Source organism: Choloepus didactylus, chromosome 10, assembly GCF_015220235.1.
Source record: "Choloepus didactylus isolate mChoDid1 chromosome 10, mChoDid1.pri, whole genome shotgun sequence".
Taxonomy (NCBI): Eukaryota; Metazoa; Chordata; class Mammalia; order Pilosa; family Megalonychidae; genus Choloepus; species Choloepus didactylus.
In genome coordinates, this window is record NC_051316.1 from 47120407 (window position 1) to 47407488 (window position 287082).

General features: G+C 39.8%; 3 protein-coding genes across 6 annotated transcripts; 1 reads left to right on the plus strand and 2 right to left on the minus strand.

The window, feature by feature from the left end:
- Positions 1 to 1681: 1681 nt before the first annotated feature.
- TJP2 (tight junction protein 2) lies at positions 1682 to 147205 on the minus strand. Of its 4 annotated transcripts, XM_037797362.1 has the most exons (24): positions 147037 to 147205; positions 117436 to 117556; positions 45643 to 45696; positions 43306 to 43430; positions 41341 to 41443; positions 39438 to 39990; positions 33842 to 33945; positions 33031 to 33184; positions 31646 to 31754; positions 31407 to 31540; positions 30728 to 30794; positions 29728 to 29878; positions 25740 to 25848; positions 24903 to 25113; positions 24025 to 24212; positions 22173 to 22268; positions 21284 to 21363; positions 20674 to 20884; positions 8718 to 8818; positions 7313 to 7525; positions 6051 to 6161; positions 4560 to 4874; positions 3710 to 3795; positions 1682 to 2687 (listed from the first exon to the last, which is right to left on the minus strand). In XM_037797362.1, the coding sequence occupies exons 3-24, from the start codon at positions 45685 to 45687 to the stop codon at positions 2522 to 2524; spliced, it is 3432 nt and encodes a 1143-aa protein (XP_037653290.1). In that variant the 5' UTR covers positions 45688 to 45696; positions 117436 to 117556; positions 147037 to 147205; the 3' UTR covers positions 1682 to 2521. The 4 variants fall into 4 exon arrangements, with proteins under 4 accessions (XP_037653290.1, XP_037653288.1, XP_037653287.1 ...); XM_037797360.1 differs by lacking the exons at positions 117436 to 117556; positions 147037 to 147205 and adding an exon at positions 75814 to 75994; XM_037797359.1 differs by lacking the exons at positions 117436 to 117556; positions 147037 to 147205 and adding an exon at positions 49692 to 49790.
- A 12818-nt stretch (positions 147206 to 160023) lies between these two features.
- Positions 160024 to 160533, plus strand: LOC119505647 (N-alpha-acetyltransferase 50-like). The gene has a single exon (XM_037798493.1). It carries the CDS (start codon positions 160024 to 160026, stop codon positions 160531 to 160533), a length of 510 nt encoding a protein of 169 aa, XP_037654421.1.
- A 23381-nt stretch (positions 160534 to 183914) lies between these two features.
- Positions 183915 to 209597, minus strand: FXN (frataxin). Its single transcript, XM_037851236.1, has 5 exons — positions 209404 to 209597; positions 200901 to 200998; positions 192918 to 193038; positions 186371 to 186468; positions 183915 to 184380 (listed from the first exon to the last, which is right to left on the minus strand). Exons 1-5 carry the CDS (start codon positions 209569 to 209571, stop codon positions 184230 to 184232), a joined length of 636 nt encoding a protein of 211 aa, XP_037707164.1. The 5' UTR covers positions 209572 to 209597; the 3' UTR covers positions 183915 to 184229.
- Between the last annotated feature and the right edge of the window lie 77485 nt (positions 209598 to 287082).

The window sequence follows — 287082 nt, forward strand, 5'->3', positions numbered from 1 at the left end:
AGCAAGACGGGGTTTCTACACCGCAGTTTTTGGTCCCTTCTCCACTCCAGAACTTACACTGAATGGCCCTTGGAATTGTGCCATGAAGGAACACTGCAGGAAACAGACCTCTCTGAAAACGCCCTTATAGGTTTGTGGTTGTGCAACATGGGCCCCACAGGAGAATAAAAACTATGAGGAAGAGGAAGGAAGTCCTGAACTTTCTTTCCCTCTTACAGACGCAGTGCATCAAATCACGTATCCAGCCCCATATCCCACTGTACACTGGCGTCGGGGAAGCTGAGGAGCCTCAGCATGCCTAATGAATATTACCTTCACTCACGGGCTTTCTCTTTCCACTCTGATGTTCTTCTTCCATCTTTTCGTATTTGCCTAACACCACTTCCTTAACTATATATCCCGTATATATTGTAGGCAGCCTTAAATCCTTCCCAGAACAAGGCAGAATATGAATAAAAGGGGAGTGGCCACCCAGGCCTATCGGGCACCCTACTGGACAGTCTCAGGAACAGAGGTCCTGCCTGTCTGCACCACTTAATGTGTCACAAAAGTGCCAGATGACAGCCCAGCTCCTGCTCCTTGTTTTACAAAAAATATATAAAATTTTATATATTTATATAAATTGTTATATATAAATATAGAAAATGTTATATATAAATTGTTATGTATCTAGTCATATATAACATATATGTATTTGGGTTTGGTTTCTATCTATCACTCTCTGGAATACCCAGACTTTAATCGGTGCCTTGAGGACTGCTCAAAAATTCAAGGTATGTACAAAACAGTTTATGAATTATAGCACCCACATTTCAAAACAGGCACAACCAGGGACAAATTTACACTATAACTCAGTTATGAGTAAGCTGGATTTCTAACTGGATTAAAACACAAGCCTACCATCTTTCTGTTCATTTGTATTATAAATAACCCTTGATGGAAACTAAGACCCTTTTCTCCTCCTTTCCCAAATTCAATATACAAGCCTGAAATTCCAAGGCTGTCATCCTTAAATTCTAAACACATTTTAGCCTTCAAAGAGTGAATGTGGGAGTGTAAATTGATGAGACCTTTCTATGAAGCAATTTGACAATAAACATTAAGAGCCTTAAAAATGTTCCTATGCTATTACTCAGTATTCCACTTCTGAGAACTCACCTGCAGAAAAATGTGAGAAATGCTGACCCACTGACATTAAAAGAATGGATTATGTACAAAGAGACTCATTTCATGAAAAAAAGGTTAAAAAAAATGGAAATAATCCAAACAGCCAACAATGAGGGAATGATTCATTTATGAAGCAGCTATGTAATCTGTTTTCCTGCAGTTATGAGTAATGATGTGTGCATGGAGTTTTAGCTACATGAGAAATCTTCATGATAGAATATTAAATAGAAAAAGTAAGAATTCTATTCTAAGAATGAGAAATAGAAAAAGTAGGAAACAGAACTGCAAACACAGTACAGCCTCAAATATGACACACACACACACTCTCAAATATATTGGAGGAAATGCATCAAAATTATCCGAGTAATGGGATTAAGGGTAATTTTTTTTCTTCATGTGTCTGCATTTTCCAATGTTCAACAATGAGCATGTCTTGCTTTTATGATCAGTAACTGAAATAAAAGATGCATTTGCAAACAGGAACTACTGTAGAAGTCCACCACAAAGCAAATTATTGATTTGCAAAGTACTCCTTTTTATTAAATTATAAAACTAATTTCTGTCAATTCACACACTTTTGGAAATAAAACATGTATTTTTCTTGAATATTTGCTTTTGTGGAACATATGGTTCTTAAACAAAGAGACAAGTTTCTATACCAACTTCTTGGTCTTCAAGCTATTTAGCATTTATAGCCAAACTACCAAGTATATCTATTATATATACAGTCAGAGTTTACAGAAAAATATTACAAAGACAAATGCCTTGAAAAGATGATACAGTGCAAGGAAAACCATTAGGTATTAAACTGCTATAAAAATTTAGTCAAAATAATTTTTAGTCCATCATGGCTTTGCATAAAGCTTTGGAGGAAGAAAATTTAAGACATTTCTCATAAAAGGCACATAGAGAGTTGTAATAAAATACTTCTTTGAATTTAGTTTTGAGTCCCACAGTATTTTTCATTCCTTTTCTTTCACATTCTGTCTCAACTGAAACAGTCCTTGAAGGCAGCTATTAATGAAGAAAAATAGTTATTACTTCTTAACATACATGTTAAAAATACAAAAACAGAATTAATACAGATTTTGGTCCACTGAAGCAGGTAACAGTGTCAGACTATCGTGTCTCTCTTAATTCTGAGCAAAAAAACCAACTCCCTTAACCCAGTCTCAAAAATAGAGCCTTCAGTTCTTAATGTGTATTGCCTGTCCCTCACGTTCTGCATGAAAAGAACACAACCTCAGGCCCCATCACATCTCCACAGCACATTTTTACTGGAAAAGAGCTATCCCAGAGACTTGTTATTCTGACACAGTGACAGGTGGCCACAGAAGAGGCGATTCTCAGAAATCTATAACTCCGTGTCCCGGTATCGGGAAGGCTGGCCATAATACCCGCGCTTTGAATGTTCTGACAGCTGCTGACGGTACTCCTCCTCCTCGATGTCACTGCCACAACTTCCTCTGGTATCCTGATAGACTCTGGAAGGAGCTTTCTGTGGCTCAGGGAGTCTGGAACTAAGAAAGTAGAGTATTAAATGCACTCCAAGCATGTTGTGTCCTCTGGTTGCCCATGAGGTGTGCCAAATAGCACAGTGGGCCATCACCTAAGACAGGTCACTCACCTCTCAGCCCCACTCCAGGTTCATACAATGGTGGGGGTGTGGATGTGGGAATGGGGCCAAGGCCACTGCCAACCTGGGCAGTGAGAGAGTAAGCTGACCAGCTGCTCCTTGACCTAAGAATTCCCTTCCCCCAACTGGAAAGAGATGGGGCAGCTGGGCAGGCACCTTCTCCACAATAAGCTCCCTGGCTACAGCCTCTCCCACCAGAGTGAGTTCTCTGCCAGTTTCAGTCAGCTCCTGTCTGTTGTCAGGGGCAATCTGGTCAACTGTGTTTCCCTTCAAGTGATAAAGAAGAAATTTGCTTCTAGTTTTCTATTCCTGTAAAACTAAACTCTAACTTCCAGTGAGGATGGCCGCAAAAAAAAATGTGACTTTTTCTTTTCTCAGAAGCAGGAAATGAACTAGTATAGAACCTCAATAAGACCACATCATGATAATTCCTAGCAGTTAGGTGGCATTTTAAATATAAAGCATTTTACCAACATCGGCCAAGTAATTGTCACAATTCCCTTCAGACCAGAGTTTGGCACAGTATCCTGACTTTACTAGGTGATACAAAGGAATTAAGGGGCTTAGTTAAGAGCCAGAAAATGTTAGTGACACATCAGGAATTTTGTTCATGTGCCTTTCTAACACAATTTAATGTAACTGACCTCTAATATGAAATGGAAATGATTATACTGTCAGTTAGTTTTTAGCACACAAGCAAAATTATCACAAATTTTTGACTCAGTAATTTTTACAATTAAATTTGACTGAATAAGATAATTAGCTGACCAGGGGGGAAAAAAAAAAACACCTCTTGTTGCTCTGAAATCTGGGTGAAGAAGATTCTTTCTCAAGGGCCCAAGTCCCAGAGAAACCCCCTCTGCCCTATCTGGAGCTTTGGACCTATACCTACCAGGCAGCCCTTACCTCATATGCTGGGGCAGACCAGGGTCTGGCTTATGTGTTTTGATTGGGACTGCATAGATATCAGGATGCTTCTGTGCAATTTCAATCTGTGGTGGTTAAGAAAAAAAGAAAAAGAGGGAAAGAATGACCTGTTGGAGTTTGCTTGCTGGTTTCTCGCTGGTCCCACCCTTTCCCCATATCCTACTTCTTTTCTATTGCCATTTCAAGGAGAAGAGGAAACATGGAGGCAACTCTAGTTTTCATGGTTGTGTGATGCCTGATGACACATCAGACAGGAAAGAGCAGCAGCCTAGAGGCACTGCTGTTGTAGTGACAGACTTGGGTAAAGAAAACTCCCATATCCACTGGGCAGAATATGTTCCATGGACCTTTACTCAAATTATTTTAACTTCTGAAAAAGTTATATGTCCACATGGTACAAAAATTCCAACAGTTTGTACTACAATTTATGGGCCTTTCAATGTTAGCACCCACATTTGCTTGTTTTCTATAGCAAATATGGAAGCAAACTGAAATTCACTTCCTGAAGAAAAATCACTTCTGAAAAGCACTAATTCTCTTGTCACACTTCCCTACTCCAGAACTCAATTTAAAGTTCTGAAATACTAAAAGCAGAATTTTATTTATGTATATTGTTGGGCCTTCTTAAGGGGAAGAAAAAGGGATGTACCGATAGCTAGCAATATGGAGATGACACACAACACAGGGAACACCTTTGGGGCCATGTGTGCAAACATTTCTTTCATGTTTGCAGCAGTGGAAAAAGGACTGTGAACCATTATACTGAAGTAAAATGTATTTAAACCTCTTGTCTACACACCAAGAGAATCCAGTGGTTTAAAATAATTACCCTTGCATTCTGTGCTTCTTGGAGCTCTTGCATTCTCTGTAATCTTGCCTTGTGATCCATCTTCTCAAATATTTTGACTTTGCCCAGGACGGATTTGGGTGCTCTCTCTTGCTCCTCACTGCCCTCTCCCACCTCCTCACTCTCTGGGGGAGGGATGGGAGTGGAAGGCTTCAGTATAGACCGTCCGAAGGAAGGCTTTGCTGCGACGGGAGGGGGATAACCTTTGGTAGATGCAACAGAAATTTCTGAGGGATTTGACTTGTATTCGTAGGATTTGGGAACGTCAAAGGATTCTTCTCTGTTTTGGGTTTTGGTCTGCAGAGAGGAATGACATTTTTACCTTGGGCTTTCAGTTTATTTTCAAATCTTTATTAGTGATTTAATACACTCCATTTCCTGATCAGTTTCCAAAGGTGGTCAGCAACTGTGAATACCATTCCAACAAGAAATCAGATACAGCAGGGCCAAAAGCCAGTGGTTGAGCATCCTGAGCCCTACCCTCCTTTCCTAAGAAGAGAATTACGAGCTCTGGGAGACCAAGAGAGTGCTGGGGAAGTTCTGGGGGGACTGGAATTGCTAAAGGTAGACAACAAAGACCTTGAATAATTTCATATACTAGGGGAGATTAGAATCTTGGGGAGGACCTCAGAACAAGTCAGGTCTCAGGACTGGAGAAGTCACCTCCTGATTTCACACCAAAGGGGAGGCCTGTGTCCAGCTGGAAGTGAACCAATCTGGGGGTGGGGGTGGGGGTGTGGTTGACAGCACACCATGCTAATGACCCTCTCTCCCCAGCATTTTGATTCTAGATCTGCTTATAAATTTTCACTGTTGATATATGTTTTTGAGTTCACTAGTTACTACTGATAGCTTACACAATGATTACTTTCTTCACATCTAAATTATTGAGTAAAATACTGGGTTATAAGGAAAAACCTATAGTCACAGCTTTGATTCAGACAGGGGATAAAGAATCATATGACAGATGCCCAAGAGTCCTTACACTGATTCTGTTCTGGATAAGGATTTATTGGGGGGGGGGGGGGGATTAAGCTGTTCTTATAATGAGAGGCATTGTTTACAATGGCGGGGATTGCTTTCTTCAGCAAATCACCAATAAGGACTTTCTGGTGCGTCTAAAAGATTATGGGAGAAAATTTTAATCGGACAGAAAAAGAAAAACATTTTTTGAGATTGGTGGTTCTGGACATGCAGTATTTGTCAAACTTTTATTAGTTATACAAAAAAATAAATAAATGAAATGAAGGTTAACAGACCCAGTTTGTACACTCTCCTAAAACTGCCTTTCACACCTATCTTTCTCCCTTCTCTAATTTTTGGTTTCACCCAACAGGTCAAAAACCAGGCTTTAACAGAGAACACAGAGTCAGATTCCACCCCATCTCACTGTGCGTGCTCCTTCCCTGCTCTCAGGGGGGTTCCTGGAGCACCTGCCTTTTCTTCCTTCCCCTGGGCCTCCCAGCCACGTACCTTGGGCGGCTCTGGCTTGAATGCTGGGGGTGGGCTATTGTCCCTAAGTTGATCTCTGCTAGCAGCCCTCCTCATCTGAGCTCGTGGCTCTGGGCTGGGCTTCCTTATGCTCTACAAGACACAAAGGTTCGTTCACAGCAAGAACATCCAAGCAGAGAGAAGAAAACACTCATCTGCTTTGCTGGAGTTCTGCTAACTTGTTTCATCCAAAAGTTGAGGTACTGGCTCAGTGCTTCTTTACTGAAAAGGCAGAAACCAGGTATATTCCCAGGAACAAACATTAAAGGACACATTTTTAAAACTGGCTGCAGCATTCGATGTAGTAGTCTCTGAAGTATAATAATAATAAAAAAAAGTCCTCATAAAGTCTAAAATGTCTACAGTGCAGACATTCAGAAGTTAATTTACTCTTTACAATTTGTCCAGCAGTATATACTACAGGGTTGGGGTTTTTTGTTTTTTGTTTTTGTTTTTTTGGTATTGTGGGGTCCCTGCCCCTTCAGTTTGAATTTTTAGTACTTCTATTTCATCAAGAACAAAATCGCTCACTGAAATGAGATAAACTGCTAAAAGTAATAATTATCCAAATATATGGATAACCTCATTTATGAAGATCATTATGCCAAAGTTCTCTAAGGTACAATTAACAATTGTTCTTGTCCTAAATTAGTGCCTAGAGAGGTGATTTCTAGGATCATATAAGCTGTCTATTCATTGGCCAATGGAGGCCTTGTACACAATTGGATATATTTTGATCACAAGCTCAATTGAAAAACTGAAATAAAAGAGAGAAGGAAACTGATGGGGAAACACTCAGGAGCTATGGCAGGATTAGAAAGGTTAAAGGTAGCAGGGAGAGAAAAAAAGCAAGGACACAAAGAGTACAGAGAGAGACCTAATCAAAGGTTACAAGTAAATACAATATTGTATTTAAAAAGGAATGTTCCACTTGTAATTTAGGCAGTGGCACATATGGCCATTCAGTTTATTCACTATGCCTACAGGCATCAGGGTGATGAGAAATGATCACTCAACCTCTGCCGGGGCTGGTTTTCCTGCCCCACTTTCCCATGGGCCTCAACCACAGTCACAGAGTCATGGATGTGGAGAGAGAGACTCCCTAGACGTCATCTGCTCCAACCCTTAAGAACAGCTTCCACAGCACCCTGAATATACAGTTGTCCAGAAGAAAGAAAGTTGAACACCAGAACTTCCTTCTCCTGCCCTCTCGGCCTTGCAGCCCGTAGCCTGCCTAGCCTCACCTCCTCATGCTGCACCGGCTCAGAGGAGCGGGTGATGGAAGACACCAGCGGCTCCTCAGCCAGCTCATCCAGCTCATTGTCAGTGTAGGCGCCTCCTTCACCGTCGGTGTCTTCAAAGTCACTGATGAGGCGGCTGTCGCAACTCAGATAGTCCGCGCCCATGGCAGTTAAGTAGGACATGCGGTCTTCGGGGTCATCATCCATCCCTTCCATCTAGAGGAATTTGTTTCGGAGGGTCAGTGGGGTCTGACAAGGCTCCTGGGAGTGGGAACTCAAGCAAATTCCCAAGGGCTCAGCCAAGCAACTGAAATCTGAAATGTGCTAGAAAGGGAATGCACTTTATTTTCCCGAAATCACTTGGCTTTAAATTAGTACACTAATTTTTGTGCAGGGATTCCAATTAGGAACACTCTACCCTTACCTTGCTACCATCCATCCTCAGATTGTTTTGCTTTCCTTCTACAACCTGATTCCCTTCTAGCTTTTTCTCCTGGTACTTGTTTCCTAATAAAAAACACACACTGCCATGTCCTGCACACGTCTCCACCCATCTATAAGATTCTCAAATCCTCAAGGGCAGAAGCTATGCCCTGTCCAACTTGTTCTCACCATGGAGATTAGCAGTGTCTACCCAACTGTAAGCACTCAGTCAATTCTACGTACATTGACTACACATCCAGATCCTGAAGAGCAAGGCTGTAATTCAGTGATGTAATTAAGTCAACTGCACAATAAAGTCTCACAAACTACCTCAATTTAGTAGCTTGAGTAAAAGATACCAGCACCAAAGACTCCAATAATCAAAGGAACCACAGGAAGTTATCTAATCTCTCTCCTCCCTCCCTGTAGCAGAGCCAGGTGTGAACTAAACCATCTCCACAGATGAGAAGCCAGCCAATATGAGAAGCCTAGACAAGCTTCCTAAGGCCCTCTTAACACCTGTTCAAACTCCTAGAACTACTGCACATTCCCTGCCACCTTTTTTTCTAGGCAAATGATTCCAGCTCCATTAGCATTTCTTCTATTAATTTTAACCATGTTCTCCACACTCTTCAATTTCACCTCTCATCTCCACTCTAAGTTTCCTATGTCCTTAGTAAGCTGTGGTGCTTGGCACAAGATCTTGTAAGCTCTGATTAGTGTACTTAGAATATAACACTAATTATACTATGTTAAAGGTAAAAAGGGAAGTGAATGTAGAGCTACATACCTCACGTTCTGCTTTTCTTTTAAAAGTCCCTTAATTTTATTGTTTTTTTCAAAGAATTTACAAAATGTCAAACTTGATTAAAACACATATTGAAATCACCTCAAACAGGCACAGTTTTACTACATTCACTACCCTCTTTAGAAAAGATTCAGAACATGGATTCTCACCTCATTGCAAAGTGTTTAGACAACATACCTTTCCTTCAGAGACCCAGACTGCCTCTCCTTGTTGATGCTGAATTGTGTCCTTCAAGCTGCCAAACCAGCTATCATTGGCTGAATTTAAATTAATTGTACCTAAAGAAATATAAACGAAAAGATTTGCATCAATTTCCAAAGTGTGACTATTAAGAATATCACTTGACATAATTTACATTCATTTCTATCATATATGAATTAAAGCTTTGGCAAATGCAAGAAAAAGTTTGCAGATATTTGAACACTAAATCCTTTTAGATGAATGGAATTAAAACTATTAATCATCCAGCTGTTGAAATTTATATTAGACTGACTACAAAGCTAGAAATTGTAAGTCTATTTTCCAGAACAGTTTCCTTTAAAAAGATATTTTTAAATAGCATGTCTTCGCAAGCACATCACCAAAGATAACACAATTAAAATAAATGCAAAAGTACTGTATTTGTAAAGATAACATAGACTTGTATTTTATAAATAAGAAAAATATATACTAATATACTCAAGGCAACACTTAAGCAGTTAAGTGTATATTATTTTTGATAGCCTTGAACATTTTAGAATACACATATAGATTAATCCTACTGATTGTTAGTAGATTTATTGTACTGGCAAACCAAACCTAAACTGGTGTGCATTTAAGGAACATACATTTCTCATTCAGAAGAAAATACGTCTTATATAATAGTACTTACAATAGATCAACCAGATGTTTTTCCAAGTACTTTATATGTATTTGCTCATTTCATCCTCATACAAAACTTGCAAGGTGGGTATTGCTTTAATCCCCACTTTACAGATAAAAAAAGTGAGACAAAGAAATGAGAGTAACCAGCCCATCTCAGACCAAGAAAGTGGAAGTGCCTGGGTGCAAACGTGGAGCCTGCTTCCAGAGCCTATGGCCTCAGCCAGTGGACTCTGCTACCCAGCTTCGAGCACAAATTTAGAGCATGGATACAAAATGCCAACAAAGTACAATATATGCACTGGTTCTTCAGTAATATGTATCCATGGGCTTACCGAAGATAAACCAGATAAGCAAACTGGTGCAGAATAATAAAAACATTAAGCCAGGCCTAAGAGTATCAGATGGCAGGTATTAGGATTTTCTTGGTTAAACCACACTGTCATAGACTTTTATTAGAAGGCATGGCATTATGTACATTACTTCCAAAGCCAAAAGGAACCATTAAGCAAATTTTGTAAGCACCTGTGCTTCATGTTTTCTTTCTAGTAACGTAGAGTGTTCTTATGTTTAAGAACATGTAAGAAGTTCTAATAGTGACCTTGGATAATCCTGAATGAGCTTACAATTTCTTTAGTTATTATTTACAGCACTAGAATAACTCATACAATGAACAAGCCAAGGAAAATTAACTTTGACTCTTCAGACTTTTGTATCCGTATTATGGTACCTTGCAAAGATTATTCTGCTCATAGCTAAAATGCAATGTCATTTAAATACAGAAATCAGATTGTTCACCTTCAGTTGGTTAGGTAAGCTCCAGGGACAAAAAGAAAGATTTGAACTAAATACATGCAGAACATTAAAGCTGCCTTTTTAATGCTTTATGTTGGAGTTGTCTGAGATAAGTAGAGAATGTATTTTACACATGCACTTGACTTCCTTTAACAGCAAAGAGCTCAACCATGATGCTGCCTCCCTATATTCTGGAACCTTTGGCTTACTGTTGGCTTTTGCTCAAAAAAAGTCTTCCAGATTCTTTGACTTTGAGCACTATTAGTTTCTCCCCTCTGGGCTAGGTCTATGTCCTCTTGAATAGATTTAATATATCTTTCAAACTCACCAAAGTAAAATATTGAAAGGATCATCCCTCAGTCACTGCCTCGGCTGGAACTCTTGAACTACTAGGATTCTGAGGGCTACGAGCAACCAAGTGGCATCCATGCCCACTTCCGGCACTTGTGTGCTTGTGTAGCCAGTGCTTATTTCACCCTCCCCAGCCAAGGAGCTTGGGAAGCACCAAGAACAACAGCCAAAGGTGCTGTGTTGAGCTGGAGGGGTTAGAGGGAAATGGGAATCACTGCTAATGGGTACAGGGCTTTTATGGGGGGTGATGAAAATGTTCTAAAACTGACTGTGGGGATAGCTGGACAACTCCGTGAATATACTAAAAACCAGTGAATTGTACACTTAAAATGGGTAAACTGTATGGTATATAAATTATATATCACTAAAGCTGATTAAAAAAACAAGGTGACATGTGGCTGGGTCAACACTGATGTGCTAGACCCCTCCCTAAATGAGCAAGCAACAACCAAGGAGGCTGTCTGCCCAGGGAGTATCACAATAGTCAACCAGAGTCTCTATACTCTCTTGGGAAACCAAGCAACACTTATTGCAATTTGAGTTCTTTCAGCTAGTACAAAATTTATTTCCCACCCCCACCTCCCAGCTTTTCAAAGAATATATGATGACACAGAAAATACTTTATAAAATGTAATGATGAAACATAATAAAATATAAAGTAATATTACTAATAATCATCACAAGCATTTGTTGAGCACTGCCAAAGTCCTAGGACTGAACTGTACAAATTTCATTTTAATGACAAAAGTCAACTGGGGGAGGCAGGGCAAGATGGCAGACTGGTGAGCTGTATGTTTTAGTTACTCCTCCAGGAAAGTAGGTAGAAAGCCAGGAACTGCGTGGACTGGACACCACAGAGCAATCTGACTTTGGGCATACTTCATACAACACTCATGAAAACGTGGAACTGCTGAGATCAGCGAAATCTGTAAGTTTTTGCGGCCAGGGGACCCGCGCCCCTCCGTGCCAGGCTCAGTCCCGGGGGAGGAGGGGCTGTCAGCTCCGGGAAGGAGAAGGGAGAACTGCAGTGGCAGCTCTTATCAGAAACTCATTCTACTGATCCAAACTCCAAACATAGACAGACTGAGACCAGACACCAGAGAATCTGAGAGCAGCCAGCCCAGCAGAGAGGAGACAGGCATAGAAAAAAAACAACACGAAAAACTCCAAAATAAAAGCGGACGATTTTTGGAGTTCTGGTGAACATAGAAAGGGGAAGGGCCCTGAGGCGCATATGCAAATCCCGAAGAAAAGCTGATCTCTCTGCCCTGTGGACCTTTCCTTAATGGCCCTGGTTGCTTTGTCTCTTAGCATTTCAATAACCCATTAGATCTCTGAGGAGGGCCCTTTTTTTTTTTTTTTTTTTTTTTTTTTAATCCTTTTTTCTTTTTCTAAAACAATTACTCTAAGAAGCCCAATACAGAAAGCTTCAAAGACTTACTATTTGGGCAGGTCAAGTCAAGAGCAGAACTAGGAGAGCTCTGAGACAAAATGCAATAATCCAGTGGCTGAGAAAATTCACTAAACACCACAACTTCCCAAGAAAAGGGGGGTGTCCGCTCACAGCCATCATCCTGGTGGACAGGAAACACTCCTGCCCATCGCCAGCCCCATAGCCCAGAACTGCCCCAGACAACCCAGTGTGACGGAAGTGCTTCAAATAACAGACACACACCACAAAACTGGGCGTGGACATTAGCCTTCCCTGCAACCTCATCTGATTGTCCCAGAGTTGGGAAGGTAGAGCAGTGTGAATTAACAAAGCCCCATTCAGCCATCATTTCAGCAGACTGGGAGCCTCCCTACACAGCCCAGCAGCCCAGAACTGCCCTGGGGGGACGGCACTCACCTGTGACATAGCACAGTCATCCCTCAACAGAGGACCCGGGGTGCACGGCCTGGAAGAGGGGCCCACTTGCAAGTCTCAAGAGCCATACGCCAATACCAAGGACTTGTGGGTCAGCGGCAGAGACAAACTGTGGCAGGACTGAACTGAAGGATTAGACTATCGCAGCAGCTTTAAAACTCTAGGATCACCAGGGAGATTTGATTGTTAGAGCCAACCCCCCTCCCTGACTGCCCAGAAACACGCCCCATATACAGGGCAGGCAACACCAACTACACACGCAAGCTTGGTACACCAATTAGACCCCACAAGACTCACTCCCCCACTCACCAAAAAGGCTAAGCAGGGGAGAACTGGCTTGTGGAGAACAGGTGGCTCGTGGACGCCACCTGCTGGTTAGTTAGAGAAAGTGTACTCCACGAAGCTGTAGATCTGATAAATTAGAGATAAGGACTTCAATTGGTCTACAAATCCTAAAAGAACCCTATCAAGTTCAGCAAATGCCACGAGGCCAAAAACAACAGAAAATTATAAAGCATATGAAAAAACCAGACGATATGGATAACCCAAGCCCAAGCACCCAAATCAAAAGACCAGAAGAGACACAGCACCTAGAGCAGCTACTCAAAGAACTAAAGATGAACAATGAGACCATAGTACGGGAGATAAAGGAAATCAAGAAGACCCTAGAAGAGCATAAAGAAGACATTGCAAGACTAAATAAAAAAATGGATGATCTTATGGAAATTAAAGAAACTGTTGACCAAATTAAAAAGATTCTGGACACTCATAGTACAAGACTAGAGGAAGTTGAACAACGAACCAGTGACCTGGAAGATGACAGAATGGAAAATGAAAGCATAAAAGAAAGAATGGGGAAAAAAATTGAAAAAATCGAAATGGACCTCAGGGATATGATAGATAATATGAAACGTCCAAATATAAGACTCATTGGTGTCCCAGAAGGGGAAGAAAAGGGTAAAGGTCTAGGAAGAGTATTCAAAGAAATTGTTGGGGAAAACTTCCCAAATCTTCTAAACAACATAAATACACAAATCATAAATGCTCAGCGAACTCCAAATAGAATAAATCCAAATAAACCCACTCCGAGACATATACTGATCACATTATCAAACACAGAAGAGAAGGAGCAAGTTCTGAAAGCAGCAAGACAAAAGCAATTCACCACATACAAAGAAACAGCATAAGACTAAGTAGTGACTACTCAGCAGCCACCATGGACGCAAGAAGGCAGTGGCACGATATATTTAAAATTCTGAGTGAGAAAAATTTCCAGCCAAGAATACTTTATCCAGCAAAGCTCTCCTTCAAATTTGAGGGAGAGCTTAAATTTTTCACAGACAAACAAATGCTGAGAGAATTTGCTAACAAGAGACCTGCCCTACTGGAGATACTCAAGGGAGCCCTACAGACAGAGAAACAAAGAAAGGACAGAGAGACTTGGAGAAAGGTTCAGTACTAAAGAGATTCGGTATGGGTACAATAAAGGATATTAATAGACAGAGGGGAAAAATATGACAAACATAAACCAAAGGATAAGATGGCTGATTCAAGAAATGCCTTCACGGTTATAACGTTGAATGTAAATGGATTAAACTCCCCAATTAAAAGATATAGATTCGCAGAATGGATCAAAAAAAATGAACCATCAATATGTTGCATACAAGAGACTCATCTTAGACACAGGGACACAAAGAAACTGAAAGTGAAAGGATGGAAAAAAATATTTCATGCAAGCTACAGCCAAAAGAAAGCAGGGGTAGCAATATTAATCTCAGATAAAATAGACTTCAAATGCAGGGATGTTTTGAGAGACAAAGAAGGCCACTACATACTAATAAAAGGGGCAATTCAGCAAGAAGAAATAACAATCGTAAATGTCTATGCACCCAAATCAAGGTGCCACAAAATACATGAGAGAAACACTGGCAAAACTAAAGGAAGCAATTGATGTTTCCACAATAATTGTGGGAGACTTCAACACATCACTCTCTCCTATACATAGATCAACCAGACAGAAGACCAATAAGGAAATTGAAAACCTAAACAATCTGATAAATGAATTAGATTTAACAGACATATACAGGACATTACATCCCAAATCACCAGGATACACATACTTTTCTAGTGCTCATGGAACTTTCTCCAGAATAGATCATATGCTGGGACATAAAACAAGCCTCAATAAATTTAAAAAGACTGAAATTATTCAAAGCACATTCTCTGACCACAATGGAATACAATTAGAAGTCAATAACCATCAGAGACTTAGAAAATTCACAAATACCTGGAGGTTAAACAACACACTCCTAAACAATCAGTAGGTTAAAGAAGAAATAGCAAGAGAAATTGCTAAATATATAGAGACGAACGAAAATGAGAACACAACATACCAAAACCTATGGGATGCAGCAAAAGCAGTGCTAAGGGGGAAATTTATGGCACTAAGCGCATATATTAAAAAGGAAGAAAGAGCCAAAATCAAAGAACTAATGGATCAACTGAAGAAGCTAGAAAATGAACAGCAAACCAATCCTAAACCAAATACAAGAAAAGAAATAACAAGGATTAAAGCAGAAATAAATGACATAGAGAACAAAAAAACAATAGAGAGGATAAATATCACCAAAAGTTGGTTCTTTGAGAAGATCAACAAGATTGACAAGCCCCTAGCTAGACTGACAAAATCAAAAAGAGAGAAGACCCATATAAACAAAATAATGAATGAAAAAGGTGACATAACTGCAGATCCTGAAGAAATTTAAAAAATTATAAGAGGATACTATGAACAACTGTATGGCAACAAACTGGATAATGTAGAGGAAATGGACAATTTCCTGGAAACATATGAACAACCTAGACTGACCAGAGAAGAAATAGAAGACCTCAACCAACCCATCACAAGCAAAGAGATCCCATCAGTCATCAAAAATCTTCCCACAAATAAATGCCCAGGGCCAGATGGCTTCACAGGGGAATTCTACCAAACTTTCCAGAAAGAACTGACACCAATCTTACTCAAACTCTTTCAAAACATTGAAGAAAATGGAACACTACCTAACTCATTTTATGAAGCTAACATCAATCTAATACCAAAACCAGGCAAAGATGTTACAAAAAAGGAAAACTACCGGCCAATCTCCCTAATGAATATAGATGCAAAAATCCTCAACAAAATACTTGCAAATCGAATCCAAAGACACATTAAAAAAATCATACACCATGACCAAGTGGGGTTTATTCCAGGCATGCAAGGATGGTTCAACATAAGAAAATCAATCAATGTATTACAACACATTAACAAGTCAAAAGGAAAAAATCAATTGATCATCTCAATAGATGCTGAAAAAGCATTTGACAAAATCCAACATCCCTTTTTGATAAAAACACTTCAAAAGGTAGGAATTGAAGGAAACTTCCTCAACATGATAAAGAGCATATATAAAAAACCCACAGCCAGCATAGTACTCAATGGTGAGAGACTGAAAGCCTTCCCTTTAAGATCAGGAACAAGACAAGGATGCCCGCTGTCACCACTGTTATTCAACATTGTGCTGGAAGTGCTAGCCAGGGCAATCCGGCAAGACAAAGAAATAAAAGGCATCCAAATTGGAAAAGAAGAAGTAAAACTGTCATTGTTTGCAGATGATATGATCTTATATCTAGAAAACCCTGAGAAATCGACGATACAGCTACTAGAGCTAATAAACAAATTTAGCAAAGTAGTGGGATACAAGGTTAATGCACATAAGTCAGTAATGTTTCTATATGCTAGAAATGAACAAACTGAAGAGACACTCAAGAAAAAGATACCATTTTCAATAGCAACTAAAAAAATCAAGTACCTAGGAATAAACTTAACCAAAGATGTAAAAGACCTATACAAAGAAAACTACATAACTCTACTAAAAGAAATAGAAGGGGACCTTAAAAGATGGAAAAATATTCCATGTTCATGGATAGGAAGGCTAAATGTCATTAAGATGTCAATTCTACCCAAACTCATCTACAGATTCAATGCAATCCCAATCAAAATTCCAACAACCTACTTTGCAGACTTGGAAAAGCTAGTTATCAAATTTATTTGGAAAGGGAAGATGCCTCGAATTGCTAAAGACACTCTAAAAAAGAAAAACGAAGTGGGAGGACTTACACTCCCTGACTTTGAAGCTTATTATAAAGCCACAGTTGCCAAAACAGCATGGTACTGGCACAAAGATAGACATATAGATCAATGGAATCGAATTGAGAATTCAGAGATAGACCCTCAGATCTATGGCCGACTGATCTTTGATAAGGCCCCCAAAGTCACTGAACTGAGCCATAATGGTCTTTTCAACAAATGGGGCTGGGAGAGTTGGATATCCATATCCAAAAGAATGAAAGAGGACCCCTACCTCACCCCCTACACAAAAATTAACTCAAAATGGACCAAAGATCTCAATATAAAAGAAAGTACCATAAAACTCCTAGAAGATAATGTAGGAAAACATCTTCAAGACCTTGTATTAGGCGGCCACTTCCTAGACTTTACATCCAAAGCACAAACAACAAAAGAGAAAATAGATAAATGGGAACTCCTCAAGCTTCGAAGTTTCTGCACCTCAAAGGAATTTCTCAAAAAGGTAAAGAGGCAGCCAACTCAATGGGAAAAAATTTTTGGAAACCATGTATCCGACAAAAGACTGATATCTTGCATATATAAAGAAATCCTACAACTCAAAGACAAAAGTACAGTCGGCCCAATTATAAAATGGGCAAAAGATATGAAAAGACAGTTCTCTGAAGAGGAAATACAAATGGCCAAGAAACACATGAAAAAATGTTCAGCTTCACTAGCTATTAGAGAGATGCAAATTAAGACCACAATGAGATACCATCTAACACCGATTAGAATGGCTGCCATTAAACAAACAGGAAACTACAAATGCTGGAGGGGATGTGGAGAAATTGGAACTCTTATTCACTGTTGGTGGGACTGTATAATGGTTCAGCCACTCTGGAAGTCAGTCTGGCAGTTCCTTAGAAAACTAGATATAGAGTTACCATTCGATCCAGCGATTGCACTTCTCGGTATATACCCGGAAGATCGGAAAGCAGTGACACGAACAGATATCTGCACGCCAATGTTCATAGCAGCATTATTCACAATTGCCAAAAGATGGAAACAACCCAAATGTCCTTCAACAGATGAGTGGATAAATAAAATGTGGTATATACACACGATGGAATCCTACGCGGCAGTAAGAAGGAACGATCTCGTGAAACATATGACAACATGGATGAACCTTGAAGACATAATGCTGAGCGAAATAAGCCAGGCACAAAAAGAGAAATATTATATGCTACCACTAATGTGAACTTTGAAAAATGTAAAACAAATGGTTTATAAGGTAGAATGTAGGGGAACTAGCAATAGAGAGCAATTAAGGAAGGGGGAACAATAATCCAAGAAGAACAGATAAGCTATTTAACGTTCTGGGGATGCCCAGGAATGACTATGGTCTGTTAATTTCTGATGGGTATAGTAGGAGCAAGTTCACAGAAATGTTGCTATATTAGGTAACTTTCTTGGGGTAAAGTAGGAACATGTTGGAAGTTAAGCAGTTATCTTAGGTTAGTTGTCTTTTTCTTACTCCCTTGTTATGGTCTCTTTGAAATGTTCTTTTATTGTATGTTTGTTTTCTTTTTAACTTTTTTTTCATGCAGTTGATTTAAAAAAGAAGGGAAAGTTAAAAAAAAAAAAAAAAAAAAAAAAAAAAACAAGGAAAAAAAAAAGATGTAGTGCCCCCTTGAGGAGCCTGTGGAGAATGCAGGGGTATTCGCCTACCCCACCTCCATGGTTGCTAACATGACCACAGACATAGGGGACTGGTGGTTTGATGGGTTGAGCCCTCTACCACAGGTTTTACCCTTGGGAGGACGGTTGCTGCAAAGGAGAGGCTAGGCCTCCCTATGGTTGTGCCTAAGAGCCTCCTCCCGAATGCCTCTTTGTTGCTCAGATGTGGCCCTGTCTCTCTAGCTAAGCCAACTTGAAAGGTGAAATCACTGCCCTCCCCCCTACGTGGGATCAGACACCCAGGGGAGTGAATCTCCCTGGCAACGTGGAATATGACTCCCAGGGAGGAATGTAGACCCGGCATCGTGGGACGGAGAACATCTTCTTGACCAAAAGGGGGATGTGAAAGGAAATGAAATAAGCTTCAGTGGCAGAGAGAATCCAAAAGGAGCCGAGAGGTCACTCTGGTGGGCACTCTTACGCACACTTTAGACAACCCTTTTTAGGTTTTAAAGAATTGGGGTAGCTGGTGGTGGATACCTGTAACTATCAAACTACAACCCAGAACCCATGAATCTCGAAGACAGTTGTATAAAAATGTAGCTTATGAGGGGTGACAATGGGATTGGGAAAGCCATAAGGACCACACTCCACTTTGTCTAGTTTATGGATGGATGAGTAGAAAAATAGGGGAAGGAAACAAACAGACAAAGGTACCCAGTGTTCTTTTTTACTTCAATTGCTCTTTTTCACTCTAATTATTATTCTTGTTATTTTTGTGTGTGTGCTAATGAAGGTGTCAGGGATTGATTTGGGTGATGAATGTACAACTATGTAATGGTACTGTGAACAATCGAAAGTACGATTTGTTTTGTATGACTGCGTGGTATATGAATATATCTCAATAAAATGAAGATTAAAAAAAAAAAAAAAAGTCAACTGGGAGAGCTGATGAAAGTGCTAGAATGTTTTGTGGGATTTTGAAATATACCTCACCTGAGTCTCTAAGTCCACTCCAGTGGTTTTGAAACCATGTCATGAATGCTTCAGGAAGAAGGGAGGGAGAGAGGGAAGGTAGGAAGGTAGGAAGGAAGGAAGGAAGGAAGGAAAGGAGGAAGGGAGGAAGGGAAAAAAAAACTATTTCTCTTTGTGGCCTCTCATATCCATGCATGAACCCCAAATCTGACGCTCCGAGGGAAGCCCCTCATCATTCTATGAACATAAGGCAGGAAAAAAAAGTGGAGGTAGGATTACATCATTCATAATCATGTGGGCCTCAGTTTTCTCATCTGTTAAATTGAGGAACTGTGTTAGATAGCCCCTAAAAACTCTCTCAGCATTAGAAAACGCCTGTGCTGTAATGTAAATAGAATATTGGACACATAGTCAGAGATATTACAGTTTCCATCTGGGCTCAGCTGCATACTACATGTGCAACTTGCAGAAATGTCAGCATTTCTTATAGCCTAGTAAAACAGTGTGTAAGAAAGGTTGTACCATAGTTAGCTACCACTGCTGCTACTACTATCACTACTACTATCATTATTTCTTCTAATATACCAAGATTAGGAAAGGATATTACACTGGCCTAAAGAACCCATTTCCCAAAGAGAGTATGTGACCCTCACTCTCTGGAACTATAGAAGGATAGACAACAATGACAAACAAAAGATATCTATGAATATACCCAAGCACAAGCTCATAAGCTCTTAAGGCTCTACCTTCATAGAAATCCAATTTACCAAGAATCATTTCCTCCTTTGCATTTGGTTCAACTATCCCTCAGTTACAACATTTCACCATAGTAGTCAATAGTGCATCTCCATCACTTTAAGAAGAAAAGCCATTGATGATAAAATAAGAGTTTAAAGTAGGCAGACATTCGTTCCCCCTCCTCATCCCCTAGCGAAAGAGATATTAAACAAATAATAATAAAAATGAACCAAAAAAAAGCACATAAGTATCATTATATTAGGTATTATTATTGCAGCTAAAAACAGGAATAATAAATCCTTCAAATCATCTAGTATCGGTTAGTGTTCAAGTTGCTATTTCAGGGACATTTTATAATAATGAAAACAAAGTTCACTTCTTAAGTTAGTGTATGCATTGATGGTAAGTAGAGAACAATGACACAATCAATACTGAATGTGGGTGCTGGGCAGTGAGATAGGCTCAACCACTAGCTTTGCAGTCCCACACACAAGCTTGGGGGCACTTGTGACTAAAAATGTGAACCAGCAAAATGACCAATTGTTACATGTCACGAGTCTTCTATTTTCATAGACTATCAGTCAAAATTTCAAAGTTAAATGTACAAAAGCTATAGGTCTAATTCACCTATTTTATAGGATTAATTACTTTTCACAGAGTCATGAACAGGATTTCAAATTCCCTTTCAAATTATTATATTTCTTCCGTTCTTCAAATCTCCATTCCTCACTTTTGGGCAAAGAGCCTAAATGTTAAGTTTCACTTACCTGTAAAAAGATGTGCACAAGTTTTTTTGAGCTTGTTGGCTTGATCATATAACTTTCGAGAACTTTTATTGGATGCTGGATTCAACCTCTGTCTCATGGTTTTGACACCTTGTCTAGAGTCTGGGTTGAAAAAAATCACAATCGGGAACCACTGGGTATAATTCAACAGGTCTACAGCTTTCGGAGTCACATCTAACAGTGCATGCTTATCCTGTTACAAATGGGGGAAAGTTACATAAATGAGTATGTCAAGTAGGATAGTTTCAAAGGGTTTGTTTTAATGAATAACTGCAACAGATATAACTTGTAAATGTAAATAAAAAACATTTCCCTCCACATTATGTGCACTTCAATGCTATCAATCCATCAGAACTTCTGATAAAATTAACAGATTATTTAGTATAGTGCTAAGAACTCTAAGGGAAAAAGAAACAAAAACAAGACATCTCTGCCAAAGAACAGTGTCTGGTTTTCCTAGAGTGAAACAGCTTAATTTTTTCCATTAACACTTAATGATTATTAAAATAACAGATTGTATTCAAAAAATTCTGCAGCAAACCACAATCCAATTTCTTCTGACAATACATTTCCTTCAGATGAATTTTCTCACCTGTTCAATAATTTGCCTCACGGTATTCAACCGCACTACCCCGCTAGATTTCTCAGATCCTGCGTCTTTTGGTTCTGTTTCTGCAAAAGCACAAACAAGGAGCTAAGTATTCCTTTTAAAGTCAGTGACAACCAAATATTCCAATTTAGCACCAGCAATAATGGGACATCTGACATTAGGTGCCTTCTAATGAGATGCAATGGGAAGGACCCCCATTACCTGTTTATCCTAAATCTAAAGAAAGAGTTAACCCAGTTCAGTAGGGAACAAGCTATGAGACAACTGGCTTGGAATCTTCAAAATATCAATGTTACAAAAGAATTTAGAAAAAAGCAGGGGACTAGCAGGACAACTGAAGAAATCTAAATAACATTATCATATCAATGTTAAATTTCTTGGCTGTGATAACAGTATTGTGTTTGCGTGGGAAACTACCTTGTAGGAAACTACCCTTGTAGGTAGGAAATTCACACCGAATAATTCAGGGCTGCAGTGTTGTGATGTCTGCAATCTAAACTTTCAAATGGCTCAGCATAAATTTTTAAAAATGTATGTGTATATGTATATATGTGTGTCTGTGGGAGAGAGAAAGGAAGCATAAATGGCAAAATGTTAACAGCCAGTGACTCCAGGTGAAGGATATGTGGATGTTAATGATTCTTTCAACTTTGCAAAATACCCTATCATAAATAATGGACTATAGTTAATAGTACAATTATAAAAATGTTCTTTCATGAATGTAACTAACATACCACACCAACACAAAGCATTAATAATAGAGTGGTATTTCAGAGCCAGCAAAATCACGTGGGAAAAAAAAGAATCTTCAAAAAATTTTTATTCCAAAATAAAAATTGGGGGAGAGAGAAAAAGTCAGTGACAGACTTACTAGCAGTTTGAAACAGGTCAGGTAACTCATTTGCCAACTTTTCCATTGCTATATCTGCAATGGGGCCAAATAAGACCACAGGTCTCTTGAAACCAGCTGAAATGAGACAACAAATGCCATTAAAACACACACACTTGCCTGTTAAGATAGAAAGCAAAAGTATTTTATAAGCTTTTGATAATACAACAAAATGAAAGAAATTTTGTGTCCTTTCATCTCCATTTCAGCCCAGCTCTTTTCTGAAGAATATGTCTTTATTTCCCTCACTATTTTTAAAGATAAAACTTCTCTAGGGGTAATATATAGAATTTTTTCAGGTTACAGAAAGAGGCCTCTCCTTAGAAGACTGAACAGCTAACTTTTCTTTAAAATTCAGTTTTATTGAGATATATTCACATACCATACAATCACCCATGGTGTACAACCAACTGTTCACAGTACCATACTATAGCTGTACATTCATCACCCCAATCTATTTTTGAACATTTTCCTTATACCGGAAAGAATCAGAATAAGAATAAAAAATAAAAACGAACACCCAAATCATCCCCCCCTCTCCCACCCTATTTTTCATTTAGTTTTTGTCCCCATTTTTCTACTCATCCATCCATACACTGGATAAAGGGAGCGCGATCCACAAGGTTTTCACAATCACACCCCTTGTACTCTACATTGTTATACAATCGTCTTCAAGAGTCAAGGCTACTGGGTTGGAGTTGGATAGTTTCAGGTATTTACTTCTAGCTATTCCAATACATTAAAACCTAAAAAGTGTTATCTATATAGTGCATAAGAATGTCCACCAGAGTCACCTCTCGACTCCATTTGAAATCTCTCAGCCAGTGAAGCTTTATTATGTTTCATTTCGCATCCCCCTTTCGGTCAAGAAGATGTTCTCAATCCCATGATGCTGGGTCCAGATTCATCCCCGGGAGTCATATCCTGCATTGCCAGGGAGATTTACACCCCTGGGAGTCAGATTCCACGTAGGGGGGAGGGCAGTGAGATTACCTGCTGAGGTGACTCAGTTAGAGAGAGAGGGCCACATCTGAGCAAAAAAGAGGCACTCAGGGGGAGACTCTTAAGCACAATTATAAGCAGGTTTAGCCTCTCCTTTGCAGTAACAAGCTTCATAGGGGCAAGTCCCAAGACAGAGGGCTCAGCATGTCAAGCCGTCAGTCCCCAGTGTTGTGAGAACATCAGCAATAATCCAGGTGAGGAAGTCCAACACCTCCACATCCTCCCCAAGCTCCTCTGGGGGGCCCTGAATATATATTTTTAATTCTCTGCCCAAATTACTTTGAGATGTGTTGCTATTTCACTCTAACCTATACAGACCTACCATATCTCACTTCCTATTCAAAGTTTGATGTAATTGTGGTGTTTGAACAAACTGACTGTAGAAGTTATATTGTTTAGAAAATATAGATCCTACACCAAATAAACATTTTCTTCCCTTGGTCTCACATAGAAGTTGAAGTTTTAACACAGTCAATTTCAACCTTTACCCCTTTGGCCTGATTTGCCCTAGTCTTAACCAGATCTGTTTCATTCATATCTCTAATTGAAGTCTGGGCTCTTTTTCAGTTTTTTTTTTTTTTAAACAGTTGCTATACATTAATACTGACATTCACATTTGCTGGGCTCTAGCTCTGAGTTTCAGGTGTCACACAGATACCCAACTGAACAGCTAACTTTTGCATACATCTCATTTCTTGTTTGAAAAGGAGTCATAACCTGACTCTGGCCTAAGTGATGAACCTAACTTAGAACCTAACAGTCACAGTCTGAAAATGAAGAGAAACAGGCTCAGAACCAGTCAAGTTATTTCCTGGCCCTGAGGCTCCCTCACCTTCTCGCAGCAAAACCCTTTCGTAAGCGGGGAATTTGGTGCTAACCGACACAACGGCTGTTAGGTCTTCCCGACTCTTCCTTAAGTTCTTCTTCATTCCGGACCTCTGGCCACGCATTCTCCAGAAATCTGCCCTGTCCCCAGCATTGTCTCTCTGGGCATTCTGAACACTGGCCATCTGTTCAGCTCTGAGAGAAGAAACCATGGGAAGTAAATATCTAAAGACAGAAAATGTGGCCAATGTGCACGGTTTAAATAAATCAAGTCAACTTCAGCTTGACAGTAAGGAAGTTTCACCTGGTGGGAAACGTGGGACCTTTACTTCCAGATGGAGGCAGAGAGAGGCTGGGCCTATATAAAATCCACTGGACATAGCTCAGTAACAAATACGTGCAATTTGGCTCAGTTCTGATAGGCTGGTGTACAGAAAACACACCCAGAATACCTGCCAAAATACAGATGTCTTTCCTAGTTCTCCCCACCGTCAGCCAACCAACCAGTCTCACTGGGATGCATCAGTGTCTCCCAAGGATGGGGTCAGGTACCAGACAGGGACAACTTATTTCTAAGAGGTACTGCTGTGCTACAGCTGCTAGGAACTTATCTTGTACTCTGTACAAGGTAGTAGATACTCCTTAGGAAATCATTTAAACATCAGCCAAAGAGCAACAAGCTTGTGATACCAAGTACTCGTAGCAAAACAGATGGCAGGTATTTTACAGTTTTAGGCCTTTCCCAGTAAACAGGTAGATGATGGGAGATGACGTGAGAAATAATGAAGGCATGCAGGGTTTCTTTTCTGGGTAGGAAGGCAGGGCACTGCATTCTGTAGGGGGAAGGATTAAGAGGGCTGTGTGGGAGGGTATGATCTCAGATACCTGCTTTTGTTGGGGATTAAGCCTTTCTCCAATTCGTTTCCGATCCTCACGGCCAGCCAATGGCCCAGCTTTCCGTCATACAGGGTATCTACCACTCGGAAGACCTCCCCCCTGGTGAAGGCCAGGCTCTGTGGCATTTCCTTCTCACATTCAAAGTGGCTTCTTATAAAAAACGAATCCCCTCTGCCACAGGCCAGTATGTCTCTATACACTGAAAGACAAAAGCATTCTTTGCTGCATTTGGCTGCATTATTCTTGTTTCTCTTTATCCCTGTTCACCTCCTTTAACTTCTCTCCATTCAGTGAACTCAGTGCATAGACCTCAGGGACCCATGACTAAAGAGGCAGGACAAATAACTAACTTTGTGAGCTGCTAATCAACCCCCTTGATTAATCTGTTTGAGGCAAACAGAGGAGGTATTAGCAACCTACACTTTCCTGGTGAAAACACCAAATCTGGAAAGATTAAGCAACTAGTTAAAGACTGGTAAGAGTTAACAAGGGAGCTGATCAGCAGCTTTGCTGTCTGTCATATGGAAACCCAATAATGACTCCAGACAGTTCTGAAGGACATGTCACTGTCCAGAAAAGAAGTTTTATTCCAAATTGACATGATTAGTAAATTTTTTGGGAGTCACAGAAAACATTTTTTTACAAAGAGTTTAATTGTTTCCAAATTTTCTCCATACTCATGAACCAGGATTAAGCATCATGATCCATTCTAATTTTGTAAGACCTGGATTTACCTATTCTGGTCCCAAGATGCTTGCTTCTCTCACCACCACCCTCCCACCCCACCTCTACCTCTAACTAGACCAATAGACCACATTTGCTCACCATCAGCTCGGCTCTGAGCTAAAATGGTCACCATTTCTCCCTTGGGGATTTCTAACAGGTAGAGAACAGCATCCTCCCGAACTAGCCCTCGGAAATCTTGTGTATTCACCTGAAGGAAGGGCAAACAGAACAGAAAACGAGGTTTATAATAAGATGCCACCCAAGCTTTTTGCTTGTCTGTTTCCATCCAGGCCTGCCCAGTGCAAAACTATGATGTAAAGGAGCCCTTAGTGTTCCAACTCAGTCTCTCCCAGCACCTGCCGTGGACCTGGGCTGTCTGCTGTGTGGTCATCAGAACCACTGCTGCCTCCCCCTTAGGGATATGCCATTCCATGCTGGATTTGATATTGCAGCAGATTCAAACTTTATATGGCGTATCTGCCTCCCTCTCCTCTTTCAATCTCTCACAGAGGTGGCTAGGCAGGTAATATACAAGTGTGACACAGATAACTATCACAATAAGGAACAGCGGGGTCTGTGGCAAACAAGCATGCTGGTCCAGCTTTAGACATTCACATTGCTTTTGAAACAGTTCGAATATAAGCTTGCAAAATAAGGATTCTGGACAATTTCACCTTTCTCCTACAGCTTCTATCATTTAACAAGTGTTTAATATGAGTTTAAGAAATTAATAGCATTAGCCTTAAATGAAAGAACATTAGTCTAACAGCATAGCCTTATATATTTAAGCTCCTGGCACACACTTATTTCTGGCAAGCTGCCACAACATTTATTCTCCACTGATTCTATGGAGGCACTGTAAATAGCTCTTTGTAGATGAGTTAGAAAGCAAGTAAAATTGAACGGTGGCAAAAAAAAAAAAAAAAAAGCTATTCTGAAATCTTAATTATGTACCTTTAAAACCAATGCAAAACAGAATAATTACAAATAAATGCAAAAATTAATGTAAAGTACATAATATGTAAATATATTGTAGACAAGAAAAAAAAAGAATTCCTTTGAAATATTTTCCTCAATCAGTGAGAACTGTAAAATCCTTTTAATCACAAGAGCAATGCTTTATTATTGGAAAAATTATCATTAATTGGGCCTTTCTTAATTAAGATGGAAATGTATATGTGAAAATAAGCATTAGACCAAATAAAGCTTATCTGGTGCTTTTAAAATAAAGTGATTCAATAAAGCAGCCATGTTTACTTTTCAAACAATATTTAGCATTTCAGGTAACTGCCATTCCTACCTCTCCATCCCATAATTAGGGATTACTGTACTTTAGTGTCCAGTCCTTTCTTGTTCTATTTGAATATCTACATCTGTATCTATATACAGCCATATATGTTTTTACATGCTACTATTTATGCTTGTATTGATTTGTCATTTAAGTAAGACAAGGCCACCAGGCTGGGGGAGGACCTTGAAGGTCCTCTGCCCATCTTTATGGCAACGTAAGACCAACTTTCAATCAAGCAAAAACGATAATGGTCAAAATTAAAGCACACTTGGGAAGTGCATTTTCTAAATCCACATGGTAATAGCCAAACCTAGGAAATATTTCCCCCTTTCCATCCCATAAAAGTTTCTGAAAGAAAAGTGACAACTAAGCCAGACAAATAATAGCAAAGAGATAGTCAAGTACAAAAAGACTAACTCAAATGTATTTCTGCTATTGATAAGGCACATGTTCTACTACAGCACAAACTCATGCTTTCATTTCACATGTCCAGCTTTCATCTTTATAAAAGTAAAGAGCCGCACTTAAAAAAATCTGAAACAGAAATAGTTTCAATACATACAACTTCATCTTGTATGTTCAATACGGCCATGAAAAAGAGCAATGAAACAAATTAGAGTAGGAAAGGCTAGGGCAGCACTTTTACACTTGAAGGTTAGATTGCACAGTCCCTACCAATAAATATCCTCTTTCATTAGCTGTTTAGTAGTCTACAGGGTATAGCTGTGTCTGCTTTGAGTCTGCAAAGGATTCTGTATCAGCTACAGTTTACAATTGTGTTCCAGTTTCTCTGCCTCGGTAGGCGAATTCAATCTTTTTCACCCCTTTGTAGAAATGAGGGCTCTTTTTGTAATCAAGAGAAAATTTAATCATGCCCAAGAATGAAGACCATCTACTGCTTGACCTCCACATGGGATTACAGCAAAAGAGGTCAGTTCCCACAGTTTCTTCCTCGTTGCCAGGGTGATAATAGGAAACAAAAGAGTTTCTCAAGTATAAATGTTGAGTGCCATTGCTTTCACCCCTTGACTCCCCATCTTTAACAGTGCCTTACAGAGAGCCTTGATTATCAACCCCTAGGTGAATTCAATACTTTTCTTCATGGAAATTCAGAACATCTTTTCTCCCCACAGTAGGAAAACAAAGTGAAGGCTTCCAAATTTCTAGCTGACATCCTAGCCTCTCTACAGCCCCACGCTAGTTAGGAAATATGTGCTTTCATCTTTAACATTAGCTCAAGAGTACACTGGTATGAGTTGGCACTTGGATGGGATTTTTATCTCAAGCACTTCATGAGTGGTGTTTCCTAGGATCATGTGGTGTCAAGAGGTTCACTCAGGTACATTTAGTCTTTTAGGATCATGACCATAACCAAGGAGGGTCTAGAATTTCACTGGAAAGCTTTAGCAAAGCTCACGATCAAGGTCTGACCTTCATCTGCTCCAGAAATGAAATCTGAACTACCGCAATGGAGCCATGAGCCAAGTGCGAAGCCAAGAATCTGTTGTTATTGTTTTCTTGAGAACTCTGCAACTTTTTTCTCCCCTCTTTTGACCCTAAGAAGCTCTTAACAGACCCCTTAATTTATTACATACGGATTTCCCACCAAAATTAACAAGAAAAAAATCATATATCAGAATTTTAAGTACACGGAAACAGAAATCCCAATGAAGATAGCTTTCTAGCATTCTGTATTTTAATAGTAATGAGGTTCCTGAAGTTTATTCATAAGTCAATGAAAAACATATTATGTATTGTACAATACAAACAGTGAACCCTAGAGTAAACCATGGATTACAGTTAATAGCACAATCATTAAAATGTTCTTTCATCAACTGTGGCAAATGTACCACACAAATGCAAGATGTTAATAATATGGTAGTATGTGGGAATTCTGTATTGTATACATGACTTTTCTATAAATCTACAATGTCTCTTCTAAAAAAAAGTCATGATACACGGTGATCCCCATATGCAATCCCAAACAATACAAAGTGCTAAAAACAAAACAAAACCAAAACAAACACATCACATGTATCTCATAAATTGTCAAAGCTGAGTTGTCTATCATTTTTAAATTCTTTAAAATCAGTAGATTATACAAATATATAGTAAATTTAAAAGTATCAATATTTGATTAACCAGGAATTCTTTTCCTGGACAATTTTCAATGTGAATAACATACTGAGTGGTGGCCATTTGTTATTTTCCAATGGGGAAAAAGAATGGATGCCTCGTATTATCTATTTTAATCTTTCTGGGGTCCCTGTAAGGTGGGTATTCTTATTCCCACTGAATAGATACTGAAATCTGAGTCTCTGAGGGTTAGCCAAGGTCACATAATGAATGAGAGGCTAGGAATGGATTCGAATTGGACAATCTCATGTCAATGCTCACATTTGTTGTATTACACACACCTCCATAACAGTGACACTAGATTGAGGGGTTGGGGCAGGGGGTAAAAAAACAAAATTTAGCAAGACCTTTTGAAAGATCTTTACCTTGGGCCTTTAGTGATAAATCTCTATTTCTTTTTTAAATCAAGCTAATAAAAATATTTGCAAGGGTTTTAAACACTATAAAATCCAAGGACATGGGGGGCGGTTTGGGCTCCAGCAGTGAGAAGACAGGATCCAATCAAGGGAAACAGAACTCTTAATGCTCAGCACCAACAAACCTGCAGCTGGTCTATTCCATAAGCTGGACCATTTCCCCATTACCTTCCCTCACTTAAGAATCCACAGAAATGCCACTCTTTCCAAGTTACTTGTAGAAACTGGGCAGGACTTTCATTACCTTCAGAATCTGATCTCCTTCTTGCAGACCTTCCTGCTCTGCCGAGGTACCCTCTTGAATGCCAGCAACAAATATCCCAACGTCATTGCCTCCAGCCAGCCGGAGGCCCACGCTGTCCCCCTTCTTGAACCTCACCATTTTGGTATTAGGGCTGCAATGATGAATTTCAGAAAGGAAAGATTGGAATATTTTTTTAAAGTGGGGACCAAAATTAGCAGATGAGAGATTTAATTTCTTCTATCTAAAGAGTACTTTGTAGTTTACAAAGCTTACTTTCATTTTTCTCATGTATTCTTTAAGTGTACCTTTGTTAGGACTATGAGAAAAATATTAGTAGACCCATTTTACTGGTGAAGAAATAGAAATACAGAATGTTTATGTAAGCTCATTCAAGAGTAGGAAGCAAATAAGGACAGAGCTAGAGCTAACACTGAGGCCATCTGACTCCCAGTTGAAGAGTCTTTAAAAGGAAAGCCACAAGGTGCTTCTCAAATGAGACACAGCCTAGGTCCAAGGAAGTGAGAACTCCATCCAGGAGGCTGAGGCACTTGAACACCAGTGAACTAGGGGACTCTTGATTATCAGGTGCAGAGCACTGCATCACAATCCGCACCCCACAAACCACACACACACTCTCTTTGGGGTCATGTAGCTACTGCTTATTCGGAGGCTTTATTATTTAAGAACACTTCACACCTATCTGGAAATTATCTATCTGGCAAATGCAAATATTCAAAATAACATTCTGGAAAAGCAGCTAGATAAGTACACAGGCAGACAAAATCAACATCATAAAATTCATCCGTTTCCACATTTTACTTTTCCTACTAATAATTTCTCTTTCTCATACGTAGTAATAATAGCAGTTGGTTAAAGATAGCTGATTATGTGCAAAATCACCATCTGTATACAAAAACCACCATTCTACTAAATTTTAGCTAAGAACATAGAGTGGTAATGAAAGAAGGATAAAAAAAAAAAGAGAGACTGAAATACAGACCCATAAATTGCTTCATCTTCAGGACTAGGACGAAGAAAAGTTCTTGGAGCTGCTTTTGGTTGAGGAACTGTGGATTAAAAAACATCTATCATTATCAAACTGGACTAACAGAAGTTTGCTTATTTGTTTTTAAATACAGAGATTACAGATCCACAGAAAATTAAGTCTATATCTTATGATACCTATATTTCACCAGAAGAAAATGAGTTTTCAAGATGAATTTTAATTTTGAGGCATTAGCAAGTACCAGTGATTTCTCAAAATAAGTGAAAAGAGAAATGAACCTTCAAAATGAAAGGTGCATAATTAAATGTACACAAAGACAGCATTTTTATAACTTAAAAACCACATAATATGCTGTTTTTTCCACAAATATTTACATATGTAAAATCATGACAACTGTAGATCTAATTAAAGTAAACGGAGTGAGACCTGGATCGGAATGGGAGACAAAGGTACCTCAACTAACTGAGGATGATAAAATTAACAAATGGACAATTCCGTTGGCAGATAGAAAGGACTGTTAAATGCATTAAAAGAGAGAGAAACAGGAGAGCCCCTTTCACATGAGATGATTTTTTTGTAATTTGTCTCCCCTTCATTCTCATTCCCTACTCTGGAATGATCAAGTATACAATTTTGAAGACAGTTGTTTAAAATGAGGAGGATAAAGCCTCACCTGAGGCTTCCTCTTGGTATCTGGGTTCCTCGTTGCGCTCTGTGACAACAGCAGGTGCAGCATCACCGGTGGCCTTAAATGGGGTGGGCGTGGCTCCCATCCTGGACAATCTGCTCGGCGTGTCCTCTCTTGAACTTAAGCAGATGTCACGTTAATGCCTCACAATGTGACAGATTCACAAATATGTTCCTGTGTACATTTACAGGGACATGTACGATGGAAAATATACATCATCTTACTTTGGTCTTTCCTTCAACTTTTCATTTGAGGAATGGTAATCATAATCGGAATACTGCTGTCTTCTCTCATCTGGAGAAAATGATCGGTTGGACTCTAGTTCTGAGATATCTGGTTTTAAAAATACAAGATGTTTGAATAAAATATTTAAGACTTCTACCAGAAATTACACTATTCATGAGAAATGGGAAGAGAGAAAAGCAGTAAACGTGCTATTAGTCTAACATGCCTCCCTTGGAAAAATTCAATAGTTTTAAGGGAAAGGCATTAATTAGTAAAGAGCAAACCAATTTCAGAATTTTAAGTTTCTATTTCATTACACTTTCCAGGAATCCTGCTACTGAAAATTCAAAGTTCAACTGCTGGAGCATATATGTATAGACTCATTCTTACCAAACAAACCAGTGCTTCTCAAACTTTAATGTGCATGCACATCATCTGGGGATCTTGTTAGAATGCAGTAGTCCTGGGGTGGGGCCTGAGATTTAGCAATTCTATCATGTTTCCAGTAGATGTCAAGAACCACACCTTGTGCAACAAGGAAATAAACCACCAGCTCCCGGTGTGCCAGGATTATTTCTCAGGCTCCGTTTGTTTGCCTACACTGCACTCACAGCAGAAGATCCAGAGATTTGGTGACTGATTAGACTTTTGATTTATTAGAACTTAAGTCTGAAGGTTTAATAAAGAAATTCTTTTCAAAGTCAAGAAAATCCTATTTTACAACTTGAGAACTTAAATATTTTCTAAACTTTTCTGCACAAACGCAATACTAGGATGGTTAAGAAGGAAATATCATGACTACTTATTTTTATTGGTAAGGTTTACAAAGTTAAAATGTTATCTTATGTATAATTCATATTCAAGTAATGAATATAACTTTTTTGAAGAGACGGTGACACAGAATGTTAACTAGTGAATATTACAATGTTCAGCCATTCTCAGCAATTCTCTTTTCAGAGCAACTACCTACTTTAGCTATCCTTCAAATCATCTTCTCTTTGTTGTAAATGAGTAGCCACTTTAAAAAAATACACATGCAATTAAGTGCAAGAATGAGCAATTAACAATTGCATAAAGTGGTTAGTTCCTTGAACCACTTGTACATACACTTTTTTACCAACAAGTTTTGCTTTCAGTGACCTAAATCAGAGATTGCTGGGAGTTCACAAGTGCATCAAAATTTCATACTAGAAACCTAATTTCAATAGATGCTTTAATAATAAAATAACAAACAAGCATTTATCTGTTGGTATTGAAATTTAAAAGGGAGGATTCATTGGAAATTTAATTTCCAACTGGATAGCTGTACTAAATAGATGAGAATGCAGAAAGCCATGGCCCTTCTTTCTACCCTCGCAGCTAAGCTCCACAGTCTCCTCTTTACCTTCTATCTCCGAGTCGCTGTCATTTAATGATGGGATGTTGATGAGGGTCTGCCTGCTGTCTCTCAACACCACTAGCTGGAGTTTTCCTCGTGACTTTTCTATCAGTTTGCGAGCATCCGTTAAAGACATGTTCTCAGTTACGGTTCCATTGATCTGTGTTTATGAAGAACGGTAATGTTATATGCAATATAACCATTCATCAGCAAAGTAGAAAACTTGTATTTCCCCCTTCTAAAACTGTAACAGCTCCACTCAGGTATTCAAACAGACACGGGCTTTAGAATGACTGAGTAAAAATTAATTAGCCTTTAAATTAAATATAACCCTGCAATCCTGGACCCCAAACATAGGCATAAGAGAACTATAGTGTACTTAAGTTACTCTGCTAATTTATTTAACCTCTAAGCTCAAGACAGTGGTTTGGTTTCCTACTGGAGTGCATTTCCTGACTGGAGAGGTTTACAAAAACTATTAAATATTCAGCATTAATAATGCCAAGTCTCCCTCTCATCTGTCCTCATATTAGAGAATATTAGATTTTAATAAATTAAAAAGTTTAATTAATATTAAACTTTAATAAACAGAAGAAGAAGAAAGTACTAGTTGATGTTTAAAAAGAAAAAACCCAATATTAAATCTTAAAGCCTGGCTTTTATGATGAAAATCATCTCAAATATTGTTCTTTCATACGTCTTTTTTTCCTACTGACCCATATCCCAACAAAATTTACTGTGTCAGCACACGAATGCGGAAATGCAGACTATGAAGCCCGAGGATGAACACGATGACTCTCTATCCTTATCTGCCCACCTTGAGAATTATGTCCCCTTCGTGAAGGTTGCCATCTTTCGTTGCCAGACCTGTTCTCGTCATTTCCTTTATGAAGATTTGACTCCCCAGCCGGAGACCATATTCTAGTAGACAAACACACATGTATCATTAACATGTTCAGAAAATTTAGTCTGGATTTTAAGGCTATTTTTAAATATTTAAGAAAAATTAATTTTTTATGTGGGACATTCTGCAAGACAACTGGTCCAGACCCTTCAACAAGTCAATGTTATAAAAAACAAAACAGGCAGAGAGACTGTTCTACATTACAAGAGACATAAAAACCTAATGCACGAACTTTCACTGGATGCTTTATCCAAAGTGGATGCGGAAAGGCCTACATTATTTGGGGGTCAACTTCAAAATGGACAGTTCTCTATATTCAAGGGAAATTAATGTTAATTTTCTTAAGTATGGTAATTGCATAATGGTTACGTAGGAGAATGTTCTTATCCTTGGGAGATACCTGCTGAAATATTTAAGGGTAAACAGTCACAATGTCTGCAATTCACTTTTAAGTGGTTCAGGAAAAAATCATAGAGAGGGAAATGGAGAAAGAGATGGGTGTGGGGCAGGAAGAGAAGTAAAGAGAAAGCAAATGTGGCAAAATGTTAACAACTGGCAAAAATGAGTGAAGGCTATATGGGTTTGCTATAAAATTAACATTTTTCAAAATGAAATTTTGTGGAGAAAAAAATAATTCAAGATTTCTTAATAGGTACGTTCTGCTGAAACTGAGTTTAATGAGGTTCTCCAAAGGAGGGCACTCCATATTGCAGACCCTTCATCTGAAACATTTTAGATTGCATGAGGTTTGGCATTGAAAAAAATTCACTGTGTGAAGAAAAGAAGTAAAGAAGCCGGGAAAAAGAATAAATAAATATAAATAAGTACTTAAAAGTGGCAGAGTTTTTGGGGTTTATGGACTCTGAATTGCTATCAAAAGAAAAAATACATTTACTATGTTTATATTTAAGTATATTTTAAATGCTATTCAGATTTCCAATTTTACTTATTAACCTTGTAAAATATGCATATTGTACAGATGAATTTTGGTTATTTTAGGAAGCAACCCCAACTTCACAGGTTTTAAAACAGATACATTGAATTCTTTAAATTATTGTTCTCACAGAGTCTTATCATTACAAAACAAAGTAACTTTGTACAATTTAGGAAAGTTATGAAGGAGATTAAAAAAAAGAAGAAAAAAGTTTTAAATGGCTTATAATAAACCTAATACCAGATCTTACCACAATGATTAGAAGTGCTGAGGTCTCCCTGACCCCCTTAGGAAGCTGCCAGAAGAAACAATATGGGTAAGATTGCATCTATTTTCATGGATAATAATCCCCTACTGGTCAAACAGCCTCACAGCTCAAAGCAGAACACTGAGGCAAGCTGGTGTGTCAGGTATACATCAGAAATGAAAGCTTCTTTCTCATATAGCCACAATTCCTCCATCTTTTTAAAAGCTATTCTCTCTCTAGGACATAACATATATGGTTATGTTACAAATAGATTTACTCGTATGTATGAGGGTATCTCTTACATGAAGGAAAAAAAAAATCAGTTGACCAGCTTCTAAGACATTTACCAGCAAGGCTATTTGGTACCCAAGAAATTCAATAGGTGATCATCTTAATGGATATGTTTCTTAATTAAACGTAGATGTTACTTATTGCCAGATTTCTTTGAAGGCTAATTTCTCACACAAACTTAGCCAATGACAGCTAAGTCATTGTGTAATCTTAGCAAAAGGTGGCAAAAAAGTCTCCTTTAAAAAAATAATAATAATAAAATAAAATAAAAAGGAATTCCAAGTTTGGGAAACAAAATGGCCCAGAAATAAAATGCTGTATCAGCAAAGAGGTATATTTTCCTTGATTTACTAAGGACAGGCATGACTTGACCAATCTCTTAGGACAGCGTCTTTCTAAACTGTGGGTCACAACCCACTAGTGGGTCTTGAAAGCAACAGAAATTTTTAATGTAACAGAATCTATCCGGATAGATCACATCAAGTTAAGTACTGTTTCATAAAACAAGATATCATGCTTTTGCTATGCACGTGTATCCTGCTTGTCTGTAAATATGGGTAACAATGCAAAATGTCCTTTTTGTGATTCTCAGGAAGAAAACAAAGATGACAAAGAAGATAAGGAAAACTAACACAGTGTAGGCAAAGAAGAAAGAACAACCACCCCTTGGGGTGTTAATTCCTAGAGAGAGAATGGCATCAGACCTCTCTGACCGATGTCTATCAAATTCCCTTTCTCAAATAAGTTCTACAGTTCACCTTTTAATCAGGGTGCAGGATAGTTTTACTCGCAATTCTTGGGGGTTAATGAATTAATATGTTATTATAAATAGTTATAAAGATTCTGGGAAGTCCCTAAACTTCCTAAGATCAACACTCCTCAGAGATACTGTGAGTCAATTTTCACCTTTTTTTTCTGGGACTGAAATCCAGGTATCCCCTTATCAATATCTCTGTATTATTCTCTAGTTATTACATTAGTCATCTAGTTATATAATTCAACTCTCCACGTTCCCTTAGAAAGACTCAACAAAACAAACCCTCTCATCTGATATGCTAAATGCAAATTCCAAACCTAAAAAGCAAGAAGCCTTTCACTTTGCACTGTCAGGTGTTCTTCAATTTATTTCTCCTTAGATGGAGAACAATTAGAGAACAAAAGGAGATAAAAGATATAAAGAATTTACAAAGTCAGAAGAGAAGAACTGAAGCTTGAGCTCAAACATTGAGCTCAAAAACCCTGTTCTTTACTTACTGTTTCCTATCATTTATTTCCAGGAGATGGAGTTTGAGTTCTAGCTCCACCACTCACTTACTGGGGTCAGGACTTGGGCAAGTTGCTTCCCGTGAGTTTCAGAATCCTCACCTATAAACTGTGAGTGGATGCCACTAGCTTTCCTAATGCCGCACAAAGCTTTGGTGAATCTTCAATATGATTATGTACATAAAAGTACCCCAGGAGAACAATGCAGAATGGGCCAGAGCCTGCCTTATCCATGGGTTTACCAAAAACTACTCTGTACCTTGGTACTCCTGATCTATAAAAAAGGAATGAAGCCTCCTATCTCACCAGGTTCCTGTGATAAAAAAAGTACTTATTGAGCCTAGTCCTTAGCATAAAGCAGAAACTCAATCAAGATCAGATGGAATATTGTCTACTTTAGTGGTTCTTGAAATGCATCAGGATCACCAGGACGGCTGTTAACGGCTACACACAGACTGCCAGGCCCCAACCCAGAGTTTCTGGTTCAATAGGTCTCAGGTGGGGCCCTGCAATTTGCATTTCTAAGAAATGTCCAGTGGATACTTCTGCTTTAAGAACCACAGACCTAGTAGTTTATACCAAACACGACTTTGCAAGTAAATTAATCTTTCTGTGATTTCATTTCATTATCTATAAAATGAAGACACGAGAGTAACTCTCATAAAAGATAGCAATCCAATTAAAAATGGGTAAAGGCAACTCCGCAAATAAATTCATTAACAACCCCCTCCCCCAAAAGGGGCATGACTCCCAGGGGAATGAAAACCCCTGGTGACGAGGGACATGACTCCCAGGAGTGTGCCTGGCCCTGGCAGTGAGGGATTGAAAATGTCTACTTGACCAAAAGGGGGAAAAAGAAAGGTAACAAGGTGAGGTTACAGTGGCTGAGAGATCCCAAATAGAGTCGAGAAGCTATCCTGGAGGTTTCTCTTATGCAAGTTCCAGCTAGACATCCCAAATGGCCACAGTATGCCATGCCCTTACCAAAAGTAGTCCCCAAATACCTAGGTCCCTACCTGAAATTCTATAAAAGATTCACTTGCTAAGTTTTATCTCTCAGAAACTAAAATCCACCAGAGTGCTCCTATGCCAGACATGTCCTAAAACCCAGAGGCAACAGCCTCTTTAAGAACAACAATCAGATGCAGCCCCCTTCTATACTGTCGACATCCCCTTTCAATATGAACAAGTTAGGGTGGTCACTGCCTAGACAACCCTGAAGATAGAGACAGAGATTAAGTGAGAGGAAGGGGTAGCAATAAACAAGGTAAGAGTGAACAAAGGTCTATGAATACTTAAACTTCACATAAATACATATATATTTTCAGGTGCTGGGGTGTTGGAATAGCTGGAAGGAGGTAAATGACATGGTAAAACTGTAACCTATAACATTCTTTGAAATTTGCTCTATAGCTACTCATCGAATTGTGCTATATATACCCTATATTTCATAATAAGGAAATAACTGAAACTGTGGAACTGTAACCCATAACAATTTTTGAAATTACCTATGTAACTGCTCGTTGAGCTGTACATCGAAAGTTAACACGTTTCTGTATGTATGTTGTATTTTACAATGATGGAAATAGCTGAAATCGTGGAACTGTAACCCATGACATTCTTTGAAATTTGCTCTTTACTTGTTAAATTGTACTTTGAAAGTTATCATTGTTATGTATATATGTTGAAGTTCACAATAAAAAAATGCATTAAAAAAAGGGCAAAGACTTGAATAGACATTATTCTAATGTTTTCAAAGAAGATATACAAATGGCCAATAAGCACATGAAAAGGTGTTCAGCATCACCAGCCATTACAGAAATGCAAATCAAAGCCACAATAAGATACCACTGCATACCCACTAAAATGGCTACTATGGGGGAAAAAAAAGATTATAAGAAAATGTTGGCAAGGATGTGGGGAAACTGGACCCACTGCGCATTTTTCGGGGGAATGTAAAACAGTGCAGCTGCTGTGGAAAACAGTTTGTTAGCTCCTCAAAAAGTTAAACATAGAATTATATGACCTGGCAATTCCACTCCTAAGTTCCTAACCCCAAAAGAAATGAAAACAGGGATTCAAACAGATACTTGTATACCAATGTTCATAGCAGCAACACTCAGGACAGCCAAAAGGTGGAAATAAACCAAGTAAGTGTCTGTCCACAGATAAATGGATAAACAAAATGTGGTAGATTCATACAATGGAATATTGTTCAGCTGTAAAAAGGAATGAGCCTTGAAACATGGATGAACCTTGAAAACATGCTGAGTGAAGGATGCCAGGCACAAAAAGACGAAATATTGCACCATTTCACTTATCCAAAGTACCTAAAATAGGCAAATTCATAGAGACAGACAGTAGAATGGAGGGACTGCTGGGAGTGAGGAATGGGGAGCTACTGATTAATCAGAACAGACTTTCTGTTTGGGGTGATGAAAAAGTTCTGGAAATAGTGGTGATGTTTACACATCAATAATCAATGTGAGTATCCTTAATGCCTCTGAAAAGTACACATAAAAAGTTAAAATTATAAATTTATATATATGTATATGTATCCCACAATAAGAAAAGGGTTAAAAAAAGTTCCCTCATTTAATAGTGGTGAAGACTGAAGAAGGTAATAGGTGTAAAGCATTTAGGTCAGTGCTTGGCAGGTTAAGTGCTAAGTAGTGGTTAGCTGCTAATATTACAGCGCTTTGCTTTTCTTTCTCTTTGTTTTTTTTGTTTTGTTTTGTTTTGTTTTTTAGAAGCCTTTTCACAAGTGTAACTACCTTCATTTGCTTTGCCTTTCATCAGAAGGACCCCGATGGGCCTGTCCGAGTCCTGCTGGCCGGCGTGGCCTGGCTGTGCCCTCGCCTCGGGGCTGGGGCTGCAGGAGTGCAGGCGCTCGCGGCTGCGGCTCCGGGACCCTGCGTGCCGGCGGCCGGCCTGGGCCCTGCTGCCGAACTCCACCGACGGGCTGTAGGCACGCTCGTAGTCCCGGTCACAGTCCCGATGGTAGTCCCGGTCGTAGCTCCCTTCCCGGTCAATGCTCCGGCCGCGGCTGCCGTCTCGGGCTCGCCCGCTGTCCTGCTCCAGGCTCCGGCCCCGGCTGCGATCCCGCTCCCCGCTCCGAGCCCGGTCATGGGGACGCCCCCGTTCGGGGCTGTCGTCCCAGCTGCGGCTCCGCGCTCCGTGGCTGCTGCGCCAGCTCCTTTCGCTGTACCCGCTGCGGGCGCTTCTGCCATCGAACGCGTCCACCGCCTCAAAAACCCGGTCGTTGTGATCGGCAGGGGGACTAACCCCCAGCGCAGCCAACTGGACCTTCCGGGGCCGCTTGACCACCTGTTACCAAAACAAACAGTGGGGATGCAGACAGTCACAAAGAAACGTAGAAGGTACGGAGCTTAGGGACCTTCTTCTAGCATCACTAAAAGTGTGTGTCCCTGCCAACTCACTAAGCCTTAGGTTTCTCATCTGGAAAACAGTGACAATATAAGCCACATACCTCAGAGCATAGAGAATAAAGTAAGACAATGAATGTAAAACTCCGAGCACAGTGCCTCAAATTAAGCTAATATTTATACATCTAAAGTCTGCTGCTTTCCAGAATTTGAAAAGTCCCAAAGGGCCTTGGAGCACTAAGTTATAAAAATTCAAGGAAAATCCAGAAAGTGAGACATTCTATATACAACTGGCTAGGCACTTCAAAAAAGTAATGCCTTTAAAAACAGGGATGGGGGATCCTTCACAATTAAAAGGGACTAAGAGACATAACCAAATACATTGAGCGGATTGGGGAGAAAAAAAAATCTATCAAAGACATCCTGAGTAATGTACTAGATATTAGTTGATACCAGTATTATTAATTTTCTTAAATATGATAACAGTATTACAGTTACGTAGAATGCCATTATTCATAGGAGATGCATATTGAAGTACGTAGGAATAAACAATCAAAGTGCCTAAAGCTTTCCTTCAAATGGTTTTTCAAAAATCTGTGAGTTCTTGCGGACATAGAGAGATGAAGTCAAGATGGCAAAATATGAAAACTGTAGAATATAAATGTGTTTATTATAGTCATCTTCCAACTTTTCTTTTTGTATGAAAATTTTCATAATATAAAAGTTGGGGGAAAATTAAATATCAAATACCCGGTGCATCCTCCTGGCACCACCCTAACACACTGCATCGTACTTCTTTCTTTCCATGCCTATTTCCCCCACTGCAGTCTACACTCCTTCAGCACAGATTGACTCCAGGCCCTAGCAGCATGTGACTCATAGTTGATTCTCAACCAATGTTTCTTGAATGAATGAGTGAATAGAGGAATGAATGCCATAGGCTGCTACTGTCCTCCAAAAAACTCAAGTTTTCCAAATTGATTCTGTTTACCAGTGTAAAATAGAATTTAACTCTCTTAGGGAATCACTGTCTAAACTGTTTTCTAAGGCAAACACAGATAAGACAATTATTGGCCTTACAAAGTTAAGAGACAGAATAGGAAAAGGTAGGGAGGGATGACTTACATATATCTTTACATCATCCGTAATATCAACCTCCAAAAAGTGCTGAGGAAGCAGCAGCCCCTCAATTTTGTAATTATGTCAAATGCTTACAAGCAAGTGGTAATTTTCTTCCGGGCATAAGAGCAAAATGCTGTTGAGGCAAACTGAAAACAAACCCAGTACTTACAATGGCAGCCACCTTCCCACTTTTTCTCAGCTGCTGAACAGCGAATGAATGAAGCACATCCTCCATCGGGGTGCCGTTAACCATGACCACCCTGTCATTTTCTCTGCAAATAAAAAGTAAAAATGGGCCGTGAAAAACTCTCATCTATTCATTTGAAACTGTTTATTTAGGAACAAACAGAAGCAATAAATTGACCCAAAATGCTTATTAAAAAGCTCAGTGTCTGACTCCCAAGGCTCGATCCTGGCTCAATGAACTCAGTCTGAGCTCACCAGAGGAAGAAATCCAGGAGCCACACAGCCCACATTTGAGTGTTTTCTGGAAACCATCAGGGGAGAAGGAGACCCACCCTCCCCAAAGAACAGGGTCACTCCAGAAGGTTTCAATGGTGGTGAGGTTGGGGCATAAAAAGGAATTTCTGCCTCAGATCCTCTGTACCTTAGGTGCATGGTGGGCTTCATAGAGTCTACAACCCCCCTCCCAAAGCAGGTTTATATCCAACTGTGCTTTTTTGGAGGGAAGAGGTCAAGAATTTGCCTTAGATTCTTAGAGAAATTTTTAGGCCAGAGAAGTTACTTCAGCTCACTCCAAAAATTATTTAAAAATTCTACATTGCTGTGTATGAAAGATGACTAAATTTTGGTAGGACCATAGAGGCTTTTTTAATAATAAACTATTTTTAGAGCAGTTGTAGGTTTGCAGAAAAATTACACAGAAAGTACAGAGTTCCCATATATTCACACACATAGCACACACACATTTTCTATTATTAACACCTTGCATTAGCATGGCTCATTAGTTATAACTGAACCAATCTTGAAATATTATTAGTAACTAAAGCCAACAGTTTACATCAGGCTTCACTCATTTGTGTTGTACCGTTCTACAGGTTTTGATAATGTCATGTATCCACCAATATGGTACCAAACAGGATAGTTTCACTGCCCTAAAAAAGTCCCATTCCCCAGCTGGTCATTCTTGCCTCTCCCAAGTTCATGGCAACTCTGATCGTTTTATTAACTCTAAAGTTTTGCCTTCTCCAGATGTTATACTGTTGGAATCATATAGTATGTAGCCTTTCAGACTGGATTCTTTCACTTAGCAATATGCATTTAAGGTTCTACCATGTCTTTTTTTGTGACTTGATAGCTCATTTCTTTTGATTGCCGAATAATATTCTATTATAAGGATGTGCCATAGTTTGTTTATCCATTTACCTCTGGAAGGACATCTTACTTTCTTCCAATTTTGGGCAATTATGAATAATGCTGCTATAAATATTTGTGTGCGGTTTTTTGTGTGAACCTCAGTTTTCAATTCCTTTGGGTAATTCCTTTGTACCATAAAGATTTTAAGTGTCAACAGAACCTAAACTTTTGAGCTCTCTGGCCAAGGCAACTGTATAACTAATTTAGTTTCTGCCCTGAGAAATTACCCTGAGATGATCCTAGGCATGCATCTTTTAAAATGGCATTATCTCTTCTGATCAGAAGGCTGGCAGTTGGAAAACTTATATTTTAGTGTAGTACATTTTCCTGATTTCCACATCACTTCTACAAATAAGATAATCATTAAGACAGAGCCTCCTTATTAAATCTTTACAGAATATAAATTAAAATAAATATAAACAGTATTGGGTAGGCATTAGGGAAAAGAGCATGTCAATTTAATGCTCCATGTTGAGAAATGGTTCCTAAACCCTGGCATGATCAACTCTTTTCCTATGGAAACAACTGCGTTCCTCCCAACCTCTGCCAAAATTTGGATATTTCCAAAAGTTTGGGGATTGTAAAAAATGAGTGTGTTATGTTCTGAATTCCCACTTGAAGACTTTTCAAATATTACATAATTTTTTTTTTTTAATTTCGTAAAGGGCACTCCAACCAGCACCTTGTCTAGAGCCAGCTGGTGGGCTGGTAGGGGCTGGCAGGGGTTGGGGGTGAGTGAAGGGGGGAGGGCACTTACTGGAGCAGCCCATCTGCAGGCCCACCAGGGAGCACGTCAGAGATGACAATTGAGGTTTCTCCATTTTCAAAGTGGGGGTTGTCTCTGCCTCCAGACACTGCAATTCCAAATCCTCTTTTGGAATCCTGTTCATTGGGGTTAGGAGAAAAATTCAAAAATCTTCCTTAACAGGCTTTCAAGATCTATTACAAGCGCTCAATAAAATAAAGTTTGAACTAATAACCAGAGACATTTCATGAACAGATGGCTTACAGAAACAAATGAGGATCAAAATAAAGTGTCATCATCACAGCTGACAGGTTTATAAAGGGAAATTCCTTATCTGAATGAAACAGTCTTGTGAAAGTTGGGGAAAACAAATGATAGTATAGACTGGAGTTATCACTAAAAGCTGGCAGGGGATGGGAAATAACATCTTCTGTCCAAATAGGGATATGCTGTTCAAAGCAGCAAAGGGACCTATTTGCATCACTCTGGCCTGAGGCAGAATATAATCTGTGCTAAACTGTACTTTCATTATTACAGAAGTTGCAAGTTTACAGAAAGATCACGCAGAAAATAGAGTTCCATCTTCCCACATCCATTTTCAACATTTTGCATTAGTGTGGTACCTTTTTTGCAATGGATGAGAGACTAATCTTATAATTGTACTATTAATTACAGTCCATAATTTACGTTAGGATTCACTGTAAAACTTTATTTTTGAAGTATACCTTAAACTCCAAGTTAGATTAGCTGGTATTTTCATTTCAATACAGGACGAAAAAGAAGTAAATGGATTTAAAAGATAAAATAAAATCTGAGCGTAAACTTAGTTTTGAGATTTTTGAGATAGCAAAGCATTAAACCCTTTTTTACATGCTTGTAAGACAGGAAATATAAATTTATGACACCCATCACTGGGCTAGAAACATGTAACAGTGAACCCAGATAATATATAATCCTAATTAATTTCAGTACTTTAAAAAACTAAGCTCACAGGTTTCATCCATATAATATGGGTATATGTGACTATTATAACCCCAAATCAGGATATGATTATGTAAAAATCTACTTGGAAAATAAAAGAAAATCTTTCCTCCCACTCCAAGGAAGAGTTGCCTCGTGGGGCTTCTTATGCCAACAGAATACAAACAACAGAAACTCAAAAGAAGTAGGGTTGTACTCCATATGGCTTTAAATGGCAGCACTGTTACTTGGTAGCTATATCTCCTCTATGAGGCCTTAAAAAATGTCTTACCTTCACCAATTTGGGGTCCACAACTCAAGGAGTACATGAGCTAGAAATCTGGGACCCTGAGCACTGAACCAGCAACATTCTTTCTATCTGGATTAATGTGACTGATTTTATTAATATATTGAGGAGCCAACTTTTTACAGCAGACAGGGCTCAAAGCTCATGATTTTGAGGAACCAAGGAAAACTCTCTCTTCAAAGAACTTATGATCCCTCTATGAAGTAAGAGAAGACCATGTATTTCAAAAGCAAAAGACTGGAGGGATTCAGAACAAGAATAAGATCCCTGCAGGCACAGGAAAAGGACAGCAATGCTAATGAAAGCAGCTTGATGGAATAAGAATTCTGAACCACGAGCATAGCTCTGATCCAGTTCAGCCACTTACAAATCACACTCTCAGTTGCCATGCTTGTTTAGGGTGGGGCTAACACCTATTGTGCCTATCTCAAATTCTGCTGTCAAAATAAAAAAAGAAGCTAACATTTGCTAAACATCTATTATGTGCCCAACTCCATTACTAGATGCAGTACATATTACCTTATTTAATCATATTACCTTATTTAATACCTGTGAATTTAAATGACTTTAAAAATTAAGTAAAATACCCTCTTCAGTGGAGGGAAAAAACATTTTTTTATTTAACTCAGTCCCTCTATTTTAATCAAGAAAGGGACAAGAAATAGAATCGATGTCTCCTGATTCCTAAGCCAATTTTTTTTTTTTAATTTCATTTGGTCTAAGAATTCACTGAGGAATATTAAATTTATAGATGTTGTAGAAACTCTCTCAACTCCCTAAATAATACAGATAATTTTCCTTCTTTCTCTTCTCTCCCCTGCTCTCCCTTTCTCTCTTTCTTTCTGTCTGGGGATTAGTGAATGCACGAAATAATCTCTTAATGTTTCTGATATTATTCAGAACTTAACCAAAAAATACGGAGGCATGAAGATCTTTTGTTAACTCAGTAATTATCCCTAGCTATTACACATCGTGTATTATCCTCCTCAAGGAAAAAAAAATGTATTTGGACACAAATAAACAACACCCGTGATCTGTAAAATTAAGAACACAATAGCATATATTGAATGTGCAGTACGCACCTTCTGTAGGGTCACAGTGTACTGTTCCCATATCAGTTCTTCCATGCCTGGGGCCTGTTTAAAAAAAAAAAAACAATTTGATTTAAACCACAAGCATTTCAATAAAAGAAAAAAATTACAATTCAAAATTTTTCAATATAAAGTCCAAGCCACACTTTCCATATAACTAAAAGAGTTGATATTGTTAGGAATGTTATGCGACCTATTTTCAAACACTCTCCTTCAATGAAATAATACTAGAAAATTAGTGAAATACACAGAAGATACACTGTAGAAATACTTGCACAAGTGCACAAAGATTTATGCTCAAGTCTACTTATAATCTTTTAAATAGAAACAAAATGTCCAACAATAGGGGATTAGTTGCATATATAGACCTATACCTGTACTTAAATGTCCACAACGTATGGTGAAAAGAAATCAAGATACAAAACACATTTATGTAAGTGTGCTGGTTTGTATATATTATGTCCCCCAGAAAAAGCCATCTTCTTTAATGCAATCTTGTGGGGGCAGACGTATTAGTGTTGATTAGGATGGAACCTTCTGATTGAGTGTTTCCATGGAAATGTGACCCACCCAACTGTGAGTGACACCTTTGATTAGAGTGTGACCTCTTGATTGAATGTTTCCATGGAAATGTGGCCCTGCCCATTCAGGGTGGGTTATGATTAGTTCACCCGGGTCCTATAAAAAGAGCTCACAAACAGAGGGACCTAAGAGCAACTGAGAGCGACATTTTGAAGAGGAGAGGACAAACTATCCCAAGAGCAACATTTTGGAGAACGCCATTTTGAAACGCAACCTGGGAAAAAGCAGACACCAGCCACATGCCTTCCCAGCTAACAGGTGTTCCAGACACCACTGACCATCCTTCAGTGAGGGTACCCTATTGCTGATGCCTTACCTTCAACATTTTATGGCCTTAAGACTGTAACTTTGTAACCAAATAAACTCCCCTTTAAAAAAGTCAATCCATTTTCGGTGTTTCGCAAAATGGCAGCATTAGCAAGTCAGAACAGTAAGCGTGTAGGAAAAGACTGGAAGAACAAACACCAAACAATGTTAAGTTTCCCAGAAACTGTAGTATTGCAGAAAAAAGTTTTATATGAGCACATTGCTTTTTAAATGAATTTTTATTTTAAAAATAAAAACAGCAAACTATCCCTTAAAGGTTTGGGGTTTTATATTTTATATCGTTTAGCTAAATGATTTGCTACAAAATTTTATCAATATACTGTTGCCCACTTAGAAAGAATCTGGCTTTTGAAATTCAATATCTTTCATAATGACATGATACTATCTTTAAGTATTCCTGAGCTGCCTGCAGGGTAATTTAAATTAGATTTCTCATAGAGAGAATTAATCTCCTACTACTACCACTGACACAGATAAGGCTGAGTCAAACTTTCAATCAATCAGACCCTGCAATTAATTTTCCAGGTGCCTAAAGACCTCACCAACTTCAGATTAAACTAGTCAGATTTTAAGGGACTTCTTTTTACCTCTGGTTAATGGGTTGTGACATAAATCATTAGCCACTTCAACATAATAGTAGAAAGACATATGTTTTAAACTACTTTAAGTGATAAGTATAAAATCTTAATTTAAAAGGTGGGAAAATTTGGAGTTAAAAATAAATTTTAATAGCTCCTTTGAGCACGGAAAATACGCACTTAGCCCATGAAACTGATACTTTGGCAAAGTTCTCACAGAACTCTTAATTCGTTCATTCAAAAGATATTTATTGAGCACCCACGACACGCGAAGCAAGTGATTTGTGGCACTTTGGATGCATAAGTTAATAATACAGCCAAAGCCCTTAGGGGGTTTACCAACGATGGTGTACCCAGAAAACAAACAATAGTTTCTTCCTGGCCTTGTTTATATACTATCTTCCTTTTTCAGAAACAGAGAGCACCGCACGTAATCACACTTATTCTTCAGAACATCGACTTCAGGTACGTCCCTGGGGACAAGCTGCCTGTGAGCAGCAACTTAACTGAGAGCTGAGCTCATGCCTTCCCAAGTGGGCCATTGGCTATGGCCCTAGCTGAACTGTGCTGGACAATGAACAGACCAGAGAAAAGCAACCAATATTTGGACTACATGCATGCCAAGCCGGTAGCTGCTTGACATCAGGGGAACTCGAAATATAGGACTATAGGAAAAGCACACAAAGTAAGAGTTAAAGATATGCATATTCCAAGACCCACTAATTCCTTTCCTGGGTGGAGGCCCAAGAAAATGTGTGAATCTGTGCACCAGCTTACACAGATAAGAATATTCACAGCAGCAAGGTTCTCGACAGCCAAAACCTAGAAACAACCCAAATATCTATCAAGAGCAAAATGGACAAAAAAATTGTGAAATATTCCTAAAACACATTATAGATGGCAATGGACACGAACAAACTACAGCCACAGACAACAACATGGATGCATCTCAAACATAATGTTGAATGAAAAACATTCTAGAAGAATTTGTATAGTGTGATATCACTTTTACACAGTACAAAAGCAAACAAAACTAAATAATATTTTGTTTAGGCACACATAAATGGTAAAACTATAAAGATAAGTGAGAAAATGAAAAATACAAAATTTGGGATGGAATTTAACCCAGGCGATGGCAGAGGGGCCTGTTTGTTCTTGGTGAGGGTCTGTGGGATGCATGATGGGTTCAGGTGGATGTTTTATTGCTATGCTTAATGATTTACATATATAATTCTTGTACATGTACCAAACATTTAGTAAGTTAAAAAATGGGGGAGATGGGTGAAAGGGGACAAGAAGGGGTACCTGATTTTTTGCCAAGGACCTAATACCAAATATTTTTAAATGAAGTTTAGATTTTATAAAGTGAAAGACTAAAAGAAAGAAGTCATAATTTCAACTGGAGGGAGATAAAGACAGGGAGGGGATGGTACCAGCAATTTGCTGGGTTCATGGAAGGCAAAGAAAGGCAAGTTGGTGGGCCAAGTGGAGATGCAGGTTCATGAGGGAGCAGCAGGGTACAGAAGACTCCATGACACCTTTACAACCTAAGGCTCAAGATTCCTTCCACCAGAAAGCCCTTCCATGTGCTCTGAGTCACTTTTCTTAATACTCACTTCCTCGTCACTTTTGCTGTTCACGTACGTTGTCTTTAATGACAACTCCCCTGCTAGTACAACAAATCATTCCTAGACGGCAGGGAATGTTAAAAGGAAGCTAATCTTTCTACTCTAAATAAAAAACATTGTAGTAACAGTAAGGTATTGACGTGAAAGAAGAAAAAGGAACAAAGGCAAACAGTGATTTGATCTGTCCTTTTTAATAAATCCTCTAGTTTTTAAGTTTCTTTCTTTTGAAAAATCTTGGCTAAATAGGTAAAATCCCTTATTTTATATAAAGAATATAGAAACCTGTTAAAAAAAAAAAAAAAAAACAAGCAAAATGCCAAAATCAAGTCTTCAGTGCCCTAAATGCCCCTCATCAGACAACTTTTAGGCCCTTTTTCCACAGACTGCTGGCTTCCCAGTGATGGACGCCACAACTAAAGATAAATGAAAATTGACCATAAGGGACAAGCCAAAGTAAACATTCATATATTTAACAGTACCACATATGTTCAGACTACACTATATTTTAGAAGCCTAGATGTAAGAACACAGATTTCTGCAGTATAAGAAAGCAAAAATTTTTACTCCACAACACAAAATTCCCAAACACAAATATCTTATCTGAAGTGGTCTTTAAGCTCTATCTAGGAAACAATACTGTGCTTGCAGATTCCCTGGGAACCAAGACACGGAAAACAGCAGACTTTGATTCATAAATGCTGTCAGAAGCTATTAGCTAGTTCCACATAAGTCTACTAAAAATAAGAAAAAGTACTTTAAAAAACACACCACTGACTACAATCTGCTGTTCACAATTTGTTGCTGAAAGCTGCCGAAGCACAAATAAATTCGAAGAGAAAGGAGTCACTGAGTGCATTTGTTCCCCCTCCCCTCCCACAAAGAAAGGTTGGGAAAGAAAAGGGGGAGATCTTGCAAAGGGACTCACGTGGCCTCTCAAAATCCTCAACTTTTTAACAGCCTGGATCCACATCCTGTGTAGCACTTGAGCAGTCTTCATGGCCTCTGGAGATGGATGGGCGAAGCCACTGCCCACATCCCAGGCTCCTGGCCCATCCTATCACTCCACATGGTTACGTAATGTGTATACAATAGTGGCCCACATTCCCAGCAAATCCTGTTGTCATCTCGCAGTGACACATCCATACAGCAGAGATGCCAAATGCTCTGAAAAGCAGCACTTGTGAGTAAAACAGAAAGCCGTCTGGAGTTGTACTACTTTAACAGCTTTCTTTTCCCTCCCTCTTTCCCAAGCAGGGAAAGCAGAAAACCAGAACAAGTGTTTCTTTTAGTCACGTAAAATAATTAAGCATATTTAAGGGGGTGGGGGGGCAGTTTAGAGCAATATTACGGAAAGGAATATTTAGAGAAGTTTTTGTTTATGTTGTTCCTCCTATTTACATACACAAAATAACATGTAAGCCAGCTGGAAATGCACTGGTAATGTTTCAGGTGAAATGAATTCCTGTTTCACAGAAATTAAAAAAAAAAAAAAAAACCATGAAGATACAATTTTTCCATCCTTGGAGATAACAAGGTGTCTGTACATGAGGGGAAGATAAGATGTGGGCAGTGGGTGTAACTCAGTGCCAACTCAGGGACAGAGTGCCCACTCAGCAGAGTTCTTGCTCCTCTCTAAGCTTTTGGTAAACACAGCACATAAAAGAAGAACAAACAGCCCTGACACTGGTTTCTTTGTCTTTACCACTGGAGGAACAAAGGGGTTGCAAAAGCAAAATTTTAATTTTCTGAACATCTAGGAAAGATTGTAGGGGAAGCCTGGGCTTGACAGTTGGGGTTAGGATTTAGAAGCAGGGTTCAGGGGAGCCCCTGCTCATTCTTGCCACCACGGTGTCCGCTATACCGTGACCCAGACCATGCAGTTTGCAAATGAAGAGCACACCACCCAATCTGCTTGAGGTTGAGAAACTTAATAAATTTGGAACACATGATGGAGACCATATAGGAAGCAACTTCAGGCTGTGGCAAGAATGTGAGTTTTAAAAGTCAGAAGATCTGGCTGGCGTACCACCCCCATTCTGTCACTCAGCCGTGGGGCCTAGGATAATCTGCATCCTTCTTTATGAAATGGGGATAACACCACCTCCACCTCAGAAGGCCAACGTCACATGCAGTTAAGCCAACCTACATAAAGCGCTAGTGCTAAAAAGGCTCTTAAAAGCATTCATGTACCTCCCTAGGGCCCTAAGAGAATAAATTCTCTGGATAGTTTGTCCTAAGTGTTATCACAGCTACACAGGCTCTGAAGTGAATGAAATTTTATGTTTCTACTTGTCCAGCAAAGAGGACAGGGATTAACAAAGGAGCCCTACTGAAGGAGAACCCTGGAAAGCTGTGTGGGTGCCAGACCTTAATCCGGGCCAGGCAGAGATGTGTGTGCAGACCCCTGTACAGCCAGGTTCCACCCAGGAGATCTGTAGCTCACTGGCTCAAGAAACAAAGTATGAGAATCCAGGCAAAGGAAGGAGGGTGCTCTGACTATCCTTGGGAAAACACTTCAGCTTATCCTGATGATAAAATAAATACTTCTTTTCCTTAAATGAATGCATGCTGTTTAGAAGTCACAGGCTTCCTAGAACTTATGTTAATAATTCCAGATTCTTCTACAGTCATTTCCAGAAGTCAGTTTCTGCCCAACACTAGCTCTACTCATTCATTCATCATATGTTTACCCTGTGCAATGTGCTAGGCTCTGAGGACAAAGCAAAGATGAAAACTGATACAGCACTGCCCTCAAGAAGCTCGGCACAAGGCAAGACTCAGCACCTGATCTAGTCAGGTGGGTCAGGGAGGGTATTCGTGAGCAAGGGACATTTGAGATGAGGTCTGAAGAATTACTAGGATTGGGGGAGAGGACTGTTCAGGATCCAAAGAACGGCACAGAGCAAAGCCCCTGAAAAAGAAAAGGGGGAGGGAGGTAGTAGAGAAGAGCTATTGGAATCACTGCAGCCTGTTCAGACTAGCACGTGCTCCAACAGTGGCATCAGGCCGTTTTGTGGTGGGTGGCTGCCTCCGTGAGAAGATCTCAAGAGTTTAAGGATGAATCTTCTCAAAGATTCCTAACTTCCATATTCTTTATATTGAAGAAACATTTACTGAACAGCACCTATACACCAGGCCCTGTGGATTCAAAGAAGAATAAAGAGGCAGTCATTACCCTAAGGCAGTCACAGTCCAGGAGGAAGTGGGACATGTAACAAGAACAACTCAGTGCAAATGCACCAAGGTTCATTCATTCAAATATGCCCTGAGTACCTACTACGTGTCAGACACTGTTCTAGTTGCTGGGAAGCACAATGGTAAGCGTGCAATAGCCCTTCTCTCACAGGGCTTGTATTTTAACAAAGGAAATGGACAATAGACAAGTGTTCACATATAACTTCAGATAGCAGTAAGAACCAAGGGTTAGGACATTGAAAGAATCAATCATAAGAAAATCCAAACAGCTCTCCAGGAAGAGGCAACAGCAAACACAAAGGCGCTGAAGTGGAAACAAGCTTAGTATGTTCATGAAAGAAGAAAGGCCACATGAGGCTGAAGCGGACTGAGTGGGTGGGATAATGTCAGGCACATAATTGTGAAATCAATGGCACAACAGGAGTCATTACTGGGGATGGGAGGTCTGGGGTGAAGGAAGCATGCACCAAGCACAGGGCAGGGCCCCTCTCCCACACCCGCCGAGTTCTACATGAGCTCAGTGCTGAAGGATGACTGAATTGCTGGGCAGATGGCCATTCTAGGTGATGGGAACAGTGTGTTCAGAGCCAGGAGGGGAAACACACAAATGTGTTCAAGACACTGCAAGTACTCAGTGCGGGTGGGCAGTAAACCGTTTAATAACATACGAGATACTACATCCTCAGCATGGATAGAATGTGTTTGAATAACTTAATCGACAGCTTGGGAGCCTTAAAACACCCACCCACCCCAGAAATGGGATACAAAATGGTTATGAGAACTGGAAAGGAAGAAGTTGTTAAAATTCAGCAAGGTACCACTGCCAAGTGCTCTCTCTACAATTTCTCATTTAATGCCTACAACCCTGTGAATTAGATATGAATGTCCCATTTTACAAATAGTCTGGAAACAGACGAGAGTTTACACAACCAATAATTATCAGAGCTTGGAATGTTATGAGAATTCAATAAGATAATGCATACAAAGAACTCAGGGTAGTGGCAGGCAGACAGTAAATGCTCAATTATTTTTAGCTATTATCGCTATCCTAATTATGAAACTCATTTCACAGATAGGGAGACTGAAGTCAGAGAAATAAAGTAACTTGCTCAAGGTTATACAATTAGCATCTGGCACAGGGCAGATTCTAACCCAGGCCAGCGTGCCTGCAAAGCCTATGTATCCGTTCCATTGAGGTACCCTGCCCCGGCCACTGCACACCTACCGTGCCTTTCAAAATCTACTAGTGACAGCCCTCTGACCTTAAAATTAAAAATGTCCCCTGGTTTTGGTGCTTTGGCAAAAGATCAGCCATGCATCTAATCACTCTGATGACACAGAGCATCTTAAATGGACAAGGTGGTCATTTCCAAGCAGGTGGTCTGGGTTCAGCCAACCCAGCTTGGCAATTCTTCCACAGTGACTTGCTATGAAGAGCGTACAAGAAGGGAGTCAGGTTGGAGGTAAACAGATATAAGTTCCTTAATGACTCCACATCTTTGTGAATACAAGTGCAAAACATGGGGGCCTTCTCTCTCTAGCTCATCCAACTCAGCAGGTAACTCACTGCCCTCCTCCTTACATGGGACCTGACTCTCAGGGGTGTAAATCTCCCTGGCAACGCAGGATATGACTTCCAAGGACGAATCTGGACCCGGTATCGTGGGATTGAGAACATCTTCTTGACCAAAGGGGGGATGTGAAATGAAATAAAAGAAAGTTTCAGTGGCTGAGAGATTCCAAATAGAGCCGAGAGGTCACTCTGGTGGACATTCTTACACACTATATAGATAATCCTTTTTAGGTTTTAAGGTATTGGAATAGCTAGAAGTAAATACCTGAAACTGTCAAACTGCAACCCAGTAGACTTGACTCTTGAAGACAATTGTATAACAATGTAGCTTACAAGGGGTGACAGTGTGATTGTGAAAGCCCTGTGGATCACACTCCCTTTTATCTAGTGTATGGATGGATGAGTAGAAAAATGGGGACAAAAACTAAATGAAAAATAGGGTGGGATGGGGGGAATGATTTGGGTGTTCTTTTTTACTTTTATTTTTTATTCTTATTTTTACATTTTCTGGTACAGGAAAAAGTTCAAAAAATAGATTGGGGTTATGAATGTACAATTATATGATGATGCTGTGAACAGTGGATTGTACACCATGGATGACTGTATGATATGTGAATATATCTCAATAAAACTGAATTTTAAAAAAACTGGGGGCCTGAAATAGATCACCATTGACTGAATGTTACAATGTGCCAGACACTGTGCTAAGTGCTTTGAGGTTGCTGCCCTTTAATGCTTTCAAAAACTATATATGATTTCTCCCTTTCCCATATATGGAAAAATGAGGCTTGAAGGGATTAAGGAACTTGTACATGGCCCCAGCTAAGAGTTGGCTGTTTCAGATTTGAATCCAGGTCTGTGTGACTCCAATTTGAATAAAATATGAAGCAAAGAGGTTAACAGATAATTGCATTTAAGACCTCTAGGTTCACAGTTCTGGTACTCTAAGCTACAGAGTACAATTTAAAGAGACTCTTCCAATTTGTAATTTTAAAAAAGCCCATTAATAAGCCAGAAAGAAAGGTGCTAATTTGGCAACAGACGCAGACTTGTCTACCCTATGATTTTAAATCTGACTAAGCTCATATAACATTAAAATACAGCTTCACTTAAAAAAACAAACAATCACCCCATAATAGGTATCAAGATAAAATAATAGACAGCTTTGTCAAAAGGCAGGTAAGGAAACTGATGATTAGAACTACTCAGCTTAATGCTGAGCAGGGTTGGCCCCATAAGAAACACCCGAGGCAAACTGTCCCCTGTAGACCTAAGGCACTGTCAGGGATAGCTCACACACAGAAGACAGACATGACGGTTCTGATGAGATCAGACATATCAATGTGCCTGTTAATCCACATCCAGCTGGTGAGCCTACAGAGTCCTGAGCCTCAAAGACATGCCTTTCCTATTAGAATCGGGGAATAAATGCAGGAACTTAAAGAACCTCACCCTTAGGTCCTGAATCAGCATCAGAGTGCTTGTTAGAAATGAGGCCCTCAACCTACTGATCAGACTATGCATTTTATCAAGAGCCCCATACAATTAATACAGACATTAAAGTTTGAAAAGCCCTAGTCTGGCAGTGCTCTCCAAGAGAACTTTCTACCAGGGTGATAATGTTCTACATGTGCGCTGTCCAACATGAAAGCTTCTAGCCACATTTAGCTATCAGACACTTGAAATGCAGTTAGTGCAACTGAGGAACTGAATTTTAACTTTATTTAATTTTAACTAACTTAAATGCAAATGCAAACAGCCACATATGGCAGGTAGATACCTTATTGGACAGTGCAGGCAGAGGATATACCTTTATGAACCATATACCTAGCAGTCATTGAAGCTTCTCAACTTTTTGATATTATGACAAGCATATGATAAATATCGTTGAAGCATGTTGCTTTTATTTTTTTTCCACATTTTGTAGTGTGTCTGGATCAAAGGACATAGACCTTTCTAAGCCTCTTGATATGTACTGACCAGATACTTTTAAAAAGGATTCTAACAATTTACAGCAATATGAATCAAATGTTATTTTTTAAAATGCCATTTTGAGAAAGAAATTCTACTTAATTTCAGAAACAGTACTTATTTCTATACCTTAAGGATCCTTTGGTAACCTTTATAAATTTTCCTGCAGGAAGAAAAAAGATTGTGAACTCCATAGTAGGCATGTCAATAAAACTTAGCAAATGACACTTTGAAAACACCAATGTAACCAGTTCTCAGTAAGAGACACAATGATTTTATATTATCTCTGGATAAATCTATGCCTGGTATGCTCAGCACAAGGAGGAATGTCCACTGCACCTAATGGAAACCAACAGGGAAAAACAAAGCAATACTCAGTCACCCCAGAACTCAGCCTAGAACACACTTCGTTAAGGGAGGGGTCAGCAAAGACAAAAGACAGGAAGGGGAAAGGTGAGGTTTCCGGGTTCAACGTCCCTTTCAGATGAAATGTGGGAGCCAAAGCGCAAAGCTATTAAAAATAACAAAAATGCAAATTGACAAGCCTTACTAATGCTTTTGAGTTCATAATAAAAGAGACAAGATGAAACTGAAGCAAGATATATCGAAATAAATTGCCTGGTTTTTCCTAAATTTTTTTCTCATAACAAAATTTAAGAAAATACAAAGTTCACACGCCTGAAATAGCCTTGCTACTAAACTAAAAAGAAAACATTCTTTGATGAGGTATCTTGTATGCCATTATTATACAAACTGAATTAAACTTACAGTCCATAAAAAAGTGTGAGATAACCCCCACTCTCTACACTGTTTTCCTTTATTGGTGCCAGAGGAATTTCTGAGATAGGGACCCATGTTTTCTAAAAATCCTGACTTAAACATTATTATTTTTTAATCATATTTTTGGTTGTGGAATATAACATATATACATAGAAGTGACAACTTTCCAAGTCCAATTTAACAAGTATTTAGCAAATTTCAAAGAATATTATGGGTTACAGTTCCACAGGTTCATTTTATTTCCTTATTGTAAAATATAACATATATACAAAAAGACATCTTTCATTACAAAGTATGATTTAACAAGTAGTTATAGAGGATATTTCCAAAATTGGTATGAGTTACAGTACCATAGTTTCAGTTAATTAACATTATAGAGCTTCTCTCAAAATCTGTACATGCCTAATTAACAAAAATTATTGGCAAAATTACATGCAATCTTAAAGGAAAAAAGCACTCAACTTTTCTCTTTTGTGGAATTTGTGGTTATCAGGAAATCCGCAAAGGACACTGCCTGGGTTACCTAAAATCCTAACATCCACTAGGTGGCACAGTGATGCAGAAATAAAAATAAAAGTGAGATTGCTGTTAACCTTCAAATTTAAAATTTCAAAATGTAATTTAGAAGGAATTAGAAATTGACTTTAATAATTACAATAAAATCCCTCCATTATAGCTTTTAATAGGGCTAAGGTAAATTAGCAAAAGGATGGAAAATACTAAGAGGAAAATAACACTTTTTCGTTGTCATTTATTAACATAAGCAAACATACACAAAAGCATATTACAATCAAGCAACACCTTATGAAGTGCCTGACCCTGGTCTGGGGGCTATGGCATATTCAAAGGAATTAAAGCCACCTGGAAATTGGAAGACAGAACTTTCTAACTGCTAATCCCTGGACCGAACTGGCATGGCAGTGAGTAACTTCAGGAGAAGGAGCAAGAGAATCAGACAACATTTCATGGAGAAGGTGAATCCACTCACTGTCTCGTTTAATAGATTTTTATGAAGCAGCCCTTTTGTGCCAGGCTCCCTACAAGAACCAGCGATTCAACAGTGAGTATAATAAACACTACCACTGCCTTCGTGCAGCTCAAAAGGCTAATGGTGGTTAGCAGTAAATCAAGGAACCAGTCAACAACTATGAAGCTAAAACTGCTCCATGGAGGTAAAGTGCACAGAGGCCTGAAGTAGAAGGAATTGGCTGGTTCAGGGAGGTCACAGTGTTTTCCCTCTACATCACCCCGGGGAGGAGGGAACACAGCCCCCTCGAGGAAGGGCAGAGCAAGAGCACCAGTGCTGAGGAGAAAGAGGGAGGCAAGCATGGCACCCGAGGATCCTGGTCTCCATCTAAGGATAAAGTGACCAAAAGTCTGAGGCAGGTCAGTGGCACAGTGGATTTGTATTTTTAGATACTTGAGTCTAAATTCTTCCTTTTACAGAGGAGCAGGGAAGAAACACAGGCCTAGGTTGACAGCATCAGCAGGTTACTGGTACAGGAGGTGGGAAGAAGAAAGGGAGGCTAAAAAGCACATGAAAAGATGCTCAACATCACTAGCTATCAGGGAAATGCAAATCTAAACCACAGGGAGATGCCATTTCACACCCACTAGAATAGACACTACTAAAAAAAAAACAAAACAGAAGACTACAAGTGTTGGAGAGGATGTGGAGAAATAGGAACACTCATTCTTTGCTGGTAGGAATGTAAAATGGTATATCCACTGTGGAAGACAGTCTAACGATTGCTCAGAAAACTAAGTATAGAATTGCCATATGATCCTGCAATCCACTACTAGGTATTTACCCAGAATTGCTGAAAGCAGGGACTTGAACAGATATTTACACACTGATGTTCATAGTAGCATTATTCACAATTGCCGAAAGATGGCAGCAACTCAAGTGTCCATCAACCTTTGATAATGGATAAACAAAATGTGGTATATACATACAATGGAATATTACTCAGCCATTAAAAGGAATGAAGTCCTGATGCACACGACAACATGGATGAAACTTCAGGACAGTATGCTGAGTGAAATAAATGAAAAGGACAAACATTGTATGCTACCACTGATATGAACTAATGATAATGAGTAAACTCAAAGTGTTAGAATCTAGAATATAGGTTACCAGGGGATAGAATGGGGTTAGAAAATGGGGAGGTAATGCTTAGTTTGTACAGAATTTCTATTTAGATTGATTGTGAAGGGCTAGAAATGGATGGTGGCGATAGTAGCACATTATAGTGAATATAATTAACGGCAATGAATTATATAGGTGAATATGGTTAAAAGGGGACACTTTAGGTCATATTTGTTTCTAGAATAACAATTAAAAAAATAAAGCATAGGACTATATAACATGGTGAACCCTATTGTAGATGATAGACTACAGTTTATAATATAAGAATGTTCTTTCATGAATTATAATAAATGTATGGAAATAATACAAAGTGTTAGCAATAAGGTGGTATATGGAAAAAATACTATTTTAATAATTTTTCATCAATTGTAACAAAGGTAACTATTGTTAAAAAAATTTAGTACTATTACAAAAAAGAGATATAAGCAATTCTAACAAATGTTCCACACCAATGCTAGGTGTTGGTGGTAAGGTGGTGTATGGGAATCCTGTATTTTATGCATGATTTGGTCTGTAAACACATAACCTCTCTAATAAAAAAAAAATGGAAGGGAGGGAGGGAGACCCTGGCCTTGAATTGCACATGCAGTACAGGCTTCCTCAGGGCAGCTATGGCCAAGGGGCCTACCTGAGGGGTGAACAATGGTCAAGAGCCCTTTTTACTGTAAGCAAAGACTAAAGTGAACTAATTTCTAAATCAGGTTCCAAAGACAGCTTTGCAGCATGTTACTGAGGAATCAGCAGAAACTGTTCTCAGGGTACGTAACAGAAATGTTTCCTAGGCATTCTGAGAAATGGATGCATACACCAGAATAAAGAAGAGTACCAACAAACTCTGTACAACCGAGAGCTGTTCATCTGAAGGGGAGCAACAACAAAAACCTACCTACTGAAAGAAAATTCAAGTAAGGACCTTGTACCTCATTTGCCAAGATGACTTAGACTCTGCTTTCCCTTGGGGCTTAGGGGGAAACAGGCAGTGACACAATATACTAAGCTTTTTTCTCCATTGTGTTACATGAGGGGATCAAGTCTCTGGTTTGTCACTAACCATGTGTATGACCTCTAAATTTCTGAGTCTCTTAGGTGATAATACTCATCTCATAGGATTGTTGTGAGGACTGAGTGAGAATATTATACGGAAGGTTATATAAACTGTAAAGCACCACATAAATCCTACTCCCAAAAGGGCAATGGTGGTATAAATTTAATAAAAGAATTAAAAAGACAGATTGAATTTAGTCATTCAACATTTGTTTACCTACTGTGCATCAGGCTTTGAAAACAAAGACCTACTGGCATAGAATATGGTCCCTACCCTCAAATGATGCTTATTTTTTTAGCTGTAGAAAGACCTGGAATAGTACAGAAAATAATACCAGCTAATAAATTAATAGTAATAATAATGGAATAGCAGGCACTGACTAGTCACTGCCACCGACTATTAACCCAAATGCTTTTCAAATCTCCCAAGCAAGGAGAACATCATTAATTCCTCTCTGCTCTGAATTTCTTCAAGGCTTTGACCCCATGCCAGCGCTTTATTGTAACCTGTAAGTTCCCCCTCACAGGAATAAATTGTTTGGAATTAAAACGGTCAACAATGTAGAAATACAACAGTACATGTTCCAAAACTGGAATCCAGAGAAATCAGAACATCCAAAATCCAGGCAGAAATGTTTTACATTTTACAATTTTGGTTGTAATGGCCTTTCCACATCCTAAAAATAACATGTGCTTCGAGGCATACTTTTTCTACATATTCTTGTACTCAGGTCACTGAGGAAATCTACACTCGGAACTTCTCAAGTGACCTTCCTGTTAGCAGGTCACCTTGCTTCCTGGAACCAGGAGCAAACCAGCTTTTTGGTGCTCAGGCCCAATCCCTTCTCCCTTCTGCTCTCCCACGGCTAAGAGGGACCTTGGACAGGGGTGTTCTCATGCACCTTCTCACATGTCAGCATCCTGACACACGTGATCACAGAAGAGGTAAGAACCCAGCACCCTGCTTCTGGAACATCTAAACCAGGGGTTGGCAAACTTTTTCTTAAAGGGCCATTATGGTAAATACTTGAGGCTCTGCCAGCCAAGAGGCCACAATGAAGGTTTTATATAGGTACTTGTATAACCTCTTAAATGTAACCATTTAAATGTAAGAATAATTCTTAGCTAGCACACAATAAAAGGAAGGGAGGGAGGAAAGGTCAGAGGGAAAAAAAGAGGTTATCGGGTGTAGTTTGCCAATCGCTAAACTCATGCAAAATTTCATCACAGAGGACTGATGTGTAAAAGGTCTGTTCACCAAGACACCAAGTGCTCACACAGGGGCTGATGGGGGTGCACACACTTCTGGATTCCTGGTTTCCTTTGCCTCATTTTTCACTTCTATTCTCAACAAGCCTAGGCCTCTCCTGAGTATCCACTACTTGGGGTATAATCCTAAGTGTTTTTATTTTATTTTTTTAATCAGTAAGGAGTAAGTTCTTAGTGGGTACATAATCCAAAAGTTAGGTCAACTCAAGTGAATTATGCTTGGTTTTGGTAGCAAACTAAGTTCTCTGGTTATATATTACCTGAACTAAAATGTGAACTTGTTCACAATTTCCAGTCACATACTGCAGGTAAAGCTGGACTGAGATTAAAATCTTGCTTCAGACAATCCTCAAAGTAGATAATTAACTACATTTGTTAGTATTATCAACTCATGTACTGGGCAAGACACTGTGGGAAGTAATATGTTGGACATAGAAAAGTCTTGGTTCTAAGTTTTGTTAATGGATGGTTTTGATGGTAGCACAACACTGTGAATGTATGTAACTCAACTGAACTATATACTTGAAGGTGGCTAAAATTATTATTTTTAGGGTGTATATATGTGACCAGAGTGAACCCTATTGTAAACTATAGGCTATAGTTAATAATATAATTATAATAATATTGTAACAAAGATTCCAAACTAATGCAAAATGTTAATAATAGGGAAAACTGTAGAGGGTTTTTGTACTTCCTGCATAATTTTTCTGTAAACCTATAACTGCTCTAATAAAGGAAAAAAAGGGTTTTGTTTTGTTTTTTTGACGAATAAAAGGGAGAAAAAAGCCTTGGTTCCTAATTTCAAAATGGGATGCTGTCTGTATATCCTTACAAAAAGGTAATGAGCATATGGTGCCCACAATTTAAGGCAAATAGTGCTTTGGAAGAAATTTTTTTAAGAAGGTTTAGAATAAACAATGAAATTTTCCATTGCCCACCAAGAAATCTGAGAGAATCTGGTTTCCCTATAAAATTCACAGCTAAGCTTAGAATGGAGAATCATTTAAATAATGACCCAGCCCTAAAATGCCCATGGACACCCATTTAACCCATTCATCCAGGATCCTGGGAGAAAAAAGTCATGTGGAAAGGCAGTGGGGAAGGAAGACACATGGCACTCTTAATATGCTACCCGGGGAAGGTAGGAAAGAAAGGAAGTTTGTATTTGGAGCCTTCCTAGCTCTTTCTACACCTTGGGCTGGTTGCACCGGTTTTCAGTGCCCTCCCAACTCCCTCCAACCCCTGGCACTCCAAAATGCCACACCGTGTTCTTGCTTCTCTATCTTTATTCCCAATCAAAACTCTCACTGAATCAATACATATGGGCTCAGCTAGTTATTAGAAGAATGTCAACTGGTCTACTTTGCAGTAAAGTGTGAGTGTCTGGTAACCTAAAACTTCTCAGAGGTGTTTGATGTTTTAAAAGACATAATTTGACCTGCAGAAAACTTAAAGTGAAATTCTGATCCCCAGCAGGCAAGCTCCCAAACATAGCGTTTCTCAGTTGTTCTTTCTAATTTCACAGTCCACATGCTTTTTAGCTGCAATAAGCTTTTCCTCATATTAACAGGGTTTTTTGGTTGATGGATAACACAGTCATTTTTAACCAGAGGCTCTCCTGGGCTTGAAGAGGGTATATTCTCATTTGACAAGACATAGTCTTAGTACTTCTATAATAAAACCGTGATTTCGTCTGTTTGTTTATGTAATTTACTTCCCAGTTGTGCCTTATTCATTGTAGCATCTTTGGAGCCTCATAAAGTGATGGACAAACACAGGTCACTGATAAATGAAAACATTTCTTAACAACACTGATTTATATAATTGTTACTCATGATTCTCTGGGGGAAACAGAATCATGTTTATTTTCAGTGACAATGTTTAAACTCAACATAGGGCCTTTAGCTTCTCCCTCTATTTCTGTGCTGGTCTGATTCTGAAAACAAGAGGCTGCTAGAGCTGGAAGAACCAGCAGGCTTTGAACCAGTCAAATGGACCTTGGCTCAAATTCCCTTCCTATCACTCTAGCTGTGTGACACTGGGTGGGTTATTTAACATTTTGGAGCCTCAGTTTCTTCACCTATGAGAGAGAGTTAGCACCTAACCCTCAGGTGGTTTGGAAAATTCAGTGAGCTCTGTACTAAGGGCCTGTCACTATGTCAGTCATGGCTTTTTTCCCTTCCTTCACTAGAGAAAAGTTACCCAAGAGCAATCTGACAGCACAGAGGAAAATTGACAACACCTTACTTTGTTTCCAGGGCTCTTTCATGATTAGGAGTTTTATACAAAGATCAGAAGTTCCACTGAACACTTGGGAACTGAGATGGAGCGAGCCATCTCCAAACACACTCATATTTGTAAAACTCAAACACACTCACGTTTGTAAAACTCAAGGACACAGACTCACAGATGTTCGATGTGCGCCATTAATGCATATTTTCGATTTCTGAGTCCAATAATGCAAAGTTGCAGATTTGAAAGGTCAACAAGTCACCTGAAAAGTACTTTATTTTGAGGTAGGGAATGTAGTAGAAAAAGGGGAGAAAGAAGACATACCCACACTTATCACATTCCAGTCTTTTGGGACTTACTTTCTCCCTTCTCTTCCTTTCACATTCTTTCATTTACAGAGCAATTATTCTATGCCCAGACCTAGAATGCAAACAACAGGCCTGCCCTCAAGAGCTCACAATCAACTCTGCCCAATCTTAAAACTGATCCACCGTATAGCCATAGGCGGTATCCAGGCCTGTGAGTTCAGACTATCACCGAAAACACACTGCTCTCCTAAAAGGACAAATACATAGAGTGAAATTTATATATGATTGAAGACACGTTTGCAGTTCACTGTTTCCAAGCATTCATTTTGATTAAGCTTTTCCCTATCAAAAAGCTTGTCGCTTCTCATAAAAATAATGGAATATCCATGAAGCAGACAACACTCACACAGCCAATATAACTAAGATGGAACAGCTGAGACAGTTAACAGCAGCCTCCCAGTTTCTATGACACTACACAGCATAAATCATCATCCCAAATAAAAAGCCAGAAGAACAAGTCTGCAAATTGTCCCGACTGCTATGTTACTACTTTTGTAGGACAGTTCATTGCTGGGATATAATTCAATCAGGTCAACATTTATATATAACCATCCAATCACACTCAAAAGCAACTCTGAACATTAATTCAATTTTATTCCTAAGCCAAACTAGATATTTTCTTCCATATTAATACATGCAAACCCTCCTCTGCTCCTGTTCTAATAATAGGCAAGAGATAGTCTGTGCATCCTGACTGTAAATGTTCTCTCTGTGGTTACAATAAATAGAAAAAAAACAAAAATCACCAATTGATGTTTTCTGGATGAAGTAAACCACAAACATGATTCTTAGAAATTCAGAAATGCCTGGACTAATCTTATTTTTACCCCAGTGCTGTTTCCCCACATTTTTCAGGGGAAAAGCACGGACTAACCACCATTCCCAGTGGCAGAAGGTTCCAGAGACTGAGGACAGTGATGATCAATTTCCGCTGCCTTTCTTAACTGCCTAACTTTTGTGGAATATCAGATCACACTGAACTTGACAATCACTTTTAAAAAATGCTTTTAAAGATTCTGTTAAAGAAGTAAAAATACAGGCCATGCTGTACTTCAGAAAAATACACAGAGCTTTCTTGATCTGTAGCCCTACTAGCTGAAATATTTAGAGGTACACGGACCAGAAATATATATATATTTAAAACCAAACACTTTTGCCAAATAACTGAATTAGGTCAACGTCCTTACGAAGCTCCCCTTCAGCTCTATTTTCAACTCTCCAAACAGTGAAACCCTTTGTCTATTGTATCAGTCACTGTAAACTGTTTGGGCATCCATTGTTAGCTCAGGCTTACTGGATAAGTCTGGAGAAAGAGAGATAAAACAGAGGATTCTGTCAATATATTTCTAGCACATTCAAATTTAAGCAAGCTTTGCAAAGAGCCAGCTCATTCCAACTGCTAACCAGTGGCTGAAAAGTTCATTGGTTATACTTATCTTTGCACTTAGAAAATTTGCTTCCTTATGGCTTCAAATTTGTACATAAGGAGCTCTCAGAAGTACTACTGTATTTTTTCTTTTTCTTTTTTTCATACTCATTCATTGTTTTCTTTTTAACTTTATCAAAAAATTAAAAAAACAATTAAAAAAAGTAAATGAACAATGGAGGGAGGAAGGGAATGGAATGTCTTGGATGTTCCTTTTTATTCTAATTTTTATTTTATTTTTTGGAGTAATGAAAATGTTCAAAGATTGATTGTGGTGATCAAAGCACAACTATAAACAACTGATTGTACACTCTGAAGGATTTTATGTTACGTGAATATATCTCAATAAAATTGTATTAAAAAAAAGAAGTACTACTTAGTACAAAATGTTATTCAATAAATGTTATTCAATAAATCGCTTTGCCACTCTCTTTCTAGCTAACCACCTGAAAAGTTAACAGTAAGGTTCCCTAGGAAGTAAAATCAGTCAGGGTTAGGGGCAAATTATTTAAGTGCCAGAGAAGATCCACAAACATTCTGAAGTAAAAACTCAGTTCTTTCTATATGTGACATCATTAGAGAGAGGATTTTGCCAAAATTGATTCAAGATTTTTAAATGTTTTAAAAACGACATGTTATAGTTCATATTTCATAAAATAAACTAGAAATAGAAAAGGCACCACTGTCAAATGTTTGGTAGACTACAGTGCTCCGTCAGCATGAGACATGAGGCAGAAAATAGGATAAAAATCTAATCTTTCCATTTCATTTGTCAAAAGATGAAGGAAGGTAAAGACAAAAAAAGGGAGGAGTATCCTCCTTAGCCCATCTGCAAGCGAATTTATATATCATCCTTCATTTGTTCATTAGAACCTAACAAATTAGACTGACTTCAAAAAAAAAAATTCGTTAAATTTCATAAAGTTATAAATCAAAGCAGTAATTCTTAGAATTAAATTACTGTACAGCTTCTACATGAATTTGTAGGCTTGAAAATCATAATTTCTCAAGCTTACACAAATATACAAAAATACCTGGAATCACAGAGTAGGAAGGTGCAGTAGAGATTTCCTGGTCAAAAATCTTTCCCTCCCCGATATCTCCACCCTCTTCACCCCCCACCCCCTCCCCACCTCCAACAGACACTCCTGCAAACATCCTTTTACAGACAAAGAAATGTGTAGGGGAAGAAATTGAGGCCCAGAGAGGTTAGCAGACTATCTTATGACACATGGTGCTTTGCTAAGGCTTTAAGATGTACTCTGCGGGTATTTTACTGCCAAGTCCCTGGATTAAAGAGAAAATGGCATTAGACCTAGGACCCCACCATCCTCTTTTAATTTAGCTTTAAAATTTGAGTTAATTTTAAATTAGTTTTACTTTATTTATATTTGTAGGCAAAGTTGATAGGGCTTTTAAATATTTATTAAATACATAGGAGAACAAAGGCCTACAAAATCTGACTTGTTAACCAGAAATAGGGAATGGACCTGGCATACTTAGAACTTTCTGGATACCTAATTAAGATGCAAACTCTCAATTTCCAGGAAAATTCCTGGGGAAAAAAAAAACATAACAGACTTTTCCTGCAGTGATCTAATAGGAATGCTTTAGCCCTTGACTCCTGGGTTCCTTGGTCCTTATCCAGTTCCTTCTGAAGGACATCCATTCCCTGGGAATAAAATACTAACTAAACTATAATGTCCGCTCACAGTGTCATCTTCAACATTACCTGCACCATCATGATTCCCTGACCCTGGTTCTACCTTCAAGAAAAACCAGTTATGGCTGCTAGTTATCCCCTAATATCCAGTCTCCCCTTCTTCCTTAATGGCAGAACCTCAATTATTTTGGGAGGGGCAATGAACACAAGAATAAGACTATATTTTCCAGTCTCCCATGAAACCAGGTATGCACATGAAACCAAGTTCCATCCAACAAGATTTAAGAGGAAATGCTGTTTGGAACTTCATGAAATCTCAAAAGAAGCTTCTACTTTCTTTAAGCCTTTGTTGTTACTCACAACATACCTCATCCTCATATAAATGGAATCATACATTTTGTGTCTGGCTTCTTACACTCAACATGCACACTGATGATGAAATGAACTTGACTGTTCCATTTCAGTCAATGAGCTCAGATTGTATCTAATGGACCTGCCCTGTAAAGTCACACGTGTTTCTGAGTGGTATAAGATGCAGATTCCCCACCTGCCAAGTACCTTCCTGCCAGCCTTCCAACCTGGCCCCAAGGAAAGGCCTGCACTGCCAGGAGGCCCCACTGACCTTCTCTATTCCCTACTCCAAAACCCATTCCTTCACTTGGCTCAGAGTAGCAGGGGTATAATAGTACCTTTCTTATTTGTGATTCCACAATCCTAAAATGCTGAGGCATTGAGAAGAGCTTTGCAAAGTACTATGTATTTTTCCAGAGAAACAATGCCTGGGTAGGTCTTGCAGCAGGATCCACAGTGCAAACAGGTAACCACAAAATCACAGGACTGATTCCGGAACGTGTTTTATGAAAACCAGTCTTATGACTGGAGCAGCATCATGTCCTTTGTTAATAATGATAACAATAAATTATAACCACTGCCACTTACTGAGCACCACATGGCAAACCCATTACTCTCAGAGGCTGGAAGGCCCAGACTCTCTTGCCAACAGGGTTCTACCAATGAGGTGCATGTGTATAATATCCAGAAGGATGAAGGAAAGCAGATGCCATTTGTTTTTCTTTTTCCTAAAGTAGCAGTAGCAGGCAAAGACTGGATTTCCCAGATGTGAGCCTCTGCAGCAATCTCCAAGCTCCCTCATTCCACCTGCTTTAGGACTGAAGCGGCTGGAAAGCTGGAAGGAATTTCTGAAGATTCTGGCTCTGGGCAGCGCAGCTTTCTGACTTTCTGTGAGGCAAATCTAAAAACTAGTGGTAAGTGCTTGCCTTCATGTCTCCAGCTTTTCCATCATTCTGTAGACACCATTTCTTTGTATTAAACCCTTTTTCTTTTAAATAGCTAGAATGACATCTGTTTTCTTGACTGAACCCTGACTGCTAGAATATATAATATCCATTTTACAGTTGAGAAAACTGAAAAGTAAATTGCCTCAGGTCAAGTGAGTAAGTTGCAGGACAAAAGAATTCAAACCCAGGTCTGTCTGACTTCAAAGCTGCACTATGAAAGTTAAACATATCCCTAATCCATAACCCAGCAATTCTATTTTTAGGAATTAATGCAAGAGAAATGGGTGTGTATGTGCACAAAACAACCAGTAGGCTATTTTCATAGCAGCAGCTTTATTCATAACAGAAAAAAAAAAAAAAAAAAAAAAACCCTGAAAACAACCCAACACCCATCAACAGGAGGATGGATAAACAAACTGTAAGTTTATACAATGGAATATTACTTAGCAATAAAAAAGACCTACTGAGTCACAGATCAACCTGGATGAATCTCAGAAAGCTTATGCTGAGTGAATAGAGTCAGGTACAAAATACATTATTCCATTTATATGAGGTTCCAGGCCAAGCAAAACATTTCCAAATTGACAGAGTCAGAAGAGAGGGGCCTGGGGAAGTAGCAGTTGGAAAAGTGGCATGGGAGAACTTTCTGGGGTAATGGAAAGTTTTATCTCTTGATCTAGGTGATGATATCACACAGGTGAATATATTGACATAAAAATTCATCCAACTCTGGAACTAGAGAGTGGTGGTAGCTGCACAATATTGTGAGTGTACTAAATACTACTGAACTATATACTTTAAAATGTTTAGAATGGTGTTATGTATATTTTACCACAATAAAAAAAAATTCACCAAACACCCCATTTGAGCTTTGTACATTTTAGTGTATGTAAATTATTCTTCAATGATCCACCATAAAAATAATAGCATAGAAAAAGCTTTTTTATGAGTAAGCAGGCTTTGGAGGACAGGCTGAATACCATTGTTTCTATGGGAAAATGTTTCAGTTTCAAGAAAATTGTTTAACTCCAGTTCTTTGGTAAGTTAAGTCTACCCTTCCTGCTTCTTCCTGATCCCTCGACTCCCCAGAATCAAGTCACCTGCCAAAATGTATACTTAAGCAGTCTAAGCAGACTAAATATTTCTCTCGAACCTTTATTAAAATTTGCATTTGGGCTCTGTTAGAAAGATGGCCACTGATACACAAACAACTGAAAACCTCTTCATTTCAATGTGTCGCCACTTAGCTGTTTTTAGACTCTTAACAATAACACCAGAAGGAAAAGCATAAATATTTCCAGTTCCATTTCTGGAAAACTTCAATAAGTGTCTAAGATGCTACAAATCTCTCTCTCCTCTTAAAACCCATTCAGACACTAACCAGACCAAACCAAGACAGGCAAAGCTCTCTGCCTACAGTTGTGCTAAAAAACTCAAATGACAGCAGGTGATTTTACATTAATTGCCAAAGCAACGCGGTTTTGCAAAAGTAACCAGTAGGCTTATCTTCAGCTCCCAATTGCAGGCCTGCCACCCCTTCTGTGCTCATGCTATAGGCAACACGGTTCCTGGGAGGAAAGCACAGGGAAAAAGGAACACGGTATTGGAGGCTCCCAGTATGCAGTTTTAAATGGGAAGGGTAGAGGGTAAGAGAAAGGATTAAGACTGGTGCTCAGGGAGCTCTTCAAAGTAGCTACAGTTGCTGGCTTGGGCTGCAGAATAAGGAAGAGAATCCAGCACAAGGTTTGCTAGTACATTATTTAAGGTGTAACTGAATAATAGATCTTCCCATCACTTCGTGAGCTAAACAACCATGAGCTGTTCTTGGGTTCTCGGTTTCTGTCTTTGAAAAATGCCTTTCAGGAAGAATCCACTGGATTTCTGAGAGGGAGGGAGGGAGGGAGGGAGGGAGGGAGGGAGGAAAGAAAGAAGGAAGGAAGGAAGGAAAGAAAGGCAGGCACAAAAGTAATTTAAAAGGTATAGAAACGCTTTAAGATGACAAGAACACATGGAAATTATTTACAATATTCTCTAGGCTTTATACCCAAGCATTTAGAGGGCTCAGAATCTTAAGAACCACAAAAGACTTCAATGAGCATCAACTATAATGGTTCACTTCCAGATAAAGAAACTGAGAACTAGAAAGTTAATGCAACTTACTTAAGTTACCTGGCTAATTAGTGGTGCAGTCAATGCTGCTTCTTTACTACTACAGAAAAGGTCTGTAATACTACAATACTGTTTTTCTAACAGTCATCCACTCCCTATATGAATGTCAAGAATCCACTCTTCTAAATTCTCAGCTAAGCTTCAATTCTTAGTAGTTCATGCAACAGGCCTACAGACATTAGCAAATGTCGAGGACATGTCTAAAGGTCTCTCATTTTCTAGGGTGACCAGATGACTCACACCAGGCTCATGGCTGGCAGGAAGTAAGTGACATGTAGTAGCCATGATAAACACTGGCATGTGCATAATATGAACCAATCCCAGGCAACAGCACAAGTAATTCAGCTGGGGTGAAGAAAGGTAAGGGAGGAACCCGTCTTCTAAAATGAGTTCGCCAGAGGCAAAAAAAAAAAAAACTCGCCAGGCTTCTAAAAATGAGCTCACCAGGAAATTCCTTCTAAACTATTTAAGTTTTTAAAAAAAAAAAAAAAAAAACAGAAATATTTTGGTAGATATACTTCCCGTCCCTATGGGCAGAGCCCCTCCCACAGCTGAGGATCTCAGTAGGCGCCACTGTGGCAGGCACAAAACTTTTAGGCACAATCTAGAACTCTGAATACTTCCTTTAATACCTGGATAATAAATGGCTCTCAAAAAATGGAAACAACTAAATTGGAACATTATTCCCTTCTCTGATGTAGAGAGTTCCTAGAATCTACATGTCCTCGAAGTTCTCATTAACTCCTTCTGATGACTAAAAAGCATTATTTCCCGTTTATCTTCAACCCGAGTGACAAAATCTAGACCCACAAGTGTTCCTTTACAGCCATCAAAGCTTTTCTTTAATACAATGGCAAAGACATAGCTGATTTTAATAATTATTAATTATAGCCTAGTAACTGTTACTTACCAGCAAGAATAACTATCCCAATAATTTTCCCTTACAATGTATCACTACATTCCCTCCAAATGCCTCTACTTCTCAGTATCTCACATATTTGGTTCCATGCTTATATAGGGTGACTATAAGATAAGCTATAGTATAATTAAAGTTTTGAAAGATGAAGTCATTTTTTCCTGTGACATGATGTATATATCTCATATGGCTGATTAAAGTTTACAGTAGACTTTAATATTTATTAATTCTGAAGATCATATTTACATACACATAGATTCAGTAAGCATTTGTATTCAAGGATGTTATATAAGATCTCTGCCATGATTAATGGTATCACTGAAAATTTTTCTGTCAGTCCAGCTTCTTAAAACACAAATATTTTATTCACCAAGGACTGAACTATCATGCTTTCACCACCACCATACCTTGTTGGGAGAAAAGAAACATAGCTAGAAACAATAATAAATGAATATTCTAATTAGCAAAATATTAGTCTAAAAGTTAAAATAAACATTCATTATTACAAAATTGTATCTACTATGGTCTATAATGTACAATACTGTGTAAGTGGTTAAAGAAATCTGCATTATATTTTTAAGGTTAAAGACTTGATTTAACTTTAACTACCTGGCAGAGGCACTAAATAAGTATACAAGTCACTAAGTGATGGCTTAGGTTTTCCCATCATTGGTATGCACAACTGATACACTTCAGATTTTGAGACTATAACAAAATGTTTTCTGTTCTTTTTTATTTACCTACTATGAATGTACAGCCCCTTGCTCATCTTCCTAGGTCAAAGGAGGGTTACTTTTTCAGTACCTCAAAACTTCCAGTTCAAGAGGATATCCTTGCTAAAGCCTATTTCATAGGCCAAGATAAGCTACATTTTTAAAAACACAGTCCCTCCAACTGGCAGCCTTTTTAAAGACTTTTAAAAATTAAATGCATTTAGACAGGATGCTGTTTGGCTGTCTACATTCCTCAGCAATGGATCATAAACTAGATTCACTTGATCATAAAAAATCTAAAATGTTTCCTCCGTTTTCATTCTGTCATTTAACAAATGTCACACCTACAGACCTTAAAAATCTCAGAATAGTTTGTATGAAGCCAAGGAAGGAATGAGAATTGGGCTAGACACTAAAGAGCTTTACAGATACACTCTGCAACAGATAAGAGACCTGGATGGACAAGCACAAGACATAAAGTTAGTAAAATACAATTTACTGGCTTTTTGAGGCCATTCTGTGTTGACTTTCCTGAAGGTGTGGTTGATGTATACCAGGTCCTCCCTAACCAAATGTCACACTCATATTCTAACATTATTTCCCAAATCTCAGATTTCAAAGGCCATCTTCAAAATTTTGCCTCATCCTCATACCATTCACCTGATAATTTACTTACTATTTTCTTAAAACAGATTCTGTTTTACTTAAATACTTATTTTAGCTCCATTCTAAGCAATAAAATCCATGAAATAAGGGGTTTGTTATCCTGGCTTCTGTTTTCATTCCTAAGGCATAATGTTCACGCATAATAATTAAAAAACAGAATATGTCCCTCCCTGTGCCACATGTAAGTCATTCTGTGTAACATACTTTGAAAATCACTGTTTGGAGCACAGCAAAAAAGGCAGAGAAGATGCTTAATTAACTTATTAGGCTTTTTTTTTTTTTTTAAATACAATAGTCTGTAGTCTCTTTTCTGAGGCTGCAGATTGTGGAGACTCATGAAGCTGTGGGCACAACGGCCAGCTGGATGACAGAGACACCAGGAAATGGGGGAAACAGTCACGGGTCAGGTAGCTGTTGTCCCAGCCCACACAGGCCTTCCAGAGCTCCAAGTTCCAAGAAGTGCATTTCCTAATTAAGCTGAAAAACCTGGGGCATACACTTTACAACTTAGAACTCTGCTTCTTATGCAATAAAATAGGCAGCATACAAGCTTCATCAACCATTTTTCTACGTAACATTCAAAACTGGAACTATCTGTTGCAATATTGGGTGGTGGGATTGGGTGCCTCAAAACTTCTTTCTATTGCTGTTATATGGCCTTTAATTTTTGTTAGTGGTAATACATCTCAGACCCTCATAAATTTGGTAGCTATTTGGACTTTTCTAAAAAGGGTCATCACAAAAACTTCTGTCAGTGTAAAGTAGGTCCTAAATAGTTTTAGGGAAGATTTCTTTTTTAACTTTAAATATTGACATGTTTAATCCACTAAATGGGTGTTAAGTCCAACCTCTGTGTCTGTTTCTGACCCTACCCCTTGGATTTAGGATCAAGAGACTAGTTCAGTAAGACACCTGAGATAATCAGACGGCTTCTTCCTTTTCACATCTGCACAGGCATACCCTTATACATTACCACACCCCAGATACCTCCACTGGAAAATGCCTCTCAACACCAAGGCTGGCTTGTCCAAGGGCATTCCAGCTTAGTCTAATCAATGAGGCATTTTATTGGCGACCTCTTTCAACCTAGATAAATTAATCTGCAGCTACAACTCCTTAATAGGATTTGTTTTAGTGATTAGGTAAGGAATTCCCTGACAGCTCATATTCTTGGTAGAAGTGTGTTGAAAGTTTCAATAGTGATTACTAGCCCTTCCTAACTCTTCACCCCACGCCCTCTACACCCACACCTCCCACCACTCCCAGATCATATCTGCGTAACTTTTAAACTGCAGAACATGTTATTATACATAGGATAAAATACAGCTCCACATAGTTTTAAGAACTTATCTGTCTCCTAAAAATACAATTTTCATCGGTTGTACTTCTTAAGGAAAAAAACCTTGCTAAACCCAAAAGGTACTGTGCTGGGCCATCTCCCTGGAATTCAAGGACATTAAAAAGGTTCTCACACTCAACCTTATGAACTCCGGATTCTGCAAAAGATAAACGATTCCCTGTGACCTTTTGTCAATGTAAAAGAACTAGAACAAAAGTCAAACAAATGAAGGCAGAAGTCATTACAAATGGAATTCCCCGGGAGTGATGTAAAAATTCACTGGTCTTGAGCTTGAGCTCCTCAAAAATAGTAATATTTACAGTGGTGGGTGGGGTGGAGCGTTTCTGGGAAACCGGTTCACTTCTTTGTACAAATCAAGCCATCAATACATCAGGAATTTCCATGATAATTCTTTTTCTCAAGTTAAAGTTCTCTTGCTGGCATTCAAGGCCCTTCAAAAGGATCTAACACTCTTTCCCTTGGTTTCTTCCTTGAGGACTAACTGGAGTCCCCTCCCCACACTTCCAGATCTCACCTCCCTTCTCAGCCCTGAGAGTTTTCAGCACCCATTTTTGGACATATCACTAGCTCCCGTTTACTTAGCACCCACTACATGCCAGACACTCATACATCACCTCAGTCAGCCCTGGGAGTTGGATGTGGTAGCTCCATTTTCTATACTGGCTCACATTGTTAAGGTATCTATTCAAATCCCTTTTGTTCCTTGGCAGCAAGAATTTTTAAAGGAAGCGCATAGAGGACAGTCTCACCATTTGTTATTTCCCTCATAACTGCAGAGTATAAAACACAATCTAAAATTTTCAGGTCCAACAGACTCGTGAGGGCATTAATTGGGTCTTGTTCACCTCCGGAGCCCTCCACAGTGACCAGCACAGGTAGGTGCTCTTAAATATTAGCTGAATAGTATTGAAAAAAGTGGTGGCATTAATCCCTCGTAGCACCAGATCAGGAGAAAAAAAATTCTCCATCAATCTCTGGCAGCAGCTCTGAGAAACCTCAAGAAACACCTCAAAAGCCACTGTTTCCTTAGTAAAAAGCCCCCTCCCCCACCTCCCCACTGTGTGGTAGAGACACGCAGGGATTATCCATTCTTGCAATCCCCATATTGAAGCAAGTAACTGTTCATGAAAATTTACTGCACTGCCAAATTTCATTGTCTTATGATAGTAAATGGAGCTTTTTGCTACAAGTGTAATTACTACTACCAAGTTCTCACTTAAAACGACGTTTAAAATGCGGCAGATGTGCATAATAGAAGTTGCCTAACCAACCGGCTCCAGGAATAATCCTGACAAAGGCAGACCTTTCTCCTCCCAAAGTGACTGTCAACACAGCCCAGCACAGACCACTTAAAGATATGAAGAAAAGGGCCTCTTTCCCTCTCTGCTGAGAAGCCTCGGCAGTTTCTGTGTCAGGGATGACTCTTGGCTGGGAACTTCACAGAAACCACAACCATTACTCAGGCCACACAGCTGCCAGGAAAGCAGGTCTAAGAACTGAAGCTAAAATAGAGGTGGGAGGCTGTATTCCATTACTAAGCCCTGGAGTATTCACTCCCAAGTCTGTCCACATTTCAAGAATGTTAAAACCCTGTGGTAGAAACCCCTGTTTATTTACAACTATTTATAACTGTGTAAAAGGGGAAACTTGACAAATGAATACATAAAGTGACCTGAACTGGTGACAGGTAAGATAATACCACAGTACAACGCATTTATCACTCCCTTTTCGTGGCTTTTTCCAAAACTCCATCTCCAATCCTACTAAAAATAACTTTTACATATATTGCAGAGAAAAAATGATTAAAAAAGGAAACGAGATTCTGGTTGTCGGTTTCTCTCGAGTACACAGGCCTCTTAATTTTGCAACGAGTAGAAAGTCTGAAACCGAGAAGGAAAACACAAAGGCATACAACAAGCGACACAACGAGCAGAACGAGATGCCTCCAAGAGAGCAGAAATTCAGGACACTGGGTTCACGACAGCTTCCCCTAGTCAGTACTTAATTAATCTTCAAACCCCAAGTCCCTGTAGAGCAACAGGGATCCAGCTGTCCTGGAGGCCGTGAACTCCTGACCGGTGAAGCTTACTCCCTCCCTCCAGCCTCACCTCCAGGAGCGAGAGCCCCAGCTACCTGCGGCGCATCAGAGAACAACTTCGGGTAAATCGGGAGCCGAACCGCCACGCGCCGCCCCTACTCTTCCCGCTGACCCCTCGCCACCCTCCTCTACCCGAGCGGCGCAAGAAGGCACTTACAGGGAGCCAACCTGACAGCTCCCGCCGAGGTGGAAACACGCCATCTCCTCGCACGGGCATCTCGGGCGCGGGTCCTGCGTGGACGCACCGGGCCGGGGCCCCGCTCCTCTGCGCCGCGGGTCAGTCCTCGGACCTGCAGCCCCAGGCCGCCAGGAGCCGACCTACTGGGACCCACCCCTTTGTCCCCCCACCCGCAGCGGCGTCGGAGGCGGCGTCCGCGGCGGTGTCGGCCCGCCCCTGCCCCAGCGCTGAGCCTCTACGGCGGCGCGTCTGCCCGGGAAACTCTCAAATGGGCCGCTACCACCCCCGCACCAGCCGGAGGGAGGGCTCGTCGGCGCCGCACCTCGAGGCCAACAAGGAGGGCCCCGTCACGCCCGACTACAAGCGGAGGTGGGAGGGGGCAACAGGCGGACTCTGGGTGTCGAGCCCCCGCCCCCACGGCGGCCGCCCACCCCCTCGGTCAGTCCGATGGTTCGTTCCGTGGCGCGCGCTTGGACCGACAGGTCTGGCTCCTAACGCGCGCGCCCGGAGCCGCGCTGCAAGTTTTCTGCCCTGGAGTGATCCGGGGGTTTTCTCCCTCGAGGTTGCGTGAATATCCTATAGGAATACTTTGGAGAGCTCTGCTGAGCCTCTTAAAGGCAGCGCTTCAGTTGCCTTCCGAAGAGAAGAACCGAAATGACTCCAAAGTTTTCTGCATAGAGAGGCCTTCCTGGCCAGCCAACACAAACTCGGCATAGTACCCCAGATTTCTCAACTCAATATTGCTTACTCGAATTCCGGGGGATAAAAATTGTCCTGGTTAAATATGAGAGCATAACTTTTCAGCCAAATATACGCTAAGTTATCTTTTTGGCACTTTTCCGTCAATTCCTGTAAAGAGCTTGAAATTCCTATCTTATCCTCTTTTAAAAAAGGCTACAAATGCTTATCCGATAGGATTCTTGGTTCAGCTCTGTATACGCATTCATTTTAAAGTACTCTATTCCTCTGTGTAAAAAGAATTGTGCAAAGGAAGTAAAAGTTTCTTCATTTCAGGAGCATATAATTTAGACAAACAGGTCCACTGATTAAAAAATAACTTAAGGTTTGAAATCTAAGGAAACCCTATTGTAAGAGGATAGTGCGGTTCACCCAGCTATTCCCTTAACTTGAAAAGCAAAATTTGGCCTAGGTTCACAAGTAGAAGGTGAAAGGGCTGGTCTGCCTCTCTGACAAGATACAGATGTTGGGCTCTCTCCATTAAAGGTTGCTTCACTTCCTGCCTAATCGAAACAAGTTTGGCAGTTTATGTAGAAAAACAAGTTCAGCAGATGCTGCTCTGAAAGTGTTATGCTTCTGGGCCCTTTTGGAGTAGCTAAATCCACGCCTCTCAATAAAAAGCACTGAGTAGCATTTCCCAATTTACTTAGATATTTTGGTTGTATTCCTGATGAAAGGTGTTACTCTCCTGATCTAAGCACCTATTTTAAAAATCACTGTTTCCCAAATTAGGTGGTGTTGACTAATAATGATAGCATTTGTGAACTGGTCACACCTTAGTGACAAAAGCATACACCACTAGCATTTAAAAAGGAAGAAAGGAATCCAGAATGTAGCAATTACATCTGCAAGTGAAACTTTTTCTCTGGAGCTGTGCTATCCAATATGAGACCACCTGCCACAGGGGAGTATTTACATTTAAATTTGTTTAGTTAGATTTATAGGAAACTTAAGTCAGTTCCTCAGTCACACTAGCCACATTTCAAGTGCTCAGTAGCCACCTGTGACTAGTGGCTACTATATTAGACTGTGCAAATACAGAACATTTCCATCATTGCCGAAAGGACCATTGAACTACACCGTTTCAAGTGATTATATATTACATTCAGGCAGAAACTCCATTCTTCTGGCACAATTCCTGACATATAGTAAGCACTCAACACATGGTTCTTGAAAATAAAAAAAGACTAAATGGATTGCTGGTAGCAGTACAAACCAATATAACTCTTTCAAGAAGCAATTTGTTAGTACAATAGTTATTTTTCACATGCAGAATTGCACATTTTAACCACACTCCTTGGAATTTGTTTATCCAAAGACCTTCTATCCAACAAGTACTTGAGCACTCTCTGTCAAGCCAGAACAGGTGATAAAAACTCAGGCTCTCACTTCAAGGAGACTGCAGTGGACAATCAAGTAAATATTGAGAAACTGTGTTAAGTGTGGACATCCCTGGCAGACTCAGGGTGCTCTGGGGGTTCTCAGGAGGGATTCCTCACTCAGACTAGGGGATGGGGTTTAGGGAAAGTGTTCCAGAAAGGGGTTGCTTATGCATTCTAAAGGAGGGGTAAGAATGAGTTTGTGAGACAAAATGAGGAGGAAAAGCTTTCCAGGTGAAGTGAATAAATAACATGTGGAGAAATGAGGAATGAAGAGACCACAGGTTTATTCTTGAAGGGACAGGAGGCGAGGTAGCCCAGGTAAGCAGGGGCCATGCTCTGAACACAGAAGTGGGATTATATTGGCACGTTATAAACATCTTTCTGTCAGCTTCGTGGAAGATGGATGGGGGTGGGGGGGTGGACAGTGAGAGGGTGTTGAGAATGACAAGGCCAGCAAAAAATACATTGTTGCAGGAATGCAGATGAGACATGACCTGGCTAGGACGTTAGGTAATGTTAGACAAAAGGGAGTCCATTCAAGAGAAATTAAGGATATGGAGTCAGCATGGCTGGATGACTGCCTGATTAGCTATGGGGTGAGGAAGAGGGAAGTGAGTCTAAAATGACTCTCAGGTTTCTAGCTTATTTGACTACATAGATGACTGTGCCTTTTATCAAAATAGAGAACACAGGAGTAGAAGCAGATGGTGGGAGGAGCTTGGGGAAAGATGATGAATTTAGTCATAGATTGAGTTTCAAAGGCCAGGTGGAGATTTCAGTCATTTTACAAATATTTATCAAGTGCCTACTATGTGCTAGGTGTTGAATATTTAGGTAGAGAGATGTGGGATGAAGGAAGGGATTTGGAAATCATTGATATATTATGAAAGCTGAAGCCATGGGAGGCCATAAGACTATCCACGGAATGACACAGTTATAGACAAGAGGGGACTTGAGCTTGCCCGCTAAATACTGGTATTCTCTGAAACAGAAATCAAATAGGAACCACCAGAAAGAGAAGAAAAAAGCATCTGGAGAAGATTATCAAAAAAGCCAAGGGAAGAACAAATTTCAAGAAAGGGAGAAAGGCCAACACAGTGGAATTCTGAGGAGGTAAATTAGGATAAAAACTGAAGATGCTCACTAAATAGAGAACCAGTGTTTATCTTGGTGAGAGCTGTTACAGTAGAATGACAGGATTAGAGAATTGCAGTGGGTGTGACTTGGAGGTGAAGCAGTACTTCATTATGTGCTTATTCATAATAATGAAAGATGAAAGCCATCAACCTCCATTGATGGAAGGCTATTAAATTACAGCAAACCAACTTAATTGGAATACCAGCCATCATTTAAAATTATAATAAGGAAGTCTATCTAGCAACAAAGAGAATGATAATAATATGATTATCAATGAAAAAGAACACAACGTATCTAGTCTAGGATGACAACAATAAAGAACTGGAAATATGAAAAGGAATTGGAAAGCCAATGAGAAAATGAGTTGTTGAGGAGTTAGAACTGTGGTTTTTTTTTTTTTTAATTGTAGCCATTGTGCAATTAGCAATTTTCAACACTTTTTCAGTGTGTATAACAATATTAAGGTCTCTGAAACAGGTTGGTGAGAAAGGTGATATAATAAATGTGATAAACTAAACTGCTTTTAGTCAGATTTCCTCAAGAATGTTAAGATTTGAGGTGGCATCTAAATATATACGTGTGTGTATATATATGATATATATTATGTAAGTGTGTATACATATATATTTGGGGTGCAGGCAATAAGGTTATAAAGTGACATAAATTGGGAGCAAAGAATACTGACATCAAAAAGTTTATGGGTTAACTGAGCAATTCAGTTAGCCTGTACTCAGAATGGCAGACTGGTATCATAAAGGCACTGTCCTTCAACAGACATTTCTTGACTGCCTCTCATGTACAGAGTCCTGTGGTATGTGTAGGAGAAATAAATATATATAAAACAGGGAGTTTCCATGCAGTGTAATGAAGAGAAAGACATGTAAATGAATGATGACAATAAGGCCACAATAATTACTGAAGTGCAGGTATGAATCAAGTGCTGAAGCAGCAACTAACTCTACCTGAGAAACCTGACCCTTTTCAGGAGTAAAGACCTGGCATTCCCTCACCTTTCCAGTAGCTACATCTTCTCTCCTGGCCCCTCCAACCCTCCTCCGTCCAAACAACTGTACCAGTAACCACCAACATTCACTTGCAGGACACCTTCCACAGGCAACCATTCCAAGCCCCTAAAATAACATACAGCAGAGAAGCAATGAAAGAAGTTCTGCTCTGCCCCTCATGTCTTTACTTGGTAGTTATTTAATATTACTCTTGCTCACTTTCAAAGTTTCTTAAAGTATTCTTCTTTGGGGGGGCAGAAGGGGAAGGAGAAGGGGTGTGACAAGCTACTAGCTTCCCAAATCCTAAATCGCTTGCTCAAGGACTTCTTCCTTGGGTATGGAACTACTTCTAGTACCATATATTCCTGTGCAGGCACCATCCATAGAATAATAAAGACATTAATTGAGACTCTCCTCATTCAAATCTATGATGGGTCTAGAAACAGGAGGAAGTGGAATAAAGTTGACTTTAACTACAACAGTAATCAGCTTGTAACGATTCCAAAGAGAGCAAATTATTTTCAAACTACCCACCAGCCCTTAGAAGCATGGCAACTAAAAGTTAGCACATTACAAACCACTAGTAAAACTCTGAGGCCCATTTTTTCTTGTTTTACCTTTGGAAACATTATCTCTCTAGTTTCCTGATGAGCAATATGCAGACTGCTTGGCTTCAGGACTGTTCCGATATTTTAATGTCACATGGAAAGATTAGAAAGCTGCCTCTGGGTTGCCACTTTTTAAACATGTCCAGATAGTTCCATTTTAATGTCTCAAAGAACAAGGCCAATTTTCACAGTCATTCTTCTGTTCAGCGAATTAAGTAAGCTAAGGTGTAAGATTATTTACATTTTTCCATAGCTATTACAAACTATTTTCATTTTTGTTCTTTTTTTAGACCAGTGAGTTTCTGCTAAAATAAGAGGTTCATTATAAAGTATTTAAGTAATTCAGAAAAGTACAAAGAAATGTAAAAATCACCCTAAATCCTAAAAATCACGTTCAGCATTAGGTAAACATTCCAGTCATACAAAGACAGACAGAACTCTAGGTAGATGACTACCCAGAGACCAAAATAACATGAACAAAATAAAATTTAAAATATAAAATAAATATTTTATATGTAAATATTATAAAAATATCACAAAATAATAAATAAAATTCTGTTTGATGTTGACAGAGGAAAAACAAACTTGAATGGAACAGAAGAAATTGCTGAACTCAAGATAAATATTTCTTCAACATGAGATACTAGTTCCCAAAATATCATCTAAAGAGGAAAGATTAATCTCTGCCCCAAAATCCTTAGGAGTGAGTTTCCAAAGACACTTCTAAAATTAAGAAAACCCATTATGAAAACCATTAAGAGTTTACAATCTATTTTTTAATTACATGTTTTAATTTTAGAACGTTTACCTTCTGGCCAGGACCCACCTCTCTGCTCTCTCTCTGGATTTAGCCTCCCCACCCCTCCCAACCATTCTCCCCAGCAGCCAGTGTGATCTTTTCACAAGGTAAATCAGATCTTTCCATCCTGCAAAAGGTCACTGATTGCTCTTGGAGTAAAATCCAAATTTCTTGCCATGGCCTCCAAGACCTCCATGAACTGAACCTGCACCCTTCCCCAGCTTCAACTCATACAGCCCTCTGCCAATCTCACTCCCTGAAGCCACACTTGCTTTTCTTTGTGGTTATTGCTCCAGATACTCTGCCAAACTCATTCCTAGATTTCTCCTTCAGTTTAAGTTGGAAGTGCACGCCCAACCATGAGGTAAATGGCATGTAAGAGTGTGGGAAACATCCCTTTGAGTGGCTGCCAGGAAGTGATGCCCTCAGGAGGGAGCCAAGTTTTAGTTAAAGCAAGAAGATGGAGTCCAGTTCAGTGTTTCATTCACCATGAAACAAGGGTTTCAGAGAGCACAATTCAAGGGCATGAAAAGGTGAGGGGCAATAGGAGGTCTAGTCAGGGTAAGGGAAGCCCAGGTTGGAGTGGCCAAAGAAAACAAAGGAGCCTATTATCCATTTCTCTCTCTCTTAACTTTATTATTATTATTATTGGTAAAACATTGGCACTAGATTGTTATAATACAGTGGAAAGATGTTAAAGTGCAAAAGTGATTAAAATATCAATAGTCAAACTTAAGGGGAGAGAAGGTTCTCAATGGGTGGTACCTTTCTATTTCCCGCTCCCCTACCTGCCGATGGCACAAATCCCAAACTCCAGCATCCTCTCGCTCCTGTGAGAACCAGCAATGCTTCTGGGCATGGTGGGTTTAGCTGACCACAATATTGACAAAAGCATTAGCTGAACAGTGCAGATTCAGCTGTGATCTGGATTAGGGGTCTGAGGAGGCCCTGGAACGATGACTGAAGAGAGTTCTTACCCAAGTGCAGCCCCCCAGGAGACATACAGAGCTTGTCTGAGCTATGCTCAGACTCCAGTGGTATGTGGCTGGTCTCCAAGGGGCTGAGGCACAGCACAATCCAACTCCAGCCTGAAGAACCAAAAGCACCCATCAAGGCAGTCTTGTCTAGACAGAACCTAATAGGAAAAGTGCTTTGCAATGAGGCAGAAGTGCCCCTTCTTGGCAGCATGCCCAGGTTCCTCAGATGCACCATACTGCACGATATGATAGCTTTTATTATTTTACTACTGTTTACATTGTAGAGTATGTGAAATCCAGAACTTTCTCTTCAGGGAGAGATGGATACTTCCTCTTAATCCTCCATTAAAAAACAAAACATAAGACAAGAAAACATAAGAAGAGAATGTAAGGAAATATCTCAAAGATCTTGTGATAGGGGTTGGTTTCCTACACCTTAAAGTCAAAGTGCAGTCCCTAGATTGTGAGCTCTTACAGCAGTTAACTCTATCCCTGAATTGTAAGGCCTATCTCTAAACTTTGAGATGCTGATCCCCTAGCGTATGTTGTCACAAACATTGGGACTGGCGGTTTGATGTGCTGAGCCCTCAAGCATGGGACTTGCCCTTATGAAGCTCATTACCACAAAGGAGAGTCTAAAGTTGTATGTAATGGTGCCTAAGAGTCTCCCCCTGAGTACCTCTTTGTTGCTCAGATGTGGCCCTCTCTCTCTCTAACTGAGCCATCTTGACAGGTGAACTCGCTGCCCTCCCCCCTACGTGGGACCCAACTTCCAGGGGTGTAAATCTCCCTGGCAACGCAGAGTATGACTCCCGGGGATGAATGTGGACCCGGCATCGTGGGACTGAGAGTATCTTCTTAACCAAAAGGGGGATGCAAAATGAGACGAAATAGTTTCAGTGGCTGAGAGATTCCAAATGGAGTCGAGAGGTCACTTTGGTGGACATTCTTATGCACTATATAGATAACACCTCTTAGGCTTTAATGTATTGGAATAACTAGAAGTAAATACCTGAAACTACCAAACTCCAACCCAGCAGTCTGGACTCCTGAAGACAATTATATAATAATGTAGATTACAAGGGGTGACAGTGTGATTGTGAAGACCTTGTGGATCACACCCCCTTTATCTAGTGTATGGATGAGTGGAGGAATGGGGATAAAAACTAAAGGACAAATGGGGTGGGATGGGGGGATGATTTGGGTGTTTTTTTTCGCTTTTATTTTTTACTCTTTTTCTGGTTCTTTCTGATGTAAGGAAAATGTTCAGAGATAGATTGTGGTGATGAACGCATAACAATGTTATCATATTGTGGACAGTGGATTGTATATCATGGATGATTGTATGGTGTGTGAATGTATTTCAATAAAACTGAATTTAATTTAAAAAAAAAGTCAAAGTGCAAGCAATGAAATAAGAAATGGATAAATGGGATCTCCTCAAAATTAAACACTTTGTACATCAAAGGACTTTGTCATAAAAATAAAAAGGCAGCCTACGCAATGAGAGACAATATCTGATAACAGTTTTATATTCAGAATATACAAAGAGATCCTACAACTCAACAACAAAAAGACAAACAACCCAGTTAAGAAATGGGCAAAAGACATGGACAGACACTTTTCTGAAGGGGAAATACAAATGGCTCAAGAACATATGAAAAGATGCTCAATTTCACTGTCTATTAGGGAAATGCAATATCATCTCACACCAGCTAGAATGGCCATTATCCAAAAAACAGAAAATTACAAGTACTGGAGAGGATGTGGAAAAAGAGACACACTTATTCACTGTTGGTGGGAATGTAGAATGGTGCAACCACTCTGGAAGGCAGTGTACTGGTTCCTCAGGAAGCTAAGCAAAGAACTGCCATATGATCCAGCAATTTCATCACTTTAAGTATATACTCAGAGGAACTGAAAGCTAAGACACGAATGGACATTTGTAAACTGATGTTTATAGTGGCATTATTCACAATTGCCAAGAGATGGAAACATCCCAAATGTCCATCAATGGACGAGTGGATAAACAAACTGTGGTATATACATATGATGGAATATTATGCAGCTGTAAGACAGAACAAAGTCATGGAACATAGAACAACATGGATGAACCTTGAGGATGTCATGTTGAGCAAAGTTAGCAAGAAACAAAAGGACAAATACTATATGGTCTCACTAATATGAACTAACATTAATGAACAAACTTTGAGAGTTAAAGCTGAGAACACAGGTTATCAGGAGAAAGAGAGTAGAGATCAGGCATTTGATGCTAAAGGAGTACAAAATGCCCAAAAGGATTGACTGTATAGATCCAGAAATCGATAGCACAATACTGTGTGATGGTAACACAATATTGTAAGCACTCTGAACAAAGATGTCAGTGAGTAAAGCTGAAAGAGGAGGGCTAGGGGAATGTATGACACCAGAAGGAAAGATACATGATAAAAACTGAGACTGTATAACTTAGTGAAACCTAGAGTTGTCAATGATGGTGACTAAATGTACAATCATAAAAATATTTCCACATGTGGGAGAACAAATGACTGTTAACCTTGCAACGTATTGAAAATGGGATGGTATTGGGTAAAAAATATAATCAATGCAAACCAGGGTCTATAGTTAACAGTAACACTGTAATATGCTTCCATTAAACGTAACAAAGAAAATATACCAAAGCTAAATGTCTAAAAGAGGGGGTTATAAGGAAAGGGTATGGGATTCTAACTGATGGTGGTGTTGTCTGACCTTATTATTGTATTGTATTGTATTGTATTGTATTTTTATTTTATCTTATTATTTTTTTAAATTTCTTTTTGGAGTAATAAATATGTTCACATGCTGACTGTGGTGATGAATGTACAACTATTTGATGATACTGTGAATAACTGATTGTACACCAATCAATTACACATCAATGTATGGCATGTGAATATATATCTCTATAAGATTGCAGGGGAAAAAATAAACAGAGGGATACGAGTGATGGAGAAAATGTGGAGAGAGGGATGTACCTATTCACTGTCGGTGGGGAAGTATAATGGTGCAGCCTATCTGGAGGACAGTGTGGTGGCTCCACAAGAAGCTAAGTAGGTAGGTGCCATAAGGTCCTGCAACCTCATTATTGGGTATATACTTGGAAGAACTGAGAGCCAGGACATGAATGGGCATTTGCATACTGGGGTATATGGTGGCAGTATTCATGACTGGCAATGGATGGAGGTGGCCTAAGGGTACATCGACAAATAAACAGAATGGTGAACTGTGGTGTATACATATAATAGACTACTGACCAGCTGCAAGAAGGAATGAAGTTGTGAGACGTGCAACTAGGTGCATAGCTCTTGAGGACAACATTTTGAGTGAAATGCACCAGCAGCAAAAAGACAAACATTATAATGCCTCACTAATATGGACTAACTATAATGTGTAGACTCTGAGAATTGAATCTTAGAGCAATTCTTATTGTAATGGTCCCTAGATTATAAGCTTTTATAGCAGTCACATGTATTCTTGAGTTGTAATAGTTACCCCTAAATTCTGAGATGCTGAGCTCTTTGTGTATGACCTGGTCGGTCTCTGGAACTTTGGGTATCTGTGTGAGACCTGGCACTCAGAGCTAGAGTTCAGCAGCAATGAATGTCAGTATTATCTCATACAGCAACTGTTTAAAAAGCTGAAAAAGAATTCAGACTTCTATCAGAGATATGAATAAAGCAGATCTGGTAGGACTAAGGCAAATCAGGCAAAAGGATAAAGGATGATATTGACTGTGTTTCAAAACCTCAATTTCTGTGTGAAACCAGAGGAAGAGATGTTTATTTGGTGCAGGATCTATATTTTCTGTAGCACAATAAATAATTTAACTTGTACAGTCAGTTTATTCAAACACCATAATTACATGAAATTTTGAATATGAAGCGAGATCTGGTAGCTTTGTACAGGTTAATGTGAAACCCCAGTAAATCCCAGAGTATTTTGGGCAGAGAATAAAAATGTATTTGCAAAGACCCCTGAGGAACTGGGGGAAAATGTGGAAATATTAAACTTCCCCACCTGGGGAATTAACTGTTATTCTCACAAGCATTGAGGACTACCAATTTAGTAGGCCAAGCTCTCGATCTTGGGACTTGCCCTTATGAAGCTTGTTACTGCAAAGGAGAGGCTAAGTCTACTTATAATTGTGCCTGAGAATCACCTTCAGAGAACCTCTTTTGTTGCTCAGATGCGGCCTCTCTCTCTAAGCTCACTCAGCAGGTGGACTCACTGCCCTCCCTCCCTAAGTGGGACATAGCTCCCAGGAGTGTTAAATCTCCCTGGCAGGGAGAACTGAAGATGGCAGCTAGAAGAGACAGGCAAAAAAATGCCTCCATGAAAAATACTAGATAAAAGCCAGAAAGTGACCCAGAACACCAGTTCCAGCGATGCACCAGATGGACAAGTTCTGCTAAATCCACAGGGACCGTGAACTTGGTGAAACCGGGAGTCTGCGTTCTGAAACGAGTGAGTAAGCCATTGAATATCCAGCAGCTATGCTGTGGTGTGGGGAAACTGATGGTTGGCATTTGGAGGCGGACTAGTGATTTTTAAAAAAAACCCAAAAGCGGCTGCAGATATGGCAGTGAGAACTGCACGGTGAAGTGCAGCAGGAACAGGCTGTGCGAACACCTCAATATCTAGCATGGAAGATAGCCTTTCGCGCACCCGCTGCTAATTGTCTCGGAGCTAGGCAGACAGAAGTTAGTCAAAAGGGGAAAAAAAACCACGCCCCTTGCAGCCATCTTCCCGGCGAGCTGGGAACGCTCCTGCCCGGTTCTGGAGCCACAGCCCAGAGCCGCGCCAAAAAACCCAGTGTGACAGCAAGTGTTTCCAACAACACGCGCACATGCCACAATATCAGGCATGGACAATAGCCTTTCATGCACCCACAGCTAATTGTCCTGGAGCTGTGCGAAAAGGGGGAAATTAACACGCCCCATACAGCCATCCTTACAGCAGGCTGGGAACTCACCTACATGGCCCGGTAGCCCAGAACTTCCCTTGAGGGACAGCGTGCACTTGTGATGTAGCACAGCCTTCCCTCAGCAGAGGCCCTAGAAGGACACGGCTGGGAAGAGGGACCCACTCAGAAATCCCAGGGACTATACACCAATACCAAAGACTTGTGGGTCAGCAGCAGAGACAATCTGTGGCAAGACTGAAATGAAGGTTTAGACTCTTGCAACAGCCTTAAATCTCCAGGAACACCTGGGAGGTTTGATTATTAAAGCTGCCCTCCCTCCCTAACGGCTCAGACACATGCCCCATGTTCAGGGCGGACAGCACCAACAACATACCCAGACTTGGTGCACCAACTGGACCCCACAAGAACCAGACCCCCACACACCACAAAGACAAAGTTGGGGAGAACTGACTTGAGGGGAATAGGTGACTCACGGACGCCATCTGCTGGTTGGAGAAAGTGTACGCCACCAAGCTGTAGATCTGACAAAATTAGAGATTCATCCTTGAATAATCCTACATATCCTAAAAGAACCCTATCAAGTAAAGCAAGTGCCAAGAGGCTAAAAACTGAAAATTTTAAAGCATATGATAAAGCCAGATGATATGGATAACCCCAACCCAAACACCCAAATCAAAAGATCAGAAGAGACACAGTACTTGGAGCAATTAATCAAAGAACTAAAGAAAAGCAACAAGAGCATGGCACAGGATATAAAGGACATGAAGAAGAGCATGGCACAGGATATAAAGGACATGAAGAAGACCCTAGAAGAGCATAGAGAAGAAATTGCAAGCGTAAATAAAAAAATAGATTATCTTATGGAAATAAAAGAAACTGTTGACCAAATTAAAAAGATTCTGGATACTCATAGTACAAGAATAGTGGAAGCTGAACTACAAATCAGTGACCTCGAGGACCAGAGAATGGAAAATGAAAGAACAAAAGAAAGAATGGAGAAAAAAATCAAAAAAATTGAAATCGACCTCAGGGATATGATAGATAAAATAAAGCGTCCAAATATAAGACTCATTGGTGTCCCAGAAGGGGAAGAGAAGGGTAAAGATCTGGAAAGTGTATTCAAAGAAATTGCAGGGGAAAACTTCCCCAACCTTCTACACAATATAAATACACACAGCATAAATGCCCAACGAACTTAACTTAACTGCAGTTAAGTTAATGACATAAGTTAATATCCTTGTTCGTAGGAAATGTACATGGAAGTATTATGAGTTCAAGGAGTATGATATATGCAACCTGCTCTCAAATGTTCAGAAGATGATAAAAGGGTAGACAGATAATTGATAGAAAGATAATAGATATAGTTGAAAGAAAGAGAAGGGGGAAGGGGGAGGAAGGAAGGAAGGAAGGAAGGAAGGAGAAAGAGAAAGAAAGGTACTGCAAAGGTAGCAAAATGTAAAATTGGTAGATACAGATATCTGGGGGTGGGGGGTTGTTGGAGTTCTCTGTATGGGGTTTGTATTGTATTTGCAACTGTCCTATATGTTTGAAATTATTTCAAAATAAAAATTTAAAAAAAAAAAGAAATCTCCCTGGCAATGCAGGAGATGGCTCCCAGGGATTAACCTGGACCTGGCATTGTGGAATTGAGAACATCTTCTTGACCAAAAGCGGGAAGAGAAATGAAACAAAATAAAGATTCAATGGCTGAGAGATTTCAAATGGAATCGAGAAGTAGAGGGTATTCTTTGCGCTATATAGATATCCCTTTGGAGTTTTTAGTGTATTTGGAGTAGCTGGAAGGAAATACCTGAAACTGTCGAACTGCAATCCAGTTGCCTTGATTCTTGAAGATGATTGTATAACTATGTAGTTTACATAGTGTGACTGTGTGATTGTGAAAACCTTGTGGCTCACACTCCCTTTATCCAGTGTATGGACAGAGGAGTAGAAAAATGGGGACAAAAATTAAATGAAAAAATAGAGTGGGATGGGAGGATGAATGTTTTAGGTCTTCTTTTTTTTACTTTTATTTTTATTCTTTTGTTTTTTTGGAGTAACAAAAATGTGCAAAAATTGATTATGGTGATGAATGCACAACTATATGATGGTACTGTGAAGAGAAGATTGTATATCGGATGACTATGGTATGTGAATATATCTCAATAAAACCAAATTAAAAAACAAAACGAAACAAAAAAAAGAAACCTGATATGCATTAATGATCAATATGCATATTAATGATCAACTGAACCTTTCATACACTACTTTTGACTCATTTAACGTAAATCTTCACAGCAACCCATATGTTAGGTATTATTACCCCTGCTTTCTAGATGAAGAAATTGCTCATCAGAAAAGGAAAGCACGCTGCCCAAAGTCATTAATAAATTGATAGCAGGGGAAGAATCCAAATCGAGGTGAGACAAATTCAAAGCCCTTTTCACAGCTCTAAGGTCCTTATATTCATTGCCTCCACTGCAATAAGACAACTGTGGGGATAAGACAACAGAGATGGGTTTTTGTTATTATTGTTGATTTCCTTTTAGCCCCTTTTCACAGAACAGAACCCAGTTTATTTTCTGATACAGCAATAAAAGTGAGTTTTATCCCCAAAATTTTGGGGAACCAAGTTTGTGAAACTCTTCCTATGCAATATTAAAAAGGTAAATGCCACAAATATGCTTTGATTCAAGGTGATGAACTATTTAATTGGAACCCTTGATTCAAATATGACTCTTGTGTCTAATCAAATTTCAGAGCCCCCTTTCCCTAAAATATATTTTAGTAAAAATACTTCAGTAAGTAAAAAATTTCACTAGATAAAAAGGTCTTCATCTCACAGGCAAGGGAGGTCACCTAAGGTGATGGTGATCCACCACGAGGGTCCACACGAGGTGATACGCGAGTCCTCCTGGGTGGGTGTCTCACAGTGCCTGAATTGCTTAAAAAGAATTATTACCAGAATTCTCTAACCCTAAGTATTCAGTATCGCTGATTAACACAAATTAGGGATGTTAAGGGATCTCCAAGATTTTCAAAGAATTTTCAGAAAAAAATTTTTCAGAAAAAAGCTGCAAACAGATATTCTTCTAGGGCAGCAAATCAGCACCAGGCTCTTAAAAGAAAAGAAGATGGGCCTGGAAAAGGCACTTCCAGACTTGTGGTAAAAAGTGATTGTGTGGCTCCTAACATTTATGGTTGTCTAGGGCAGTACATTTCTCTGATGATAAGAATCACCTGGGGCATGTGTTTAAATTAAAAACTGAGCATACCAGGTTCCTCCCTGGAGATTCTGATTCCTGGGTTTGAGCAAGGGCCTGGAGAACATGTATTTTTAGCATGCATCCCCAGGTGATTCTCATCATCTGGGAGGTTTGGGAAATACTGCTAAAGGGACATTGTTACAATTCTCTGACAAAAGACTTGTACAAAGAGTACAATTTTCACGGCTGGTAAACCATTTTGGGAAATACTGCTAAAGGGACATTGTTATAATTCTCTGACACAAGACTTGTACAAAGAGTACAATTTTCAAGACAGGTAAACCATTTTGGGAAACACTGCTAAAGGGACATTGTTACAATTCTCTGACACAAGACTTGTAGAAAGAGTACGATTTTCAAGGCAGGGAAACCATTTTGTAGGTCAAAAAATAATAATTCTCTATTTGCAAAATGCTGTCTTTGGATTACAAAAGAATGGGTCTGTTGTACAATTTTTTCAATGTTTATTGACGTATATATAACACAGATAGACATTTGGATTTCAACATTTTGATATAAGTGATATTTGTCTATTTACTCAAACCATACAGTAGATCATAAAAAAGAAAGAAAATGCAACGAAAATGTCACCATCCAAAGTCAACTACTGTTAGTAATTGGATGAGCATCCTTCCAAATATCTCCATGTGCAGATAAACATGGAAGGTATATGTATATAACTTAATAGATCTGGGATTATATTAGACACACTCCTTTGCAATCTGCTATATCTTATATCTTTATAAACATATGGCCTGATTATCTTTTCATGACACTATAGCTCTATGTCATCATTTTTGTAGCTGCATAATATTCCATTTGTATGAATATATCATAATTTATGGAATAAATACTTTTTCTAATTTTTTTTAAAACTGCCATAGGGAACAAGAAAGAAATCGATAGATGAGACCACTAAGATTTATTTAGTATAATGAGGAAGCAAGTCACTTGTGAGACTCAGAATTCATGAAATGATTAAGCAGAGATAGTAAGTTAAAAACTTGTTAAGATATGTTAAAGATAAACAAAATAAATGAAACATTTGTGTGTTAAATACAGATTGAGATAATGGAAAAAATGAGAATATTATATATAGAAAGGGATGGAATGAACAAGTAAATCCTAAATATTAATAAAGCTCAGATCATTTTACCTTCAGATTGACAGCTATATCATCCCTAAATCAGTCACCCATTGCTGACACCCATTATGCCCCATTCTGGCCCTTTATATACTCTGCTGCTGAATTACAGATAAAACGCAGATCACTGGTGAGCTACAGCTATTGGCCAGGCATAGTAACCCTGCATTTCTCTGACAGAGCAAGTATGTGTTGGCTCTAGACACCTTTTATCTGCTGAGCCCCACATGCTTAACTTCAATTCTGGTCTTTGGAACCACACCATGAGTGGGGAAGGCTGACAGTGTAAGAGAGATAGGACATATGAACAAACACAGGGTTCTGAAACTGTGGAACCTTGACCCCATTTGTATCCTAACCAAATTTTGTTAACCTAATGTTAATATCTCTTTCTCCTTGCTTCTTGCCGTATGTTTGTAAGTTGAATAAATCATGTGATTGTAATACCTGCATTTGGTATCTGAGCCTTTCTGTCCCATGATCTCTGGGACAGCTTGACAGGCAGTATTCTCAGAAGCTATGACTGTATTAGGCTAATGTCCCACACTCCAAGAGTAAAGAAGAGAAACAAGCAGGGTGTGGACCCATAATGAATAAAGTTAGGTATATGAAAGATACGGCAAACTTTTTGTTAATCTGGGACATGAGGGCCTGGTTAATACACAAGTAAAATCTTTAATTCAACTTCAAGAATGTTTGGGGGCACACTATCCATGCAGGGAGCCCCAGGACTCAGTCTTTCCCACCAAAACAAGTGTTAAACAGGCAGAAACTGTCTGAAACAACTGTTTTGAAACCTCAGAGGCCAGAACACTGCACAGCATCCAGGGAAGAGTGGGAGGAAGAGACTGATAAATTAGACTAATAAATAAGAATTGCAAATTGCTCTCTCATGCTGTGGCTACTTGGACCCATCCTTCACCCTCACGGTAGGCCGCCATGGGGTCCAGTCCCTGGCTAGCTGCTGGTGTCAGAAAAAGACGTAAAATCCTCTTCCCCAAGAACAGGGGTGGGCACTGCTGATCACTCATCCTGGCTTCTGATTAGTGAATTCAGATCACTGGGTCCCAGCTCTGAGGGGAGCTATTGTTGCAACCTGCTCAGGACAAAGGTGGCAGCCATTATTTCAACCCACCCTGGCCAGGGGAGGAGGTGGTGGTGGAGATTTAAAGACACAGGGCTTCCTCAGGGCTGCAGGGGACAGTTAGCTGAAGGGCTGCATTTCCTGGGCAGGCCAGCAAAGCTCAACTTTGGGGAGCCATCAGAGAAGATTTTGTCATCCTTCCTGATCCCATCTCCAGGACGCTTTGGAGCCAGTCTGTGCCTGCTTTGTGGGTGCCTGGCCCTGTGTTGGCTGGGAAAGACCAACTTGGGAAAGTCCTCTCAAGGGTTACCCTCCTCCAGAATTTGCCCTCCAGGCCAAAGCAGTGTGAGACACCAAAAGGAATGTAAAAAACTTTAGAGGGGGACAGTATGGGACAAAGGCCTTCAGGCTTCAAATACCTAGGAGAGGGACATCTGTCTTCCAGAGGCAGAAGGAACAACCAAATTCCTGTAAACAGAGGATCTCCAAAACAACTAACAAGCAAAAGCCCAGGACAAGACAGAGGCTCTGGAAAACCCTGCACAGTGCATTCACCTTCGGCAGACCTTCCTGACAGGGGGGCTGAACTTCAAGAGAACTCTGTGTTTTCACCAGCTGGTTACAAAATCCTGAAACAGACATCCCAGGGAGTAAATCCTAGAGTCAACATTTTTAAATATTAAAATGTACAGTGTACAATGAAAGAGTATAAGACAAAGAAACACGCAATGATGGCCCATTCAAAGGAAGAGAAAGAAGATACAGAAAATGCCAACAAAAAAGATGAGAATGTAGAAATACGAAAAATAGCAACATGTTACCTACAAGGGGGTCCTAATTAGACTGAGTACCAATTTCTCATCAGAAACCATGGAGGCAAAGAAGGTGGTATTTCTACTTAAAGTGATGAAGGAAAACAACTACCAGCCAAGGATTTTATATCCAGTGAGGCGATCTTTCAAAAATGAGGGAGAGGGAGAGAGGGGCAAGATGGCGGCATAGAGAGATGTGGAATTTAGTTAGTCCCCTGGAGCAACTAATAAACAACCAGGAACAACTAGCAAACAATCTGGAACAACTTCTGGGGGACAACCATGACTGTCCACATACCATACACCAACCTGGATGGGGAGGAATGGCTGAGATCACAGCGTAAAAACTTTAAATAAAAACTGAAGAATACTGCCAGGAGACCCCTCCCCCCACAGCAGGCTGAGCTGCAAGACCTCACTGTGGGAGAAAGCAGCATTCCCAGAGTGAGCAAAAAGAGTGCAATCTAGCACCAACAAGGGTTTTAATTAACAAATGTGGACTGCTGAATACAAGCTACAAACATAGACAAACCCCAAACAAGCAACAAAGTACCCAGAGGTCACTCCCAGTGGAGAGGAGGTGGGATTGATGGAAAAAAAAAAAATAATTAAAAAAAAAAAATACAGAGGCTTTTAGAGACAACTGACCTTAGAGAGCCAAACAATGCCGGTGCCCCAGGAAAGGGAGCCCAGAAGACTGGGTGCTCTCTCTGACCGACGGGTGAAACTGGGAGTCCGTGGACTGGCTCTGAAAAAGGGCTTTCTTTCCATTTTTCTCTCTCTCAACCTGAGTGGCTCAATGGAGAAAGCCTCAGCCATTTTCAGTTCACAGAGCTCTGACCCAGACAGGAGTGGACTTAACAGTCAGAAAGACAGAGGAGTAATTCAAATGCAGAAGGTAACACCCTAGGGGGTGTATCTTCCCTAAGAGGAGAGAGGTGGGGCCCAGTTCTAGTGCCTGCCCTCACTTCAGGACTCAGACCTCAGGGCCTGGGGGAAAACAGTCAAAACAGAAACAACCTAAGCTGAAAACTAAAGGGACCACACCTCTTTACCTACTAGGGAATGACAGCCTGACAGGCACTACCTGCTGGGAAGGTTAAGAAAAGCACAGCAGCTAGAGGCCTCAAAGGAAAGTCTGTCAATCTTCTAAGACACACCCTCAGGGAAAATTGAAACAACATAACTGCAGTCTGAGACCAGAACCCATTCTGGTCTGGGAAAATCTGATCGGAGTAACCAAGGAAACCAGATGCCTAGAGAACAGAAAACTACAAAATACATGAGGAAAAGCAAAGATATGGCCCAGTCAAAGGAATAAACTTACACCTCAACTAAGATACAGTTGATATATTGTTTCACTTTAATGAAACAATCAATCAAAGATTTTCAAATAAATATGATAAATCAACTCAAAAACCAAGTCAATGAGTTCAGGGAAGATATGGCAAAAGAGATAAAGTATATAAAGAAAACACTGGGTGAACATAAGGTAGAAATCGAAAGTTTGAAGAAACAACTGGCAGAATCCATGGAAATCAAAGGCACAACATGAGAGATGAAAAACACAATGGAGACCAAAAAACAGCAGATTTCAAGAGGCAGAAGAAAATATTCAGGAACTGGAGAACAAGATACCTGAAATCCTACACAAAAAAGAACAGATAGGGAAAAGAATGGAAAAATATGAGTAACGACTCAGGGAACTGAATGACAACATGGAGCGCATGAATGTATGTGTCCTGGGTGTCCCAGAAGGAGAAGAGAAGGGAAAAGGGGCAGAAGCAGTAATAGAGGAAATAATCAGTGAAAATTTCCCATCTGTTATGAAAGACATAAAATTACAGATCCAAGAAGTGCAGCATATCCCAAACAGAATAGATTTGAACAGACCTATGCCAAGACACTTAATCAGATTATCAAACATCAAAGACCAAGAGAATCCTGAAAGCAACAAGAGAAAAGCAATCCATCACATACAAAGGAAGCTTGATAAGACCATGGAGGCAAGAAGGAAGTGGTGTGATATATTTAAAATACTGAAAGAGAAAAACTGCCAACCAAAAATCCTATATCTGGCAAAACTGTCCTTCAAATATGAGGGAGAGTTTAAAATATTCTCTGAGAAACAGACAATGAGAGAGTCTGTGAATAAGATACCTGCTCTACAGGAAATACTAAAAGGAACACTACAGACAGATAGGAAAAGACAAGAGTAAGAGGTCTGAATCACAATTTGGGGTGATGGTAGCACAACAATGTAGGTACACTGAACTGTGAGTATGGTTGAAAGAGGAAGGTTAGAAGCATGTGGGACACCAGAAGGAAAGAGGAAAGATAAAGACTGGGACTGTATAACTCAGTGGAACCTAGATGCTCAACAATTGTGATAAAATGTATAAATATGTTTTCACATGAGGGAAACAAATGAATGTCAACCTTGCAAGGTGTTAAAAATGGGATGGTATTGGCGAAATATACAATCAATGCAAACTAGAGACCTTAGTTAACAGAAACATTGTATTATGCTTCCTTTAATGTAACAAAGGCAATATACTAAAGCTAAATGCCTATAAGAGGGGGATACAAGGGAGAGGTATGGGATTCTTGGCATTGGTGATGTTGCCTGACTCTTTTATTGTACTTTAGTTTAATTCTGTCTCTCCTTTTGTTGCTTTTTAGCTGTCATTTTTTTTCTTTCTTTTTCTTTATCTTTTGTCTTTCTGCCTTCTTTGACTCTTCCTCCTTCTTTGTGGAAGAAATGGACATGTCCTTATATAGATAGTGGTGACGGTGGTGATGGTGGAGAATGCATAAATACATGATTATACAGGGAACCATCAATTATTTACTTGGGATGGAATGTATGGTGGGTGAACAAAACCGTCTTAAAAAAAAATGGGTTGATGACGAAACCTTGACAGCACTATATTAAGTGAAATAAGTCAGACACAAAAGGACAAATATTGTATGGTCTCACTGATATGAACTAATTATAGTATGTAAACTCATAGACATGAAATACAGGTTACGAGGATATAGAACAAGGCTAAAGAATGGGGAGCAGTTGCTTATTATGAGCAGAATGTTCAACTAGGGTGAACTTAAGTATTTGGAAAGTGTCTGTGATTAACTGTACAAATATTAGAAATCTCCTTCATGAACTAGAACAAGTATATGACACTATAACTAGAAGTTAATAACAGAGGGGTATATAGGGAAAAAATACACCTATTGCAAACTATGTACTACAGTTAGCAGTATTTTAACATTCTTTCATCAACAATAACAAATGTACTATACCAATGCTATGAGTCAATAATGGAGAGGAGGGTTAGGGGTATGGGAGGATTTGAGTTTTCTTTTTTGTTTTTATTTCTTTTCTGAAGGAATGAAAATGTTCTAAAAATTGGAAAAAAAATTAATTGTGGTGATGTATGCACAGGTGTGTGATGGTACCGTGGGCAACTGATTGTGCACTTTGAATGATTGTATGGTATGTGAACAATCTCAATAAAATTGAATTTTAAAAAATGAGGGAGAGATTAAGACATTCTCAGATAAACAAAAGCTAAGGGAGTTCATCACCACTAGACCTCCCTACAAGCAATGCTAAAGGAAGTTCTTTAGACTGAAAGGAAAGGACACTGGCCAGTGGTTCAAAGCAGCAGAAAGAAATAAAGACCTGTGGTGAAAGTAATTATTTGGGTAATTATAAATGCCAGTTTTATAATATTGTATTATTTGGTATGTAACTCCACTTCTTACTTCCTACAGGTGCTAAAGTGCAAATACATTAACAGTAATGATAAATCTAGTTTTTCTGGACATACAATGTGCAAAGATAAGTGGTAACAAGTACAGAATAACTGTTGGGAGGTCAAAGGGGTACAGGAAAATTATATGTGCATGCTGTTGAAGTTAAGTTGGTATCAAACCAAATATGAATGTTAGATATTTAGGATGTTAAATTTTAACCCCATGGGTTCTAATTATAGGATAATAAATGCCAGCACCCTTTTCTCGACATCTCTGCCAGCAATAGGTATTATCACGTTTTAGTGTTTTTTATCACTTTATTATTGTACATTTAATGACAATTACTGGAAAACTTTTGTTCAATTTTAGAAAATATTGGAAATCATGGAGAAGTTAAACCTACAGAATTTCACAAATAAATTTTCTAATTTCCACTCATAAAAAAAAACTAATCCCATGGAAACCACAAGGAAAACAGATGAAAAATATAGTCAGATATAAATGAGAAGGCACTTAATATGGTACAACACAAAAAAGCAAATAAATATAAAATCAGGCTTTAACAGAAGTGAGGGACCTCAAAACTGAAAGAACTAGAAAAAGAAGAGCAAACTAAATCCAATTTGAGCAGAAGAAAGGAAATAAGAAATATCAGAGTGGAGATGAATTAAATAGAAAACAAAAAAGTGATAGAATCAACAAAATCAGAAGTTGGTTCTTTGAAAAGATCAGTAAAATTGACAAACCTTTAGCTAGACTGACAAAGAAAAAAAGAGGGGATACAAATACTGAAAAACACAAATGAAAATGGGGACATTACTACGAACACCATTGAAATAAAAAGGACTAAGAATATACCATAAACAACTGTATGCCAATAAATTAGATAACCTAAATAAAATGGGCAAATTCTTGGAAATCCACAAACTACATATATTGATTGAAGAAGAAATAGATGATCTCAACAAACCAATTACTAGTAAAGAGATTGCCTCAGGAATCAAAAATCTCCCAACACTGAAAAGGACCAGACGTCTTTACAGGGTAAAAATTCTGCCAAACATTCCAAGAAGACTTAATTCCAATTCTGCTCAAACTCTTCCAAAAAATTGAAGAGCAGGGACCACTCTCGAACTCATCCTACAAGGCCAACATCACCATCATATCAAAGCCAATAAAGACACCACAAAAAAAGAAAACTACAGACAAGTATCTCTTATGAATATAGCTAAAGTCACCTTGAAAAATAAGAATGAAGTTGGAAGGCTCATACCTCCCAACCTTAAAACTTATTACAAAGCCAAAGTAATTGAAATAGTATGGTACTGGCACAAGGACAGACATACAGACTAATGGACTAGACTAACAGACTAATTAATAAACAAATTAACTCTCACATGTATGGGCAACTGATTTTTCACGAAGTGGCAAAGACCATGCAATTTGGAATAGTCTCTTCAACAAATGGTGCTGGGAAAACTAGATATCCATTTGAAAAAAAAAAAAGGAGGACTCCTCCCTCATACCATACACAAAAATCAATTCAAAATGGATCAAAGACCTTAATATAAGAGTTAGAAATATCAAACTCCTAGAAGAAAACGTAGGCAAGAATCTTCAGGGCCTTGTGTTAGGCAATGATTTCTTAGACTATACACCCAAAGCATAAGCAACAAAAATATATATATATATAAGGGACTTCATCAAAATTATAAACATTTGCATCTCAAAGGACTTTATCATGAAAGTTAACAGACAACCTACACAATGGGAGAGTATATTTGGAAACCACATATCCAATAAAGGATAAATATCTAGAATATATAAAGAAATCCTTCAACTTAACAACAAAAAGATAATCATACAATTTAAAAATGGGCAAAAGACTTGAACAGACATGTCTCCAAAGAATATATACAAATGGCCAGAAAGCATATGAAGAGACGCTTAACATCATTAGCCATCAGAGAAATGCAAATCAAAACCATAATGAGATATCATTTCACACCCATTAGAATGGCTGCTATTAAAAAAGAAAAAACGGAAAATAACAAGTGTTGGAGGGATGTGGAGAAATACATTTGCACTGCTGGTGGGAATGTAAAATGGTACAGCTGCTCTGGAACAGTCTGGCAGTTCCTCAGAAGGCTAAATATAGAACTGCTATATGATCTGGCAATCTGCTAGGTATATACCCAGAAGAACTGAAAGCACGGACTCGAGCAGATATTTGCACACCAATGTTCATAGAGGGATTATTCACAATTAACAAAAGATGGAAGCAACTCAGGTGTCCATCAACCAATGAATGGATAAATAAAATGTGTATACATGTAATGGAATATTATTCAGCCATAAAAAGGAATTAAATCATGATACATGCGACAATATGGATGAATATTGAAGACATCATGTTAAGTGAAATAAGCTAGACACAAAAGGACAAATATTGTATGATCTCACTGATTTGGAACAATTAGAATAAGCAAACTCACAAAGTCAGAATCTAGAATATAGGCTATTGGGGGCAGGGAATGGGAAGTAAAGGCTTAAAAACTACAGGGTTCCTATCTGGAATGATGGAAATATTTTAGTAATGGATGGTGGTGATGGTAGCACAACATTATGAAAGTAATTAATAGCACTGAAATATATATCTGAATATGATTAAAAGGGAACATATTAGATTGTATATATGGTAACAGAATAAAATTTTTTTAAAACAATCCATGGAACTACACTACACAAGCAGTGAGCCCTAAGTTAAACCATGGAATTTAATTAATACTACAATTGTTAAAAATGTGTTATCATCAATTGTAACCAATGATCCATATTAATGCAGAGTGTTGATGGTGGTGTGGTGTGTGGGAATCCTGTATTTTATGCATGTTTGTTATGGAAACCCACAACTTCTCTAATAATAATGATAATAATAATAATAATAATAATGAATGAGAGGGGGCTTTCAACTTTTCTTACCTTTGAAGTTATGATCTAAGTTTCTAAACAACTCAATCAAGGTTTACTTCCTAAGAAGTTCCAATGCTCCTTGAGATTAACATTTTATACACTAAATCACACAGAGTGTTTTGCCATTATTTTTTCAGAACCAATCCTAGCTATTATTCCAATGATGTTTTATTTTTTACCTATCTCCGTTTTGCTGCTCTAGTTCTGCCTCTGCTGGAGCCATACCCTACCTACTAAAGTATTTTGATTCTTGTTCCAAGTTTGGGGAAGCATACATCTCTCGCCGTATTTATTCTGCTAAACTAAAGCCATCAGAAGAGACAGATTTAACTTTAACATATTACAAAACCTCTTTCAAAGTGTGCAGACATGAGTTAATAATTTTGGAAACAGACTGAAGATCTGAAGTAACATTTATATTTATGTATACACACACAAACACCTACATATTCACATTAAAATCAAGATAACTGTGCTTAGCTGGGGAAAAAACCCTCTCCAGAATGCTCTGTCTAATCTCACTACAAAACAGGATTACCTCTAACTCAACCAAAATGTTGGCAGAACCAAAAGCTGCTGTCAACCACTCAACTGATTAAAATGTGATGAACTACAAAATTCAGGGCTCCAATAATGACCCCGAACCAGAAGCTAGTTGCAAATTCTTTACCTCAATTTTATCAGGTTAAATGGGGATCATAAAATAAGCTGCCTCTGGGCTTCCACACCCAGCCACAGGACCAGAGGTTCATTACAGGCAGCCACACAGCCCTGTAACTGCTGATTCCAGATTAGGCTGCATGTTCTCCCAGGGAAGAGACTTATCCATCCAAATTTCCTCAGGTAGTGCTCGGCCTGGCCCACAGAACTTTTTTTTTAAAGCAACAGACATTTATTTTCTCACAGTTCTGGAGGTTGGAGCTGTGGGCCATGCTCCCTCAGAAACCTGTAAGGAAGAATCCTTCCTTGCTTCTTCCTAGTTTCTGGCAGGTTGTTGGCAATCCCTGGCACTTCTTAGCATGCAGCTGCAGCAATTCAGCCGCTCTGTCTGTCATTACCTGGTGTTCTCTCTTCCTGTGTCTGTCTGACCCTGACCCAAATTTGCCTCTTCTTATAAAGACACCAGTCATAACAGAGTAGGGCCCTTATCCTGTTTCACCTCATTTTAACTAATCACATTTTCAAAGACCCTGTTTCCAAATAAAGTCGCATTACCTGGATTGGGGTTATGACTTGACCATATCTTTTGGGGGGACACAATTCCACCCATAAGTCTGGGGTAGTCCCTGCAAATTTGCATTTCTAATGAGTCCCCATCTGAGTTGAGGTTACAGTCTGGGGACTAAATTTGAGCTTGCTTGAAATGCAGAATTACAGGGTCTACTCGAGCCCTAAAGAGTCAACACTATTTAAAAAGATCCCCAAGTGATTCATGTGCACAGTAAAGTTCATGTAGCAAATAACCTAGAAAGACTGAATAAGAGAAAATGCCATCAAGAGGGATTAGATTAAACCCTGGAAAAACTTTGGCAGGAACTAGCATTATCACTGTAAAATGGTGTTGCTATGTGGATCCTTAAGCTGGATTTATGTCTTTCTAAGGTTAGGGCATATTTGGTGTATTCTGCTAATACAATGATGTTACTTAATCTATTCAACAGATCTACATTGTAAAATATAGTCCTGATTTCACAGTGGAGGAAATTGAAACACTATTATGTTATTGATCTTTTGTACCATCTACTAGCTGTTCAATGTGAAAAGACCTACATCTGAGAACAAGTCCCATTATCTCCATTGTACAATTTGCTTTCTTTAACTTTTCAAGTCCTAGGAGATATCATTGCTATAACATGGTCAGTTTACTAAGAAAGTTGCATAAATTATTTTTAAAGTGTGATGTATCATGTCGTATAAATTCATTGCTCAAAAAGGAACATTTTAGTGTTTTAATGGAATTTAAACCACACATGATATTCTAAATGAAAGGACAATTACAGATTTCAACAGAGTAGAACAGAGTTGTTTGATTAGATGAAGTTGAACTAAAAATGGGTGGTGTTCAGCTAGCTCACAGTGGTATATTCTTGACAGTGGATAAAGCCTTGAAATATTTCTTTGCTGGTTGGTACCTGGTCACTGTCCTAAGTGCCCACATTGGGTGCCTGGGCTGCCTCAGCCAACCCCTGTGGACTCCTAGACACACTCAAGACCTGGTGACTGAAGGATGAATGGCTGGCAGAGCAGGTGTTCTTCAGGATCCTGTGCTCTTTAACTATAGCTCCCTTTTCGAGTGTAGGATTGGTTGGTATTGGAAACTAAATATTCTGAATATCATTCCATTTTCCACTTGAACCATGACTGTTTATCAAAGGAACATATTGTGGTCCTAATGGCATTGGGGCAGTGGCTGCACATTCACCATTGGCTGGTGTTCAGAAGCTTCAGTCTCATTAACAGTAAATCTGCCACTGAAGTATCTGCTCCATGAATTGCTCGGTGCACCATCTCCTGAGTGGTGCCTGATTTAGTCACCAGCTCCAAACCAAAAACAGTCGGTGGTTTTCCTAATCATGGGTGAGATCTCGTTCAGCAGAATTCTTAGTACTTTCCTAAAAATAATTGGATTTAATATTGTTTACTTTCAGAAGTTGCTAGTTTTAATATAAGGATTATATATAATTCTTCGACTTTAAAATAGTTACAAATGGGAACTTACACATACAGATAATTTAAAATGTTAATTTAAATGACAAATAATTAAATTATAATTTATATCTCACTCATTGGTATCTGTTAAGTAATAATTCTATTCTAACTTTAAAACTAAATCAATACCCAGTGTCTTTATCATAAATATACTGAATATTTTGCTAATATATTTTAAAATATTCAGTTCTGATGTTCAAAATTGAGAATGATTAGCTCTAAATTATATTAACTCTTTCCCTGTATGCAAAAGAAGTTTACCAACCTTGTTATGGATTCACAAACATTTTTTGTGTGTGATAATATGAGAATATGTTTATGTTATAATATACCATGGAATACATACAGAATGGTATTGATCATATACAAACATACAGAAGTAGATTTGAAGAAAATATCTCTACATATTAATAGTCGTTTCTGGGCTTTAAAGTTTCTGCAATGTTACTACATCAAAATATTTTTCCCTCTAGGTAAAAAATATAACTTTCATACTGGCCCACAGTACTTTGAAACAGTTGCTGGACCACTAAGTGAGTGCTGCTTTGGCTGGAGTGGTGGAGGAGAAAGTGTTGGAGGGAAGGACAGATGGTGATGAGGAAAAGAGATAAGAAACAGAGAACCTTTTTAAGAAATTTGCCTGTGAAAAGAAAAAGAGATGTAGGGCTCTGGGTTTGTAAGCCTCTTGTCATTTCTTAATTCTTAGGTTATGGATTCTCTTAAGTATGCAGGAGTATAATTAAATTTATGTTTCAGGAAATCTGTCTCTACACCAAATAACCTATGCACTATAGTTAAGATGTCTAGACGTCTCAGATTTCCAGAGTTAGACAGATGGCCAACAGTTTATCTTCTTGCTGATTCTACGAGTAAATCATACACTCTAGTTTTTGTTTGAAAACATGTTCCAATATTATGAAAACTTCAGAGTGTAAATAAGAATAAACCCCTCCCCCCTTTTTTTTTCTCCTACTTAAAAGGTATCCTGGGGAGGCGGGGCAAGATGGCAGACTGGTGAGCTGTATGTTTTAGTTACTCCTCCAGGAAAGTAGGTAAAAAGCCAGGAACTGCGTGGACTGGACACCACAGAGCAATCTGTCTTTGGGCATACTTCATACAACACTCATGAAAACGTGGAACTGCTGAGATCAGCGAAATCTGTAAGTTTTTGCGGCCAGGGGACCCGCGCCCCTCCCTGCCAGGCTCAGTCCCGGGGGAGGAGGGGCTGTCAGCTCCAGGAAGGAGAAGGGAGAATTGCAGTGGCTGCTCTTATCGGAAACTCATTCTACTGATTCAAACTCCAACCATAGATAGACTGAGGCCAGACACCAGAGACTCTGAGAGCAGCCAGCCCAGCAGAGAGGAGACGGGCATAGAAGGAAAACAACACGAGAAGCTCCAAAGTAAAAGCAGAGGATTTTTGGAGTTCTGGTGAGCACAGAAAGGGGAAGGGCGGAGATCAGGCCTTGAGGCGCATATGCAAATCCCGAAGCAAGGCTGATCTCTCTGCCCTGTGCACCTTTCCTTAATGGCCCTGGTTGCTTTGTCTATTAGCATTTCAATAACCCATTAGATCTCTGAGGAGGGCCGTTTTTTTTTTTTTTTTTTTTTAAATCCTTTTTGCTTTTTCTAAAACAATTACTCTAACAAGCTCAATACAGAAAGCTTCAAAGAATTGCAATTTGGGCACGTCAAGTCAAGAGCAGAACTAAGAGAGCTCTGAGACAAAAGGCAATAATCCAGTGGCTGAGAAAATTCACTAAACAACACAACTTCCCAAGAAAAGGGGGGTGTCCGCTCACAGCCACCATCCTGGTGGACAGGAAACACTCCTGCCCATCGCCAGCCCCATAGCCCAGAGCTGCCCCAGACAACCCAGTGTGACGGAAGTGCTTCAAATAACAGGCACACACCACAAAACTGGGTGTGGACATTAGCCTTCCCTGCAACCTCAGCTGAATGTCCCAGAGCTGGGAAGGGGGAGCAGTGTGAATTAACAGAGCCCCATTCAGCCATCATTTGAGCAGACTGGGAGCCTCCCAACACAGCCCAGCAGACCAGAACTGCCCTGGGGGGACGGCACTCACCTGTGACATAGCACAGTCATCCCTCAACAGAGGACCCGGGGTGCACAGCCTGGAAGAGGGGCCCACTTGCAAGTCTCAGGAGCCATACGCCAATACCAAAGACTTGTGGGTCAGTGGCAGAGACAAACTGTGTCAGGACTGAACTGAAGGATTAGACTATTGCAGTAGCTTTAAAACTCTAGGATCATCAGGGAGATTTGATTGTTAGGGCCACCCCCCCTCCCCGACTGCCCAGAAACACGCCCCACATACAGGACAGGCAACACCAACTACACACGCAAGCTTGGGACACCAATTGGGCCCCACAAGACTCACTCCCCCACTCACCAAAAAGGCTAAGCAGGGGAGATCTGGCTTGTGGAGAACAGGTGGCTCGTGGACGCCACCTGCTGGTTAGTTAGAGAAAGTGTACTCCACGAAGCTGTAGATCTGATAAATTAGAGATAAGGACTTCAACTGGTCTACAAACCCTAAAAGAACCCTATGAAGTTCAGCAAATGCCACGAGGCCAAAAACAACAGAAAATTATAAAGCATATGAAAAAACCAGACGATATGGATAACCCAAGCCCAAGCACCCAAATCAAAAGACCAGAAGAGACACACCTAGAGCAGCTACTCAAAGAACTAAAGATGAACAATGAGACCATAGTACGGGATATGAAGGAAATCAAGAAGACCCTAGAAGAGCATAAAGAAGACATTGCAAGACTAAATAAAAAAATGGATGATCTTATGGAAATTAAAGAAACTGTTGACCAAATTAAAAAGATTCTGGACACTCACAGTACAAGACTAGAGGAAGCTGAACAACGAATCAGTGACCTGGAAGATGACAGAATGGAAAATGAAAGCATAAAAGAAAGAATGGGGAAAAAAATTGAAAAACTCGAAATGGACCTCAGGGATATGATAGATAATATGAAACGTCCGAATATAAGACTCATTGGTGTCCCAGAAGGGGAAGAAAAGGGTAAAGGTCTAGGAAGAGTATTCAAAGAAATTGTTGGGGAAAACTTCCCAAATCTTCTAAACAACATAAATACACAAATCATAAATGCTCAGCGAACTCCAAATAGAATAAATCCAAAAAAACCCACTCCGAGACATATACTGATCACACTGTCAAACATAGAAGAGAAGGAGCAAGTTCTGAAAGCAGCAAGAGAAAAGCAATTCACCACATACAAAGGAAACAGCATAAGACTAAGTAGTGACTACTCAGCAGCCACCATGGAGGCGAGAAGGCAGTGGCACGATATATTTAAAATTCTGAGTGAGAGGAATTTCCAGCCAAGAATACTTTATCCAGCAAAGCTCTCCTTCAAATTTGAGGGAGAGCTTAAATTTTTCACAGACAAAGAAATGCTGAGAGAATTTGCTAACAAGAGACCTGCCCTACTGGAGATACTAAAGGGAGCCCTACAGACAGAGAAACAAAGACAGGACAGAGAGACCTGGAGAAAGGTTCAGTACTAAAGAGATTCGGTATGGGTACAATAAAGGATATTAATAGAGAGAGGGAAAAATATGGCAAACATAATCCAAAGGATAAGATGGCCGATTCAAGAAATGCCTTCACGGTTTTAACGTTGAATGTAAATGGATTAAACTCCCCAATTAAAAGATATAGATTCGCAGAATGGATCAAAAAAAATGAACCATCAATATGTTGCATACAAGAGACTCATCTTAGACACAGGGACACAAAGAAACTGAAAGTGAAAGGATGGAAAAAAATATTTCATGCAAGCTACAGCCAAAAGAAAGCAGGTGTAGCAATATTAATCTCAGATAAAATAGACTTCAAATGCAGGGATGTTTTGAGAGACAAAGAAGGCCACTACATACTAATAAAAGGGGCAATTCAGCAAGAAGAAATAACAATCGTAAATGTCTATGCACCCAATCAAGGTGCCACAAAATACATGAGAGAAACATTGGCAAAACTAAAGGAAGCAATTGATGTTTCCACAATAATTGTGGGAGACTTCAACACATCACTCTCTCCTATAGATAGATCAACCAGACAGAAGACCAATAAGGAAATTGAAAACCTAAACAATCTGATAAATGAATTAGATTTAACAGACATCTACAGGACATTACATCCCAAATCACCAGGATACACATACTTTTCTAGTGCTCACGGAACTTTCTCCAGAATAGATCATATACTGGGACATAAAACAAGCCTCAATAAATTTAAAAAGATTGAAATTATTCAAAGCACATTCTCTGACCACAATGGAATACAATTAGAAGTCAATAACCATCAGAGACTTAGAAAATTCACAAATACCTGGAGGTTAAACAACACACTCCTAAACAATCAGTGGGTTAAAGAAGAAATAGCAAGAGAAATTGCTAAATATATAGAGACGAATGAAAATGAGAACACAACATACCAAAACCTATGGGATGCAGCAAAAGCAGTGCTAAGGGGGAAATTTATAGCACTAAACGCATATATTAAAAAGGAAGAAAGAGCCAAAATCAAAGAACTAATGGAGCAACTGAAGAAGCTAGAAAATGAACAGCAAACCAATCCTAAACCAAGTAGAAGAAAACAAATAACAAGGATTAAAGCAGAAATAAATGACATAGAGAACAAAAAAACAATAGAAAGGATAAATATCACCAAAAGTTGGTTCTTTGAGAAGATCAACAAGATTGACAAGCCCCTAGCTAGACTGACAAAATCAAAAAGAGAGAAGACCCATATAAACAAAATAATGAATGAAAAAGGTGACATAACTGCAGATCCTGAAGAAATTAAAAAAATTATAAGAGGATATTATGAACAACTGTATGGCAACAAACTGGATAATGTAGAAGAAATGGACAATTTCCTGGAAACATATGAACAACCTAGACTGACCAGAGAAGAAATAGAAGACCTCAACCAACCCATCACAAGCAAAGAGATCCAATCAGTCATCAAAAATCTTCCCACAAATAAATGCCCAGGGCCAGATGGCTTCACAGGGGAATTCTACCAAACTTTCCAGAAAGAACTGACACCAATCTTACTCAAACTCTTTCAAAACATTGAAAAAAATGGAACACTACCTAACTCATTTTATGAAGCTAACATCAATCTAATACCAAAACCAGGCAAAGATGCTACAAAAAAGGAAAACTACCGGCCAATCTCCCTAATGAATATAGATGCAAAAATCCTCAACAAAATACTTGCAAATCGAATCCAAAGACACATTAAAAAAATCATACACCATGACCAAGTGGGGTTCATTCCAGGCATGCAAGGATGGTTCAACATAAGAAAAACAATCAATGTATTACAACACATTAAAAACTCGAAAGGGAAAAATCAATTGATCATCTCAATAGATGCTGAAAAAGCATTTGACAAAATCCAACATCCGTTTTTGATAAAAACACTTCAAAAGGTAGGAATTGAAGGAAACTTCCTCAACATGATAAAGAGCATATATGAAAAACCCACAGCCAGCATAGTACTCAATGGTGAGAGACTGAAAGCCTTCCCTCTAAGATCAGGAACAAGACAAGGATGCCCGCTGTCACCACTGTTATTCAACATTGTGCTGGAAGTGCTAGCCAGGGCAATCCGGCAAGACAAAGAAATAAAAGGCATCCAAATTGGAAAAGAAGAAGTAAAACTGTCATTGTTTGCAGATGATATGATCTTATATCTAGAAAACCCTGAGAAATCAACGATACACCTACTAGAGCTAATAAACAAATTTAGCAAAGTAGCGGGATAGAAGATTAATGCACATAAGTCAGTAATGTTTCTATATGCTAGAAATGAACAAACTGAAGAGACACTCAAGAAAAAGATACCATTTTCAATAGCAACTAAAAAAATCAAGTACCTAGGAATAAACTTAACCAAAGATGGAAAAGACCTATACAAAGAAAACTACATTACTCTACTAAAAGAAATAGAAGGGGACCTTAAAAGATGGAAAAATATTCCATGTTCATGGATAGGAAGGCTAAATGTCATTAAGATGTCAATTCTACCCAAACTCATCTACAGATTCAATGCAATCCCAATCAAAATTCCAACAACCTACTTTGCAGACTTGGAAAAGCTAGTTATCAAATTTATTTGGAAAGGGAAGATGCCTCGAATTGCTAAAGACACTCTAAAAAAGAAAAACCAAGTGGGAGGACTTACACTCCCTGACTTTGAAGCTTATTATAAAGCCACAGTTGCCAAAACAGCATGGTACTGGCACAAAGATAGACATATAGATCAATGGAATCGAATTGAGAATTCAGAGATAGACCCTCAGATCTATGGCCGACTGATCTTTGATAAGGCCCCCAAAGTCACCGAACTGAGCCATAATGGTCTTTTCAACAAATGGGGCTGGGAGAGTTGGATATCCATATCCAAAAGAATGAAAGAGGACCCCTACCTCACCCCCTACACAAAAATTAACTCAAAATGGACCAAAGATCTCAATATAAAAGAAAGTACCATAAAACTCCTAGAAGATAATGTAGGAAAACATCTTTAAGACCTTGTATTAGGAGGCCACTTCCTAGACTTTACACCCAAAGCACAAGCAACAAAAGAGAAAATAGATAAATGGGAACTCCTCAAGCTTAGAAGTTTCTGCACCTCAAAGGAATTTCTCAAAAAGGTAAAGAGGCAGCCAACTCAATGGGAAAAAATTTTTGGAAACCATGTATCTGACAAAAGACTGATATCTTGCATATACAAAGAAATCCTACAACTCAATGACAATAGTACAGACAGCCCAATTATAAAATGGGCAAAAGATATGAAAAGACAGTTCTCTGAAGAGGAAATACAAATGGCCAAGAAACACATGAAAAAATGTTCAGCTTCACTAGCTATTAGAGAGATGCAAATTAAGACCACAATGAGATACCATCTAACACCGGTTAGAATGGCTGCCATTAAACAAACAGGAAACTACAAATGCTGGAGGGGATGTGGAGAAATTGGAACTCTTATTCATTGTTGGTGGGACTGTATAATGGTTCAGCCACTCTGGAAGTCAGTCTGGCAGTTCCTTAGAAAACTAGATATAGAGCTACCATTCGATCCAGCGATTGCACTTCTCGATATATACCCGGAAGATCGGAAAGCAGTGACACGAACAGATATCTGCACGCCAATGTTCATAGCAGCATTATTCACAATTGCCAAGAGATGGAAACAACCCAAATGTCCTTCAACAGATGAGTGGATAAATAAAATGTGGTATATACACACGATGGAATACTACGTGGCAGTAAGAAGGAACGATCTGGTGAAACATATGACAACATGGATGAACCTTGAAGACATAATGCTGCGCGAAATAAGCCAGGCACAAAAAGAGAAATATTATATGCTACCACTAATGTGAACTTTGAAAAATGTAAAACAAATGGTTTATAATGTAGAATGTAGGGGAACTAGCAGTAGAGAGCAATTAAGGAAGGGGGAATAATAATCCAAGAAGAACAGATAAGCTATTTAACGTTCTGGGGATGCCCAGAAATGACTATGGTCTGTTAATTTCTGATGGATGTAGTAGGAACAAGTTCACTGAAATGTTGCTATATTATGTAACTTTCTTGGGGTAAAGTAGGAACATGTTGGAAGTTAAGCAGTTATCTTAGGTTAGTTGTCTTTTTCTTACTCCCTTGCTATGGTCTCTTTGAAATGTTCTTTTATTGTATGTTTGTTTTCTTTTTAACTTTTTTTTTCATACAGTTGATTTGAAAAAAGAAGGGAAAGTTAAAAAAAAAAAAAGAAAAGAAAAAAGACAAACAAGGAAAAAAAAAAAAAAAGATGTAGTGCCCCCTTGAGGAGCCTGTGGAGAATGCAGGGGTATTCGCCTACCCCACCTCCATGGTTGCTAACATGACCACAGACATAGGGGACTGGTGGTTTGATGGGTTGAGCCCTCTACCATAAGTTTTACCCTTGGGAAGACGGTTGCTGCAAAGGAGAGGCTAGGCCTCCCTGTATTTGTGCCTAAGAGTCTCCTCCTGAATGCCTCTTTGTTGCTCAGATGTGGCCCTCTCTCTCTGGCTAAGCCAACTTGAAAGGTGAAATCACTGCCCTCCCCCCCTACGTGGGATCAGACACCCAGGGAAGTGAATCTCCCTGGCAACGTGGAATATGACTCCCGGGGAGGAATGTAGACCCGGCATCGTGGGATGGAGAACTTCTTGACCAAAAGGGGGATGTGAAAGGAAATGAAATAAGCTTCAGTGGCAGAGAGATTCCAAAACGAGCCGAGAGATCACTCTGGTGGGCACTCTTACGCACACTTTAGACAACCTTTTTTAGGTTCTAAAGAATTGGGGTAGCTGGTGGTGGATACCTGAAACTATTAAACTACAACCCAGAACCCATGAATCTCGAAGACAGTTGTATAAAAATGTAGCTAATGAGGGGTGACAGTGGGATTGGGAATGCCATAAGGACCAAACTCCACTTTGTCTAGTTTATGGATGGATGTGTAGAAAAGTAGGGGAAGCAAACAAACAGACAAAGGTACCTAGTGTTCTTTTTTACTTCAATTGCTCTTTTTCACTCTAATTATTATTCTTGTTATTTTTGTGTGTGTGCTAATGAAGGTGTCAGGGATTGATTTAGGTGATGAATGTACAACTATGTAATGGTACTGTAAACAATCGAAAGTACAGTTTGTTTTGTATGACTGCGTGGTATGTGAATATATCTCAATAAAATGATGATTAAAAAAAAAAAAAAAAAAGGTATCCTGATCTCTCATGCAGAAAGTTTGCTTGAATGGCTAAAATGACAAACTCTTTGTAGATAATTATTTGGAGAAATGCTCTTTCATTTTAAATGCTAAAAGAAGATAATATGGAATTATTGTGTTGGTACCAACAAAATTACTTGTCTGAAACCTCCCTGACTGAATAGTTTAGTTGTTTAAACACCTGTATGCCGAAACAATTCCAAGTAAAATGTACTTATAACACTATAACACAAGTGTGAGGACCAACACATTGCTTACAAACATTTCGGCTGGTTTGGGAGGGAAATTAAAAATAGGACATCTATACTCAGATAATCTGTGTATTAATAGGTATTCCAAAATTGTAATAGCAAAAAGCATCACCATCTTGAAAAATGTAGCCCCTTTCTTTCATGAACTTTAAGTGTTTCATATACACTAATGAGTTCCCAAACATCTCCTTATAACAAATAAGAAACTTGAGTTTAAGAGTATCATATTCAGAAACTCAAGAAGCAGAAACTTAACAGCCTAGCAATTTGGTACCCTGCTCTCCACACCAGGGTTTTTCCCACTGAACCAGGAGGAAACACAGAAACAAAGAAAATGCTAAAGGTTAGTGGAGCACTGGGTGGAAAAGCACAGCTATGAAGACAGACAGACAGACCTGGGTTTCAACAAGCCCCCATTCTGCTACTTCTTAGGTTGAGCCTTATGAAAATGCCACTACTTGATTGTTTCTGACCTAAACAAATGGGAAACCTGTGTGGTTTGATCTAACAGCTGTGTGACTTGGGCAGCTTCCCGAAACTCTCTAAGCTTCTGTTTCTTCATCTGTAAAATAGGGATTATAGCTGGACCTACACCTCAGAGGTTGGGTATGAGAATTAAACAAGACAAAACAGGTAAAGCATTTAGTATAGTACCTCCTTCACAAAAATGAGTCAAACGTAAAGCTTTCTTTGTTATTACTATTTGTGTTCCTGCTTTCAAATCTTCTGGGTATATCCCAAGTAGCGGGATTGCTGGATTGTAAGACAACTCTATACTTAGCTTCCTGAGGAATAGCCTAACCGAATTCCACAGTGGCTTACCATTTTACATTCCTACCAGCAGTGAGTAAGTGTTCCTATTTTACCACATCCTCTCCAACACTTGTAGTTTCCTGTTTCTTTAATAGCAGACATTTTGTAGGTGGGAGATGATATCTCATTGTGGTTTTGATTTGCATTTCCCTAATAGCTAGTGAAGATGAGCATCTTTTCATGTGCTTTTTAGCAATCTGTATTTTCTCATTGGACAAATGTCTATTCATGTCTTTTGCCCATTTTTTAATTGGGCTGTTTGTCTTTTTATTGTTGAGTTGTAGGATTTCTTTGTATTTTGTTCTGGTTATCAAATCCCTATCAGATATGCGGTCTCCAAATATTTTCTCCCATTGAGTTGGAGGCCTTTTCACTCTTTTGACAAAGTCCTTTGAAGCACAGAAGTATTCAATTTTTAGGAGGTCCCATTTATCTATTTTTTCTTTCATTGCTTGAGCTTTGGATGTAAGCTCTAGGAAACTACATCCTATTACTAGATCTTAAAGATGTTTCCCCACATTTTCTTCTAGGAGTTTCAAGGCACTGGCTCTTATATTCAGGTCTTTAAAACATTTTGAATTAACTTTTGAATAGGATGTGAGATAGGGGTCCTCTTTCATTCTTTTGGATCTGGATATCCAGTTCTCCCAACACCATTTAATGAAGAGACTGTTCTGTTCCAGTTGAGTGGATTTTGCAGCCTTGTCAAAAATCAACTGACCATAGACTCCTCTCCAGAGATTCAACCAAAAAAAGGACAATTCTGAATTGTCTGAAACTCTGGAGGAGGATATAGACTGGAGAAGGATCCTGCAAATGTCAAATTGAGGTAAGAGAAGAAATACCAGGTAGGACTCTTCCATCCCAGACCAGCCGGTTCTCTCCCCTCCCCCACTCGGTCTCAGTGTTGGAAAGGCACAGAATCAGCAGACGAGACCACTCCCACCAGGGGCACAAATTATAAAATATCTCACAGCAGTGAGACCTACCACCACCGTATGAACACCCAGGGGGCAGGGGAGGTCATTTCAAGGGCCAGGTCAGTGAGGAACAATAAGATTGAGAAAATGTGGACAGAGCTTTCCAGCCCCAGGTATGAAGACTCTTCCCCCACCCTTGAGGGAAGCAGTGGGTGGCCATTTCCTTGCTTGAAAGATGGCTGGAATACTGGGTCAGCTGAGGGAGTCCTCTTCCACAGGTGGAACCCCACATTGAGCCAGACTTGGGCCGGCAAAGTGAGGGCATAGGAATCCTGCAGTTTCGGCTTACCTGTGTAGACGCAGCCTGTGCTCAGAGGCAAAGCAGCCTCTCTCCCCCAGAGAGGAGCCTTTAAATTCCCCTAAATTTTCTTCAGCCAGTGCTGTGTGAACGTATCCAACAAATGTTTGAGCAAAGAATCCCTTTACCACAGGTAGGAAAACCAGCCACACACACCACCTGTAAACAAGCCCATGCTCTAAACCAGCTGTTTAAAGTACTCTCCAGGTTAGGGGTTCTCTAAGTGTGGTCTTAGGATCAGAAATATCAGCCTGTCTGGAAACTTGTTAAAATGCAAATTCTCAGGACTCAAGACTGACTGAAACAAAACCTCTGGGAGTGGTGCCCAGCAGTAGGGGTTTTAACAAGTCCTATAGGTGTTTCCCATGTGGCTAAATATTTGAGAACCACTGCTCTGGGTCTATCTAATTCAGTATTCGGAAGTGAGGCTGCTGGCGTGAACTCCCTGGGTATTGCTATACATTAAGGATCCCCTGGAGGAGGGGGAATGAAGAGGGGATCCCAGATGCACAAGCTTTCAGCTAAGATTCACTTTTCAAAACCCATATTATGCAGCAAGTCAGTGATAACAGTTATCTAAATTGCCTCACAATGCAAATCCACATCTAGGAAGCAAGACTCCTGACATCCTTCCTGAAGGCAAAGATGATTTTGCTAGATCAGAAGAGTATTCAAAACCCTTGAAGGTAGCAAGGAAACATGCATGGCCCAGGCAAATAGAGCTCTTCAGAGGGGATGTCAAGATGGTAAAGAAAAGCAGAAAGGCTGATGAACAGTCACCCTCCTCCACCCATGCCAGACATTACAGCATTGCTGCTTGAGGACAGCCCCTATGAATCTGTACTCCAGGTAGCTCCTAACCACGCTCAAAACTGGCCCTTGAGAAAAACTATTCTGAGTGTAGACCTTAAGTCTTCAAGTTCTGTAGGATTAGTATGGAAAGCAGCTATGAAACACACTGTGCAACCCTGGGGAAATCATTTAAAATCTTTGAATCTCAGCTTCCTTATTTGCAAAAAGGAGCTGGTAATGCCTTCCTCTGAGGGTTATTGTGAGGATAAAGAGTATGAGTAAGAGGAAATGGCACGTAAAAGGTTGTCAATACCTGTTTGCTGGATGGGCGATGGGGGATGCTCTGGAAAAACCCTTGTATTAGTTAGGGTTCTCTACGGAAACAGAATCAACAAGAGATATCTACAAATACAAGATTTATAGAAGTGTCTCATGCAACTGTGGGTATGCACGAGTCCAAATTCCATAGGGCAAGCAGCAAATTGGCAACTCCAATGAAGACGTTCGATGAACCCCTCAGGTAGTGAACTGGCAACTCTGATGAATGTTTTCGATGGACTCCTCAGGCAACGAACTGGCAACTCCAATGAACTCAGGAAAAGCTTCACTGGTCAGCCGAAGAAGAAGTGAAGATCCCCTATCTGTCTTGCTTAAAGGTCTTCAACTGATTGGATTAAATCCAGCTGATTGCATTCTCTCATTGTGGAAGACACACCCATCGCTGATGTAATCAGTCACAGCTGTAGCCAATTGACTGATGATTTAATAAACCAGCCTTCTGGTTTATTAAGCAGCCACCAATGTCCTTGCAGTAACAGTTAGGCCAGTGCTTGCTTGACCAGACACCTGGGTACCATCACCTGGCCAAGTTGACACATGAGCCTAACCATCACAACTCTCATCACCCAAGGTCACCTTAGGCTAATTCATCCTAGAAAACCAAGCTTAAGTGTTTACACAAGAAAGCGCTTTGAAGCAAGGCACTGATTTGGGGAACCAAAGTTGGGAGGGCACGTGGTTTGTAGCACAGGGAATCAGAACAAGGCAGATATCTACAGGAGGGGCTTGCCTGAGTCAGAAAGAGCCTTTCCTCCAATAGACAATGATGAGCTCCAACCCCCCTTTGCCAAATTCCATGTGGCCCTTCCCATTTGACTAAATCAACAAAACCTATTTAGAAATCTAGTTTCAGAAAAACCACTTCTGAAGTACAGGCAAGCATTTCTCTTTCCACATTTGGATCCTTTAGGAGTACTGTAGTAGAGAATATCTCAGTCCACAAAACCCACGCCCAGTCCCAGTGGAAACTGAGGACTTCCCCACTCAAGTGTCCCCATTTAGACTAGATTCAGAGAAGGGCCTTGGTATGTGCCAGGTACTTGTTATTCATTAACTCATTTAGCTTCAGTGGTAACATTCCCTTTGTACAGATGAATCTGAGGCTCAAAAACATTAAGATGAGCTAAAAAATCACATAATTAGAAGGCAGTAGCACTGCGATTTGAACTGCTATCTGCTATACTGGGGTGTACTATTCACACTCCACTCAACTTGAGCTCTCACATGTGGCTGGAATCCACCAAGCAGGAACTGAGAGCTTAAACAGACAGGAATTATAAAACAAGCACGTGGAAAAAAAATTCCACCCCCATTCCAGCCAATCACGAATTGGCCTATAATCAGGGGTTAAAGTGAAACTAAGAAAAACACAGCACAACATCTGTCAAAATATAATTTAATCCCTTGTAAATCTCATTTAATTCTTGCTTAAATGAATCAGTAAATAGATAATACTCACTTTTAGCTTTTTCACTGAAAGCTAGTACATAATTAATCTTAAGAAGCCAGTGTAGATTGATGTCTTCTATATTTTTAGCAAAGTGCTTAGCACCATCATATAGTTCTACTACTTCAATGATACTGAAAAACATGAGCTACCCGAATGACCTCCGACCCCAGGCACCAAAATATCTTGTTGCTGATCCTATCAATTTCCACTTATTCTGGATCATGGAAGGGTATGTTTTACCACAGAAGGTCCTTAATTAGTGTTCACCCAACCATGGCCAAGTCGTGCCTAATAATTCAGATCACAAGTGCAAGTATGTCCTTTGGTAAATAGGACATCCCAATTAAATTTTACTTGATATTGAACAGTTTCTACATCAATAACATTGTCAATGGCAGCATCGATTACTTCTAGGATGTGAAATAATTTACATCAAAGTTTTGGTAGAGGAGAGCCGGTACTAGGTGGATGAGAGACAAATAAGCAAGTACCTGGTAAAGCAGGCTGTCTGTCAACACAGATCTGGGTTCTGTGGGGTACTTGTGCTTGGAGGCACAGCTGGGGTGCCAGTCCCACTCACAAGGAGATGATAATAATGTGGCACTCCGCACCCTGAAAAAGACAGAACTGTTAAAAATCCAGTATGGTCATGTGCAACATGGTGAAATCTTGGGAAATAAACTGAAGTTCGCACACCACACAATTCACCCATTTATAGTATGTCTTTTAGTATATTCACAATTGTGCAGTCATCATCAAAATAAATTTTAGAACATTTCCATTACCCCAAAAAGAAATCCTCCAGAGCTTAATCATCAACCCCCAACATCTCTACCTCTTACCCTAGACAACCACTAATCTTCCTTCTGTCTCTATAGATTTGCCAATTCTAGACACTTCATATAGATAGAATCATACAATGTGTCACCTTTCTGTTCGGCTTCTTTCACTTAATATAATGTTTTCAAGATTCATCCATGGTTGAGTATTATGGTTGAACGGTATTCCACTGTACAGAGGTACCACATTTTATTTATCCACGGTCAATGGACATTTGGGTTGTTTCTACTTTTTGGCTGTTATGAATAATGCTGCTATGAACATTCATACACAAGTGTTTGCGTGGACATATGTTTTCATTTCTCTTGAGTCTTAGGAATGGAATTGCCACCACTAATGTTTTTAATCTTCAAAAAATGGAGAAAATGAGTAACCATGTAAAAGTTTGGTATAGTCAATCTCATCTGATGGTTGGTCATCTTAAAAAACAAGCTCTTATAGAAATTCAACTTTCAGGTTAAAAAATATTCAGCAGATGGGAAAATAGCTAGGGAAAACATTTTTTATTTTGACAAAATACAAACAGCATTTACCATTTTAACCATTTTAAGGTATTTTGATAGCCTAAAAGGGAAATCATGTTTCACAGCTTTTAAATAGTGGCTTATTTTTATATTTATAATTGTGGGTTATCCCCAATCAGAAAAGATGCAAATACTTTTTCTTTTTACCACTCCTGCCCCCCCCAGCCCCCCCCCCAAAAAAAACCCACAAGAAATATCCCTTTTGCACATTTTAATCAATCCTGCACATGCCTTGCAAATAGCACAAGGAGGCAAGCTCATTTCTAGGCTGTGTCTGGGCCCCTGCAGCTTCACTTGGGCAGTCAGGGGGGAAACATTCAGTGGGAGGAAGAATGTGGCTTCTCACCAATTCTGGACACACTCTTCTGTTTGCTAGACAAAGCAATGTTGTGGCATCTATGCAAAACACTCCCTCCACAATGACATAGAAATAAAAGATAGTGCTGGTTTTATTTGGACAGGCAAGCGACACATTTCCCTTTTCCACGGATCAGCAGGAAATGTAGGCATGGGCTAAAGCAAGGCCATCTGGACGTCCTACAAAGCAAGCAGCAGGATTAGTGCCCAGCCCATATGGGGTTTCTATTATTACTTCCAAAGATAAATAAATGGCCAGCAAATCAAGATGGGCTCGCTTATACTTTTGGCCTTCATGTGAAATTTGTCTACAGATATCTGCTCCAAATAGACCTAGTTTCTTTTATTGAATCAGCTTGCTTTTTAGATTCAGTTTTCTGCATTACTAAGACCTCCAGTTTTAAATTTCTTTTATAATATTCCTGAGTGCTTTGACAAGTACAGGAACACCCAATAACAATCAGTTTTTTTCTAAAATGCAATATCATTGACCGAGGCCACCTCTAAATTATGTAAGACATAAGAAAAAATTTGGCAGCGAGAACTAAAATAGTTTCTTGGTTTTCAATAGTATTGACAGATATGTAAAATTATCGTCAGGTAACATGAGTCAGAGCTGAACAATTTTACAAAATTTTATAAGGAAAATCCACAGGTGGGCCTCAATATGTGTTTGGGTGTCAATTCTCTTTTTCCCTTCATTCATGACTATATTGAAACTGAGGAATCATTGGCAAATATTTGCTGGCAAGGAGGTAAACGCCCACGTGGGAGGTCATCCCATCTAGTTTTCAATAAACTTACAACATTCAGTCAATTGAGACCCTGTGTCACTAGTTGGTTTGGCCCATTACGTGACAAGTACCATTTGCGGCGTAGAAGCCCAAGCCCAGCCCTGTTTGCAGACAGCAAGAAAAAATACCAAAGAGAGGAGTAAAAGTGAATGAGTTCCCTGAGATTTTGCATATTGAATTATGGCCTGACTTCGAATTCTGTTCTAAAACACAGAAGCAGCTGTTCCTGAAAACTATGCAGTATTACAACATGCATGTTGTTATAATTGGAATACCTGTGAAAAGAATGAAAGGGACAGAATTCTTGGAAGAAAAATATTTAGTGAACCAGCCTATAGAAATCTCTGGCCAGAATGCTCCTGGGCAGATTTCCCTACATAGCACCACAGCCAACAACCCACCTTCTTACCACTGAGGTCATTAACAACTGCCAAGGAAATGCCATCCTGAAGCCCAGAGAAATGCAAGGTCAAGAGGCAGCAAGTAGACTGCGGTAGAAAGTGCTTCTCTAGGTGCTTGCTAGTCAAAATGTGGTTCATGGTCTGAGCCATCTGCATCATCTTGACCATCAAGCAGCCAGGGCCAACTGCATCACCCGGGAGCTCATAAAAAATGCAGACTCACACACCCCACCACAACCTACTGAATTAGAATCACATTTTAACATTAAAGTTTGGGAAACAAGACGTCAAGGTCCCTCTGAAAGATTTAGAACTGATTAATTAAATCAACATATCTCAGTAGATCCTAGCCCCTCCTAGGATCCCCAAAAGGAGAGTTTACTGTAAGCTTAGTGAGGGATATTAATATGTCTAAAGGAAGTGGCCATCAAACAAAAAATGAATATCAGAGAAGCAATCATTCGAAGAACTCAAAGTATTATAGAGACAAGGAAGATCTTGTCCTGTGGTGCAGTGCTATGTCATTAAGTTTAAGGGAAATTTCTGCCCCGAAAAAAAAACAACAGCTCAGAGACCAAACATCCAACTTCCTTTATTAAGTATCACTCTCTAATGAATTGACTTGTTTGGCTTGATTTGGGGACTGGAGGAGAGGCAGAGAATTTCCTACTTAGAGTACTTACATATTCCAATCGTCAGATAAAGTTATCTCCCAAAAGAAATTAATAATCTGGCAATCCATTTTACTCATCTGAATCATGCGAGCTTGTTTACAGTGAATCCCTTAATGAATGATCCTGAGCCAGAAATTAAGAACATCCAGTTTCTGTATGAGGGCCAAGCCTGGATTCTCATGACTCAAATGAGGCTGTGTTTCCCACTCGTAAAATATGAAGACAACTAGAATTCCAGAATGGCAAATAATAGACCCTGTGATGCAACTCCCCAATTGTATGTGCAGAAAAAACATCTCCAATCAATTGCAATATTCCTTTCTTGCTAAGCCCAGACTTGGCCTCGAGGTCCTCCCTAACACATACTCCAATTAACCCAGCCATCATCTGGCATCAGCATGCCATATGAAACCTGTTTGCCATCCCTGACAAAAGTGCCCCTAGCCCTAAACTCCTGTCATTCTGAGACAAAGGTCCAGGCTACATTATGCCCCACCTCTAAGCGCTACCTAAAGAATCACAATTCAGTCACTACGTTTTCCACGGCTCTCACTAACAACATGAACCCACACGTATGCTTATAGAGTCACTATACGCCATGTCCCCATCGTCACCACCACTGCATGTGAGCACACACACATGCTTCCTTTTACTCCCAAGAGAAAAGTAATAATAATAATGATTACGGTGATGGTGATGCCTCAGGACTCCATTCTAAAGCACCCCTAAAATTTCCCAAAGAAATGTCTTGATCATGAATTTCATTACTGACTATTTTTAAATTGATCTAGGAGGGCCACATCTGCCAAGAAGAAACAAGTTCTCAATGAAGAACTCAACATCTATTACCCTTACAAGAGAGATGACCCTTTTCTCCATTTGACCCCCAGACACTCAAAAAGGATTCATGTTCACAGCGACAAGCTTCCAGCCTCCTCTGCTTACCCTGGGTGCTGCCAAAGGTTCACGTGTCTTCTGCTCTCAGGTAGAAGTTCTCTTTTGTTAAGTGGGGTAATACCAACTGCCGCTTCCAGGACAGCCATGTATTTCTTGTACCTCATCTTGTCACTCCTGTTACAAGGTCTTACAAATTTCGATCACTGTTCAGCTGAAGCAACTAAAGTAATCTTTGCTCTACAGGAAGCTGCTGTTTCTTTAGATGTCCTGTGTATCCCTAGCTAGACTATTATATGCAAGAGTGGGGGGTGAGTCTGAAGCCAAACCAGAAACAAACAAACAAACAGACTCTTTCAGATACCCCTGCAACCTCAATGTTACATAAGGCTAAAGAATTTTGAATAAAGCATTACAAAGATGATTTGCAGGATGAAGCAATCTAATGTTTACTCCCCAATTAATCCGCACATAAATATTCACAGCCATTAATCCTTCAAGTACCAATGGCACACAAGGTGATTTATCTCAAGGTCTGGTAATAATTGGTCCAAAAAGCCTGCCTGCCTCTGGATGAACTAAATCAGAAGCAGATTTACTCCTTCAACAAATACCTCTCTCTAAAAAAGGCTGCACTTTGAAAATGAGGAAGGAGTTCCAGTTGTCATTTTATAGCAATGCATTTCTAAATGCCATAAACTCCCTGCTTGGTTCATTGGCAAAGCAAAGATTAATAAATTAAGAAATGATTTTTTTTTAAATACCCTTTTAATATCTCTAGAACCCAACATATGGGAGTCCTGCTAGAATGAAATATATTGTTTTGAGATGTACAGAATATCCGTCCCTCCCATTTTTGTAAGACATTCCCCTTGCCTTTGAGGTGCTTCCTTCACCCCTTTCCATGTGGTACCGATGGGCTGTATGGACATCACAGAGGCCCACCTCGTGGGTCATGGTACACATGACCCAGGCTGGGTCAACCAGTCCTCCCTGGAATGAAAGCACGACTTCATACTAGCCAGGGCTAACCAGGGCTGATAGGAAATCAGAGCTGGTGGCAGTCGTGCGCCTCACCACATAGAGAGGGCTCATCACTAGAAGATGAGAAAAACAGCACCAACAGAAATGTGATGAAATCATTTGAGCTTCTGGTTCCAGACATGCCTAAGGTCACCGTCGTCCCATGAATTCCCAGTTACACAGCTAATAAATTGACTTTTTCAAATTTATATTTTGCTGAGTTTCTGTCATTGCAAAAGAGTTCTGACTTATATACCTCCCTTACTAACTTCTTCAAACTACTTTTTTTTTCTGTTTGATATCCTATGGCAATATCTAGGAGCTCTGCTGCTCCTGGTCTAAACAAACTCATAAATAAAGAGAAAATAAAATAGAAGAGGGAGACTTTATGAAATAACTCTGTTTAACCTAGATAACTACAATGAATAAGTGTCCCAAACACTTCCTCAAAGACCATTTGCCAATATCCTGAACCCTACTTCTACAGTATAGATTCTCTCTTTCCTCAATAGCAAATATATATATATATATATATATATACACTCACACACACTCAGCAATTCCACTTTTAGGAATCTTATTCCATAGCAAATCCACTTTTACAAAATTTCATTGTACAGATACACACACAATTTGAACAATGCTAATTGTGCCAATATTACGAGAAATATTTCACTCTATACCCTTAAGTACCTTTGAATATTGTGAATATATTATACACACAAAAAATTTTAAAAGGAGCAAAAGCATATTTTATATAGCTACATACTTAATGTTAAAATATTTACTGACACTTTTTTTGTAATGGAACTCTCCTCTAACAGTCATTTATTTGGAACCAATACATAGAGGAATATTTTAATAGGAGTGGATGAGAAAACCCCTTCTTAAACCCTACTCATGAAAAGCAGCAGTAGCAGCCACTTTTTGGCAAACTCCAAGTCCAGAATCCAGAAATTCCATTTATACTCAAGAAAGCAGGTAGCACAGAGCATGGTTAGGACACAGCAATCACCGAGATGCAAGTCAGTTTAGCTGTGGGCTCTTGGTCATTTGTTGTTTATTAAAACACTGCTCATCCAAAAAGAGTGATGTTGGTATGTTCAAAGCAGGTCTCTTCTCTTCCTAACTATTATTAATCTTTTCATTAACTTCTTATTCCTCTTCACACATTCAGAGCACAACGTATTATCTTCCACGTCTGGGAATGGGAAAATGCCGGCTGGTAACAGGAAGAGAGGGCTCATCCTCTTGGGAGTGTCAGGCACCCTGGCCTGCCCTGCAAGGACCTGCAGGTGAACCCATCACTTGCTGTCTGCAGGGAGAACTCTGCCATGGAGCACACATCATCTGACACACAGGCTCGCAGCAAAACAGTCCCAACAGAAGTATGAACAGGACACGAATTCCCAGTCTTAGGCTGAGCTGCTCTTGCAGCAATTCTTGTCCATGATGCCAGTATTGCCTCCTGAGCTGAAGTGATGAAGTTATCACTTCAACTGTATTAGTCCCTCCTTTTCTCTCCCTTCTCTTACAATTTTTTTGATCCTCTGCTGTCTTGATCACCGTCTTGCTCTTGCACTTCTCCAAACATGACTGCACCCTGGCCTCCCATGGTGTGTCAGGAATATCTTGTTTTTGCTCAGGGTAAGCATGTTGCAGGAGCCTCAGATAAACCTCTATTTTCAGGCCATCGGTACTCAAATTGTTGGTGCCACTTCCACAAAGTGTCCTGATGTACCTTATTAACTGGAGGCAAAATGGTTGGCAAGGGAAGCACTGGCACTTAACTAGGTTTTAAGCAAGCTTTGAATTGCTTATTCATTTGAGGAAGATGAACTTTATCCTTTTTCCTGGACTTCTTTAGGTTAACTTCTGCAGGTGAATTACATGGTTCCATTGGATGCTTCTCTTGAGGTTCCTCTTTTACTGGAACTAATGTGATCATCACATGTTCCTTATCTAATTCTTGCTCCAAAACAGTCTTTCTCTCTCAAACCCAAGGGCGCAGAAACTCCAATCCAGCCCATTGTAGTAATACTCTCCAAGTTTCTAAAAATTTTTACCTGAATGACTTAAATCAGTGGTTTTCAAAGTGGGCTGCACACACCAACAATCTTCTAAGTGCAGAGAGAAAATATTAGACTATCTATTTCCACTATCTTTTTCTCTCATTCTTTAAAAATTTAGTTTAGGTGTTTATGCTTTTAAATATTCCTATTTACTTTGATAACCAATATATTTGCAAGTTACATTAAAGTATATCATTTTTAAATAAATATATAAATATATATATTGTAGAGCACACTTTAAAATCTGATAGGGGTATGTGATCAAAAAAGATTAAAGGTCAGTCACTTAACCCTTCCACTACTCTCTAAGATTCAATTCCCCATTTAGATGACAAGAGGTCTAAAGAGATGAACACTAATTTTCCATGCAACAACAGAAGCCTAAGAGTGTCCACTTGATTTTGCCTGGTGGTGGAAAACAAGGGAGAAACCATTTGGTCTTAGAATATTTCATTTCCATAGTATTCATCAATATCACTCCCACTGGTTGTTCTGCAAACAATTAGTACCAGTTAGTCACAGGCATTATTTTATAGTCTGAACTTGGTTGGCTACAGCTGCCACTTCCATAAAAGGCTCCAATACAGCCCTAGTGCAGTTAAATCATACAGCAAGATGTAATTATTGTCACACAACAGTTTTTGTTCTAACGAATTGTATTTCTAATGATGTGATAAAAACTATTACACAACCTTTCTCAATTAAGAAATGAAGCTTGAACTAACAAAAAAAAATCAAGTTAAACTTGTTATTCATTGGAAGGTGTTTTACTACAGAGAAAATGACGTGATTTTATAAATGAGAAGTTTTAAAGTTTCATTTTCTATTAAAATTTATGATGTATTTAACATACAACTCTTACAAAGTGATTCTTATCTGATGATCTCATACAAAATTAAAATTGGGTCTTTCATTAGGAAAAGAATTCTGCCTTAGCAAATACTAGAAAGAATTTGCTCTTCTTCCACAAGTGAACTTGTTCAGCTTTCTAATATATTTATTTATTTGTTTGTTTTCTAAAACTGTCATCTTTGTGCAAACTCCTACATAATAATAAATAAGGACAATAACATGGAATGAAATAAATCTAGCCAAAACATCCCATCCATTCAGCTATGTATTCATATGGTATTGTCTTTACAGTTGTAGAAATTCTTTAGAAATGTGTATTTATTTGGTTAATTTCTTTAGTCCTAGAAATTCTTTACACTACAACTGTCTGATTAAAAAAAAATCACTTTAAAATCACTTCTCGATTAAAATATTTTAAAATATGCATGATTAAAAAAGCCTTTTAAGTCAGGATATTCAAGTTTTCTTTCTGGATGATGAAAGTTGAACATAAAAATTCACAGAGCATGAGAGATTTCAAACGGAGTTGAGAGGTCACTCTGGTGGACATTCTTACGCACTATATAGATAACACCTCTTAGGTTTTAATGTATTGGAATAGCTAGAAGTAAATACCTGAAACTACCAAACTCCAACCCAGCAGTCTGGACTCCTGAAGACAATTATATAATAATGTAGATTACAAGGGGTGACAGTGTGATTGTGAAGACCTTGTGGATCACACCCCCTTTATCTAGTGTATGGATGAGTAGAAAAATGGGGATAAAAACTAAAGGACAAATGGGGTGGGATGGGGGATGATTTGGGTGTTCTTTTTTCACTTTTATTTTTTATTCTTGTTCTGGTTCTTTCTGATGTAAGGAAAATGTTCAGAGATAGATTGTGGTGATGAACGCATAACTATGTTATCATACTGTGGACAGTGGATTGTATACCATGGATGATTGTATGGTGTGTGAATATATTTCAATAAAACTGAATTTAATTAAAAAAAAAAAATTTCACCGAGCAGACTGACATTCCCTTTGAGCTGATTCTTTCTATTTTATTTCTTCTGGAGGAAAACTATGGAAATTCTTCTTCACTGGGTGTATTAACTGTTACTGTACATTAGAAGTAGAAAAATGGAAATGATCTAATGACCCAAACAGGCTGTTTTACAGGGTGTAGTCTGCTTTACAGGGAGATGGAAAAAGCTTTAACAAAAAGTAGAGGAGTCAAGGAAACAGGTATTTTTTTTTTAGCTCTATTACAAATAAACCATATGACTTTATGCAAGTCATTTCCTCCTCTTTAATATCTTCAACTATAATAGTTATCTGTATATTTGCTATGCAGATGAATCACTAAAACACTGTGAGGAAAGCAGACTACCTGATGGAAAATAATAACCAAAGAGTTAAAAAATGATTAGTTGTGGCTCTTCTAGATTCACCAGTCTATGCAAACTAGGCTTCTCTCTTCACAATAATCCTCAGAATGCACCCGCTACTGGGCTTAACTATTACTTTCAACTGGATGCCACCAAATCTATAATTCCAACCCGATCCTTCCCTCAATGCAATACATATCTGAAATAACCCCTTCCCCAGCTCCCAGCAGCATCCACCGCTTGCCTTTTCCTGTTTCTGTGCATCAGCCTCCTGGCTCCCCTGGACAAGACTTTGGAGGCATCTTCACCTAATGCTGCGGGTCTCCAATCATGCCAACCCACTGGCACAGGGAAAAGAGACCTTTGATTAACATGAGAAGACATGATTTGAATCTCACCTCTGCTTAGCACCTTGTGACCCTGAACGAGGTACTTGACCTCTCTAAGCCTCTGTTTCCTCATCTGTAAAACTTGAGTAAGGCCACAACACAAAAGGTTGTTTTAAATAATGAATGACATAAATGTATACTGTGCTGGTTTGGATATAATATGTCCCCCAAAAAACCATATTCTTTAATGCAATCTTGTGGGATATTTGGATTAGGTTGTTTCCACGGAGATGTGACTCATCCAACCGTAGGTGATAACTCTGATTGAATTATTTCCATGGAAATGTGGCCCCGCCCATTCAGCATGGGTCTTGATTAGTTTACTGGAGTCCTTTAAAAAGCCACACAGGCCCAGACGCTTGCTGATGCTGATAGGTGGAGACACCTGGAGATGCAGACAGAAGCCCAGACACATCCTGGAGAAAGCCATTTTGAAACACAACCTGGGAGCAAAGGAAAAGTAGACGCAAACCATGTGCCTTCCTAGCTGACAGAGCTGTTCTGAATGCCATCTGCCTTTCTTCAGTGAAGGTATCTTTTTGTTGATGCCTTAGTTTGGACACTTCTATGGCACTGGAACTGTAAACTTGTAACCTAATAAATCCCCTTTATAAAAGCCAATCCATTTCTGGTATTTTGCATAACAAACCAGAACTTACGTCATAGTTTCCCAGGACTGACATAACAAAGTACTACAAACTGGATGACTTAAAACAACACAAATTTATTGTCTCAATGTTCTTGAAGCTAGAAGTCCAAAATCAAGGTTCTGGCAGGGTCATACTCCCTCCGAAACCTGTAGAGAAGAATCCTTTCTTGCTTCTTCCTATGTCTGGTTTGCTGGCAATCCTTGGCATTCTTTGGCTTGCAGCTGCAGCACTTCAGTCGCTGCCTCAGTTGTCATGGGGCTGTCTTCTCTTTTCCTTTCTCTTCTTCTAAGTATACCACTCCTATTGGATTAGGGCCCACCCTATACCAGTTGGCCTCATCTTAAGTGATCACAAATTCAAAGACCCCATTTTCAAATAGGGCCACATTCATGGACTGGGGTTTAAGGCTTCAACATATCTTTTTGGGGGGACACAATTCAACCCATAACAATGTATATGCATCAATGATTATCGTCTACTCTCTTCTTTCCCTCTGCCCCATCTGTCCTCTTTCCATTCCCAAAGCCTCCTCAAGAAACCTTCCTAAGTCCTTCCTCTGCAGGCAAAAACAGGGTGCACTTAACAAACTTCTATCCATTCCCTGCAGCTACAATTTTCTCCAATGAAGTGTTAAAGAACCAGAAAAGCCATGGCTGAGAGATCTTTGTGAGAAAAACAGGGAGACTCTCCCATGCTGGCAGGCTGGCTGGAGGGCACAGAGACCCAGAAAGGGGAATGCAGGATCTTGGGGCCTGCTGCAGAGGAAAGGGAGCTCAGGTCAGGGGGTACCCACCAACTGGGAAGACCTCTCTTGCACTGTTTCCCAGAATTTTAACTTTTGCTTCTGATTAGATAAAAGTCAAAATCACTTAATCAACTACCTTTCATAAATAACTTGCATACATAATAATTCATGGATTCTTTAAGTACAAAGTATTCCTAATTGTTCTGGTTTGCTAATGCTGCCATTTTGCAAAACAGCAGAAAGGGATTGGCTTTTATAAGGGGGGTTTATTTGGTTACACAGTTACAGTCTTAAGACCATAAAGTGTCCAAGGTAAGGCATCAACAGGTATACCTTCATTGAAGGAAGGCCAATAGCATCTGAAAAACTTCTGTTAGCTGGGAAGGCACATGGCTGGTGTCTGCTCCAGGGTTCTGCTTTCAAAATGGCTTTTTCCCAAGACATTTCTCTCTAGGCATCTGAAGGTGTTCTCTTAGTTTCTTCCAGGTGAACTCCGGACTAGCAAAAGTCTTACTTTCAATGGCATCTTCAAAATGTCTGTCTTGGCTGCAGCTAACATCAGGGGTCCACAACTCCAAGCATCTCTGAGCTAAGCCAGCCAGCTTCTGGGTGTGTGCCAGTATTTTTAAAGGACTCCAGTGATTAAATCAAGACCCATGCTGAATGGGCAGGGCCACAACTCCATGGAAATTATCTAATCAGAGTTATCACCTATAGTTGGGTGGTCATATCTCCATGGAAACAACGTAATCCAATATTCCAACCTAATCAACACTAATATGTCTGCCCACACAAGATTGCATCGAAGAACATGGCATTTTGGGGGACATAATGCATCCAAACTGGCACATTCCACCCCCTGGACCCCAAAATGACATGATCTTTCCATATACAAAATACATTCATCTCATCACAATATCACAAAAACTTAAATCATTTCAGTAACAATAGTTAAGTACAAGAACCCATCAAAATCAGTCACATGTGGTCTTTCCCAAGGCAAAATTCTCCTCTGGCTGTGGACCTGTGAAACTTATAACAAGTTATCTGCTGCCAATATTCAAAGGAAGGACAGTCATAGGATAAACATTCCCATTGCCATAGGGTGAAACTGAAAGGGAAACAGGGTTTAAGGGACCTAAACAGTTCCTAAAACCCACAGGGCAAACTCCATTAGATTTCAAAGTCTGAGAGTCATTTATTGAACGGTGTTGTATCCTTGGGGCTTGAGAGAGCAGGAGTCCAACCTTTTGTAAGGGCCTTCACCACCTTCACGACAGCCCTTTTTTCAGCTGCAACCAACAGTCAGGGGTCCACATCTCCAAGCATCTCTGAGCTAAGCCAGCCAACTTCTGGGTCTGTGCCAGCATTTTTAAAGGACTCCAGTGATTAAATCAAGGCCCATGCTGAATGGGTGGGGCCACACTTCCATGGAAACTACCCAATCAGAGTTATCACCTACAGTTGGGTAGGTCATGTCTCCATGGAAACAACCTAATCCAATATTCCAACCTAATCAACACTAACATGTCTGCCTACACAAGATTGCATCAAAGAACATGATGTTTTGGGGGACATAATGCATCCAAATTGGCACACTAATAAATAAAAAATTTTAAACTCCTTCTGTGAAGAATTAGTAGAAATTACTGTTGTTAGAAATTGTGTTTATGGTGAGGAGGTCATGGACTTTGTATTCAAACTGGCATTTGAATTCTGGATCTGTTACTTGTATTTGTAACCTCAGGGAAGTGACCTAGTTGCAGCTCTGTTTCCTCATTTGTAAAATGTGAGTTTAATTTCTGGCTTCATAAGGTTGTTTAAGCACGGTGTCCAGATTTAAAAGAATGTTCAATATGTTTTCACTTCTGTCCCTTCACATAAAACACATAGAAAAATCAGATATCTTAACTTAGAACACTTATGGCCACTGTATTTTTAAGAGTTTTGTTTACTTGACTTAATGAGCACTATTATATCTAATTTTAAAGTTCAGGAAGAGAAAAAAGCAGGATTGGAAAGAGGAACTATAATTCACATCAGTTACCAAGATCAAATCTTTTAGTATATTTAGACATCTCCCTAGTCGAAAAAGAAATTATAAATCTTTGTTAAACAAATGGTAAATGCAATACAAGTGAAAGATGATGTATTACAGTAAGCAATTGAATATATCATTAACATATTGAGGCCTTCTTATACAACTGTGTTTCTGGATGTTTAAAATTTCCCATTTAAAGTTCTATACTATCTTTCAGGGGAATAGAAATGCACATAGTAAAAGCTGAAATTGTACGAGAGTTTGAGACACAAAATAAAGATCCAAACTTGCTTTCCAAAAAAAGAAAGAAATTGTGTTTATGTTATGCTTCTACTTTGAACTCAGAGTTGGAGGATTCTGGCAGGGCTGTCTCCTGGGACCACATAAGTGATGAGGCATTACCCAGAATTTACAACCCTGGTGGGAGCTAGTCTAGTAGGGCTTGGTCATTTCTTGGGGTAGGGGAATTTCAATCACCTCTGCTCGGCAAATTTAGGAAGCAGGCAGAGGCAACCCTCATAAAAGACTCTGGCACTTGGTAGGAGCTACTCTTGGTGTGAAGTGCTGAGATCAAGCAGTCTGCTCCTAGCTGCTGGAGAGTGGCCCAATAATCCTACCTTCACCTGCTGACACTGCATCCCCCTCCCGCGCACAAACTGTGGTGCTACACTGTATGGGCTTCAATTCTGGCTCCACCACTAACTCACTGTGTGACCTTGGACAAGTCAGTTAACCTCTCCTTGCCTCCATTTATTCATCTGGAGAATGGTGCTGATAACAGTACCTACCTCTTGGGGTTGTTTTAAAAATCAGTTATTACAAATAAAGCACTTGGCACATGTACTGCCTGGCACATAATGTACACGTTGTAAGTGTTCGTCATTCTCTTTTCCTTGCTGTCTACTGGAAGCTTCATTTCCTCCAGGAAGCCCTCTTTGATTGAACCTCCAGACTGGGCTAAGTGCCCCTCCTCTGACGTCTCAAATACTTTCTGCTTAATCCATCAAAACTGGCACCATAATCAATTAAAATTAAGTGTTTAAGTGTGTGCAGAGGATTAGGAGGGTCCTCTGTGGCCACAGAAGGTGAGGTTTAAGTAGAGGAAAGACAGAAACCGGGCAGCCTTGAGGTGTTTGAATCTCACATTGACCCAGGCCTGCCCCCGCCCTCTCCAGTGGTGGTCTGCCCAGTTGCCAAGTGCCCATGTGGTTCCAGGCAGAACCCTCTGGGTGGTCAGTAATATGGCTCAGCTGGCCATGGTGTCTGCAGGGGGCTCTGTGGCTGTATGGGGCCCTAGGAGGAACTTCGTCCTGCCACAAAGCTGTACTCTGGGTGAACCCAGGAGATGTTGCAGAGTCCAAGGCAGAAGAACCTGACAAAGGAAGATCCACTCTCGCTTTCCCTGGACATCAGTGGAAGACAGCAGAGTGTGCCCAGAAGAACCCTGTGGTCTGGTCCAGCATATGCTTTATAGCAAACCAACTGGAAAAAGATGAGCCAATGTCTGATACTGTGAGAGAGGTCTGGTCTCTGGAAGGAAGCAGAAACCAAATCCATCAAAACACAAGTGGAAGAAGCTAAAACCTGCTTAAAACTATTACGAGCAATGGAAGGAAAGACTCAGGATCTCCACACAGTGCTCTACAGCCTGAACAGAGAGTCAGATCAAGTGTCTGGTGGAACATTTGCTCAAAATCAAAGAACTGGTAGCTTCTCTTGGAGAAGAAAACCGGGGTGATAAGTTGGAATCAGGAGGTAGAGACCATGTTGATGACTAGGCAGCAGGATCCAGGGGAAACTGAGGGATGTTTCAAAGTCAAGTGTACATCTCAACACCATAATGGATAGAAAACTCAATTCTACACCAACATTGCTGAAAAAGAGAACAGAAAAGCCAACCTGACAGGACACCTTCAACATGTCCAGACTGAACAAGCCTCAACTCTCAGTTGAAAGTGCTGTTCAAAGTCTTCAGGAGAGAAGAAATCAAATGACGGAACTTTGTCATGAGAAAGAAACAGAGCTTCTCAGGATATACCTGTCAAGGCAGGGCAAGAAAAGGAAAGGTCTGAAGCAAGTGGCAAGCTGAACTGTGAGGGTGAAGAGCTGGAGACCCCAAGACCCTGAAAAAAAAGGTGGAAAGAACCCTTTCTTCCTCTCAAAGCCAGAGCCTGTGCCTTGAACTAAAAGCTCATGACCCTTAGTTGAGAGAGCAGGGGTCTGGAGAAAACCTCATCTTAAGATGGGAGGTTGCAGCCCTGAGACAAAGAATAACCTAAACAGTGATTAAACTGGAGCTTCTAGAAGTGGATCCTCATGTATCTGATGCATCTGATGAAGCATTTACTTCCTGATCACTGAGCACAGGGTGCTGCTTCCGCTGAGACTGGAGGGTCTCCCACACTTACCCTCAGACCCTTCTCTTGGTGCCAGGCTTTTTTCTTCTCTCCCTTTTGCCTCTTTCTCAAATCTAATGTTGTCAGTGGATCCAAATGGGAGTTCTTGGCAAGAGGACATACTCTTCCTTCTTCTCCAGGAACCCACACCCTCCTCAAGCACGTTTCCTACCAAGGGGTCACTGTCCTCCTTCCTTGTCCTCTCCTTCATGGGCTGGGTTTTTCTCTAGACTGCCCCATTTGGAAAATGGAAGTGAGTTACCTCCTGGGTCCATGGTGCTTCCACATGACTCTAATAGTCAAAACCCCCAAACACAACAGGTTCCTTACATTATTTCATATTTAATTTTTCAAGACATTTTTGAATAATCTATATTTATTTTTAGTTTTAAAACACTTTTTATATAAGTGATTTTACTTTTTCTCAAACTGCATCTTGATAGTATCCTAAATTTTAGGATACTTCTTACCTAACATTTGAAATAGCAAAACAGTTCCCTCTGCCAGTGGTTCTATATATCACACTTATGAGAGAAAGGTTAAAGTTCCTGTTTTTCTCAAAATAATTTTAATAGACTTAAAAAACTTATGTTTACCAGTCTGTCTTTCTGACAATTCCATGACATACTAGAAACCATAAACAATATCCTATTCATATTGTCCCTCGACCCCCGTTTGACCCAGGAACTAGCATACAATAGATACCCAATAATATTAGGGTTTACTTCCTAATTATGAGACTGCAGGGTGTAATGGTTAAGACTTTGTACTCTAGAGCCAGACTGCCTGGGTTTGAATCCCAGCTTCACACTTACCAGCTGCGTGGCCTTGGGCAAGTCATTTAACTGCTCCAAGATCTCAGTTTCCTCATCTGTAAACTAGGGAAAATAATAGCACCTACCAGATAAGGTTATGATGAGGATTAAATATAATGAATATATGCAAAACATTTAGGACAGACCTGGCCTATCCTAAGTGCTTTCTAAGTTCTAGCCATGATTATTATTTACTCAGCACATATTTATTGACCCCTGTCCTAAATCCAGCTCAGGCAGGTCTTTCAGCTTATTGGGTACCACTTCCTCAATCAACCCTGTGTCCCTCGACCCCAGTTTGTCTCGCTCCCCTGAGATGGACCACTTCAAGCTTCCAAACATCCACTTAGATCCCAGTTCCTCTGGCTCCTCTGGTAGCTGAGGTACTGGTGACCGTTGATCCACCCACTGAGCTCCAAATGGAAGGCTCTTGTGCTGCTCCCTGCCTGACCAGTCCTTCAGCCTCCACCACCACTAACACTCCCACACTCCAGATGGTATCCCCACATGGCCAGGACATTCAGACCTCCCATTTCTCCCTGTTCCAGCTCCCTTTGCCCCTGCTGCTGGACAAGACTTGTTTTCTTGGTGTCACTTCTCAGTTTCTAATTATATATTGGTGTTTAACTATTTACTGTCTGTCTCCTCCTCCAGACTGTAAGCTTGCTCTCAGGGCACAGACCGTATTTTGCTGAATTGAGTCCATTTCAGGTTTGGTTTTCTAGTCCAAATGACACTAATTCATTCATTCACTCACCCCCTCGACAACCACTGAGCAGCTCCGTATAAACACTCTGACTGACACTGGACATACAAATAATATCAAACCACCCCTACCCTCAAAAATCACCCAACCTAATATATTGTATGCTTTCACTTACATGAAATAACTAGAATATGCAAATTCATAGAGATAGAAAGATTACAAGTCAGTAGGGATGGGGGCAGCGGGAGGGGAGATATGAAGTTACTGCTTAATAAGTACAGGGTAATGGATGATGGTGATGGCAGCTCAACATTGTGAATATAAATAATACCACCGTAATGTATACTTGAAAGTGGTTAAAATAGGATGATTTTAGTTGCATATACATTACCACAATAAAATTTAAAAAAAAATTCACCCAATCTATGATAATCAACTGCAACCCCAGCATGCTGAAATAGGGGTGTGAGTGGCTGTGGAACAGGCTGGGGACAAAGGAGAGAGTGGGCACTCCTGTGCGCAGGGCTTCGCTGGGAAAGTCTACACAGAGAAGATACTTGAGTTGGGTCTTGAAAAGATGATCTGACATTCCTTAAGTTGACAAAAGTAGCTGGGCAACCCAGGCATAGGGCAAATTATACCCAAGAGCCAGAAAAATGAAAAAAAAAAGAAAAACAAAAAACAAGGAGTGTTCTGGGAACAGTAAGCGGGGCGTGATGGCAGGAACGCAGGCCTGCTGTGCACCTAGAGCCCAGGAGGCAGGGAGGCTGGGCTCACACTGGGCAACGCCCCGAGGGAGGGTGAGCCAGATGCCATTCCCTCGGGCTAACATTCCCTTCCTCTTGGCTAGATGTCGCTAAGTCATGATTTAGTGAATACTTCCACTGTGCCAGCCACTGAGATATGTGCTTGACATACATTACTTTATTTAATTCTCACAGCTACCTTAAGAGGTGGATATAAACCCTCCTGTTTTCAGATGGAGAAATTCAGGCACAGAGTGATGGAGTAACTTGCCCGAGGTTGCACAGCTATCAACAGCCACGGTGTGATTCTCACCAGGTCTGTCTGATTACAAAACTCATACCTTCTGACATCCACTAAGCCTGCGTTAGGTGCCCTGGGGACACTGCATGTCTCCATCACAATGAACTGTAATTGCCCCTTTGTTTGTCTGTCTCCGGCTAGAACATGGGTCTCCTGAGGGCAGAGGCTTCTCCCTGCTCCCCATTGTATCCCTGCACCTGGCACTGTGCCTGCCAGAGTTCAGGCATCAATAAGAACAAGTTAAAGAATGAATGAATCAAGGAATAGACAGACAAATGAACAGGGCACTGAACTCTTACCCGAAGAGTACTACTGCCTTTCTCTGCCCCTGAAATCAAGATCTGGGGGCAAGACCCCAGTTCACTTCTGCCCTCTCCTGCATTGCTCAGAAAGGCTTCCCCAGCACCAAGCCCCAAGGCAGCATGGACAGCCCCCACCCCAAGTGAAGTTAGAGATTTCTACCACCAGCCTCATCTTCCATCCTCATCTCCATCTGTGCAGAAAAGAGCTAACATCACAGGCCTGACAACCACCCTTTGAAAGACCTGCTTATAAGGTTGGCCTTTGGCTGGCATCTATCTGGAAGCTTGGATTTCAGAAGGGTTCCCACCACACTAACTGATGAGAGTGGCTCATTGTGCCTAAACTATATAAACCAAATGAGGTATGCCAACACCTGCTTTCCTTCTGGGAGTCTGGAATTTTAGTTTGTGCAAGGCGGAGGAAGCTGTGTAATAAGTCCCCAATAAAAACCCAGGGTACCGAGTCTTTAACGACAACATTCCACACATGTTGTCACAGATCATGGCTGGGAGAATGTAACATGTCCTGTGTGACTCCACTGGGCGAGGAAGGACTCTTAGAAGCTTGCTCCTGCTTCCCCCCAGACTTCACTCCATGCATTTCCTCCCTTTGATGATTTTGCTTTGTATCCTTTTGCTGTAAAAAATCATAGCCATGATGACAACTATATTTTGAGTCCTGTGAGTCCTTCTAGCAAATCATAGCACCTGGGGACGGTCTGGGGGACTCTGATATACCATCTCTCCACAGAAGTGGGGTTGTAAAATACTTCCTGTCCAGTCCTGTCCAGGAACCTGGGGCATCACACACCTAGAGCCCACAGGGTCAGGCAGGAATGTAAGTGTGACCGTCCGAGGGGGTAGCAAGTTGGAGAGTCTAAAGTGAACAGATTTTCCTCAGCTCCTGACCACACCAGCAAGTCACAGGCAAACCTGGACAGCCGGTTTACAGTTATTGACATGAAATCCTTCCTCTCCTAACAACAGATGGCCCCACACCATAATAGGGAACACCGTAGGGAAGACTTTGGCTTCCCTTGGAAACCCACGAGAAATGCTTTACATGCCAGACACAAAGAATATTCCTTTAAAATAAAATGCAGGGATGTTTGGCTTGACCTTGTGAAACCAGCAGGATGGGCGGAAGATAGCTCAATTTCAGAGGCCCCAGCAGCGTGGGCCATTTGAGAACTGCTCATCTTGGATTTCTTTACTGTAGCAAACCTCCTGACCTTCATGAGGTGATTGTCAAAAACACTCCCATATGCCAGCACCCACTTGCAGAATCGGCTTATATCAAGCTATGTTAAGGAGACTAGACACAAGGTAGCACAAATCTTTAAATCTAATAAGCCGAGGAGGCAAATGCATGAACGGATGAAAAATAAAACTCAGCAGTCGCCACTTGCACAAAGGAACTTGCTTCTGGTTCACAAGACTTGGTTTGGTTGTAGGTTGATTACAAACAATAGGCAGGAAGAGGGCGAGGAGTCAGTACTAGGATTATGGCCTGAAGGACTAAAGGGCTCCCTCACCTTATAACATGTTAGTCCGCACCTGACACTGTGGTCCCACTCAGCAACCATCCCACTACCCAGTAACACCGACCTCCCTGGAAGTGTTGGAAGGCCAGGTCTGCCAGTCTACAATAACCTTGGTGACATTTGAGTCCCTCCACTGAAACCAACACTCCAGACATGTCCTCACTCTCCTGAACTTTACACAGGCCCTCACTGGTCCAGGTCTCTTCATAACTCTCTGCCCATTCCGTCCCCATGTCTGAGACGCATCTCTTCCTCCTCTCAGCTATCCCTCTCCCAATGGCCACTCCTTGTGTACCACATCGCTGTGTTTCAGTCCTCAGCAGTTGTCCATGTCCTTCCTCGGATCATACTCCCCTCCTCGGGTCCATCAAGCACTGGATGCACAGGTTGCCCCAGTCCAACCTTTCGCCTTGCCCTCCCCTCACTCACATTCCAGTCCTACACTTTAAATGCCTCCAAACCAGTGGCTCTCAACGTGTGGTCCCCAAGCCATCAGCATCTTTATCACCTCAGAACTCGCTAGAAATTCAGATTCTCAGGCCCCAACCTACTGAATCCCAGACTCCAGAAACAACAGGAGTGGGGCCCAGAGAGCTGCCTTTTAACAAGTCCTCCAAAGTGATTTCAATGTGCACTCAGGTTTGAGAATCACTGCCCTCACACTTTCACTCACCTATCCCACAGCTTTTTCAAACAATTCTCAAATGGAAGTAATTTTTTTTAATATAAATTCAGCTGACTTTCCCATTTCTCTCTCTCTCTCTTTTTTTTTTTTTTTTTTTTTTGGCATAAACAACGGCAATGTATTTGCCCACGATTTTGAAGCTAAAAGAAAGTTCAAAACAAGGTGTCATCAATGTGACACTTTCTCCCCAAAGACTGTGGCTTCTGGGGCTGGCTGTCAGCAATCCTTGGTCCTTAGTTTGTCACACAGCAAGGCACATGGTTTGTCTCTGGGTTCCGCTGATGTTCAGCTTCTGGCTGTTCAGTCTGTGGCTTTCTTTTTGCTTTTGAATTTCATTCCACTTAAAAAGGGACTTCAATATTAGGATTAAAACCTATCCTGACTGAGCTGGGCCACAACTTAACTGAAGTAGCCTCATAAAAAGGTCCTACTTATGCTGGGTTCACACCCACAGGAATGGATTAAATTTAAGAACGTGTTTTTCTGGGGTACAAACAACTTCAAAGCACCATACTGTCTTCTTAGCAAGAACTACGAAAGGAACACTAGAATTAGAAAGCCACCATTTTGCAGTCCCCTGTGAAATAACTGATTGGGAGATGGCTTGCCAGTGGATGCCAAAACCAATAGGCAAAAAGTGGCTGGGGATCTGGGTGGCTGCATGAGGCCCAACCACCATTCCACTGTTACCTGCTCCTGACAAGATAAAAGCATCCCTCTACAGTGAAGAGAGCTGGCTGTCGCCACCTAAGTGAACTGAATATCACCAATAATTGAACAACTGGACATGCGGTACCTCCCGAGGTGATGCAGTGTGAGGTACACAGCATCACCAATGAAGTGTTCCTGTGGGAAAGTGTTTAGATGCAACATCCAGTTTGTAGTAAATCGAAGCGATAAAAGAACAAGTTAAACCAAACCCCGAGGAAACAAAGTTCAGAATAAGGACATTGTATAAGACCACTGACCTGGTTTCCTCACACAGACAATATCATACCTCCCTACCCTCACGAACAGTGGTAGAGGTGCTGTTCAAAATTGACTAAAATGACCCAGCAATAATTAAATGTAATGTGCACACTATCAGTAGTCCATAATTTACAAAAAACACTATTTTTGTTGTACAGTTCTTTGTTGTTGTTTTTTTATTTTAATTCTAGTAACATATATGCAATCTGAAATGTCCCCTTTTAACCACATATAATTTGGTGGTGTTAATTATATTGACAACGTTGTGCTACCATCACCACCATCCATTATCAAAACTCTTCCATTAAACCAACAGAAACTCTGTACCAATTAAGTATAAACTCCCCATTCCTTACCTCACCTTCTAATTATTTCACATCAGAGAGATCATACAATATTTGTCTTATTTCACTAAAATGATGTCTCCTAGGTTCATCCAGTTGTCACATGTATCAGAACTTCATTCCTTTTTATGGCTGAATAGTATTCCATTGTGTATACATACCACATTTTTGTTACCCATTCATTTATTGATGGACACTTGGGTTGCTTCAATCTTTTGGCAATTGTGAATAATGCTGATATGAACACTGGTGTGCAAATATCTGTTTGAGTCCCTGCCTTCAAACCTTTTTGGTCTATACCTAGGAATGGGATTGCTATATCATATGGTAATTCTATACCTAACTTTCTGAGGAACCACCACTTTTTTCCACAGCAGCTATAGCATTTTACATTTCTACTAACAATGAACAAGTGTTTCTATTTCTCCATTTCCTCTCCAACACTGTTATTTTCCATTTTTTTAAATAGTAACCATTCTAATGGTTGTGAAATGGTATCTCCCATTTCTCTTAATGATACCAACATTTCACAGTAATACAAAATCAAGTTCATACAACTGAGTTAAATATAGTGGGCCTTCAAAATGTAACAGCTATTTAAAAAATTCATGATTGACTTGTGACTGCAGAATATGAAGATAATTCTCTTCAGGCCCATAGGAAAAAAATAAAAAGACTGCAATATAGCTTGGGAAAAAAATAACAAAAATCTACTAACTCCAGGAAAAAATGTCCACCAGTCTACCCTCCTTTAGAGGGTATTTGAGAACAAAATAAGAAGTACCCTAGTGAAATGTATACACTTATTATTAATATGATTTTTAAAGTATATTATTGTATATCATAATAAGTAGACTGGACGGATGTTAACCAATACATATCTTGGTAAAAGCCTAAAGGTCTACCACTTACATCAATACATTTTCTGGTGTATCGATAAGAACGGAAAGGTGTATAATTTTTAGTGGGCCACTAGGCATTAAATCAGCATAAAAAGTCCCTGCCTACTTATTCCCTCACACCCCCAAGAAGCTATGTATTCATTAATTCTTCATTCAAATCTTTTGGAACATCAGGTATAATATAGGCTCTCAGACAAATAAAGAGATGAGCCAAAAGTGAAATTAATTCCAAAAGAGCCAAGGACTCAACTTACATTTTCAGGATTCTTCTAAACCAGTGAAATAGGGGACTCTATTTAAAACTGATTTTCCTTTTCCTTTTTCTAGTTTTCCCTTAAAAACGAATCAAGAAAAAAAATTCAAGAAAGAATGGCACATGAAGAAATGCTCAATATATCAGCTATCAGGGAAATACAAATCAGAACTACGAGATATCATTTCACATCTACAAGAATGGCCACTATTAAACAAACAGAAAAGTACAAGTGTTAGGATGTGGAGAACTAGGAACATTATTCACTACTGATAGGAACGTAAAATGGTACAGACACTGTAGAAGACAGTTTGGTGGTTCCTTAGGAAGCTAAGTGTAGAACTGCAATATGATTTGGCAATCCCGCTACTACGTATCTACCCAGAAGAACTGAAAGTAGGGATGCGAACAGACTTTTGAGCACAGATGTTCATAGTGGCATTATTCACAATTGACAAAAGATGGAAACAACCCGTTTCCATCAACTGATGAATGGATAAAGAAAATGTGATATGTACATACAATGGAATATTATGCAGCTATAAGAAGGAATGAAGTCCTGATGTATGTGACATCATGGATGAAACCGGAGGACATCATGTTGAGTGAAATAAATCAGACACAGAAGGACAAATATGGTATGGTTCAAATATATATATGAACTAAATATAATGAGCAAACTCATAGAGTTATTATCTAGAATATAAGTTACCAGAAAATAAAATGAGGATAGAGAATGGGGAACTGACATTAATTTGTGCAGAATTTTTTAATAAGTTGACTGTAAATGTTTGGAAACGGACAGAGGTGATGGTAGAACATTATCATGCCTGTAAATAACAACAATGAATAATGTGTGTGATTGTGGTTGAAAGAGGAGGTTTAGGGTCATGTATATCACTAGAAAGAAAGCTAGAAGATGAAACAAGGACTGTATCATGTAGTGAACCCTGTTGTGGATGATAAAGGAGGTTAAAAGTAAAAATACAAGAATGTTCTTCCATGAATTAGAACAAATGTATGTCACAACTACAAGATATTAAAAATAGGGTGGCATATGGGAAAAATATACTTAATGCAAACTATGGACTATAGTTAACAGTAACATCTTCATGGCCTTCCATCAATTGTAACAAAGGCACCAGACCAATGCTAAGTATCTAAAATAGGAGGGAATAAGGGATATGGGTTTTTTTCTTTTTGAAACTATGAAAATGCTCTAAAATTTATTGTGGTGATATAAGTACAGCTTTGTGATTATTCTGAGAGCCACTGATTGTATACTTTAGACAGATTGAATGGTGTAAATCTGTATAAAAAAAAACCCACAATGAGATACTACTTAACACCCACTAGGATGGCTAAAATAAAAGGCAGTCATTAACAAGCATCAAAGAGGATGTAGAAAAATTTGAACCTTCATATGTTGCTGGTGGGATTGTAAAATGACATAGCCAATTTGGAAAACAGTTTGGCATTTTCTCAAAATGTCAAACACAGAGTTACCATATGACCCAGCAATTCTACTCCTGGGTATACACCTAAGAAAAATGAAAACATATGTCCACACAAAAACTTGTACATGAATGTTCACAGCAGCATTGTTCATTATAGCCAAAAAGTGGAATAAGACAAATGTTCATCAACTGATGAATGAATAAACAAAATGTGGTATATCTGTACATTGGAATATCATTTGGCTATAAAAAGTATGAGGTACTGATACATGATGCAACATGGATGAATCTTGAAAACATTATGCTAAGTCAAAGAAGGCAGTCAAAAAAGACCACATATTGTATGATTCCATTTATATGAAATGTCCAGAACAGGGCAATTTAGAGGCTGAAAGTAGATTAGTCATTGGGGGTTGGAGATAGGAGGTAGCAAGTATTAGGGTAATGAAAAAATTCTAAAATGATTGTGGTAACTGTTGTACAATTCTGTGAATATACTAAAAGCCATTTGTGATGGTTAATTTCATAAGCTAATTTGATTAGGTTATGGCATCCAATTGTTTGGTCAAGCACTGGCCTGCTTGTTACCGTGAGTGTATTTCTTCACAGGTGGGATATGCATCGATAATGAATTGATTCCATCTACAATCAACAAAGGAGAATGACCTCAGCAATGTGGAAAGTCCTCACCCAACCAGTTCAAGGTCTTAGAAGTCAGAACTGAGGGTTTCAGAGGTCAGAAAAAAAGTTTCTGCCTCAGTTTCAGCATTGGGTCTTGCCAGAATTTCCAGCCAACCAGCTTCCCCTGAGTAATTCAGACTAAGGATTTCAACATCACCTTTATCAGAGTTTTCAGTTTCTAGCATGTGACCTGCCCTACAGGAGTTAGCCCCTATGATCCCATGAGCCAGTCTATATATATATATATATATCCTGTTGTTTGTTTCTCTGGAGATCCCTGACTAATACACATTGAACTGTAAACTTTAAATAGGTGAATTGTATGGTATGTGAATTGAATTACATCTCAATTTTTTTTTAAATGGCCTAAAGCTAGAAGACAATTACAAACAGAGTTAACTAAAAAGTGTTAAGTACTTCAATATGTGGCTTTCTCTGTTTCCTTCTGTATTGTAAATTTCTTCCAAATGAAGATGAGATAACTTTTATTATCATTTTACAGTTTACAAGCATGTTTACAAATAAAGCCTTTTTGTGTCCTCACTATAATCCTAGAGGGAGAAAATTAGTCCCCTAATTTTCTATCTGGGATGTGTTCATGAACTTTATTCAAGCTCAGTCAGAAGGTCAGGGAGGATGTGAGTTCTTTGCCACCTGAATCCAGTGCCCTTGCTTCTACATTGCATAGCATTTAGCATCTCAGGGTAGCAGGTGGGTGCAGTCAGGCTGACCTGCAGAGATGGTACCTCAAACCAGTCTCAATAAGGAGAATATCCATCACTCAATTTTTCTAGGAACGCAACTAGGTACAGTAGTCCACACTGAAGCCAAGTGTACTCTAACTGGTTGCTACTCCAAGGTACCGTAGACAGAAACTTTTGCTCTTGGGCCCTTTGCTGTTTTGGAATTTATTTCTGTTTTAACTCACCTTTTCGTTTGCCTAAGAGACTACTGATGTTCCTTATGGAACCTGATGTTCCACGAGATTTGAATGAAGAATTAATGAATACACAGCTTCTTGGAAGAAAGGGACAGCAAGTAGCAGGGACCTATTATTCTATATAGAAAGACCATGAAAAGAACCATGGTCTGTAACAAAATGACCATGGGTGGCCTCAGTTTTCTCATCCGTAAAATAAGAAAAAAAGAAATACCTCTCCCAAGGTTGCTGTAAAGATTTAATGAGAATACATACAAAAATACCTGACACAATAGGTACTCAATAAATGTTCAACTGGTCCAATACCTTTAACTCTTATGGAGACCTACTGAAATTTTTCTAAACATTCAGGATTCTAAACATTAGATCTTGAGAATGATGATCACCATCAAAATGAGTTGATTAGTTTTGCCAACATGAAAAACTGACTGCCTAACAATTCTAAGAAAAAATCCATTAATAACTTTATCTTGTTAATGTTAAATTGTGGTTTTTTTGTACATTCAGATTAATTTTTCAATATCTTAGTTTGTGTGTGTGCATGTATGTGTGTTTGTGTATGTATGTGTGGTTATTCTAAGGATTCCCAAACCTAATTATGTATCAGAATCACCCAGGGTGTTAAACTAGAAATCCCAATGCAGAGAGTCTGATTCAGTGGGTCTGGAGTAGTTGGAGATTTTCCATTTTTACTAAATGCCCCAGATGATTCTCCAAGTATCACTGGGTCACTAATAAAACCCTTCATAGGACAGTAAGGAATTTTTTTCTCCCATGCAGTCTACAAAATAACATTTGTCCACCAAATAAAACACTGAAATATACCTGTTCTCTTTTGCCTTCCTAGAAATAAAGGAAAATAATATTCTGAAATGAGGGAATTTTCTAAAGAGGGAGAATTTTCTGCCAAATCATGTCCTTTTGAATTTATCACCATTTCAAAGGGACTCTTCAATCAAAGGAAGCCGTAAGTTCCTTCCTACAAGTTGATAACATTCTGATGAAAGCCAGGACACACAAAGTCAAGGGGCTTAAGGAAATGGAAAAAAAAAAAAATCTGGAAAGAATTTGAAGGATCTCCCACCATTTGACTTTTTATTTAATCTTCCCAACATCCCCAACCACTTATGTATTTTGAAGCACATCCTTGATTTATAACAATGACTTAGATGACGAATGAAACCTTAGTTTTATTAGTTTGCCAATTCACACTTATGATCTCACTGGAAAGAGCATCCTCAAACCACAAGCTGGACAACTTTAAGCAGACAATTTTGATTACTATGAGTCTTTTCTAAATTATACAAATGTTTTACAACTGGAAATTATGGAATTGGACCATTAGACTTATTTAATACTAAAGCTGAAACAAAACAGTTTGGGGTATTTTGGAAAATAATTTCATGCCTTCTGTGTGAAGTCTTGCTGCAACCCCCTCCACTATTTACCAAGCAAATTATTATTTTTCTTCAAACTATTCCTCAACTACCTTCAAAAATGAATTTTAGTTAGTGCTGTAAAACTAAATCCAATATAAACAGCATACCTAAAATAAAACCAGTTAAAGGAGGCACAGAGATAGATATTACCAGGCATCTCTGCTTAATTAATTAATGCAGTTTGAACCCTGGGCAGCTCCATTCCACAACAGCCAAAACAAAAAGAAAAACCTCATGGGTTTTATAGATGTCTCAATAAGGACTCTAAGACCCTGGAAGATAAGATAGTGTCAACCTTACCAGTGAACCAGGAATTTCCAAATGTTTGTTCATATTCTACAAAAATGATTTACATTCCTATTCAATCTGTTTTGTGCCCTACAAGAAATATAATTAAGAGTAACCAGAAGCAAAACACCACGGGTCAATCACATTTCCAAATCTTGCTTAAAGAGCCTGTCATCGTGGGGTGGAGGGGCTGTGACCCATGCACTTACAGTTGTTTGTCCTGGCTGGCAAAATTAAAATGAAAATAGCAGATTAGATGGAAATATATACTTAAATTACTCCTTTACACTGAACAGGAAAATTCACTCCAAGTGACTAGGGTTTCTCAAATGTTCATATGCAAACAAATCAGCTGGGATCTTGTTAAAATGATTCGCTGATGTGAGTGGTGCCTGAAATCCTGCATTTCTAGCTCTGGGGAGGTGGAAACTGATGCTACTTGGATGATGAGGCCCTATGGCAAATAAAGTAAAGAGAATGTCGGTCTAACCATCCAGAATCACAGTCCCCTCCACCAAGAAACACAGAGGGTTAATCGTATGTCTTTCAAGTGAATCGGAGATTGGGGACCTGACATTGTAAAAACGCTTAGAGAAACTTGGATAGAAGGCCTGATTGGGGCCACCCAGCAGGTACCCACCCACCTCTGGACCTGGGAAACAGCCACAGATGATAAGGACAGTTGAGAGAGACCCAGTTTCACAGAAAACCCTCCTGACAACTTTAAAACAGTCTTGGAAATACCCTTCTCAAATTCGAAGAATGCCTGGAATTCAATGGCCTTTATCCAACATAAAGATCTCCAAGCTGGTTTTGACTGAAGTTCCTATAGAACAACTTGCAATGCAGATCTTGAAAACTGACAACGCCCTGCAAGTTGACAAACTCGGCCATGTCCTTTACAAATGGGTCAGCAATGGCACACACACATATACACACAGTTTCTCCAAGGTTCTAGCATGCTGGCGCGCAGATCCTCGCCCTGCGGACTGCGTGGGTAGGTGAGTACCTCCTGGGCTGTAGAGCCAAGTTCTCTCAGAGTGCGGAGTTTTCAAGCCCTGCGGTTGAGGATCGCGCGCCTCAGCTGGACCGGGGCACCTGCTTGCAACTACCCAGCGCCTCCCTCTGCCCGCGCAAATCCACGACACCATCTCCTGACCCTTTCAGACACAGCAAATGTTGGCTGCGCCAGCAGAAACCCAAAGGCCCTTTTAATCTGGTAAAAGAGAACCTCAAATGAAAGTGAAAGAGTTTCCATCCCTGGGGGAACAAGGTGCCAGGCCAGGTAGGATAAAGAGGATGGCTCCCACGTACCTGTAGCTGACCCAGGTGTGTACTCAAACTCACTTCCAGATGGTTCCCCAAGAAAAACCTTGTGATCCAATGGGGTCCCTAGCCCACCCCCGGGGAAACAGGGATGCAAAAGCCTGTCAAGTATACGCCAGAGACGAAAAATCAATAGGGTAAACCCTGAACTCCACAGGGAGATCATCAACTCAATGCCCCTTACCCCCTCCTGCATAACCCTCCACACTCTGCAAATCCCTCCTGCTCTTTGCGTCGCCGCGCAAAAGTCGCGGCAGGAGGAAAGGAATGCCGCCGAAGCCCGAACCCAGCCGGCCGCGCTGTAGGCAGGGCCCGGACGCCCAGCCCGGCGCTCCTGGGACCGAGGAGGAAGAGAGAGGAGGGTACTCGCCTGGAGGCGGGTGGCGGTCTCAACCCGCGGAGTCGGGCGCTGGGCGAGGGCGGCTCTCGCCGGCACTTGAGTGCGCGCAAACGAGGCGCCGGCGGGGGACTGTGTTCCCTGAGCTCCCCGCGCGCGTCGGTGGCGGCGCCTAGCCGGGGCAGGAGTGGGGGAGGCTGCCAAGGGAATGGGCGGGCGCGAGTAGCCTCCGCGGCAACTCCTGTGTATTATTGTGACTCAAACTATTTCCTGTTTGGAGGTTTGGGAGAAAGAAGAAGAAGGAAAAAAAAAAAAATCCAGGGTGGAGGCAGGAGGAGTTGGCAGCGGCGAGGTGGAGATCAGCGGCCGGGAGGGAACGGCGGTAGGAGGTGGCTGTCACCTGTTTCCTCGCGACCCTGAGGGTTATTTTGGGTTGTCGGGAAAGGTGGAGGGGGGTCCACTCAACACGCCACCCAGCGGTGGGGCAGGAGCTGCGGCCGCGCGGGAGGCCTTGTCTTCGCATTCAGCGCGCCCACGCCCCCGCCTCTTCCCTTCTCTGCAAAATTCTCCCTGAGCTTCCTTTCCGCCCAAGTGCAAGAGGAATTCTGTGCTTTTTTCTTTTCTTTTTAATTATTATTCTCTGTGCTTCTTTTTTTTTTTTCTTTCAAATTTTAAATAAAAGGTCTGCTTTCTGATCCTCTCCACGGTTATGACAAGGAAGGGGCCAACTCTACTGCCCTTAAAAGACATAAGGAGGAGTGTTTGGGGGAGGGAATAGGAAAAGGATAATGATTTTGTGAAAAGTTAACTTTTATGATTCGCTTCCATTCCCCTCCCCCACCAACCGCACCCTTAGCCGGGATCACAGGGTCCGAGGCTCCAATCCGGAAATACCAGTTTCTCCCGCTGGGACAATAGGTGAGAGCAGGAGCCTTACCCAGAGAGCCTGCTTAGTCACTTCTGCAATCCATGCTCTGCCAAGAAGGCAGAATCCTACTTCAGTACTCAAGCCTGCACCTGGCAAGCAGGTGCTTATTGCATTTAGTCTTGTTAAAATCCTGGGAATGTCAGTCATTCATTCAAGACTGCTTTGCTTATGGCTGCCAAATTCTCCTCTTCTCCTCCCCAAACACACCTTTGCCAGAATTAATGGAATGAATGAATAACAGTGCTTCTTATACAACTCATGTTCCTTTGACTTTTAGGAGTACCTATCCACAAGTTAAAAAAAGGGAAGATTGATCCCAAAGGACAGTGCAATTTTAAGGAGGATAATCAGTAGTATGTCAGAAAGCAAGTGTTAGCAAGGAAAATAAAAGAATGTACAGTATGCTGTTTAAGAAAGCAGGGACACAAGTACACATGCATGTGCTTATATTTTTTAAAATGGATATATAAATTATTAAGTACAATTATTATCTATGGGGGAGGGAGGGAACAGGATGGAAGGGACAAGGATAGAAGCTAGAAATCTCTGAATATATCTTTTTTGTAGATTTTACTTTGGAATGATGTAAATGTTTTATATAATTATAAAACAAAATGAACTCAAATTGTTAAAAAGCAAAAGCAAAATGCAATAAACAAATGTTTGAGGTTGGTGACTCAATCATGTAAAGGGAAGGGAAATTAGTCAACCGACTTTAAAACACAATTACTTGACTCTACATTCCTTAGAGACATACCCTAAGGACAAAGAGAACTTTAAAAAAAAACACAAACTGTTTTTCCGCAATCAATGTTAGTAATAAGCTATTCTGTTCATGTTGTTAGGAATCAAGATGGTTCAGTATGAGAAAAGAAATAAACATAAAATCAAAGAAGTTAGGCAATATTAAACTTGAATTGGAACTATCATTTAGAACTTGTGATGTGTTTTATTTTTTAAAAAGTGATACCTGGGTTCTCTGCTCAACGCATGTAACAGCCAATCTATGGCACTCAGGGTTTCAAAAGGAGAAACAGTTTATGGCTACGTGAAGCAAGAACAGATGGCCTACTAGCCTAAGATCTCTCCCCAAACTGCATAACCCTGATAGTTTCATAGTATCAAAAGACTGGCAGGTTTTAGGATAATAAGCATACTGACAGGAAATGAAGTTAGAGATGATCTAATTATTGAGCATGCATAGATTGATTACATGCTTAGTAACAGAATGTATGTAAGGAAATTGCAGCCTTAATATGATTGATAGTCATGATTTTTAGTACTACAGTGAGGTATAGATCACTTATAGGTTAAGTTTGAAGCTACTGTACATGTCACGCAGGTCAATTTTCATTAGATCTAGCTCCAACTAGTAAGATAATTTAGCAATTGGGGAGGGTTAGTTCTGGGCTGACGCAAGTTCCTTCATTAATAAATATTAGGGGCTTTCTTTTATGATTATAAGACTCTGAAGTTGTAAAGCAGGATAAGGGGATACAAGTGGGGCCAGTCAGGAGGTTTTTACAATCACAAGATAAAGGTTATATAATTATACAATCATTATCAAAGGCAAGACATCAGTGGATTTCAGTAATTTCAGGTATTTTCTTTTGGCTATCCTACAATACACTAAAAAGCAAGAAAAAGGCATTTATATAATGATTCAGTCATCCTAATTATTTGTTAATTCTTAATTTCTTTGTTTCAAAAGCAAAAAACATTTCCAAGTTCTATTCACTGAAAAGGCCTAGAAATAATGACCAATTCCATAGGAATTGGCACCCCTAGGTGCCAGGTCCCCAGAACCCAGTACCATTTTCCACTAAAAGGAAACAGGCCTCTGGAGTAGTGGTTGATCTGAGGTGTAGAGCACTAAGTAAACAAAATAAGCCTTGAATATCTTGTCAATCGAGAAGCAGGAAAGGTATCAAAAACTAACAGGGTCATGATCTTTCTTTGCCAGCACACATACTAAAATCGGAACAATACAGAGAAGATTGGATGCTGGGAGATAGGAGCTATGCAAGAATGATATGTAAATTCAGGTGCTTCATGTTAAAAACAACAACAACAAACCTAATAGGTTTATGTCACATGGAATCAGAAGCCAACTTGCAGAAGCTCCCCCTGGACAAAGTGGGATAATTTGAACATCAATAAGAAAATAACTGCAAGGACTTGAAATATATTAAATACATTTATATCTATGAGTCACAGTGATATACTTTTTAAAAATAGCTCTAATTGATCATCTTTGGAGACACAATGAAACTAACTCATTATTTTCAAAGCTGATAAATGGTAAATAAAGGGTTTGAATTACGCATTTTACGTGCCTTTACACATTTACCTGCGGGACTGTATTGAACACTTCTCATGCACCCCTTCAGATCCTCTCTGCTTCACCTGTCTCTTACTCCAGCCACTCCTGTAACAATGAGTTCTGGGTGCACTCTGACCAGCTTCATGCAGGGGGAACCTGACAAAACCTCACCTTTTACCTCCCTCCCCCAGCGTCTCTGTTAACGCCAGTGTGGGGTTCCATGGGAACTAAGTGCCCATACATGCACAACCCAGAAGTGTGGGTTAGTGTTTCATAGTCTAACCTTTGACCAATAGATAAACATTTCCTCTTTTATTCGCATAAGACAAACTGTCCTGAGACTCATTTTACACATCTTCTCGGATAGTCACACAGGATCAAACAATCAGGTTCCTAAATAGTCACCAACTTGGCAAAGTTTCCTTTACGTGCCTCTCCCTTCTTCCCGGTCCCTAGGACCACACTCCCTAGTAAAGTAGCATTTTTCTCAAGGCTCTGCTTCTTGGGGAACTCAGGCATCTCAACTAAATATTTCAAGAGGAAATTATTCTGGCTAATAAATAAATAAGGAACCAAAAAACTGAATATCAGCATTTTGCGCACATTTAACGAAAGAATGGACCAAGACAATGGTCATCAATGGCTACTAGCATCACAGAAAAGATTACCAGACATTATGTGCCCTCTGATGGAAACACACAGCACCACATACGACATATTCTTGCCCAAAAGAGCAAGCCGGAGTCTCATCAAGTTTGTAGCTCCAACTACCAGTTTATCAGAACTAGTGGAAAAGAGGAATGTGTTAAACAACACTATGGGGGGTGGGGTGAAGTCTACAATCAACAGGATGCAAAATGTGAGAAACTGTAAAAGACAAACGACCCAGTTTCCTCCATAAGTAACAAAGAATTTTAAAAAGATGGAGGAGAAACCTATAGATTAAAAGAGACTTGAGATATAGCAGTGCAATGCAATGTGGAAATCTTGTTTGGATCCTGACACACACATATAAAATAAAACACCCATTTAATTCCTTTCTATATCCAAAATGAAATGAACATTTCAAAGAGGACTCGGATTTTCTTGGAATGTGTTCAAGCAGGAAGAAAGGGACTCTGGCTGGCATAGCTGCTAGTTGACATTATCGTGGTCCCCACCCACACTTCATTCTGGGTACATACCGTGTGTGTTTCTTTGTCTGTGCTTTCCTGTAATCAGCAAAACAGCATTTCAGTAGCTAATAAACACTTCCACTCTGAAGACGAAAAATTTGAAAATCTGCTCAGAGAAATAAAAAGATTCACCTCCCCTGGCCACAGGGGCAGTATTGTGAAAAATGGGGCTAGGACTCTGAGTGCTGACTTGGAGCTCAGCAGAAGTCCCCTCCCTGCCCCTGGCACCAAGGCAGCCCCAGAGGAGCCCCCGTGCCTCTCCCGGAGACAAAGCCCTATTCTGCTGCCTCTCAGATAGTAAGTGCTCTGTGCCTGAGGTTCTGATATACTGTAACTCACCTGCAGGCTGGGAAGACAGGAAGGGGAGAAGGTTAAATCACAGTCTAAAGTGGGGCACTGGCCTTGATAAAACAGGTGTTTTCTTTCCTGGTGATAGGGGCCCCATTGAGCAGTGGAAAGAGACCTCGTTTCTAGTCCTGACTTTCCTGTCTGCCGCCTGTGTGATCCCGAGTTACACATTTAACTTGTGAGTCTCAACTTCAGTCTCCTCACCCTTTGATCCATTTTTAGGTATCTATCCCAGAAAAAAACAAACAAAAAAACATTCACACACTTATCAAAAGGGGTATGCTCAAGAACGTTTATGCCTGTTTCCAGAAGAGCAAAAAAAACAAACGCCCATCAAAATAATGGTGGGATAAATAATGGTACATTCATAGTATGAGTTATAGAATATAAAACAGTATAAAGTACAGATTTGCACTTTTGGGATAGGGTTTTCATTTACTTAAAAACAAAATTAAATACATGCATGCGGTACACTAGATCTGCCAGGTACCTTCTGACTGATACTTGCCGTTATCCCAATGGGATGGAGAACGTGTTGTTGGCAACCTGGAAAGGGATCACGGTCTTGGGACCCTGCAGCTTCCTGTAGAGGGAAGCCGGCCAGCTGCTCTCTCAGAAATTGGCTGGCCTGGGGAGGGGTGAGGAATGGGGAGTTAATGCTTAAATTGTAAAGAGTTTCTATTTGGGGTGATGGAAAAGTTTTAGTAATGGATGTGGTGTTGGGAGCACATCTAACAGCACTGAATTATATATTTGAATGTGATTAAAAGAGGGGAAATTTTAGGTTGTATATATGTTACTAGAATAAAAATTTAAAAAAAAAAACAAAACCCATAGGACTGTACAACACATTCAGGGAACCCTAATATAAACCATGGTCTATAGTTAATAGTACAATTATATAGTTAACATTACAATAACAAAGGTACCACGCTAATGCAAGATGTTAATAATAGGAAATGTATATGGGAACTCTGTATTTTCTGCATGATTCTTCTGTAAACTTATAATTTCTGTAATGAAAGAAAGAAAGAAACGGGGGGGAGAAAGAGGAAGGAAGGAAAGAAAGAAGGAAGGAAGGAAGGGAGGAAGGAGGGAAGGAAGGAAGGAAGGAAGCCCTACATACTCGGGTTTGCATCACAGCAGCCTGGCTTTGTTAAAAAAGAAAAGGAAAAGGCAACGGGCTGGCCACGCTCACATGAGTCATGTGACTGCTGCGCCCGCTCAGCCTTACTCTAGCCTCACTTCCGGACACAGGCCACACCAGCCGGGCCTGCGGGCAGGGCCTCTCCAGGACCTGGGTGAGGTCCAGGGCTCCCTCCATGGCTCCAACTTCTCATCAAGCAGCGGCAGAAATGGGGCATGTAAACTAGTCATGGTGCTGTAAGAACGGCAAGAGAAACAGCCAATGACATCCCTTCTCACGCCCAGAAATCAGTGGGTTAAAAAGTACTTTAATCCCCTTTAGCACATTTTACAGTCCTTCCTACTTTGGCTGATGTCTTAAATTGTTCAATTTATAACCCTCTGTGCAGTGGTTTAGAGCCAGACATTACCTGCAGGACACTGATTACGTGCTTCAACTTGGCGGGCCTGGGCCAGGGGACCGGATCCGCCCCTGGGGAGGGTGGTGGGCACGGGCGACAGCGCCCTCCACAGCCGCCCAGGCCTGGGAAAGTGAGGCCGGAGGCAGGCCCCATTTCCTCACCCAAAATACCACCGTTAGGGGAGGCTTGCCGGAGGGAACCGCCTTTTCCCCACCCCCTTATCTTGCCCGGACACTCCCCGTTGCCAGTGCAACTCCCATCACCACCAGTGCGCATAAATTGTTGCCAGACACCGTTGCCAGAGCAACTCCCGCCCCTTTTCAAACAACCTCCGTGCTCTCTTAGAACCAATCCTAACCTCCGCACCCTCTCAGAACCAATCCTAGCCTTTATCCCCTCAGCATTGACTTGTAACAACCCCCGCCCTCTATGCCAGCCTATATAACCTGTGCTCACCCCTAATAAACGCTCTTGGCTTCTTCACCCTCAAAGAACCGTGTCCTGCCTGTTCCTTCTCGCCGCCCTCCACACCTTGCACGCCTCCGCCGGGGACCGGGCCCAGTCCCCCGCCTCGCCCTCGCCTCCGGGAAAGAGCCCCCGCCGCCGGTACCCTCCGAGCAACGCCGAGAGCCGAGGGTTCAGCAACCGGCCGCCCCCCCCCCCCCCAGATAAATCAACTGCGACCACAATTACCTCTAGATTCTTTGTTTCTATCACCAAAGATTTGGAAGGTTTTTCTAAGAAAATATCGTTCAAATAAGTGGTACACTACCTGTTTTATGGCTTTGATGACAGCTAGTTATTTGGACTTTGCAAACAGCTCATAAAGAAATAATACTTTATGTTGGTCAGTTGTTAACAGTCCAAAGTTCACTGTAGTTTTCATTAACCCTTTGATGAATACTAATTTCAGACTCCCATAGCAAAGCATAGTTTATCTGGAACTAGAATTGTCTCTGAATTTCTAACAAGAAAGATGGAGATAGAAATATAGATATATTCAGTGAACAGCTTTGTAGAAAATGAGAATATCATTACTCATTGCGTCTAATGTGAAAATCAACTTGCTCATTGTGAGTGCTCAAAAAGCTCCAACCAATAAAATAATGGTTTTGTAATAATTACAACTTGTGTTTACATGTATAAGCCAATGATAGAAATTAGAGGCCAAGATACAGTTGAATTGCACCTGTGTTTATTATGCTTTGGGTAATAATGGGGATATCAGGAGTATGATCAAAATAATAGGCTCACATTTTAATGTGTACTTATTTGACATGGTGCACCTGCCACATGAATCTGAGGTTTCAAAAGCATGCCAATTGATCAAGGGCATCCTCCACTTATTTCAACAGCAACAATTTAGAAACAACAAAAACCAGGACAGGAGAAGGTGTGGTGAAATTGGTACACACCCATTGGCATTGTAAACTTCTCCAGTCATTTACAAAAGTACCTTCATCAAATGCATCAAGGCTCGTAAAGATGCCCAAATCATTTGACCCCATAATTTTACCCTGGGGCCCCTATCTTAAAATAATCCACGTGCAAAGAAAACTATATGTATGAAGATTTTTTATCAAGATATTCATAAGAGCAAAAAAAAAATTGGAAGTAACTGAAATACCCAACATTTAGGGGAAAGTTAAGTAAATGAAGACATATCCACTACAAGGAACATTATGTGGGCATATATATGTTAAATATGAAGAGTCTAGAGCAACATTTATTCAGGCAACAAATATTCATTGAGCCAGCTTTACTGTTACCTGCTAAGCACAGATGACACAATAATGAACAAGAAGGAAGTTTTGCCTTCCTAGAGCTTGTGGATTGCACTTACAAATGTAGTGTTCAGAGGAAATGACAGACTACAAAATTCCTGTATTATGATTACCACTAGGCAAAGATGACATTCATAGGCAAAAGGATAGGAACCAAATAAAACAAAGTGCAATATTGTATTTATATTTATTTAGGGTAGTAATAATAAGAGATAATTTCCTTCCCTTTTCATCATTTTAAAGATTGTATTCAATTTTTTAAAATTTCAGAATGATATTATGAACTGTAAAGAGACGTCAAGAAGTAATATTGTTAAGTGAAAAAAATAAAAGGTGGTATAGTTGCAACTCTGCATGCAGTTGAACAGAGACTGAAATCAATTGTGTGAAAAGGAAAAGTATTCTGAAAAGTAGTAGGAACTGAGCTAATTTGCGTTTCTTTTTAACAAATGCATGTTAATACTGTTCGTACAAGGTCTTGTAATAACATATGCTTTTAAAAGAGACTTAGAGGAGTCTCTTCCTGCCATTCCATGAACTCTAGACCAACACAACGCGGAGCAGGAGAAAGAATAAGGGGTAGATGTCCAGCAGATCTAGGCAGCAGTCCCAGGGTTGTCTCTTTCTAGTTGTGTCACTTAGGGAAACTCACTGAAACTATCTGAAACTGTTTTCCCTTTTTTAAAAAGGAGAGTAATAATAAACTGCTTCCTAACTTCGTTACTACTAAAAATTATACAACAGGATTATAATCAGCTACAGATAACAGAATCTCAGCACTGTGGTTTTATTTTTTTCACATCACAAAAATCTGGAGGTAGAGAATCCTGATTAGGGATAGCAGCTCTAAGATTAAAACAGGGGAAAGACTTTTCCAGTCTTTCCACTATGAAGTGTTTGGCTGTGGTTTAGATCCTCATAGGCCCCAGATGGCTGCCCCACCTTGAGGCATCTAGGAGACAGCATGGACGAAAAGCCTAGGCCAGCTGCGACTGCCTGTCAATTTTGCTGTAAGCTTTTCTGTTTATGTTACATTAGCCAACGTGGGGTCTAAGTCTAGCCCTAGCTGCAAGTGATTCTGAGAAGGTATTTTTTTAACTGGGCATATTGTCTCCCAAACTAAACTAGGATTCTGTTAGAAAGACAGGAGAACATGGAAACTGGGTAGGTAACTGGCAGTGCCTACTAGGTATGTACCAAAATGTTAACAACCATGATCTCTGATTGGTAGGATTGTGGATATTTTTTATTTTCTTTGATATGCCTGAATCTTGTAGAGGAGTGTGCAGAGGAGTGTGGAGGGAGCACTGTACAGATTTTAAAGTCTCCTCCCTTCATTGCAAACCACTGGGCTCAGAGTTAATTATGTAATATATTATCCAATTTGCTCAGGTCTGTGAAGCCAGTAACTCAGAATTATAGGGTTGAAGGAACACTTGTGTGCTCTCTGTCTGTAGTGGCCTTGTTGGTAGCTGCCCAGCTTTCCTTCCTTCCATGCCTTTTCCTAACAGAAATTTTGCTCATGTTTCTACCCTCCTCTCTGCAGCCCTGTGCCTCAGGGAAAGGTGACCCCACTTCCAGCTCCAGGAGCAATGACTTTGGCTCTAAGTGTAGTCCTGTCCCTCTGACTAATAATTGGCTCAAGCACTCACTTACAAACCAACCAGCATATCACCTTCCCCTGGCCATGGACTTGATTCCCAAAGGACTCAAGGCCTGGGACCTGATTCAGATTAATGAAAGGCTAGTTTGATAGAGCTTCAAACTTCTAGCTAAGAAGTTTCTTCTCTCTGAAGGCAAGAGCCACATGCACAGAGGGCTCTGGGATGCTGGCAACATTCTGTTTCTTGACCTGGGTGGTGGTTACCTGGGTTCTTTAATTGAGCTGCACGTTTGTGTTTTATGTACTTTTCCATATGTGTGTTACATTTTACAATTAAAACTTTTTTTTGTTCTGTTATCTTTTTTTTTAAAGGATAAATTTGGAAAACGGAGAGAGCCTCGAGAAGACTGGGTGAGCTTGGGTACTGGATGGGAAGCCAGCGCTGCTACAACCATTTTGCCACCATGATGGAAACTACCTGAGGACGCAGATGAGGGCATTGTCTGGGAACAGGAAGGAAATGGAGCCCAGCCTCTAGATTAAGTTGATGCTGAAGTCTACCTTATTTCCAAACTTGTATTTTCATGAGGCAATACATGTTCTTAATGTTTATAACAGTTTGAGTAAGATTTCCTGGTCCTTGTAAGCAAAGGCATCCCATCTGAGACACTCAGGACCCATGTTCTCTCAGTTCCTAAGTATGAATATTCTGCAGTGTCCTTCACCCCCATTAACTTCTCTCAATTTTCCTTGCCCTCATACTGTACCTCGCTTAGGTGATTTTGGGAACTTGTCAACAGCTCCTCAACGTCAAACCTGTCCACACTCAACTCTTTAGCTCTGGTTATATCACTTTCCAGAATAAATTCCCCTCCTGGTAGAAGGTGACATCCCTCAGCTTGATATTCAGGATGTATAACAGGGCTCAATGCATGTTTCACTCAACACTAATATACAAACTACACTTCTGCCAACTTGGACCTTCCTCCCAGAATGGCTCATGATTTCCCATAGGAATGGTTTTCCTTTGGGCCTACTTCTCTCTAATCTACTTATTAACATCTTTTCCATCCTTCAAGGCCCATCTCTCACCCACTAACTCATTGAAGCCTCTCCTGATCTCACCAACTGGTAGGACCAACTGCTCAGTCCTCTAATTCTCTCTACAATCCATAGTACCCATGTTTCCTCCTTTGCTGGTCTGTTATATATTCTGCCTACAGGGTACACTTCTGGTTTTTGTCTTCCTCTTCTCCCCTAGAAGTCCCCTTTGTTATACACACTCATATATATCACACCCTACCCCCCCCCTCCACACACACATGTTCTCTGGCCACTAAATTCTTTGAAGATAGAGCTTACATGTGGCATATAGTATGTGTTCGATAGTAGAGGCTCAGTAAATAATATTTGTTGAATTGAAAAATTGAATTGTCTCTTCACTAAAGTATAACTTCCTAAAAGAATAGAAAGTCAAAATTAAAATATAAATCTTGCCTTGATATGATTGAAAGCAATCTGCCAAGCTCCTGTGAAGAATGTTCTCTGTTTCTTCACTTATAAAGAATTATAATAAAGAAAGAACAGAAAGCTACTCACCAGGCTCCCAAACCTTCCTAATAACTGCATGGTCCGAGTTGCTTTGCCTGGCACTTGTGAATCTGAAACCTGGGAGACAGAAACCAGAGGCAGTCCCGGGCATGGCCTGTTGAGAAAGCATGGCCCTTGCTCCTTCTCAGGGATGGAGCGTGCAGCCACAGGTGCCACGTTACCCTTCCAAGAGAAGGAATTTGTCTTGCGTTTGGGTCTGGCAACTATTAGGCAGCCATCTCTGCAAGAAGTTATAACAAGAACTGAAGAGTCTCTAAAATGAGGCTCTGAGTTAATTATCCTTACCTATGGTTCCCAAGGCAACAAGGCCAACAACCTCCTTAGGATCCGGGGTAACAAGATCCTTTCAAATTCACTTGGGAGATATCGGTTGTCTGCTGCCTGCCACTGCCTAGCTGGATATGATTCATAGGGTTTCTGCCCCTAGTAAGCCAAATAAAAGCTCTTAGCAGATATATATTAGTTCCCCCTACTGCACTTTCCAGACTCACTGATATACACTGAATATCCCCCCAAGAAAGGACCTCCGGTTACAAATGCATCCATTGTGTGTGTAAGGATTTGATGTGGAGTTCACATGCTAGAGAGCACTGGTCTGTGAGGAAACAGTAAGAAAGTATTTTCTGAATCCCTGTCTTTACCTATTAGTGGCCTATTTCTTCAAGGAGCCAAGCCCTACAAGCAAAATGACTGGGGATTGAAGGTGGATGTTAGGAACACATTCTTTGTCTTCATGAATTGCTGATCACTATTGCTCAGCTATGTAACATGCAGCAAAAGGCCTCAGACCTATAGAGCTCATGTTAGCAATTAATAAAATGGTATATACCCAACAGATTGGTGCAAGCAATTGCTTTCTTATTGCAATTATGCAGAGGAAGTTTATATATGTCCACAATCCCTTAGCTGCTATTCTGAAATTTCAGAGTTTTGACTCTGAAATCAAAAGTTTGGTATCCACACTAATTTGACAGCAAACTCTGACCAAAACTGATATAAGTCTACTTATGATCCTTATCTTACTTAGTATAAATAATCATACATTTTACTGGGAATATATCCATGTGTTTGTTTATAGGGTGCCCTCCCCGACCCCTGGACTTCGCTGAAGGTATTATATAATAACATACAGGACATGTACAATATTTGTGAAAAATTCTAAGTTCCAAAACTTATGGTCCTAAGGGTTTCAGATAAAGGATGTGGACCTATAAAATGTAACTTGAGGATGATGAGAGTTATTGAACTGTTCAGCATGTCAAATTGCAGTGGAATGTTCTGAGATATGTTAAAACATGCAGAATGAAGTTCTGATATATGTTAAAACGTGGATGAACCTTGAAAACATTATGTCAAGTGAAATAAGCCAGACACAAAAGGTCACACATTGTATGATTCCAAGAATAGGTAAATTCATAAAAACAGAAAGTAGGGCGGCGGCGAGCTGGAGCGGAGCGCCCCGTGTGCACGTGTGGAGAAGCGGCGGCACCAGCGCGGCGGCGGGAGACATCCCCGCCCCCTCCGGAGACACAGGGCCGCGCTTGGCTCTCGCGGCCTCCGTCACCCGCTCAGCTCCCTGCCCCAGGCTAGGAGACTGGCTTGTAGGGTAGAGTGGCCCGAGCTGAGGGCGCGAAGAGCACAGCGCGGCGGCGACGACGGCGTTGATATCGGTGGTAACGACGGCCTCAGCAGACGGGGAAGATGAAAGGCAGCCGGATCGAGCTAGGAGATGTGACACCATACAATATTAAACAGTTGAAGAGATTAAACCAAGTCATCTTTCCAGTCAGCTACAATGACAAATTCTACAAGGATGTACTGGAGGTTGGCGAGCTGGCGAAACTTGCCTATTTCAGTGATATTGCAGTAGGTGCGGTATGCTGTAGGGTGGATCATTCACAGAATCAGAAGAGACTTTACATCATGACACTAGGATGTCTGGCACCTTACCGAAGGCTAGGAATAGGAACTAAAATGTTAAATCATGTCTTAAACATCTGTGAAAAAGATGGCACTTTTGACAACATCTATCTGCATGTCCAGATCAGCAATGAGTCAGCAATTGACTTCTACAGGAAGTTTGGCTTTGAGATTATTGAGACAAAGAAGAACTATTATAAGAGAATAGAGCCTGCAGATGCTCATGTGTTGCAGAAAAACCTCAAAGTCCCTTCTGGCCAGAATGCAGATGTGCATAAAACAGACAACTGAACAAATTACAAATGAACTTTCTTGCACTTGCTTGTCGCCAAGTAAAAGAGAGGCCCATTGATTTTTTTCCCCTTCTTTCTTTTAACACTTCCCCCCTCCTTATTCTTGTTTCTCTTTCTTTCTTTTTTCTATCGTTCCTTCCTTTTCTCTAAAAGTTTTAATACTTCAAGGACATTAATCATGTTTGGATTGTTTGAGTTTCCTGACTTTCGTGAGGTGGTTTCATTGAGGGAGGGAGAAGGTGTAGGTATGTTTAGTTTCACAGTTAAAGTATATGGTTCCAAAAATTGGGGTGTTAAATAATTTCAAATTTTTTAGCTAATTTTTTAAAATGTCCTGCTTTCACATTGAAGGGCAGAGCCTACAAAATATTGTATATTTCAAAAGACAAAAAGAAGCAGCAGCAATATCTTGTTCTCTAATTCATAGACAAGTTAGTGTGTTTGTGGTACTTTGGGTTTTTTAAAGACTATTTGTGGGGTACTAATCCCTAAACATTGCCTTCACTCCACTGTTATTCCTTCTGAGCACCATCTCAGGAGTTGGACCATTATTATCCTTGTAAGAAATACTTAAGCTTTGGTTGTTGTTGTTGTTTGTTTTTTGTTTTTTTTTAATGCAGTTATTTCCTTTCTTCTTTGCCGGTGGTTGAGGTAGATGGGGCAGATTGGTTAGGTAGTGTTTATACTTTGGTCTCAGTATTTGAGTTAAACTGCTTTTTGCTGATGAGTGGGCTGGTTGTTAGCAGGTTTGTTTTTCCTGCTGTTGATTGTTACCAGTGGCATTAACTTTTAGAGTGTGAGCTGGTGAGATTAATTTAGTTTAATATCCCAGCTAGAGATATGCCTTTAACTGACCTAAAGAGGTTTGTTGTGATTTACTTTTTTTTCTCCTGCCCTTTTTCTTCAGTGAACCCAGTAGTAGTTTTAGTCAACATTGTTGAAAATGGAGTTTATGTCCTTATTGGTCAAGACCCCCAATTAAACCTGAAGCAGGTGTTTTCTCTTGGATATATTAAAAAGTACTTAAAAGGAAGTTTAGCTGTATTTGTGGCACAAAAAATGCATTTAATGTCAGCTAATGCAGGCTGCTAAACCTGTGGCCTCTGAGTGTTTGATTTAATAGGGAAGAATATCTAGGCAGTATTTTTGAGAACATAGCTGCGCCTTTGCTTACCTGTTGGAGAACATCCCAGATTTGATTACACTCTGTGCCTGCAGTGTTGAGTTTAAGGATTTGGGGAAGAGTGGAATTGTTGAACGTATTGCTTCTATTCTTGGAAAAGTAGAAGTCTAGAAGTGTTAATAATGCACATGTCGCTGTGACCTCCTCTACTGACAGAACTGACTTATGCCAGAATATTTTCTGGCACGTAGACAAGTGGCTTTGATATTGATCAGTTTTTTTTGAAAGATGGGAAACATCTGAAATTTTCGTCTTTTCCTCCCGTAGTCCCATCTTCAATATTTAAAATTTTTTGGATTGTCAATACTGATGACCTATTACAATGTCCCATTAGATTTTAAAACTACACAAGGCTTGAGTTTTTTCTTGCTTGACTTTGAAAGGAAGGTTGATTCATAACATTTATCCTCTTATGTAAAATTCTGGTATGAAAGTGTCATCTCTCCAGATATGCTATTTACAAAATATTTATGCACATTTTATAATCCTAAGTTCTTATTTGAGAATGTGAAAGTGTAATAGACTTAAACAGTCTTATTGAGTGTCAAGAATAATACAGAAAAGGAAGGTAGTTGATGAATGAACATATAGGGCTCCAGTCTTAAGATAGTAAAAATCTACAAAGACCATGCTGTTTCTTGAGCATCAGTTTTTTAAGCAGTCTGAATCTAGGCTTAGAAGAAAGGTTTCATGTTAAGCACCTTTAACCTTCATGGATAAACTTCAGCTTGCTCTTGCCAAGAGAAGAGTGCTTGAGTTACAGAAGGCATTAGTTTGAAGAATTCACTCTTTTTGTAAGCTTCAGGTTAAAATAGATTTTGATATGTAAATGAATTTTCTGAGATGACACTGCCTCTATTTCTATAACCATTTTGCCTGGACTATCTAAACAGTCCTATGAATGTATCCCTAAATGCGGTTATTGAAAACAGAATAGCTGCCTCATGACAATTAAGTAAATGTTATTTAAGGAGGGAAAAAAAATTAAATTTTGAGTTGATTGTGCAGGCTCCCTGTCATTATAGTTTTCTTTTTTCCACACTTTTCAATAAGTTAACCTAAATTGTAAATGTTTGTAAAGGGTTAATTGTCCTGCATCAGACTTGTATTAAATAATTCCATCCACTTAAGGAGAGAGAAAAGCTGGGCACTAATTCATATGCCTGTGAATCAGTAAAGACTGAATTGCGTGTCCCATGTTGAGTTGGTAATTTTGACATATAATAAAAATTGTCTTGTTGGAGGTAATACAATAAATAATACTATTAACTGGAAGATCACAGAATGTGTCCATCATATTTTTCAGGATAGATAGTTTTTACTGTGTGATGAATAGGTAAAAATTATACTGTATGATAATTGATTTCTGTTCTAAAGAAGAGAATCTGTAGATATATCTACGCAATATATAATTTGTTCAGATTAGTTTTCATTTGGTAAGAAAGTTCTGAAATATTCCCCAAAGCAGTTTACTTATCAATTGAAAGTCCTCCAAAAATAGAACTATTGGGAAATCTTTGTGTGTGGTGGTGGAAAAGAAAAGCTCCCTCAGTTTTTTGGAGGGAATAACTTTAAAAATACTTAAATGGCTAAGTGTACCTGGTGCGGTTAAGAATTAAACTTGTCAATTTTAACATTGCTGTTACATCTGAAATAAACTTGTGATGTTCTGCTAAAAAACAAAAAAAAAAAACAAAAAAAAACAAAGTAGATTAAAGGTTACAGGGAGGGGGAGAGGGAAAGGGGAATGGTGAGTTATTGCTTAACAGAGAACCGAGTTTCTTTGTGGCGTTATGAAAAAGTTTGGGTAATGGAATTACAATGTGGATGTAATTCGTGCCACTGAATTGTACACTTTAAAATGGCTAAAATGGAAAATATTACATTACATATATTTTACCGCAATAAAATTTTTAAACTTTGCAGTTTAGCACTTTTATAAATTGGTGAGTTTGGCTTTCTCTGTTGAAACATACATTATAATATATCTACCCTTAACTATTGCATGCTGTAGCAGCCTTGTAGAAAATTTTGCAAAATTATTATACATATCCCAAAATTCTTACAGTAGGAATCTGCACAGGCTCTGCCTATATTCACACGGCCTGCCCCTCCTTATGTGCAAAACAACTCCATTTCCTGTTACTGATTTTCATATCAGTAAGAAAATAAGCAGTCACCTAGGGCAAACATCTCAAGTTTCTCTGCAAGGTTCCAGAGTAAGCAAATTAGATGAGTAACTAAAAGGAGAACAAGTTCAATTTTTTTTGGTGTATCATCCAAATTCCTTTAGGCAGCTGTGGGATAGGGCCTGGTTTTGTGGCCGTTGTATGGTATAATCTCTAGATAAATGAGAAATAATGATTCTGGTATTTCATTAAACAGGCATCAGTTGCAGGATGCAGAATGCAGAACACGCAAAGTTTTCATGGATGACAAAATTATTAGATTAGAAGAAAAGATTAAGGACTAAAAGAATTTCTGTTAATGGAGTAGAGGAGATATAGGCATTTCTCTGTTGTCTACTATACCCAGAAAAATGTAATGCAATCAGTAATGTATGACTAATTACTTCCATCATGGGTGAACCATACTTGTTCCAATGGGCTAAAGAACATTTCATAGGAAACTCATCACTCCTCGCTCATATCTGATGGAAGAAAGCTCTATAACTCAAAAAAGAAACAGTAGGGTTCACAGCCTCATAAATTTGTGTTCATAACTGTAAGAAAGGGATAAGTTTAGCTTTCACATAGAGACAGCGTGATAAAGAGAAGAAAGAGAGAATCTGCCTGCTCCTTATATGGAAAAGTAACCATGGTTACTGGAATGTAAAGAGATACGAGGTAAAATCAGAGGCGGGAACTCACAGCAAAAAAAAAAAAAAAAAAAAAAAAATTTCTTTTAAACTAAATGAACTCTCTGGGATAGGCTGATCAGTTCAAAATCTCAATAATGAGCTAGTTGGCTCTCTTGGATAGGCTGTACAAATTAAAATCTCAAAAGATGAATTAGTTAGTGTTCTCGGATAGGCTGTAACCTCTGTAGTACCCAGTCAATGGGGAAACGGGAGGGACTTGTGAATTAGGAGTAGGAGATTTAAAGATCGCCATTCTCTTCCTCTGGTGCGCCAGCCTACCATGTGTTTGGCTGGATAACCTATCTTGCAAGATCGTAAATAAATTCTTTTCTCCTCCAGAACCGAGTGAGCATTTATTCCCTTACAGGTACGTCTTTATTTCCGACAATAACCACCACATGCCTTTTTTTTAAATGCAATTTTATTGAGATATATTCACATACCATAAAATAATCCAAAGTGTACAATCAGTTGTTCACATATCATCATATGTTGTGCATTCATCACCACAATCAAATTTTTAAACATTTTCATTACTCCAAGAAAGAAAAACAAGAATAAAAATAAAAATAAACATGGAAAAGAACATCCAAAACATCTCATACTCCTTTCCCTCCCTATTATTCATTTACTTTTTGTCCCCCTTTTTTCTACTCATCTGTCCATACACCAGGTAAAGAGAGTGTGAGCCACAAGGTTTTCACAATCACATGGTCATAGTGTGTAAGCTACATAGTTACATGATTGTCTTCAATAATCAAGGCTACTGGGTTGTAGTTCAACAGTTGCAGGTATTTTCTGTTAGCTATTCTACTACACTAAAAACTAAAAAGGGATATCAATATAATGCATAACAGTTACCTCCAGAATGACCTCTCTCTCGACTCCTTTTGAAATCTCTCAGCCACTGAAACTTTGTTTCATTTCTCTTCCCCTTTTTGGTCAGGAAGGTTTTCTCAGTCCCATGATGCCAGGTCCAGGCTCATCCCTGGGAGTCATGTCCCACATTGCCAGAGATTTATACCCCTGGGTGTCGTGTCCCGTGTGTGGGGGGGTGGGGGTGGGGGGTGGAGGTGGGGGTGGGCAGTGAGTTTACCTGCAACACCACATGCCTTTTGATGCAGAAGGATCTCAGAACAGATATGAAAATATTCTGCATACTTAAAGATCCTGTTTTCTGCACTTATTTGTCTGTTCAGGGGCCTGGGTTGGCCTCTCTGTTAAATGAATTACTTCTGACAGGAAAGCGGCTGTCCCTAGTCTTGGGGGATGGGGTTTTATCCACACAAAACCTTATTGTGTCACCTTCCACTTGGGCTTTTGAGATAGTGTGAACTCTTTCCAGTGCCTGGAACATTCTTCCCTAAAATATGCATATAGCTTGCTCTCTCTTACTTCATTCAGGTTTCCATGTTCAGTAATGTCATTCTGGGATTATGAAACCAGCCATTAGGGGGACCAACCATCCTGTTTGCCAGAGATTGAGAGGTTTCCTGGGCTACAGATCTTTCAGTGCTAAAACTGGGAAAATCCTAGACAATCAAGAACAAGTTGGTCGCCCTTGGGAGGAGTAGTCACACCTTGGAAATTGACAAATGCTACAAATCAGGGTTTTCCCTGCCTGGAAAACCAGTTGTTAAATATTTACTAGTACATCACTGTGCTAGGTTTGGTTTTCCACTATTTGTGCTATTTGTACAGTGAACCCAGCTTAGGTTACCTAAAACTTTCATCAAACCTATGGGATTGCATAGCAGACATTGGCAGGACTAAGGCACCTGGAAAGTCTCCCTAATTAGAAAAGACAACCCTTTGCTAGATAAGCAGTATGAGAACAACTCCAGCCTATGAATTGCATTTACAAAGAACTTTAACATTTAAAGTAAGTTAAGAGATGCCCTCTTCCAAAACAATGGTTTTATTTTATTATGTTTTGTTTAATTAATTAATTTATTTTTTACTACCCAAATCAAAGTTGTTCCCAAATGGATACATAGAATAATAGAATCTTAGTTGGGAAATGCTAAAAATGACAACTTTTTAGGTCTTAACATTTTCATCTGAGCACATGTTTAAACCCTGCTATGGACAAACACACCTAAATTTTAAGCATTACAAGAAAGAGTATTTCCCAGAATAATTAATGGAAAGCCAGCAATCATTTATTGAACTCTAGCATAGCGCTTAGCCCACTATATCTGCCGCATAAATAAAATAGCCTCTAAGTTTTCATTATGCCCATGTCCTAACAGTAACACCACCTTTCTCTTCCGTTAAGGAAACTGTTAGAGAACTGCAAGAAGAGGGTGAGTGAAATCTCCTCTAGATTCAGTACCAGCCTTGAAAATGCTAAAACAGCACCTTCCCTCCCTTGATGTCTTCCTAGTTCACTATCCGCTTTCCAAATCCTCCTACCCACTGCTTGCTTGCTGCCAGAGGATCTATTTAAAATGCACAGATACCAGGTGGAATGATCCCCAGTGAAAGAAAAAATTTAAAAAGGAAGAGTTTATATAGTTTTTGTATTTTGAAAAGCGACCCTGCCTACACTGGTATAAATACAAAGGCCGTCTCTGAATGTCTACAGCATGTGCTGTGATCCTAACTCTTTCTTTTCACATGGCATTGTTTTTTTCATTTACTTGTCTATTTCCCCAGTAAACTACAAATTGCTTGAGGCAAGGGTAAGTATTTGCTCACCTTTGTATCTTAGCACGTGGCTTGGATCAAAATAAGCAATTAATAAAAGTCTGTGGAATAGGATTCTAGGAGAGGAGGCGGGGCAAGATGACGGAGTGGTGAGGAGCAGAATTTCGTCTCTCCCCTAGAGCAGCTGGCAATTACCCAAGAACTATATGAAACAGTGTTTGCGGGGTCTCCAGTAACCAGTCACACATTGGACACAAGTTTGGAATTGGAGGAAAAGCTGAGATCGCAGCAAACATAGTAAGTTCCCCGAACCAGGGGTCTGGCGCCCCTCCCCACCCAGACCTCACAGACTGTCTTGCTGCCAGCTCCCTGAAAGGGGGGGAAAAAAAAAACCAAAAAACAGCAATCTGCTGAGGGCAAGAAGGGAGGCTCAACCCAGCCTCAACTGCAGAATTAATTAACAAATTAATTAACTAACTTTGGGAGCTGGGGTGCTAAAGAAGGACTGGATTCCGAGAAGTGGGGGCACGTAAAAGCGGGCACCCATTCCCAGACTCCAAAAAAGCCATTTTTTTCCCCCCTACATTTTGTCCCTTCTGGCTTCTCACTGATCCCTTATCTTTTTGCATTTCAATAGCCCCTGGCAGGGGTGGAACTGAAGTGGTTGGAGAGTAATTATCAGACGATAGCCCAAAGCATATCTTTAAATGCTCTGTTCTGACACTGACAAAACTTCCAGGCTGGGGAAAGACTTTTAAAAGAGACTCTTTTTTTTTTTTTTTTTTTTTTTTTTTTTTTTTTTTTCCTTTTTTCTTTTTCTTGATTTCTTTTCTACTTTTTTTTTTTTTTAAATCTAAAAGTAATATATGTGGTTATTTTCTATCGGAAAGCCCAGGTTGAGGGACTAGGCTGGGCTTGGGGGAGACAGAGTACCCACAGCGTCTTTGAATTCCGTATTCACTACTGAAGGCCTCCACCCCCGTCTTTAATTGGCAACTCAGGCTGACCAAGGAATCTACCTGGAGAGGCCCCAAAGAGGAGAGAGGAGAAGGGAATAGTGCCCCTGAAAGAGAACTGGAGTTCTGAGGACTGGGAGAGTGGAGGGAGGTCCAGCTCAACTGGCAGTCCTCCTTCTGGGAATTCAGACCCCAGGGGCTGGAATTCAGATTCCAGCTTCAGTCAGCCACGCCCCTGACTGGATCAGAGTCATCAGGAGAACTAAAGGCTCCTTACCTCCTTACACTGGTGGGGGAGCTGTGGGCTGGCCAGCGCCACCTGCTGGACAGGAGAGGAAAAGCACCAATTCTAAAGGCCTCATAGGAGGGTCTCATTCTCAGGAAAACTCCATATCCTCCCAATGAGACCTGGGCCTCACTAGACTGGGAAAATCTGACTAGGGTCGACCATATCTGAGGAGACCCACTCACAAAAAGGTTATATAGAGGCAGAGCAAGAAACAGAAAAAACAAGAGGGGAAAAATTCTGATCAACTAAATAGAACCTAAGTTAGAGGTCTAGAATAAGTTGAACTGAATAACAGAGGCCAGAGAACAAAGCCAACCAACAAGAAAACCACTAGGTAAAAGACAGAAAACAATCTCCAAAATAAACTAATCAAGAAAATCAGATGCCTAGACAACTTAAGATAACAAGCCATACCAGGAAACACGAAAACATGGACCAGCCAAAGGAACAAACTAATAGCTCAGCTGAGACACAGGAGTGGAGGCAACTAATGCTAAATAAATTTGATGAAATGAAGGAAGATATAGCAAAAAAGCTGAAGGATATAAAGAAGACACTGGCTGACCATAAAGAAGAATTCATAAACTTAAAAAAACAAATGGCAGAACTAATGGGAATGAAGGCCACAATGGAGGAGATGGAAAACACAATGGAGGGACACAACAGTAGATTTGAACAGGCAGAAGAAAGGATCAGTGAACTGGAAGACAGGTCATTCGAATTCATACACACAAAAGAACAGATGGTGAAAAAAATGGAAAAATATGAGCAGGGTCTTAGGGAGCTGAGTGACAACATGAAACGCACAAATATACGTGTCATAGGTATCCCAGAAGGAGAAGAGAGGGGAAAAGGGGCAGAAAGAGTAATAGAAGACATATTCACTGAAAATTTCCCAACTCTTATAAAAGACAGAAAATTAGAGATTCAAGAAGTACAACGTACCCCAAATAGAATAGATCCCAATAGACCTACTCCAAGACACTTACTGGTCAGATTGTCCAATGTCAAAGACAAAGAGAGGATTCTGAAAGCAGCAAGAGAAAAGCAAGCCATCACATACAAGGGAAGGTCAATAAGACTATGTACAGATTTCTCTGCAGAAACCATGGAGGCAAGAAGACAGTGGCATGATATATTTAAGATACTGAAAGAGAAAAACTGCCAACCAAGAATTCTATATCCAGCAAAACTTTCCTTCAAAAATGAGGGAGAGATTAAAACATTTTCAGACAAACAGACACTGAGAGAGTTTGTGAATAAGAGACCGGCACTACAAGAAATACTAAAGGGAGTGCTACAGGCTGATAGGCTGATAGGAAAAGACAGGAGAGAGAGAGTTGGAGAAGAGTGCAGAAATGAAGATTATCAGGAAAGGTAAAAGGAGAGGAAAAAATAAGATATGACATATAAATTCCAAAAAACAAAATGGTAGTAGAAAGTACTGCCCTTACAGTAATAACACTAAATGTAAATGGATTAAACTCCCCAATAAAAAGACACAGACTGGCAGAATGGATTAAAAAACAGGACCCATCTATATGCTGTCTACAAGAAACTCACTTTAGACACAAGGACAAACATAGACTGAAAGTGAAAGGTTGGAAAAAGATATTTCATGCAAACAACAACCAGAAAAAAGCGGGAGTAGCTATATTAATATCAGACAAGTTAGACTTCAAAAGCGAAACAATTAAAAGAGACAAAGAAGGACACTATATATTAATAAAAGGGTCAATTCATCAAGAAAACATAACAGTCATAAATATTTATGCACCAAACCAGAATGCCCCAAAATTCATGAGGCAAACACTGCGATCACTGAAAGGAGAAATAGATACCTCTACAATAATAGTTGGAGACTTCAATACACCACTCTCATCAATGGATAGAACATCTAGACAGAGGATCACTAAAGAAACAGAGATGTTGAATTGTATGATAAATGAACTAGACTTGACAGACATTTATAGAACACTACATCCAACAACAGCAGGATACACTTTTTTCTCAAGTGCTCATGGAACATTCTCTAGGATAGACCACATGTTGGGTCAAAAAGCAAGTCTCAACAAATTTAAAAATATTGATATTATACAAAACACTTTCTCAGACCACAATGGAATGAAGTTGGAAATAAATAAAAGGCAGAAGGTCATAAAATTCACAAACATATGGAGGCTAAACAACACCCTCTTAGAAAACCAGTGGGTAAAGGAAGAAATTACAAGAGAAATTAGTAAATACCTTAAGGCAAATGACAATGAAAACACAACTTATCAAAACTTATGGGATGCAGCAAAGGCGGTGCTGAGAGGGAAATTTATTGCCCTAAATGCCTATATTAAAAGAGAAGAGAGAGCAAAAATTGAAGAGTTAACTGCTCATCTGGAGGAATTAGAGAAAGAACAGCAAACTAACCCCAAAGCAAGCAGAAGGGAAGAAATAACAAAGATTAGAGCAGAAATAAATGCAATTGAGAACAGGAAAACAATAGAGAGAATCAACAAAACCAGAAGTTGGTTCTTTGAGAAAATCAATAAAATCGATGGACCACTGGCTAGGCTAACAAAAAAAAAGAGAGAACAGATGCAAATAAATGCAATCAGAAATGGGAAAGGAAATATAACTACCGACCCTGCAGAAATTAAGGAGATAATCAGAAGATACTATGAGCAACTATATGCTAATAAACTAGACAACTTAGATGAAATGGACAACTTCCTAGAAAAGCATAAACAACCAACATTAACTCAAGAAGAAATAGATGACCTCAACAAACCAATCACAAGTAAAGAGATTGAGTCAGTCATCAAAAAGCTCCCAATAAGGAAAAGCCCAGGACCAGATGGCTTCACATGTGAATTCTACCAAGCATTCAAGAACGAATTAGTACCAATCCTGCTCAATCTCTTCAAAAAAATTGAAGAAGAGGGAAAGCTACCTAACTCTTTCTATGAAGCCATCATCACCCTAATACCAAAACCAGGCAAAGATACTACAAAAAAAGAAAATTATAGACCAATTTATTTAATGAATATAGACGCAAAAATCCTCAACAAAATACTCGCAAATCGAATCCAGCAGCACATTAAAAGAATTATACACCACGACCAGGTGGGATTTATTCCAGGTATGCAAGGCTGTTTCAACACAAGAAAATCAATTAAGGTAATACACCACATCAATAAATCAAAGCAGAAGAACCACATGATCATCTCGATTGATGCAGAAAAGGCATTTGACAAAATTCAACATCCTTTCCTGATGAAAACACTTCAAAGGATAGGAATAGAATGGAATTTTTTCAATATGATAAAGGCAATATATGAAAAACCCACAGCTAACATCACACTCAATGGGGAGAGACTGAAAGCTTTTCCTCTAAGATCAGGAACAAGACAGGGATGCCCACTATCACCATTGTTATTCAACATTGTGCTGGAAGTTCTAGCTAGAGCAATTAGGCAAGAAAAAGAAATAAAAGGCATCCAAATTGGAGAGGAAGAAGTAAAACTTTCACTATTTGCAGATGACATGATTCTATATGTAGGTAATCCAGAAAAATCTACAGCAAAGCTACTAGAACTAGTCAATGAATACAGCAAAGTAGCAGGCTACAAGATCAACACACAAAAATCTGTAGTGTTCCTATACACAAGTAATGTGCAACAAGAGGAGGAAATCAAGAAAAAAATCCCATTTACAATAGCAACCAAAAGAATCAAGTATTTAGGAATAAACTTAACCAAGGACATAAAAGACCTTTACATAGAAAACTATAAGAAACTGCTAAAAGAAATTGAACAAGACCTGAAAAAATGGAAGAACATACCATGTTCATGGATTGGAAGCCTAAATATAGTTAAGATGGCAATTTTACCTAAACTGATTTACAGATTCAATGCAATACCAATTCATATCCCAACAACTTACCTTACAGAAATAGAAAAAACAATAACTAAATTTATTTGGAACGGTAAGGTGCCCCGAATAGCCAAAAATGTCTTGAGAAAGAGGAATGAAGTGGGAGGTCTCACACTACCTGACTTTGAAGCATATTACAAAGCTACAGTGCTCAAAACAGCATGGTACTGGCATAAGGACAGATATACTGATCAATAGAATATAATTGAGTGTTCAGAAGTAGACCCTTACATCTATGGACAACTGATCTTTGATAAGGCAGTGAAGCCGAAGCAACTGGGAAAGAGCAGCCTGTTCAATAAATGGTGTTTGGAGAACTGGATATCCATTTCCAAAAGAATGAAAGAGGATGCCCATCTCACACCTTATACCAAAATTAACTCAAAGTGGATCAAAGACCTAAACATTAGCACCAAGACCATAAAACTCTTAGAAGAAAATGTAGGGCAATATCTTAAAGATCTTGTGAAAGGAGGTGGTTTCTTAGACCTCACACCCAAGGCACGAGCAACCAAAGAACAAATAGACAAATGGGATCTCCTCAAAATTAAACACTTTTGTACATCAAAGGACTTTGTCAGAAAAGTCAAAAGGCAACCTACACAATGGGAGATGATATTTGGAAACCACATATCAGATAAGGGTTTAATATCCCGAATATATAAAGGAATCCTGTATCTCAATAACAGAAAGACAAACAATCCAATTAAAAAATGGGCAAAAGACATGAACAGACATTTTTCTGAAGAGGAAATACAAGTGGCTCAAAAGCATATGAAAAAATGCTCAACTTCACTGGCTATTAAGGAAATGCAAATCAAAACCACAATGAGGTATCATCTCACACCTACCAGAATGGCCGTTATCCAAAAAACAGAAAATGACAAGTGCTGGAGAGGATGTGGAGAAAGAGGCACACTTATTCATTGTTGGTGGGAATGTAGAACGGTGCAACCACTCTGGAAGACAGTATGGAGGTTCCTCAGGAAGCTAAATAAAGATTTGCCATATGACCCAGCTATTCCATTGCTGGGTATATACTCAGAGGAACTGAAACTTAAGACACAAACAGACATTTGTAAACCAATGTTTATTGCAGCATTATTCACAATTGCCAAGAGATGGAAACAGCCCAAATGTCCATCAAAGGACGAGTGGATAAACAAACTGTGGTATATACACATGATGGAATATTATGCAGCTGTAAGACAGAACAAAGACATGGATCATGTAATAATGTGGATGAACCTTGAGGACATTATGTTGAGTGAAGTTAGCCAGAAACAAAAGGACAGATTCTGTATAGTCTCACTAATATGAACAGACATTAATGAACAAACTTTGGGAGTTAAAAGCTGACAACACAGGTGACCAGGAGATAGAAAGAGGGCAGAGATCAGCCATTTGATGCTGAAGGACTACAGAATGTTGAGGATTGATTGCATAGATCCAGAAATAGATAGCATAATACTGTGTGATGGTAGCACGGTATTGTAAGTACACTGAACAAAGATGTCTGTGAGTAAAGCTGAAAGAGGTGGGATAGGAGAATGCATGACACCAGGGGTAAAAATAGATGATAAAGACTGGTGGGACTGTATAACGTGGCAAAAACTGGAGTGGCCAATGACTGTTACTAAATATACAAATATAAAAATGGTTTTGCATGTGGGAAAGCAAATGAATGTCAACCATGTAGAAATTTGAAAAAGGGATGGTATTCAGGAAAAAACATAATCAAAGAAAACTGGAGTCTATGGTCAACAGTAACATTGTAATATACCTCCATTAAATGTAACAAAGGCAATATGCCAATGCTAAATGTATATGAGAGGGGGATATAGGGGAGTAATATGGGATTCTTGATAGTGGTGTTATTTGCTGTCCTTAGTAGTATATTGTATTGTATGACATGTTGATTTTTCTTTTTATCATTTTTTCTTATTGCTAAAAAAAAAAAAAAACAATTTTTCTTGTAGTAATCAGTATGTTCAAGTACTGATTGTGGTGATAAATGTACAACTTTATGATGATACCATGAACAACTGATTGTACACTGTGGATAAATGTATGCTATGTGAATATAACTATAAAATTGTAGGAAAATATATATATAGGAGTAAAAGTGTTGGAGAAAACATGGTGAGAGGGATGATGTCTCACCAATATGGACTAACTACAATGTGTAAACTCAGAATTGAATCTTAGAACATAGCCTAATGTGGACACAATAATTGTAATAGTCCCTAGATTGTAAGCTCTTACAGCAGTTAACTCTATCCCTGAATTGTAAGGCCTATCTCTAAATTTTGACATGCTGATCCCCTAGCGTATAACCTGATTGGTCTCTGGAACAATGCATATCTCTGAGACACCTGAAACTCAGAGCTAGAGCTCGGCAGATATGAATGTCAGTATTAGTGCATACAGCCACTGTCAAAAAAAAAAAAAAGCTGAAAAAGAGCCCAAACTTCAATTAGTGATATGAATGAAGCAGGTCTGGTTAAGACCAGGGCAAGCCAGACCAAAGGATAAAGGTTGAAACTGATTGTGTTTTAAAACGTCAACTTTCATATGAGACCAAGGGAATAGATATCTATTTGGTACAGGATCTAAATTTTCTAAACGGTACAACTCTACAGTCGATTTGTTCAAACACCACAACTGCATGGAACTTTGAATAGGAAGTGAGATACGGTAGGTTAGTATAGGCTGGAGTGAAATAGTAACACATCCTAGAGAAATTTGGGCAGATAAGAAAAAACATTTTTACAGCCTCCCCCTCCCCAGCCCTGAGGATCTGGGGGAAGGTGCGGATGTGTTGGACATCCTCACCTGGACTGGTGTTGATGTTGTCACAAACATTGGGACTGGCGGTTTGATGTGCTGAGCCCTCGAGCAAGGGACTTGCCCTTATGAAGCTCATTACCACAAAGGAGAGTCTAAAGTTGTATGTAATGGTGCCTAAGAGTCTCCCCCTGAGTACCTCTTTGTTGCTCAGATGTGGCCCTCTCTCTCTCTAACTGAGCCATCTCGACAGGCGAACTCGCTGCCCTCCCCCCTACGTGGGACCCGACTCCCAGGGGTGTAAATCTCCCTGGCAACGCAGAGTATGACTCCCGGGGATGAATGTGGACCCGGCATCGTGGGACTGAGAGTATCTTCTTGACCAAAAGGGGGATGCAAAATGAGACGAAATAGTTTCAGTGGCTGAGAGATTCCAAATGGAGTCGAGAGGTCACTCTGGTGGACATTCTCATGCACTATATAGATAACACCTCTTAGGCTTTAATGTATTGGAATAGCTAGAAGTAAATACCTGAAACTACCAAACTCCAACCCAGCAGTCTGGACTCCTGAAGACAATTATATAATAATGTAGATTACAAGGGGTGACAGTGTGATTGTGAAGACCTTGTGGATCACACCCCCTTTATCTAGTGTATGGATGAGTGGAGGAATGGGGATAAAAACTAAAGGACAAATGGGGTGGGATGGGGGTATGATTTGGGTGTTCTTTTTTCACTTTTATATTTTATTCTTGTTCTGGTTCTTTCTGATGTAAGGAAAATGTTCAGAGATAGATTGTGGTGATGAACGCATAACTATGTTATCGTACTGAGGACAGTGGATTGTATATCATGGATGATTGTATGGTGTGTGAATGTATTTCAATAAAACTGAATTTAATAAAAAAAAAAAGTCTGTGGAATAAATGAATCATTAAATAAAGGCAAAAATGCAGTCCTTTTTTCCCTGTCTCAGTTAAGTTTACTAAACCAATTCTTAAACATAAACACAGATTCATCAATGATGTGTGTCGCTTCCTATCTTTAAAAAGTTTTTTTTTCTTAAATCAGGATGAGCCAGAGGCTAAAAAAAAAAAAGTCATGAAATTAACCACAACTACTACAACAACAACTCACACACTCACACCACAAATATCTAATTAGGAAGACCAAAACAAAACCCATTTACAAGCCCTGGCTCATCATCTCCATAGCCACTTGAACTAATCCTATAATTTATGTCGACTAAACACTGTTATTTACCTTCTCTGGCTATTAGGCAACTCAGAAAAGGGTGCCAAAATAATTTCAACACTAACACTCATGATTATTAATATTATTAATACTGTTTTTTCTTAATGACCCGTCTTCTAAACCCTTGCATCTGACCTTAGAGAAGTATGTATGTATAGGATTGCAGCCAAATGCAGCCCCGAACTCTTTCTATAGAGTCTCCATCTTTGCCAGTATTAATCTGGTTTTCCAAAATCCCCCGGGGGTCTCTCCCCATTCCCCTTTTCAAGCCGCGCTTGGGATTCCTTTTCTTTTGCGCCTCCTTATCTCTGAGGGGTAGGGGAAGTGGCCGCCTGCCCAGCCTCCCACCTCACACGTTTCTCTGGGTTCCTGTGCACTTCTCTGCGGGGAGCTGGATGCGGCTGGGAGGCGCTCGGAAGCGACTATTAATACTGTTCAGGTCATCCTCTCCGCCCCAGCCCAGTCCACTTCCTTCCCCCAGAGGTGGATGCTGACTCCAGGAAATAATTGCCCTTACCAACTCCTTCTCTGTGCTGGAAGAAACGAAAAGTCTGGATTTTCTTCCGAAAAGGAAGCTAATCTAGCTCTACTCTTTGGTTTTCCAAAAAACCTCTCTTTGCCTCGCTAAGGCCGTTGATTTTTTTCTTTAGTTTGCATTAGAATCCCCCTGGTGAGTTGGTCAGATGCAGATTTTTTTTTTTTTTTTTTTTAAACCACTTGCACTCTCTATCTTGGGCACTGGTTGTCCAGAACAAAATTTTCTTACAAATTGTAAAAATTTCTAAGGAAAGGACCAAAAGCAGGAGTTTTTTCCTGAATGGAGTGGTAGTAAACTACGAACTGGAAAAGTGAGTGAAGGAATGGATGCTGAGCCTTATTTAAATTCCAAGGAGAACATGGAAATGTATTTACTGTTAGGTTTTATGACTTCATGGCTTCCTGCAATCCTTTAACTTTCCCCTTGTTAATTCCTTTCTAAAACCTCTGGAAGACCCGGGTGGAACTCTTCTTGCAGAATGAGGCAGACAGCCCCCGACTGGAAGCGAAGCCCAGGCAGATAGCCGGCTAGAGCGCCCCCTACCCAGTCCAGACGCTTCCATCAGAGCAGGGGGCAGGGTTTCTTCTCCTTCCTACTTCCTTCTCCCACGGTTGGGCACATCCCCGGAGAGGATAAGGGGGTCAGATCCCGGGAAAGCTCCTATTATTTTGCGGATATCGCAGCCTGAGGGCAGACCAATAAGAAGTTCTGCTTTCTTTCCATCCTTCGTCTCCTGCGCAATCTCCTGTGCAATACAGAATGGCCTCCTTTGGGGTGGAAGGCCAGGTACCAGATATGGAGGTGGGTAGGGCACGAAATTGGATTAAAGAACCAAGAGGCCTTTAGAAAGGGGAATTAAAAATGGGAGGCCGAAGTAGGGAAAAATTCCTTAGATGACAACTAGGGGATGCTGTGAAGGGCCTTGAGGGTCCAGAACAGGGGTCTCATGCCAGGGTGAAAAAACTGGGTGGGAGTGGGGGAGCACTATTGTGATGGGGTAATGCAGTACCCCATTATTTTTATATTTCAAGATCTCTTACACTCGTAAACATTATTGAGGACTCCAAAGAGTTTTGTTTGTGTGTTATGCTAATTATTATTTATATTGTTCAAAATTGAAACAAATTTTCAAAAATGTTTTAGTTCATTAATTTAGAAATAACAATAATAAACCCATTATCTATTAATATCAGTGACATATTTTATGATAAATGCTTATAGTTTCAAAACAAAACATATTTAGTGAGAAGAATGGCATTGTTTTGGTTTTATAAATCTGCAATGTTTAACTTAAGACAGTTGGATTTTCATACCTCTGATTTCCATCTATTGTGATATGTTATTTTGATTAGGACATATGAAGAAACATACAGATATGTAGATAGCAGAGGGAGAACACAGTGGACCTCCTAAAGGGGTCTTAGGGACCTCCAGGGTTCACCTTGAGAGCTGCTGGGTCGAAGAAGAAGTTCCATACCTCCAGCTACCCCAGATGAAATAGGTAATAATGGATGGGAATGTATAACCCAAACTCAAGGCACAAATAATATTTCATACATTCATCTGTACTCCATGTGCTATCAGTAAAATGCTTTTTCCTTTTTAGATTTTTGTTTATTGTTTGAAATTTATCAAAGTTTAAATGCACATGGGTTAGCAAGATCTACAAAGGTTGTTTCAAATAATAATACACCTTCTCTCTCCCTAGGCAACTACTTTCAATTCTTCTAGATTACTTTGATATTTGCCTTCATGAAATTTGTAAATAAAATGTTTAATTTTTCTGTTTCAAGAATTATCAGTTGATTTCCCACTCTAGAAGATGAGATTTTTGCCCTTTTACCATTCTATTCCCTGTGTCCCCACCATGTACATAGACATTCTTCCAAATATTTAAACTGGAATGTTGGTCAAATCACTGTTTAGTGTTTACATTATGATGACTATGAAAACAATAGCCACTGCTAGGTCTTGATACATAGCAGGACTCTGTTATCTTGCACACCTCTTAGTATCCCTATAATTGCCTTTTGTTTTTGTTTTTCAAAACCTCACATTTTTTAAGTGTTGAGGCTAATTGCCTCAGAATTTTGAAGGCATTGACAAATGGTGTTACTGTTGAAAAATCTGAAGCCACTATGATTCTTGTTTTTATGTTATCTATTTTGCTTGTTTTGTTAATTTTTTTCCTCAATGGTTATTTGTATTATGTTATTAAAATTCTGTGCTGGTTTGGAGCTGTTACGTACCCCAGAGAAGGCCATGTTCTTTTATACCATTCTTGTGGGTGCAGACCTATTGTGGTTAGGACTTTTTGGGAAAGGGTGGAGAAGAGAGAAATGAGACTAGGCCACTGTTGGAAGCCAAGGAAACTGGGAAAGAGAAAAGATAGATATCATTAGGAAGTTCAGTTAAGTTTTTCAGTGCATAGATGAGGTAACCCCCTCCACTGACAAACATCCCGACCAGTCATCCTTCTGTAAAATTTATATTTCTTGCTAAGACTTTTGGAGTTGTGTTTATTTGGACTACACTGGTAAACACATAATTGCAACCCATTCATTTGACATTTATTGAGCCCTTACAGTGTGAAAGAAACTGCTAGATGCTGGGGTAGAGCAGTAAACGTGAGACACAATCCTCATCCTTATGGAGTATACAGTTCAGGAGGAGTGACAAATGGTAGACTAGTTAATTCCTCTTGTGGTAAGTGCCGCGAATAAGAAACCCCAATGCTGTGAAAACCTGAACAATCAAGGATGGCTGGGTAAAGGGGCCCAGTGGAGGAGGAGTCAGGGTGAAATGAACACTCCAGGCAGAGAACTGGAGAATAAAGACAAAAATGGAAACAACCCTGGCCAAATCTCAGAGCCTTGTGATACAGCCTTGCGCATACTGAGAGCTGGGGATTTTGTTGGAGCCCAAGTGTAAAGTGGGGAGAAAAGAATAATTATGCTGGTGTATCAGTGCAGTTAGGTCAGAAACTTAGTCCTGTCTGACCTGGCCATTCTAAGGCTTTACAGAGGTGAGGGTTCATGTTTGCCTTTTTGAAAAGCTCTCCCTAGTGGTGAAGTGGAGGATGGGTTGAGAGAAAGGGGGAGCAAGGAAGCTTTGTAATAATACAGAGGAGGAATGAGGAGGACCTGCATTGGGGACGGGTAGGAGTGGGCAGATTTAAGGAATCCTTGGTAAAATGACCTGAGGGGATTGCTGATGGACTATCAAGTTGAATAGCAGCAGGATCAGGTGGATATTCTCTTTGTACAGTTTGCCCAACTCCAGGGGGCACCATTCTCATTATGCAGTAGTTCTTGTAAGATCTGTCTCGAGTTGAGCAGTGCACAGTCTGGGCAGTTGTATACAGCAACCCTGACTCTAGACTCATCTGTGTCTATTACTTTTCAACTTTGGGGATTTTAAGGTTTTCTTTTTCTTAGGGTTTTATTTAAGCCACTTTCTTTTGGAAAAATCTCAGGTATCATTGGAGAGGGGGCAGAAGAGGAATGTAACCGGGGAATGATGTATTACTTTTCTATATAATTTAGCTTTTTTTTTTTTTTTTTTTTTAAACCTAAGAGCAGAAATGGGGGCTGAAATTTTGGGGGACGAGATGTGGCATTACCATTGTTCCCACACATCACAGAAACACAAATGGAGAGCAGAGGCCTATTTTGCAGTAGCCTTTATACTTGGATTGGGGCCTCAGGGGCCTGACTTTCCCCTTCATAGTAGAAGAAAGTCTTTTTTGGAGCCAATTTTGCTGCCGGGTGTAGGTGTTTTCCTCAACAGTTTAAATAAATCTTAAACTAATAAACAACTCAATAAACCACTTCTGGTGCATTCTAGTTCTTAAATGATACAGCCAGAGAAGACCAAACATGTAAACTTGGATCTGGTTCTGTAGCAGATGTCAGGATGTAAGTGAACTCTGTTTTACATACTCCAAAGGACCATTAATTGGGAATCTTAGGATGCTCTCTAGATGTAATAGCTAAACCAAGATGTAATAGTCAAACCAAGGATTTGAAGGCATTTCTTATTCTAACAGTACCTTCATTTAGAAGATGGTCATGAAGTTGTAGCTTTGAAAAGCAGAGTAAATTTATATGAAATGTCATACCTCTGTCCCTCTTTCCCCTTTTTCCCTGTCTGGCATGTAGATTTAGTTTGCAAAAGATAAATATGTGCCAAGAATTCAACTAGACAATACCTAAAATTATTTTAGTCTTAGTGTATACCTAAGAAGTGTGAAGCTAGCTTTCCTTAGCAACCTTGCATAGCCCCTTCCCATGAACTTCATATTTATGAACATGGATCTCTTTAGAGGAGGCAGTGGGGTTTATTAGAATTTGGGGGCAGGAATAGCTTGAGATTGTCAAAACTAGTATTTAATACAAATATCGGACTTAATGTTGGACAAAATATTTTAGCTTGTATGTAGAAAATGGGAGTAAAAAGAAAGCACTATAAGGAGCAAGAGAAGCTGTTCTAGAGAATCAGAATCCATGACAAGGTAACCCAAACAATCGTTTTAACTTTTTTCGAGGTTGAGTGGAGGATGACATCAGCACCCGCCCTCCGCTTTCTCTGTAATTTCGAAGAAGGGTAAACCAGTCATTCTGGACAGTTTTTTTTTTTTTTTTTAAATATATGGCTGACAGTTTATCCACTCAAGTTAATGTAATAGAAAAAAGCTTTCCATTTTTAAATTACATTAAAACATTTCCTTGTCTCCTTCAACATGTCCTACCAAACATATTATAATCTCTTCCTGAAAACTGATCCTTCCCCTGGGCGATTGGCCTACATCATAAATGCATTGACTCTCCCAGGGTCTGAGGTGAAAGGGCCTATTGGTCCCACGCTGTGGTCCTTTTCCAGTTTGCTTGTCAGAGTATGGTTTTTTTAATCTCCTTCTGGCTGCTGTTCCTGTATTTGAAGTTCTTTTCCTTCCTCAAATGCTACTTATCTCCCAGGGGCCTTGGAAACTAGATAATTAAACTAGTTAGACTTGTATGTAAAGTAAAAGTAAACAGGTACAAAGGGCTGGTCCACAAGGAAAGCATAAGAGCACAGATGCCGTGTGGTACATTTGCATGTTACAGCAACCAGGTTGCATACTTAGTCTTACGTTATGTCTTGGATAGGTGTGTGTGCCATTTAACTGAGTTCCAAGTAAGTGAGGTGTGATAAAACTTTCATTAGAAGCAAGGCATCAACACACACACACACACAAACATGCACAATTTTATTTATTTTCTCACTGCCATTGACCTACCACACTTTAAAAATTTCCACCAGACTCAAAAATAACTTTATTTCAGAAGAGAGGAAATATTTTAAATACCCATTTGGCATTTGTTTATACTGTTCTATTGTTAAGATTTTTTTTTTACTATAATGGAATTTGTTCTTGGTTAACTCACAGCAAAAGCCTTGGCTACATATTCACGTAGACTGGTCACTAATGGATCTTTTCTTAGTCAGAAAGTAACAGAAGACGGGTATAACTTTGGGTAAGTTGTTTTAATGTTCCTGAGCCTTCATGTGTGAAATGCAGGACAGTAAATATTACAATGAGGTAATAAGGTATAACAGGCTTAACACAGTAAGGGCACAATAAAGGATGGTTATTTTAACATGAATTCAAGTGACATTCCAACCAAGTAACACAAGTAATAATATATTTACCATATAGCTTTAAAAAGTTGTTCAGGTCATTCTGGTGGGCACTCTTACGCACAATTTAGACAACCCTTTTTAGGTTCTAAAGAATTGGGGTAGCTGGTGGTGGATACCTGAAACTATCAAACTACAACCCAGAACCCATGAATCTCGAAGACAACTGTATAAAAATGTAGCTTATGAGGGGTGACAATGGGATTGGGAAAGCCATAAGGACCACACTCCCCTTTGTCTAGTTTATGGATGGATGAGTAGAAAAATACGGGAAGGAAACAAACAAACAAACAGACAAAGGTACCCAGTGTTCTTTTTTACTTTAATTGCTCTTTTTCACTTTAATTATTATTCTTGTTATTTTTGTGTGTGTGCTAATGAAGGTGTCAGGGATTGATTTAGGTGATGAATGTACAACTATGTAATGGTCCTGTGAACAACTGAATGTATGATTTGTTTTGTATGACTGCATGGTATGTGAATATATCTCAATAAAATAAAGATTTAAAAGAAAAAAAAAAAAGTTGTTCAATGTCATCCTCTCATTTACCCAGAAGAGAATTAAAGCCAACCTGTTTAACTGAGTGACAGGACTGCTGAATGTCTGAATTGGAAATCAATTATATACTATTCAGTCCAACCCTCTCATTTAACAAATGGGAAAATGGAGGTCTAGGGAGTTTATAAAAACTTCCTACAGAGATTCAACTTCTTTGGGGCTGAGTCAAGTCTAGGACCAGGTTTTTTTTCACTAAAATGAACATCTCTTTCATTTATGTGGCTCTGTGACCTGCCCTCGTTTATTACATATCACTCAGCTTATGGAGATGGCATTTTGTTTCCTTCTTGTCTTTGGGAGGCAGATAGTCTGGGAGACTTTTTGCATTCTTCGATCCTAGTATTTCAGCAGCTAATCCTACATTGACCCTTAAATTAAAACACAAAACATCTCTGTGTGTACATATATAATTTATATATGGGAAAAGCAGCACCCTGTCTCCCAGGGTCACCCCGGCAGCCACACCCTGGTGGTCACTGAGCATGAGCAGGAGATGGACTCCGGTTTGAGAATTCCTAAGTTGCCTTTGACATGTCTACACTAACGAGCTCAGAAGTGTGTATGGTTTCAAGAGGTGTGGGGACACTTATGGCTACCCTTTAATGAGTCTCACTTTGGGAAAGAGAGTGGGGATGTCCAGCTGCTCTTCATGTAATTTTGCAGTAAGAATAAAGAATGAGGCCAGTTCACTCTTCCTTCCAGAATTTTTCCTTCTTAATATTTTACTTTGTTAGAGGGTAATTATGTTAACATATGGGTATGTCCTCATGACAAAAGGGAGATCATATGAAGGAGGAAATCAGACAATAAATAGAAAAAAACACTTTAGGAATTAAAAGTCAGAACTTGGCAGTGGGGTGGGAGGCGGCTCATTCTTTGCACAGAGCCCTTACACACCATGCAAATGTCCTCAAAAGCAGGAATGGAAAAGAAAAGACACTCACGCAGCTGTAGAACAAAGCTGGGGTCTTGGCTTTATAGCTTTTAATGTCCTTAAAAATGGGCTGGGCATCAAGTGTCTTTTCCAGAATAGGCCAAGGAAGATAAGTCCAATTTGGTTTTCAAAGCTGCAGTCAGCTCTGCAGTCAGCAGCTCATGGAGGGAAACGCCGTCGTGGGAGTACACCCAGTTTTTTCCAGTCCAATCATAGCGCTTGGGCCCACTGGAAGACAGAACAAATACACAGTAGGTCCTTAGAGGAGTTGTATACTGATTCTACAAAAGCTGCCACTAAGAAATCGACTGGAGTCTGGCTTCATATAAAAAGGACCAATAACCTGGATCAAATCCAGAGGCATTCCCTTGGCTCCCTTTACTTGGGCGCCTCTGCAGCTGGGATGCCAGGCAGAGCCTGGGTAACCCTCAGCCCCTCCACACTGCCACGGAGGCTCCAGGCACAGGCATGGATGTCCAGGTGTCCGCCCAGCCTTCTACTTCATCCCATCCTAGAACCTCCTCAGAGTGGGCGAGGTGGCTGGGAAAGGCCACTGCTGCCACAGGACTGGAACAGTTGTCAACAGAAACAAAACAAAACCTGGAAATGCAGCTTTGTACAAGATATTTTAGATTTTTTTTTGTGAAAAATGGAGGGGAAAATTTTTTTTCCGTCTTTTTGGGGGAACGTAATTTCTGTGGCAGTAAATGGCTGCTCAGCAGTTTCCTTCTAAATTCCCATCATTACTACTGATTAAAAAATACAGTACAAGTTGGGTTTTCCTGGAATTTGTCATTACTATATGGCATATTAGGGTGGGCCCTAGTCCAATATGACTATTGGTGTCCTTGTAAGGAGAGGAAATTTGGAGACCAAGAAGGCAGGCCACTGCATGAAGGTGCAACACCAGGGGTTGCCGGCAAGCCACTGCCTGAACCCACAGACTTCAGAGGAAGTGTGGCCTTGCCAACACCTTGATTTTGGACCTTGGTCACCAGAACTGTGAGACAATAAATTTCTGTTGTTTAAGCCAATTAGTTTGTGATGCTTTGTTATGGCAGCCCCGGGAAACTAAGACAGTAGGAATGCTTGGGCCTCAGGGCCAAGCAACTAGTAGGATGACTACTTGAGGCCAAAGAGACAAACTAACTGGCCCACACAGGGTGAAACCCTCCCAGCTCAAGGAAGTAAATTATGTGGGTCTAAAAAGTATTACCATCTGTGAATTAGGGCCTTGTTAGAAATGACTGAATGATTTCTAGTGTTGTTTTTGTTAAACTACAACATACCATGTAGATGAGGTTGGGGTAAAGAAAGCAAAACCTTCTATTTATTAACAAAGAGTTACACATCACAGTATAATATTAACTGCCTAAAATGATGACAATATTAGGGCAGTGCAAAGGTTATAATTTTTTTTTTTTAAATGCAAACACCATTAGGGTTTCAAAGAATTCCAGACTGGTCAGATTTGGGCCTTTTCCAAATCACAGTAAGTAAGTGCTCTTTGGCAGTGCTTATGACAACCCAGGGAGTTTGGTCTGAGGGCTTTTTCTGGGCACCACTCCTCTTCCAGTTTCTTACAAGCACTTCAACAGCAGCCAGACGGTGAGGGACTGTCTCTCCCTGCATGTTCTCAGGCCGTGAGATGTGACACAGGCCAGGTCTCCAATACAATCTTTTATTCCTCTGGGTTGAAAACACAACAATGGAAAAGCGAGGAGGGGTGAAGGGCCCTGGAATAGCAGCTTAAAATCCTTCCCCACCTCCATAGCAGAAATGGAATTCAACTAACCTTCAGCTGAGATGCTCAAAACAACTCAAGAGGTCAAACTAACTTGTTTTGAAGACAAAGTGCAACTTGTTCAGATGTTGAAGTTATACAACGTCAAAAGTGGCTTTTTTCTTTTTTTTCATTAAAAAAAGGCAGGGAAATGATTTAATAGAAAAAAACTATCTCAGCCAGTTTGAAAAGTTATAAATGTTCCACTTTGGTCCCGTTAACATCCTGATGTCTGCTTACAGTAGTCAAATTATCAGTAGAGAGAAATTACATAACCAGAGTAACCTTTCCTAATGAGAATGAGAAATGCTATAAAGTATCAGGGAAAGTTCATTTACAAGGTATTCAACACATGCAGGTGACACTTCTTAAATGGTCCACAATGTTCCATTTCAAATGAATTTAATCATTATAGATTTTGATTTTTCAACATACCTGGATGGAGAAGATAACCAGATTTGCTTGTTTGGGGTTTGCTTATTGATCACATAGGTTCCCAGATCTCCACCCAGTTTAATTGTTAAAACACCACTCTAGTGGATCCAGTGGATAAAAGCATGAAGAAAATAAAACAAGATGAAGTTATCACTGTGATAAATGCTTCATATTTTATTATATCTCAACACTTTTCATTTATGCAAAAACATAATATATCCCATAAAGAAATGTCTTTAATTTATTCTTTAGAAATAGGAGGTCTTACAGAAAGAGTATTATTCTCAGAATCAGAATATTATTAATTATAATAATATTCATATCTCATCATGCTTTCCCTCATTCTTTATGATTTTGGCATCCCCTTGGGAGATGAGGAAATAGAAGCTCGGAGTGTTAAATGTCTGTCTGAGGTCTCAGGGCTGGCAAATGGAAGGATACACCTGCTGGCTTCGTGCCCTTTACTACTCACCAGAACATACTGGAGAATGGTAAAAATGCAGACACTGACTTTGCACGTACGAAACCGCCATGTCAGCCCATTTAAGCATGAAACATTGGATGAGACAAGTCCATTAGGGGAAAAAGAAGGAGAAAAGGAAGGAAGGCATCAAACCACTCGCTTTGCTTGTCTTAGAAGAGCAATAGTTTGAGCTGTGTTGGTAGAAGGCAGAAACTCCAGCCCAGAGGGTTTTTTACTTCCAGGCTTTTCCCATGCATCCCACAAACTTCTCAAAAGCTTCTCTCCACTTTACTTTTCATTACAGAAGTCATGAATTTCTCAAAAGACTGGTTGGTTCATCTTAGCTCATTTAAATTTGAAAACACTCTTTCATCAAAGGAGCCCTTTACTCACAAGGCCTTGTGGTCTCTTTAGAATGTGCAGGGTATCAAAAGAGACAGCTACGGAGCTAAGTTCCCTTTATTCGAACTGGTGAGCAGGAGGGAGCCTCTTGGGCTCCTCCATGCTTGTACAACTTGCAGGGAAACACAGGGGCCTTCTCTGTGCATTCTCACAGCCCCTATCCAATCAAGGGGCTTGAATGATCCTTATAATACATTTTTGCAAACATGAAGACCTATTTAAACGTTGGAGGGCAGTGACAATAATGGACACTATTGGGTTATTTTTAAAATAACATCTTTTCTGCTTAAAAAAGAAATGTACAGAAATTATAGAGACATTGGAAATGCAGTTAGTATAAAGTAAATGAAAACATCAACAGAAACAATACAATTTACTGAGTATCTTCTGTGTGCCAGGCACTGTGTCTGACACTGTTTAAATTGTTTCCAATCTGAAAGTAAAACTGGAGGGGAGTATCATGAGGAAAACAGAGATTCTTAATAATAGGCAGAGCTGATCTTAAACCCAGCTCTGAGTCCAAAGACACTGCTCTTTCCATAACACAAGGCATTCCCTCAATCCCATTAACCATGATATAAGCTGTTCACTCTCAGGTAGCAGATGATAGTTTTCAAATGCATTTTTAAAAAGGGCTAGGATCATAATGTATTGAATTTTTTTTTTTTCTGAAACCCAACTTTATATATTTCACTTATTTTTAATTTTTAAAAAAATTGTACAATTTCAGTAGTTTTTAGTATAATTGCAAAGTTTACAACTGCCACCATTATCTGATGCCAGGATGCTTTCATTATCCCCCAAAAAAACCTGTACCCATTAGTAGTCACACCCCATTTGACCCCCTCCCATTCATACAGTTTTATGACTTATTTTTCCATGAGATACCAGGCTCAAGGAAATCAACACAGAATTGTTTCTAACATGACCTATTTATAGCCCTTGGGTTCCCATTGTGTGTCTTGGGAAGCACATGATACAGCAGAATAGATTCATCTAAAGATGCAGGTTTTAAGTCCATTCTCATCAGTCACATAAACAGTGCCTGTTTCCTCAAGACAATGAGTGTCCTGCCTTCTTCAGATTCGGGGTGCAACAACGGAGGGGCTAATGCACGCTCAAGCGTTCCCCACCAGCTGCCAATTACCATCACATCTTCGAACAGGAGATCAAATCCGGAGGCAGGTACAACCCCTGAAAGCCAAAATCGACCCTTTCCAATCTGAAGTCTTCCGAGCAACTCCAGGGAACAGGCCACTCTTTCACAAAGGGCAAATTAATAAAAGAACCGTGAGTTCTTTTTAGAGCCCCATGTCTCAAGCTCTTTCCTCCACCTGGCATCTTCTCCATCCTGACGCCCCTTATCTGGATCCCATCTCTGCCACCTTCCTATTTACCTCACTGCATTTGAGCTGCTGCTTGTTTGCTTGTGGACCTCCCCTCACTCCCTCAACTCTATTTTAACATCTTGACAGGGAGATTTGTGTCTTCATTTAAGTTTCTTCACTGTCTAGCACCCCATTCTTTCAACAAAACAATGGATGGTTATAAAAATACATTTGGGGATGAATGAAGTAGAGGACAGATTAAGAATGCCTGACAACCAGGCTGTGGTAACATCCGCCAAAGCTACCGGCAGGGTTACACAGGCAGAAGATCTCAACATTCAACTCCCCCACCAGCTTTCGGCTGTTCACTATGAGAAATTAGATTTTTCCCATGGAGCTTGAGAATGTTTCCAAAGGGAAGTGGCAAAAGGAAGGAAACTGTCTTACTGGTTCACCAGGAGTTCTTAATGCTTTGTGAACTGTCTGCAAGTTAACCAACATGAAGAGGGCTTTTCACTCATTATTTTGGTTCCTTAAGGGGCAATCTAAGTCTATTTTGGGAGTGTGGGGAGACTGCATGCAGGGGATAGCCATAATATGTAGCAGCTGTTGAGATCCGGCACTAACCAATCACGATAGAGACCGGCCACAGCTGGAGAGAATTATCTATGCCCACCAGGCAATATTGGCCCTAGACATGTAGGAAGAAAAACAGCAATGTTTGTTGTCACTGGGTCATTTATAAAAATAGGTACACATGAGAGGGCATGCCTAATCAGGGGATTTCACATATATGACTGCCTATACCTCAAAATAAATACCAACTTCTCTTAAGGAATAATAATAATGAATCTGAAGCACTTTTTGCCCACATTGTTTCTTTTAATCCTAATATAAACTTGGAGAAGTAAAGGTAAATGTCACCCATTTCATAGCTGGGAAACCCGATGCTCACAGATGTTAGATACTTCACTTAAGGACTCTTGGAAAGAAAACATAAATCCTGAATGCTAAGCCGGGTCTTTTCTCTCCATATACAATAAAACACTGCTTCTGATTCAGGGGTCCTTAAGCAGGGGCCAAGAGACGGTCCTTGGAGACCTGCAAACAGCCCCTGTGCCAAAGCTGAAATGGTACTCATTGGTGTGTATGAAAGTTTTTCTTGGGAGAGAATCCAGAGTCATCATCAGATTCTTATGGGGGTGTTGGTCCAAAAAAAAAAAGATTAGGAAATCTCTGCTCTAAGGCAGTATATGGAACAACTCAGCAAAGGAAGTGCATCACAACAAGCAAATCCTCATTAAAACTTATGAGGCCAGGGCTCCATCCGAAAAAAAAAAGGAAGGTGACTTGGACATACATCTTCAAATAACACAGTGATTCTAACAGTCTCTGGGCAGATTTTGCTGGGTCAAATGCAGCAGACTGCTGGTTGGCTAGCGATGGGGAGGTACTTTCTGCTCTAGCAGGACAAGCCCCTCTAATGGACAGTGCCAGGGAAGGGTGAGGCCCAGTCCACACTGATATCCACCATTACCTGCTCCACTTGACTGATGACACAACAGCCAAGAAGCTGCTCAAATCTCCCACTCGATAAGGAGAAAACAGAGGAGCAAATATGCTTTGGGGTGTGTTTGAGTTGTTGCTTTTCATTTTTTCATAAGTTGGTAAACATCTATCTACATGTAGATGTAGGTAAAACATCAGTGAAAGTTTTTCCTGGAACAGTATGTGGGGCCCATTCATTTTGTAGTGAACCAACATTTAAGTCCCTACTTGAACATAGTTAGCACTGGGGATACCAAGAATGGATAGTGTCCCTGCCACCGAGGAGCTCAGTCTAGCCAGGGCAGCTGATGTGTAAATAGGCAATTACAACACAGGGGATCAGCTCTCCACAGAGTCATCCTCAGATTGTTGGTCGAGGAAGGAAGAGAGGTTTCTGCTCTGAGCACTAGGAGGGTTTCACAGAGGAGGTAACTTCTAGCTGGATCCTGAGGGCAGGGAGAGACCACCCTTGAACAAAGCTCAAGAAAGAGAGTTATACATCTTCTTGACCAAAAGGGGGATGTGAAAGGAAATGAAATAAGCTTCAGTGGCAGAGAGATTCCAAAACGAGCCGAGAGATCACTCTGGTGGGCACTCTTACGCACACTTTAGACAACCTTTTTTAGGTTCTAAAGAATTGGGGTAGCTGGTGGTGGATACCTGAAACTATTAAACTACAACCCAGAACCCATGAATCTCGAAGACAGTTGTATAAAAATGTAGCTTATGAGGGGTGACAGTGGGATTGGGAATGCCATAAGGACCAAACTCCACTTTGTCTAGTTTATGGATGGATGTGTAGAAAAGTAGGGGAAGCAAACAAACAGACAAAGGTACCTAGTGTTCTTTTTTACTTCAATTGCTCTTTTTCACTCTAATTATTATTCTTGTTATTTTTGTGTGTGTGCTAATGAAGGTGTCAGGGATTGATTTAGGTGATGAATGTACAACTATGTAACGGTACTGTAAACAATCGAAAGTACAATTTGTTTTGTATGACTGCATGGTATGTGAATATATCTCAATAAAATGATGATAAAAAAAAAAAAAAGAAAGAGAGTTATAGCCTATGCTATTATCTATAAAATACTTATTTTACATGTGAAAGACATGTTATCATCTCAAGGACTTTAATCAGGAGTTCACACCAAGTGGGTAGCATTTCAAAGGACATAATCAGAAGTCCAAACTACAGAGGCAACTACTTTATGCCTTAGCTTTCTAAATCTACATTAGAGGATTTGCTAATTAACAAATGATTTATTAGAAATAATTTTTCCCTGTTGAGTAGAGTGGTAGTCAAGGTATGTGAATCGGCTAGAAGGGACTTCTGGCCTTGCAGGAATGGGATACAGAATCTGGAAAACCCAGGAGCTTAATACTCTTAAAAAAGGCACCCTGGGGGTAGGATTCTGGTAAGGTCCTGAGGCAAGCCCCTGAACAGAAGGTTTATTGCTTGATTCAATGAGGTAAACTGAATCCAGCTGCTGCAACACTGACACATTTGCTTCTAATGAAACACTGATGCAACATTCTTGGGTAAAGCCAGTCTTCATTAATCCTAGTAGAACAGTTTGCTTGACTGCTTTTGTGGCTTGCTAATAAATGTGTGCAGTGTGGCAGAATTCAGCCTGAGACTTGCTTTTTCAGTAACTGAGCCCCTGGAGGGGAGGCTGCAGGAGAGGAGAACTGCAACCTCCCTACTTCTAATCATTACACAATGGTCAAACTGGCAAGGTCAGTTTGTAACCATACCCTAAGAAGGTCTCCTCTAGGGGTGTTGGCATACAGGCTTTTAAAGCTTTGCCCTGACACTGCTCCATTTTCTGCCCTGGACAGCAATCGCTTAATCCATGCGGAAGGCATTCAATCCTTTCCTGCCCTGTTACCCCTATTTTTACTGCCAAGAACCTCATTGTTCTTAAAACTGGTCTTGACACCTGTCCCAAGGCTTTAATTGATGCAGTCCCTTCTCCACCAGCACTCCCACAGCAATAGCCAATGCTATTTATATCATTTTAGCCTGAAAGCTGGTTGTCATAAATAATTCCATGATTTAATCCAAAATGCACACTTCACGACATTTCTTGGTATTAATTAATTGCTGTCAAGAGGATTAACCTCTGCAGGGGATTTTTTCCCACTGGCAAAAAAGAGCTGCTTTAAGGCAGAAGCAATAATTCAAAGCCCCAAGGTGGTCGCTTGCTCAAGTCTACCACCTGGTGGCCAGTCTATAAAGACCAGCATTCTCTTGCCTTGCAGGAGCTGCGGCTAAAGTGCATCTAGCCCAGGAGGTTCTTACCCCATCTCTACATTAGAATCATGTGGGGAGCTTTAAAAGCCACATTGCCCCACCACATGCCTGACCAATTAAATTAAAACCTCTGTGCGTGGGACCCAGAAGCACATGTGGGCTTTTCAAAAATATGCTTGTCGGGAAACACCCCAACCTACCACATCAGAGCCCATGTCTGTGTCCGAGTAATCTGAATTCCTCCCGGGCAATTATCTCACCAGTGCTCAACAACCAACAGTTGTGTTCAGTGTTCTCCATACCTGCCTGATGAGAGGCCTCTTGTCAGACAGATACTCAGGTCCTGCCCAGATTTGCTTTTATAGGTATCAGGTAGAACCTGAGAATCTATATTTTAAATCACAAACAAGGCTCAAAGAGGCTGAGTGACTTGCCTAAGGTTACAACCTCATGCTGCTTGATGCTTAACACTGCTGGAGAGACATTCTTTATTTTAGTGAGTTAACATTCTTATAGGGGAAACAGAAAAAATTTTAAATAGCCAAGACTTACCCCAAATGAGACATCATAATCCTCAAATGTGTAAGATTTATCTGCAAGGTCTTCAAAAAACTCTGCTAAGGAATCCAGAGTTTCCTCTGCCAGTCTTTCATAGGTGGTCTCATCTAGAGAGCTGCAGGGGAAAAGCAAAAACAACACAATTACCAAACCACCCCATTTTATTAATATCAATTGTACACATTTTTAAAATTTAAATTTTAAAAATTAATGGAAAATGTTTAATATGTAGTTAAAATTCAAATAGTTTGAAAGGGTTTACAGAGAGAAATAAGCTCTTCTTCCCAAACAGATAATCTCCATGCCCAGAGACATGTATCCTTCTAGAATTTTATATCTTTTCAATATACAAATGAAGCACATTGTATTTTTCATTTAATATGTTGGAAATTGTTCCATATTAGCATATATGGATTTTCATAGCATTTTATTTTATTTTGTTATTTATTTAACCAGGTCCTGTCGGCTGGGCATTGAGGTTGTCTGCACTGCTTTTGCTACTAAATTTTATGTTGGGCAAACCATAAAGTGAGAGAAAATATTTGCATTATGTGTATCTGATAAAGGATGATATCCAGAAAATATAACAAACACCTACAAATCAATAAGAAAAAGAAAACCCAATTGAAAATGGGCAAAATACTTGAACATATTAAACAAAAGAAGATATCCAAATGACCAATACACATATGAAAAGGTGCTCAACTTTGTTAATCATCAGGAAAATGCAAATTAAAATGACAATGAGATACTAGCAGAATGGCTAGAATGAAAGAGACAGATACTATCAAGAGTTGGCCAGGAAATAGGCAACCAGAGCTCTGAGATACTGCTGACAGGGAAGTAAATTGGACAGTCACACTGGGAAACTGCTGGGCCATATCTATTAAAGTTGAACACATTCATGTGCTATGACCCAGCCATTCCACTCTTGGAACAGAAATGCACACACCTGTTCATCAAAAGAAATGCATTAGAATGTTCACAGCAGCACTATCCAAGAGCTCCAAACTGGAAACTGCCTAAGTGCTCCAGCACAAATGCCTTATTCTTCCAAATTGTGGTATATGCATACAATGGTACACTATAAAGCAAAACACAACTATAAAGCTCACAAATGTAATGTGATTGAAAACACACAAACACTTATACTTAATGATTCAGTTAATATAATACAAAAACAGGCAAAACTAATACATGCTATTGGAAATCAGGATGGTAGGGGCTTGGGGGCAGGGAAGAATTAGTGACTACAGTTTACACAAGGCGAGCTTTGGGGGGCTGGTTATTTTTTAATCTTAAATTTTGAAATAATTCCAACCTTACAGGACAGTTGCAAGGATAATACAAACCCTACACAGACAACTCCAACATAGCCAATCCCCAGATCCACCAATTTTAATATTTTTCCACCTTTGCTGTTTTGTTTTGTTTCTTTTCTTTCTCTTTCTTTCTCTCTCCCTCCTCTCGTTACCCACCTACTGACCTATTTTCTGAACATTTGAGAGCAGACTGACACCTACTCCTTGAACACATAATACTTCCAAGTGCATTTCCTATGAACAAGGATATTCACCTGAGTGATCATCTTAGGTGCAATTATCAAGTCCAGGAAATTTAACATTGATAAAAAGCTTGCATTCTATACTCCATTTTTTTTAAGTTCCAATAAAGTCTTTTTGAACTTTTCTTGTAACTAGTATCATTAATTGCATTTAATTGTCATTACCTGTTTTGTTTCTTTTTTTTTTTAATTGTGGAAACATACATACGACATAAATCTTTCCATTCCAAACCTCCCAGGCATACTGTTCAGCAAGATTAATCACATTGACAATGTTCAGGATACTCACCACAATCCATTACTAGAACTCTCCTTTTACCACAAACAGAAACCCTACACTCATTTTGCATTAAATCCCCATTGCCCCTGCCCGTCCTGTTACCAGGGGTGACTTTCTGGTTCTATAAATTTGCATATTCTGTTATTTTCTTTGTGTTTACCATGAGAATTAAACTTTTCCTGAATTTATAACAATCTCGTTTTGCTTTGGTACCAATTTAACTTCAGTAGTACACACATACCAAGGTATCCCCCACTTTTATGTGGTTCTTGTCACAAATTACATAGTGAGCCCCAAACCATTGATTTATCATTACATTTTGTGTATTTGCTTTTTAGATCCTGTAGGAAGTAAAAGGTAGAGTAACAAATCAGAAATACAATAGTACTGGTATTATAGTTACCCTTGTCATTATCTTTACCAGAGATCTTATTTCTTCCTGTAGTTTTAGTCAATTGTTAGCTTGAAGCCATCGAACATTAAGAAAAAAGTGGCTTTTTTCTTGATTCAGTGCTCATCCTATTAGTGCAATCCTTTAACTGTTTCCTGGAACTTTGAAAAAGATGTTTCTGCTCATTCTTACTGGTTGTTCAATGCTTTGGCAGGGGGTTGGAGCCCTGAAGCTTCTCACTTTGCCATCTTGATCAGGGCAGACCTAGGCTGGTAACATTTTTTCTTGAGCTGGGTGCTGCCTACATGAATATGTTCAGTTTTTGAAAATTTATCAAGCTGTACACTGATTATTTGGATATATTTCTGTACATATACCGTTTTTCAACTAAAAAATTGCTATAAATTCATAGAAATAGAAAGAAGATTAGTAGTTGCCAGGAGTTGGGGGAGAATGAGGAGTGAATGCTAATAGTTTTGGATTTCTTTTTGGGGTGGTAACAAATGTTCTGGAATTAGATAGTGGTGATGGTTATAAAATCTCATGAATATGCAAGTCAATGTATTGTACACTTTAAGGTGGAGAATTTTATGGTATGTGAATAAAAATTCAATGTTAAAAACTGCTATACTAAACATCCTTGTATGAGCTTTTATGGCCCTGTGAGAATCAATCTGTAGAAGATGTGTAATTTTCAACTTTGATATCTGAGTTTTCAAGAGGTCTAAAGTTAAGACATCAACAGGTGCTAGATAACTAACACAAGACAAAAAAAAAAGTGCTCTGATTCCCTCCCCTTGTGTCAGCCCACACTCACACCAAAAATACAACATGTGGAAGCCTGAGGACTGATCAAGAGATCGACCAGAGGTTGTTCTTTGAAGAGAGTCAGTGACCTGGTAGGGTGTGTGAAGCACTTGAGCCAATTGAGGAGGAGCTGGAGAGAATCTGGAGAGGCTGGAGTGTGTCTTGAGGAGTTCAAGGAACGCAAGGGCTTATACCTGTCTCAGGTATAAAGTATAAAGTTAAGAGATTAGCAGGTGCCACTGGACAGCAGAGTTGGGCCATGGCAGAAGAGGGCTGTCCTTCTCTGCATGGCGGGATAACGCTGTGTTTCCCAGAGGCCCGAGTAGACCCCATCGGAGGGAGCTGGACTTGGGGCATCCTGAAAGGCCCCCACCTAAACTAAGAGGTCTGCATGGAGGGGTGAGGGCAGAGCACCAGAGAGAGCCTGTGGGGAGGACTGCCAGAAGCAGGGGATGAAGGCAGAGGAGGTGTTCTCTGAGTGTAAGTCAGCCTGTTGAGATCCCATAGAGAGGGTGGGGGTCTAAAGACCCAACAAAAGTGGCCACTGGAAGAGGAATTAAGATCGGGACTTCAGAGACAGAGATGACTTTAATACCAGTGAGCTGAGGCTCTGCCCACAACTGCCAATCCCCTCCCCTTCCCCAGCCAAACCCCCAAAAGGCAAAAATAGCAGCTAGAAATGGGGGGGTGGGGTGGGGTGGGGGGAAACAGTAGGAGTTTCATAGGGAGGAAAAAAACAACAAAAACACACAACATGCCTAGTTCTGGGGTGGGGACAGAAGCTGTAAATTGTGTGATATCATAATGGACCGACTGCTTTTAATTTCTGAAAGTGAACAAAAAGGTAAGGGATTTCATCCAACTGCAGGAATGACTGATTCTATTGTTAGCAGTGGTGAGAAAACAAACAAACAAGCAAACAATTTTATAATTTCAGCTTTTGAAAGTCCAGCTCATTCAACATAAGTTACATATGATTGTGAAGACCTGAAAAAAATTGACTAACTATACACCACAGTTCATTCCCCCCTTTTGGGACACAGGATTAGCTTCTAAAACTTTTCACCAGTGAAAGTAAGTGAGCTTAGCAAGGTAGGATATAAGATCGATATACAAAAATCAATTGAATTTCTGTATACTAGCAAAAAACAATTAGAAATTAAAACTAGAAAATCAATACCATTTACAATAGCATCAAAAATGTGAAATACTCAGGGATAATCTGACAAAAGATATGCAAGACCTGAATACTGAAAACTAGAAAACACTGTTGAGAGAAGTTAAAGACCTTAATAGGTAGAGAGATATACCTTGTTCATAGGATGTAAGATAACTGTTAAAATGTCACCTCTTCCCAAATTGATCTACAGATTCAACTCAATCCAATCAAAATCCCAGCAGGATTTTTTATAGAAATTGACAAGTTGATTCTAAATTGATACGGAAAAGCAAACAACTAGAATCGAACAGAGTTCAGAAACAGAACCACAGATATATGGACAAAGGTGAAAAAGTAATTTAGTGGAGAAAGCATACTATTTTCAACAAATGGTTCTGGAACAATTAGATACATGTACAACAAAAAAAAGAACTTCTATCCTTACCTCATACCATGTACAAATGTTAACTCAAAATGGATCATAGACTTAAATACAAAACTTAAACCTATAAAACTTCTAGAAGAAAACATAGGACAAAAACCTATGTGACCTGGGTCAGATGAAGATTTCTTAGTTATGACAGAAAAAGCATAATCCATAAAAGAAGAAACTGATAAATAGAACTTCATCAAAATGAAAAACTGTTTTCTGAAGTATATTTCAGAAAATAAAAAGACAAGCCACATGCTGAGAGAAAATACTTGCAAAGCATATACTGATAAAGGATACTTGTATCCAGAATATATAAGGAACTCTCAAAACTCAACAATAATAAAACAAACTACTCAATAAAAATATGGGCAAGGATTTGAATGGATACACTACTAAAGATATACTGATGGCAAATGAGCATATGGAAAGATGCTCATCCTAATTACTCATAAGAGAAATGCAAATTAAAACCACATGAGCTACTACTTCACACCTATTAGAATGACTAAAATTTAAAAGATTGCCATACAATGTGTCGGTGAGGATGTGAAGGAACTAGAATCCTCATACATTTCTGGTGGGAACATAAAATGGTACAATCACTTTGGAAAAACAATTTGGCAGTTGCTTAAAAAGTTGAAACTATATATACCTACTATATGATCCAGTCATTCCACTCCTAAATATTTATCCAAAAGAAAAAAAAGGAAATGTCCATATAAAGATTTGTAAACAAATGTTCATAGGTGCTGTGCACTGGAAACAACTTGAAATGTCCATCAATAGGTGAATGGATAATGGAATACTCCTCCATAATAAAAAGGAAGGACCTACTGATACATACTACAACATGCATGAATCTCAAAATAATTCTGATAAGTAAAAGAAGCCAAACAAAACAGAATCCATACTGTAATATTCCATTTGTATAAAATTCTAGAAAATGCAAACCAATTTATAGTAACAGAAAGCAGAGTAGTGGGGTTTAGGTTGGGGGCAGGGGACAGGAGGAGTGGGAGGGAGGGAGGAGGATGGATTTGTTCAGTGTGTTATGTGTCACTCATACTCAATTAAAAACAAAACCTTTTATCTGCATGAGGATCTTGTTAACATAAAGACTGTGATTCAGCAGGCCTGCGATTCTGCATTTCTAGTAAGTTCCTAAGTGATGCTGATGCTGCTGGTCTGGGGATCCCACTTGGAGCAGCCTGCCTTGCAGAAGACCTGGCCAGCAACTGAGGGCTTGCCATGGAATATGAGTGGAAGCGATATAAGCACTTCCAAGCCGAAGTGTGTCCCCTCCAGGTCCTCTACCAGCCATAATTGTGCAGAAGACAAGGTCCTACAACAGCTCTGATTGGAGGAGAGCTGCCTGTGACATAAGTGAGAAATAAATTTCCTTCAACTATTACCTGCTGAGTCTATTTGTTTCAGTACTTAGCCTAAACTAACTAATACAGAAATTACTGGAAGTAGGTGCCCTGAAGCAAAAACCTAAAATATATAGCATGCAGCACTTAGAGACTGTGTGGCAGGGGTTGATGGACAAAGACCAGGGAGCCAGGAAGCTAGTGCGGCTCACCAGGCCTGTTAGCCATAGCAAAGCTCTCCATAAATCTGGGGCTGTGATGACTTGGAAGGCAGATGGTGTGCCTACTGAAGCCTGTAGCTCCGGGGATGGGGAGAGAGTTCCTATGTATGTGCAACTACTGGCTGCTTTTAGCAGGTACTACAAGACAATGATGAGCCAGGAGTATATAGAATGTTGGCAAGTATATAGAATGAAATAGAGTTTTGAGATTAAAGGCTGCACAAAGATAAAAAAGTCAAAGGGAGGATATAAGGCTTTGAAAAACAAAGGCTTCCCATTAAGCAAATAAAAGGGACCCAATTCTGTAGGAAAAATCAGGTTAAGGGTGTTCTGGTCCCCAATCTTATTGTTTCCTATGACTTCAAGTTACCTGCCCTCAGGTGAGAGAGCTGGGCATGGGGGCAAGGGTAAAAGGAAATAAAGGCAGCATGAGGCTCCTACCCAGGAAAGAATTTTAGATGTAGTAAACTGGCACATGGGACTGACTGGGAATAAATAGATAAGAAACTTTATAGGGATTTAAGAAACACACTACCAAAGAAATATGAACCCAGCTTAAAACAGCCTAGTGGAGCCTGAAACAGTCATTAGAATCCCAAACTGTTGTAAGCAGGAAACTGAGGAAGCTGTGAAAGCTGTATGCTTATAAGGAGGGTGCACTTCCCACTGCCTGCCTTCCCTCCCATGGCCAAGGAGGAACCTTCCAGAGAGCAGAACCAGGGCTTCATGCAGAAACATCCTCCTCTGCTAGGGTAGCAGGCTTCCCAGTGCTGCTCAGCAGGATTCCATTGCTGCCTTGGCCCATTTCTGAACGGGACTTATTGTAGCAGTTATTCTGTCCTCCTCCTTTGTTGTGTGTTGTGTGTGTGTGTGTGTGTGTGTGTGTGTGTGTGTGTGTGTGTGTGTGAGATAAGCCATTCCTGGACTTGAAGAGAAGACTATATGTCACCTGGAAGTCTTGGACTTTAAGGTGGATGCAGAGACTATATGGGCCTTTGGTTGACTCCCTTGAGGCAGGGGGTGAATGCATCTGTGTGTAGAAGGAGAGCATACACAGATATCAGTTGGCAGTAGACAGTAGCAGTGCCTGACAGCTTTCCACTAGAATTCATTGCCCACTTTTCCCAGAGCACACACTGGACTACATTTCCCAGCTTCCCTTGCAGTTCATGGTGGTCATGTGACCAAATTCTTCCCACTGGAATGGGATGGGACAGGTGCCACTTCCAGGCCTTTAAAAGACAAGGTGGGTCTTCCTGCCCCTCTGCTGCATGCATCCTGGACAGGGTGACCTGACCTCAACACAGGCAACCTGCCCTTGACAGGTAATGGCTGAGCTGGAAGGAGAATGGTTCTTGAAGGTGGAAATAAACCACTATTGGTTTGAGCCATTACGTTTTTGATTCTATTTGTTACAGAAGTTTATCCTTCTCTAACTACTAGTATACCTAAGAGAATAATAACAGAACTCTGAAGTCCAACAATAGGGGATGAGTTAAATAAATTACAGTATATTTGTATAATTTAATACTATATCATTAAAAATAACGTGATTGATAGTGAGATGACATGATGTTTACAAGTGCTGCTGCTAAGGGAGAAACAGGTTCCATAAAGAAAAAAGGAAAAAAAAACCCACCATATTTTAAGTGTGTTTATGTGTGCATGTTTGTTTATTCAGGCGGAGTGAGAGAGAGAGAGAGAGAGAGAGGAGGGAAGAAGAGATCTCTGATATGGAAGGTAGTATCTTACCCTGGATCACCCAAAGTTCCTGTTTTCCTCAAATTCATCAAATGGGCACTCTGCTTTTTGGTATTCAGAATCTGGTTGAGGCAGCGGAAGTTCAAGCTCTAGAAGCCAAAGTTAAGAAGAACATGACTATTTTTCAGTATATTACAATCCCTTAATGCACCGTTTAAATATCACTAGTTCTACCTTGGAGAGTAAACATGTTAAAGCTTTTCAGGAGTAAAAACAGTTTTTATTTTGAAATGTAACATATGCAGAAAAGTGATAAATTTCAAAATACAGTTTAACAAGTAGTTGCAGAGTAAATTTCAAAATATAGTTTGGGTTACAGTTAAACAATTTCAGGTATTTCCTTCTGGCAGTTCTAATACACTAGATACTAAAAAGGAATATCTATATAATGATTCAGTAGCCATAATCATTTGTTAAATCCTAACTTCTCAGTTGCAGTTCCTCCAGGCCATTTGATCATCCTCTGTATTTTTAGGAATATCTTTTTCCTGTTTTCACGTATTACCTCGTGTTCTCCTGGTCTCTCGGCTGGTGCTGTCCAATATAGTAGCCATAAACCACATGGAGCTATTTAAGTGTAAATTTATTAAAACAAAATAAAACAAAAAATTCAGTTCCTCGGTCATTCTCGCCAGGTTTAAAGTGCTCCTCAGCACAGGAAGTTCTGCTCTTGAACCACTGGCAAGCTCAGAAAAGAGAAGGCAAGAGGGACTGGGCTGAGGGGTGGGTAGACAAGGAGAAACGAGGGTAGAGAGCACAGACAGTGCATTTAAAAAAGGTTGACTCTGAAAGAGAAGTGAGGGAGTGGCCATAACATCCATAATTACAGCCCCTGCCCATCAGAGAGCTCATTCTGCTCAGCCCAGCTCTGTTTTTATGTAAATTGACTCATTCAGTCTTCACAAGAGCCCACTAAGGGAATTACTATTATTATCTGTGTTTTAGAGAGGAGGAAACTGAGGCTCTGAGAGGCTAAGTAACTTGCCCAAAGTCATACAGACACCAAGCGGTGGAGCTGGGATTTGAATCCAAGCTGTCTGGCTCCAAGGGAAAGAGTTATACACCTGGAAATCAGAACAGTGTTCAGAAAATTGAGGGAAAAGGATGTTTGAGAATAAGTATTGGGCTTAATTCAGGGAGTTTTCCCTTCCCTCCAGGATCCTGGCCCCTGAAGCCCTAGCTGTTTTAGTCTCTCTGATACCTCCATACAGATGTTTTTCTGTTGTTTGGTTTTGTTTTTGCTTTTTAATTTTATATAGCTTTGATGGTTGTTCTTGGGGGGAGGTTTGGTCTAATGCAAGCTATTCATTCATGGGTTGAAGCAGAAGTCTTTATTCAGTTGTTTCTGATAACATAAAGGAACCATTGGTGAATATTTGTTTCTTACCTCCTTCCTGTCATCCTAGCACTCCCTGGGCAAAATGATTAATCTTTTGGAACCTTGGTTTCCTCATCTGAAGGCAGGGTATCACAGTACCCTCCTTGTAGACTGGTTATAAGGAGAAAACAAGAGAACATGAATGCCCCAATATATGGCCTGAGGGTGTTCAGTCAATTTGTTTTGAAACATGTCAACAGATGCATGGAAACACAGAAGATCAAAGAGGCAAAATTCAGCCCTTGCCCAAGGGAGAAGCTGCTCTGCTCCACTCTAGGGAGGGAGGCAGGAGGAGGTTTTGGTGGTGAGGTGGGCATTACGACTGCACCCCTGAAGCCACCCAGCAGCTGCCCCTCCGATTCTGGACTAAATATATCTGTGGGAGGTTTGGCTAGCTTGAATTCCTGGGCTTCCACTGATCCATTTTCTTGGCACAGGGCTAGGCTTGGGAGATGCATTTGAGGAAATACTAGATAGTTCCTAGGCCTAAAGTCTCAGGCTCAGGCCCTAGAACCAGATGACCCAATTAACAACCACCCATGGTGAGGTCTAGCCTGAGTGGCCAGCTGTCATCCTGAAGTGTCCCCTCATTGCCCTGGGCCCTGACATACTACAACATTTGAAGTGTGAATCAGTTCTCATCAACTGTTAGGCGAGGGAGGACTGGTACAACCACTTTTAGGATCAAGTGAGTTGAATATTTGCTGACCCTTCACCCAGCAATTCCATTCTGAGGAACTGCTGTCCATGTAGAAGAATGCTCACAGCAGCAATATCCTAACAGCAGGAAACTGGAAATCAACCCGATGTCACCAAGAGGAGACTGGCTAAAGTGTGAAATATTCACCCAATGGGATGCTATCCAGCAGTGAAAATGAGTGAACTGCATGAATCAGTGTCAATGAATTTCAAAAACAATGCTGAACAAAAGGAGTAAGACAGACAAGAATAAATACAGCATTTATATAAACAATATATGTAAACAACACATGGCTCAGGGAGACCTACACATGTGGCGAAACCCTAAGAAAAGCAAGGAGATGAATCAGAATTCAGGATAGCAAATTCTGCTGAGAGAACAGGGCTGTAATGGGGAGAGCACCAGTGTCTTCTGAGGAACAAGCAATAGTTTACTTAGCTGGTTGGTGGGAACATGGGTGCTTGTTTTATTAATCTTTAAACACAATACAGATTTTTTTTTACATCTTTTTTAGGTGCAAACCTCCTTCACAATAAAAATGAATTTAAAGTCAATTAGAGGATAGCCGGGTTGTCAGGCCTAAGGCCAAAGGTCATGAGGTCACAGATGATGGTCATGCCTTTCTAGGAAATTTGAGTGGCTGCAGCAAGAGCTTATGAAGATATCTAGTTATCTCCTCCTTGGAGCTGCCCTGGAGTTAAAGTGAGTTGCACAAAGACACAGCTCAGTGACACACACCCTCATCAGGATCAGAGGTTCCCAAGGGAACCGCGAAGTGTCTTCCTCACAGCACCTCAGTCATAAGGGTGGGGTGTGGGGTGTGAGGAACTACGGAGCTGCACTCTCAAAGGGCATTTCTGTGCATTCTAGATTCTGATGAGCAGGGTTAGAGTTGAGAAAACAGCAATGCTTCACTGGAGAGCTGTTCAACGCAGTAGCATCTAGCCTTAAGTAGCTATTGAGCATTTGAAATGTGGCTACAACAACAGAGTAAATGGATTTTACATTTTATTTAAATTTAATTAATTAAAATCCCAAAATGATATTCAAGAAAATTATTGCAAACTTTTAAGTATGTTTGGAACAACTTGGCTATGTGAATATTTTTTAAAATGTAAACTTTATAAAATCTAAATATAGATTGAGAATTTCCAATGAAAATTTAAGATCTTAATTGAGATGTGCTGGAATTTTGTATTCTGGAGAATTAGTGTGCCAGTTTGAATGTATTATATCCCCCAAAATGCCATGTTCTTTGATGCAATATTGTGGAGGCAGATGTATTTAGTGTTGATCAGATTGGAATCCTTTGATTAAGTGTTTCCATGGAGATGTGACTCAATCAACTGTGAGTGAAATGTCTGACTGGATAATTTCCATGGAGGTGTTACCCTGCCCATTCAGGGTGGGCGTTAACTGGATCACTGGAGTACTTTAAAAAGAGCCACACAGGCCCAGACGCTTGCTACAGCCAAGAGGGACACTTTGAAGAATGCACAGGAGCTGAGAGAGTAGCTGCAGCTTACAGAGACATTTTGAAGATGGCCGTTGGAAGCTGATGCAGACATTTTCAAGAACGCCATTTTGAAATGCAACCTGGGAGCAAGCAGATGCCAGCCACGTGCCTTCCCAGCAAACAGAGGTTTTCCGGACTCCATTGGTCATCCTCCAGTGAAGCATTAGCAAACTGGAACAATTAGTATGAATTCTCATTATTAATTTGTTTTTCATTTTTTTATTAGCGCAGTTGTAGATTTACAGAAAAAGCATGCAGACAGTACATTTCCCATATATGTTGGCCTCCTCACACACAGAGATTTCCTTATGACTAACATTTTGCATGAGTGTAGTACCTTTGGTACAATGATGAAATGATATTATTATAATTATACTATTAACTATAGTCTACAGTTTAAATTAAGGTTCACTCTTTGTGTTGCAGAGTTATGTGGCTTTAAAAATTTTTATTCTGGTAAAATATATACAACCTAAAATTCCCCATTTTAACCACTTTCAAATATACAATTCAATGGTGCTGCATACATATGTGATGTTGTGTTACTATTGCCACCAACCATTACCACAACTTTTCCAACTCACTAAAAACAGAAATTCTATACCAGTTAAGCATCAACTCTCTATTCCCCACCCACACCTTGGCCCCTGGTAACCTGTATTCCAGTTTCTGACTCTGTGAGTTTGCTTGTTCTAATTAATTTATATCAGTGAGATCATATGATATTTGCCCTTTTGTGTCTGGCTTATTTTCAACATGACGTCTTCAAGGTTCATCCATGTTGTAGCATCTATCAGAACTTCTTTCCTTTTAACAACTGAATATTTCACTGTTTGAATATACCACATTTTGTTTATCCATTCATTTGCTGACGGACATTTGGATTGCTTCCATCTTTTGGCAATTGTGAATAATGCTGCTAGGAACATCAATGTGCAAATAACTGTTCGAGTTCCTGATTTCAATTCTTTTGGGTATTTGGGAGATTGCCAGATCATATGATAGATAATTCCATACTTAACTTTCAGAGTAATTGCCAAACTATTTCCCATAATGGCTGCACCATTTTATATCCCCACCAATAATAAGTGAGTGTTCCTATTTCTCCATATCCTCTCCAACACTTCTAACTTTTGATTTTTAAAATATGAAATGGCATTTTGTGGCTTTCATTTGCATTTCCCTAATGGCACTGATGCTGAGCATCTTTTCATGTGCTTATTGACGATTTATATATCTTCTTTGGAGAAATGTTTATTCAAGTCTTCTGCCCATTTTTAAGTTGCGTTGTTTGCGTTTTTGGTGTTGAGCTGTAGAATTTCTTTATCTATTCTGGAAATTAATCCCTTATTGGATAGGTGGTTTCCAAATATTTTCTCCCATTCTGGAGGTTTTCTTTTTTATTTTCTTAATAAAGTCCTTTGATATGCAAAAGTTATTAATTTTGATGAAGTCCCATTTATCTATTTTTTCTTTTCTTGCTTGGGATTTGGGGGCAAAGTTTAAGAAACTATTGCCTAACACAAGGTCCTAAAGATGTCTCACTATGATTTCTTCTAGAAGTTTTAGTTTTGGTTCTTATATTTGATCCTTCTAGAGTTAATTTTTGTATATGATGTGAGGTGACAGTCCACCTTCATTCTTTTGCATATGGATAGCCACTTTTGCTAGCAACATTTGTTGAAGAGACTGTTCTTTTCCCACTGCATGAACTTGGCACCCTTGTCAAATACCAACTGGTTATAGATGTGAGGGTTTATTTCTGAACTCTCAATTCTATTCCATTGATCTGTATGTCTGTCCTTAGGCCAGCACCATACTGTTTTGATTGCCATGGCTTTGTAATAAGTTTTAAAACTGGGAATGTGTGAGTCCTCCAATTTTGTTGTATTTTTCAAGACGGCTTTGGCTATTTGGGGCCCCAACCCTTCCATCTGAATTTGATGATTGGCTTTTCCATTTCTGAGAATAAGTCTGCTGGCATTTTTATTGGAATTGTGTTGAATCTTACAAATTGCTTTAGGTAGAATTGACATCATAGCATTATTTTGTGTTCCAATTCATGAACACGGAATGTCACTCCATTTATTTAGGTCTTCTTTAATTTCTTTCGGCAATATTTTGTAGTTTTCTGTGTATGTGTCCTTTACATCCTTGATTAGATTTATTCCTAGATATTTGAATCTTTTAGTTGCTATTATAAACGGAATTTTTAAATTGATTTCCTCTTCAGATTATTCATTACTAGGGTAGAAACAGCACCGATTTCTGCATGTAGGATCTTGTACCCTGCCACATTGCAGAATTTGTTAATTAGTTCTGTAGCATTGTTGTGGATTTTTCAGGATTTTCTATATACAGAATCATGTCATCTGCAAACAGTGAAAGTTTTAATTCTTCCTTTCCAATTTTAATGCCTTTTATTTCTTTTTCTTGCCTAATTGCTTGGGTTAGAACTTCCAATACAATGTTGAATAACAGTGGTGTGGGGGTTTGAAGCTGTATGTAACCCAGAAAAACATGTTCTTAAATGTAATCCATTCCTGTGGGCATGAACCCACTGTAAGTAGGACCTTCTGATGAGGCTACTTCAGTTAAGGTATGACCCACCTTAATCAGGATGGGTCTTAATTTTATTACTAGAGTCCTTCATAAGAGAATGAAATTCAGACACACAGAGAGAGAAAGCCACAGAAGCAAGAAGCTGAAAACAAAGAAAACTGAAGAGAAGGGAGAGACCAGCAGATGCCACCACATGCCTTGCTCTGTGACAGAGGAGCCAAGGATTGGAAGCAGCTAGCCCCAGAACACTGGTCTTTGGGGAGAAAAATATCTCGGGAAGAAAGCATCGCCTTCATGAGTCCTTGATTTGGACCTTCTTTTAGCCTTCAAACAGTAAGCTAATAAATTCCCATTGTTTAAGTCAACCCATTCCATGGTATTTGCTTGAGCAGCCTAGAAAACTAAAACACTAGGTTATGTAAACATATTGTTAAATTTAATGTCACCTGTTTCTTTTTTACTTTTTTGATGTAGCTACCACAAAATTTAGAATTTGTATGCGACTTGCATAGTATTTCTGTTGGACAGCTGCTGGAAAAGTAGAAGCAGGGGGTAGAGAAAATAGGATGGGAGGAAGCCCCCAAAATGGACTCAGGTCCTGAAGACTAATCTTATGACCTTAGGGATCAACCTAATGACAGTCAAGATCTTAAAAAAAATTAAATAGGATGACAGTTGCCATGGTCATCCGCCCACCAAAGTACCTGAGGTGTGTAAGGGAACTGTGGAATAGATAGGTTAAACAAACACGATTAATTCCATCTAGAAAAGAGAGGCCCAATAGGTGATCTAAAATAGCCACCTCCCAATGACCCTAAATCCGATTTGTGTCCAGACCCTGCCTCCTGGGTGCCAGCCTCCAGACGGTGCTCTTCAGTTTACAGCCCTTAGTAGCCACTAGTTAACATTGAAAAAAACCACACGGCATCCTGTCACCCTCCTCAATTAAAAACTGATGGTAAATGACAAATAGGGTGGGATGGGGGGGATGGTTTGGGTGTTCTTTTTTTACTTTTATTTTTTTATTCTTAGGCTGATTCTTTCTGATACATTCTGAAAATCTTCAGAAATAGACTGGTGATGAAGGCATAACTATATGATCGTACTGTGAACAGTTGATTGTATACCATGGATGATTCTATGGTATATGAATATATTTCAATAAAACTGAATTAAAAAAAAAAAAAAACACAACAAAACTGCTGGCAACTCATGGTGCCCATACAGTCAGGGGTCCAATCCCAAACTATGGAAGGTGTGGGTGAGAGCCCCCACTGGAGGCGATAATTTTTTCAGAGGCGGGGAAATCAGATTTCTATGTCTAAACCTTTGAGTGTTGGCAACTAATCCCAAAGATTATTCCAAATTCTGGAGCTCCACATGCAATTTGGTGTGGACTTCATCTGCTTCTTTCATTATCACCCGCAATATATCCAATGCACCAGCCACTCAAAACTGATCCTGGTCCTCCTTCCCTGCCTTTGCCCCGGCAGTTCCCTCCCCCTGGAATAGCCTCCATTATCCCCTTGATAACTTCAAGATCCTGATTATAAATATCATGTCCTTCTATGAAGTCGTCTTCTACCCCACAGCCATTCTTCGGACTTTCTCCTTCCGTGTCAAGGAGTAACTGGTTAGACATTTCTTTGCATTCCCAAGAGAAGAAAAAGTCAAAACTTTACAAATGTTAATTCAATGTAATCCTCACACAAACTCTGATAAGCGGTGCTACCTTTCGTCTCCTCCTTACAGAAAAGATAATCTCGCTTCAGAGAGGTTTAGGTGGTCTTCCGAGGAGGGGTCAGAATGTGGAAGCAAGACCCCGCTATTTCTCAAATGCCTGAGCCCTGGTGCTGCAGCTGCTCACCACCGTGGCCCTGACCTTGTCATCTCGCTTGAGGAAACAGTGAAAATCATTCGTTCATAAAAGCCAACACTTGAAAACATCACATTAATGTACTATATATACTACACATTACTATTACTTAAACTTAAGTTTTCTCCGAGAAGATAGAAGTGACAGGCTTAGAGCCAGCCATGCGGTTTACAGTATCTATCATTTCATTAGAAGCTAAGTGAAAATGTAACAGAGAAATAGAAATTCCGGGAGCTTGCAATGACTGAAGCCACGCCCGCAGCCTGCGGGGGACTGGCGAGTTCCGCCGCCGAACGGCCTGGAGAAAGGGCGTCCGCAGCCCCCAGGCCCGCCTCCCCGGCGCCCCGCGCGTCCCCCGCCTCCCGCCGGAGCCTGGCGAGCAGGGCGAGCGTGCTCGGCGTACGCGGCGCCTCCCTCCGTCGGCGTGCGGCCCGCGGCGGCCGAGGCAGCGCGGATACTCACGTCTTGGCCAGGCGCCCAGTTCGCGGCGGTCCCGGTGCGCAGGTCCCGGCGGCCGCAGAGCAGGGTGTGTTCCGCCAGCGGCCGGGCCGTAGTACAGGCCTGTGCCGGGCCCTGGGGCGCCGCCCGGGGCAGAAAGCCGGCGGCTGCGCGGCGCCCGAGCGTCCACATGCTGCTCCGGGTCTGCGGCCCGCTCCGCCCACTCGTCCCCTGGACGCCGTGGCGACACCTGCTGGCCACGGGCCTCAGGCGCCCCCGCTCCTGCGCTCTCGTCTGCTCTGAGAGGTAAGAGCTCAGGAAGAACTTCCCAACATTGTACCGTCCGTACATTCAATAAAAATGAAGGGCCTGCTTTGTGCAAAGCTCGGAGCTTACCCCATGGGCAACATAGTGACTCCATAACTAAGGTCTCTGTCCTCGGGGAAACTTCAGTCACCCGTAGCTGCAGAAATTCTATACAGGAAGGCTATGGTAGCTGCAGTTATCCTGGAAATGGCATGGGGTGTAGACCCTGAAGCTGCTCAGCCGGGGTATATGTTACAGCAGTTAAGAGTGAGCAGTCAGGATCAGGGCTGCCTATATTAAGGACTCTGTCCACTTCCTGGCTGTGTGATCAATGGGCAAACTGCCTCATCTGTAAAATGGGGTTAATTAAAGTTTCTACTTCAAAGGATTGTTTTAAGGATGTCTTCATCCATGTAAATTTGTAAAGAAAGGGCCTGGTCCCTGTTAAATGCATAATAAATGTTAATTATTGTTTATACATATTTAAAGAAAATTTTACTTGAGGTTTCTGTTACAAAGAAATGTAAATTGTGAAACTTTTCTTCACATTTCATATATGCTTTAGAAAATGTCAATGATTCATACCAGAGAATATAATATTATTTTATGTTGGGGGAAGGGGTGGGCAGAGGAGATGGGAGTTTCTAAATGCTAAAGGAGGCTAAAGTTCTTCCAAAGCCACCTTGAAGCTTTGTGAAGAGCAATATTGGAGATAAGACACATGCATAAATAATTTGGACTCTAAATGATAAGTTTTTCAAAGTGCACTAACTAGTGTCAGCTGGGTGAGATTATACACAATAGGGGTGGGAGGACTCAAAAGAAGTCTCCATGGAAGAATTGGCATTTGCACAGGGCCTTAAAAAATGAGAGGAGGTAGGGTTTGATTGGCTGTCAGAGAGGTGGTCCTGGGTATTCTTCTGAACAAGAGACAGTTTTCTGTGTTTAATTAATTCCAAACAGCAGTTTAACAAGCACCTATTATGTATATGGCAGGTGTGGAGCACTTTTGATTGTCATAACTGGCATCAGGTGGGTAGACCCCAGGGCTGCTGCTAAACATCCTACAATGCACAGGATGGTTCTCTGCAACAAAGAATTATCCAGTCCGAAGTGTCTGTGGTGCCAAGGCTGAGAAGCCCTTATCAGAGCCATGCAGGAAGAATCCATTGGAGGCAAAGGGAGTGTTTTGGTTGCCAGCCACGGTTCCAGATCCTGCCACGGAAACAGAGGTGAGCCCTGCCTCTAATAGAATCTCTGAACTTCATTAAACACTTGGAGAGTTGTATTACTATTAATCAATGTGCTTAGCAAGGGTCTTAGTATTTGCCCCAGCTCCCTGCAAAGCTGACATCACTGTCCCATCTTTTCAGCTAAGGAAAAGGTCTCAGAGCCTCTGACCAGAGAATATTAAGGCTTCATGGGAATCAGGCCTTCTCTGTTCCTTGGTGAGAGGGAATCAGGCACACCTGGTAAGAAGCTGGATGCCATGGTTTGTGAGACACAGAGGTTGAAGGACCCTGTGGTACTAAACCAGCACCTCTCCCACTCTTTTGACTGCTTCAGCCCAAAGGCAGGCAGTAGGTTGTAGTCAGACCCCAGTGCTTGTCAGGCTGGGGGTAGGGGTGAATTTCCCCAGAACTCACATTAACTGCTGTATAGTAAGGAATTTGGTCTCTAGAAAGATGCCTGGCTTTTGTCTTCACTCTGAGGGGAATCCTCTGGAATTACGCCAGTGATGAGTGTATTTGCTTTTTGTGGTGGGCCTCTGATATTTTATGCTAAGGAGATTTCTCAGGGTGGAGGCTGGTCACACCAGAAAGACTACACATATGATGAGAGGGCTGGGACTTTGAGCTGTATCAGCAACGTCCAGGGAGGGGACGGAGATTAGAGATTAAGTTTAACCAGGTGGCAGTTGATTCAGCTGATCATGTCTACAGAATGAAACCCAGAGATTTTAACCTCTGGATGCTGAAGCTTGGGAGAACTTCCCTGATTGGAAGAACACATCGATGTGTCAGGAGAGGGTGACATGCTTTGACTCTATGGGGAGAGGACATGGAAACTTCCTGTTTGGGGACTCCTATATGTCTCTTTGGCTCCTTTTTATTGATACCTTTTTGTTTTCCTGACTTCTTTAAGTCATTCTAGTGAATTATTGAAACTGAGGGGGAGATGGAAACCCCTGAATTTGTAGCTAGTTGGTTAGCAGAGCAGGTGGCCTGGGAACCTCCAAACTTGTGGCTGATATCTGAAGTGAGGGCAGCTTTGTGGGGACTGTGTCCTTAACCTGTGAACCTGGCCTGCCTCCCAGTAGTTAGTGTCAGTTTCATTCCACCTGCTCTTAAGGTACTTTGATAGGATTCATTAAAAAGTGTGGTCTCTGGACCATCAGTATCAGCATCACCTGGGAGCTAGTTAGAAATGTAGATTCTCAGGCCCTGCCCAGACTTCCTGAATAAGAATCTCTGAGGGTGTTGCCCAGAGATCTGTGATTTAACAAGCCCTGCAGAGGATTCTAAAGTTTGAGAACCATTGATACAGAGTAAGTCTTGGGCAGATTGTGATTTAAGCCAGTGTCACCAGAGTGATCTTTCACAGCCTGAAAATCTAAATCTAAAATGTGAATCTAACCATAGCACCTCCTTTTGGTTCCATTTCACCACCATCAAGATAAATTCTAACTTTCTTAGTAGGACAAACCAAGCTTTCTTGTTCATTTTAGCTTTCCAGCCATGCTCTTAACTCCCTGCTGTACAATTCTTCACAGAGGAGAGAAGAGGATTAGATTTTGCTGAATATAATAGAGAACCTGAAAGTCATGTGTTCAACAATTTAGAGGTTGATTTCTCTTTCACATAAAAAAGATTGAGAAATTGCCATTCCAGGGTTCTTGGGAGTAACTCAGCAAAGTTTTCAGAGACCCAGCCTTCTTCCAGCTTATTACTCTACTAACTGGAGTGTGGCCCAGGTCTTCATGGTCTAAAATAGTTGCCAGAACTCCAGCCATCACATCTGTATTCTACGCAGCTGGTTGGAAGGAAGGCAACCCTTTCCTATTTAGAGACACTTTCTGGGATTTCCACCAAACACTATTATTTGTATCTCATGGGCCAATACTTAATCATTTGACCTCACCTAGCAGACAATGTGGTCAACAAAACTTTGGGATCCTCATATTAAAGAAGGGGAGAATGGATATTGGGAGGCATCTAGACATCTTTGCCACTCCAAACTTCTTGCAGTTGCCAGAACCAGTGATATTTCTTTCTGCTTTGGGTTATTCCACATGTTGTACCTTTATCTTTCTTCTCTTTGCCTGGTATGGAAGGTTAGATTTTCCAACAGATACTTATTTCATCTCACGTGCTCTTTGGAACTTTGACACTCCTTCTGCCTATAACAGGCATTTATTCCTCTCCCCTTGAATCTGGGTTGGGGCTTATGACTACTCCAACCAATAGGGTACAGCAGAGGCGATGCTGTGTTTCTTCCAATGCTAAATCATAAGAAGGATGCCACCTCCTACCTTCTTTTTTTTTGGTTGCTCCCTCTGGGAAAACCAACCATCACATTTTGAGGAAATCCAAATTAGCTCAAGCAGAGAGAGAGGAACTGAGGCCCCAAGCATACAGCCAGTATCAACCACTAGACATGTAAGTAAGCTGGTCTTCAGATGATTCTCACCCAATCTTTGAGATGTCCAGCTGAGCCCCAGACACTCTGGAGGAGAGGCAAGCTGTCCCTGCTGTGCCCTGTTTGAATTCCAGACCCCCAGAATTTGTAAGCATGAAAAATGTTGTCGTCATTTTAAGCCAGTATGCTTTGGGGTAATTTGTTAACCAGTTACAGGAACTAGAAGAATGGACACTTCCTCCTCATCCTCTAGGACTCATCTCAGATGTCAGATGTGACCTTCTCCAGGAGCCTTTCATGAAACCAAACTTCTATATTCCCACAAGTATGTATTTGGCACCCTCCCATGTGTTTCCACAGCCTGTATTTAGTAGTTGATTTTCTTATTTATCTAATCCCTCCAACACATAATAGACACTCCATAGATGAATGAATGAATTAATGAATGGATAAAGTTCTTTGTTGGTCTCTTACTTTTTCAGTAGTGACTTTCTTAAATTGTGGCTCACTCCTAGGAAATCTGATACTGGCCAATAAATGTTTACGCAGTCACTTCGGCCATGAGGTATTTATTTGATTTTATGTGGAATCTCCCATTTCCGTACCCGAAGAATGGATTCTTGAAATTTTCCTCCCAAATCTGAGATATCTCCAGTCTACCCCATCTCATTAAATAACAGCTTCAGTCACCAAGGGGTTCTTGCCAGTAATCTAGGTGTGTTAGGGACTTCTAGGGAAACAGAACCAACAGGAGATATCTGTAAATACGAGATTTTATAACAGTGTCTCATGCACCTGTGGAGATGCATAAGTCCAAACTCTATAGGGCAGGCTACAAGCTGGCAACACCAATGAAGGTCTTCGATGAACTCTCCAGAAGGCTGGCTGGCTGAAAGAGAAGTGAAAGTTCTCTGTTCTCCCTTAAAAGTCTTCAGCTGATTGGATTAAATCCAACTAATTGGATTCTTTCATTGTGGAAGACACTCCCTTAGTTGATCCTAGATGTAATCAGCCACAGATGCAGTTAGTTGACTGATGATTTAATAAACCAGTCTTCTAATTTATTAACCAGCCACGAAATATCCTTGCAGTAATGGTTAGACCATGCTTGACCAGACAACTGGGCACCATCACCTGGCCAAGTTGACACATGAACCTAACCATCACACTGGGTGTCACCTTTTCCATATTTTCCTTTCTCCCCACATCTAACCCATCAATGAGTTCTGCCAGTTCTCCTAACAAAATATGTATAAGATCTGTCCAGTTTCTCTGTCTCCATTTCCACAGCCCAAGGCCATTCTCTCACTTGAATAATTACAATAGCATCTTAACTGGTCTTTCTGATCGCCACTTTTTTCACACAGAAGGCAGTGTGATTTCTTTTTTCAAAGCAATGACTTAGGGTTTTGCAAAAATGATTTATGCTTTATAAAAATTCAAGAAATAAAAAATGTACTCAAAAACAAGACATCCCACTGTTCCAGTTTGCTAATGCTGCTGTTATGCAAAAACCAGAAATAGATTGGCTTTTATAAAGGGGATTTATTAGGTTTCAAATTTACACTTCTAAGGCTATAGAAGTGTCCAAACTAAGGCATCATCAAGGGGATGCCTTCACTGAAGGAAGATCATTGGTGTCCAGAACACCTCTGGGAACGCAAGTGGCCAGCATCTGCTGGTCCTTTGCTCCTGGGTTGCGTTTCAAAATGGCTTTCTCCAAAATGTCTCTGAGCTTTTGTCTGTCTTAGCTTCTCTCAGCTCTCTGCTTGGTTCTCCCTGGGCATTTCTCTCTAAGTATCTGGAAGTTCTCTCTTAGCTTCTCTGGGGCAAAGTCTGGATTACATATCTTAGCTTCTCTCCAAAATGTCTCTCTCAGCTTCTCTGAGCTTCTCCTTTCTGTGAGCTCTTTTAAGGGACTCCAGTGATCTAATTAAGACCCACCCGGAATGGGGGGAGCAACACCTCCATGGAAATAATTTAATCAAAGGGCTCACCCACTGTTGAGGGAGTCACATCTCCATGGGAACAATCAAAAGGTTCTACCCAGCAAGATTGGGTTAAAAGTTCATGGCTCTTCTGGGGTCCATAATAGTTTCAAACTGGCACACACCAATTAGAAATAACCACAGTAGACATATCATGAACATCTTTTCAGATGATTCACCAGGTGTATTTAGTTTGTCGAACAAGCTGGTCTCAGAAGGGTGTAAGCCAAAACCAACTTTATACTTTTTTTTTTTTTAAGAATTACTCTACCCCACTAGAATATGTTACATGTGAGAGAGGATTTTGTCCTTATCTGTTCCCTGAAATGTTCCTAGAGCCTATAACAGTGTGTGGCATATAGTAAGGCCCCCAATAAATATTTGTGGAATGAATAAATTATTACTATGCAAAAATTATCCACTGCACAACCAGCTGTTGTTTTACTGAGGTGAAATTCACATAACATAGTTACAGCCAACGTTTATGTTTGGTATTTCTCCTTTCTTTTACAGTTTAGTGTTTTTCCTGGAATATTAAGTTGCCCTTTCATCTCTTCCATTGTCTGTCCTAATTGCATCCTTACATACTTCCAGCCTCCCAGTATTGTATGAAATCTCTGGAATCCCCTGCCCATTGAGATCAGTCTCTTGGATGCCTCCTCCAATCTGGAATGATTCTCTTTAGGCACAGGGCACAGATATCATCCTGGGGCTTTGCATCTGAATTCTGTGCCTTCTTTTATCTTTGGTTATGCCTTAGTTTGGATGGAGAACAAAGTCAAGAAACTTCCTAAGAAAGTGTAAATGAAAGAAACCAGTCTAAGAATATGCTTGTTTCAAAGTACCTTACTTCATTCTATTCTCTTACTTGTAGGGCAGTTTGGGTGGGAATACAGTCCTAAGTTCAAAATAATTTACCCTCAGAACTTTGAGAACTTTGCCTCATTGCTTTTTAGCACCCAGTATTGTAAAAGACAAATCTGAGTCTTGTTTTTTTGTGGGTAAACATTTTGTTTCTTCTTCTGGAAGCTTTTAGGAGCTTCCCTTTATACTTAGTGTTTTGAAATTTCACAATCGTGTATGGGTGTGAGTCTGGTAAAGTTAATTTTGTTGTGGTCAAGGTAATCTCCTTCACTCTGAAGATGTATGTCTGTCAACTTAGGAGCATCCTTTATATTATATATATATTTTTTCAACACAATTTATTCATACACTATATAGTCCCATCTAAAGGATACAATCAGTGGCTCTCCAGAGTTTTGCTTACATTGCCACAATCAATTTTAGAACATTTTCATAGCTCCAAAAAGAAAAACCTCATGCCTCTTATCCCCATTATTGACACTTAGTTTCATTGTGGTACCTTTTTACAGTTGATGGAAGAGCATTAAGATATTACTCTTAACTGTAGTCCATAGTTTGAATTGGGTGCATTTTTTCCCATATACCACCTGCTTCAGTTTACTAAAGCTGCTGGAATGTAATATATCAGAAACGGGTTGGCTTTTACAACGAGGATTTATTAGTTTACAAATTTACTGTTCTAAGGTCATGAAAATGTCCAAATTAAGGCATCAAGAGGACGATAACTTCTGTGAAGAAAGACCACTGTCATCCGGGGTTCCTCTGTCAGATAGCAAGTCACATGGCTTGTGTCTGCTGGTCTTTCTATCTTGGGTTCATTGCTTTCAGCTCCTGGCTTCAGTGACTCTCTCAGCTCCTCTGGGAGCTTTCCTCTAAGCTTCTCTGGGTGTTTCTCTTTCTGATCTGTGATGGTTAGGTTCATGTGTCAACTTGGCCAGGTGATAGTACCCAGCTGTCTGGTCAAGCAAACACTGGCCTAACACTTGCTGTGAGGATGTTTGTGGCTGGTTAATAAACCGGCAGGCTGGTTTATTAAATTATCAGTCAGTTGACTGCAGCTGTGATTGATGACTCACCGAAGGGTGTGTCTTCCACAATGAGAGAATGCAATTAACTGGATTTAAACCAATTAATCAGTTGAAAACTTATAAGCGAGACAGATAGAGGACATTCACTTCTTCTTCGGCTGCCCAGTGAAGCGTTTCCTGAGGAGTTTGTTGAAGTTGCTGGTTCGTTTCCTGAGGAGTTCATCGGACTTATTCCTTGGAGTTGACAGTTTGCTGACTGCCCTACAGAATTTGGATTCGTGCATACCCACAGTTGCGTGAGTCACTTTTATAAATTTGATAGTGATAGATACCTCTCATTGATTCTGTTTCCCTAGAGAACCCTAACTAATACATGATCTGAGTTCTATCTTATATTCGTAAAAGACTCCAGTAAAGGATTAAGACCTATCTTGAATGGGCTGGGTCACATCTCAGTTGAAACAACCTAATCAAAAGGTTCCACCCACAATAGGTCTGCACCCACAGGAATGGATTAAAATAACATGGCCTTTTCTGGGATACATAAGAGCTTCAAACCAGCATACCACCCTATTATTAACACTTGTAGTTGTGACATACATTTGTTCTAATTCATGGAAGAACATTCTTGTATTTTTGTACTGTTAAGCACCTTTATCATCCACAACTGGGTTCACTATGTTATGCAGTCACTTGTTTCACCCTCTAGCTTTCCTTCTGGTGATATACACAACCCTAAACTTCCCCTTTCAACCACCATCACACGCACAATTCAGCACTGTTATTGACATGCATAATGATGTGCTACTGTCACCTCTATCCATTTCCAAACATTTACAGTCAACCTTATTAAAATAAAGTCACCATGAACATTGGTGTGCAATTGTCTGTTTGCATCCCTGCTTTCAGTTCTTCGGGGTTTATATATACCTAGTAGCAGGCATGCCAGTTCATATGGTAGTTCTATACTTAGCTTCCTGAGGAACTGCCAAACTGTTTTCCATAGTGGCTGTACCATTTTACATTCCCACCAGCAGTGAATAAGTGTTCCTATTTCTCCACATCCTCTCCAACACTTGTAGCTTTCTGTTTATTTAATAGTGACCGTTCTAGTAGGTATGAAATGATATCTCATTGTGGTTTTGAATTGTGTTTCCCTCATAACTTGTGAAGTTAAGTGTCTTTTCATGTGCTTTTTAGCTATTTGCGTTTCTTTTTGGAAAAATGTCTGCTCATGTCTTTTGCCCATTCTTTAATTGGGTTGTCTTTTTATTGCTGAGTTATAGGATTTCTTTATATGTTCTGGATATCAGGCCCTTATCAGATATGTAGTTTCCAGATATTTTCTCCTATTGAGTAGGCTCCTTTTTACTTTCTTGACAAAGTCCTTTGAAGCACAAAAATGTTCAATTTAGAGGATGTCCCATTTATTTTTTATTTCATTCCTTGACTTTGATGTAGGTCTAAGAAACCACCACCTACTACAATATCTTGAAGGTGCTTCCCTACATTTTCTTCTAGGAGTTTTATGGTCCTAGCTGTCATGTTTAGGTCTTTGATCCATTTTACATTAATTTTTGTATAAGATGTGAATTGTGGGTTCTCTTTCACTCTTTTGCGTATGGATATCCAGTTCTCCCAGCACCGTTTGTTGAAGAGGCTGTTGTGTCCCAGTTGAGTGGACTTGTCTACCTTGTCAAAAATCAATTGAGCATATGCAGCTGAAGAATGGATAAACAAAATGTGGTATATGCATATGCTGTAATATTATTCAGCAGTGAGAAGGAATGAAGTCCTGAAGCATGCACAGCGTGGATGAACTTGAGGACAGTAGGATGAGTGAAATAAGTCAGATGGGAAAAGATAAATTTTGTATAATTTCAGTAATATGAGCTAATTGTAAGTACACTCGTAGAATTAAAATCTAGATTTAAATATAGGATCTTGTCATCTACAAACTGTGAAAGTTTTACTTCTTCCTTTCCAATTCAGATGTATTTTATTTCTTTTTCTTGCTAATTGCTCTAGTTAGAACTTGTAGCACAATGTTAAATTACAATAGTGACAGTTGGTATCCTTGTCTTCTAGACCTAAGAGGGAAAGCTTTCAGTCTTTCACCATTGAGTATGATGTTAGTCATGGGTTTTTCATATATGCTGTTTATCATTTGAGGAAGTTTCCTTCTATTCCCATCTTTTGAAGTGTTTATATCAAGAAAGGATGCTGGGTTTTGTCAAATGCCTTTTTATGTCGATCGAGATGATCATGTGGTTTTTCCCTGTTGATTTGTTAATGTGGTGTATTACATTAATTGATTTTCTTGTGTTGAACAACCCATGCATATTTGGAATAAAACTCACTTGATTATGGTGTATGGTTCTTTAAATGTGCTGTTGGAATCAATTTGCAGGAATATTTTTGAGGATTTTTACATCTATATTCATTAGAGAAATTGGTCTGTCATTTCCTTTTCCTGTAGTATCTTTATCAGGCTTTGGTATTAGGATGATGTTAGCTTCATAGAATGAGTTAGGTAGTATTCCCTCTTCTTCAATTTTTTTGGAAGAGCTTGAGTAGGATTCTGCTTGGAATGCTTCATAGAATTCACCTGTGAAGTCATCTGGTCCTGGGCTTTTATTTGTTGGGAGGTTTTTTATGACTCAGTCTCTTTACTTGTGATTGGTTTGTTGAGGTCTTCTATTTCTTCTAGAATCTGGGTAGTTTGTTCATGAATTCCTAGGAAATTCTCCATTTCATCTATGTTGTCTATTTTTTGGCATATAATTGTGCGTAGTATCCTCTTACGATCTTTTTTATTTCTTTGGGTCAGTGGTGATGACTCCCTTCTCATTTCCGATTTTATTTGCATCTTCTCTCTTTCTATCTTTGTCAATCTAGCTAAGCATTTGTCAATTTTCTTGTTCTTCTCAAAGAACCAACTTTTGATTTTATTGATTCTCTCTTGTTTTTTCTCAGTTTCATTTTATTTCCATTCTAATCTTTGTTATTTCCTTCCTTCTGCTTGCTTTGGTGTTGGTTTGCTGTTCTTTCTCTAGTTTCTCCAAGTGTTCAGTTAGGTCTTTGATTTTAGATCTTTGGGTGTTTTTTTTCCTCCCCTTATTTTTTTTTAATCATATATTTTTATTCTAGAGCATAACATATATACATAGAAATGATAACTTTTCTAAGTGCAATTTAACAAGTAGTTAGAGAGCAAATTTTAAAGAATGTTACGGATTACAGTTCCACAGTTTCAGTTATTTCCTTATTGTGAAATATATATGCAAAAAGGTGATAATTTTCAAATTACAATTTAGCAAGTAGCTACAGAACTAATTTCTAAGGATGCTTTGTGTTACAGTTCCACCATTTCAGTTCTTTCTTTCTAGCTTTTCTAATACCCTAGAAACCAAGAAGAAGAAAATTATATGGAGATTCAGTATTCATAATCCTTTGTTAAATTCCATCTTGTCTGTTGCTACCCCTTCCTCTAGTTTAATCACTTTCCCGGTCTTCAGGGCTGTCTAGGCAGTGACCACCCTAACTTGTTCATGTTGAAAAGGGCATGATTGGAAAAGGGGACTCATCTAGTTGATGTTCTTGAAGAGGCTATTACCTCCAGATTTTGGGACTTAGCTGGCATAGGAATTCTCTGGAGGATTTAAATTTCTGAAGAATAAAGTTAGTGAGTAAAACTTTTGTAGAGTCTGAGATAGGTATCTAGGTGTTCTTTAGGGTTTGGGGGACTACTGTTGACTTGGGCTTATCATACTCTGGTCATTTGGCATAGCTAGATGAAGTTTGCATAGGAGTAACCTCCAGGACAGCCTCTTGACTCTATTTGAATTCTCTTAGCCAGTGAAACCTTATTTTGTTACCTTTCTTTTTCCCCTTTTGGCCATAAAGGATTCTCAATCCCTTGATGCCAGAATCAGGCTCATTCCTGGAATCTGTGTCCCACATCACCAGGTAGACTTCTTAATCTGAGGGGTCCTGTCCTATGTTGGGGGGAGGGTGATGAATTTATTTACAGAGTTAAGCTTACAGAGAGAAAGTCTGCATTTGAGTAACAAAAGGTTCTCTGGAGGTTACTTCCAGGCATAATTATAGGTGGGCTTAGCCTCCCCTTTACAACTGTAAGTTTCACCGGAGCAAGCCTCAATATCGAGGGCATGATTTATAAAGTAGGGAGTTCCTAAATTCACATAGCATATGTTATGTCCATGATAATCTATCCATATCTCATATTGTCATCACTTAGTTGTGCAGTCCCTATCACTCTCCATTTTAAACAGTTCTCATGACCCAAAACATTTGTTAGTCAGCCCTTATTTGTCCCTAGGATTTATGTGGTAGTAGTATGGTATTCCTATTAATTATAGTCCCTAGTATACAATTGATGGAGTTTTCCTGTATACTGTGCTGTTGTGAACTCTCTGTATTAGTGTCATACCTTAGAAGTATGTCATGCAAGCACCTATCTATATTTATGGTGCTGATCTGTGCGAAACATGCCTTTAAACAACCCCTTTCAATCCTATTCGCCTTTGATACAGCTCTGACACTTGTAACCCATTAATAAACAAACATCACCCCATCCATTCCCATACCTTTGAATACAAAATCATTAATGTATATGACCATATTAGATTATCATTCCCCCTCACTAGCTTCTGTCTATTACTAGGTCCCCAATATTCTACATTACAAGACATTGATTTTAATTGCTTTGCTTTTTAAAGTAGGCATTTAGGGGTATAAATTTCCCGCTCAGCACTGCCTTTGCTTCATCCCATAAGTTTTGATATATTGTGTTCTTGTTTTCATTCATCTTGAGATATTTACTGATTTCTCTTGCAATTTCTTCTGTGACCCATGATTGTTTAAGTGCATGTTGTTTCACATCCATGTATTTGTGAATTTTGCAGTTCTCTGGCTGTTATTGATTTCCAGCATCATTCCATTATGATCAGAGAAAGTGCTTTGTATAATTTCAGTCTTTTTTACATTATTAAGACCTGTTTTGTGGTCTGTCCAGCATGTGATCTATCCTGGAGAATGATCCATGAGCACTTGAGAAGAATGTATATACTGCTGTTGTGGGGTACAGTGTTCTATATATGTGTGTTAGGTTTAGTTCATTAATCATATTACTTAGGTTCTCTGTTGCCTTGTTTATCCTCTGTTTAGGCATTCTGTCGATTGATGATAGTGGTGTACTGAAGTCTCCAGCTATTATTGTAATGATGTCTATTACCTCCCTTCTTTTATGCCATTGTTTGCCTTATGTTTTTTGGGGTACCTTGATTAGGTGCTTAAATATTTATGGTTGTTATTTCTTCTTAATGAATTGCACTTTTATTAATATATAGTGTCCTTCTTTGTCTCTTGTAATACTTTTACATTTAAAGTTTGTTTTGTCTGATGTTAGTACAGCTACCCCAGCTCTTTTTTGGTTACTGCTTGTGTAGAATATATTTTTCCAACCTTTTGTTTTCACCCTGTTCATATCTTTGGGTCTAAAATGAGTCTCATTTAAACAGCATGTAGTTGGATCATATTTTTTTTTTTTTTTTCATTTTTATTGAGATTGTTCAGATACCATACAATTATCCAAAGATCCAAAGTGTACAATCACTTGCCCCTGGGTCCCCTCATACAGCTGTGCATCCATCACACTTAATTTTTGTTCAATTTTTAGAAACTTTTCATTACTCCAGACAAGAAATAAAGTGAAAGATGAAAAAAGAAAAAAAGAAAAGGAAACTCTAATCCTCCCCTATCCCTAACCAACCCCCCTCAATTGTTGACTCCTAGTATTGATATAGTACGTTTGTTACTGTTTATGAAAAAATGTTGAAATACTACTAACTGTAGTATATAGTTTGTAATAGGTATATAGTTCTTTCCTATATGCCCCTCTATTATTAACTTCTAATTGTATTGTCATACATTTGTTCTGGTTCATGAAGTGATTTCTAGTATTTGTACAGTTGATCATGGACATTACCCACCATAAAGAATCAGACAATACCACCAATGTCAAGTGTCTAACATGCCTCTCCTATCCCCCCCTCTTATCTGCATTTACCTTAGTATATCACCTTTGTTACATTAAAGGAAGCATAATACAATGATTCTATTAGTTACAGTCTCTAGTTTATGCTGATTGCATCCCTCCCCCAATGCCTCCCCATTTTTAACACCTTGCAAGGTTGACATTTGCTTGTTCTCCCTCGTAAAAGAACATATTTGTACATTTTATCACAATTGTTGAATACTCTAGATTTCACCAAGTTACACAGTCCCAGTCATTATCTTTCCTCCTTTCTTGTGGTGTCTCACATGCTCCCCATCTTCCTCTCTCAACCGTATTCATAGTTACCTTTGTTCAGTGTACTTACATTGTTGTGCTACCATCTCCCAAAATTGTGTTCCAAACCACACACTCCTGTCTTCTATCACCCTGTAGTGCTCCCTTTAGTATTTCCTGTAGGGCAGGTATCTTGTTCACAATGTCTCTCATTGTCTGTTTGTCAGAAAATATTTTGAGCTCTCCCTCATATTTGAAGGACAGCTTTGCTGGATACAGGATTCTTGGTTGGTGGTTTTTCTCTTTCAGTATCTTAAACATATCACACCACTTCCTTCTTGCCTCCATGGTTTCTCCTGAGAGATCCGCACATAGTCTTATTAAGCTTCCTTTGTATGTAATGGATTGCTTTTTTCTTGCTGCTTTCAGGATTCTCTCTTTGTCTTTGACATTTGATAATCTGATTATTAAGTGTCTTGGCGTAGGCCTATTCATATCTCTTCTGTTTGGAGTACGCTGCGCTTCTTGGATCTGTAATTTTATGTCTTTCTTAAGAGATGGGAAATTTTCATGAATTATTTCCTCTATTATTGCTTCTGCCCCCTTTCCCCTCTCTTCTCCTTCTGGGACACCAATGATACGTACATTATTGTACTTTGTTTCATCTTTGAGTTCCCGGAGACGTTGCTCATATTTTTTCATTCTTTTCTCCATCTGCTCCTTTGTGTGTAGGCTTTCAGGTGTTTTGTTCTCCAGTTCCTGAGTGTTTTCTTCTGCCTCTTGAGATCTGTTGTTGTATGTTTCCATTGTGTCTTTCATCTCTTGTGTTGTGCCTTTCATTTCCATAGATTCTACCAGTAGGTTTTTTGAACTTTTGATTTCTGCCGTATACATGTCCAGTGCTTCCTTTACAGCCTCTATCTCTTTTGCAATATCTTCTCTAAACTTTTTGAATTGATTTAGCATTAGTTGTTTAAATTCCTGTATCTCAGTTGAAGTGTACGTTTGTTCCTTTGACTGGGCCATAACTTTGTTTTTCTTAGTGTAGGTTGTAATTTTCTGTTGTCTAGTCATGGTTTCCTTGTTTATCCAAATCAGGTTTTCCCAGACCAGAACAGAGGGAAGAAATATTCAGTATCTGGTTTCCCTGCGGGTGTGTCTTAGAAAATTGCTCCACCCTTTGATGCCTCGGGTCACTGTGCTTTTCTGCCCAGCAGGTGACGCCTGTTAGCCTATAATTCTTGACTGGTGTGAGGAGGTGTGGCCATGTTCCCCCAGGCTCTGGGGTCTGGTTCTGAATGGAAAGGGCCCCACCCCTTTCCTCATAGAGAAGACAGAGCCCCCAGGTGGAGGTCATTAGCATTTCAATGGTCTCGCTCTCTGCTTGTGCTGTCTCCACCCTTCCCCGAGTCACAGCCCTGGAAACTGAAAATGACTGGGGCTTTCTCCACTGAGCCGAAAAAGAAACAGATAGTCCCCTTCAGACCCAGTCAAGGTGACCCTCCGGCTCTCCCAGGTCAGTCGTCACCCAAAGCCTCTGTCTGTTTTTTGGGGCTGCGTACCTGTAGTGAGCAGTTCACACTTGCTACTTAAAACCCCAGTTGGAGCTCAGCTGAGCTGTATTCGCTTGCTGGGAGAGAGATTCTCTCTGGCACCACGCGGCTCTGCAGCTCAGGCTATGGGGGAGGGGGTCTCACGACTTGGATCCGCAGGTTTTACTTACAGATTTTATGCTGTGTTCTCGGGCATTCCTCCCAATTCAGGTTGGTGTATGATGAGTGGATGGTCTCGTTTATCCCCCCGCAGTTATTCTGGATTATTTACTAGTTGTTTCTGGTTTTTTGTAGTTGTTCCAGGGGGACTGCTTAGCTTCCACTCCTCTCTATGCCGCCATCTTGCCTGCCCCTTGGATCATATTTTTTTTTAATCCATTCTGCCAATCTATGTCTTTTGATTGGGCCGTTTAGCCCATTAACATTTAATGTTAATTCTGTAAAGGTAGTACTTACTTCAACCATTTTATCCTTTGACTTTTGCTTGTTGTTCCCGTTTGCTAACGCTCCCGGAATGCAAAACACCAGAAATGGATGGGCTTTTATAAAAGGGGGTTTATTTGGTTACACAGTTACAGTCTTAAGGCCATAAAGTGTCCAAGGTAGCACATCAACAATTGGGTACCTTCATTGGAGAATGGCCAATGGAGTCCTGAAAACCTCTATTAGCTGGGAAGGCAAGTGGCTGGTGTCTGCTTGCTCCCAGGTTGTGTTTCAAAATAGCATTCTCCAAAATGTCTGTATCAGCTTCCAACGGCAGTCTTCAAAATGTCTGTCTTAGCTACAGCAGTGAGCTCCTTCTGTCTGAGCTTATATAGTGCTCTAGTAATAATCAAGGCCCACGCTGAATGGGCAGGGCCACACCTCCATGGAAATACTGAACCAATAGGTTTCAACCTAATCCACACTACTACATCTGTCCCCACAAGATTGCATTAAAGAATATGGCTTTTTCTGGGGGACACAATATATACAAACCAGCATATTCCACCCCTAGGACTCCAGAAAAACATATTTTTACCAAATACAAAATAGATTCATCCCATTACAATATCACAAAAACTTAAATCATTTCAGTAACAATAGGTAAGTACAAGATCTCATCAAAATCAGTTCCGGGTGTGGTCTGTCCAAAAGCAAAATTCCCCTCTGGCTGTGGACCTGTGAAACTTAGAACAAGTTATCTGCTTCCAATATACACAGGAGGGACAGTCATAGGATAAACATTCCTATTGCCATAAGGAGAAACTGAAAGGAAAACAGGGTTTAAGGGACCAAAACAGTTCCTAAAACCCACAGGGCAAACTCCATTAGATTTCAAAGTCTGAGAATCATTCACAGAATGATGTTGTATCCTTGGGGCTTGAGAAAGCAGGAGTCCAACCCTTTCCAAAGGCTTTAGTGGCAGTCTTTTTCTCTCCAAATGCTGGGGTGAGTGCTCCAACATATCCACACACTGGGGAGACGACCTTCTTATGGGCTCCACCCTCCTCAAATGTCGGGGTACCACCCACACTCTGCCTTTCCGGGGTAAAGGCTCTATCCTCTCTGAACAGTGGGGTGGCTTTCAGGCTCTCCCCAATGCCCTGGGAATGTGCTCTACCCCCTCTGAGGCCTGGGGTGATAGCACTCTTCCTGAACATTGAGGTGGGAAGGCCCACCCTTGAGATCTGGGGCAAACTCACCCTTTACACGCCTGCGGGCCACTCTGCTCTCCCAGCCTGAGACATCTTGACTCCAGACTTCAACCTCCATGGCTCTGTCTTTCAAGAAATTTCTCCTTCAATTTGTTCCTTGTCTGTCTCCTCCAGTCCAGACTGGCAGTATCTCTGTTTATAAAGATCTTGCAAAAATTCTGTTGGGTTTGCATGAAACACACAGGGGTCAAAGCTGTCAGACTATAGGACTTTCCACAAATCCTTTCTGGATAATTCCATCTCCAATCCTGTCTTGTACTGAAATGGCGGCTGGGTTCCATGTTTGGTTAAATCCTCACGTCGGGCTGTAGCTTAAGATTCCTGGAAGCCCGGGAATTTTCCAAACCATCAGTTTTCTGGTTTCTTTGAACCTAAGAGTTCAGTTCTAAGTTTATCTCTCTCTGCTTGCATTTTACTATAAGCTGCAAGGAGAAGCCATACTATATCTACAACTTTTAGTCTCGAAATCTCATCAGCCAGTTATCCCAGCTCATTGCTCTTAAATTCTTCCTTCCGTCTGACACCAAGACTCAGTTTTGCAAATTCTCTGCCACTTTAAAACAAGGATTGCCTTCCTTCCATTTTGCAATGACACTTTCAACATTTCTGTTCAAGTCCTCGTCGGAAGTATCTTTAGAGTCCATATTTCTACTAACAGTCTCTTCAAAGCAATATAGGCCTTTTTTTCCCAAGCTCCTCACAATTCTTCCAGAATCTTCCCCTTATCCATTTAAAAAGCCGTTCCAACGTGTTTGGTATTTGCAAACTCAGCAGCACCCCACTTCTCTTGTACCAAAATCTGTCCTGGTTTGCTAATGCTGCCAGAATGCAAAACAACAGAAATGGATGGGCTTTTATAAAGGGGGTTTATTTGGATACACAGTTACAGTCTTAAGGCCATAAAGTGTTCAAGGTAACACATCAACAATTGGGTATCTTCACTGGAGGATGGCCAGTGGCATCCGGAAAACCTTTTAGCTGGAAAGGCACATGGCTGGTGTCTTCTTGCTCCCAGGCTGCATTTCAAAATGGTGTTCTCCAGAATGTCTGCATCAATTTCCAACAGCAGTCTTCAAAATGTCTGTCTTAGCTACAGCAATGAGCTCCTCTCTGAGCTTATATAGTGCTCTAGTAAACTAATCAAGGCCCATGCTGAATGGGCGTGGCCATACCTCCATGGAAATACTGAACCAATAGGTTCCAACCTAATGTATACTAATACATCTGCCCCCACAACATTGCATTAAAGAATATGGCTTTTTCTGGGGGACACAGTATATACAAACCAGCACACTTGGCATATCTTATTTTTTTTCTCTCTTTTTATCCTTTTAGTTACTGGTACTGATAGTCTTGATTTCTAGTCTCCTCCAAGCCTCTCTCACCCATCTTGCCTTTTTGGCCTGTAGAACTCCCTTTAATATTTCTTATAGGGAAGGTGTTTTAATAATGAACTGGCTCAGCTTCTGTTTATCTATGAATATTTTAAACTGCCCCTCATTTTTGAAGGACAGTTTTGCCAGATAATTCTTTGTCCTTCTTTTGTCTTTTATAATAGTTGGGAAATTTGATCCCTTATTTCCTCACATATTCTTCCTGCCTCTTTTCCTTCCTCTTTTCCTTCCGGGACACCCATGATGCATATGTTTGTGCATTTTGAGTTGTCATTTATTTCCCTGAGAACTTGCTACAATTTTTCCATTCTTTTCTCTATCTTTTCTTTTGTCTGGATTCAGATGCTCTGTTTTCTACCTAACTGATCCTTTCTTCTGCCTCTTCATATCTGCTTTTGTGTGCCTCTAGTATATTTTTTATTTCATCAGTTGTGACTTTCATTCCCATAAGGTCTGTTATTTTTCTTTGCATGCTTTTGAACTCTTATTTATGCTCACCTATTGTCATCTAAGTATCCTTGATCTCTTTAGCCATCTCCTTTAATCAATTTAGGAGATTAGTTTGAACTTCTTTGATTAGTTCCAAATTCTGTATCTCCTCTGACTTTTTAATTTGTTCATTTTTGATTTGTTCATCTTCCTGTACCTTAGTGTGGCTTGTAATTTTTTGCTGATATCTGGACATCTGATTATCTTGATGAGATTATTCCAAGGTTCAGTTTCTCTCTCTTGCCTAGGATTTTGTCGTTGATTGGTTTTATGTTAAGGCTCTTCTTTGGCAGTTGCTTATTCAGTATTTCCCAGCCACAGCAGGGCCCGGTGTCTATACAGGGGCTGCAGATCGGATCCAAAGAGCCCTGAGAAAAGGTTCAGCCCTTTTTTTCTTTCTGCTTCCCAAGGTTTTACTTCCTAGCCTGCCCAGCTGATAGTGTTCTTTGCTGAACTTTCTTTTTGATGTTTCCTTGAAAGTGTGCTTTCAGGACCTGACCAGCAGATGGCAGTCTGCAATGACGTAGTTCCCTCAGCCCTATGAAAGAGGGCTATGTTTGGTCCTTTGCCAGTTTGGTCTCTGATATGGTCAAAATAATGGCACAGTGGGACCTGACCAGATGGGCTAGAACAGTGGGATCCAGCGTTCTAAATTCGCCAGCCAGTAGCTGGCTTAGTACTGGACTCTGTCCCCCTCTGTACTTGGGGCAGAGTACTCCCATTTTTGTCCCGGTCCACAGCAGCCTGCCAAGCAGGACTGCCCTACGCTGCTTGTCGCGAGGCTGGGGATGGGTGCCAGAGCCTCTGAAGGAATTACCCCTAGTCTCTGTCTGCGGTTTCTCAGTCTCTGTCTCGTATTTCCCTGAATGCTGCATAGAACTCCCCTGGTCTTCAGAGTCCCAGAACAGTTGATTTGGGCCTTTTTGCTTGTCTACTTGCTGCTTTTGGGAGAAGAGTGGGCCTTGCAGCTCCCTCCCTATCCCTCCATTTTCCTACTCCTTTACATCATTTTTGTTATTATTTATAATTTTTGGCCTCTGATTTTTTTTTCCATTTTCTCTTTTAGAAAACACTCAAGCAGAGGGTGGACCTTTTCTTTAATATTTTCTATCTTTTTGATTTTTAATTCTTCTTTTGGGGAGATTTCACTGACTTATATTCTGATCCTATTATTGGATTTTTTGTTTTAATTTTAGCAATTATATTTTTAACTCCTCCAATTTTTTTATTCTCATATTGTTTCTTTTTTTATAGCATTTAGTTCTTGTTTTTTACTCTCTTTAGAGATTCTAAATTTCAAAAAAAATCTTCTGTTCCCTGAATAATTATCTATTTTCCCTAGAGTATATGTATATATGCACACACACACGCACACACATAATACACACACACACACATATTATTTTCTTTCCCTCCCTGGAAATTTCACTGGGGACTTCTAATAGCAGAGTGTGTATGTCTTGGAACTTGAGCACCAGCGTTCTTTAGGAATTCCTCTAGTTCTGTCTTCCCTGACTCCCTGCCCTCCTACTTCCTTCCTCCCTCCTTTCCTTCCTTCTTTTTTTGCTTGGGGGCTGATTTCTTTCCTGCAGAAATTTGAAATCTCTCATTTGCTAATGATGTGGATTTATATATATATATATATTTATATTACTTTACTGTCATTTTAATGGGGCCTCAGAGGGACAACAGGGAGGGACATAGGGTCATTTTTTTTTTTTTTTTAATTTTTAAAGCCATTAATTACAATTACATGTCGCAATGATCAAAACATTCTTTTGGAAATCATTGAATTAGGTGATTAAAATTTTAATCTTGAAAAGGTGCAAAATCAGTGTGAATGAAAGATGAGATCAGTCTTAACTGTGACAACAATACAGGGTCTAGGTATGTCATCATTACAATCATATCCTCCTCCCATCATTTCATTCACATTTCTTTTATTTTTTAATTTACTGCCTTTAACCTAATGCAAAGCAGCTGTTTTCCCACAGAGTCTTATCTTTTTCACCATGGAGAATAAGATAGGGTTAAAAATGCAACCAGATACAGCCCCCTTTCTTTGAAGCGTAGGTTGAAGTGTAGGTGGGAAGAGGATATGTGCAGGCCCAGAAGCTCATAAAGTTGGTTTGAAAGCAGGATTATCTTGTCCTCTGAAGTCAGAAGTCTTGAATGAGGTAGAGGGCCAGTGTACCCAAATCTCTTCACAGCAAGCAAATGCCAGACTCCCCTTTCTTTGTCCTTGGCTGTGATGAACTCCTCATGGCGGCCCAGGCCGAGGTCAGCTCTGCTGCTGCTTGCCCAGTGACCCCTGGGCCAAGCAACTAGAGCTGGAGAAAGAGACGCTGCCTCTGCGGAAAATCAAAGCCCCAGCTTTACACACCGCTTGCCTGGACACCAGTGCTGAGGAGGCCAGTATGGATGGGGACAGGAGGTCTGGTTAATGAGGGAAAGGAGGGGAAGGAAAAAGGAAAGGCAATTTAGCTCTGTATAAATCATTGCTAAGTCCATAAGAAATACCGTGCTGAGGTATCACTGGTCAGGTGGCTGAAACGTAACCAGCCAGCGCCTCAGCCTCAGTGGCTTTTAGGATGAACCCTGAGGAGAGCGCAGGGTTGACACAGAGAATGAGGTGAGCAGAACTTGAGTCTGGAGACAGGCTCTGACAGACAGGACCTCTCTATCAAGGGCTCCATTTCCAGCAGAAGCCTCTGACTTACTCATCACAGCTCTCAACGCCGAGGTCAGGAGGAGGAGAAGGGGCCACAGGGGCCCAGGCCACCATGTCTGAGGGATTTGCTTCCTCCAGTGTTGACATCACCCCCCTGCAGCGTGTGCAGGGATGACGTCTGAGCCTCCAAGATGGGGCTGTTAGTCACTCTCTGCTTGGGCTTGACCCACCATCTTGAAGTATTAATAAGGGGCTTCCCTTTAGCAAGTTCAGCGCTGAAAGTCCCACAGACCGAAAAGCCCTTGTCCTGGGAAAGCAGAGACTGTCCATCACCCTGGCTGTGTGTGAAACAGTGAGACTGCATGGTTGGCTGGTGGTGCTGCTTGGGGGAAGGGTTGAATAGTGGCCCCCAATCTTCAGATCCTGTGCATGTGAGTTTATTTGGAAAAAGGGTCTTTGCAGATGTAATTTAGTTAAAGATCTTGAGATGGGATTGTCCTTGGTTATCCGGCTGGGCCCTAAATCCGATGAGGAGTGTCCTTATGAGGGACGAAAGAGAAGCAGCACAGACAGAAGAGAAGGTGAGGTGACGATGGAGGTAGAAATTGGAGCGAGGTCAACAGACCCTGGAAGCTGGAAGAGGCCGAATGGATTCTTCCCCAGGGGGCCCTACCAACACCTTTGTTTCAGACTTACGGCCTCCACCACGGTAAGAAAACAAAATTTTTCTCTTAAGTCACTCAGTTCATGGTCATTTGTTATGGCAGCCACAGGAAATTATTACAGAGAGCTCTGAGGTCATGAAAAGTTAAGATTCTTCAGTGAAGATGCTGGATGGTTGAGAAGTCGAACATCCAAAGTGTGAAGTAGGTTAGGCTGAGAAAGAGCTTTAAGATGGACACTTAGGATTCATTGATGAGTTGAGAAAATTTATGTTTTCTATAAATGCTGATTACATAAGAATTTGCCTTTCTTTCCACAAGCTTTATTCTGATGATGGTTGGAGTTAGTGTGGACTCTGAAGACAGGCTGCTGGCATCCAGGACACCTCTGTCACATGGGAAGGCACATGGTGACGTCTGCTGGTCCTTCTCCTGGGTGTTGTTGCTTTCAGCTTCTGGTTCCAGTGGCTCCCTCTCTGAGCTTCTGTGGGTCCTCTCTTAGCTTCTCTGGGGCTTTTCTTTCTAGTCATTCTTTTTTGACTGGTCTTTTTTTTTGCTTTTTCTACGTGAGGTACAAGAGAATGGAATGGAATGGAAATTTGTTCAGCAAAGTACATGAAGTGTATACTAATAAGAGATGTGTGTTTCTTCCCAGCAGATAAACAATTGATCAGTGTTATTCCTGAAGCCTGTTCTATGAGGCATGTCCTATGTTGATCAGCATGTTGCATTTCCATGGGAGACTCAGCATTGGTATCTCAGATCTATTCTTCAAGCAGGTTAATGTAGAGTTTGCATTATAGATCTGCATGTTCCCAACTGCTCCTTGCTGTCTTCCTTGCCTTTTGCACCTTTTACTTCCATTTTAAGTACCTTCATCTATGACCTGTATCAGTAAGAGGCCTAGGGTTCTATGTAGTCAGCTATGACCATGGCACACCAAATCAAATCCATTATCTGAAGGAAGGAACGTTACCATGCATTCCTATAAGCCTAATGTGTGCCCTTAGAATGGAAAGAACGCTAGGTAGGGATTCAGTTTGTAGGGCATAAGCTTTGGGATCAGAGAGGACTGGATTTAACATCTGTACCAGTTTGTATATGTTATGTCCCCCAGAAAAAGCCATGTTCTTTGATGCCGTCTCGTGGGGGCAGACATATTAGTTGGAACGTTCGGATTAGGTTGTTTCCATGGAAATGCACCCCACCCAACTGTGGGTGATAACTCTGATTGGATAATTTCCCTGGAGGTGTGGCCCTGCCCATTCAGCATGGGCCTTGATTAGTTTACTGGGGCACTATATAAGCTCAGACAGAAGGAGCAAGCTTGCTACAGCCAAGAGGGACGCTTTGAAGAACACTTAGAAGCGGCAGATGAGAGACAGTTTGAAGACGGCCGTTGAAAGCAGACTCTTGCTCCAGAGAAGCTAAGAGAGGACAAACGTCCCAAGAGCAACTGAGAGTGACATTTTGAGGAGGAGGTGTGGCCTAGAGAGGAACGTCCTGGGAGAAAGCCATTTTGAAACCAGAACTTGGAGCAGATGCCAGCCACGTGCCTTCCCAGTTAACAGAGGTTTTCCAGATGCCATTGGCCATCTTCCGGTGAAGGTAACCGATTGTTGATGTGTTACCTTGGACACTTTATAGCCTTAAGACTGTAACTGTGTAACCCAATAAACCCCCTTTATAAAAGCCAATCCATTTCTGGTGTATTGCAATCTGGCAGCATTGGCAAACCAGAACAACCACCCTAATCAAAAGACTAATAAATTTGCCCACAAGACTGCATTAAAGAACATGGCTTTTGTGGGGGACATAATAGATTCAAACCAGCACAAGTAGCTTGCTTATTTATTTGTGTCTTTATTATCAATTGGATGCCGCTCACACTAAAACATAAGCTCCATGTCTGTCCTTGTTCAGCATTACATCCTCAGTGCTGGAAAAAATGGTAGGTTCTTGATAACTACTTGCCAAGTGAATGGACCTAATGGGAAATTTACTTTCCTTTGTAAGTGTTCTTATCTGTAGAAATGGGATAATAGTGGTTCCACTGTGTAGTGTTTAGAAATTAAATGAAATATCGTGTATACATTCTTTAGCTATATAATACCTGGCACGTAGTAAGATCTCAACAACTATTATTCTCTTCTCTCTTTTTTTTTTTTTTATCTTCATTTTACTGAGATATATTCACATACCACACAGTCATACAAAACAAATCGTACTTTCGATTGTTTACAGTACCATTACATAGTTGTACATTCATCACCTAAATCAATCCCTGACACCTTCATTAGCACACACACAAAAATAACAAGAATAATAATTAGAGTGAAAAAGAGCAATTGAAGTAAAAAAGAACACTGGGTACCTTTGTCTGTTTGTTTCCTTCCCCTATTTTTCTACTCATCCATCCATAAACTAGACAAAGTGGAGTGTGGTCCTTATGGCTTTCCCAATCCCATTGTCACCCCTCATAAGCTACATTTTTATACAACTGTCTTCGAGATTCATGGGTTCTGGGTTGTAGTTTGATAGTTTCAGGTATCCACCACCAGCTACCCCAATTCTTTGGAACCTAAAAAGGGTTGTCTAAAGTGTGCGTAAGAATGCCCACCAGAGTGACCTCTCGGCTCCTTTTGAAATCTCTCTGCTACTGAAGCTTATTTCATTTCCTTTCACATCCCCCTTTTTGGACAAGAAGATGTTCTCCGTCCCATGATGCCGGGTCTACATTCCTCCCCGGGAGTCATATTCCACGTTGCCAGGGAGATTCACTCCCCTGGGTGTCTGATCCCACGTAGGGGGGAGGGCAGTGATTTCACTTTTCAAGTTGGCTTAGCCAGAGAGAGAGGGCCACATCTGAGCAACAAAGACGCATTCGGGAGGAGGCTCTTAGGCACAACCATAGGGAGGCCTAGCCTCTCCTTTGCAGCAACCGTCTTCCCAAGGGTAAAACTTATGGTAGAGGGCTCAACCCATCAAACCACCAGTCCCCTATGTCTGTGGTCATGTTAGCAACCATGGAGGTGGGGTAGGCCAATACCCCTGCATTCTCCACAGGCTCCTCAAGGGGGCACTACATCTTTTTCTTTCCTTGTTTTTCTTTATTTTTTTTTTTAACTTTCCTTTCTTTTTTAAATCAACTGTATGAAAAAAAAGTTAAAAAGAAAACAAACATACAATAAAAGAACATTTCAAAGAGACCATAACAAGGGAGTAAGAAAAAGACAACTAACCTAAGATAACTGCTTAACTTCCAACATGTTCCTACTTTACCCCAAGAAAGTTACCTAATATAGCAACATTTCTGTGAACTTGTTCCTACTATATCCATCAGAAATTAACAGACCATAGTCATTCCTGGGCATCCCTAGAACGTTAAATAGCTTATCTGTTCTTCTTGGATTATTGTTCCCCCTTCCTTAATTGCTCTCTACTGCTAGTTCCCCTACATTCTACATTATAAACCATTTGTTTTACATTATTCAAAGTTCACATTAGTGGTAGCATATAATATTTCTCTTTTTGTGCCTGGCTTATTTCACTCAGCATTATGTCTTCAAGGTTCATCCATGTTGTCATATGTTTCACGAGATCGTTCCTTCTTACTGACGCGTAGTATTCCATCGTGTGTATATACCACATTTTATTTATCCAATCATCTGTTGAAGGACATTTGGGTTGTTTCCATCTCTTGGCAATTGTGAATAATGCTGCTATGAACATTGGCGTGCAGATATCTGTTTGTGTCACTGCTTTCCGATCTTCCGGGTATATACCAAGAAGTGCAATCGCTGGATCGAAAGGTAGCTCTTTATCTAGTTTTCTAAGGAACTGCCAGACTGACTTCCAGAGTGGCTGAACCATTATGCAGTCCCACCAACAGTGAATGAGAGTTCCAATTTCTCCACATCCCCTCCAGCATTTGTAGTTTCCTGTTTGTTTAATGGCAGCCATTCTAACCGGTGTTAGATGGTATCTCATTGTGGTTTTAATTTGCATCTCTCTAATAGCTAGTGAAGCTGAACATTTTTTCATGTGTTTCTTGGCCATTTGTATTTCCTCTTCAGAGAACTGTCTTTTCATATCTTTTGCCCATTTTATAATTGGGCTGACTGTACTATTGTCATTGAGTTGTAGGATTTCTTTGTATATGCAAGATATCAGTCTTTTGTCAGATACATGGTTTCCAAAAAGTTTTTCCCATTGAGTTGGCTGCCTCTTTACCTTTTTGAGAAATTCCTTTGAGGTGCAGAAACTTCTAAGCTTGAGGAGTTCCCATTTATCTATTTTTTCTTTTGTTGCTTGTGCTTTGGGTGTAAAGTCTAGGAAGTGGCCGCCTAATACAAGGTCTTGAAGATGTTTTCCTACATTATCTTCTAGGAGTTTTATGGTACTTTCTTTTATATTGAGATCTTTGGTCCATTTTGAGTTAATTTTTGTGTAGGTGGTGAGGTAGGGGTCCTCTTTCATTCTTTTGGATATGGATATCCAAGTCTCCCAGCCCAATTTGTTGAAAAGACCATTATGACTCAGTTCAGTGACTTTGGGGGCCTTATCAAAGATCAGTCGGCCATAGATCTGAGGGTCTATCTCTGAATTCTCAATTCGATTCCATTGATCTATATGTCTATCTTTGTGCCAGTACCATGCTGTTTTGGCAACTGTGGCTTTATAATAAGCTTCAAAGTCAGGGAGTGTAAGTCCTCCCACTTGGTTTTTCTTTTTTAGAGTGTCTTTAGCAATTCGAGGCATCTTCCCTTTCCAAATAAATTTGATAACTAGCTTTTCCAAGTCTGCAAAGTAGGTTGTTGGAATTTTGATTGGGATTGCATTGAATCTGTAGATGAGTTTGGGTAGAATTGACATCTTAATGACATTTAGCCTTCCTATCCATGAACATGGAATATTTTTCCATCTTTTAAGGTCCCCTTCTATTTCTTTTAGTAGAGTAATGTAGTTTTCTTTGTATAGGTCTTTTCCATCTTTGGTTAAGTTTATTCCTAGGTACTTGATTTTTTTAGTTGCTATTGAAAATGGTATCTTTTTCTTGAGTGTCTCTTCAGTTTGTTCATTTCTAGCATATAGAAACATTACTGACTTATGTGCATTAACCTTGTATCCGGCTACTTTGCTAAATTTGTTGATTAGCTCTAGTAGCTGTATCGTCGATTTCTCAGGGTTTTCTAGATATAAGATCATATCGTCTGCAAACAATGACAGTTTTACTTCTTCTTTTCCAATTTGGATGCCTTTTATTTCTTTGTCTTGCCGGATTGCCCTGGCTAGCACTTCCAGCACAATGTTGAATAACAGTGGTGACAGCGGGCATCCTTGTCTTGTTCCTGATCTTAGAGGGAAGGCTTTCAGTCTCTCACCATTGAGTACTATGCTGGCTGTGGGTTTTTCATATATGCTCTTTATCATGTTGAGGAAGTTTCCTTCAATTCCTACCTTTTGAAGTGTTTTTATCAAAAACGGATGTTGGATTTTGTCAAATGCTTTTTCAGCATCTATTGAGATGATCAATTGATTTTTCCCTTTCGAGTTTTTAATGTGTTGTAATACACTGATTGTTTTTCTTATGTTGAACCATCCTTGCATGCCTGGAATGAACCCCACTTGGTCATGGTGTATGATTTTTTTAATGGGTCTTTGGATTCGAATTGCAAGTATTTTGTTGAGGATTTTTGCATCTATATTCATTAGGGAGATTGGCCGGTAGTTTTCCTTTTTTGTAGCATCTTTGCCTGGTTTTGGTATTAGATTGATGTTAGCTTCATAAAATGAGTTAGGTAGTGTTCCATTTTCTTCAATGTTTTGAAAGAGTTTGAGTAAGATTGGTGTCAGTTCTTTCTGGAAAGTTTGGTAGAATTCCCCTGTGAAGCCATCTGGCCCTGGGCATTTATTTGTGGGAAGATTTTTGATGACTGATGGGATCTCTTTGCTTGTGATGGGTTGGTTGAGGTCTTCTATTTCTTCTCTGGTCAGTCTAGGTTGTTCATATGTTTCCAGGAAATTGTCCATTTCTTCTACATTGTCCAGTTTATTGCCATACAGTTGTTCATAATATCCTCTTATAATTTTTTAAATTTCTTCAGGATCTGCAGTTATGTCACCTTTTTCATTCATTATTTTGTTTATATGGGTCTTCTCTCTTTTTGATTTTGTCAGTCTAGCTAGGGGCTTGTCAATCTTGTTGATCTTCTCAAAGAACCAACTTTTGGTGATATTTATCCTCTGTATTGTTTTTTTTGTTCTCTATGTCATTTATTTCTGCTTTAATCCTTGTTATTTCTTTTCTTGTACTTGGTTTAGGATTGGTTTGCTGTTCATTTTCTAGCTTCTTCAGTTGATCCATTAGTTCTTTGATTTTGGCTCTTTCTTCCTTTTTAATATATGCGTTTAGTGCTATAAATTTCCCCCTTAGCACTGCTTTTGCTGCATCCCATAGGTTTTGGTATGTTGTGTTCTCATTTTCATTCGTCTCTATATATTTAGCAATTTCTCTTGCTATTTCTTCTTTAACCCACTGATTGTTTAGGAGTGTGTTGTTTAACCTCCAGGTATTTGTGAATTTTCTAAGTCTCTGATGGTTATTGACTTCTAATTGTATTCCATTGTGGTCAGAGAATGTGCTTTGAATAATTTCAATCTTTTTAAATTTATTGAGGCTTGTTTTATGTCCCAGCATATGATCTATTCTGGAGAAAGTTCCGTGAGCACTAGAAAAGTATGTGTATCCTGGTGATTTGGGATGTAATGTCCTGTATATGTCTGTTAAATCTAATTCATTTATCAGATTGTTTAGGTTTTCAATTTCCTTATTGGTCTTCTGTCTGGTTGATCTATCTATAGGAGAGAGTGATGTGTTGAAGTCTCCCACAATTATTGTGGAAACATCAATTGCTTCCTTTAGTTTTGCCAGTGTTTCTCTCATGTATTTTGTGGCACCTTGATTGGGTGCATAGACATTTACGATTGTTATTTCTTCTTGCTGAATTGCCCCTTTTATTAGTATGTAGTGGCCTTCTTTGTCTCTCAAAACATCCCTGCATTTGAAGTCTATTTTATCTGAGATTAATATTGCTACACCTGCTTTCTTTTGGCTGTAGCTTGCATGAAATATTTTTTTCCATCCTTTCACTTTCAGTTTCTTTGTGTCCCTGTGTCTAAGATGAGTCTCTTGTATGCAACATATTGATGGTTCATTTTTTTTGATCCATTCTGTGAATCTATATCTTTTAATTGGGGAGTTTAATCCATTTACATTCAATGTTATAACCGTGAAGGCATTTCTTGAATCAGCCATCTTATCCTTTGGTTTATGTTTGCCATATTTTTCCCCTCTCTCTATTAATATCCTTTATTGTACCCATACCGAATCTCTTTAGTACTGAACCTTTCTCCAAGTCTCTCTGTCCTTTCTTTGTTTCTCTGTGTGTAGGGCTCCCTTGAGTATCTCCAGTAGGGCAGGTCTCTTGTTAGCAAATTCTCTCAGCATTTGTTTGTCTGTGAAAAATTTAAGCTCTCCCTCAAATTTGAAGGAGAGCTTTGCTGGATAAAGTATTCTTGGCTGGAAATTTTTCTCACTCAGAATTTTAAATATATCGTGCCACTGCCTTCTCGCCTCCATGGTGGCTGCTGAGTAGTCACTACTTAGTCTTATGGTGTTTCCTTTGTATGTGGTGAATTGCTTTTCTCTTGCTGCTTTCAGAACTTGCTCCTTTTCTTCTGTGTTTGCCAGTGTGATCAGTATATATCTTGGAGTGGGTTTATTTGGATTTATTCTATTTGGAGTTCGCTGAGCATTTATGATTTGTGTATTTATGTTGTTTAGAAGATTTGGGAAGTTTTCCCCAACAATTTCTTTGAATACTCTTCCTAGACCTTTACCCTTTTCTTCTCCTTCTGGGACACCAATGAGTCTTATATTCGGACGTTTCATATTATCTATCATATCCCTGAGGTCCATTTCGATTTTTTCAATTTTTTGCCCCATTCTTTCTTTTATGCTTTCATTTTCCATTCTGTCATCTTCCAGGTCACTGATTCATTGTTCAACTTCCTCTAGTCTTGTACTATGAGTGTCCAGAATCTTTTTAATTTGGTCAACAGTTTCTTTAATTTCCATAAGATCATCGATTTTTCTATTTAGTCTTGCAATGTCTTCTTTATGCTCTTCTAGAGTCTTCTTGATTTCCTTCATATCCCGTACTATGGTCTCATTGTTCATCTTTAGTTCTTTGAGTAGCTGCTCTAGGTGCTGTGTCTCTTCTGGTCTTTTGATTTGGGTGCTTGGGCTTGGGTTATCCATATCGTCTGGTTTTTTCATATGGTTTATAATTTTCTGTTGTTTTTGGCCTCGTGGCATTTGCTGAACTTGATAGGGTTCTTTTAGGGTTTGTAGACCAATTGAAGTCCTTATCTCTAATTTATGAGATCTACAGCTTCGTGGAGTCCACTTTCTCTAACTAACCAGCAGGTGGCGTCCACGAGCCACCTGTTCTCCACAAGCCAGTTCTCCCCTGCTTAGCCTTTTTGGTGAGTGGGGGAGTGAGTCTTGTGGGGCCCAATTGGTGTACCAAGCTTGCGTGTGTAGTTGGTGTTGCCTGCCCTGTATGTGGGGCGTGTTTCTGGGCAGTCGAGGAGGGGGGGTGGCCCTAACAATCAAATCTTCCTGGTGATCCTAGAGTTTTAAAGCTGGTGCAATAGTCTAATCCTTCAGTTCAGTCCTGCCACAGTTTGTCTCTGCCACTGACCCACAAGTCCTTGGTATTGGAGTATGGCTCCTGAGACTTGCAAGTGGGCCCCTCTTCCAGGCTGTGCACCCAGGGTCCTCTGTTGAGGGATGACTGTGCTGTGTCACAGGTGAGTGCCGTCCCCTCAGGGCAGTTCTGGGCTGCTGGGCTGTGTAGGGAGGTTCCCAGTCTGCTCAAATGATGGCTGAATGGGGCTTTGTTAATTCACACTGCTCCACCTTCCCAACTCTGGGACAATCAACTGAGGTTACAGGGAAGGCTAATGTCCACGCCCAGTTTTGTGGTGTGTGCCTGTTATTTGAAGCCCTTCCGTCACACTGGGTTGTCTGGGGCAGCTCTGGGCTATGGGGCTGGCGATGGGCAGGAGTGTTTCCTGTCCACCAGGATGGTGGCTGTGAGCGGACACCCCCGTTTTCTTGGGAAGTTGTGGTGTTTAGTGAGTTTTCTCAGCCACTGAATTATTGCCTTTTGTCTCAGAGCTCTCTTAGTTCTGCTCTTGACTTGACCTGCCCAAATTGCAAGTCTTTGAAGGTTTTTGTATTGGGCTTCTTAGAGTAATTGTTTTAGAAAAAGAAAAAAGGATTAAAAAAAAAAAAAAAAAAAAAAAGGGACCTCCTCAGAGATCTAATGGGTTATTGAAATGCTAAGAGACAAAGCAACCAGGGCCATTAAGGAAAGGTCCACAGGGCAGAGAGATCAGCTTTTCTTCGGGATTTGCATATGCGCCTCAGGGCCTGAGCTCTGCCGTTCCCCTTTTTATGTTCACCAGAACTCCAAAAATCGTCCGCTTTTATTTTGGAGTTTTTCGTGTTGTTTTTTTTCTATGCCTGTCTCCTCTCTGCTGGGCTGGCTGCTCTCAGATTCTCTGTTGTCTGGTCTCAGTCTATCTATGGTTGGAGTTTGGATCAGTATAATGAGTTTCCGATAAGGGCTGCCACTGCAGTTCTCCCTTCTCCTTCCCGGAGCTGACAGCCCCTTCTCCCACGGGACTGAGCCTGGCAGGGAGGGGTGCGGGTCCCCTGGCCACAAAAACTTACAGATTTCGCTGATCTCAGCAGTTCCACATTTTCATGAGTGTTGTATGAAGTATGCCCAAAGTCAGATTGCTCTGTGGTGTCCAGTCCACGCAGTTCCTGGCTTTCTACCTACTTTCCTGGAGGAGTAACTAAAACATACAGCTCACCAGTCCGCCATCTTGCCCCGCCTCACCCTTTCTTCTCTTTATTGTCCCTAAGTTCTAGGTTCAACTTGATCCTGAGCTTGGACAACGTTGGGCTAATCACTGAACCTTTCGGGCTTTTGGGATTTATTCAATCACAAGTATTTATTGCATACTTATGATGTTTCAGGCACTATGGTGATGAACAAAAACAAAATCTCTGCTCTCTTGGAACTGACATTTTAAGATCTGAAGGGTCTTAACATTTTCTGTCAAATTCTGTGTCATTTAGGAACTGGTGTTATCTGGCTGAGTTTTAATTGAATGAGGAAATGCAGAATGATACTGCTTGATGATTGGGTTTCATCACTTACTTAAATTCATTCAACTCTGGCACATTTTTTAGAATGTATCTGTCACATCTCCTCCCCACTACGTATATTTGAAAGGGAGTTTGCCTAATATAGCACAGTGTCTTGTGTTGTCGCTACAGTTCTTCACTCTGAGTGTGCGTCAGGACTCAAGGAGTGAGAGATGACTGCCAGAGGAACCTCTCCCCAGAGAGTTTGGAGAGAGATTGGGGGAAGAAAGCAGCACAGGCAGTGACAGGATCCAGGGGTCACCAGCTGCCTTGGAATAGCATTTCTTCTTATTTCCCATAGTAAACGTTCCTGTATCCCTCTTGCTGGAAAATAAACCCAGCATCCTTACAGGAATGCATTCTAGTTGGGCCGAAGGAAAGTGTGTGTGTGTGTACGTTTGTGTGAATGGCAAGTGCTGATCCAGTCCTCTTTGATCTGCACCTAACTTCCACATGGGGAAACAGACCTAGAAAGTTTAAATGACATGCCCATGATCAAAATGGATGGAACACGGGCTTCTTGACTCATAGCCCACTGTTCTTACCCAAAAGTCTTAGATAACGACAGTTTAATACTATGGAGTTATTTCCCCAGATTCAGACTATCAGTCCCAGGGAAAGGCTGTGATTGGCTGTGGTTGGGATCATGTGACCACCCCTTGAAGCAATCAGTCTTACTAAGAGGATGGGGTAACATGATTGGCTGGGTGGAATTGGAGGAGGGCAGGGTATGTTACCAGATAAATGGTGATGGGAAGGTTTGCCAGCCTGCCAAAAATGAGAGCTACCTGTATCCACCACAGATGTCAAAGCCTGAAGTCTCCAGATTCCCACTCATTCTTGCTTGGTCTTGGGCTTCAGGTCAGTACTAGGCAACAGTGCTCTAACTCAGAGACTGAAGACTTCCTGCTGGGAGGTGACTTCACCTCAGGGGAAAAGCAAGTCATTTTCTTGGATTGATTGATAAGAGAAATCGCTGAGGATATTCTTCTCTGACATTTGCCAAGGGCAAATTTTTCCATAATGAGGGATGAGAGACAGCAGTATGGCCCGGGAGACCAATTATGGGACCAGAGTCTGAATCCAAGCTCTGGAATGCAATTTGATACATTACCTTGAATAAGATACAAAGAGGAGGAGCTTAAGATAGATTAAGGTCATAAGATATTCAGCACATTAATTGATCAATACTGCAAACTGTTTTGATAGTAAATATTAAACTTGTGAATAATTTAAGAAATATGCTAATTATTGGAACTTTTAATGGCTAGAATAAAGGAGGTTTGGAATTACTTACTATGAAAGCTTCCTTGCAGGGTCCCTTGGAGCTTTGTGTGATAGTGTTTCATCCTCGATCTAACAGATTATGAGAGCTTTAGGCAGGGGTCTCTTGCTTGTGCAAAAAACTTGTGACGGAGACTGCTTAAGAGGACTAGGAGAAATAAACATGACATTTAGTCCTGAAGTATCACCTTTAGAGAGTCATTCTTTTTTTTTCTTGAAAATCTACGTCTTATATTTCCATTAGAAAAATATTATCTATATAAAATTTTTGTCCACTTCTTTATCTCTATTATTTTCCTCAAATAAAAGCAGAATCATGTATCTGACATGGGAACTAAATATATTTCACATCATTAAATTTATAATATTTAATTAAGCATGCTCTTTATTATTTCTCACATACAGTAACTCATCTTTCCTCCTTGTTTTCTTTTGCTTTTATTTGTTGAGTAACTATACAAATTGTATATGTTCTTTTACTTTCAGTAATATCAGTGTGTATGAATGTAATTTCTAACACCCATAATTGGTTTCATCATGTAATCTTCATTTCATGTCCAGTTCCATCTATTATATGGTACTTACATAATACATAGTAAACTAAAGATATGTTAGTGAAATTCACACTTTCCGACATCGATTGTAAAAATTAAGAACTTAATTTAAAAGTATTATGAAGATTCCAGGGTAAACACTACTAGGCTCATTTAGAGTCATGCTGTTGTGAGAGATCCTTGGATAGCTACTGCTTCAATCTCAACACGGCTGTATTTGGTCAAAGCAGCAACCTGGTAAGCAGCTCTAGCAGGAAAATTATACTCCCCCCCCCCCCAAATGCGTTTTTTTAAAAACAGTTTTATTCACATATACCATATAATCTATCCAAAGGCACAATCAGTGGCTCTTGGTATAATCACAGAGTTATGCATTCACACCACAATAAATTTGAGAACATTCTCATTGCTCTGGAAAAAAAAATGCCATGCCCATTACCCCCCTGTTGTTGACTCTTAGCTTCCTTCTTGAAGCCTTTCATTTGGTATTGGTTCTACTTGAATGCTTTTTAAATTTTCTTATCCCCTTTTCCTATTTTTAATCTCTGGGATATTTCTTCAACTCTTTACCTTTATTTTTTTTCCCCTAACAGTTTTATTCACACACCATAAAATCCATTCAAAGTGTACAATCAATGGCTGTTGGTGTAATCACAGAGTTATGCAGTCACCACCACAGTCTATTTGAGAACATGCTCATTGCTCTGAAAAAAAAAAAAAAACAAAAAACAACTCATACCCCATATACCCACCCCCTATGACTGATGCTTAGCTTTGGTATAGTACCTTAGTTAAAATTGATTAAAGTATATTACAGTGTTACTCTTAACTATAGTCCTTAGTTTGCTAATTGTATTTTTTCCCATATACCACCCTATTATTAACATCTTGTAATAGTGAGGTACGTTTGTTTTAGTTCATGTAAGAACTTTCCCATATTTGTAAAATTAGCCACAGTCGTCATTCACAACAGGTTTCACTGTTGTCCCATGTTTTATCCTCTAGCTTTCCTTCTAGTGACATACACAACCTAAAACTTCCCCTTTCAACCATACTCACACTCAGCACTGTTAATTACACCTACAGTATTGTGCTACCATCACCTCTGTCCTTTTCCAAACGTTTATTATAATCAACCTTATTAAACATTCTGTACACTTTAAGCATCATCTGCCCATTATCTACCCTCTTTCTATCTCATGGTAACCTCTACTCTAGATTTTAACTCCCAGAGTTTGCTTATTATAATAAGTTTGTATTTGTGAGATCATACAATATTTGTCCTTCTTTGTCTGGCTGATTTCTCTCAACATAATGTCCCCAAGGTTCATCCATGTTGTTTCATGCATCAGGACTTCATTTCTTCTTACAGCTGCATAGTATTCCATCGTACATATATACACCACAGTTTATCCTCTCATCAGTTGATTTGACATTTGGGCTGTTTCCTTTGTGAATAGTGCTGCTATGAACATCGGTGTGCAAATGCCTGTTCATTTCCCTGCTTTCAGATCTTATGACTTAGTAATGAGATTGCTGAATCATATGAGTTACGTGCTTAGCTTCCTGAGGAAGCGCCTAACTGCCTTACAAAGTGGTTGTACCATTCTGCATTCTCACCAGCAGTGAATAAGTGTTCCTGTTTCTCCACATCCTCTCCGGCACTTGTAGTTTTCTGGTTTTTTTTTGTTAATGGCCATTCTTGTAGATGTGAAATGGTATTTCATTGTGGTTTTGATTTGCATTTCCCTGATAGCCAGTGATGTTGAGCATTTTTTGATGGGCTTTTTAACCATTGTATTTCCTCTTTGCAAAAGAATCTATTCTAGTCTTTTGCCCATTTTTTCCCCAGCTCACTGTTTTTTTTTTTTTTTAGTATAATTTTTCTGAGATATATTCACACCATATAATTCATCCAAAGTATACAATTAATGGTTCACAATATCATCACATATTTGTGTATTCCTCACTATGATCATTTTTAGAACATTTGCATTACACTAGAAAAAGAAATAAAAAGAAAAAAGAAGACCCCAAACATCCATACCCTTTTACCCCTCCCTCTTATTGATCACTAGTATGGTGCTCTATCTAATTTTAAGACTTAGAATTGAGGTAGGTTAACTAAGACAGTGTAGTATTGTCTGAGATATATAGATCAGTGGAACAGAACAAAACATCCGGAAGTGTTTCCATACAAACACAAGCAACTTTTTTTTTTTTTTTGCTATGTAGTTGTACAATCATTATCAAGGATCAGGCTTACTGGATTACAATTCAATAACTTCAGGTATTTCCTTCTGGCTATTATCCGCACTAGGCACTAAAAAGAAATATCTATATAATGAATCAGTATTGGCAGTCATTTGTTAAATCTAAATATCTCAGTTATACCTCCTCCCTCTCATTTGATCTTTCTCTCAATCTTCAGGGGTATCTGGGCAATGACCATTTTAACTTCTTTGTGCTGCAAAGGGGTGTTGACCTTATGAGTTAGAGGCATGAAAATGCTTGATGTTCTTGGAGAGACTGGTGCCTCTAGGTTTCAGGTCTTATCTGGCATAGGATCAATATGGAGGCGTTAAGTTTCTGAAAAAATAATCTTACTAAGAAAACCATTTATAGAGAATTAGATAGAGCCCAGTGCACTCCCTAGGGTTTTCAGGAATAGTGTTGGTTGGGGCTTGGGATACTGTGGTAGTTTGCAATATCTGGCTCAAGCTTACATATAAGAACAACTTCCAGAATGACCTCTTGACACCATTTGAAATCTCTTAGCCACGGAAACTTCATTTTGTTCTATTTCTTTCCCCTTTTTGGTCCAGAAGGCATTTTGAATCCCACAGTGCCAGGGCCAGGCTCACCCTCGGAGTCATGTCTATGTTGCCGGGGAGATTTATACCACTGGGAGTCACGTCCCATCCATTTGCAGAGTTAGCTTAAAGAGAGGGGCCTCATCTGAGTAACAGAAGAGGCTCTCTGGGGTGACTCTTAGACATCATTACATGCAGGCCTAGCTTTGCCCTTGAAGAAATAAATTTCATAAAGGCAAGCCTCAAGATTGAGGGCTTGGCTTAATCCATTGTGAGGCCCTAGTGTCTGAGAGAGAATATCAGGAATTCCCCAGGTGGAGAAGTTTAATACTTCCACATTTTCCTTAGTCCCTCAGATAGATTGCAAATACTTTTTTTTAAATTTTCTGCTCAAAATATTCTGGAATGTATCTGGGTATTACATTAACCTGTACAAAATAATAAGGTCTCATTCCCTATTCTAGGTTCCATGTAATTTGGGTTGTTTAAATAAACTGACCGGACAGGTTAAATTAGATAGTGTGCTACAAATAAATTTTGGACCAAATAAACATCTCTTTCTTTGGTCTCACACAGAAGTTGAAGCTTTAAAATACAGACAGTATCATCCTTTACCCTGTATTCTGATTTACTTTAGACCTAACTAGGTCCATTTCATTCGTATCTCTAATTGGAGTCTAATCCCTTATTCAGCTTCTTTGACAGTCACTGTGTGGAGTGGTGCTGACTTTCGGTGTTGCAGAATTCTAACTCTGAGTCTCAGGTGTCACACAGATACCCAATGTTCCAGGGAACTACCAGGTTATATACAAAGAGCACGGCATCTCAGAGTTTAGAAATAACAGTTAAAGCTCAGGAATAGATGTGGCTGCTATAAGAGCTTACAATCTAGGAACCTTTACCATGAGCTTTATTTGAACATTCTATACTCCTTAATCACCGATTGCCCATTCTCTGCCCGCTTTCTATCCCCTGATAACCTGTGTTCTCGAATTCAGTTCTCAGAGTTTGCTCATTATAGTTAATTTAGTGAGACCATACATTATTTGTCCTTTTGTTTCTGGCTTATTTCACTCAACATAATATCCTCAAGATTCATTCACCTAGTTGTATGCCACATGACTTCATTCCTTCCTGCTGCTGCTCAATATTCTGTTGTATGTATACAGCACAATTTGCCCTTTTGTTTCATCGGTCAGTGTACTGTTATGCCACCTCCATCCATTGCAGATCATGAATAATGCCGCCATAAATCCTAACGTGCAAATGCCTATTCATGTCACTGCTTTTAGTTCTTCCAAGTCTTTGTCTAATAAAAGGGTTGCAGGATCATGTGGCAACCCTATACTTAGCCTCCTGTGGAACCACCACACTGCCCTCCAGAAGGGCTGCACCGTTCTACTTCCCCACCAACAGTGAATAGGTGTATCTCTCTCTTTACCTCTTCTCCAGCACTTGTATTCCTGTTTATTTTTTAAACAATTTTATTCACACAGCAGACAATCCATCCTAAGTAAACAATCAGTCGTTCCTGGTATAATCACATAGTTATGCATTCGCCAGCACAATCCAAATTAGAACATTTCCATTTCTTCTGCAAAGAAAGGAGAAGAAAAGAAAAAAGAGGAACGAGAATCGCATACCCCTGCCTTAAATCCCCCTCTTACTGACACTTAGCTTTGATAAATTGCCTTTGTTATAATTAATGAAAGAATTATGACTGTTCACCGTAGACCATAGTTTGCATTAAATGTATTTTTTCCATATACCATCCAATATTTAACACCTTGCAGTGGTGACATTCAATTGTTCTCCCTCAAGTAAAAACTTTATTATATTTGTACATTTAGTCACCATTCTTATGCACTCTAGGTTTTTCTGTGTTATACAGTCCCAGTTTTTATCCTCTGTTGCCAGGGGCAACGCAGAAATTAAGATTAGAGACAAAAATATTTCTTGGAGACTGGGAGCAGGGGACACACCGCCTGTTGGGCAAGTGTGTGTGTCCCGTTCCCAAGACCCTTATTTATTATGCTTTTAGGGTAGAGAAATGCTTTACTGTGCACGTAGACATTTTCTCAAGGTTGTTTACATCTGTCTGCAAAATGGGTCTTATCTTATTCTCAAGGACAATAACAGAAAAACAGTTCCCCAGCTGCATTCTCACGTCCACACATACTTTAATGAGGTGTGCCTTGATAGTGTTCTATCTCAGCAGGGGCCCAGTGTTCCAAGCCCCCACCTCAAGTATGCGGGAAGGAGAGGAGAAACTTCAGGCTCTGTTTTCCTCCCCCCCCCTTTTTTTTTTGGCAGGCATGATGGCTGGGATTGCAGATTTCTCAGTTAAATCGGAGACTTCTTGTCTTGTGCATTGGAGGACTAGACATAAACATAAAAGACAAATTAATATTATAAAGACACTTTTTAACATTTTACTACTTAAGCTTTTAACCCATGGTAAAGGATTTAGCTGTTGTATTCCATCAGCAATGCTCTGAAAGGTTTTAGATGAGGATCAAACTTGGAGATTTGCTTGTTGAATTACATGAACATTGGCTTGTAGCTGGGGAATATCAATAGATAAATTTTCATGATGTCCCATTAAATGTTTTTACTTTTTATTCCAGCTTACTGCTGAAGAATTGTATTCATGTGGAGTTATGCAAAAGGTGGTTATATTCCAATCACATGTTAATTGTATTCTATGCCTTAGATTTTCTATTTCTTCTCTAAGTAAGAGAATAGCATTTTTTAAGTCAACCAAATGCTGGTTAACTTCTTTATCAATTTTCAGCTGTTCTCCCCAAGCTTTACTAGCGTTCTCATGCCATGTTTATACAAAGTGTGCTGTCTGTACTGATTGATGAAGCGCGGTGCCAACTACAGCAGTGGCTGTGGTTATTGCTGTTAAACCTATATTAAATGCAATTAATATACCTAGAAATCTTTTTACTCTATGTAACACTTTATTTAATAATGTTAATAGTATATGCATATTAGGAGATGATTTTCAGGGCCTTTGCTGAGTCACTGGTATCCAGAGGCCTTTTCGTCTTTGTAAGATAATTAAGGTAAGGTTGCTGTTGGTTCTATTTGCACAAGAATATAATGCACAAGTGTCACTAGCATTACAAGAAACCTCCTTAGAACTCATGTTAAGAGAGAGATTACCTATCCAAAATACATATGGGTCTCTAACACAAGCTTGTACACTAAAGTGTTTGCACTTAGTAAAGTTTAAAGTGTAATTATTTTTATGGGAATATGTTCCATTTCGTATTTTAATATACTGTAGAGCCATTGAAATCTTCCAAATAGATGTTTGAGAGGCAAAATTATTTAAAAAAGGCCATGGTGGGACCATTTCCATACCATGCCATATTATAGGTTTTCTGGCTTCTGTTTGCATGCTTACAGTATCATTTAGAAGGGATGCCAAATTATGCTTATGAATTTTCCGTTTTAACTGTTCATGTGCCGAGCAGGACTCGTTTTGGCTACTGCAGTTGGTCCCTTAGGAGACCACTTAGCTACAATTCCATAGGGACCATTAAGCAGTAGCACACCATTAGTTCCTCGACAAGTTTCCCAATGTATTCTCATTAAGTCTGGAGACCAATACTTTGGTGCTTGACAAACAGGACGCTGTGGAGTTCCATCATTTATACTACTATTATGTTGGTATGCAAACTCTGACCTGTCAACAAATATAACGTAGAATGAGAGACATTTCCATGCTTTGGAATTATTGAAAACTATGCTTGTTGCTCAAAAGACAAACATTCTTTCCCATGTCCCAAACATAGCAGTAAATGTTAAGACGGCTAAAGTAGAATTATACTGAGTGCCTTCCTCTTTAGGATGTTCTGGTAGCCTGTCATCCTCTGGGCCAGGAAGCTATGCTGTATCATTGAGATAAATAAGAGGGGCTGGATCTTTCCATTCCACAGGTCATAATAGAGGAGGATTGGGGACATATGCCCAATAAGTATAATTATGAGCATGGGCATCTACTAAAGGAAGCGTACTTACAGTAGTGGTTACAATAGCAAATAAAGCTATCACCAGATTAGAGGGGGTGAATGGCCGGTGTTCCTGCCATACCATCCATTCAGCCTGTTGGCACAAATTTTTAATTTGTCCCCATGTAGGAGGAAAAGCCTCAGTGGTGGCCGGCGTTGGTCCGATGCGAGTTGTTTTCAGTGACAGGCCTTCCATCTGCATCACCGGAGGTTCTATGTCCCACATGAACTTTCTCTTTTTCCCGCTCATGGTACAGTTTCAAGTGTTGTGCGGGCACCTAAATAGGAGTTTGATCTTCACCTGGAGAGACACAAGCAAAACCTTGCCCCCATGTTAACAGTTTTCCTATTGTCCACTGCCCTGTCACAGGGTCCTTCCACCACACAGGAGGACTTTTAGTAAAAATATATTTGGATGTAGCATGAGGGCTGAAAAAATGTCTTTCTGCAGGAGTGCCATTAGGTTTCTCATAACAATTTAAATAATTCAAGGTAAACAAAACACGGGAGAGACGGACCACAGGAGTGATTTTATCCATACTCTCATCTCCCCCTTTTTGTTTTTGTAAATATTTTTTTAATGTTTTGCTACAAAATGTAAAGTTGATGAGGTTTGGAATAGCATGTCAGTGCATTCTATTTAGATCATTGGAAATGACATTTTACAAAATGAATTTTATTTTCAAATTAAGATTTTAATAATTTTACTGTAGTGGCATAATAAATCACTGATAATTTATAGAATAATTATTAAACTGTAGTTGATTACAACAGTAGGTTGAAGAAATTTAGTGTTTCAATAGTTACCTTAACCCAATTTTCTATTTTGCAAAGCATTGTTTTGTTATGAGAATAACAGAAAGAATGTGAGATAGTTGAGGAAATTTATTTCTGTTGCTCACTATGGTTATACAAAGAATAAAGAAGCAGATTTTTTATATTTTACCAATTTTATACTTTGTTCACTGAATTACAAAGTTTTTGATGTATTTATGATTATAAATTATAAAGTCCTTAAATGAACACTTTTAAATATAACTGGGCACTTTGATATTAATTACAATTTAAATTTACAAGATTAAATCTATAATTTCACCAAGTAGAAATATGAGCACAATACATCAATAAGAATTTTTAGAGGTGAGGATATTGCAAGTGAATTAAATTTAATTTAGATAAATTGACTTAGTCTGGTAAAATTACTTACAAAAAGGAAAGTAAATTAAGTGTTTTTAAAAGCAAAGAAGCTATTAATAATAGCATGAATTATATTTCCCTATATTTTTCTAAGTACTATCATTGGAGCATGATAGACATTATATATATACACACACACACACACACACACACACACACATATATATATATATATATATATATATATATGTATAAATTATAGAAGTAATAAATTTTAAGTGCTTGATTTAACTCTTTTTAATTTAAAAGATAACTAAGTAAAGTGGTTATATTTTTCCAGGCTTTATTTCCACAATATACTTATGGGACTATATTTATACAATTTTTAAAAATAGTTTTCACTTTACTTACATAATTACTTTAATGATTCAATACGTTTTAAAATATATTTTAAAATATATTTTGTGTCTATTATGTGCAGACATAATTAAATATAATATGTCCTCAGTGAAATCTACTCATAAATATTTAAAAGTAGTAGAATTCAGAGAGATACATTATCTTTGTTAAGAGTAGGACAACAAGCAGATTTATAATATAATACTATTATATTATTTTATAATCTATAATATAATCAAATAGATTTGATTGTGGTAAATTTCATTTAATGACAAGCAAGTTATGAGTGAGAAAATATTCCATTTATATATGTATATTTTTAATGAGACAATAAATAAGTTAAATAAAATGTTCACCTGAATTGGGCACTGCTGGGAGGAACCCCTTTCTAGGAAGTATTTTCCATAAGACAAACAAAACACACACACACACACACACAATTGACTTGCAGGGTTTTTTGAGAAAAGGGAATAATTGAATGCACGTGACAAAATTGCAGAGAAGTTATTTTGACAAAACAGATTTTTTTGCCTTTTACATTCATCACTCAGGAAAACATTTTTATAACCTTTTACTAAGAAATAATACCTGAATAATTTAAGGAAACTTTTAATAAAAGCACATTAAAAAAAATATTTCATATTAAAAGTTACTAAAATGATTTTGGAAATTGTTTTTAAGCAAACATTTTACAACATACAATTATGATGAGAAGTAGGATAGGAGAAGCAGGAAGAGAGTAGCTAGGTTGATAGTAAAACAGTAGGAGTATATTTTGTGAATTATTAGGCACATACATACAACATTGAATATTAATTACTGCTTTAGGTGGTGGTTAGAATATTTAGTGCTATTTTGTTTTACAAAACCACTTTTTTTCTTTAAGTTGTGAGGTTCTATTGTTAAGCAGTTATTACTAGTTTTTACCATTTTCTAACTTGGACCACAGAAATAATTTTTTTCCACAAACCTTTCTGTATTTCTGTATTGCTTTCTGTATTTATATTTTAACTTTGACTACAGAAATAAATTTTTCACTTCCCAAACTTTCTGCAACTTCCTGCATTTATGTTTTCACAAACTTTTTATAGGTTTCTGTATTCATTCTGGCTTTATCCTACATTCTTAAACAATCAGTTATTTAGAGCAAAGCTACTTTCTCTTTTCCTCTAATTAGAAAAACATTCTTTATACTTTTTATACAACATGCTATTACCATTAAAATCAAACCTGCTAGAACAATGCCGAACACTCAAAACACTTTAGCTAATGCATTCTGAAACAGCAATAAACAATTTTTTTGGCAGGGATTAATGGACTGTATAGGTGTTACATTTTTCCATAACAGGATGCCAAGAATTGTTAGGAATAGAAATTTGTTTTTTGTGTTGCTCGTCCTGCAAAGGCAGAGGAGGTGAAGGCAGCCAATCTTCCTCTTCTTTTATTACATCCTGTTTTTCAGACTCCTCAGGGAGAGCCCTGGGCTGGACGGACGATTGAAGGGGACATAGGGCAGTATGAACTAGCCCCCAGGTTATTAAGGTTGAGACCAATAATTTTGCTTCCTAATTTATGTTTCTTCTTAAGGATATAGCTGACCAGTTCCCAAAATTTCAAATTTAAAGTGCCTTGTTGAATAGAAGATAGCTGGGGGTTTTTGTTCCTGGTACAGGTTGGGGAGCAGGAGGCGGCAGTGGAAGCTCCTTAAATTGAGGTGGGGGAGTGGAGGGCAATGGAGAGCGTGGCTTAAGGGGGAGAGAATCCTCACCTTCTGGGTCTGCCAGATTACTGTCATTATTCTCCTCCTCATTCTCCATCGGGAGGGGCTTTAAAACTGAATTAAGGTCCGAGTGGACCAAATAGTGACTGGCAAAGGGACACCCTGTATATGCAATTTCTTTAACTCTTTACCCACCTTATCCCAATCACTAGATTCCAGGGAGCCAAGAGAAGGAAACCAAGAGCAATACTTTTCTACAATTTGCAAGAGCTCTAGAATATGAGATCCACTAGCCTTAGCACTGCCAGCTTTCAAGAGCTGACGGAGGAGACAGACATAAGGTCAATACTTGGTTATGCTGTCTCCATTCCCCATAGTAACCCTGCTTTAACAAAATGCTCGGGAGTCTTCTTACTTAGAGATGTAGTGAGGCCTCTGCTCCACGCGAGTTCCTGTGCCGATATCACACACCTTAGTCGATTAAATGAGCCTTCTCCGGAACAGAGTGGACCAGCCGCTTTGAGATTCCCGCCCCTCTTTGGGCGCCACTTGTTGCCGGGGGCGACGCAGAAATTGAGATTAGAGACAAAAATATTTCTTGGAGGCTGGGAGCAGGGGACACAGCGCTTGTTGGGCGAGTGTGTGTGTCCCGTTCCCAAGACCCTTATTTATTATGCTTTTAGGGTAGAGAAATGCTTTACTGTGCACGTAGACATTTTCTCAAGGTTGTTTACATCTGTCTGCAAAATGGGTCTTATCTTATTCTCAAGGACAATAACAGAAAAACAGTTCCCCAGCTGCATTCTCACGTCCACACATAATTTAATGAGGTGTGCCTTGATAGTGTTCTATCTCAGCAGGGGCCCAGTGTTCCAGGCCCCCACCTCAAGTATGCGGGAAGGAGAGGAGAAACTTCACGTGCTGTTTTCCACAATCCTCTATCTTTCCTTCTGTCGTCATACATGCCCCTCACTTTCCTCTTTCAAGCCTACTCACATTCAGCTTTGTTCATTATACTTACAATATTATGCAACCATCACATAGTATTACGCTATCTGTTTCTGGATTTTTAAAATCAATCCCATTGAACATTCTGTACTCCTTGAGCATCAGGTGCCTAAACTCTACCCTCTTTCTGTCTCCTGATAACCTGTGTTCTCAACTTTAACTTTCGGAGTTTTCTTACTATAGTTAGATCATATTAGTGAGCCCATACAGTATTTGTCATTTGGTTTGTTTTGCCCATTTTTTAAGTGGGTTGTTCGTCTTTTTATTGTTGAGTTTTAGGATTTCTTTATATATTCTGGATATTAAACCCTTATCAGATATCTCGTTTCCAAAAATTTTCTCCTGTTGAGTAGGCTGCTTTTTTCACTTTCTGACAAAGATCTTTGAAGCACAAAAGTAATTCAGTTTTGAGGAGATCACATTTATCTATTTCTTCTTTCATTGCTTGTCTTTGAGTGTAAGATCTTGAAAAAAAGTATCTTTTTTAAAATAGAATTTTATTGAGATATATTCACATACCATACAATCATCCGAAGTATACAATTAGTTGTTCACAGTATCATCATATAGTTATGCATTCATCACCTCAATTTCTGAACATTTTCATTACTCAGAAAAAATAAAAATAAAAGTAAAAAAGAACACCCCAGATATCTCATATTCCTCCTCCCCCACTATTATTCATTTACTCTTTGTCCCCATTTTTCTACTCATCTCTCCATACACTGGGTGAAGGGAGTGTGAGCCACAAGGTTTTCACAATCGCATAGTCATACTGTGTAAGCTAGATAGTTATGTGATCGTCTTCAAGAATCAAGGATATTGGGTTGCAGTTCAACAGTTTCAGGTAATTCCTTCTAGCTAGTCTGATGCACTACATTTCTCTTCCCCATTTTGGTCAAGAAGGCTTTCTCAATCCTATGATGCTGGATCTGTGCTCATCCCGGGAAGTCATGTCCATGATGCAGGGAGATTTACACTCTTAGGAGTCATGTCCCACTTAGGGAGAAGGGCAGTGAGTTTACCTGCAAAGTTGGCTTAGAGAGAGAGGCCACATCTGAGTGACAAAAGAGGTTCTCTAGGGGTGACTCCTGGGCACAATTATAAATAGGCTTAGCCTCTCCTTTGCAGTAACAAGCTTCATAAGGGCAAGCCCCAAGATCAAGGGCTCAGCCTACTAAACTGTTAGTCCCCAATGCTTGCAGAAATATCAGGAATTCCCTAGGTGGGGAAATTTAATAATATCACAATTTTCCCTAGTCCTTCAAGGGGGCTTTGCAAATACTTTTTATTCTTTGCCCAAATTACTCTGGGATATATTGGGGCTTCATGCTAACCTATACAAACCAACTAGACCTCACCCCCTGTTCAAGGTTCCATGTAATTATGGTGTTTAAATAAACTGACCATATAAGTTAAATTATATAGTTTGCTACAGAAAATACAGATTTTGCACCAAATAAACACCTCTTCCTTTGGTCTCACATAGGAAGTCAGTCAATATTATCCTTTACTCTTTAGTCTAATTTACCTTAGTCCCAACCAACTCCATTTCATTTCTATCTATAATTGAAGTCTGATCTCTATTTTGGCTTTTTTAACAGTTGCTGTTTGGGGTAATGCTGACATTCCTACCTGCCAACCTCTGGCTCTGAGTCTCAGGTGTCACACAGATACCCAAAGTTACAGGGACTGACTAGGTTATACACAAACAGATCAGCATCTCAGAATTTAGAAATAACCATTACAACTCGTGAATGGATGTGACTGCTGCAAGAGCTTTACAATCTAGGAAACTTTATAGTAAGCCTTCCCCTGATAACCTGTGCACTCAGAGTTTGCACATTGTAGTTGTTCCCTATTAGTGAGATGTTACAATGTTTGATTTTTGTTTCTGGCCTTTTTCACTCACCATACTGTCTTCAAGATCCATTCACCTAGTTGCATACCTCACAACTTCATTCCTTCTTGCTGCCACTCAATATTCCATTGTATGTATACACCACAGTACATCATTCCACTTATCAGTTGATGTACCCTTAGGCCATGTCCATCCATTGAAAATTGTGAATACTGCCTCCATAAACACCAGTGTGCAAATGTCCATTCATGTTCCTGCTCTCAGTTCTTCCAAGTATATACCCAATTACAGGGTTGCAGGACCATATGGCAACCCCATTCTTAGCTTCCTGTGGAACCATCACACTGCCCTCCAGATGGGCTGCAACATTCTACACCAACAGGGAATAAGTACATACCCCTCTCTCCACATTTTCTCCAGCATTTGTATCCCTCTTTTTATTTTTTAAACAGTTTTATTCACACCCCTATACAATCCATCCTAAGTATACAATCAATGATTCCTGGTATAATCACATAGTTTTGCAGACACCACCACAATCTATATGTGGATATTTTCAGTTCTTCCACAAAAAAAGTGGGAGGAGAAAAAAATGAAGAACAAAAAAAAAATAAGGAAAATAAATATAAAAGATAAAATACAATGAAAAGGTCAGACAACAACTGTACTAAGAATCCCATACCACTCCCTTACATCCCCCGCTTATATACATTTAGCTTTGGTATATTGCCTTTGTTACAATTAGCAGAAGCATCTTACAATGTTACTGTTAATTATAGACTCTAGTTTGCATTGATTGTATTTTTTCCCCATACTATCCAATTCTCTACACCTTGTGCTGTTGACATTCATTTGTTCTCTCTCATGTAAAAACATTCTTATTTTTGTACATTTAATCACCATCATTCACCACTGTAGGTTTTGCTAAGTTATACAATCCCACTCTTTATCTTCTCTCTTTCCTTCTGGTGTCATACATGCCCCTAGCTTTCCTCTTTCAACTGTACTCACACCCATCTTTGATTAGAGTACTTAAAGTATTGTGCTAGCTTCACACAGTATTGTGCTATCCATTTCTGGATCTATACAATCAATCTTGTTGAACCTTCTGTACTCCTTCAGCATCAAATGCCAAACCTCTCACCTTTTTCTATCTCCTAATAACTTGTGTTCTCAACTTTAATTCTCAAAGTTAATCATTTTAGCTTAAGTCATTCCAAACCCAAAATACGAAGAATGACCAAAAACAAATCTTTATTTTTTATAGCTGTATAAATGTGATCCATGTGTTCAACACTAGTTTTTCAAAAAGAAACACGTTATGAATAAGCAAATTACATTTATCCACCGATGTGTATGCACTCGTCTCATTGGGCTTAATTACAGACCACTCACAGTAAAACCTTTTTAGTAGAAAGTATAGCATGATTTTAAGCCATTTTGGCTTTTGCACATACATATTGCACTTCTGGCTGATAATGCAGAAAAATTTGCAGTATTACACTGTTAAACTAGGTTGCATGCATCACTTTATTTATTTTTTAATGCAATAGCTTTTTTTTTACTTTATCAAAAAATTAAAAAAAAACAATTAAAGGAATGAGGAAAACAAGTAACCTAAAATAACTGTTACTTCAACGTGTCCCTACCATACCGCAAGAAAATTAACAAACCCTAACAAAACAAAGGAATAAGAAAAACAAATAACCTAAAATAACTACATCGCTTCCAACATTATTCTACCATACCCAAGAAAATTTACAAACCATAATCATTCCTGAGCATTCCTATTACATTGAGATTAACGTCAATAGCTTATCTGTTCTTATTAGATTATCGTTCCCCCTTCACTAGTTGCTATTTATCTCTAGGTCCCCTACATTCTACAACATAAAATATTTGTTTTACATTTTTCACAGAGTTCACATTAGTGGGAACATACAATATCTCTCTTTTTGTGTCTGGTTTACTTCACTCAGCATTATGTCTTCAAGGTTCATCCATGTTGTCATGTTTCACGACCTCGTTTCTTCTTACTACCACATAGTATTCCATCTTGTGTATATACCACATTTTGTTTATCCACTCATCTGTTGAAGGACATTTGGGTTGTTTCCATCTCTTGGCAATTGTGAATATTGCTGCTATGAACATTGGTGTGCAGATATCTGTTCGTGTCACTGCTTTCAGATCTTCCGGGTATATACCGAGAAATGCAATTGCTGGATCAAAGGGTAACTGTATATCTAGTTTTCTAAAGGAACTGCCAGACTGTGTTCCAGAGTGTCTGTACCATTATACAGTCCCACCAGCAGTGAATAAGAGTTCCAATTTCTCCACATCCTCTCCAGCATTTGTAGTTTCCTGCTTGTTTAATGGCAGCCAATCTCATTGGTGTGAGATGATATCTCATTGTGGTCTTAATTTTCATCTCCCTAATAGCTAGTGTGCTGAGCATTTTTTCATGTGTTTTTTGTCCATTTGTATTTCCTCTTCAGAGAACTGTTTTTTCATATCATTTGCCCATTTTATGATTGGGCCATCTGTACTATTGTCATTGAGTTGTAGGATTTCTTTATATATGCAAGATATCAGTTTTTTATCAGACACATGGTTCCCAAATATTTTTTTCCCATTGAGTTGGCTACCTCTTCATGTTTTTGACTAATTCCTTTGAGGTACAGAAGCTTTTAAGTTTAAGGAGTTCCCATTTATCTATTTTTTCTTTTGTTGCTTGTGCTTTGGGTGTAAGGTCTAGGAAGTGACCTCCTAATACAAGGTTTTGAAGATGTGTCCCCACATTATCTTCTAGTTTTATGGTACTGTCTCTTATATTGAGGCTTTTAATCCACTTTGAGTTAATTTTTATGTAGGGTGTGAGGTAAGGGTCCTCTTTCATTGTTTTGGATATGGATATCCAGTTCTCCCAGCCCCATTTGTTGAATAGACTGTTGTGTCCCAGTTCAGTGGTTTTGGGGGCCTTATCAAAGATCAGTCAACCATAGATCTGGGAGTCTATCTCCGAATTCTCAATTCGATTCCATTGATTAATGTCTATCTTTGTGCCAGTGCCATGCTGTTTTGACTACTGTGGCTTTATAGTAAGCTTCAAAGTCGGGGAGTGTAAGTCCTCCTGCTTTGTTTTTCTTTTTTCGAATGTTTTTAGCAATTTGAGGCATCTTCCCCTTCCATATAATTTTAATAACTAGCTTTTCCAAGTCTGCAAAGTAGGTTGTTAGAATTTTGACAGGAATTGCATTGAATCTGTAGATGAGTTTGGGTAAAATTGGCTTAATGACATTAGCCTTCCTATCCATGAACAAGGAATATTTTTCCATCTTTTTAGGTCCCCTTCTATTTCTTTTATTAAAGTTATGTAGTTTTCTGTGTATAGGTTTTTTACATATTTGGTTAAGTTTATTCCTAGGTACTTGATTTTTTTTAGTTTCTATTGATACTAGTATCTTTTTCTCGAGTATCTCTTCAGTTAGATCATTTCTATTGTACAGGAACATTACTGACTTATGTGCATTAATCTTGTATCCCGCTACTATGCTAAATTTGTTTATTAGCACAAGTAGCTATGTCATCAATTTCTTAGGGTTTTCCAAATACAAGATCGTATCATCTGCAAATAATGACAGTTTTACTTCTTCCTTTCCGGTTTGGATGCCTTTTATTTCTATGTCTTGTCGGATTGCTCTGGCTAGCATTTCTAGCACAACGTTGAATAACAGTGGTGACAGTGGGTGTCCTTGTCTCGTTCCTGATATTAGAGGGAAGGCTTGGGTCTCTTGCCATTGAGTACTCTGCTGGCTATGGGTTTTTCATATATGCCCTTAATCATACTGAGGAAGTGTCCTTCAATTCCTACCTTTTGAAGTGTTTTTATCAAAAAAGGATGCTGGATTTTGTTGAATGCTTTTTCAGCATCTGTGGAGATGATCATTTGATTTTTCCCTTTTGATTTGTTAATGTATTGTATTACATTGATTGATTTTCTTATGTTGAACCATCTTTGCATGCCTGGAATGAACCCCACTTTGTCATAGTGTATGATTTTTTAAATGTTTCTTTGGATTCGATTTGCAAGTATTTTTTTGAGAATTTTTGCATATATATTCATTAGGGAGATTGGCCTGTAGTTTTCCTTTCTTGTAGCTTCTTTACCCGGTTTTGGTATTAGAGTGATGTGTTAGGTGGTGTTCCATTTTCTTCAATGTTTTGAAAGAGTTTAAGTAATATTGCTGTCCAGTCTTTGGAAAGTTTGGTAGAATTCCCCTGTGAAGCCATCTGGCCCTGGGCATAGGTTTGAGAGAACCTTTTTGATGACTGATTAGATCTCTTTGCTTGTGATTGGTTGGTTGAGGTCTTCTGTTTCTTCTCTGGTCAGTCTAGGTTGTTCATATGTTTCCAGGAAATTGTCCATTTCCTCTACATTATCTAGTTTGTTGGCATACAGTTGTTCATAGTATCCCCTTATAATTTTTAAAATTTCTTCGTGATCTGCAGTAATGTCGCCTCTCTCATTTATTATTTTGTTTATTTGGGTCTTCTCTCGTTTTGATTTTGTCAGTCTAGTTAGGGGCTTGTCAATCTTGTTGATCTTCTCAAAGAACCAAATTTTGGTGTTATTTATTCTCTCTTGTTTTTGTGTTCTCTATGTTATTTATTTCTACTTTAATCCTTGTGATTTCTTTTCTTCTACATGGTTCAGGATTAGTTTGCTGTTCATTTTCTAGCTTCTTCAGTTGTTCCATTAGTTCTTTGATTTTAGCTCTTTCTTCTTTTTTAATGTATGCATTTAGAGCTTTAAATTTCCCCCTCAATACTGCCTTTCTGCATCCCATAAGTTTTGATATGTTGTGTTCTCATTTTCACTCATCTCTAAATATTTAGCAATTTCTCTTGCTATTTCTTCTTTAACCCACTGATTGTTTAGGTGTATTTTGTTTAACCTCCAGATATTTGTGAATTTTCGAAGTCTCCGATGGTTATTGACTTCTAATTATATTCCATTGTGATCAGAGATTATGCTTTGAATAATTTCATTCTTTTTAAATTTATTGAGGCTTGTTTTATGGCCCAGCATATGATTTATTCTGGAGTAAGTTCTGTGAGCACTAGAGAAGAATGTGTATCCTGGTGATTTGGGATGTAATGTTCTATATATGTCTGTTAATTCAGATTCATTTATCAGATGGTTTAGGTTTTCAGTTTCCTTATTGGTCCTCTGTCTGGTTGATCTATCTATAGGAGAGAGTGACGTATTGAAGTCTAACCAAATTATTGTGGAAACATCTATTGGTTCCTTCAGTTTTGCCAATATTTGTCTCATGTATTTTAGGGCACCTTGATTGGGTGCATAGACATTTATAATTGTTATTTCTTCTTGTTGAATTGTCCCTTTTATTAGTATACAGTGACTATCTTTGTCTCTCATCACATCCTTGCCTTTAAAGTCTATTTTATCTGAGATTAATATTGCTACTCCTGCTTTCTTTTGGCTGTAGCTTGCATGGGATATTTTTTTCCATCCTTTCACTTTCAATTTCTTTGTGTCTCTGGGTATAAGATGAGTCTCTTGTAAGTAACATATTGATGGTTCATATTTTTTAATCCATTTTGCCACTCTGTATCTTTTAATTGGAGAGTTTAATCCATTCATATTCAATATAATTACTGTGCAGGCATTTCTTGAATCAGCCATCCTATCCTTTGCTTTATGCTTGTGAGATATATTTTTCCCCATCTCTATTTCCTTTATTGTACCCTTACTAAATGTCTTTAGCTCTGAACTCTTCTCTATACCTCTCTCTCTTTTCTTTGTTTCTCTGCCAGTAGGGCTCCCTTTGGTATCTCAAGAAGGGCAGGTCTCTTGTAAGCAAATCCTCTCAGCATTTGTTCGTTTGTGAAGATTTTAAGTTCTCCCTCAAATTTGAAGGAGAGCTTTGCTGGAAAAAGAATTCTTGGTTGGCAGTTTTTCTCTTTCAGAATTTTAAATATGTCATACCACTGCCTTCTCACCTCCATGATGGCTGCTGAGTTGTCACTGCTTAGTCTTTTGTTGTTTCCCTTGTACATAGTAAATCGCTTCTCTCTTGTTGCTTTCAGAACTTGCCCTTTCTCTTTAGCATTTGACAGTGATCAGAATATGTCTCAGAGTGGGTTTATTTGGATTTATTCTGTTTGGAGTTCATAGGGTGTCTATGATTTATGTATTTATGTTGTTTAGAAAGGTTGGGAATTTTTCCCCAACAGTTTCTTTGAATACTTTTCCTAGACTTTTACCCTTCTCTTCCACTTCTGGAACACCAATGATTCTTATATTTGTGCGCTTTATGTTGTCCATCACATCCCTGAGATCCTGTTTGACTTTTTTTTATTTTTTTCCAGTCTTTCTTTTGTACTTTCACTTTCAAGCCTGCACTCTTTGAGTTTGCTTATTCTTTCCTCAGCTTCCTCTAATCTAGTACTGTGTGTATCCAGAATCTTTTTAAATTTGATCACCCGTTTAATTTCCATAAGATCGTCTTTTTATTTTCTCTTGCAAATTCTTTTTTATGCTCTTCTAGAGTCTTCTTCATGTTCTTTATATCCTGTGCCATGATGTTGTTGTTTGTGATTACTTCTGTGATTAATTGCTCGAAGTACTGTGTCTTCTCTAATTTTTTGATTTGGGTGTTTGGGTTTGGATTATCCATATCTTCTGGTCTTCATATACTTTATAATTTTCTGTTGTTTTTGGCCTCTCAGCATTTGCTTATTTTGATAGTGTTCTTTTAGGATATGCAGGCTTATTTGAACAATTATCTATAATTTGTCAGAGCTACAGCTTGGTGGAGTGCACTTTCTCTGACTTACTAGCAGATGGCGCCCCCGAGACACCTACTACCCTCAAGCCAGTTCTCCCCAACTTCATCTCTGCAGCGAGTAGGGGTCTGAATCTTGTGGGGCTCCAGTCAGTGCACCAAATTTCCATGTGTAGTTGGTGCAGCCAGCCCTGAAGTGTGGGGTGTGCTCTTTGCAGTTAGGGAGGAAAGGCGGCTTTAAAACTCAAATCTCCCAGTCATTCCTGTAGACTTAAAGCCATTGCACGAGGCCAGCCCTTTGGCTCAGACTCCCCACAGTCTCTGCTGCAGGCCCACAAGTTCCTGGGATTGGTGAAGGGCCCTTGGGACTTCCGCTCAGGACCCCTCCTCCAAGCCATGCCCTCCACTGGCCTCTGCAGAGGGAAGACTGCACAACATCACAGGTGAGCAAAATCCCCTAGGGGAGCTCTGCCATGGCACTGCGCAGGGGCGTTCTCAGCCCACTGAGAAGATGGTTTTATGGGGCATGGGAATTTCCTCTTCTGCACACTTGTGCCTTCCTAGCTCTAGAACAGTTAGCTGCAGGTATGCGAAAGGCTATTGTCCATGCCAGATACTGAAGCAGGTACCTGGGGTGTGGAAGGCACTCCCCACTGCGCTTGACTGCGTGGCTTTTGGTGCCAGATCCTCAGCTGCTTTTGGGGTTTTTAAACTAATCTGTATCCAAACACTGACCCGTTTTCTCCCAATCGCGACGTGGCTGCTGTTTCCCCAGCAGCCTTAGAAACTCACTCGTTTCTAAGCTCAGATTCTCAGTTTCACCAAGTGCTCAGTCCCTGTGTATCCAACTTAATCTTTCCAGCCAATGCAATGCTGGAACTGGTATTCTGGAGCACTTTCTGTCTTTTATCTAGTGTTTTTCATGGAGAAGTATTTTGCCTTGTCTCTCCTAATCCACCATCTTGGATCCTCCCAACGGTCATTCTTATCATCAAACTGGGTCTGTGCTCCCAGCTCACAACAAAAATATTTGGTGGGATATGTTGGACCCTCAAACATGTTGACTATAAATGCTTGATTCCATTCACTTTGTCCTCAACTTTGGTGATCAGATAGGTCTGACATACTGCGGTTGACATTGACAGACATTTTGACTTATTAGTGGCTTTTTCAATAAGATAAAGAGTTCTTTGATTGCAGCATTTTGGTATCTTCTATCTAGAGAAGAAGGGGTGACATAAATGACTGAAAATATTCTCTGACTTGAAAAAATTTTCACCACTGAGGCTGTTAAGCTTCTTCCTTTTATGCTATGTTTCTCCAGTACAGGTACCAATGGCTGCATAACAGCTTGTTTTCATCAAATAAAGGCATAAACCCAACGCTGCTTGCCCTGGACTGGGATGAAGTGAGGCGTGTTGTAAACCAGAGTCCGAGGCAGTGGCGGAGCAGCAGGGCCAAGTGCCGCTGCTGAACAGCGGGGAGGGGCTGTCCCAGTGATGTCCAGGGTCTGAGCCTGGTGACCATTAGAATGTTCTCACCGTGTCTGAACAATGCCACTTCTGTGCTCAAGCTACCCTTCGCTGCAGTGCCCGCCCTCCTGCACCAGGCTGCGCTTCCTATTGGCCCCCATTGTCTTCTTTATATCCTTCATCTCTTTGGCCACATTTTCCTTCAGCTCGTTGATTTAATTCAGAAGATTTGTTTGAACATCTTTAAATTAGTTGTTTCACCTCCTGCATCTCACTTGAAGTTTAAGTTTGTTCCTTTGACTTGGCCATCTCTTCATTTTTCCTTTTGTGAATCATAATTTTTTGTTGTCTAGGCATCTGATTTTCTTGATTACCCCAATCAGATTTTCCATGACCAGATAGGCCCAGGTCTCAGGAGGGTGTAATCAGTATCAAGTTTCCCTGAGGATGAGATTCAGAAGGTTGTGAGACTTCCTATGAGGCCTCTGGACTCTGTGCTTTTCCTGTCCTGCCCAGCAGCTGGTGCTTGTTAGCCCACAGCTCCCCACCAGCACAAAGAGGTGCAGTGCATTTAATTCTCACTGGACTCTGTCTGGCCAGGGACTAAGGGTGTCAGAAGCCAAGCTTAAGCTGTTTCTCTCCACACTCCCCCAGGCCTGGGGTCTGAATTCTCTGAGGGAGGGTCACCACTTGAGCTGCCCCCCCCCCCATTTTCTTAGGGAAGAGAAGCCCTTTAAGGAATTATCTTCTACAGTTGAGTTTTTTCTTTTACTCTGTGACTATCTTAACTCCACCCTTGCCTGGGTCAGTGCTAACAGTTGTAATGCCTGAGGCTTTCTCTAACGAGCTACTTTGAATGAGAGAAAAAAGAAAAAAGGAAAAAAGAAATCTCTTGTTCAGACCAGTCCCCAGCCCTCGAGTTTCCAGGAAAGAACTGGAGTTGGTACTCGGTCTGTGTGCCCCTTTTCTTGGGACACAGCCCTTTTCCAATATTCTGAGCTCAGTGGACTCCAGAAGCCTCTGTCCTATGTTATTTCTTCTTGGTGAATTGTCCCTTTTATTAATATATACTGTCTTTCCTTGTCTCTTATGACATCTTTGCATTTCAAGTCTATTTTGTCTGTTATTAATATAGCTATCCCTGCTTTCTTTTGGTTGCTACTTGTGTGGAATATCTTTTTCTGTCTTTTTATTTTCAACCTATTGATATTCTTGGGTCTAAGATAAGTCTCTTGTAAACAGCTTATAGATGGACCATATTTTTTAGTCCATTCTGTCAGTCTTTGTCTTTTAATTGGGAAGTTTCATCCGTTAACATTCAAAGTTATTACTGTAACAGCAGTTCTTGATTCAACCATCTTATCCTTTGGTTTTTATTTGTCAGATCTATTTTTTTCCCCTCTTTCTTCTTATCCTTTAAGTTACCCTTACTAATAGTCTTTTGCTCTGTGCCCTCCTCCAGATCTCTCTCTCCTGTCTTTTTTTTTTTTTTCAGCCAACAGATCTCCCTTTAGTATTGCTTACAGGGCAGGTCTCTTGTTAATACTTTCTCTCATCATTTGTTTAGCTGTGAAAATTTTAAACTCTCCCTCACTTGTGAAGGACAGCTTTGCTGGATAAAGAATTCTTGGCTGGCAGTTTTTCTCCTTCAGAATGTTAAATATATTATACCACTGCCTTCTCACCTCCGTGATGCCCGCTGCGTAGTCATTATTTAATCTTATGTGACTTCCCTTGTATGTGGTGGCTCACTTTTCTCTTGCTGCTTTCAGGACTCTCTCCTTCTCTTTAGCATTTGATAGTTGAGTATTGTGTGTCTTGTAGTGGGTATTTTTGGATTTATTCTATTTGGAGTTTGTTGACTTCTTTACTTTGTGTATTTTATATGGGTTGGATGGTTTTCCCTAGTTATCTCCTCATGAATCTTCCTAGCCACTTTCTCCTTCTGGGACACCAATGATTCTTATATTTGTGTGCTTCATGTTGTCAGTCATTTCCCTGAGATCCAATTCAAATTTTTCCATCTTTTTCACCATTTGTTCTTTTTTTTTTCTAGTTCAATTTAATTTTTTTTCACACCTGTGTTTTTTTATTTTGAAATAAATTCAAAGTTATATGAACAGTTGCAAAAACAATGCTAGCCCCATACACAGAATTCCATCATACCCTGACCCCTCTCCCCCGATAGCTCAATCCACCAACTTTAACATGCTGTCCATCGCTATTTCTTTCCCTCCCTCCCTCCGTCCCTCCCTATCATCCATCATCTATTGCTCTGTCTTTTGAACATACGAGAGTTAGCTGCAGACATCCTTGAGCATACACTATAATTCACGTATACACTTCTCATGAACAAGAACATTCTTTTATGCAATCCCATTAAGCGCAGCTAAGAAGTACAAGAGATTCAACAATGATACAAAGCTTACATTCTACATTTCCTTTTCCTTATGTCTCAACTGTGTCCCTTTGAGCCACCTGTCCTCTATCCTCCAGTCCCATCCAAGTTCATCCTTAGCATTCAATTGTCATCTAGTTAGACTGTCTTTTTTTTTTTCAGTTGTGGAAACATATATACAGCCTAAATCTTCCCATTCCAACCCCTCCCTAGCCTTTCATTAGTGGGATTAATCACGTTTAGAATGTTGTAATGCTCTTTCCCACCATCCATTACTAGACATTTCCCTTCACCTCAAACAGCAACCCTGCACTCATTTCTTAACTCCCCATTGCACCTTCCCCCATTTATCTTAACCCAAACTCTACTTTTCATCTCTATGGTTATATTCTCTGATAATTTGTTTGTTTTTACTGTGGGGCTTAAAATTAACCTCTTAAATCCATATCAATCTTGTTTTTCTTTGATACCACCTTCACTTCAATGGGACACATAAACTATGTTCCTATACTCCTTCATTCCCCCACCTTTATATAGTTGTCTAAAATTACATATTTTACATTGAGTTTAAAACCACTGATTTGTCCTTAGAGTTTGTGTATTTTGTATCATGTAGGAAGTAACTAGAGGAATTACGGTTCAAAAATTATTGACTTCTATTTGTATTCCATTGTGGTTGAAGAATGTGCTTTGAGTATATTCAATTTTTTATTTTTTTTTTATTTTTTGAGGCTTGTTTTATGTCCCAGCTTATGGTCCCTTCTGGAGAAAGATCTGTGATCACTAGAGAAAAGTGAGTGTCCTGGTGATTTGGGATGTAAGGTACTATATATGTCTGTTAAAATTCTCTGTATCTCTTTCTCCTTTCCCTGTCTCTCCGCCAGCAGGTCTCCACTCAGAATCTGAAGTAGGGCAGATCTTTCATCAGCAAAGTCTCTCAGCGTTTGTCTGTGAAAAATTTAAGCTCTCCCTCAAATTTGAAGGAGAGTTTTGATGGATAAAGTATTCTTGGTTGGAAATTTTTCTCTCTCAGAATTTTAAATATGTCATGCCACTGCCTTCTCGCCTCCATGGTGGCTGCTGAGTAGTCTCTACTTAGTCTTATGTTGTTTCCTTTGTATGTGGTGAATTGCTTTTCTCTTGCTGCTTTCAGAACTTGCTCCTTCTCTTCAGTATTTGACAGTCTGATCAGAATATGTCTTGGAGTGGGTTTATTTGGATTTATTCTATTTGGAGTTCGCTGGGCATTTATGCTTTGTGTATTTATATTGTGTAGAAGGTTTGGGAAGTTTTCCCCAACAATTTCTTTGAATACTCTTTCTAGACCTTTATCCTTCTCTTCCCCTTGTGGGACACCAATGAGTCTTAAGTTTGGACTTTTTATTTTATCTATCGTATCCCTGAGATTCATTTCGATTTTTTTGATTTTTTTCTCCATTCTTTCTTTTGTTCTTTCATTTTCTGTTCTGTGGGCTTCTAGGACACTGAGATGTTATTCAGCTTCCTCTAGTCTTGTATTGTGAATATCCAGTGTCTTTTTAATTTGGCCAACAGTTTCTTTTATTTCCATAAGATCTTCTATTTTTTTATTTACTCTCACAATGTCTTCTTTATGCTCTTCTAGGGTCTTCTTTATGTCACTTATATCCTGGGCCATGGTCTTCTTGATGTCCTTTAAATCCTTTGCTATGTTTTCGTTCCTCGATTGTAGTTCTTTGATTAATTTTGTGAGGTACAGTGTATATTCCGATATTTTGATTTGTGTGTTTGGAGTTGGATTCTCCATATCTTCTGGTTTTATCATATGTGTTAAGATTTTCTGTTGTTTTTGGCCTCTTGGCATTTGTTTTGCTTGATAGGGTTCTTTCAAGTTGTAAAGAAAAAGGGATAGCGATCTAATTTTTCAGGAACACAGTTTGGTGGCATACACTTTCTCTAACTAACTAGCAGATGGTGTCTGTGAGTCACCTATATCCCTCAGGTTAATTCTCAACCTTGTTTCTGCGTTGTGTGGGGAAATGATTCTTGTGTGTTCAGTTGGAGAACTCAGTTTGGGTGTGTTGCTGGAGCTATCCACCCTGAATGTGGGGCGTGTGTATGGGTGGCCAGGGAGGAAGGGCAGTTCTAATGTTCAAATCCCCCGGGATCCTGGAGATTCAAGGCCGCCACGAGAGTCTAAGCCTTCATTTCAGTTCAGCCCCAGACCCTCTCTCTTGCTGATCCATAAACCAGCAGACTTGGCGTAGTGTCCCTGGGTTCTCCAAGCGGATCCTCCCTCCCAGCTGCATTCCTCCAGGAGCTCAGCCAAGGGAAGGCTGTGCTATGTCATCAGTGCACGCCGTCTCACAAGGGAAGCCCCGGGCCGCCGGGCTGTGCGGCGGCGCACTCCCATCCTGAAGCAAAAATGGCCGAACAGGGCGTCTCAGCCCCCTCCTCCTCGCACAATTTCTCCTTCCCAGCTCCAGGACAAATGGCAGGGCTCTGGGCTGTGGGCGCAGCCCCGGGCAGGAGTTTATCCAGCCCTCCGGGGGCCAGCTGCGAGCTGCGGGGTTTGTTTCTGCTTCCGGCTCTCCCATCCGTTCCCCAGAACCCAAGGGTATCTGCTGCGGGTTATCTTCCCGGCCAGACACCAAGAGGCTGGCCCAGCCCCCTCTTGCTGTGTTTTACTGCGTGGTTCCCACAATTGCTGCTGGAGCCACTCTTTTTTTTTTTTTTTTTTTTAAAGAGCTGGTCTCCAAACGCTGAACCCTGGCTTCCCCAGCCTGCCGTGTGGCTGTGGGTCTTCCAGCCAGCTTACTCACTCGTTTCAGAATTCCGACTCTCGGTTTCACCAAGTATACAGCCCCTCTGGAGCTAGGAGCCCTTGTCCAGCTGGTGCATCACTGTAACCGGTATTCTAGGTCACTTTCTGGTTTTTAGCTAGTGTTTTTCACAGAGGTGTTTTTTTCGGCCTGTCTCAGCTAGCCGCCATCTTAGTTTCCACCATTTGTTCTTTTGTGCATTTGAATTCAGTTGCTCTGTCCTGTTTGCTTATTCTTTCTTCTGCCACTTCAACTCTGCTGTTTTGTTTCTCTAGTATATTTTTAATTTGATCTATAGTATCTTTCATTTCTGTAAGAGCTGTTTTTCTATTTATTCTTTCAAATTCTTCTTTATGGTCTTTTAGTGTCTTCTTGATATCTTTTATGTCTTTAGCCAACCCATTGAAGGCATTTAAGAGATTTGTTGAACATCTTTGATTAGTTTTTCCAAATTTTATGATTCCTCCGGGTTTTCAGTTTGGTCATTTGGCTTGTCCATGTCTTCTTGTATCTTCATGTGCTTTGTGATTTTTTGTTGGTTTCTCAGTATTTGATTATCCTGATAAGGTTATTTTGGGAGTTGATTTCTCTTGTTTGTCTTAGATTTTGTAGTTGCTTGGGTTTGTGTTGAATGTCTCCTTTGACACTTGGTTTGTCAGTAATTCCCAGCCAGACCGAGGCTGGGGCCACATGCAGGAGGTGTACCCCTTTTTGGAAGTCTGTTAAAGGCTGGACAGAAAAGGAGTTTGCCAGAGTGCACTTTCCTTGGCTTCCAGCAGATGGCGGTCTTGGGCCACCTCTTCCCCACAACTCTGCCTTTCCCCAGTTGTGGCAGCCTACAGGGCGGGAAGTCTTCCAGGCAACAATCCAGACAATGCCGCAAGTCTCCCATGCTCACTGGGAGCCACCAGCTCCAGGGGTGGGGATCTGGTGATTCCCAGGCTCCTGTGTGGAATGACCTTGGGCTGTGGGACTGAGAGGTTCAACTTCCCTATCCTGCAGCCAGCCCAGGAGTATCCTGCTGTTGCCGGCCTGCAAGACTCAGGCTGGTATGTACCCGTGGGCCTCATAGGTGGGGGGAGGGCTCCTGCTGCTGCAGTGCGGCCCCTCCCTTGTCCCCACCTCTCCTCCCTGGGCAGTTGTTGCTCTCTGCAGTTGTTGGAAGAAACTGATATCTTGAAGATCAATTTGAATCCTAGCCTACCTGCTGCCTACTCCCATGGGCCTGCATCAACTCGTGTAGTAAGAATATCCTGATGCTCTGGAGTCCTAGCTCTTGATAGCCCTATTAATACTTGTATTCCTGCAACATTTAAATTTGAAAGTTGAGCCATTACTTTAGACAGTGCCTAAAGTCCTGAGGATAAATTAACCAAGGTACAAAATCAAAATGATTCTTTTCTCAAGCCCCTCATTAGACGCCAATTGTCATGGGTTCATTTCTTCACACCTCAAATCTGTGATCTCCGTTAGAAAAGACCTGAGTCTTATCAGGTTGTGATTCAGTCAGTTTGGGCTTCAGGTAACCTCCCACACAATTAAGAGTATAGGGACAGACAATAGTTTAAAAGTAAAGAGCACTCAGGGCAAGAATTCAGCTTCAACACCTTTTTACTAAAGGAGCACATAAGATAAAAGGAACAAGTTTACAATGTAAAAATAAATTGATACATTACAAGCTGGGAGCCCCTGCTCCTTTAGGCACAGCTGGACATGAGATCAGAAAGCTCCCCCTTGTCTGAGTTACAGAATATTTATAGCATTTTTGATTTAGAGTACATTTAATTAAGTCATTCTATTTTTACATTTGAACCACAGTGGTAAATGATGCTTCGTGAACCACGATGAATGAAGATCAAAGGAGGGTATCCACAGCATTACCAGACACTTAACCTTGACTGTCTGCAAAACTCTACTCAAAATTTTTCTACTGATTCAGCTATGACTTCTTTAAGAGTAATATAACATACTTTTTACTTACATAAAATCTAGAAGTTAGAAAAGAGATTATTACTTATCTGTAACTTATTAATATTGTTTTCTTATTTCATTCTATGATTAGTTTAGCCATTACATTATGTTGATAAGCATAGATTTGATTGAAACTATTCTACTTTGCTACATTTCTTATGGCTTTTCTATGATTGAAGTAACAGCTACAGCCCCATCCTGATTTCTTTTTTACACGAAGGACCAGATGGTTACATGCTATCTATGTCTAAGAAGGTTGAGAAAGGTTTTCTGCTTTCTTGAAAATATTTACAGCTTTTAACTGTTTAGCTTCACCTTCAGTATAATCTCATATAAGACTTGAAGGATATGAATCATCTATCTCAGTTATAGTAAGGACTTTCCACTTTTTATCATTTGGAAATTGTACTTGAGTGATTTTTGGTAAAAGTTCTGTTAAATATGCTTCTATATCAGAAGGAATAACTGGTTCTTCACTGTCAGAACAGAAAGCATCAGGTGGTGTATGAGAGCAGCATAGAGAGGACTTAGCATCCCCATTATCAGATTTATTCTTGATTAAGGAATTTGCACTGTACCAGTAGCCCTCAAAGAAGCAGCCTCGTGTAGTAGGAATGTGTAGACTCTGTGGTGTCAGACAGGTGTATTTTCAAACTATAATTTTCAACACATTAAAAACATAGTTCTCATACAAATATGTTGCGAGCATGTGTAAAGATTTAATTAGAGAGGGAATCAGCAGGAAAGCAAAGCTGGTTTAAAGGAGGAGAGAAGAAATTAATCTATATGGTCACTGATAAAAAAGAATGCTAGAGTACAATTGCTAAGTTAGATACAAAACTGGTTAGTGTCTCACAGGTATATAATACTAGAATCTTTGGAGTTACCTTCCTAGACAAGAATCTTTTACATCTTACCAGTGGCATTCTTGAGACCTAATCAGTAGCAAATAATAAGTCCAACAAAGTTGCATTGTCCTAGACCAGCATTTTTCAACAGCAGCGCTATTGTCAATTTGGGTGGGGTAATGGTTATGGGAGGCTGTCGTGTGTTTTGGGGTGGTTAGCAGCATCCCTGGCCTCTGCCCACTGGATGCCATTTGTATCTGCCCCCAACACAGTTATGACAGTTAAAAATATCTCCGTACATTGCGTTTGTCCCCTGTGGAGCAAACATGCCCCCAGTTCAGAATCACTGCTGTAGTATAACTTTATAGATCCAAATCATCTTTTTGCCTTACTTCCAAGTTTTTAGATAATTTTTTGCAACAGCATTCAAATCCCCGCTCTGTCCCTCACTCCATGTGTGTATCTTTAGACTATTATTTTAATAATTCAGTTTTACTGAGGTATATTCACAAACCATACAATCATCCACAGTGTACAATCACTTATTCACAGTACCATTATGGTTGTGCATTCAGTACCACAATCAATTTTTGAACATTTTCATTATCACACACAACAAAGAATAAGAATAAAAGTTAAAGTAAAAAAGAACACCCAAAACATCCCATATTCCCATTCTTCCCTATTATTCATTTACTTTTTTTATTTTTTTTATTTTTATCTTCATTTTATTGAGATATATTCACATACCACGCAGTCATACAAAACAAATCGTACTTTCGATTGTTTACAGTACCATTACATAGTTGTACATTCATCACCTAAATCAATCCCTGACACCTTCATTAGCACACACACAAAAATAACAAGAATAATAATTAGAGTGAAAAAGAGCAATTGAAGTAAAAAAGAACACTGGGTACCTTTGTCTGTTTGTTTCCTTCCCCTATTTTTCTACTCATCCATCCATAAACTAGACAAAGTGGAGTGTGGTCCTTATGGCTTTCCCAATCCCATTGTCACCCCTCATAAGCTACATTTTTATACAACTGTCCTCGAGATTCATGGGTTCTGGGTTGTAGTTTGATAGTTTCAGGTATCCACCACCAGCTACCCCAATTCTTTAGAACCTAAAAAGGGTTGTCTAAAGTGTGCATAAGAGTGCCCACCAGAGTGACCTCTTGGCTCGTTTTGGAATCTCTCTGCCACTGAAGCTTATTTCATTTCCTTTCACATCCCCCTTTTGGTCAAGAAGATGTTCTCCGTCCCACGATGCCAGGTCTGCATTCCTCCCTGGGAGTCATATTCCACCTTGCCAGGGAGATTCACTCCCCACGTAGGGGGGAGGGCAGTGATTTCACATTTCAAGTTGGCTTAGGTAGAGAGAGAGGGCCACATCTGAGCAACAAAGAGGCATTCGGGAGGAGGCTCTTAGGCACAACCATAGGGAGGCCTAGCCTCTCCTTTGCAGCAACCGTCTTCCCAAGGGTAAAACCTATGGTAGAGGGCTCAACCCATCAAACCACCAGTCCCCTATGTCTGTGGTCATGTTAGCAACTATGGACGTGGGGTATTGGTGAATACCCCTGCATTCTCCACAGGCTCCTCAAGGGGGCACTACATCTTTTTTTCCTTGTTTTTCTTTTTTTTTTTTTTTTTTAACTTTCCCTTCTTTTTTAAATCAACTGTATGAAAAAAAGTTAAAAAGAAAACAAACATACAGTAAAAGAACATTTCAAAGAGACCATAACAAGGGAGTAAGAAAAAGACAACTAACCTAAGATAACTGCTTAACTTCCAACATGTTCCTACTTTACCCCAAGAGAGTTACATAATATAGCAACATTTCTGTGAACTTGTTCCTACTATATCCATCAGAAATTAACAGACCATAGTCATTCCTGGGCATCCCCAGAATGTTAAATAGCTTATCTGTTCTTCTTGGATTATTGATCCCCCTTCCTTAATTGCTCTCTATTGCTAGTTCCCCTACATTCTACATTATAAACCATTTGTTTTACATTTTTCAAAGTTCACATTAGTGGTAGCATATAATATTTGTCTTTTTGTGCCTGGCTTATTTCGCTCAGCATTATGTCTTCAAGGTTCATCCATGTTGTCATATGTTTCATGAGATCGTTCCTTCTTACTGCCGCGTAGTATTCCATCGTGTGTATATACCACATTTTATTTATCCACTCATCTGTTGAAGGACATTTGGGTTGTTTCCATCTCTTGGCAATTGTGAATAATGCTGCTATGAACATTGGCGTGCAGATATCTGTTCGTGTCACTGCTTTCCGATCTTCCGGGTATATACCGAGAAGTGCAATCGCTGGATCGAATGGTAACTCTATATCTAGTTTTCTAAGGAACTGCCAGACTGACTTCCAGAGTGGCTGAACCATTATACAGTCCCACCAACAATGAATAAGAGTTCCAATTTCTCCACATCCCCTCCAGCATTTGTAGTTTCCTGTTTGTTTAATGGCAGCCATTCTAACCGGTGTTAGATGGTATCTCATTGTGGTCTTAATTTGCATCTCTCTAATAGCTAGTGAAGCTGAACATTTTTTCATGTGTTTCTTGGCCATTTGTATTTCCTCTTCAGAGAACTGTCTTTTCATATCTTTTGCCCATTTTATAATTGGGCTGTCTGTACTATTGTCATTGAGTTGTAGGATTTCTTTGTATATGCAAGATATCAGTCTTTTGTCAGATACATGGTTTCCAAAAATTTTTTCCCATTGAGTTGGCTGCCTCTTTACCTTTTTGAGAAATTCCTTTGAGGTGCAGAAACTTCTAAGCTTGAGGAGTTCCCATTTATCTATTTTCTCTTTTGTTGCTTGTGCTTTGGATGTAAAGTCTAGGAAGTGGCCGCCTAATACAAGGTCTTGAAGATGTTTTCCTACATTATCTTCTAGGAGTTTTATGGTACTTTCTTTTATATTGAGATCTTTGGTCCATTTTGAGTTAATTTTTGTGTAGGGGGTGAGGTAGGGGTCCTCTTTCATTCTTTTGGATATGGATATCCAACTCTCCCAGCCCCATTTGTTGAAAAGACCATTATGGCTCAGTTCAGTGACTTTGGGGGCCTTATCAAAGATCAGTCGGCCAGAGATCTGAGGGTCTATCTCTGAATTCTCAATTCGATTCCATTGATCTATATGTCTATCTTTGTGCCAGTACCATGCTGTTTTGGCAACTGTGGCTTTATAATAAGCTTCAAAGTCAGGGAGTGTAAGTCCTCCCACTTCGTTTTTCTTTTTTAGAGTGTCTTTAGCAATTCTAGGCATCTTCCCTTTCCAAATAAATTTGATAACTAGCTTTTCAAAGTCTGCAAAGTAGGTTGTTGGAATTTTGATTGGGATTGCATTGAATCTGTAGATGAGTTTGGGTAGAATTGACATCTTAATGACATTTAGCCTTCCTATCCATGAACATGGAATATTTTTCCATCTTTTAAGGTCCCCTTCTATTTCTTTTAGTAGAGTTATGTAGTTTTCTTTGTATAGGTCTTTTACATCTTTGGTTAAGTTTATTCCTAGGTACTTGATTTTTTTAGTTGCTATTGAAAATGGTATCTTTTTCTTGAGTGTCTCTTCAGTTTGTTCATTTCTAGCATATAGAAACATTACTGACTTATGTGCATTAATCTTGTATCCTGCTACTTTGCTAAATTTGTTTATTAGCTCTAGTAGCTGTATCGTCGATTTCTCAGGGTTTTCTAGATATAAGATCATATCATCTGCAAACAATGACAGTTTTACGTCCTCTTTTCCAATTTGGATGCCTTTTATTTCTTTGTCTTGCCGGATTGCCCTGGCTAGCACTTCCAGCACAATGTTGAATAACAGTGGTGACAGCGGGCATCCTTGTCTTGTTCCTGATCTTAGAGGGAAGGCTTTCAGTCTCTCACCATTGAGTACTATGCTGGCTGTGGGTTTTTCATATATGCTCTTTATCATGTTGAGGAAGTTTCCTTCAATCCCTACCTTTTGAAGTGTTTTTATCAAAAAGGGATGTTGGATTTTGTCAAATGCTTTTTCAGCATCTATTGAGATGATCAATTGATTTTTCCCTTTTGACTTGTTAATGTGTTGTAATACATTGATTGATTTTCTTATGTTGAACCATGCTTGCATGCCTGGAATGAACCCCACTTGGTCATGGTGTATGATTTTTTTAATGTGTCTTTGGATTCGAATTGCAAGTATTTTGTTGAGGATTTTTGCATCTATATTCATTAGGGAGATTGGCCGGTAGTTTTCCTTTTTTGTAGCATCTTTGCCTGGTTTTGGTATTAGATTGATGTTAGCTTCATAAAATGAGTTAGGTAGTGTTCCATTTTCTTCAACGTTTTGAAAGAGTTTGAGTAAGATTGGTGTCAGTTCTTTCTGGAAAGTTTGGTAGAATTCCCCTGTGAAGCCATCTGGCCCTGGGCATTTATTTGTGGGAAGATTTTTGATGACTGATTGGATCTCTTTGCTTGTGATGGGTTGGTTGAGGTCTTCTATTTCTTCTCTGGTCAGTCTAGATTGTTCATATGTTTCCAGGAAATTGTCCATTTCCTCTACATTATCCAGTTTGTTGCCATACAGTTGTTCATAATATCCTCTTATAATTTTTTAAATTTCTTCAGGATCTGCAGTTATGTCACCTTTTTCATTCATTATTTTGTTTATATGGGTCTTCTCTCTTTTTGATTTTGTCAGTGTAGCTAGGGGCTTGTCAATCTTGTTGATCTTCTCAAAGAACCAACTTTTGGTGATATTTATCCTCTCTGTTGTTTTTTTGTTCTCTATGTCATTTATTTCTGCTTTAATCCTTGTTATTTCTTTTCTTCTATTTGGTTTAGGATTGGTTTGCTGTTCATTTTCTAGCTTCTTCAGTTGATCCATTAGTTCTTTGATTTTGGCTCTTTCTTCCTTTTTAATATATGCGTTTAGTGCTATAAATTTCCCCCTCAGCACTGCTTTTGCTGCATCCCATAGTTTTTGGTATGTTGTGTTCTCATTTTCATTCGTCTCTATATATTTAGCAATTTCTCTTGCTATTTCTTCTTTAACCCACTGATTGTTTAGGAGTGTGTTGTTTAACCTCCAGGTATTTGTGAATTTTCTAAGTCTCTGATGGTTATTGACTTCTAATTGTATTCCATTGTGGTCAGAGAATGTGCTTTGAATAATTTCAATCTTTTTAAATTTATTGAGGCTTGTTTTATGTCCCAGCATATGATCTATTCTGGAGAAAGTTCCATGAGTACTAGAAAAGTATGTGTATCCTGGTGATTTGGGATGTAATGTCCTGTATATGTCTGTTAAATCTAATTCATTTATCAGATTGTTTAGGTTTTCAATTTCCTTATTGGTCTTCTGTCTGGTTGATCTATCTATAGGAGAGAGTGATGTGTTGAAGTCTCCCACAATTATTGTGGAAACATCAATTGCTTCCTTTAGTTTTGCCAGTGTTTCTCTCATGTATTTTGTGGCACCTTGATTGGGTGCATAGACATTTATGATTGTTATTTCTTCTTGCTGAATTGCCCCTTTTATTAGTATGTAGTGGCCTTCTTTGTCTCTCAAAACATCCCTGCATTTGAAGTCTATTTTATCTGAGATTAATATTGCTACACCTGCTTTCTTTTGGCTGTAGCTTGCATGAAATATTTTTTTCCATCCTTTCACTTTCAGTTTCTTTGTGTCCCTGTGTCTAAGATGAGTCTCTTGTATGCAACATATTGATGGTTCATTGTTTTTGATCCATTCTGCGAATCTATATCTTTTAATTGGGGAGTTTAATCCATTTACATTCAACGTTATAACCGTGAAGGCATTTCTTGAATCAGCCATCTTATCCTTTGGTTTATGTTTGTCATATTTTTCCCCTCTGTCTATTAATATCCTTTATTGTACCCATACCGAATCTCTTTAGTACTGAACCTTTCTCCAAGTCTCTCTGTCCTTTCTTTGTTTCTCTGTCTGCAGGACTCCCTTTAGTATCTCCAGTAGGGCAGGTCTCTTGTTAGCAAATTCTCTCAGCATTTGTTTGTCTGTGAAAAATTTAAGCTCTCCCTCAAATTTGAAGGAGAGCTTTGCTGGATAAAGTATTCTTGGCTGAAAATTTTTCTCACTCAGAATTTTAAATATATCGTGCCACTGCCTTCTTACCTCCATGGTGGCTGCTGAGTAGTCACTACTTAGTCTTATGCTGTTTTCTTTGTATGTGGTGAGTTGCTTTTCTCTTGCTGCTTTCAGAACTTGCTCCTTCTCTTCTGTGTTTGACAGTGTGATCAGTATATGTCTCGGAGTGGGTTTATTTGGATTTATTCTATTTCGAGTTCGCTGAGCATTTATGATTTGTGTATTTATGTTGTTTAGAAGATTTGGGAAGTTGTCCCCAACAATTTCTTTGAATACTCTTCCTAGACCTTTACCCTTTTCTTCCCCTTCTGGGACACCAATGACTCTTATATTCGGACGTTTCATATTATCTGTCATATCCCTGAGGTCCATTTCGATTTTTGCAATTTTTTTCCCCATTCTTTCTTTTATGCTTTCATTTTCCATTCTGTCATCTTCCAGGTCACTGATTCATTGTTCAACTTCCTCTAGTCTTGTACTATGAGTGTGCAGAATCTTTTTAATTTGGTCAGCAGTTTCTTTAATTTCCATAAGATCATCCATTTTTTTATTTAGTCTTGCAATGTCTTCTTTATGCTCTTCTAGGGTCTTCTTGATTTCCTTTGTATCCCGTACTATGGTCTCATTGTTCATCTTTAGTTCTTTGAGTAGCTGCTCTAGGTGCTGTGTCTCTTCTTGTCTTTTGATTTGGGTGCTTGGGCTTGGGTTATCCATATCATCTGGTTTTTTCATATGCTTTATAATTTTCTGTTTTTTTTGGCCTCTTGGCATTTGGTGAACTTGATAGGGTTCTTTTAGGATTTGTAGACCAATTGAAGTCCTTATCTCTAATTTATCAGATGTACAGCTTCGTGGAGTGCACTTTCTCTAACTAACCAGCAGGTGGCGTCCACAAGCCACCTGTTCTCCACAAGCCAGTTCTCCCCTGCTTAGCCTTTTTGGTGAGTGGGGGAGTGAGTCTTGTGGGGTCCAATTGGTGTACCAAGCTTGCGTGTGTAGTTGGTGTTGCCTGCCCTGTATATGGGGTGTGTTTCTGGGCAGTCAGGGAGGGGGGATGGCCCTAACAATCAAATCTCCCTGGTGATCCTAGAGTTTTAAAGCTGCTGTAATAGTCTAATCCTTCAGTTCAGTCCTGCCGCAGTTTATCTCTGCCACTGACCCACAAGTCCTTGGTATTGGCATATGGCTCCTGAGACTTGCAAGTGGGCCCCTCTTCCAGGCTGTGCACCCCGGGTCCTCTGTTGAGGGATGACTGTGGTATGTCACAGGTGAGTGCTGTCCCCCCAGGGCAGTTCTGGGCTGCTGGGCTGTGTAGGGAGGCTCCCAGTCTGCTCAAATGATGGCTGAATGGGGCTTTGTTAATTCACACTGCTCCACCTTCCCAACTCTATTCATTTACTTTTTGTCCTCATTTTTCTACTCATCTGTCCATACACTGGATAAAGGGAGTGGGAGCCATAAGGTTTTCACAGTCACACAGCATAAGCTGTATAGTTATACAGTCGTCTTCAAGAATAAAGGCTGCTGTATTGCAGTTCAGTTTCGATTTCCTTCTAGCTATTCCAATATACTAAAGTAAAAAGGGGTATCTATATAATACATAAAAATAACCTCCAGAATGACTTCTTGACTTTGAGATCTCTTAGCCACTGAAACTTGATGTTTCATTTCACTTCCCCCTTTTGGTTCAAGAAGGCGTTCTCAGTCCTACAATGTTGGGTCCAGGCTCATCCCCGGGAGTCATGTCCCATGTTGCCAGGGGGATTTACACCCCTGGGAATCATGTCCCACACAGAGGGGACGGCAGTGAGTTCACCTGCAGAGTTGGCTTAGAGAGAGAGGCCACATCTTTGTACTATTTTTAAACTCTGTGAATTTCATTTCCTTCATTTGTGAAATGGAACTGGTACCCTCTTTCCTCAGAGGTGTATGTGAGGTTTAAATGAAATATATGCAAAACATAGAAATCAGCGTGTACTAGTAAGTCATTTGGCCTCATGGTTGATTGTGGTACCTTTTGAGACACATGCGTATGTACACATGTGGCACCAGAAGGGAGAAAGCATTCCTGGGACCACGTTGCTTTGCCGGGAGCAGGCATCCTGGTTCTGAACTTTCAAGGGACTGCAGGTTGGTGTGGATTATTGAGCGTAGCTAATTTAGGCACTTCTCCTGTCACTCACCTCACCAAACGGGGGCAGATGAGTGAGTGGTCTTGACAAGGGTTAGGTGAGGAGAGGAGGGTCTGGTTTCTTACCCTTACCCATCTTCTCCCTGTCTGTTGGAATTATCAGTCCTTCCACTGTTTTCTTCTAGTGGGGGCCCGAGGAGCCTCACATGGGAAGACCTTTTTCATTCTCTCCTCTGGCCTAGGCAGTCAAGGGAATCAGAATATGGGGTTGGGAATTCCACATGAAAGTGTAATTGACCTCTTTGTTGCTCTTTGTGGTTTTCAGAGGTGAGTGTATTGATTAATTGAAATGAATTGATGTGTGAACTATTAAAAATATTTTATGCACAGGTGTAGTTGAGGGAAAGGGCAATTTTGCGCTCCTTGGTGACTTCCCTGAAGGAGGAGACAACTGGGAGATCTAAGACGAGCTTAGATCCCTCTGTGCCACTTCTTTTGCCAGCAGGAAGCACCAGTATCTGGGGTCCTTGGACTCTGGAATGGGTTATACTGGAGTTTCAAAGTCGATTCAGCCAAAGGTGTGGCAGGCTTCTCCCCTTTTTCAGGACAATTGCTTTCCGTCCCTGCTTGTAGAATGCCGACTCAGGCAGCCTGGGCTAGAGGCTTGGACTGGATGCTGTTGCCAAGTGGGACTGAAACTGCCTCCAGGGAAAGGAGAATAATGCCAGAGCATTCACATGGTGCCTTCTCTACATGCTTCTCAGCAACCCCTTCCTTCCCAGCAATGCCTACTCTGGCTGAGTGAAAGCTGTATGATTTCACTAATCTTGCGTTGGTTGCAATTTGGGCACACTGCACAGGGGCCAGGCATACAGGGAAAAATGAGCAGGGCAACCTGTTCTAGACCCACCAGCACCATTTGCTAACCCTGAGCAAGATCTCTTTGGCTTCCATGAGGAAAATATGGTGAAAACTCTATCCTCATTTCCCCATAGATTGTGAGAATCAAGTACAAGAATTTTTAAAAGACTTGTAAGCTATGATATTCTGGGTGGGAACTCCAGCTCATTTTTTTTATACAGATGGTGTTTCTGGGTGGCTCATTATTCCCCATTTAACAAATATTTAATGAAGTCCTACTATGTGCCAGGCACTGTTCTAGGTGCCTGTGATACAACAGTGAGCAAAACAGTCATAAATCCCTTCCTTCATGGAGCTAATGTTCTATTGTAGGGAGACTGACAATAAAATAAGATACTGTTTATCTTATCAGTTGGTGATAGATGGTCTGGAGAAAAAGAAAGCCAGCAAGAAGGATAGGAAGTGTAGTAGCCAGCATCCAAAATGACTCCCAGGGACCCTCACCACCGGAATTCACTCCTTTCTTTAGTCCTCTCTGCTTTGTACCAGGTTAATCTGGGTGACCAGTAGAATATGGCAGACATAATGGTGTGCCACTTCTGAGATTAGTTAGAAAAGACTGCAGCTTCCTACTTAATCAATCTCTCCCTCTCATCAATCACTCTGTGGGAAATCTCTAGAGGGTCAAGTGGCAAAGAACTGAGGTATCCAGCCAACAGCCATGGAGGAAATGAGGTGTTTAGTTTGCTGGAGCTGATGAAATGCAACATACCAGAAATGGGTTGTCTTTTACAATGGGGATTTATTAACTAACAAGTTAACAGTTCTGAGGTTTTGAAAAACATCCAAATTAAGTCATCAACAGAATGATACCTTCTCCCTGAAGACTGTCTACTGGCGATCCTCAAATACTCTGTCGCATGGCCAGGCACGTGGTGACATCTGCTGGTCTTTCCTTTCTCCCAGTTTTCACTGCTTCCAACTTCTGGCTTCTGTGGCTTCCTCTCTGAGCTTCTCTGGTGCTTTTTTCTGTGTCTTCTCTCTGTCTTTCATTCTTTTATAAAGGACTCTAGTAAGAGGATTAAGACACACTTGGGGCAGGCCTCAACTCAAATTACCTAATCAAAAGGTTCCACCCACAATGGGTCCACACCCACAGGAATGGATTAGCTTTAAGAACATGCTTTTCTGGGGTACATACAGCTTCAGATCATCACATGAGGCCTGACAGCAATCCCATGAGTGACCTTGGAAATGGATCCCCCAGCCAGACCCACCTAGCTGACCTACCAGATTGTTGACACACACAGCCTGTGAGAGAATAAATGTTTGTAGTTTAAAGCTGCTAAATGTGGGGATAATTTGTTATGCAGCAATAGATAATGAATAAGGGGCGTGTTGGGTGATGCCGTTTCACATTGGGTGGTCAGGGAAGCCCTTACTAAGTATTCCGGTTTGCTAATTCTGCTGTCATGCAAAATACCAGAAATGGATTGATTGGCTTTTATAAAGGGGATTTATTCGGTTACAGATGTAAAGTTTTAAGGCCATAGAAGTGTCCAAACTAAGGCATCAACAAGAGCATACCTTCACTGAAGGAAGGCCAGTGGTGTCTGGAATACCTCTGTCAGCTGGGAAGGCAGGAATGACCATATATATATTTTTGTTTGTTTGTTTGTTTGTTTGTTTAATTGAGATTGTTCACATACCATACAACTGTCCAAAGATCCAAAGTGTACAGTCAGTTGCCCATGGGACCATCATACAGCTGTGCATCCATAAACACAATTAATTATTCTTTTCAATTTTTAGAACATTTTCCTTACTCCAGAAAAGAAATAAAGACAAAAAAAGGAAACTCAAATCCTCCCATACCCCTAACCATGCCCCCCTCCATTATTGATTCATAGTTTTGGTATAGTACATTTGTTACTGTTGATGAAAGAATGTTAAAATACTGTTAAAGGTAGTATATAGTTTGCAATAGGTATATGTATTTTTTCCCGTATGCATATTATTGACTTCTAGTTATAGTGTCATATATTTGTTCTACCTAGTGAGAGAGATTTCTAATATTTGTATAGTTAATCACAGACACTGTCCACAACAAGATTCACTGTTTTATACATTCCCATCTTTTAAACTCCAACTTTCCTTCTGGTGACATATGTGACTCTAGGCTTACCCTTTCCACTGCCTTCACACACCTTTCAGCACTGTTAGTTATTCTCACAACATGCTACCATCACCCCTGCCCATTTCCAAACGTTTAAGTTCACCCTAGTTGAACATTCTGCTCATCATAAGCAACTGCTCCCCATTCTTTAGCCTCATTCTATATCCTGGTAACTTATATTTCATGTCTATGAGTTTACATATTATAATTAGTTCGTATCAGTGAGACCCTGCAATATTTGCCTTTATGTGTCTGTCTTATTTCACTCAATATAGTGCCCTGAAGTTTTCTTCATCTACCCATTTCTTTTAAGATAGTTTTGTTCACACACCATACATTCCATCCTAAGTAAACAATTGTTGGTTCCCTGTATAGTCACGTATTTATGTATTCACCATTGCCACTATCTATATAAGGACATCTCCATTTCTTCCACAAAGAAGGAGGAAGAGTCAAAGAAGGCAGAGAGAAAAAAGAAAAAGAGACAGAGAAACAAACAAACAAACAAAACAAAACAGCTAGAAAGCAACAAAAGGAAAGATAGCATTAACCTAAAGTAGAGTAAAGAGTCAGACATCACCACCAATGCCAGGAGTCCCATACCCTTGCCCTATTCCCCACCCACCATATGAATTTAGCTTTGGTATATTGCCTTTGTTATATTGAAGGAAGCATAATGCAATGTTTCCATAAATTATAGTCTCTAGTTTGCATTGATTATATTTTCTCCCCAATACTACCCCATTTTTAACACCTTGCAGTGTTGACATTCGTTCTACCTCATGTAAAAACGTATTTGTACCTTTTATTACAAGCATTGAGCACCCTAGGTTTCCCTGAGTTACACAGTCCCAGTCTTTATCCTTCATTTTTTGTTCTGGTGTCCCACATGGTCCCAGCCTTCCTTTTTCAACTATACTCACAGTTATCTTTGTTCAGTGTACTTACATTGCTGTGCTATTATCTCCCAAAATTGTGTTCCAAACCTCTCACTCCTGTCTTTTCCTTTCTGTCTGCAGTGCTTTCTTTAGTGTTTCCTGTAGAGCAGGTATCCTTTCACAAACTCTGTCATTGGCTGTTTGCCAGAGAATATTTTAAGCTCTCCCTCATATTTGAAGGACAGTTTTGCCGGAAATAGGATTCCTGGTTGGTGGTTTTCTTTCAGTATCTTAAATGTATCACCCCACTTCCTTCTTGCCTCCATGTTTCTATTGAGAAATTCACACATAGTCTTATCAAGCTTCTTTTGTATGTGATGGATTGCTTTTCTCTTGCTGCCTTCAGGATTCTTTATTTTTGACGTTTGATAATCTGATTATTAAGCGTCTTGGCGTAGGTCTATTCAGATCTGTTCTGTTTGGGGTATGCTGTGCTTCTTGGATCCGTAATTTTATGCCTTTCATAAGAGACGGGAAATTTTCATTGATTATTTCCTCTATTATTGCTTCTTCCCCTTTTCCCTACTCTTCTCCTTCTGGGACACCAATGGCACTTACTTTCCTGATTTTCGTTTTGTCCTTAAGTTCCTGGAGACATTGCTCGTATTTTTCCATTCTTTTCTCTATCTGTTCTTTTGTGTGTAGGCTTTCAGGTGCCTTGTTCTCCAGTTCCTAAGTGTTTTCTTCTGCCTCTTGAGATCTGCTGTTGTATGTTACCATTGTGTCTTTCACATCTTGTTGTGCCTTTCATTTTCATAGATTCTGCCAGTTGGTTTTTCGAACTTTCAATTTCTACCATATGTACGCCCAGTGTTTTCATTATACAGTTCATTTCTTTTGCTGTAACTTCCTTAAACTTTTTGAATTGACTTAGTATTAGTTGTTTAAATTCCTGTATCTCAGTTGAAGTGTATGTTTATTCCTTTGACTGGGCCATAACTTTGTTTTTCTTGGTGTAGGTTGCAGTTTTCTATTGTCTAGGCATGGTTTCCTTGGTTACCCCAGTCAGGTTTTCCCAGACCAGAATGGGCTCAGGTCCCAGAATGAAGAAATATTCAGTATCTGGTTTGCCTGAGGGTGTCTTAGAAGAGTGGTACACCCTGTGAGGCCTCAGGTCACTGTGCTTTTCTGCCCAGCAAGTAGCACCTGTCAGCCTGTAGCTCCTGATTGGTGTAAGGAGGTGTAGCTTGTGGCTGTTTTCTCCCAGGCTCTGGGGTCTTGTTCTGAGTGGAAGGTGGGTAGTAGAGCTGGTCCCCACCCCTTTCCTCTTAGAGAAGATAGACCCCCTGGGGAGAGGTCATGAGCATTTCAATGGTTTCTGTCTGCCTGTGCTATACCTACCCTTGTCTGGGTCAGAGCACTGGGAACTGAAAATGGCTGAGGCTTTCTCCACTGAGCCGAAACAGGGACAGAAAGCCTCCTTCAGGGCCAGTCTGCGGCCACCCTCTGGCTCTCCAAGGTC

Coding starts and splice junctions, on each gene's coding strand:
- TJP2 (XM_037797359.1), bottom strand. CDS start 49,763: ATGAAGACTGCTCAAGTGCTACACAGGATGTGGATCCAGGCTGTTAAA. Junction 25,114..25,739: donor AGCTCAGAGCCGAGCTGATG/GTGAGCAAATGT, acceptor TTTGTCTTTCAG/TGTATAGAGACATACTGGCC. Junction 24,213..24,902: donor TTAATCCCCAACAAAAGCAG/GTATCTGAGATC, acceptor TTCTTCTCTCAG/AGCTGAACAGATGGCCAGTG.
- LOC119505647 (XM_037798493.1), top strand. CDS start 160,024: ATGAAAGGCAGCCGGATCGAGCTAGGAGATGTGACACCATACAATATT.
- FXN (XM_037851236.1), bottom strand. CDS start 209,571: ATGTGGACGCTCGGGCGCCGCGCAGCCGCCGGCTTTCTGCCCCGGGCG. Junction 200,999..209,403: donor ACTGGGCGCCTGGCCAAGAC/GTGAGTATCCGC, acceptor TTTGGCTTCTAG/AGCTTGAACTTCCGCTGCCT. Junction 186,469..192,917: donor ATTATGATGTCTCATTTGGG/GTAAGTCTTGGC, acceptor TGGATCCACTAG/AGTGGTGTTTTAACAATTAA.